Source organism: Typopeltis vanoorti, chromosome 23 (genome assembly GCF_054136105.1).
Source record: "Typopeltis vanoorti isolate ZY-2024b chromosome 23, IOZ_Tvanoo_1.0, whole genome shotgun sequence".
NCBI lineage: Eukaryota > Metazoa > Arthropoda > Arachnida > Uropygi > Thelyphonidae > Typopeltis > Typopeltis vanoorti.
This window is the reverse complement of record NC_143571.1, coordinates 83,545,826-83,834,183: the sequence shown is the minus strand read 5'-3', so window position 1 is coordinate 83,834,183 and position 288,358 is coordinate 83,545,826. Positions and strand designations below refer to the sequence as shown.

Genomic DNA, 288,358 nt, shown 5'->3' with positions numbered 1-288,358 from the left:
CCACAGTCTGTTCTCACTTGCAGCTGACCCCGTCCAAATATTCTCCTCGGTAGTTACAACCTGTCAACATCACTTCGTGGATGTAATGCATGATGCATAGACATTAGTTTTATAGTTTTGAGGGTCTAGTTTGTCCAGGTCTTCTTTTGTCCAATTTATTATGCCAGCTGTGTATCGGATCACTGGTATAGCCCAAGAATTCATTGCCCTAATTGTGTTTAATCCATTTAGTTTTGTTTTCATAATCTTTCAAACTCTTTTGATGTATTCTGATGCTGCCTGTTGTTTAACTTTCGAGTAGAGAATATTATTGGCTTCTAATATTCCTAGGTATTTATAGTGTATATTATCGGTTTATAGTATCGGATCATTGGTATAGCCCAAGAATTCATTGCCCTAATTGTGTTTAATCCATTTAGTTTTGTTTTCATAATCTTTCAAACTCTTTTGATGTATTCTGATGCTGCCTGTTGTTTAACTTTCGATTGGAGTATATTATTGGCTTCTAATATTCCTAGGTATTTATAGTGTTAGTCAGATGAAATTGCTTTTATATATTTCTCTTGATCAAAATTAAAATTGCTAGTGTCATTAATTTTTCCTCGTTTAATAGATAAAATTGCGCATTTATCTAAACCAAATTCCATTTTGATGTCCTGACTGAAAATACGAACTATGTTCAATAAAGAGTCTATTTGCTGGGCCGATTTTCCATATAGCTTCAAGTCATCCGTATACAACAGATGGGAAATTTTAATATTACATTTAGGAATTTCATATCCAAGTTTCGTTTTCTTCAGAATCATAGACAAAGGTATTATTATTATTATTATTATTATTATTATTATTATTATTATTATTATTATTATTATTATTATTATTATTATTCCACGATCAAACGGATGCACGTAAGCTGTATCGCTGCTCCTGGTTTTATAGGTTTAAAGTGTTAATTAACTCATGTTTCTAACTTGAAAGTGCTACTATTTAATTCTACTAGTCCTGCTGAAGACAGAGACGTTCAAATTACCAAAATCGGATAAGTAAGATTCAAATTTTCAGTGTTGGAAGTTCATAGAGTGTACCACCCAACGAAGAACAAAGGACGTCGCCATTTTAAAAGTCGCACTATAGTCGCTAACGGGAAGAAAGGCTAAAGGTCACCGAGACAGCGAAGTTCAAGCAAAATGAGCTGTAACAAATGCAACAAGCCATTAAGCGATGAAGGGGACGGACCGCATTGTTCCGGATGTAACAAAAAAACAACACTTGCACTGTTCATGGATCTCAGAAAGCACGTGGAAAGCAAAAGGAGCCGTGAAACCGACGAATGGCGATGTCAACAGTGCCGTTAGAAAACGAAGAACAAAGACCAGACACCAAAAAAAAGTAACAAAGCACATCAAAGTAAGCCGCTTCCGAATCCTAAAATGACAGATAACTTTGATTCATTTAAACTCATGGTGAAATACTTATTAAATGCACACATGGAACAAATTAACAAAAAATTCGAGGAGTATGAACATTACATACAGTTCAATAACGAAACCACTGAAGAAATGTTTACGAACCGTGTGAGAAATAAAGACGAAATTAACGAAATCAAGAATTGCGGAAAGAAGTAAACACACTCAAGTGTCAAATGGAATACATGCTACAAAAGGAAAGAAAAAAAGAACTTCAAATTGAGGGAATAACGAAAGAAAATACAGAAGACTTAAGCAACATAATGCAACTGATCGGCAGAAAATTAGAATTCAAATCGCAACCACAGATATCACCTACATCAACCGACGCCCACAAAAAATTAAAGAGAGACCGCCACCAATCATCGCTCGTTTTTCCAACAGAAATCTCAGAGACTCCATTCTTACAGCAAGCAAAAAAACAAGACCGACAACAACGATCCTAACTGATAAGAAACTCCCAACACCAATCTATATAATGGAACACTGGACTTTATACTTCAAAAATCTTCTATACCAATCAAGGAAGACAAAAACAGAGAAAAACATCAAGTTCCTGTGGAAAAAGAATTCCCAGATATTTATGAGAAAGAATGAAAACGCTCGAGTATACATAATTACAAGTGAATCAGACTTACACAGCCTACCAATAAAAAACACTAATTTTTCACGTCCTTAAGAATAAGATTAGAACTCATTTAAAAACTACATAATGGAGATCTCAAACATAGGCGAACAAATCCAGTCGGACAACATAAACTTCAAGGTCTTTGACTCTTTGAAGAAATGGTCAGACAACATTTCCACCAACACCAACTTCACTATCATACACACCAACATAAGAAGTATAAAAAAAACTGTGGCTTACATTGATAACACAGCTCAATTATACCATAATAAACATAGATGCGCTAATACTGACCGAAGTTGCAATAAACGACACAGAAATTTACGCATACAACATAAATAATTATCAAACTTACAACATATGTAGACCAAACAAAAGAGGAGGTGGCATTGTGGCATTTATCAAAGTAAAATACAATGTGACAGAAAAACAAACAAACTTCGAACACGCGGAAACACTAATTTTCGAACTCAAAAATAGCCACAATAGTATCAAATACACAATAAACACAATATACAGACCCCCAGATAATAATCCACTCAGTTATCTTCACGAGTTAGAAACATGGCTAAGCGGAATCGAACCACGTACAACACACAGGCTCATCCTAATAGGAGACATTAACATAAATACTCTTGACCACGCTTCTTCAACCACTAACACATATCTTGATATACTAAGTCAGTACAACATAAACACCATGAACTCCCCAACAAGAGAAGAAATACTCAATAACTCACTAACACAATCATGAATTGATCATAACAACATACGGGCTCCCATCCATACATATACATCATCAGTAATTAACGTAAAAATTGCCGATCACTACTTTGTCTCAACTTCGTTTTATTACGTTTCCTACCCCCCACTCCCATCACCACAAAAAAATAATTCCAGTCTGTATTTTTTAACCAAGTAAAAAATACAGACTGGAATTCCCTACTTAAAATAAACGATCCTCTAACATTATACGATAATTTTCAACTAAAGTTCACAGAAATATACAAAAGAGCAATAAAACCTACATAAACCAGGCGACAAACAGACAACAATCCATGGATAAATGACGACATAAATACTATTACTGTAAAAGAAAATCTATGGAAAAAAATTAAAAATTCATCCAGTATCACACGTTTACAAACCTTATACAATAACACAATAACACTAACAACAAAAATTCATAGGGCAAAAAGACGCTACTACTTCCAAAAATTTGTTATTAACTGGCCGAGTCAGTGGATTTCTGAATATCATTAATTTTGTCTTATCCAAGTTTAAGTCTATGGAATTTTTCGTGAGCCAGTCTGTGATCAGATTTATGTCATGTTGCATATTTGTTTGGGCTATGCTTGCGTTATTATGGATGGATATTATAGCTGTATCGTCTGCGTATCTTACCTTTGAGGGATAGCTGATTAATGTCGTGCGTGTAAATGTCGTATAGAGTTGGGGATAGTACAGCTCCCTGTGGCACTCTACAGGTTACTGGTAGCTCTCTACTTCGGTTTGACCCGATACGTGTGATATGCTTTCTATTTTGGAGGTAGTTTGTAAACCACCTGTGCAAAGGCCCGTCTATTCCAACATGCCTCAACTTTTCTAACAAGGTCTGATGTGTGAGTCTATCAAATTCTTTAGTTAGATAAATAAAAACTACCATGGCAATTTTGTTTTTGTCTAAGGCTGTATTAATTACGTCTGTAAAGTCTTCCAAGAAAGATGTTGTTCCCTTATTTTTCTAAAATCCATATTGTGTTTTGGGGATAATATGAAAGGTCTCTGTATATGCTGTGAGTTTCTTCAGTACGATCCGCTCCATAATTTGATTGATAATTGGTAATGTTGCAATGGTCTGTAATTGCTGATTAAATTTCTTTTTCCATGTTTGTATATGGGTGTGATTATGGTGGTCTTTAGCATACTTGGTATCTGTCCTGATTTAAATATTTTATTCATTAATTTTAGTAGGATAGGACCTAAGCTAGTTGCATTTTGCTTGATATCCTTAGGTCTTAAACCATCAATTCCTGGGCCTTTGTTTGGTTTGATTTGATGCATTGTAGAGAGAAGTTCTGCTTCTTTTATGGTTGGGCGCCATAATGTCTGTTTTGATTGTGGTCCAAGTGGAGGATCACGTTTTGTGATTGGAGGAATATTTCTGTGCAGTTCTTGGATGGAGTCTGCAACGTATGGGTTAAAGTCAACTAGTTGTTGGATAGTTTTTGCATCTTTCATAAAGCTGTGTTTATGGTTTCGAAGGCAGTGGTGTTTGGAGCACAATTTAGCATCTCGTTGATCAGATGCCAGGTTTGTTTCATGTTGTTTTGTGCAGAGTTTAATTTGTCTCTGTAGCAGTTTCTTTTTGCATTTCTTATTTGTGTTGTAAGGCGATTCCTTATTATCTTATATTCAGTTTTCAAAGCTGTGTTATTTGGATATCGCTTTAATTCTTTTAACAGAGCGTTCTTTCTGTGTATTTCTAGGATTATGTTTTGTGTTATCCAAGGATTTTGGGTTGTATTTGAACGAATTATTACTTCTTTGGGGTATTCTTATATATTTCCTCCAGCGTGAATTTAATGTTTTTGTATAAGATATCCGCTGAATCTGATGCAATGTGTTCCCAGTCGGTTTTTCTTATTTCGTGGTTCACTATTTCTTCGTATATTATTGTTTTGTTTTGCTTTTCTTCTGTGGGTCATTGCATGGATATTGTCTTAGTGTGCAGGTTTAGAGCCGTGAAGTAATGATCTGCTACTTTGCACTTTATGACTGATGCAGTGTAACTGTTTGGTGGTGCTTGGATGGTTATATGATGTAGACAGGAACCAGTGATAGTATTTCCGAATATTTCTTCAGATGCTGTCTATTGTTGGTATTAGATTATACATGGATAGCGTGTCTAGGTATTGTACAGTGTTGTTCTGGTTTTCGTTTGCAATATTTATGTTTATGTCGCCGATTATCATTAGGTATTCGTTTGAGCATATTTCTTGGCGTGAAAGCCAGCAATTGAGTTCGTGCAAGAATTTTATCATGTTTAAGTTTGGTGGCCTGTAAATAGCATTTAGTATTATGGAATGCTGTCGATTGGTGGTACTAGTGATTTCAAGGCAAAGGGTTTCATAATGCTCAAACTGATAGGCAGTTTCTTCTGTTATTAATTTATGTTCGATAAATATTAATATTCCACCCCCTCTTTTTGTTTGGCGGAATGATCTATGTGGTTCGAAGCATGGAATTTGGATGATAATAATAATAATAATATTTTTTTTTTTTTTAAGTTTGAGAAAGAGTGATTATACAATACAAATTTCTGCATTTGCTTATAAGGATTAGTTGTAGATGAGTGAGGCAAGAGCTTGAGTTAGCTTTTATGAACAGAGTGGGATTTAGCCTTCACTATTTCTGCTGTTGCTACTATTTATGTATGGGATGTAGGCATTGGATGCTTGTGATTTGTGATGTGTATAATAGTGTTAATGGTTTCTTAACTTTCTTTGTATATTTTCCAGTGTTCGTTTTTTAATGTTCTGTAGTTATCTACGTGTTTTAACTTTCTTGGTAGGTTCTTGAGTTGCGTGGGTATCTGATGTGATCTCACAAAAGAACCATATGAGTTGTTGAAGGGTGTGGGGATGTAGGGAGTTGTCGTAGGTCGTGTTATACGGTATATGTCTCTGTTGTTTCGATAGGTGATGTTGAAGTAATTCCTTGTTAATGTCATGTAGTGTTTCAGGTTTTTAATGCTCAGAATTCTGTGTATCGCTATGTGCTTGTCGGATATTGGTTGTTGGATGTAAGGTGTCCAGATCACTGTTGACACGATTTTCCTGTGTAGTGTTTCTAATTTTGTTAGGTGGCTGTTTGATGTATTTGCATAGACTGTTATTCGTATCTGAGCAGGGATTCGCAGATACGATGATATAGGAGTTTTTTTTATGTTGGGTGGAATAATATCTTTAACTTGGAAGAGTTTTGCTGCGATGATCCGGAGTTTGTTGTGTAGATATTCTATACGTTTTATCCATTTAAGGTGGGAATCTATATAGAGACCGAGGTATTTTGCGTGTGTTACAGGTTTGATTTCGGAACATTGGCAGGTATTTTTGTTGTTAATGCAGCGGGATGTCTGAGTGTATCGATAGTGATGCGGGGCGTATGATTCTTGGGTTGTGTATTATCAACATCTGTGTTTTGGTGCCGTTGATTAGAATTGCGTTTTGGTGGAAGTATGTTGTGATTTCATTTAGGTCTTCTTGTGCTTTGCAGAGAGCCGTGTTGATGTCTGTGTGGATTGTTAGTAATGCAGTGTCATCTGCGCACTGAAATAGTTGACTTCTTATGGATATGTTATGAAAAATTTTAATGTATATGTTGAATAGAGTGGGTGATAATATGGCACCTTGAAGTACACCATGTTTTATTTGTATACCCCGGCTGTGACATGTACTTCTCGTATAATGTTAGAGGATCATTTATTTTAAGTAGAGAATTCCAGTCTGTATTTTTTACTTGGTTATCGACAATGCTCTTTAGTATGATCGAGTTTTGTCGACTTTTGTGGTGGTAGGAGGGGGGGGGGTAGGAAACGTAATAAAACGATGTTGAGACAAAGTAGTGATCGGCAATTTTTACGTTAATTACTGATGATGTATATGTATGGATGGGAGCCCGTATTTTGTTATGATCAATTCATGATTGTGTTAGTGAGTTATTCAGTATTTCTTCTCTTGTTGGGGAGTTAATGGTAGGGTTTATGTTGTACTGCCTTAGTATATCAAGATATGTGTTAGTGGTTGAAGAAGCGTGGTCAAGAGTATTTATGTTAATGTCTCCTATTAGGATGAGCCGGTGTGTTGTACGCGGTTCGATGCCGCTTAGCTATGTTTATAACTCGTGAAGAAAACTAAGTGGATTATTATCTGGCTGTCTGTATATTCTGTTTATTGTGTATTTGATACTATTGTGGCTATTTTTGAGTTCGAAAATTAGTGTTTCCGCGTGTTCGAAGTTTGTTTGTTTTTCTGTCACATTGTATTTTACTTTGATAAATGCCACAATGCCACCTCCTCTTTTGTTTGGTCTACATAAATTGTAGGTTTGATAATTATTTATGTTGTATGCGTAAATTTCTGTGTCGTTTATTGCAACTTCGGTCAGTATTAGTGCATCTATGTTTATTATGGTATAATTGAGCTGTGTTATCAATGTAAGCCACTGTTTTTTTTTTATACTTCTTATGTTGGTGTGTATGATAGTTAAGTTGGTGTTGGTGGAAATGTTGTCTGACCATTTCTTCAAAGAGTCAAAGACCTTGAAGTTTATGTTGTCCGACTGGATTTGTTCGCCTATGTTTGAGATCTCCGTTATGTAGTTTTTAAATGAGTTCTAATCTTATTCTTAAGGATGTGAAAAGTTAGTGTTTTATATTGGTAGGCTGTGTAATTCTGATTCACTTGTAATTATGTATACTCGAGGGTTTTCATTCTTTCTCAAAAATATCTGGGAATTCGTTTTCCACAGGAACTTGTTGTTTTTCTCTGTTTTTGTCTTCCTTGCTTGGTATAGAAGATTTTTGAAGTACATAGTCCAGTGTTCCATTATATAGATTGGTGTTGGGAGTTTCTTATCAGTTAGGATCGTTGTTGTCGGTCTTGTTTTTTTGCTTGCTGTAAGAATGGAGTCTCTCAGATTTCTGTTGGTAAAACGAGCGATGATTGGTGGCGGTCTCTCTTTATTTTTTTGTGGGCGTCGGTTGATGTAGGTGATATCGGTGGTTGCGATTTGAATTCTAATTTTGCTGCCGATCAGTTGCATTATGTTGCTTAAGTCTTCAGTATTTTCTTTCGTTATTCCCTTGGTATAGAAGATTTTTGAAGTATGGAGTCCAGTGGTCCATTATATAGATTGGTGTTGGAAGTTTCTTATCAGGTAGGATCGTTGTTGTCTGTCTTGTTTTCTTGCTTGCTGAAAGAATGGAGTCTCTCAGATTTTTGTTGGTAAAACGAGCGATGATTGGTGGCGGTCTCTATTTATTTTTTTGTGGGCGTCGGTTGATATAGGTGATATATGCGGTTGCGATTTGAATTCCAATTTTGCTGCCGATTAGTTGCATTATGTTGCTTAAGTCTTCTGTATTTTCTTTCGTTATTCCCTCAATTTGAAGTTCTTTTTTTCTTTCTTTTTGTAGCATATGTTCCATTTGACACTTGAGTGTGTTTACTTCTTTCCGCAATTCTTGATTTCGTTAATTTCGTCTTTATTTCTCACACGGTTCGTAACATTTCTTCAGTTGTTTCGTTATTGAACTGTATGTAATGTTCATACTCCTCGAATTTTTTGTTAATTTGTTCCATGTGTGCATTTAATAAGTATTTCACCATGAGGTTAAATGAATCAAAGTTATCTGTAATTTTAGGATTCGGAAGCGGCTTACCTTGATGTGCTTCGTTACTTTTCTTTGGTGTCTGGTCGTTGTTCTTCGTTTTCTAACGGCACTGTTGACATCGCCATTCGTCCGTTTCACGGCTCCTTTTGCTTTCCACGTGCTTTCTGAGATCCACGAACAGTGCAAGTGTTGTTTTTTTTGTTACATCCGGAACAATGCGGTCCGTCCCCTTCATCGCTTAATGGCTTGTTGCATTTGTTACAGCTCATTTTGCTTGAACTTCTCTGTCTCGGTGACCTTTAGCCTTTTTTCCCGTTAGCGACTATAGTGCGACTTTTAAAATGGCGACGTCCTTTGTTCTTCGTTGGGTGGTGACTCCGGTACACTCTATGAACTTCCAACACTGAAAATTTGAATCTTACTTATCCGATTTTGGTAATTTGAACGTCCCTGTCTTCAGCAGGACTAGTAGAATTAAATAGTAGCACTTTCAAGTTAGAAACATGAGTTAATTAACACTTTAAACCTATAAAACCAGGAGCAGCGATACAGCTTACGTGCATCCGTTTGATCGTGGAATAATAATAATAATAATAATAATAATAATAATAATAATAATAATAATAATAATAATAATACCTTTGTCTATGATTCTGAAGAAAACAAAACTTGGATATGAAATTCCTAAATGTAATATTAAAATTTCCCATCTGTTGTATACGGATGACTTGAAGCTGTATGGAAAATCAGCCCAGCAAATAGACTCTTTATTGAACATAGTTCGTATTTTCAGTCAGGACATCAAAATGGAATTTGGTTTAGATAAATGCGCAATTTTATCTATTAAACGAGGAAAAATTAATGACACTAGGAATTTTAATTTTGATCAAGAGAAATATATAAAAGCAATTTCAGCTGACTAACACTATAAATTCCTAGGAATATTAGAAGCCAATAATATTCTCCAATCGAAAGTTAAACAACAGGCAGCATCAGAATACATCAAAAGAGTCAGAAATATTATGAAAACAAAACTAAATGGATTAAACACAATTAGGGCAATGAATTCTTGCGCTATACCAATGATCCGATGCTATAAACCGATAATATACACTATAAATACCTAGGAATATTAGAAGCCAATGATATTCTCCACTCGAAAGTTAAACAACAGGCAGCATCAGAGTACATCAAAAGAGTTAGAAATATTATGAAAACAAAACTAAATGGATTAAACACAATTAGGGCAATGAATTCTTGGGCTATAGCACTGATCCGATACACAGCTGGCATAATAAATTGGACAAAAGAAGACCTGGACAAACTAGACCGCAAACTAGAAAACTAATGTCTATGCATCATGCATTACATCCACGAAGTGATGTTGACAGGTTGTACCTACCGAGGAGAATAGGTGGACGGGGTCAGCTGCAAGTGAGAACAGACTGTGGAAGAAGAAGAAGAAGAAATTGATTACAAAAGAGGGCCTTCTAAAAGAAACAGGAAACAAATCCGATTACAAAAAGGAACAACAAAATATCCGATATGTGCGCTGGAAAAATAAACCTTTCCATGGTCAATTTCTTCGAGATACTGAGGACAAAATTGACGTGAACAAGACATGTCAATGGCTACAACACGGATACATTAAAAAAGTAACAGAAGGATTTATTCTAGCAGCTCAAGAACAGGCATTACAAACTAACGCAATCAAAGGAAAAATTTTCGACATCAATAATAACAGCAAATGCAGATTATGCGATCAGACAGATGAGACTGTAAAACATCTAATCAGTGCCTGCAGCAAAATAGCACAAACTGACTATAAATACCGCCATGATAAAGTGGCCAAAATAGTTCATTGGAATGAATGAAAAAATATGGCTTTCCTACTTCTGATAACTGGTGGCAGCATAAAATAGAGACTGTATTGGAAAACGAAACAGCAAAAATTCTCTGGGACTTTAGAATACAAACTGATCGGCATTTGGAACACCATAGACCTGACATCACAATTATCGAACATCGACAGGTTTGGATTATCGATAATGCAGTACCCAGTGATAAAAACAAAGAACTGGAGAAAATTACTAAATATCGAGATCTGGCAATCGAAGTTGGCCGACTGTGTCTCAAACACTCCAAAGTCATTCCAATAGTTATTGGTGCACTTCTGCAACTTCAAAGAAGCTATCTAACTATTTACAGCAATTAAAAATCAATGAAGTGACCCCATATGACCTACAAAAAAACAGCATTACTTGGAACATTACATATTTTACGACGCTACCTGATTCTATTCTTATTCTTAGATTCTTGGTTAGAATCTGAATTCTTCTGAATCACCAGTCAAATTGTTGTTTATATGATATCTTGTTTTGACTGTGTATCAATTATGTGAATAAAATAATAATAATAATAATTTATTATTATTATATATGATACATACATTACATGCATTTGATTACATATGATACATACTTGATTACATATTTTCTTTTAAAAAATGCAATCCTTTTTTATTATTAAAATTATGATTAATATTGTGATTACATATCTAAAACACATAAGATTACCTATTTACAACAGGTTCAATTCTGTTTTTTTTTAACAATGAAATTCGTACAGATTTTTTTCTTTCTTTTCTTTTTTTTCCCTGTATAATGTATTAATAATAATAATATAATACAGCATTTATTCGTTTAAAAAAGAGTTATATATATTTACAATTTTGATTTTTTTTTGTTATATTTAATACACTGAAATGTGATATATGAGTTAGGATTATTATTTATTTTGGATGATATGTAATTGCTCAGCTTTCATCCTTGAAGCATATTTGTAAGCTTGTCTAAGGATGACACCATTTTGTTATTATTTATTGGTTATTTTTTATTTATTTATTTATTTATGTATATATCATCATCATCATCATCATCATCATCATCATTATTATTATTATTATGCGCGGGTAGCCGAGTGGCTATGCGCTTCGCAATGACGGGAATCGAACGCAGTGTCCTGTGTTCGATTCCCGTCACTGATGTGGGGAGTTTATGATCTTTCTCAGACAAAGCCAAGTTAGCCAGTCTTGGGCATGGACTGCAGGGTTTCCTTCCCAGTTTAGCTGGGGTTTTTTCTCCTGCAAGCAGGCAAACCGGCCCCGTGAACACACGCTTCTACAGAATAGGATACCTCCAGGAATAAGGAGCAACCAACCTATTTCGTAGAATTTCGCTTCCGAATGCCTACACGGTAAAAAGTGTAGATCTACGCGTGAGCATAAATCTGGATCAGAGTAAATTATTATTCCGATTTGGGGACACCTGTAATCCCCATCTGAAACGTTCCCAGATGATGGATCGGGGATGTAAGTCATAATTTACTCTACGAAGGTTAGGAGGGAAATAAAATACCTCCCGCGGAACAGCAGGATAGCACTTTTCTCATAGGCCAGTCTGGAGGCCTCGAAGGTGGAAGACCCACCACCAGACTCAGTTGCTGAAAGCTAATCCCTCATACACCTTAAAACTATACATATTAAAAGAAACAACAAAGAGATAGTTCACCTGCCTAAATGGTCAACGAAAAAGCGAGGATAAAGGTTCAAGAGATACGAAACATGTAACGTTAAAACTTTACATGGTAAAGAAAACGAATTAATAGATGAACTTAAAAAATCGAGATTGGATCTCGATTTTTTAATTAACTAGCAGTTACAGAAACAAAAAAGAAAGGCCAAGGTTGCCAGAATTGAAAGATTGATCTATTCTTTTGTAGTCAGGGGTAAATCGAAGAGAATGGGGAAAACAAGGGGTAGCGCATGTGTAATTAAACCAGATCTCCAAGAATATATTACTAAATGGCAATTAATAAATAAAAGATTGTTGGTTTGATGTAAAATCACCATAGATTTTAAATCAAGTTATATTACTAAATGGCAATTAATAAATGAAAGATTGTTGGTTTGATTTAAAATTACCATAGATTTTAAATCAAGTAACCAAGTGTTTTCTCTAATTGCTGCATATGATCCAAATGATAATGCTACTAAGGAAATTAAAGATGAATTCTTCGAACTCTTACGGAAAATAATTGAAGTAGTTCAAGGGCATATTATACTGCTAGGAACCTTAAAGGCCGAGTAGGGAATCAAATCTATGAAGGAACAAAACACGTCTTGGGATTACAAGGAGAAATAACCCGGAATAATAATGAAGAAAGAATTAATCTTTGCCTTATGAATAATTTAGTAATAGCAAATACTATGTTCAAACATAAAGAAATCCATAAGTTTACCAGGGAAGAGCCCAGGAGAGATGAAAAATCTATAGTTGACTACGCCATCATAAGCAGATCCTACTAGAAGTATACAAAGAACGCAAGAGCACAGGTCCTGAAATAGGCAGTGACCTATTATTATAATTTGCAAAGTAAATAAATGATAAGATAAAGAACTACAAGAAATATCCACTGAGTATAAAAATAAATTATAAGAAAAGATGTAAGAAGCAGGAAAAAAAAGAGATTTACGAAGACCAAGACGTAGAATGCCTATGGCACAGGTTCAAACATTACTTCTAGAAACAAGTAAAGGAATTTTTGGTATATCAATAAACAATAAACAAAGGAAACAAAAAACACCACCGTATTAGACTGAAGAATTAAAAGAAGAAATTAAAAAGAAAAAGCAATTGTGGAAGAGATATATAGTATCAAAGTTGCAGCTAGACAGAGAGCTATATAACAATCAAAGAAATAGCATTAAAACCCTAGTGAGAGAAGAGAACATTTTGGACATTTATTGGATATAATTTAGAACAAAAGTTTAAAGAAAACCAAAAATTATTTTATAATGCTTTAAGAAGAATGAGGTCATAGAAAAAATCCCAATAAAGTTACTCACAAATCCCGAAGACATCATGGACAGGTGAAAACAGTACTACCAGGAATTATTGGAAGATGCAGAACGCGGAAAAATTGGAACTCTAAGAGCAAGCCGTGCAAGCAAAACAGAAGATCAAAGGAGGAAATTCATAAAAATGAATTGCTAGCAGCAATAAGTAAAATGAAATTGGGCAAATCAGCAGGCCATGACCAAATAACACCAAAAATGGTAGAGAATTTAGGAAAGAAAGCCATAAAATTTCTAAAACATTTATTGAATGTCGTATGCAAAAAGAAAATTATTCCCAAAGACTGGGTAGCAGCAATAAAAATCGCTATATTTAAGAAAGGATATAATCGTAAATGTGAAAAGAAATGTGTAAATATACAAAAAACGCAATAGTGTATATAGGTCCCTAAATAGGCCGTGACCACTACCTATTATTATTGAAAATGATCCATAAAATAAAAATTGAGGGATTTCGCTTTGAAGCGTTCCAGGAACATTGTACGTCCGTATTTTAGAACAGAGACTTAGGCATCAAATAGAGGATACATTGGACGAAGTGCAATATGGCTTTAGAGAAAACAAGAATTACACAGGATCTTATCTTCAGTTTTAGACAAATATCAGAGAAACCATTGGAATGTGGGAAAGAACTACATGCATGTTTTATAGATTTCGAAAAGCCTTTAATTGAGTTACTAGACATTTAATATGGCAACATTAAAGAAATATAAAGAAATATAAAGTACAAGATAACTTAATAGAGCCCATGCAAAGCCTCTATAGAAGCAATAAAATTATGTAAGATCCACCTGCAATAATAGATCAAAGGAATTTGAAACAAATATAAGTGTGAGCTAATATCTAATAACCTCCTCCTTTTATTATACTAATGGATGAAATTTTAAAGACATGCCAAAAAGCACCTAGGATACAGAAACTGAATAAAACCAGGATTTCACACATGGCTTTTGCGGATAAAAGATGTAATGATTTTAGCAAATACAGCCGAAGATTTGCATTATGATGTTAATATTTGGTATGAAGAAACCAAGAAAAGGAATATGACCATATCTAGAAATCAATCAAAACACATGATAAAAATAGAGAATCATGAACTGGAACAAGTCCACTCCTTTAAATATTTGGGAACATATGTATAAGATGGTAGACTAGACATAGAAATTAATAATAGGATAAGTACGGGAACAAAGCTATTCTATGCGATGAAAGGCCCTTTCCTAAATAAGAAAGAAGTTACCCAGAATACCAAAATGGTAGTGTACCGTTCAGTGTCTGTACCAACATTGACATGCAGTTGTGAGTCTTGGTGTCTAACAACAGGAAACGCAAATAAAATACAAACAATCGAAATAAAATATCTTAGGATATTTCATTTCCTTGTTTTTTCAAAAGACAAGATTAAATCGAATAAGAAACCAAACAATAAAGACACTCTTCAAGTTGCATCTCTGAACCAATTCATAACACATGCCCAAATGAGGTGGTTTGGACATCATATTCGAATGGTAGAAGGAAGAATAGTAAAAACTATACATGAAACCCAGAAAATAGGAACAAGAAATATAGGCCCGCTCAGAAAAGGATGACAAAAGGGAATTAAAGAAAAATTAGAAAAGAAGGGAATTAACTGGAGAGAAGCAAAAGAACAAGCCTTGGACAGGACGACATGGAAATCTCTTTGGGAAAATCTCGACTCTAAAAAGCATAAGAGATTATAGACGAAGAAGATATTATTATTATTATTATTAAATTAATAAATCAAATTAATAATAAAAGTACATTTAAGAATTATACAGACCAGTTATTGCAAAACATGAATATGCAACATGCAACAGTTTAGTGTTAAGTTTTGTAAAATAATTGAAAATAGTTTCCGAGCCTTGTTAGATATCTCATCAGTGCAGTTCCTAAAATTAAATTCTTTGTCAACGAAAGTTCACAAATTCATCCATTAGTCAATTCTTTCTTATTTATTCAACTTATAGACATCTAATCTATATCGTCTTTCTAGATTCTAATTTTTCATGTATATTAAAAATTGATCTCAACATGTGATGTCAAAGATGTATATCTTGGATTTGATTCATAATGAATTTTTTTAATCTATTTACACTAATAAGATTAACTATTCTATAATTATCACTTTATGCGAAGAACCATTTTTATGAATTGAATGATCCTTGAAAAGGTGAACCAAAATGATCTATTGATCCTTATATACATCTATTATCATTTCTGATTCCGAATTTATCCATTACGATGTGATTTAAGATATCATCGGTTTCTTCCGCTGCATGTATTGTATCATTATGTAAATCCATGTGTCTTTCAAGAGATGTTTTTCCTTCTGAGTGGGCAGTGCTCCCATTATACACTCGCAAAATATTTATTAATTCCTCTTCAACTCCAATAGTAATTCACAAATAATTACCGATTATTTGCGAATGCCCATTGTGAAATGACCATTGCATTAGCTGCAATGATCATTTCTTTTATTTTTATTTTATTTTTCTTTCTCATTCTAGAAAAGCTTTTCTGGTTAATATTAATATTCCTATCTAGGTAAATGTCACATTATAATCTCAAATTAACAGCTTAGTTATGCAGTTTGTTGCTTATATCTGTTAAAGCTATTAGCTGATTTAGGAGTATGCGTTCTATTCAAAGCCTTTCTTACAAAGGATTTCTTTCATATCTTTGTCATTCATCGGGTTCTCTCCTTTTTTTTTCGTGAAATTGCTAGCAATAAACGTAGACATTAAATTATGCAAGATGTTCTTCGGTGTTATGCACCAAACAGCCCAGCAGATGGATGATTTATGCTGATCACTTTCCTTTAAATGAATAATGTTCAACAATTTATTACGTATTTAATTTTTTCATGAATACCCTGAAGTTTAACTTTGAGGAATTCCGCTTCTATGATTTTGCCTAATTATGACTTCTCTCGTTTTATGTCTTCATATATGATTTAACCAGTATTTAGACAGATACTATCATTTCCATTTATTAAAAAAGAGATCTCATAAATTAATTAAAGCCACAGTCATTCACTACCCACGCTTAGAAAAAGTATTAGCCATAGTTGATCTGATTTGGATTCCTCGGTACTTCATTTCGTTTCACGTGATCAGCATAAATCATCCCCATCTGCTGGGCTGTTTGGTCAAGGATAGCCTCTTGGTTCTCTAGTTTGTATGGTGTGAGTTCGAAACTTTCTTCGGCATACTTGTTTGTGGAAGTCTTTATGTGAGAGAATGCCCGATGCTTGAAACGAATTCACTTAATAAAAAGCCTGAAATGTCTTGAAAAAAGAAATGCGATATATTTTGCCTAGAGCAGGCTTTTCAGAATATTAACTCTTAGGTCACTCAAGGTGCTAACCATTTCAAGTGTTAGATTATAGTTAAAAATGGAACAGTTTTCTCACACACTTCATTCTTTCCATCTCAAATTCAAAATCTTTGTAACTAACTGCTTTTCTTTCTTTATTTTTGTTGATGTTGTTGTTTCCCATGCCAACAAACATACAATTTTCGGATTACAACTATGATATATAAACACCGTTATAGTGCAGTTCCAAGGCCGACTACAGAAACTTATTCCAGACCTTCCTCAGCAGGTTCCCGAATTGATCTTTAGCACGGCAAAGTGGAGTTTATTATCCAAAAAGTAGGTTTTTAGTCCATAATTGAAAAAAAAAAATCTCCGGTAGAATTTATACTATTTCCGACCTAACGATTATACGAGGAGTGGCTAATAAATAACGAGACTGGTTGCAAAAATGTGGTTTATTATTACAATTGTACAACTTAGTTGTTATCCCCTTCAACATACTCTCCTCATCTATCTATACACCGTTGCATCGGAATTTTCCTTTGCCGGAAGCAGTGCTGCAAGTCATCAGGTGTTACCTGCTTCAGTAGCGATGCCGTTTTATCCTTTTTCTCATCCACTGATTGAAAATTGGTGCCCTTCAATGCAGATTTCAAATTTGTAAAAAGGTAAAAGTCGCATGGAGCTAATCCAGAAATAAAGAGACAATCGATCCACTGGATCGATTGTCTCACTCCCCGAGAATGAAAAAAGCAAGAATGAGCAAGTTAAAACTGAAGGGAATGCTGATCGTTTATATATATATATATATATATATATATATATATATATATATATATATATATATATATATATATATATATATATATATATATATATATATATATCAATGGCGTGGTAATGATTCAATGAGTACCAGAGGGTCAGACAGTTAACCAACATTATTACCTTGAGGTTCTGGCCAAGCTGAGAGAACGAGTGAGGAAGAAGGGATCCGATCTGTGGTAGAACAGTGCTTGGATTCTCCATCAGGACAATGCTTCAGTCCACAGTGCACTGTCTGTAAAGCAGTATCTGGCTGATAAGAAGATTCCAATGTTGAATCATCCATCTTACTCGCCGGACTTAGCTCCATGCGACTTTTACCTTTTTCCAAAGTTGAAACCACATAGCAGGGCACCCATTTTCAGTCAGTGGATGAGGTAATGTAGAAAACGGTAGCGCTACTGAAGCAGATAACACCTGATGACTTGCAGCACTGCTTCCAACAATGGAAAATTCGTATGCGACGGTGAACAGATAGAGGGGGAGAGTATGTGAAGGGAATAACAATTAAGTTGTACAATTGTAATAATAAACCACATTTTTGCAACAGGTCTCGTTATTTAATAGCCACATCTCGTATATACCTGTTAGAATTTAGGGCAACTCTCTCTCTCTCTCTCCACACGGTAAGAAACTTTTAAAGAAGGATTTAACTTTCTTTACTATGATGGGTTTCGAAATGATGGTTTGGACATGTATTTTTTCCTGTTTTATAGACTTCGACTAACAGGCGGGTCAATTAGTAGGGTAATTCACCTTTGCCAGATGTCTGGTTTTGCTATGAACGTCATGCTATTGGACACCACAATTAGATCTATTCATCTAGGTGTTCTCTCTGAACTGGCATGTGTTACCATGCGAGACTAATCAGCTGCTGGAGAGACAGTGTAACAGGAGATCGTATTTGGATCGTATTTTACCGAATAGAGTAAAGAAATTCTAACCGTCTCTGAAAAGTGATAACGGATATGGTAATACACATTAACTCATTACGGCATGGATTACTAGCAATTCGAACAAGCTTCTGCTTGAAAACAACTTTCTAAAGTTTCAGTCCGTTGAACACAGCCTCCTAGGACTGTGTTCAACGAATTTCTCTTCCTCCGAATTTCCCCAGACTTCCGCAAATTCGGAGGAAGACAGAGAGAGAGAGAGAGAGAGAGAGAATCTTTCTATTGCATTCTCAGAAAAGTGTGGTTTAAAGAGAACTAGTAGTAATCTTTGAAATAGATTTTGACTGTGTTTAAATTGTATTAGTTCAAAAATAGTACAGGAATAAAACTATCGCTAAAATACTACAAAGAATAAAATATGCATCGTATAAAGCAAAATAGAAAAATAACACACTTCATTATAGATGTTTATAATTTGGCATTAGTGTAGGGCAGTGGTTTCCAAACGTTTCGGTTCATGTGCCCTTAGTGTATCAGAATTTTTCCGCGGCGCTGAAGGTCAGAAACATAAGCCTACCTAATAGCTGTAGTGCGCAGTTGGTGCAGTTAGGTTGGTTAAGTTAAATAAAAATGAAAATGAAATGGAATGTGTTTCAAATTCACAAACAATTTATGTAAAAAATTATTAAATAAATACATATTTTTAACAATCAAATCATTGAATAAATGAATCGTAATAAGTGGAACGGGTGAACCTGTTGTTCACTGCACATCTCAAATCTCGGAATCAAACTGGACACATCCACCCTCATTTCCTGTTCCATGTTGATTTTCGTACGATACTTGCGTTTTATCATAGCGACCGCCGTAAACCCAGCTTCGCACAAATATGACGTCGCAAATGGAATTACGATTCGCTCAGCTTTACTACTTAGTAGCGGATGCCAGCAAAGGTTGGTCGATTGGTAGTGCCTCTGCTACTAATGGCTCACGCAAAAAATTAAGCAAGTTTGAGAGCGGTTAGTAGTTGGAAGGAGACCAATCGTTCGATGCTGTTGACACACTCTCCCTCGATGAGTCTTTGGATTCCCTGGAGGTGTCACATAATAATAATATTCATCTTTTACTGATATCGAAAATTCAGTTAGTACCATGCTGCCAAATTTTGTCTTCAGTGTATTGTCGCAAGACAGCTCAATGAGATTTCAGTGAAAATATTGAAATATTTTCACTTTATATGTGCGCCGTAAGGGAACCACTTAATTTTTTTTTTTTTTTTTTTTTTTTTTTTTTTATGTTGGGCTCATACACAAGAGGTTGGCTGGTCAATCTATACTACTTTAGTACCGTATATGGGTAGTGGGTTGTGAAAGAAAAAACTTGCTGACATTCGATTTAAAAGCCTGTATATTGTATTTCTTGGGAAATACATCAGGGGAAAGACCGTTCCAGAGTACACCAGTAGAAGGAATGAAGGAGGAGGAAAAGAAACTTGTTCAAAGTGTACTGTGAAAGGATGTTGGGCGGCAGCTGTACGTGTTCCAACAGGCACAGAGTGGGGGAATTATTGATGCTGTTTCAGATAAAAATTGCCATGGAAATATTTAGAGACTGTACAAATTGCAGACTAAACGTCTATGTGAAAGAGGGGAGTGAGTTGGCGAGAGATGGGTCATTTATCAGTCTAATTTCTCTGCTCGGTATTGAGTCAAACATTTTGAGGGAGCTTTTAGGAGCCCCACTCCAATTGTGAGAACAGTATTCGTCAGCTCCGCGGATTTGTGATTTATATAAAGTTAACAGATGTTTAGAGGTGAAGTAACGTCTTGAGCGAAAGATAAATCCTAGATTGTTTTAAAACCGAATAAGAAACTCAAAAATTGGAATCAGAGAGTTTCATGCCGAATATAGTAAACTATAAAAATATTGGCGATTACTAGCTTGAGCTAATGCAAGTAGTCCTAGTACGTAGTACAATACCGGGCAACTCGTTGCAAAGGTGAGTAAAGTTCTGATCGCTATTCTTGGTATTTTCCATAATGTAAAAACACATTTCCTAGGAAATGTATGCTGTTATTACATTATGGTGGGAGGTCACTACCCAGACCGGTTTCAGTCTTTTTTTGAGGCTTCATCAGTGAGTAGCTAGACCACATTAATAGTATAGCGAAAAGAACTTATATACTCTGCTATACGAGTTGTCCAAAAGGTGCACCCATTAAGTTACTTAAATATAAATAGCCAACAGGCTTCTTTTCGCTATACCCTTTGGTATTAATTTTTTTGGAAGATGAGGATGAAATGGTTGTGATGTGTTTATGCCAGGAGAGGCCTGATATAAAGGAAATTCCGAGAAAAGAAATCTCATCTTTTCTGGGAATTTGAAAGTTATCAAAAATAATACTGAGGGAAAATGGTTCTTTTTGTGGGAAATAAGACAGAACTGGGTTTTACTAGCGTTGAAGTTGACAAGGTTATCTGAGCCCCATTGGAGGCTGGATTGGAGGTCAGAATTAAGGGAAGTTGTGGTTGATGATCTGTGGGTTGAAGTGAATTGTGTAGGGTAAGGTTTATCGAATGAAAGGGAGGAGTGCAATGTGCTGTCATCTGCAAAACTGTTTATTGGTTGGGAGGTCAACTGAAGTAGGTCATTGATATACAGAAGAACAGGGTCGGTGAGAGAACTGAAACTTGTGGGATCCTAGCATTAGTTGGATGGTGAGAGGGTAGGGAGCCGTCTACCATCACACATAGTGTACGTCCAGATAAAAAGTTGGCAATCTATCTGGACGTACACTGAGACAGTCCAAATGATGGGAGTTTGCTTAGCAAGTCTTTATGCAAGATCCGGTCAAAGGCTTTAGAGATATCAAATGCAACCACTTGTGATTCGCCAAATTTCTCCATAGCATTTATCCATAGATGGGTGATATATAAGAGCAGGTCACCTGTTAATCGGCATCGATGGAATCCGTATTGGTGGTCGCTTAATAGCTTGGTATCTTCAAGGTAGATTAGGAGTTGAAACTTAATGGTTTTCTCCATCACTTTAAATAGGACTGAGGTGAGTGAGATAGGACGGTAGTTAGATGGCAGCGAATTGTCAGATTTTTTAGGAATGGGTTGAATATAGGTCAGTTTCCAGGCTTTGGGATATACCAGTAGAGTAAGAGAATATGTACAGACGGATAGGACTGGAGTCAGTTCTTCTGCACAGACCTTCATGACAATTGGAGGAATGCCATCAGGTCCAAGAGCCTTTTTAGTGTGTGTCTAATTTAGACATAGACAACACGTTTATGATCTCTTTCTGGCAAAAGGATACAAGGGGCATTGTATGCTGGGCAGTTGGAATGACTCAGGGACGTTTGCCATTGACAGTTATGCGTGCATTGGAGGCAAAGTGCGAAGCCAGGAGATTAGCTTTTTCTGTGGGTGATGCAATTGAGCCATATGGGTATGATAGGGGTGGGAATAATGTAGGGCAAATGCTACAACCAACTGCTTTGGAAAGAGACCAAAAGGCATGGCTGCCGTTTGGAGAGGCTGCAACTTTCCTGTTTTTGTCCGTTCAAATTCTGTTTTGGAAGCATTGATAATTTTCTTGGATCTGTTTCTGGCTTCAATGTGGGCATTGAAGGAGAAGGAAGTTCTTGATTTGAGCCAGTTGTGGTATGCCTGATTTTTCATTTGTACAGTCTTGGCACATCTTTTGGAAAACCAGGAGTTTTCCAAAGATGATCCAATTCCCTAACTAAACTCATAGTTTAGTTAGGGAATTGAAGGTCAGAGTGCTGTGGGGAATGTATGATTCCATGCCAGTGAGGATTTCTTTGCAGGCTCGGAGGCCGTCCCATTTGACACTGTTATAATGCCAAACTACTCTCTGTGTGGGTGTGACTATGTAAGCGTTGTTGGATGAGGGGAGAAGATGAGCACTAGGTTGGTGAGAATTACCCAGGGGGATCACTACATTCACCGCATATTTGGAAAGGTAAATGGTAAGAAAGAGATCTAGGGTATTTGGGGAGTGATTCGGGTTATCTGGTATTCTGGTAGGCTTGTGAACAATTTGTAAGGTCGTTAGTGGTATCAAATATTTCGGCATCTCTGCCTACAGGATCTATACAAATGGAAGAGGAAAGCCAGTTGGTGTTATGGACATTAAAATCACTTAGGAGGACGATTTCACTGTTAGGAATGTGGGATAAGAGAAAATCAACTTTTAAGAATAGGAAATTAAAGCGCTCCGAGTGGTTGGTGGTACTATGAGAGCGATAGAGACAGCAGATGAATTTGACTGAGTGGAGGAGGGATATCTTCAACCAAAGAAGGTCAAAGTTGACCGATTCTAGGTTAGCTCTCTCTGGCAAGATATCTCAGAACGGATATATGTGCAGACGCTACCCTTGGATCTAAAGGAGCAAAATAATGTATAGTTTGGAAGGTTGAGATAGATAGTGCTGGGGAAGGTGAAATTTGAGTTTCTGTTAAAAAGAGTAGATGGGATTTGTTGGACTGCAGATGGTAGTGGACTCTATTAAGGTTGGAGTTAAAACAACGGATGTTGGCGAAGTGGATATGCAAGATTCTGTGAAGCATGACTTTGTCCGCAAGGATCTTGCACGTTTCCTATGCAGTGCCTGCATATTGATCTCCTTGGTGGCTACTAGTGGCGTCACTTGGCTTTTGCACTAGTTTGATTTGTTTGTAGTCTATGGTCCAAATGTTGTCTCCATTTTGACGTTTTTATTCTAGCTGTCTTCGAGTTCGAGTCTTGGTTCCCTTTGGGCATAATTTAAATCGGGTTGAGCACGTACGCGCGATTTAAGTAACTGTCCTTTAGCTTGCTATTTATCGCCGTTATTAATTTGGATGTGTTTGTCGGTGTGTCACAGGTCACTTTCACGAGAAGTGGAAAGTTCGTTCCATCCTTCCTTTTTTTTGGGTCCTGAACGAACGATGTCATTTCACGATATTTCTGGGATCGAAGTTATATTCACCTGCTAATTGCTGACGTCTTCTTTTAATGATTACCGTTATCTGCCTGAAAGTTCAGAATAACAGTGTTGAATCTCCTGTTTTTCGGTGTAATGGTTCCCAAAAATTCTAAAAATTGGTTCCCAAAAGGTTCCTAAAGATTGGTTCCCAAATATTCCTAAAGTGGTTTCCGAAGTTTCCTAAAAATTCTTGGGAGAAAACATTGAAGTAACCTAAAATGAATCCCAGTGTGTGTGTGTGTGTGTGTGTGTGTTTCGAATTGCGTTCTTTTCTGTTTTGAAAGAGAAAGTGAAATCATAGGAAATGTGTTCAGTTGAAAGAAACACTGTAAAGGCATTTGGTGTTTTCTAGATTGGTTCAAAGCCAACGAGTACACTGTTTTCGACCGCATAGGAGAGAGAGAGAGAGAGAGAGAGAGAGAGAGAGAGAGAGAGAGAGAGAGAGAGAGAGTGACATCATCCATTCCTATACCGTTCTTTAAATGCAGGGATCAAGGAATAGAACGAAATTAAATCAAAACATGTATCAGAGATCAGTTGAGGATAATAGACAGATAAATCGAAGGTCCCCCCCTCCACTCATTCCAGAGATAATGGAAAGTCCAGCTAACCACATGAAATGTGTCATTCTCATCTTCAGATTTTGCACTCCGTTAATAAATATTTACTTCTCTCTGTTTAAAGAACAACTTGATTGAAAACTGAATTCATTTAATACTGCACGGTGTCTATTTTAAAAACTGTTACCATCCTGCGTGTTGCTCTCAGTACAACATGCTTTCTGTTTACTGTTAGGAAACAAGGAGAAAACTCTGATAAAATATCTGCTGGAACTAATGGGAACTAAAATTAGGCATATTTCAGAACGAATAATTAATGTTGACAGTTACAAATGACTAAGTCAATGAGACTATTCTTTAACGCTTATAAAATTATTTATTCAAGGAACAAGATTCAGGATTGCAAATGGCATGTATGTTAATAGGCATGCGTATAGCTTTTTGTTTTTCAAATTTTTGATAATTTTCACATCTGGTAATTATCAATTACCAGATGTGGTAATTGATAATTTCCCATTGGAAATGTAAAAGCGTATAATTTTGTGAATGTGTTGCCACGAAAATAAATGGTCTAAAGTAGCTTGAAACAGTTAACTGTTTTTGCAGATTTACATTTTTAAATTTTACAGGTTTTTTTTATTATTTTTTAATAAACGTTAACAGTAAAATAAGAAATGACTCACAAAATAACGAAAATGGAAAAAGAACAGAGAAACATTGGAGTAAAATCTTTACAGGATTTCAGCATGAATCTCAGAATTCCATACTGCGTAATAATTGGAATAAATTAATTAATAAAATAGAGAAAAATATGTAATATATGAAATCAAAATCACTCTAGAAGTAACTGACTGCGAATTGCCGAATCGATTACCAATTTTTTTCTAATGAAAATATTTTCAGATGATTAATCAGACGACGCTGTTGTATTTAATATCTGCAATATCTCCATGCTGGATGTAAATAGAAGTTTCTTGGAGATAAACAGTAAAATGTTAGTGTTACCTTTCTTATTCCGAAGGTCTGGTATCCTGCTAATTGTTTCTCTTTTTAAAACTCAAACTACACTGAAGGAAAGAAGAGTTACGCTATGACATCATCACGACAAAAAACAAAATAAAATAAAATAAAATGTGGCAATATATGCAGTTCCAAGCTTTTCTCAGCGGCTATCAGCAATGACTGGCACTCAGGATTCGTTCTGCAAGATGCATCGAACTAATTCGCAAGGAAAATCTTGGAGTACAACGTAATAGTGGTTATTTCGAAGGGGGGAAAATACAATCCCTCAATTTTCATTTATGCTACATATTGTATAACAGTTGTTATACAATAATAATTGTACTTTTATACAATTATAATCTACTTTTATAATTATAATTATAAATTATAATTTAATTTTATAAATATATAATTTTATAATTATAATCAAATACAATCTACTTTTATACAATAATAATTGTATAAAAGTTTTATTACAGAAAAATAATAGTTGGAACACGAAATCCAAAAGTTGAGTATTAAATTAAAATAAACGAACGTAACTTTATCTTTATAAATTTATATATCTTTGGATATATAAATATGCAATTAGGATAATTCAATGTTTTTCAGAAAAATTAGGGAAAAATACTCTGGTGCTTCTTTTAAGAGGTTTAACTGATCCTTCTAAAAAGCAAAAAAAGAGAAAAAAATCTAAAGTTTGAAAAAATATAGAAAATAAATATCATGAAAATGGGAAATATTAATGACAATCTCTCGTCGGAATTAGTGTGATAAAAGAAATCAAAGCTGCTCTACGGATAGTATGTAATAGTGACACACACACACACCAGAGAGAGGGGGGGGAGGGGAGTAATCCCGAAGAGGATTGTAGATATAAATACTTCTGCGTCCGTAGAAAGTGCCATTAAAATTTTAAAAAGGTGAAAAATGAATCTCTCTAGCAGTAATTACTCCACATAATGGAGAAGACTTGATCAAAGTTGAATGTTTTCTTATCTAGTGCAGCTGTCATGATTTTATTCCAACAATCTACAGAAAGTGAAGTAGACCTGAAGATAATAATTAGAACTGAATTCTCCTGCTGATAGTCACAGAAAGAAATATTTGAATTTACCTGAGAAGAGAGTAATCTCAGTCGACAAAAATCTTTGCGCAACCACATGAAGTAAATTCACTTGGGAGAGAAATAGCTGTCGAATCATGAGATCCTAACAAGTAACTCTAATTATAGTTTTATAGATGTTGAAAATCTACGGGTAAATACCACCAAGAAAGAGGTTTTCAAAACATTTTTTATTATTTATATATAAACATATGAATAAATAACTTAGAATTAAATCACACGCAAATAATTTAAATAACGCTTTCATATCATAGTTGACAACAACTAGATCTTTAACTAAAAGGATCTGAGTTTGAATTCCCTTGAGGATGAGAGGAACATTTGTAAGGCTTTTAGGAAGATAGGTTTGCCATGCCAAGATATCCGGGGGTTTTAATGCAACTCTAGTATTTTATCTCTGAAATGCAGAACCAGCATAAGAATACATAAACAGCACATAACAGACACCACGTAGGAAGGATTAATGCAGGTGTATAAAAAGCAGAGTTACTTGTATGTGACAGGCATCTAACACGTTAACAGATGAGATGGCATAATAAATATGGCAGAAAATAAAGAAGAAAAAAATATAATTTCTGCCTTCGATAGTATTATTCTCTCTTCCGATTATGATTCTGCCATTTACTTTATTGACAACGACTATTGTTTGGGAATTACTGCTGAAGCAGCTAAGGCTATGAAGCCAGTGTATTATATTAGAGTAGATCAGTTATTCTCCACACTTCACATTCCATTTTTCTCCTGACTTTAATGGAAAGTCAAATCGTATTGGCGAAAATTTTGTTTTGAATCAATAAACTACTTAAAGTAAATGCATTGATGCAATTACTGAGCAAACTCAATGTACGTTCGGTTTCCAGCACGAAGTCTTATATTTGCAAGGGAAAAAATCATAGTTCACTCTGCTCTTTTGTTCAGCATCTCCTTTGTTTACGTATCCATTTCCAGAATGCGCTTTTCACGTGCGTCCTTCATACTTTCTCTGAAAAGTATTTGAGTTATTTCAAGAAAACGATGAAGACAATTTTAACAATAAAACAAAATTTTATTCCCAAACTTGGAAGGAAAAAAAAAAAAAAACTGAAATCAGAATAACCTTACAGTCTCACTAGACCAACCGAAAGTGACCTTTCAGTCTGTCCTAAGGTCAACAGTCGGGATTGACTAACGCGCCTGGCATGCTGAAGTGGGTACCGGAAAAGAAAGTTGAGTTCTAAGAAAACAGTCGTTATCAGGGTCGTTCGCGTGCTGGCACCATGGAAAATAAGTTGTAATGCAATCTCCCTATCCCTTTCTTCTTTACTGTCTGGGCCTATAGTCTTTCTCTTTGCGTTTTTTGTTTTGTTTTTCTTGGTCTCTCTCTGATCGTCTTTCATTTTATATAATTCTCTCTACATCATCCACTCTGAATTAAGCATCATTCTCTCTACTAGTACATCTATTTTATCACTCTTAAATTAATAAATTAAATAACAGATGTCATTCATTCTCTCTTTTCTGTTTAAGTGCTTAGTAATTTCCTTTCAGAATAATAGTTCACCTTTTTTGTTTGTTTGTTTTAATATTTCTACTCGTTCATCTTTATATGCTGTGCCCATCTGAAATGCAGATTAGTTTAGAACTCTCAGCAAGTCATTCTCGATTTCTCCACTAACATTTACGAAAACAACTTAATAAGATTCTCCTCAAAGAGGACAAGAATATTAAAAATGTTTTCTTCTTCTTCTTTCAACTGAAGTTAGCTGGTTTCATGAGGAAGTCTAGAGTTCACCTCCCAGAAACTCGGGTTTTTCATTCTGTGAAACAGGCAAACAGGCCATTGAAACACTCAAAGTTCATAAACATGTTACACTGGCATCTGCCACATGCATTTTATGAATAGAATCTCAAAACCAAACATCGCATTTCTTATTTTTCCTCTAATTATTTAGCTTCTTGACTTAAGTTGAAGATACGTCAATTGCTGTATAATAGCGCATGCATTCAATTTAAAAAGTGATTTGTAAATTGAATTTGTAAATCTGTGGCACCCACGAATAGTCGCTGCCAGAATTAATTTTAATTTAAGTGAATATCTCCCTTTTCATCCCTCTTCCGACACTTGTGTACATTTTGGTACTTAATCATTCAGTTATTTACTATTTTTGTTATGGTTCATCTCATCCAGCACCAGCAAAGTTTTTTTTTTTTCTGAAATTCAGCTAAATTATAGTTATTTCATATTATATTATAAAAACGATAATATCATCGTTGGTTCCAAGTCCAATGAGAAAAAGTTGTGATAACCCAACCGGCTTAAAAATTTTGCCAAATTATGGAAAGTTCAAAGTAAATCTAGAGACGTTCGAGCGTTCATCTCCTTCCACGCATCCCCAATGACGGATGCAATATACTGGAATGGCATTTGAGTGAGAAATAAGCAAAGTTTCCAACAGAATTCTGTGAATGTGCGATTAAGTTCGCACTCCAGAACTTAAGGGTCGACTTGAAAAGTGGAACAGTCACAGGAAGAGATATGGGATAACTGAGTCAATGTAATACAGATGGTTCACTTTAAAGCGCAACCCATAAATCTCAGTTGATATAACAGTAGGCTTCTTGGGCAAAACTTTATTGGGAGCTCACTGAACTTAACCAGTGAGTCATCGTTTCTTCCAGAGGTACAGTCAGTAGCGTGGAAATGCGTTGATGGAAAACAAAGCATATAAAAAAAAGATGGTTCTGAGTCTCTAACAAATCATTTTTGTTCCAAAATATTATTTTGCTAGCAAACAGGTTTAGCACCAAGAAACTTGCCAACAATTTTAAAACGATTTGAAGTGATGTTTTCTCGTTAGGTGTGTTGTGATCGCAAAGCTACATGCACGAGCATGATCCTGAACAATGATGCGCTGGAAGACGTACGGTTCGGTTTGTCTATTTCTTGCAGTTTTCTTTCCCCAAATAGTTTTAAAAACTGTCCGGCAGTAGAAGCAGGAGAGGAACTTTGAGCATATTGTACGCAAAATGCACGAATTGCGGTCTAACAATCACGCTGTCAGATATGGAGGTTAATGGATTAGTTTAAAGACTTTGTTCAGAGCAATATTTTAATATTATACAAAACTGTTTTTTTTTTCAATGGTTGAAGCTTCCTCCTACTCAGTTTGTAGAATCAGCATGAAAGTCCACTGCATTCGTAGCTAATTAACGTTTCTTACACAATTCATGGTGGACAATCATTGATCAGATATTCATTAAGGATGCTGTCTGAGACAATATCCTCAAAGTATCTCTGTTCAGAAGAATAATGGAGAATGTCTATCATATTTTTTCTGAATTGTATTTAAGCTTGTATTCTATCTATATGTTCACTGGGTATCCACAGATGCCGTATGTTCACCTCGATACTCGGTGATGTGCCACACCAGGCCTCGCCATGTAGTCCTGTTGTTTGTTTTTCTGAAGGTCTCAACTCTCTGAAGATCAGTCACTCCGCACACACCATCCATCCATCTCATTGATGGTCTACCCCTTGCTCTTTTTTCAGGAACTTTATCTTCTATTACAGTTCTGAGATGTCCCCCTTCCATCCTTTCAATGTGTCCAAAATATTTTAACTTTCTTCTCTCAATATCCTTAAGGAGCCTTAAAGTTCTACTGATATTTTCTAATACCCATTAATTTGTATGCCTTTCAGTATATGATATCCTCAACAGCCTTCTGTAACACCACGTCTCAAAAGCAGATATCCGTTTCTTATCTGACTTCTTTAGGTTCCAAGTCTTACATCCATAAGTCGCTGTTGGAAAGACAACTGCATCCAGAATCCTCAACTTTGTTCCCATGGAGACATTCTTCCAGATTTTAGCCAAGTTTCTGACTGTTGTTTTAGCCATTCCTAAACTTCTTCTGATGTCTTCCGAACAGCAATTCTTCATATTAATAATGTAGTGTTGTCGGCTGGCATGATGCTTTGATGTGCTTTTAGTTTGTATACAGTTGCGAAATAAGTGTTAAGATCTATGTTTTGAGTTTCTAAGTTTTAAATTGTTTAGATGAATTATCAGCTTTGGATGTAAAGTTCATTGAATATGAATTGTGAAATGTTTGATGATGCTAGAGAGTGTGCAAGCAGCTACGCCTAACTTCCGCCAAGGCTAAGCCTAATTCTAATATACTATGGTGCGTGTATTATGTTGATATAGTGATTTGAGCTTAACGGCATATGTATATTTTGTGAAGATTAATTTTTGAGGAAACAGTAACCAAAATTGAACAGTATGGAATCTCAGCAAATTTGTTTGAAGTCGACTGATCATCTGCCGAATATGTTAGCAGCATTGGTGCAATTATTTACCAGTGAAATTCTAGTGTATGTAATATTAATGTGTGAGGGCTTTAGCCTAAAGGCACATAAGATAGTGTTATCTGCGTCAAGTTCGTTCACTCAGCTTATTTCTTGAAATTCCTTATAATCATTCCATTTTACTTTGACGCATATGAAATTCGCTGATCTGAAAGCTATTGTAAGCTTTATTTATAAGGGTGAAGTTATCGTTTCGAAAAACCAGCTTGCTACGCTTTTAAAAGCAGCAGAGTGCCTAATGGTGAATGGTTTAACTGAGGCCATAGTTGGATTGTACAACATCCAGTCTTTCCTTGGAGTGCCTGACTCGTGTAGTAATGAACAATCTTTCATCCCTTGTTCTGTGCCACAGGCATTATGCAATAATGCACAGGATATGTCTGGATTTGGGCTTGGTGTATTGCCATTTGGATCACCTGCCTCACCTGTTCCATGTTCTTCTCGTGATGCCCATCCTAAGATAAGGAACAATATTTATGGATTGCCTTCTTTAGCTTGTTCCAGTGATCATAAGTTTTACATGCAGCAGCAACCTCATCTGTCACTAAAGGGTGAATGGAATAAGTCTGATGTTGGTACAGAGCATGGTGATTTCAACACTTGATAGCAATTCAATTCTTGTGTCTATTCCGCTCTATAAGTTGAAGAGGAGTGGTATTCCAATTAACTGTCCAACAAATGCTGCATCTGCAGATTCTCCAGCTTTCGTTAAAAATGAAGATTCCTGTCAGAAGAGCTCATCATTCTTTTCTGGTTCTGAAATGTCTGAACTTCATCTCCTGCAAGAGGAATTGGAAATGCTCAGAAAGGAGGTTCAGGATATTAAGACTGAGTTAAATGTGATGAGTAGCGAAATTAGAACTATTGAGATTACTTTAGTTCAGGTAACTAAAACAGGTTTAAGTATGAGTGAGAATTTGGTAAATGATGGAGTAATGAATATAATGGAAGTGATTGGGAGAAAACATAATGAATGCACAAGAGTTCGAGAGGAAATGAGATGTGAAAGTGAGGGAATAAGTAAAGGAGTGATGAGAGAAAGTAATGAAGTTGAGAGAGTGATGAGGGAATGTAATGAAATTGGGAGAGTAATGCAGAAGCGTGTAGAAAATGAGGGAGTGAGTGACGCTTGTTTGGGTGTGAATGAAGTTATGAGTGGTATAATCTATGGTGATCCAATGATTAAAAGTATGGAGAGCAGTATGCCTGAGGAGTGCTTGTCTGGCAGAACAATAGAGAGGGTGACTTTAGCAATAAAGAGAGGGCAAGATGCAGAAAAGATGATAGTTATGGTGGGCACAAATGACCTAAGAGGTAGTATTAATCAGGTAGCAAATATTTAAGAACATTGTTAGAAATCGTGAAGAAGAAAAGTGTCAAAGGGAGGATAATATGTGTGCTGCCTCGTTTTGACAATTATGAGCTAAGTAGACGAGCCATGATAATGAATGATATGATTGCAAGAATGTGCAAAATAAGAGGTCTGGAATTTGTTGATGTCTGGAGTGTGTTTGAGGACAAAAGACAGCTGTATGAAAGAGATGGGTTACATCTGAACTCGAGGGTCACATGCGTTTGAGGAAGTTACTGTTTTCTGATCAAGTAGAAGTAATTGGGCAGGGAAACCGAATTTGAAGAGGTTGAGTGTGAGACGGAAACTTATGCAGTGAATATGTGTTTGTTGATCCTTTTTCATGGAACAATTTTAAAAATAGAGTGGATAAAAATCGACATGGGACTATTGTGAATACTAAAATTAGTGGAATGAATATCAGTTCTAAAGCTGGTATAAGAAGTAAAGGGAATCTGCAGTTTTTGTACACTAATTCAAGAAGAATACGAAATAAGAGGGATGAATATTTGGCATTAGCAGGGAAATCACAACCAGCATATGGCTTGGATAGGACTGGCTATAGACCTAAAAATGAACTGTTGCGTTTGTTTGCAAATGCCAGAAATAAAGGGGATGAAATGGTTTCAGTGATTGAGTTTATTCGCCCCCAAATCTTTGGGATAAGTGAAACATGGTTGAATGAAGATAATATCGTAACGGGAATAGAAATGGAAGGGTACAGTATTTTTCATGAGGATAGAAAGGGCAGGAAGGGAGGGGGACTGCTGCTTAGCAGGGGAATTAAGCCCACATAAGGTAGACATGAAAGAGGGAAATAGTGGCAATGGTTATGAGGCAGTGTGGTGTAACGTGGAATTTGACAGGAAGACATATTTAATTGGATGTTGCTATAGGCCAGGGAATGTGGGGGTAGTGATGAAGAAATATATAAACAACTTGGATTAGTGAACAAAGGAAGGGTAATTATTAATGGGTGATTTTAACTATGGCGGTAGAGATTGGAATGAAGAGATAGCATTTAGGAATAAGGAAAGTGAATCTCTCGCGTTCCTGAGAGATAACTATCTCAGGCAGCATGTAAAGAAAGGCACGCGAGGATCAAGAGTTCTAGATCTCATCATTTCATCAGAGGATGTAATTGTTAGAGGGGTTTCACATTTTCCTCCAGTTGGTGAAAGTAATTATGAAGTAATCACCTGTGTTGCGGCTAGTCATATGCAGGCTTTTGCGAGGAAAGGATATATGTGGAATTATAAGGCTGGTGATTATGACAAGCTTAGGAGACAACTTCGAGCTATAACAAGGAACGAGGAGTTGAGCGGTAAGGAAATAAATGCTGCATGGGAACTAAAGAAATACATAATAGCATCAATGTACGAATGTATCCTAAAGGGCAAAAGGCTGAATAAAATTGGTGTAAAATGAATGAATATGGAGCTTAAGCATGAAATCTGGAAAAAGAAAGTCCTTTGGAGGAAGTACAAAATGAATAATGGTAATCAGTCACATGAAGAATATAAAGAACAAGCCAGGAGTGTGACTCAGTTAGTAAGGAAAACAAAAGTAGAGTATGAGCAGAAATTGGCAAATCAGGCTAAGAAAAACCTAGAGAGTTTTAGATATGTCTCAAGTAGAACGAAGAATGATCATGGAAATATGAAGATAAGGGATAAATGTAGAATGGTAACTGCTGCAGAAGGCATTGTTGAGGTATTCAGTGATCAATTTATAAGTGTGTTTCATCCTGATCAGGGTGGAATCATAAGGAACTTAAGTGTAGAGGACATAGGAAAGGAGAGCTTAATTGTGAGTGAGCAGGAGGTATTTGAGGAAATAAATAACCTTGATGTTAATAAGGCGATAGGATTTGATGAAATATCACCACGCATCTTACGAGAATGTTCCAGGATACTGGCAGTAGCATTGGCATGCCTGTTTAACAAGAGTCTTGCAACAGCACAGGTTCCAAGGGAGTGGATGTAGGGTAAAATTGTTCCACTGCATAAAGGTGGTGATAAGGCTGTAGCTTCAAATTATAGACCGGTCTGTATATCTGGAGTTCTGGTGAAGGTCCTGGAGAGATTGGTGAGAAGTAGGATACAGAAATGTGTTGATAACAGCAGTATTCTCTGTGGTTATTAGCATGGGTTTGTTAAGGGAAGATCATGTTTCACTAACTTACTTATGTACTATAACAAAGTGACAAATACCTTGGACAGAGGAGATGCATGTACAGTGGTGTACTTGGTATTTTGCAAAGGCTTTTGATAGACTGTCACATGACAAGCTCTTAATTAAATTGAAAGAGATGGGTTTGGATAACAGATTTCCGTGTTGGATCAGTGACTGGCTGTCAGATAGGTATCAGAAAGTTGTATATGGGGGTGCAGTATCTCGAAAAAGAAAGGTCACCAGTGGTGTGCCACAGGGATCAGTTTTGGGGCCATTGTTGTCCAATTTGTATGTTAATGATATTGGGTTGGGTTTAACTAGTGATATCCAGCTGTTTGCAGATGATGCAAAACTGGGGAGAGCAATGCACAGTCAGGCTGCTGTTAATGTCTTACAAGAGGACTTCAATAGATTGCATGAATGGGGAGGTAAATGGAACTGTCAGTTCAATGTTTCAAATGTAAGATTTTAAGATTTGGTAATCAACGATGGGATGCCAAGTATACACTTGATGGGAATCTTTAACAGAAGTAGAAGAGATGAGAGATCTAGGTGTGATGGGGGACAAGGACCTGAAATTCAGGGGCCACATTGCACAAGTTGTGAAGACATCACATCGAATAATGGCAATGATGAGGAGAACCCTGACATCCAGAAATAGAGAGGTTATGATTCCATTGTATAAGGCCTTGATCAAGCCTCATATGGATTATTGTGCACAGATTTGGTCGCCGGATTTTCATGGTGACGAGGATATGCTGGAAAGGGTACAGAGATGATTCACAAAGGTAGTCAGTGGTCTTTGGAATGTGGATTACGAGGACAGATTGAGGGAATGTAAGTTGCAGAACCTCGTGAATAGGAGGAAGAGGGGGAGGGGATATGATTGAGACATAAACTGGTCAGGGGTTTGTTATCACTGTATAGGGAGAGTGTGAGCAAAGGCGTGAGAAGCAGGTTCTTTGCATGGAGGATGCTGAGTGGAATGCATTGCCTGGGTGTGTTGTTAATGTGGACACATTGAATCAGTTTAAGACGAGGTTGGATAAGCATTGCATGCAATAGTGAATACCTCCCACGATGAGTCTCTGACTCCATGGAGGTCGGGTGTTAATAATAATAATAATAATAATAATAATAATAATAATAATAATAATCCGAGGTACTCAAACTTGCTTGTATTAGCATTGTATTTCACATATTTTGCTTATCATTAAGTTGTTTTCTATCTATATAATTACTTAACGCTTTTACGTATCAGGCAAGCTTTCAAAGCCAAATGGCGTATATTACTTAAAATTTGAAGAGTGGTAGATATAGCAAACGAATTCACAGATAAGCGTTCGCTCACAGAATGCCAGTTTTGGTGGCAGGCACGTGCCTGCACTAATGGAAGAAGTAGGTTGGTCAGTTGGAATAGACGAATTATGGAAGGATAAGGTTGGTCAGCTGAGATTTCGTTATGCAAGAGAAGTCTTATTTGGATGATTGAAAGTGGTGGTGCACATAAAACAAGTTTCTATATCTACTTCACCAACACGAATGTGATTGAAGTTATTTTGATTTTTTTTTTTTTAAATTTTGATGTTGATTTATTTGTTGTTTGATATGATTTTTCTGTGGGAGATTTTTGGTAAACACTAAATTTCAGTATGTTTGCCTTTCATTATTGGTATAGAGGAAGAATTAAATAAAACGTATGGGTATGCAATCGGGAAATAAAACACTTGCAGTCATATCGCAAACACCGAAAGAAAGAACCCAATCTTCTGTCCACGCGTGGCCTTGACATTTGTTTTTGTGTTTTGATTTGCTTTATGCTCATTCTTGCAGAGTAAGTGACAGTGTGATTATTCTCTAGTCGGTCATGAAGCCCTGTGATTCGTTATTATGAGGCTTTCTCTCGTGCAGGTTTTTTTTTTTTTTTTTTTTGGCTGGCCTACGGAACTGTTTTACTATGAGAGAAAATTTGCGTTCCCTACATATACTTGGAATATCTTGAATACTTTCATCCATTGCATGTGAGAGGGGAAAGGACACGAACTACAGCTGTTGCTTTAAAAACCAAAACAGCAGGCCATTTCAGGCCTCTGATTTACGGATTACCGTGTTTCACGCCTACTATAGACATCTATCAGTTAATGGTCCTGTTGAATTTCCTACAACTAGAAAAAAATGCGTTTGCAGTAGTAATACACACACCTTTGTGGAGTGGATACCAGCTATACTACGAGAAGGTGGGATTGCATTGGCTCTAGAAGGCCACCAGCTCTGTAGCTCAATACAAATAGGTGTAAAAGGTTATTTATTAAAGGCAATATAAATAAATAAGCTGCATTTGTTGAAATAAGTGTTCCTTATATTTAGGACCCAAAGAGCATTGATTTCAACTTAGATGTGTAAGCTAGTAGCATAATCTACTAGTTTACATATACTACTCGCCAATAAAAATAGACAACCGATTAGAAACTGGGATCGAGACTTGTGATTATGGTCAAGGCAACTAAGTGAGTTAGAGAGCCACGTCATGCTGTCTATTCTAAAGAGGAGCTTGGCTAATTCATATTTAAAAAATACCTTGTAAATAGTTTTTACTTCCGGAATCGGTAGCCAGGGAACACGGTCACCTCATTTCATTATAATACTCATTTCAGTTAATTCAGTGCAACAGATATAACAAATTTCTTGATTAGTAATATTTGTTGCCAAATATATTTATATAGAGACATACAGTATGTACCCCAGTGGAAATAACCTTTACACCTATAGCGGTAGGCACCGCAAAAAAAATACCTTTGAAAGCAAGATTCTACTCTTCAAGTGGAGGACTTTTTTCTAAGCCTTTCTTCGACCACTTCTCGACTTTGTGAATCTCTGACATTTTCAAGTAGGTTTCTTTCTCCTGAAACTCAGATTTTTCATCCCGTAAATTCAAGAAAATCGACTGTAAAAATCGGCTTTTTCCAAAAAATAATAGTATGATACGTGTTATTATGCGTGTATATAGTATTATACGTGTATATAGTATTATACGTGTTATTATACTCGTATAGTGTTAGGTTGAGGGACCACAAGATGGCAGCATCGGTCTGCCATACTCTCCTTCCCAGATGCAAATTAAAATCACTGATAAACTTCGGAAAGCTTTCTGTGATTGATTGGCAAAGGGTGGAGATGGCTGCCCAGTAGTCCCCAAAACTTTGGGAAAAAATTACCTCCTAATTTTCTTTGGAGAAGGGAATAAAAGGCATTCGTGAATTTTGTATAAATTTATCTAATCCAGAGTTCAAAAAAACAACATCTTTTCTCACTTATGTGCACAGTAAACTAAAGCCATGATCAGTCGAAGTATTTTTCTGCCACTCATACTTTCAGTAATCAAAACTTCATATTTCAAAATTATGACACATGTCCAGGCATAAGACCCTCCACCATATCTTAAAATTATGTTAAAATTATATTGAGGACCTATGATTGCCACTGATTATTATTTGCTATTCTATAGATTTTCTGTTTATAGTAGAGTGTAGTAATTTAACTGCTCTAAATTTAAAATTTAGAGAAATTAAATAACTACACGCTACTATACAGTTCATTAATTTAAATCGAATAAATGTGCTTCGGTAGCCTTTAAAATCACGCCACAGCAATTTTTCGAATAACTTTGGGCACAACAATCTTCCTCCTCCTCAATACGTGAAATGAATAAACGAACTACTGCGCGTGTCCTCTGTTCACGCTCCATTTTTTTATGACTTAATCATAATACGATCTGTAACAAGCAATTATTTGACATCAAACTTTTATTCTTCATCTCCGTTAGAGCCATAAAATTTAATGTGTAATAAACCTCAGATATCAGAAACAGCCCTCCGGGGAATTTTGCAGCGGTTTGGGTTAGAGAAGTCATAAAAGCACAAACCTAGTTAAGAGGATTATTTTCGTGCCCTCCAATATCAAGTTACTCAAATGTTTATAATTAGGAAAACAAGCTTCCGGCACAACAGAAAGTACCTTTCCGATTCACTGATGAGAAAAGTTCGATTCACCTTTCACTTTTCACTTTCTACATTACGAAAAACTTTATAGAAATACTGGAAACGAAATAACTGGATTTTATTGCTAAGACGTTAAATTTCCATTTAATAGCTTTTTGGGGGTGATCTCAATGCGATCTTCTAAAATAGTTTAATCTTTGGATCAATGTCTGGAATGTGCGATAGAATAACTACCCTCTCAATAACCGAGTTTCTTCGAATAACAAAAATCTTTTTTCCATAATACCTTCAACCAACTGTTATTTTATTAAGTCATTAAAAGCGGTCTTTCAAAAGATCTCTAAGCGATGTCCATAAAGAAAGCCTCTGTAGTTTAATCTGTTGGAATGAAGTGCATATTTATAGCTCTATTATCGTGGACAGTGATTAATCGCCCCTATGGTAAAATGGATAAAATATATTTTTGTTTTTTAGTCTTAATGTTGGAAAAATATCATTTGTTTTCTGTACAACATATAAACGAAAACAAACAATTTTATTTTTATCTCTGAATAAAGCGAAACTAAATTCAATTAACAATTTTTTAAAAAAGTTCTATATTTGATGTTTTATATAAGATCTTTTACTCAAATAACTGAGTATTTTACAGTATGTAAGATAATATATCCTTAGCTTGCGTTTATCATAAGGGTAGAAACATCTAAGTGATACATTCTCATATCTTTAAGATAATTCTGTTCATAATAGACATTTCACGTCTCATTTTAAGCAGATGCCTTTAAATATATATAATCTGGTGCATTGAATGGATCTTAATACCACAAGCATTACTTAGAATTTGATGCTAATTCCTAAATTCATCCTTGAAATAAGATTGAGCGGAAAGTGCGTTTTTCTATTCACTGAAAATATAAATTTATCAGAGCTTCATTTTTGTGAACAAAAATTGAAGAATGTGTAATAAAAAACCAATCTCATAGTTATATTTATTTCTGTTTCTTGTGGTTATTACTTTAGGTCAATCGGAATTCCATTATTACACTCCTCATATCATGTTTTGCAAATATCCGTATAGACCGCTGGACGTTTGTAATTTTACTTTATATAAAAAAAAAACCTAAATAATGCAGTACCATATTCAAGGCACTAGAATCTGTACTTTTCTATACGTTTAAATTCCACTATAATGTATAAACAAATAATGTACAAACAAAAGCGAGAAAAAAAACTGTTAAACGTACTTAATTTGGTATCAATAAAAAAATGTGTATCGCTCCTAAGGTAGAAGACTATTCTCAACAGAATTCTTTTAATTTATGATCATATGTAACACCTTAGAAACCATAGTATAATTTATAAAAAAAGGCTGAGCATGATCTCTAGAGGATTGATACTCTTTTAAAGATAATAATCTCCATAATAATAATTTAAAGATAATAAATCTTTAAATTTATTTTGGCACACCTTTTGGCAACTCCTATAGGTAAAGATGACCTCGCTATATCTTCTGCCTGGTATCTCCACTTCTGGGCCTGGCTCCCACTGAAGAGACCTTAATAAAGGTCGAAACTAGTCTGGGTAGTGGCCTTCCCTTAATGCATAACATTATACATATCAGCAAGGAGATGTGTTTTACATGGTCCACCTTTGCTACGAGTTTCCCGGTGTTGTACTACCTTATCCCAGTCCTGAAGATATTTTCAGGCGCAAACTTTGTTTGCACACACTTGGATAGAAAGGATTAAATTAAATTTATTATCATCTAAAGGCAAGTTTGGACAGCTGCATGCTACAAGTAATGAATGTTTTCGAAATGAAACGTGACTGTGAACAAACACGATCTATGTCTAACCTCCAGAAGAATATCCTCACCACTTCCATATGTTGTTCAAGAATGATGTAGTTCGTGAAGACTCTCTGTAATCCCTCTGACACATGAATTTACTCAGATAGGTCACGATTGCTTATTTCAGAAGTTGAATGAGTTGTCTCCTCGAGAGACGACTCTTTTTCTTTTTTTTTTGATCCAGTTGTATAAAACACTGTTATGGCTGTGTAGTGTAAATAAGTATTTTTATTAAAATAATATTACTGGCTTATGCTGAAATTTGTTGTTTCGTTTTATGTATTGCATTCTAATATATGCGGAGTTTGCGTGATGTGTTCCACATTTTGCGCATGCTGGAAATATTCAGTTCAATTTAAAACATGATTGGTTTTGAATGTTGACTGTTTAATAAAACAGTTTTAGCATCGTGTCTATTTAAATTGGCAGTTCCTTCCAATAAGCAAAATTTGAAAAAAGCAATTACATTATCTTAAAAAGAAGAATGTTAAGTTCAGTGTTGCTTTGTAATTAAAGTGTTATAGTGATTTATTTCCCAATGTGTAAGATGTCAAACCTCCATATCCTCCCATAAAGAAACCAAGTGCATATACAATCCATTGTTCTCGTGAAATTTGCTACTTTATATAGGTCAGACGGGACGATCTGGAGTGATTCCTGTGTCTGAACATGTAAGGGCCTTTGAGAACTGAAGGTAGGCCACCAAGTATTTTGCCAAAAAATAGAAATGCCGTAAATTTCGTATACTGTTATATACGAAAACTCAGAGAAACCGTTAGAAATGCTTGTACTCTCACACAGTGTAACAAAAACCAAGGTTTAATCCAGGTCTAACAATAAAAAAAAACGAATTTATAATTTCAAAATTATTTTTATTTTTCAACATAATCTCCCTTAAGAATAATACATTTATTCCAGCGATGCTCCAGCGCCATTATCTCTTCCCTGTAGTTGTTCTCAGAAAAATCTGCAAAATACTCCTCTACATCTTCAATCACCTCTTGATTCGAAGAAAAACGCTGACCAGCGAGGAGGAGAAAGAGAAGTCAGAGGGAGCCAAATCTGGGGAAATAGGGTGTATGTTCCAACAATTCATGGTGCAGATCCCTTAATTTTCCCATTGCCAAAACACCTTTGTGGGGATATGCATTGTCCGGATGAAAGATGGTTCGTTTCTTCTGCAAACCGAGTCTTTGCTCACGATTTTTTTCGTCTAGACTGGTTAAAAGATCGGAATAATATTCCCCGGTTATTGTTTTACCCTTTTCAAGATAATTAATAAAGAAAATTAGCATCCCAAAACACCGATGCCATGATCTTGTCTTCTTTGGCGCTGAACAACGGGATTCTGTCCACTATTTTGACTGCTGTTTGGAATCTGGTGTGTACTGGTGAATCCAAGTCCCATCCGTAGTAATAAATCGGCTCACAAAATCAGTTTTATTCTTGTTGAAACGTTCCAAGCACTGTTCAGAGATTTTCATGCGAGTGCGTTTTTGATCAGCGCGGCACCCATCTTGCGCAAAGCTTTTTCGTATGCAATTCTTTATGTATAATATATCCTACACATTCATTTTAAATGCCTATAATCTCAGCAATTTCACATCCTTCCATTCGCCGGTCATCCAATACCATATCGTGCACTGATCAATGATTTCTGGTGTTGTTACACTTTATGGAAGTACCTCACGTGGATCATCTTCAAGACTGGTACTGCCACGTTTAAATTCGCAGCCCATTCCTTAATTTGTCGAAAACGAAGGAGAGAGTGCCTATAAACTTTTATGGACTTCGAATGAATTTTTTTGGCTTTAAACCTTCTTTTACAAAGAATTTTATAACCGCACGATACTCAATTTTTTCCATTTCGAGGGATACAGACAACACTTTTGCTTCAGACAGCTGTATAAAAAAATACCTAGTTGATAGAATGACTTGCAATTTCAGCTGGATCCTTATGACAGATGTACCAACTTAGAAAAAAAAAAGCTCGCCGATAGTGTTGACATTTATGGTCAAGGTCGAGAACTTTCCAGACCATCCACGTACATACATACAATGTAGAAGCAATTAAGTAGTATACATACATACATACACTGTACAAGCAATTAAATAATATAAAAGCATTCATAGTGCACTAGAATTTACTACCCCTTCAGTGTATTCAAAATAGTTTCTTCCAATCGTCATTAGGTTTCTATTGAAACCATATTCAGTAATATTTCCTAAGCTTAACGACAGAAATATTCTCTTTATGTCGTAAGTTTAGGAAATTATCAGAGATAATATGTTTTTGACATTTTGTTGTCTTTTTTTTTTTTTTTTCATCTTTTGATCATCGAAATTGCAGCAATACTACAGACTCAAGCATAGTGCTATGAACTACCTTAAATTTATCTGGTTTCTTTATAAATTCTGGTTATGATTATTAAACCTGATGCTATATATGCTATAGAATTTGATAAAGCAAATAAATAAATTCGAAGTTCAGGTTTTGATGAGTTTCATTCGAAAAAAAAAAAAACTGAAAATAAAAGTATAATAGTGTTCAGTCTCGTATATTTAATAAATCTCGTATATCGGACACCAGACTTTCCATTTAACTTTATAAACCCCTGCACCGCCAGCATAAAAGATACATCACTATTCCCATTATAGGAAAATAAAGTATGTCACTTAATTTTATATGCAATTAATTATTTAATTGTAACAAATATTTACCATTGATATATTTTAAATCAGCTTTACGTTCAGTATTTGAAGAGAAAACAAAATCCCTAAAAACTTTCAAAGAGATTCCATGTTAAGGATTTCATTACCCAGTAAATTTTTCCCTATCAGAAGCCATTCTCTGTTGCTGTCAGATGATTTATTATTCGTCTTTCTCCTTTAAGCATTCTCTCCTGGGGAAAGTGATAATAGATGAACTTCTCAAAGACCACTCACTGTCTCTTTAGGACAAGAATTAAGGAACCTAACATAAGCCCACGATGTCTTCTAAAGATAACACGTAAATCAGCAATAATGTGCAAATGAAATACTCATTTGCATTTTTATTTTTTATTATTTTATCTATGCCCATTCATATCAAATAATTTAACCAGAGATATCCGGTAATACCACTCGCAAATTATGGAACTGAATATAATACTAAATATATATAGTATTATATTCTCCTCAGATTTGTCTACATTTCAAAGGAAAACCTGAATTTCTGGAAGGGGAAACCTTGCTTCTTGGATCAGAGTTCTGTTTATTCACTTGGGGTTTTCAATGTCACTACATTTATTCTTCACATCCACGTCGAGATTCAAACTTAGATTGTTATCAAATGCAATGGTGATACTAAAAGTAAATATGTTAATATTGTCATTATTACTGAAATACTTCCGAAAATACCTTGTAGACATTGTTAGCAAAATACCCTTGCCCTTACTGAAGGCGTCAAGAATCTCAAGAATGTACAGATTATATATCGCCACTCACGATAGGAGTTTTCTGTATAATGTTACATAATTTATGTAATACAATAAAGAAAAACCATGTTTACATGTCGTTGTATATTAAATCACTCTTCGAAATGTACATATGGTTTTTCTTTCAGAAGATTTGTCGAATGTTTCCTGCGAATAATAATATACAAATAATTAATTGAGAGACAGAATGAGAGAGAGAGAGCGATTCACGAAATATCAGTTATATAAGATCTACAGTGGCCTCGTTTTTAATATTTTTATATATGAATATATACCTTCAGACAGAAGAAATGATATTTCACACATGAAATTATCATGCTATTTATAACGTGTTTAATACTGTATATTTCATTTTTTTTTGTTAAACATAAAATAACGAACCAAAAATATCATGACATCGTTTCTGGAAAACAAAAGAGTTTCCCGAAATAGCATTACCATTAACTTCCCAACCACAAAGTCAGTGAAATAAAAATGAACTTTTATAATGTTGGCGATAATATTTTGCAATAAGCATATTTAATCTAAAATGCGAACGTGTTTTGTCACGATAATTTTGTATGTGTTTAAACTTGATTATGCCGAAGTAATGAACCTGCTGAAAAAACAAGATAAAAGAAAGGAGCTTTTCTTCACTACGAAATCCTGGTTCCATTCTGCATCTTGAAGTCATACATCAAGCTGACAGATACCCATCCTCCGGGAGCCATTAGAGTAGCAGAGGATATTCTGCCTAAGAGACTGGCTTATTGACAGCAACATTGTGTGGTGAAGGATATGAGCTTTTCGCTACCCCAAAACTAACAACATTCCATAAAAACTGCTGTGGAAAAATGTTCCCTTCGTTAGAGGCTTGATTCAATATTTTCCCTTCAGTTCATTTTCAGAAAATGGAAGCGCTGCATTTAAAAACATTCCGCATCGTCAAGATATCTTAGCAGTATTTGATTAAATTTAAGTATGGAACTCTTTGCATGGCTGTCGAAAATTTATTTCCCTACAGTACACATGGCGAATATTTGAAATATTAATTATGCTCGGAAGATGTTTTTTATGCTCTTATGGGACTTGAAGAAAAACTTTTTGAATTAATAAATTATGGATTAAAAATCAAACGTAATAAAATAATAGCGGATGTTTTTCCAAAAAGTTGATAAACGTCGATTAATCTTAATTGAAGAAATTCCTTAATGTGAAAAAAAAAAAAAAAAAAAAAAATTAAAAAAAAACCTCCCTGAGACTCAACTAAAACTATCGCAAAACAAGTTTTGTTTTCTTTAAAAATCAAAGTTTAAGTGTGCCCTCTCGCGGTAGAATTAAATATTCCAATCACAGAAGTATAGTAATTGTAATATGTAAATTACAGGGAGAATCAATTACTACAAACGATCCCCCACACAGCATATATGTAACTGAAAGTCTTTTATACACTAGCCATCCAGTTTACTAAGCACACGAGGTTTTGTTTAATTTTGTTTGTTTGATGTTTACTATTCAACTGGTAGGATTTACATCTTGATTTTTGGAACAGAGAATTGCAAGATGTCAGAAAGTAACTAGAATTTATATACTTACCTCGTATCATGCATTTCGAGGATCATTTAAAATTTTCTGCATGTGACTCATGCGTGGTCAATAGAATAGATACGTTATGAGCAATACTGTGACTAAAAATATCGTGTGCTCGTTTTTTAGATTCTAGCGTTCTTTTCCCCGAAGCAAGACTTCAAAATAGGGTAAGAACTTTACTCAGGTCAGACATCGCACATTTAGCAAAACAATGATAAATATGTGATACCGAGGTGATCCAACTTATCAAAGATATACGCAAAAAGAGGTCTAAAGACAGGAATATAAGAACCTACTCAAACGTTGGCCAGCACTCAACATCACGTGATAGTGATACATCATAAGGTAGACTGGGAATTACATTGAAAGCGATGTAGATGGATTTCCTTAAAAAAAAAAATGTTCAGTCTAAAAATAGAAGTGCAATGTGCAAACTTTTGAAATAACTTTCATATACCAGCACCCATTTACCGTAAGAAAATATCATTCATCCCAGTAAAATAATTAAAGATATTTAGAGTGTTTAGAAATAATATCGAATGAGATATTATTAAATTCTTACCAGAATGAGACTATATTAAAAGAAAATTTGCAAGCCACCATCAAGCAAACTGGAAATGAACTTGAACAGATTCTATGATGCATCACGTGATAGTGATATATCATAGATGTGAATGGTTAATTACAATATACTTAAGAAATTGACTGTTTTTGCATGCGTGCAGATATAAACATTTAAAGACATTTAATCATCTTTTAAAATTTCTGCCCCAATTATTTATTTATTTATTTATTTATTTATTTTATTTTTTGTCATTGTGTCAGCAACTATAGCCTTACCCATCAGGTTGTAGTCGTTGATAAGTGAACTCTTACGTATTAGATATCTTTGTGACGCTGTTGTTATCCAAATCGGTCCTTTGAGAATGCAATTTTTTTTCTTTTTTTGTTTCGGGGTGATAATTAATTAACAGAGTTAACAAGGAGAGATTTCTCCTTTAACCTTTAATCTGATTAATTATTTCAAAGATTAAATAATGACAAAAACGTGTCCAATTATAGCCATCAATTAACTCATTTTGTCATATTTTTCACAGCGCTGTCTAAAAAGAAAATAGGGATTAGATTTTAGTCATTGTGACAGTGGCCATAGGAGAAAGCTCATAAATAATTACGATAAACAACAAATATAGCACGAAATTCAATTTTTAAAGAACATCCAAATATTATTTAAAGCTATTTAATTTTCCCATGGTAGAATCATTTTTGCGTAATTTTGGCGTAAAAAATTCGAGTAATTATTGGCTATATCACTAAAATTTCTTTTTTTTTTTTCATTAGAAGAAAAATTCAGGTTGAGAAAATTAAAAAATTATTATTATTATTATATTTCTATATTCAGCTAACGTAGATCACAGATGGCGCATTTCGGACCATACAATATCGTCATAAAATGTGAGCTGTCTCTTATAGTACCGTTTTATGCAATTGAAATGATGTTATACAGTATATTTGAGGCTAATCTTTTCCAGATGTTTTATAAATTGCCTTGGTACTGCAATGGAACCTGATGTTGCTCTATTGTTCTGCTTTATTGAATTTCAACCACAGGGGTTCTATTATTTGACAATTTTTCACGCATTTTTTCCTGAACTTTATTGTACTGGTGTTGCCATGTCAATGAACGCTATACGTTATTGTTCGATTATTGCTCCAGACGTTTACCTATTTATTTATATGAATTTTAAGATCTTCGCATTTCAATTTTCAATAACTGTTTTCAATGTATGTTCCCAAAGTGCATGGCAATTTCGGAAACCACACTTCCTACAAGAGTTCCAGTGAATGACTTGTGCGGTCTGATCACACACTTGATTGTCTGTTTGAGAAACCCTGTTGCAAGAATGGAGCAAATGGTCTCTTCTCTTTCTTTTTTTATCTCTGAAAAGTGGTAATTTTAATGTGACTCATTCCAACAAAAGATTATAAGCTTGTAGTACATTAAAATCTTCATCTCCCATCTGAAGAAATTCACAAACATTCATGTCCTAAGCCTGAAAATCTCATTTACTATTATTAATAATCTTTTGAATCGTCACCTTCATTATATTAATTTGTAATGTTTGTTCTTAACAGTAAATATCAAACCTCTGCCTTGTTTAACCCATTGCTAACTCAACAGACTCTTAACTTTCGCTTCCGTCCTTCAAATTTTGACACTGTACTTCTTCATATATTTTTTAATTTTTTTAAACTTTTCCTGTTTATTTCTCTACTACACTAACTACGTTTTCTTTGCAAACTTAAATTACAGAATATTGTTTGTGCGTATTTGGATGTAATTATTTGTCATTCAATTTTCTCTTTCTGTTTGCTTGATTTGAAAATGAAATGAAATGAAAGGCATGATTTTTCATTTTTAGTGTTTTAAAATGATGTTTCTAGTCAGTTGTTGCTGATGTATTCTAGATTATAGGAAGACCCAATGTATTCATTATAGTGTTTTCTTACAAAATATTGCTTGCTTCAAGAATTCCTAGGTTTTTGTAGGACTTGTCTTCGGAAAAGGTTATAATTCTAGTTACATTTTCAAATCAGATTCCCTTTTGTCTGTTATTTTGGCTAGAAGTATATTCTCGTATATTTACACCTTTATGAAGCACTAGTTCTGTACAAAAGTCTTCACTAAAAGTTTGGATTCTATTGAGTAGGATGAAATTTCTCTGGATGATTTTTCTATAAAAACAGAGCCATTGAAAATAGGCAGAAACATTGAAAGCATCAGTTGTATCCTGAATGGCGAACCTATAGAACAAGTAAAACATGTTTACTATTCAGGTAATTTTTTAGTAAAGATGGTAAATTAAATATGGAAATAGACAACAGAGTTAGTGAAGCTGGTATGACAGGAAGTCAGCTGAATAAATTTATATGGAATAAAAAATAAATTAGTCAAAACATTAAAATAATTGTATACTAGAGGGTGCTCAAACCGATTTTAACTTATGGATCTATCAGCTGGGTTAGAAATAAAATACTTGACCAAAGACTGGAAACCACAGATATGAGAGTTCTGAGAAAGATTAGTGGATTGAACAGATGGCATCAATGGCAGTGTTACATTAAAAATGAGGATATTAGGAAAGAACACACACACACACACACACACACACACACACACACACACACACACACACACACACACACACACACACACACACACACACACACACACACACACACACACACCTATTCCGAATTCATCCGGTGTTCTCATATTTTATTACGGTTATTTCTTTCTTTCTTATTCTTTAGAATATACAGAAATAGCTGTACTAAAACATGTGCAATAATGTAGAGAACAGAATAAGAAATTGCAAGTAATATAACTATTAATTCATTTAAGAGGCGCATATTAATGTTTAATACTGTCTATTTTTCTTAGTTACATACATTTAAATAAATAAATAAATTTAATACTAGTTATTAAAAAGAAATCACTCCGAAACAAGTAAATTTAACCCAGATTATCCTTCATTCAGACCAGTACTTTTGATCATTACCTAAACAGGAAGAAGACCTTAAAGATTAAAAAATCTCACCAGAAAGCATTTGATCTTCAATTTTCAGGTGTACATAAACAGATGTTGATTCATAAGAAGCATTTTATTTAGTTAAAGCAACGGGAAATAAGATCAGCAAATGCATACCGCATTCAATTTTGTTTTCATTTTCAGATATTTCGTACATTAAAAAACAACAACACAAAACTCCTTAAACCTTCTTTCCAAAAGCCCAACGTGGTGTCACGCAACCCATCGGACTTTCTCTATTGCACGAAGTGAAACTTTACCGAAATGTTTGACAAGCCCTCTTTTCTTTGATCCCGAGGTTCACGAAAGAAACTTTCCAGAAATCCCAGCTGATAGTTTCCCATTCGTAACAATACCACCGAAATAATTAAGAAACGCCAAAAGTTATGAAGTTATAACTTTTTTTTGTTACAAACTTCTGAGAAAAGGAGAAAATTTCGTGATGTTTCGTTCACCGAGCAGGATGAACGAACGTGAAAGGGGAAATCGATCTGAGCAAATGTCTTGATATTAAAGAATTAAAACGAATTCCAGATTGTGTAAACTAATGTTTTTATGGAGAGATAAATTCTCAAATGGATTTCGGGAAAGAAATAAATGCAGAACGTGAATTAACTCAGTTACGAATTAAGCCCCTAGTTTCAGGAAAACTACGAATTTCTCGGTGCAAAGAAGTGTTTTTGTTTCGTAACTAAGCAACCAGAACTGATGATTATAACCTGTACATTTAATAGTAAACAAGCTATTCAAAGCGTACATAAAACCTTCTCTGAGTGGCATTTCATTAATCTGAAGCTTAGTTCGCTGTAGAGAACGGACGGAAATAATTAATATTATAATTATTATTACAAGCATGGCGTACTAGAAACTTATTATTGCCACGGGAGTAATTTACGAAAAATGATCTGAGTTATCACACAAATGGACATATACCATGCGTCAAAAGTGAAGGTATGTGTAATACTTCGAGAATTGTAAACGATGCTATCTGCAAGCAATAATGTACTTAGTTTTGATCCCTGTATTGTGATCAAAAGGGATTACTTAAAAATACTACCACATAATATACCCATTAAATATATATAGTGCCTCAAAATTTTCTTCTTTAAAAGCGGATATATATTCATAAATTTGTAAACTTAAATAAGGTTTGTTTTAAGGTTAAGAAGAGATCATCCTGCGTAAATATGGGAGATGGTTAACGGCACGAGAGTTCGAAACTTGTTGTACAATATAAAATGGTTCAACAACAAGAGTGAATTATTTAATTTAAATTATAAAGAATATATCTTAAAAGAGAAATCTCATTACAGATCATATTATGCTACACTGATAAAAATAAAATAAAATAAATTAGATTGAGCGTTATCTTGATAAAAATTATCTGTTCATTTTTTATGTGCAAGGGAGGGAACAGAGAGGCAGTGTTTATTATCTAGGGAATTAACTAATACTAGTGGGGCTGTCCTCACTATGACTATGGCCTCATTCAAAGATTTCATGACCAATAGATGTTTCTTAAGAATTTAAGAACAAGATCTGATTGATAAACAACATGGAATCCTCCTTCCGGAGAGTGAGTGAGTGACAGAGAGATAGAGAGAGAGAGAGAGAGAGATGTTGTAAGTTGCCTTATTAGTCATTAGTTAGTTTTTGCAATATATCTAAATTAGAGAATTCATCAGTATCAACCGTCACTGATGTCATTAAAAGATAGACGTATAAACTTGGTTATTTTACTGCTAATTCCAAGTAAGCAATTTCTAATTTCTAATATATATATATATATATATATATATATATATATATATAAATATGTAGAAAGTATTTTTACCTTGGGTATAAATATGTTAAAGATACCAAGCAATTTTAAACCTGGTTTTACTCCATTTTCCAAGTGAGCAAACAGACTAAAAGTCAAGTTTGCGCCTGCAATTGATGCAAGTCTAACTGATCCCACAGGTAGTGCAGGACCAGGACAACTCGTGGCAAAGGTGGAACAAGATCCGATCACTAATCTTAATATTTACCCTTAATGCCAAAACACATCTCCAAGATGTGTTTTGGCATTAAGGGTAAATATTATAAATATTTATAAAATATATTATATTTTAAATAATATATATTATTTAAAAATAATATATATATAATATAATATAATAAATATATATAATAATAAAATATATTATAAATATATTATAAAATATATTTATATTATAAAATATATTATAAAAATAACATATAAATATATATATATATATTTATATGTAATAAATTTTTTAACTTGGGGATATTGTATATTAGGATAACCAAGTAATTTTATAAACTTGGTTATTTTAACTCCTAATCCCAAGTATGCAAACAATTAAGTTTGCGCCTGAAAGAAAGTTCAAGTCTAAAGATGGTACAACACCAGGGCAACTCATTGTAAAGGTGGATAAAGCTCTGATAACTATTCTTAGTATTTTCCCATGATGTAAAGCACATCTCACTAGAAGATGTATACTGCAATGCATTATGGGTAGGGTCACTACCCAAACCGGTTTCAACCTTTTTTGAAGGTCTAGCTACTCACTGACGAGACCTCAAAAAAGTTTGAAACCGGTCTGGGTAGTGACCCCACCCATAATGCATTGCAGTATACATCTTCTAGTGAGATGTGCTTTACATCGTGTGAAAATACTAAGAATAGTGATCAGAGCTTTATACACCTTTACAATGAGTTGCCCTGGTGTTGTACCATCTTTAGACTTGAACTTTGTTTCAGGCGCAAACTTAATTGTTTGCATACTTGGGCTTAGGAGTTAAAATAACCAAGTTTATAAAATTACTTGGTTATCCTAATATATATATATATATATTAGAAACAGAGACATAAGGTACATACGAATAAGACTGAACCGTTTAGAATAATATTTGGGTTTAGAATAATATTATGACAATTCTTAACGATTATAGGACTAGGATATTATCCAAAATAATGCAGACGATTTGTTTCCAATATGAGAAACTTATTATTATTATTATTTATTTATTTTTTTTTGCATTTGTTGAATTATTTGCAAAGTACATTAAGCTATATTCTATCAAGAACTATATCTTATTTTCTTAAACCGAAATGTTCATTCAATATAACTACGTTCACGTTCTTTTTTCGAATTCACATACCCGTTCATTCGGATAATTAAATTTGTCTTTCCACTGCAAACTCGAGCTGCAATTGTTTACAGAATGGGGTTTGTATTGTTTACAATGGGGAAAAAATGCTCTGAAAACATTTTTTTTTTGATCAGATGATACGAAGTCCCTGTTCCGTGTTGACATTTGTAACTTCTAGTTATCTCTCACCACATTAGATTTAGCGAAATTGTTTCCCTTGCGCTTTCTTTGTATCCCTCTTAGCATGAAATCAATTACACCAAGTGTATTACCCGAAGCGGAAAGCTATATTGGGTTCCCTGGACAAATCTTTCTGATAGCCAGGGCGTTTTTACTGTCACTCTGCTCGTAAACATATCCCCGTATCAGCAGAAGGCTTAAATCCTTTAGGGCTACTGACCTGTTAAGTGACATATATTACTTGACGCTTTCTACCTAGCTTGCGAGATGGTCCTTAAACCGCATCATACAAGCAGCAATTTCCTTTGGCCGAGGAAAATGAGTTCGTCGGTGATACGCTTATTTCTGCTAATGCTTAATAATTTACGAAAAAGATTTGTTATTATGCTACTGAATGCATGAATCACGAACTTCTGCGCGTGTTCTTCTAAAATAGTGGCAATTAGAAATTGTGTTCCGGTTAACGAACCTATTTGTAGTACTTTGTGAGTGTAAATGTAAATTAATTGCATTCGCTGGCGATAACGAGATCCTAGCTCCGTTATCACTGTGTTAAGAGCATTATTACAGGCTTTATTTATGAGGTTTTCATTTAGTTTCTCGGATGTGAAATTTCGTCTTTAAAGATCTTCATTTTCTGGTACACAAAAATCAGTAATCAACTCACGAGTTCTAAACTATCTCTTGATATTAAATATGGGCAGACCTGACGCCTACATAGATCGCTGTAGGCTTGGCTTGCAGATATCCGTATGGTACATTCAACACCAATTGGGTTCTTTATAGCCAGTCAGTATGGCTAATCTCCCAAACCTTTCTGGCTTTGTTTCGAAAAGCACAGTAGACTGTCTGTCATCTATTCGCATTTAACGTTAAAAGTCTCCCGGTCTTCTTTAACCTTCCAACCGGCTGAAGTTGATGGAATACTCAGACACCTTAGGATTTTTCATGGTCAATACCTCAACGGCATTCTGCCTTTCATCATATAATTACCTACACCGCTGTTAATCCCTTAACGGCAACTGTAGATGCATTAGTGGATTAACTCTAACTAAGCGACCTTTTTATACCTGACTTAGGTATACTGTGGTACTTAGAATTTACTGTCATTGGATATTTGAACTTTTAGTGGCACAATTTATTTATGTCTGTTCCCAAAGATAAAAACGAATTTCGCATGTGTGAAAATTAAAAACCAATCCTGAAATAACCACAGATCAGCCTTTTGACTTGGTTTTGAAAATCATGGAAGACTGTCCTCTATTCGTATATTTCGTTAAAAGTCTTTTTTAAAACTTTGAGCTACTAGAAGATCCACCGCTAGAGGTCTGATCACATATCTACCTGTTTCTAAAGTCTGTAGTTTTTATTTTATTTTATTTTTCAAGTTAAACACTCCATTTTATTCACTTACGAAAAGGTGCAGTAAGAAAAAATATGCCATCTGATATCACGTGGTTTGTCCTTAAATATTACTGACTGTTCAGATAATGGGGGAAAATAGTGCACTAGAATTAATGCAAATTAATATGAATGAAATCCAATTTTCTTCTGATGTAATTAAAACTGGAGTAAAAATGAGAAATATTGATCTAGTTTTAATAATAATTAAACATGAAATATAAAAAAGTCATATAATTAAAATATCATAATTGAAGTCATAATATATAAAAGTAAGAAACTGTTTGGAGGTAAATATCAAGCTGAATTATCGTAAATCATTTTGTTGCAAAATTTTAGTATTAAATTAATTAATATTTAATATATTTATAAAAACATCTCATTAAGTATGGAATATGCAGTAACAATACATTGTACTAGAAATTCAGTAATGAGTACTGCATGCATTTATACACATGACACTGTAATTATGTAATGTGAGTTACATAGCAGTGGCCTATTCCGAGATTGTTAATTTGAATCTATGTGATCTGTACAAGATTGATTTGTAACATATTCCCCAAACCCTTGAGACACCCTTTCAGTAAACAAGCATTCGAGTACTAATTAGAATTATAATTAAAATCATTAAAGTAAATAATAAACAAGTATTAAATATTAATATTAAGAAAATGTATACAAAAATAAGCATTATATATTCTGAATAAATATCATACTCTGAATATTGGTAAGCAAGCGTCGTTCAAGGACAAAACTGTCTGGGTAAATGTGAGCAGTGTTTCAGCGTTATAAATGACCCTTAGGTTAAGTCTTAATCCTATCTTAAAAATTCCTTCCGATTTCTCATTTCTGAGCTTAACCATAACAGGGTTCAAGATTATCTGTGTCAAGAATTTGTAAAGTGACGCTGCAGGACACTGCGTTTAGCCTGGGGTATTTGGAAAAGCAGAACATCTTTCTTGAGAATACGATGTTGGTTATTGTTACTAATCCAATGTTCATTTCGATCTGAAAAGATAAGTATATTTTAATCTACTAGGCTGATGATATGATACAGCTATAGTTTTCTCCCGTTTCTTGTACTAAGAATTTTTCACTCTCTTAATGAGAAACTCGTTTCGGAGTTTCTCATTAAGAGAATTGTATCTTGAGACCATAAAGCATTGCTCACTTCTACCTAGACAGCAATGCACTTGGACATTGTTATTTCTACCGATATTCAGCTTATGATATTAATTTATAATGTATTCGATTTTCGTCGTGACGGGAAGAATCTTTATCTGGACGATTTCAATCGAAGGTGAGTTAGCCGATCTCATACGGAGGTAGCAGGGTTTTTCTCCCGGAAACTCGGGTTTTTCATCCCGCATACAGACAAATCGGCCCTTCAGAACACACGCAATTTACAGACAAAAATACTAGTTGTAGTGATGGTGGGCGGTAGATGGCGTTGATGAAGATTATTCGTAGTAGAGGTTCTGTGTAGCGGTTGAGACATTTGTAGGTGTCCTCCCACGATGAGTCGTCCGACTCCTTGGAGGTATCAGGAATAATAATAATAATAATAATTATTATTATTATTATTTTAATGTATAATACTTATTTTTGTACAATATTCAATTTAACAGACATCTATATATATTTGTTCAGCATTAATACTTAGTATTCGGTTCTTACCTTAATTATTTATTTATAATTATAATTAACACTTGAAATACTTCTTAAGTGGTGTCTCGTGAACTTTGGCCTATATTTCAGAAATGAATCTTCGACGGATAGTAACTGTCTCTGTGATTGAAATTGCAACGCTAGAGCACTCCTGCTTTGCAGATGCAAACTTCTTAACAAGAGTGTTATGTGAATGCATGCAGTACTCACTGCTGAATTTTGTAGTTAACTGTTGTTTTGTGTGCATAAATATATCAATATCCATAAAATAATAACAAATGGTCATTTAGATTATTTGAGAGATAATATTAAAACTAATTAAGACATCTTAATATATTAAGATGATCAGAAAGGAAAATGTCTCTGGAAATACTGGAGAGAAGTTAGAGGGAAGAAGATCCCTTGGTAGATAAAAGAACGTCTCGTGTTAATGATTTAAAGAAATGAATGGGTATCAGAAGTTTACGAGATTAAAAGGATAGTAGAGGAACTGACGCTCAGGCATAACATGATTGTTAATCTTGAAATTTGGGAAGCTGCTTCAGAAGAAGAAGAAGAATATTAAATAATAAATGAAATTTTTTAAAGATTTCTTTCTGAAAATTGTGTAACTCCAAGATATTTTTATATCCCCCACTCACCTGCTTCAACTTCCATAGAGAATTCGGGAATATAGCATTATAATAGGATGGCTCTGAAAATTTATGACATGCAACGCGTTTTACGTAATGTAATCTGTATATTATATACCTTAATTAGTAATTGATTGGATATCTATTGTCCATATCAAATTGTGGTCTACGTATCTACCCGGATACAGGTGAATGTGTATCTATCTCAATTGCAGTGACTTATGGATTTCTGGTATCACAGGAAGCGGAATGCTATTCAACTTACAATTATCCTTCTACACCTCTCAGTTCAAAGAGGATAAATTTAGTTTTCTAAACGTTCATTTTAATTATGTATTTACTGAATCATGTGTGTGGGCCTAATAATTTGCAACCTATTCCACACTTTAAGCTTCTCATGATTCTCGAAAAGAATTACCATTCATATCTATTTAACGTAAGTCGCTTATGTAGATTAGAAGTAAGATTGGTTCCGAAACTTAGCCTTCAGGAACTTCAATTTTTATGAGTTGGCATTCGCTCAAGATGTTATGCATTTGAACTGCTTGCTGTTTGTTTTCCAACTTCAATACAAAGAAGAAATTTAAAACTACGTAAATACAGGATTGCAATCGATACTTGAGCAGTACTACTTCCTAACGTTTAAATGTATGACACCGCAACCTCCAAGAGAAGCGTCATCTACGGTCCAAGGTGCAGTGTGTAAGTGATCTGCTAATTACGTCCACTAATGAGATGTATTTATTAGTCCTCTCTTAGCGAAACATTAAGGAAATACGATGCGAGTCTCGTTAGCTACTAACTAGACGGACGGATAAAAAAAAAGAATGTTTGCTGAAAAACAGTGAATGAAAACGTGGATTATTTGCAATCAATGAGAAACTTGTTCTGATTTCAGCACCGTGATTGCATGTCGATTTTAAGCTGCCGTGTGTGCATTCACACCTCAGAAATTCGCAGTATTTTTCACTCCTTGAAAATCAAGGTCCACAGTTTATTCCCGGATTTAGAATAGTACTTCGGGAGGTTATTATTTTTAGTAATCACGTTTCTGTTTCTTCTTTTCTTTTATTTCTTCAGTAAGATATGACAACCTTTAGAAGAAACCATTAGGCAGAACAGAGTGAAGAATAAAAATTATTAGGCACCAGGGATAAACTTTTTTGAAAGTTTACTTACCTTTAACAGTATGCAATATTTTTTTTTTTTCTCAAAAAAATAATGCATATAGATTGCTTATAAAGATTTTCTTTCTTTCAAAATTCGGGTGTGAAGCTTATTTTCGATCACAGGGATCTTCCAGCAAAAAAAAAAAACAGAGTACTTCAGGATTACCTTTACAAAATCAGATTTCAGTTTTCCTTTTTTCCTGTTTATGTTTTTCTCCTTCTGAAAAATTATTTTTTCTTTTTCAGAAGGAGGTGTACTGCCTCTCGAACAGCGTTCAAATAAAATTAAATGAATAATAAATAGTATTAAGCTTGTTGAGAAAACGTTTTTCCAGAACAGAAACATATTACATTCTGATCAAGAGCATTTTAATTAATGAAAACAACGCGAATTTTATATACAGGATGATTATAATTAAAGTTCACATTTGAAAAGGCTGTAGCTGGGTGACTACTAAGCGGAACAGTTTAATATTTCACATGATGATGTGTGCGGCAATGGAATTTTATTTTGCGCAATAACCAACGTTAGTTCTAAAAGTGGCCACTAGGCGCCGCAGTACCTGGAGCTGCAATACCGTAGTGGGTAATTCAAAACGTCACAAACGACGTTTAGGGTATGCACGACGCGTTGTGTGGTTACACAACAACAACAACAACAACAACATGTTCGATATGCTGTCCTCTGTTGTTAGCAACTTGCTGAAATCGCATCATCACGTGTTCAACCACAGAACGTAGAGTTTCACTCGAAATGGTCTGGATATGACATGTATTGATGGTCTTGAGGTCGACTAAATTGGTTTTGTGTCCACGATAGACAACGTCTTCGAGATATCCCCACAGCCAAAAGTCTCAGGGGTTTTCAGATTCGAAGAGCACGCTGACCACATTATACGAAAATAGCAGCTGATAATTCTGTCCTCGGTGAAATGTCTGAAATAACTGCTTGACAGGGGTTGCGATGTGAGGAGGAGCACCATCCTGCATAAAAACTGTTGAATCCAGGCACTGACGCTGTTGAAGTGTTGAAATCGCCTCATTGGCTACTCGAGATACATATCGCTCGACGAGACCTGCAGGGCTGATGTCCTCGAAAAAAGAAAGGTCCGTTAATGAATTCCGCTGTAAAACCACACCAAAACAGTGACCTTCAGTAAATGAAGAGGAATCTGTCGCACGACGTGTGGGTATGGATTTAGGTGAATACGCACCTAAATTCTGTAGGTGCGTATACACAGCACCGTCCAGATGGAAGTGAGCTTCGTCAGTCCAGAAAATGTTCCATGACCAATCGTTGTCCAGTTCAGTCCGAGCACGAAACTGCAAGGCAAATGTTTCTCGTGCACTCCGGTCAGGATTAAGCAATTGCTGAACGTGGGAATTGTAAGGATAGGAGCTCATAAGTTGCCTTACGACTTTGTTCACCGTGCTTACGGGTTTGCTAAAGACCATGCAACACGCCGTGTACTGCTGCTTCCTACGACATTTGCCATCCTTTCTTTCTCTAACGTTGTGGTTACTTCCTCCATTATCTGTCGTTCGATGGGCTTTCATTCTCTGCCAGTTTTGACATCTAAGGAACCGGTCTCTTGAGATTTTCGGATCATTTTGTGTAAACCATTCGCAGCCATAGGACTCCTTTTTAATCCCTTTAATGTTCTGTACTTTCTCAATGCTGTCAAGGCACAGCTGTTATTTTGACAAAACAACTTCACGAGAATTGCGCATCTTTGGGTAATGGTGACATTGTGCTTTAACATGTTGTCTGCTCACAGGCAATGAACTGACGCATACACCAGCTACAAGCTTCTTTCGAAGCATACGTCACAATTGTCATTTGCATAAATGGGATGGTCGCAGCGTTTCACTGTAAGGCTCTAAAAAGAAAGTACGCTTACTTGCCACCATTTTGGATCTAGGGTCGCACACAGTAGCATTCGTTCGAGCTCTTGATTTTTTCGACTTGATAGCGAAATGGGAGGTTGTTCTGCTCCAAATTGTATATATATATATATATATATGGGAATAAATTTTTAACTTGGGTATATTGTATATTAGGATAACCAAGCAATTTTATATGCTTGGTTATTTTAGCTCCTAATCCCAAGTGTGCAAACAATTAAGTTTGCGCCTGAAACAAAGTTCAAGTCTAAAGATGGTACAACACCAGGGCAGCTCATTGTAAAGGTGGTTAAAGCTTTGATCACTATTCTTAGTATTTTCCCATAATGTAAAGCACATCTCACTAGAAGATGTATACTGCAATGCATTATGGGTGGGGTCACTACCCAGACCGGTTTCTAAAACCTTGGTATTTAGGGTCTAGCTACTCACTGAGGAGACCTCAAAAAAGGTCGAAACCGGTCTGGGTAGTGACCCCACCCATAATGCATTGCAGTATACATCTTCCAGTGAGATGTGCTTTACATTATGGGAAAATACTAAGAATAGTGATCAAAGCTTTAACCACCTTTACAATGAGCTGCCCTGGTGTTGTACCATCTTTAGACTTGAACTTTGTTTCAGGCGCAAACTTAATTGTTTGCACACTTGGGATTAGGAGCTAAAATAACCAAGCATATAAAATTGCTTGGTTATCCTAATATATATATATATATATATATATAAGTTATAAATTATCATTGACCTGCTTGCTTTTTAAAAGTTCATATTGAAATATAAGAAAAATCTTATGAATTTGCATACAGTACATATATATTGGAAATACTGTTATTCTTACACAGATCCCCCCCCCGTACGTATGTATGAATGTATGTAAACATAAATTACTTATAAATTATCATTGTTTCAAAGATAATTACGACTCATATGTCTAGTTTTGTTTTATTTTATTATTAATATTATTACATGACACCTCCATGGAATCCCAGGACTTTCAGTTCAGTATTTTAAAGTACGGATTTAGACAATGTAGAATTTCTAAAATTAATAACAGTATTTTATCAAAATCGCTAATTCATATAAAGCAGTACAACGAATAGTAAAGGACATGGGAAGTCTTTTCGTTACGAATTCACGAAAAATGAATGGTTATGAACGTTATAATACAGCGACTTCTATTTACTGATAAATAATACGAGCTCTAACGGCCAAGATAGCTTCAAAATGGCGGCAAGTACTGGTGGGGATCTGTAATAGAATAACGGTATTTCCAATATATGTACCGTATGCAAGTTCATAAGATTTTTCTTATATTTCAATATGAACTTTTAAAAAGCAAGCAGGTCAATGATAATTTATAACTTATTTATGTTTATATATATAGATACATATATATACATACATACAATTTGGAGCAGAACAACCGCCTATTTCGCTATAAAGTCGAAAAAATCAAGAGCTCGAACGAATGCGAGAGTGGGCGACCCCAGATCCAAAATGGCGGCAAGTAAGCGTACCTTCTATTTAGAACCTTATATCACTGCATGTGTATCATACGCAATTAACATGTATTGTCCTAGTGGCAAGTTTTAGAACTAACGTTGGTTTTTGCGCAAAACACAATTCACTTGGCTAAGCGAGATGCATATCGCATCATGTTAAATATTAAATCGTTCGCTGAAAAGTTACCCAGTTGCAATCTTTCGAAATGTGAACTTGAATTATAATCACATTGTGAATTATGCAAAAAATGAATCCGCTTGAAACTGAAATCAACTTTTGCTTTCAGGTGATCGTGAATAATCGCGTATAACCGTCTTCTTAATCTTGAATTAATTTATCTTTAAAATAAAAGTTTGTAGTTTTTCTTCAGATGGAAGCTTTCATTTTTTTTTTTTTTTTTTGCTCGGTAGTAATCCTTTGCCATATGTTGGACGCTAAATCCGTCATAAGAAGATGGATCGAACAGTTTTGATTAGAATAATAGCTTTAAGCAACTACACCAATCAGTTTATCATGTTTATTAACTATGAACGCTCTTTTGGATGATTTGTCCTTTTCTTTTTTCTTTTTTTTTTTTTTGGAAGAAAAAAAAACTTGCCATGATGATCCGTATTAGACCAGCAAACTGTCATTGTATCAAATAGTACAGAAAGTAGGAAAGTAAGTTAGATGGTCTTCAGGTTTTCAACTCCCTTTCTGTTGAAAAACTTATATAACGTTTCTTCTCACGTCTTAAACGCAATTCGAACCAACGAAATTCGCTGGAACTCGATGGTGGAAAAATCTGGGTTTCAATGGCAAAGGTCTTGTTGTCCTTACGACTGCACTTCCAAGCTAAAGAGCAAACGAAATATCTACGTACATGTTAGTGAGATTTTGTCTCGTGTTTGGTTTTCAAGGGTTCGAAAGCGGGCACAGCGTTTCTGTGCCCAGAAGCCTCCACGGACTCGAAAGCAACACGTTGGGAGAAAAATTTAGTAACATCCGTGTACAAAGTGACGAGTACTGTTTAACAACGTTCTTAAATTGTATCAGAAATCAGGATGAAAAGTTAATGCAAACACCTTGATATATTTAGAATAGAATGTTTAAAAAAAAAGTAATTATTTCTTGTTTTTCATGTATTTACTTCTGCCAGCCTGCTTTAAAATTTTTGTAACATATGATAATACACTAAATATTAAATAATGAACTGAAAAATTATGTTAAATAATTTTGCAAAAAAAGTAAAAATATACCGAAAAAAGTATACAAATTAAAATGTATTAAACAACGTTCTTAAAGATAGGTAAGCACTACACCTAAATACTAAATATTAGCAGAGCGTTAGCATACCCGCTGTCCATCCAACACGCCTCTGGTTCGAATCCCGCTGTGGGCATGGATGTTTACCGATTTTCCTTAGGTGGGAGATAAATTTCATCGCTCGATGTGAGATGAGACCATCTCCTTCCTTTATTTTTGGAGGCTTGAATTGGCTTGAAAAATTCCCATGTTCGGTCTCTAGCGGAGGATTTCGGACTAGGTAAAAAATGGATTTAAAAAAAAAAACATAGAAATAGAAAAAAAAACCATCATATATATATATATATATTACAATACACAAAAATATGCTACATATTGTTATTTATGTTCACTTTTATAAGATAGAGATCCTAAGGTATGATTTTGTCTTGGTAGTACTTTATAAATCAATTCAATATGTAGCCAATGGGACATTTTTATATTTTCTCAGCAGTTAGTATCTGAGGAAATTTCATTTTATTGATGTGACTACCATGCACCAAAGATTCTGTTCGGTTTAAATTTCCCACCAGCATTCCTTACAAAACAGAAATTTAGGAGAAGTGATTCTATTGATATGTGAAATTCCTCAGTCTACCATTACATATTTCTCATTACAACCTGCTTCTAGTTTCATTGCATTGTCGAAAAAACTCTCAGTGAGATAATCAGATGACAGCGTCATTTTTCGTGTTTCTATTAAATAAACATCAACAAAGAAAGTTTCACATGTAGAAATATCATTCCACATTTCATTATATATATCGAGTTATACTCAGAAGAAATTTTGAAACTTTTATTATAGTTGGTTTACTGTTGTCAAAGAGGAATAACAGGATAATCGGACAGCGAATGCAGAAGCTGCTAAAAATGCAGATTTTAGAGGATGGTTATTTAAAATTTAAAAAGGTGTTATTTACAAGTAAAAGCCTTCATTCAATACTGTTCTGTCACTGGAATATAAACAGCCTTCATTCCATCGGACGCCGCTTATTATTGTGAATATAAAGTGATGTATACGTACAATATTACCTCACTGAATCATTCAGAAGTGCAGTTTTCTGACATTTCTTTGTATACCAAAGTAGATGTAAACATGTTGGGTACAATTGTTCTTGTTTTCGATTATTTCGGGAAACGTTTCCTGTCGCATTTCACAAAAAATTCTGCGCTGGAATGGAATAAATTTACTTCTGAACATATCATCCATAAAACATCTTAAGTATACCATTTACCTGGTTCGAGATTCATGAATGAAACGTGGCCTTTTTAGAAGAGTGCACGGGATATTTAAATACTCACAATGCGCACATATGAGTAATACCACGGAAATCGTTACTGCAACAAGGCATTTGGAAAACCTGAGTGGGTGGGGAATGAAGGTACAGAAAAAAGAGACCTGGGGGGGAAAGCAAAAAACACCGTCAAAGAAGTGGATAAGCTATACAGATTTGAATGCGTGGCTGCATCAAAAAGGGGATGGAATAACAGAGACTCGATGAAATTTAATTTGGTTTCGAAACCGGTATATCTGCGGTAACTAACCACTGCATCAACTAATAACTAGATATATGCAAAATTAAATTCATCTGAATATAAATCGAAAAAAATCTTTCGTTTGTGCTGAGGAAAATTTCATTTTCTCCAGTGAACACTTTCTAACCTTTACTTGCTAATACATATGAACAGCGAACTCCAGCTATTGTGTATGAAACATGAAACGTCCCTGAAGATATAAATGCATTGAAGTTATGAAATAAAAATAAAATTATTACATTCATTTCTTATTAAGTTGAAAATGGTAATATAATAATAAATAAATAAAACTCCTTTTGAAGAACATACACATCGCTGATTTAATACGAAACGTTAGAAGCAGATAAATAGTTGGTATAGAAGGCCGATCTGTAGAGGAAGAAATTGTCTTTAGGTTGAATTTAGAGCAGTATGTTTAATTAAGCTCATTTGCATTAACTATATCAGATTAATTTAGGTTAAATGTGAGGCATTATTCTAGTATGATAATGGTTTCAAATTTTATTTAGCTATCATTATAATAATAACTTGAGGTTTTATGTTATATTTTGATTTTTCTTCTTTTTTTTTGCTGATTTAATACGAAACGTTAGAAGCAGATAAATAGTTGGTATATATATATATATATATATATATATATATATATATATATATATATATATATATATATATATATATATATATATATATATATATATATATATATATATATATATTATAAATTAGTTTAAATAACTGATACCGAGAGATAAAGAGGTGACAGGGTTTATTCAAAAAGATACTACTAGTTTACTAGTTTCGTTGAATGGATCAACTTCTTCAGGTATCACAATCAAAGAAATATACAAAAAATAACAGAGACTTAAAAATTGCATTAACAGTACTAGCTAGCACAAACAGGGTAGTACATTTTGAAAGCAGCAATGCGAGCTTGAGTTCCAAATAAAAGCTGACTACGTGCTGTCACGAATGCGCCAGTATTGAACAGAGGCAATGTGTGCGTCAGAAAGGTTGAAACTTAGGGAGTTATTGATATGGGAAGAATCTAAGGCAATTTCTCTGGACTCGAAAATCTTTCTTTCAAGCTCATCATAGCACACATGGATATTAGAAGTTTGTGTCCAGTCCACAATGTGTTGGCGGCCTTCATCTGAGTTAACGGAGAAAAGAGCGTGGCTAGAGAGAGCGCTGGCTCAAGTCCTGTTGTAGGAAGTATCTCTACGGTGTTCTTCCAGACGAAGAACACCGTAGAACACTTTATCTCTCGGTATCAGTCATTTCAAATAATTTATAATATTTTCTACCGAGTAAAAATGAATGTTCAGAATATATATATATATATATATATATATATGAAAAGTTTTTTACCTTGGGGATAATATATATTAAGGATACCAAGTAATTTTATAATTTTTTTTTTTTTTTTACTCCTTCTCCCAAGTAAGCAAAACAATTAAGTTTGCGCCTAAACGTAGTTCAAGTCTGAAGGTAGTGCAACACCAGGGCAACTCGTTGTAAAGGTGCATAAAGTTCTGATCACTATTCTTAGTATTTCCCATAATGTAAAACACATCTCATTAAGAGATGTATACTGTTATATATTATGGATGGGGGGTTCAGAGCTTTACCCACCTTTACACGAGTTTCCCTGGTGTTGCACTACCTTCAGATTTGAACTGCATTCAAGCGCAAACTTAACTGTTTTGCTTACTTTGGAGAAGGAGTAAAAAAAAAATTAAATAAAATAAAAATAAAAATAAAAAAATCCCAAGTTTATAAAATTACTTGGTATCCTTAATATACATTATCCCCAAGGTAAAAAAAAAAAAACTTTCACATCTTTATCTCATCCAGAGTTTCTTATCCAAAGTAAACGCACCTTGTAGCAACTTGTATAGGTAAAGTTGATAAGGCTCTGTATTAAGTCTGAATTTAGAACAACAACAAAAAAAAGTCCTTTTTAGGACTTCCAGGGTAACAATTAGCAATGCTGAACCGAGGAAGTAAACTGAGGTTCGGCTGTTGCTGTTATCCTGGGTGTGAGTTTTTGAGTTCGCTCCCTTAGGGTTTTTGCCTTAAGGGAGCACCTTGAGTCTCCGGGGAAGGTGTTCTCCGGCAGGGCCCGCTGAGGGGTTCTTGTCGGTGAATTATTTTCCTCGGAATTTGAGCGGTTCTGCTCAGGAGTCGGGGAGCCCATCGGGGTGCTAGGATGGGGCGGCCGACACTGAGTGGAACCAACGCTGAGCGGTTCTGCTTAAACGGGGAGCCCGTCGGGGTGCTTGGACGGGGCGGCCGTCAATGAGTGGAACCAACGCTGAGACATGGACGGTCTTTCGCCCACTATGGAGTGGCCTAGAGATCGTCCGATTTTTTGAGATTTTACCCTTTACTTACTAATCAGGGTAACAAATGGCAATGCTATAGCCAATGAAGTTTTAACTGAGGCTCGGCTATTGCCGTTACCCAGCCATGACTAGAGCTTTTTAGCTCAACAACACTCCATCCACACAGATTATCTTCATTTAGATGACGGGATAAAGAGTCAAGGACTCAGTCCATCGCCCAGTTCTTTTAAGAACTTAAGAAAACTTTGGTCTTCGTGAAGTCAAGTTCACATTCAAACCCACTAATAGTACAAGTTGTCAATTACAACGAGACTGATTACTACAAACACAAAAGACCGAAGGCTATTCTTCTCTCAATCGATCATAGCTAACACAACTGCCCTCAGAGGGCGAGCTTAATTGCTTACAAATCTCCCACTCCCAAATCCCAAACAATTCTCATTACAGATAAAGGGGAATATATTTTAAATTAAGGGGATATAAAATCCACATTGTTTTAAAACCGAAGTTTCAAAGTGTTGGAAATGTGTTTTTACATTATGGAAAATATATTATGGAAAATACCTAAGAATAGCGATCTCAACTTTCCCCACCTTTGCAACGAGTTGTCCGGTATTGTACTACGTACTAGGGTCACTTGCATTAGCTCACGCTAGTGATCGTCGATACTTCATAGTTTACTATATTCGGCATGAAACTCTCTGATTCCAATCTTTGAGTTTCTTATTCGGTTTTAAAACAATGTGGATTTTATATCCCCTTAATTTAAAATATTGTTTATATCGCCGAAATGAAGCTTATTAGCTCTTTATATTTAAGTAACTTAATGGTTGCACCTCTTTGGAAACTCATATAGCAGAGTTTTCGGAGGTTTTCAGATAGCGAATCCAATACCCTTGGGGGGTAATGGATGGCAATGCTGTAGCCAGTGAAGTTCTAACTGAGGCTCAGCTATTGCTGTTACCCTCCTGCCATGATCAGAGTTTTAATAGCTCAATAACACCTTATCCACACACTGTCCTCTACAGATAACGGGGAAGATGAAAAGCATTCTTGCTTCGCCCCTTTAAGTCCTTATAAGGATAAGGACTTTGGTATTAATATTTTCTAAATAACAGAAAATTTAAAATAAAACTCAACGGTATCAGATGCAAAGAGAGGAGAATCACGGCCGGAGTCCCTCAAGGCTCTCTGCTATCTCTCCTACTCTTCTCCATATACATGGCAGATCTCCCCAAACTGTCTCCAGCTATCACCGCTCTGTATGCCGACGACACAACCATTATAGCCAGATCCCTCCGTCCACACCTGGCCACAATGAAGCTGCAGAGAGCAGTCAATGAATTGGAGGATTGGTACACCAAGTGGCGTATCGCAATTAATCCAAACAAAAGCTCTGCAGTACTTTTCACCAGACGTAAAGCAGAACCGAATACAAGCATACAAATGTTTGGTAAAATCATCCCTTGGCGCAATTCTACCAAATATCTGAGAATTCATCTTGATAGACGTCTAAACTTCAAGTCACATATGGATAGTGTTGCCACAAGTGTTGCCACTATAGCACAGCTATATCCACTTTTGAATAAGAAGAGCTTCCTAAGCATAAACAACAAAATCCTCCTTTTCAAATCGGTAATCAGACCGCAACTAACTTACGCCTCTCCAACGTGGGGTCACACGACTAAAAGCAACATCAACAGACTTCAGATAATACAGAATAAATGCCTAAGAATGGCATTTAATGCCCCATGGATCATCAGAAACATCCAGTTACATCAAGAAGCCAATCTTCCAGATATTAAGGCCTACATGACAAGCATTGCGGAGAAATTCTTCACAATCACGGATAATCACCCAAATCAGCTAGTTCGACAGGCAGCGGACTACAAGCCCTCAGATTGTTTCAAACATAAAAAACCGAAATCCTCCATCGCAAGAGAAAGCTGATACAGCCTCACAATGAGCGGGTAAATTACCCACAATAATCTCATCACCCACAATCTAAAATCCAGATGAAGGGATAAAGAGTCAAGGACTCAGTCCATCAACCAATTAAGTTCAAAGTTCAAGTTCAAACTTTGGTATTAATATTAATTTGGTCTAGCTACTCACTGATGAAGCCTCAAAAAAGGCTGAAACCGGTCTGGGTAGTGACCTCCCTCCATAATGTAATAACAGCATACATTTCCTAGGAAATGTGTTTTTACATTATGGAAAATACCTAAGAATACCGATCTGAACTTTCCCCACCTTTGCAACGAGTTGTCCGGTATTGTACTACGTACTAGGGTCACTTGCATTAGCTCACGCTAGTGATCGCCGATACTTCATACTTTACTATATTCTACATGAAACTCTCTGATTCCAATCTTTGAGTTTCTTATTCGGTTTTAAAACAATGTGGATTTTATATCCCCTTAATTTAAAATATTGTTTATATCGCCGAAATGAAGCTTATTAGCTCTCTTTATATTTAAGTAAAGGGGAATTTAAGTAAAGCGGAATATGAAAAGCACTAGTGCTTCACCCATCCTGTCAGTAATGTTATTGGTAAAACCTTGGTCTACCTACTCACTGATGAAACCCCAATAAGGGTGGAAACCGGTGCGGGGCGGATCTGGCATTGAGAGGATCTACTTGGAGGTAGGTCTTTGCCTGTCTCTGAGTGGAGCCACCACTGAGATTATGGCTCTGCTTGGTGGTGGTGGTGGGGTGAGCCTGCCACTGTGTAGAACCAATACTGAGAAGTTCTTCTCGGTGACGGGGTGAGCCTGTCATCGAGTGGAACAACGTTGAGTTGGGCAATCTTTTGGGATCGTCTTATTTTTAGAGCCCGCTTCACCTATATATTCATAATGTTGAAACCGGTACTGGGCTGATCTGGCTTTGAGAGGCTCCACTTGGAGGTAGGTTTTTGTCTGTCCTGAGTGGGGCCACCGCTGAGATTATGGCTCTGCTTGGTGGTGGGGTAAGCCTGCCACTGGGTAGAGTCAACGCTGAGAAGTTCTTCTCGGTGACGGGGTGGGCCTGTCATCGAGTGGAACAACGTTCAATTGGGCGATCTTTCGGGATCGTCTTATTTTTAGAGCACGCTTCACCTATACATAAGGTTGAAACCGGTCTGAGTAGTGACTCCTCCCCACACCCATAATGTATAACAGTATACATCTCTTAGTGAGATGTATTTTACATTATGGGAAATACTAAGAATAGTGATCAGATCTTTACCCACCTTTACAACCAGTTGCCCTGGTGTTGCACTACCTTCAGACTTGAACTACGTTCAGGCGCAGCCTTAACTGTTTTGCTTACTTGGGAGAAGGAGTAAAAAAAAAAAAAAAAGTTTATAAAATTACTTATAAATATATTGTGACTAGTATTGACTCGGCTTGTAGACATATTTAAAAATTAATAATTATACTGACTAAGAACACCGAGAAAGGTAAGAAAACTAATATAACACGACTAGTTTCGTCGGAACGCCGACTTCTGTTGCCTGAATGACTGTTGCCATTCCTATTTTGTTAATTTGAGAAGTCCGTGTTTTTTAACTTGCTATTTATCCAGTTTTTTTGTTATTATTAACACACCTGAAGAAGTCGGCGTTCCGACGAAACTAGTCGTGTTATATTAAAGTTTTCTTACCTTTCTCGGTGTTCTTAGTCAATATAATTATTAATTTTTAAATATATATATATATATATATATATATATATATATTTATTTATTTATTTATTTATTTATTTATTTATGGTGTAGGTATATTAGCAAAAAGAGCCTTTACTTTTTTTTTTTTTCATTATTTCTTAGTTGCAGGTTTTGCTAGTTACGTAATCACAGTAGCTCGTTCTTCCTTGGGTCATTATTATCTACCCTGCTTTACGCTTTTGTGAATTATCATGTTGTTAACCAATTCATTTTCAAAAGAATCTTTGTTGGCCTTGATTCAGCAACTTCTTATACATAATTACAATCTCTAGTAATAATAATAATATTTATGTCGTATACGTTTTATTTTATTTACGATAATGGCTTTTTGCTCTCAATGATTTAAATCTTTGTCAATGATTTAAAAAAAAACTATTAAAATATGATATTGCGTTATCAACTATGGCAAAGAAGATGGATGTGAGATGCTATACTTAGTTGTTGTTTTTTTTTTCTTGAAGATTTTATTTATAATTTTTTCATAAATGTATCAGTCACTTGAGGTAACATACTTTTTTACTATTATTTCTAAGAACACAAATATTACACATCTATTCATTTCTATTATCTTATGTATAAAGACTAGTATCGTGTTTGTTATAAGCGTTTATCTCCTATTTGATTATGAGAGGATCAAACGCTAGTAAGGTATCATTTCCTATCCTAGGTGTCCAACTTTGTTATCCTGTCCTAGTTTAATGCTATTGTAGAGTTTGGATCTCAGGAAATTGAATGAGATAATAATATTTTGTTCAATTTGTACTGATCCCAGTAGACGTGTAATATATCGGCTTTTATCCACGAAACTTTTGTTAATCTTATCTCAGTAACACACTGGTTAGTTATTATTTATTGGTTTGTTGTTGTGTGAGAAGTACATTGACACGTAATGGATATGACATTTACCACATCGCTGCAGTAGGATGAAAAACTCCCTCTTTCTCTCATACAGACCCTCTTCCCCCCCGCACATTCCTAGGAATGCCGTGATGCATTACTGAAATGGAAAACCGAAATCGGTAAAGCATACAGAGCCTCCGTAGCTAAGCCCTTTGGTCGGAAAGACCTCAGATCGATTCCCTTCAGTAATGTGAGGAACCTTTTTCTGGTCTCTTTCAACTAAAAGTGAATTAGCCGGTCTCATACGGAGGTAGAGGATTTTTCTCTCCGAAACTCGGGTTTTTCGTCCCTCAGAACAGGCAAACCGGTCCCGTGAGCAAACGCAATTTACAGACATGAACACTTAGAGGCGTAAGGGTAACCGCCTTATCCTCGTATTACGGCTAAGAAATTCAAGGATACTTGGAAGGCCATGGGCACTTAAGCGCCTGTTAAAGCCACTGAATAGATATGATAGAATAGGTAAAGCATACAGTGTGTATTTCTGGTTAATACTATGCCCTATAGGCACTTTATAGATGGTTTCTGGTTTTAAAAGGGTAGTTTGTTTACCATATATGAAAGTAGAAGTTCCGGTCGGCTTATGTATTTGTATTTTGTGATTATTATATCTATATATAATATAGTTAAGTTGTCTGATGTCTTGTTATAGAGTATATAGCTCCAGCATTCCTGGCTGACATGAAAGTAATATTACATGTAGCATAGCTGCACAGTGACAAGCGTTTTGCAAGTAGTATTTCTGTTATTCTGTCATTGTAGTGTGAATAAAACCAGTGTCGTCTCTTTGTTCCCAGATTATCAGCTTTATCATATTTTACACTATAATGATAATCTGTTTAGTTTGTAGTGCACAAAATATATACGTTGTAATAAAGTATCTTAATATGTTTTCGCCTAGTGCTTTGCATATTAGTGGTTTTATGCATGTAGGAATTCAAAATCTTTTAATCTGTAGAGAGTTCGCTTATTATTGTCCGGAATTTGTTTTGTAGATGATTTATGTGGTTATTTCTACATCGAGGTAAATTCAAGGTATCATTGTTTCAACCCGAATGATGGTGGTGGTGGTTTGAGTGTTCTGTGTATGCCGTATGCTGGAGAGTAGATGGTGGATTGTTATATACAATACTTATTATCAACTGGTTAACTCAGTGGATTTCTGAACACCATTAATTTTGTCTTATCAGAATTTAGGTGTGTATTTTGCGAGCCAGTTAATGAGTAGATTTATGCCATATTGCATGTATGTTTGGGCTATGCTTGCATTATTATGGATGGATTCTACAGCTGCATTGTCTGCATATAGGAAGATCTTGCCTTTTAGAGGTAGCCGGAAATGATCATGGACCTAGGTATAGTTCGGTATAGTTTGATTTGCATTTGCTGTGCTTATGTTTATAAATCCGATTATCATTAAGTATTAAGATAAGCATGAGAGCCAACAATTTAGTCCATGCAGGAATTTTAACGTGTTTACGTTAGGTGGCCTATAAATATATTTAGTATCTAATATTACAACTTTAACAAATTAATGAATACAACATTAATTATTTTGATACAAACATTTTCGGCATGCTCAAACACTTTTTTTTACTATTAAGTTTGACTATTAAATGATCATTATTTTGACTATTAAACGTGGCCCATTTCGGTGAACCATACATCACTTTCAGCGTGATAAGTAGAATTACTTTTAACGCATTCAGATAAAAGAAAAACGAGGAGAAACTCTTGAAATTGGAGAGCTGAGTCAATTACGTGAGTACTCTGAAACGATTACACAGTGCTCTCAATAATAATAATAATAATAATAAAAAAATTTTTTAACATTTTTATTATTTCTCAGATAAATTACATACATTATATGACCACAATTATGCATAACAAATACTTTCTTGTATATAAAGTTTTTTAAATAATAATAATAATAATAACAATAACTGTTTACAACGTATATTGTTATAATAATCATCATTATGAATATTATAATAATATTTTTATAAAGTTTTTTAAATAATAAAAACTTGAGTGACATTGCAATAACTGTTTACAACGTGTATTATTATAATATTCATAATGATGATTATTACAGATGTTTCTTTGCAATTTTATACTCTATATATACAATATCAATGGATATAATCACTCTATATTGCATACTTTTGTCACAGTTATTACATACATTACATACATTTGATTACATATGATACATCTGTTACATATGATACATAATAATAATAATAATAATAATAATAATAATAATAATAATTTTATTCAAATTTATTCAAATCAAATTACTGCCGTGTATCCTAAAGGGATGTACAGGTAATAATAATAATAATAATAATTTTTTTTTTTTTTTATTATGTCTCAGTATGAGTTACATACAATAATAATATTTACAGTATTTACAATAAGGATTATACAGAATTTTTTTATTTTGTTTTTTTATTTTTTTATTTTTTATTTTTTATGTCTCAGATGAATTGCATACATAGTTGCTGTAGTAATTATATGTATATAATATTTATAACGCATTACAAGTGTGTATAACAGATACTTGCAAGTTAGTAATTTTCTTCCTCGAAGCTTAGCTGAGCTTATCTGAGGAAGATAATAGATGACAGAGAGTGGTGGTTTCATGGTTGTGTTCCTATAGTGGTCACAAGCCAGGTGTTGATTTTACTGTTTGTTGGTACGTGTTTGAAAGACTTTGACTGCTATTACAGTTTAACTTCTTTTTTTTTTGTGCAAATAGGGTTGGATTTAGACATGGTGGGTTTGTTTCATGAGCGTCCAACTTAATGATAAAAAACACGGACGACCTTTTCAAAAAAAATAAAAAACCTAACCCAATCCCAAGAAGACATCCTCACTTCTTTGGATGCGGCCTCTTTATACACTAACGTGGACGTCCCCAGAACTTTAGACATCGTACACACACTACTCACAGAAGACCACACCCTACACTCTCGTACTAAACTAACGCCCATTGACATTATTAACCTAATAAAACTAGTAATCTCGGCAAACTTCTTCAAGTTCAACAACAACATGTACATACAAATCTTCGGACTCCCCATGGGCCAAAACATCAGTGGACAACTAGCGGAATTATTCCTGGCACATATAGAATCACTTCTACTCCACCCCTCCCTTCCTCCGGGCATCACCATTTATGGCAGATACGTAGACGATATTCTGTGCATTGGTAATCCCACACACATCACCACCTTAAAAACATCCCTAAACAGCTACAGCAACAGATTAAAATTCACCACAGAAACCGAACAGAACAAATCCATCAACTTCTTAAACTTGACATTAACCAGAACACACAACAAAATAGCCACGAAAATATACCACAAACCCTCACACATCGGAAACTACCTCCATTTTCACTCATACCATCCACATTCTGTTAAAAAATCCGTCATCTTATCACAATTCATAAATGCTTACAAATTTTCAACCAATCAAAATAGTCTAAACGCTGAAATAAAAAAACTAACACAGATCTTCTTAAATCGCAACTATCCTACACAACTGATTAACTACGCAAACAAGACGGCAAAAAACCGCCAAAACAACCCTAGTACCAAAACGAACTTCCCTACACAAAAAATTATCAAACTACCATACACCCAAAACACATACAAAGCCTATAAATACATCTTCAAACATACTGACTACAAACTGGTATTCACCACAAGCCAAAAACTGGCAAACCTCCTAAAATCCACCAAACCTCACACACAAAAAGAAATATTTGAACAGCACAATGTAGTCTATAAATTTCCCTGCCAAAAAGACTGTGACATCACCTACACAGGTTCCACCATCAGGTCTTTATGGGCAAGACTACAAGAACACTTCCGTGACTGTAACATCCCTATTCCAGAACATTTAAACACTAAAAAACGCAACACCAAAAAGAAAAATCATATACAAAACACAGGAAAAACGGAAATAGCTGTTCACTCCCTTGAACAAAAACACACCCCGCAGATAGACAAGGCCATCATAATAGACAGACAAGACAATGAATCAGAATATCCGAAACAATAGCTATAAAGTGTGACGCGAACTCTATCAACGTACACAGGCCCTACATAATCTCCGAGGTTTGGAAGCTTCACAACATAAAATTGAGGTCACAACCCCGACCAATTGGAGACAATACAAATACCTCTAAAGCAGAAGCACCCACCCGACCTGACATAGCTTCCACTTTCCCAATGTGTTCAGATGACGACCACGAATAGTCGAAACGGTCCACACCCCGTCAACCACCTTTCCCCTTCCCCCTCCCTATTTTAAAAAATTAACCCTTTCACTTTTTCCCCACCCTATATAAATGTATATGTTTCTATATATTACGAAAAAACCCGGGTTTTTCTAACTTATTCTACCAAACTGCCTATCCCCCCCCCACACACACACTCTGCAGTTTTCGACATCGCAGACAGAGGAAAAGCCACAACACCCAGAAAAAGGTATGTGCAAATTTCTATTCCTTAGGCTACATATACTTTTTAGTACATCTACACTCATAATGCCCTAAGAATCCATGAGTAAATAGCCAATGACATTCAAACAGGGGTACTCCTAAACTGAAGCAGGCAAAATAGCTGTAATTATAATAGTTTTCACATAATGCTTAATAGATTAGTATTTTTATGTGGGTTGGGGCAATGTCTTTTAATCTGTGTAGTTTGCTTGCTATTATCCTAAGCTTGGTATGTAGGTAGTTTGTATGGCTATTCCAACTTTGATCTGCATCGAAGTGAAGTCCAAGGTAGCGTGTTGTTTTCACCTGTGTGGTGGTTGTGATTTTAGGTTCTGCATTTTGTGTATATAGGAGGATGAATGTTTGATAGTGAGATATTTAGTTTCTATGGGCAGGGTTTGGGAGTTTTTGAATACCATTAGCTTTGTTTTTCCAGGGTTTATATATATGCCATTTTCGGTTAACCAGTTAGTGATTTGATTGATGTCGTGTTGCGTATTTTTGTAAGCGATGTTTGCATTGTTGTGAATGGATACTATGGCAGTGTCGTCTGCATACTGGAAGATTTTACTTTTTTAGGGGGAGTTGGCTTATGTCGTGTGTGTATATGTTAAATAGAATGGGAGATAGGACAGCTCCTTGCGGTACTCCACACTTTACATGTACCTCTTTGCTGTGTGCTGATCCTATACGTGTGATGTGCTTTCTGTTTTTCGTGTATGCTTTAAACCATTGGAGTAGACGACCTCCAATTCCGATATGGGTAAGTTTAGTTAACAAGGTTTTATGTGTTAGTGTGTCAAATGCTTTTGTTAAGTCAATGAATACCACTAATGTTATTCTGTTTTTATCCAATGCAGCGTTTATTAGATCTGTGAAGTCTTCCAGGAGTGTTGCTGTTCATTTATGTTTTTGAAAGCCATATTGTGTTTTGGGTATGATTTGAAATTTTTCAACGGAGAGTTTCTGATGTACAATGCGCTCCATGATTTGGTTGATTACAGGCAGCGTGGCGATAGGTCTGTAATTACTTATTATGTTTCTTTTTCCCTGTTTGTGTATGGGTGTGATTAGTGCAGTCTTCAGTGCTTCAGGTATGTGTCCCGTTTCGAAGATTTTATTTAACAGTTTTTGTATAACTGGAAGTAGGTCGGTTGAGTGTTTCTTGATGTCTTTTGGTCTGATTCCGTCTATCCCCGGTCCTTTGTTAGGATTAATTTGTTGAATTGCCAGTGATAGTTCTTCTTTTGTTACTGTGGGGAACCACATCGACTGGGTTGCTCGTGGACCTAGTGGAGAATGTTCGTATGTGTGAGGAAAGGTTGTTTCTTGTAGCTTTTGGACAGAGTTCACGAAGTGCTGATTAAAGTTGTTTGCCAACTGTTTAAGGGATTTGGGGTCGCAGGCAAAGCTGTGTTTTATTGTTTCTGAGGCAGTGGTTCTGTGTATATTGTCCAGCATTTCATTAATCAGGTGCCAGGTTTCCTTTATGTCATTCTGTGCTGTTGTTAATTTGTTGCTGTAATAGTTTCTTTTTGCGGTTCGAATCTGGGTTGTTAGGAGATTCCGTTTTCTTTTGTATTCAGCTTTTAAAGCGATATTGTTCGGTGACTTCTTAAGTTGTTTCCATAGGGCATCTTTTCTTTGTATGTCTGTTAGTATGTTATCTGTTATCCATGGATTTTGTTTCGTTTGGGGGGCGTATTTTTATTTTTGTTAATGCTTTGTTGTATATTTGGTTAAATGCAAGTTTATGATTATTATATACAGCTTCAGCAGAGTCTAAAGATGCTAATAATAATAATAATAATAATAATAATAATAATAATAATAATAATAATAATAATAATAAAATTTTATTATTAATTATTGATTGCTAAAATATTTACACATCAATAGACATCTGGAGTGAAATTGCAACTTATAATTTTACAGAATTCAGCTCTAAGTGATGCATTTTCTACATTGATTTTAACTAAAATTTTTTAATAATATTTTTTTGCCTCTGTATTATGTATTTACAACACATGTTCTTCTACTGTTAACAATGAAGATTATTCAGGATTTTTTGTATAATATTTTTTTTTGTTTATATAATTTTTCAATTATAAGAATAATTTATTACATTATTTTTTCATGTCACATAAGAGTATTAAATTAATGATATTATCACATAATAATCAGTATCTTCAGTATCTTCTTTATTGTTGTATACTTTACTAGCTGTTTTATTACATAATCTGCTTCTTTGTTTATAAGGATTACGCATGGTTGAGTGAGGCGAGTTATATCCAACCTACTTCGAAGCTTGGGTTGGCTTTTATGAAGAGAGTGGGAATTTAGCCTTCACTATTTATGTTGTTGCTACTGTGTATGTATGGGATGTTGGCATTGGATGCTGATGATTTGTGATGTGTATATTAGTGTTAATGGTATACTAACTTTGTTGGTATATTTTCCAGAGTTAGTGTTTTAATGTTCTGTAGTTATCTATGTGTTTTAAATTTCTTGATAGGGTGTTGAGTTGAGAGGGTATCTGATGTCATCTCACAAAAGAACCGTATGAGTTGTTGAAGGGTGTGGGGATGTAGAGAGTTGTCGTACGTCGTGTTATTCGGTATATGTCTGTGTTGTTTCGATAGGTAATGTTAAAGTAATTCCTTGTTAATGTCATGTAGTGTTTCAGGTTTTTAATGCTCAGAATTCTGTGTATCGCCATGTGCTTGTCGGATATTAGTTGTTGCGTATAAGGTGTACAGATCACTGTTGACACGATTTTCCTGTGTAATGTTTCTAATTTTGTTAGGTGGCTGTTTGATGTATTTGTATAGACTGTTATTGCGTATCTGAGTAGGGATTCGCAGATACCGTGATATAGGAGTTTTTTTTTTATGTTGGATGAAATAATGTCTTTAACTTGGAAGAGTTTTGCTGCGATGGTTCCGGAGTTTGGTGTGTAGGTATTCTATATGTTTTGTCCATTTAAGATGGGAATCTATATAGAGACCGAGGTATTTTGCGTGTATTACAGGTTTGATTTCGGAACATTGGCAGGTATTTTTGTTGTTAATGCAGCGGTATGTGTGACAATGTATCGATAGTGATGCAGGGCGTATGATTCTTGGATTGTGTATTATCAACATCTGTGTTTTGGTGCTGTTGATTAGAATTGCGTTTTGGTGGAAGTATGTTGTGATTTCGTTTAGGTCTTGTTTTGCTTTGCAGAGAGCTGTGTTAATGTATGTGTGGATTGCTAGTAGTACAGTGTCATCTGCGTACTGAAATATTTGACTTCTTATGGATATGTTATGAAAAATTTTAATGTATATGTTGAATAGAGTTAGTGATAATATGGCACCTTGAAGTACACCATGTTTTATTTGTATATCCCGGCTGTGACATGTACCTATTTTTGTTACTTGTGTTCTGTTTGAGAGGTAGTTCTTGAACCACATATGCAGTGTTCCTATTATACCTATTGATTATAGTTTGGTGAATAGTATGTCATGTTCAAGTGTATCAAATGCTTTGGTAAGGTCCAGCAGTATAAGGACGGAGCACTTGTTTTTGTCGAGAGCTTTGTTTATTGTGTCGGCGATATCTTCTAATAAAGTGATCGTACTTTTTTGTTTTCTGAAAGCCGTATTGGTTTTGTGAGACGAAGTTGTACTTCCGAAAATAGTTAGGTAGTCTGGTGTGTGTTATTTTTTCTAGAATTTTTGAGATGACTGGTAGTGTAGCTATTGGTCTGTAGTTCTGATTATGGTTTCTTTTGCCGTGTTTGTATATTGGCGTAATTACTGCAATTTTTAGTTTTTTTATAATGCCTGTGTCGAATATTATGTTCACGAGTTTCAAAAGTATTGGGTTTATTTGTTCATAGTGTGTTATAAGGTCTGTGAATCTTATTTTGTCTATTGCTGGAGTGTCTTTGGTTTTATTTGTAGGATTGCTTTTTTTAGTTCCTGTTTTGTTATCGGTGGAAAATACATCGTTTGTTGTTGATTTTGTGCCGCTAGTTTTTTGTTGATCGTTGGTAGTTTGTCTTTTTTGAGTTGTGTGATGTTGTCTGTGAAAGTATGGTTGAATGAGTCTGCTAGTTCCTCTTGGTTTGTGTCCTGACCGAAGCTTTTTGCAATAAAGTCTTGTGCTGAAGTTTTCTTTTTTCGGGTTACTAATTCGTTGAGTGTAGCCCATGTTTGCTTAATGTTGTCGTTATATTCCATGAATTTTTGGAAGTAATAGCGTCTTTTTGCCCTACGAATTTTTGTTGTTAGTTTATTTCTTGTGTTTTTGTATAAGGTTTGTAAATGTGTGTTACTGGGTGAATTTTTAATTTTTTTCCATTGATTTTCTTTTACAGAAATAGTATTTAATATGTCGTCATTTATCGATGGATTGTTGTCTGTTGTCGCCTCGTTTGTGTAGGTTTTGGTGCTCTTTTGTATATTTCTGTGAACTTTAGTTGAAAATTCTCGTATAATGTTAGAGGTTCGTTTATTTTAAGTAGGGAATTCCAGTCTGTATTTGTTACTTGATTATCGACAATGCTCTTTAGTATGATCGAGTTTTGTCGACTTTTGTGGTGGTGGGAGAGGCGGGGGTAGGAAACGTAATAAAACGAAGTTGAGACAAAGTAGTGATCTACAAGTTTTACGTTAATTACTGATGATGTATATGTATGGATGGGAGCCCGTATGTTGATATGATCAATGCATGAATGTGTTAGTGAGTTATTGAGTATTTCTTCTCTTGTTGGGGAGTTAATGATAGCGTTAATGTTGTACTAACTTAGTATATCAAGATATGTGTTAGTGGTTGAAGAAGCGTGGTCAAGAGTATTTATGTTAATTTCTCCTATTAGGATGAGCCTGCGTATTGTACGGGGTTCGATGCCGCTTAGCCATGTTACTAACTCGTGAAGAAAGCTGAGTGGATTATTATCTGGGGTCTGTATATTGTGTTTATTGTGTATTTGATACTATTGTGGCTATTTGTGATTTTCAAAATTAGTGTTTCCCCATATTCGAAATGAGTTTGTTTTTCAGTCACATTGTATTTTTTTTTTTTATAAATGCCACAATGCCACCCCCTCTTTTGTTTGGTCTTCATAAGTTGTAGGTTCGGTAATTATTAATGTTGTATGCGTAAATTTCTGTGTCGTTTTTTGCATCTTCGCTCAGTATTAGCGCATTTATTTTTATCATGGTATAATTGAGTTGTATTATCAATGTAAGCCAATGATTTTTTATACATCTTCGCCTATGTTGGAGATCTCCATTATATAGTTTATAAGTGATTTCTAATCTTGTTATTAATGATGTGAAAAGTTAATGTTTTATATTGGTAGGCTGTGTAAGACGGATTCACTTGTAATTATGAATACTAGAGTGTTTCCATTCTTTCTCATAAACATCTGTGAAGTCTTAGTCCACAGAAACTTGTAGTTTTTCTCTGCTTTTGTCTTTCTTGCTTGATATAAAAGATTTTTGAAGTATGGGTCCAGTGTTCCGTTATATAGGTTGGTGTTGGGAGTTTCTTTTCAGTTAGGATCGCTGTTGTCGGTCTTGTTTTCTTGCTTGCTGCAAGAATGGACTCTCAGACTTCTGTTGGAAAACGAGCGATGATTGGTGGGCGTCTTTCTTTGTTTTTTGTGGGCCTCGGTTAATAGAGGTGATATCTGTGGTTGCAATTTGAATTCTAATTTTGCTGCTGATCAGTTGCATTATGTTGCTGAAGTCTTCTTTATTTTCTTTCGTTATTCCCTCAATTTGAAGTTTTTTTTCTTTCTTTTTGTAGCATTTGGTCAATTTGACACTGAGTGTGTTTACTTCTTTTCACAATTTTCGATTTTAGCGCTGGAGTGTTTCTTGCGTTTCTACCGCTACTGTTAATTTTGTCTTTATTTCTCTCACGGTTCCTAACATTTCTTCAGAGGTCTCATTATTGAACTGTAGTTCAATAACGTTCATACTCCTCAAATTTTTTGTTGATTTGTTCCATGTGTGTATTTAGGAAGTCTTTCACCATGAGTTTAAATGAATCAAAGTTATCTGTAATTTTCAAGAAGCGGCTTACCTTGATGTGCTTCGTTACTTTTCTTTGGTGTCTGGTCTTTCTTCTTCATTTTCTCACCGTACTGTTGACATCGCCATTCGGTCCGTTTCGCGGCTCTTTTTGCTTTCCATGTGCTTTCTGAGATCCCTGAGCAGTGGATCTTGTTTAACAATGCGGCCCGTCCCCTTCATCGCTTAATGGCTTATTGCACTTGTTACAGTTCATTGTGCTTGACCTTCGCTGTCTCGTTGATCTTTAGACTTTCGTCCCGTTAGCGACTATAGTGCGACTTTTAAAATGGCGACGTCCTTTGTTCTTCGTTGGCTGGTGACTGCAGTACACTCTATGAACTGAAACACTGAAAATCTGAATATTACTTATCCGATTTTGGTGATATGAACGTCCCTGTCTTCACCGTGACTAGTAGAATTAAATAGCAGCACTTTCAAATTAAAAACATGAGTTAATTAACACTTTTAACCTATAAAACCAGGAGCAGCGATACAGCGAACGGGCATCCGTCTGCCTACACAGCGCCCTCTCTAATAATAATAATAATAATAATTTCCAAAAAGTTGTGTTGTAACGCAACATTGTTGCTTCACAAGAACGAGGTGTCAAAAACAGTGATCTCCTAATGTGTGGACTCTGGAATCACTGCTTTTCTAAGGTGTCCATCCCAGTTTAATACTATTAATATTAACAATATTAGTTTAATGCTATTCTATGAACAGCATAAAACTAATATAGTTTAGTTTAAACTGCACTAAACTAATATAGTTTAGTGCAATTTGTCCAAGTCCGATAACCCTCTCCAATAAGCTACGTGTGTCGCTGTAACCTAGTCCAGCGTTTCTCAACCTTTCTAAACCCAAGGACCAGTAAAATTCCTAAAACAATTCTACGGACCACTTTATGTAATTTTAAAAAAATTCCTATGTGGGGATTACCAAGATTTGAGAAAAACTGTGCCATTCATAACATAACTAAGGGGGCATCGTCCCCTCTGGAGCCTACGGTGCCCCCCCCCCACCGAGTTCCGGGCTGGTAAGCCGGTAAGCTGGTAAGACAAAAAATGTGACATAAAAACGTTTCAAATTTCGGCTTTATGTAGAGTAGATAAATCTATAAGCATGTTTTGAATACTATGGAAACATAATTAATTAAATTGGAAGTAAACGAGTAAAATGTATCATCATTAAATATAGTTTTAATTTTTATTAAATAAATAAATAAAATTATATAATTATGTTACCACTTACTTTCAATCAGATGGTTGAGCTTCTTGGGTTGCAGAGCTGCTGGTTATCTTGCTCAATATTGGTCAACTTCAGTCGAAGATCAGATCGGCACACACACACACACACACACACACACACACACACACACACACACACACACACACACACACACACACACACACACACACACACACACACACACACACACACACACACACACACACACACACACACACACACACACTAAGACGATTTCTGTATTTTGTTTTTATTTGAAGGAGCGATGAAAATCCTTTCTCGCAAAGATGGATTGTAGAAAACTGCATGACGATTTTCAATGCTTCTTCAGATAATTCAGGAAATTCACTTCTTACTGAAGGCGAGCTCCAGAATAGATCCCAACCACGATCACGGAATTGCATTTTAAGCCCACTGTCACTTGAAAGCTCAATTAACTTCTTTTTTCGATAACAAAAGGTCGTTCCCGTAACTGTAAGCCTGAAATGGATCGCGAGGCCACAGAAATTTCTTATAAAAGTTATTCGGAAAATATGTTTTCAAATTCTGTTTCAGAGTTTTGAGGTAGTCACAAACCCTTTCCAGAAACTCAGAATCAACAAAAATATAATTTTCCACTAAAATGGATTTTCTAATGGAAAAGGTGCAAATTGTCTATCTTTTACATAACTAATCCATAATACTATTTTTTTCTCGAATGTCTTTATTTTGTCGTATTCATCAAGAACAGTTGAAGAATTTCCCTAAAGGAAGAGATTTAGTTCATTTAATTTCGAAAAAATGTTTGAAAGAGAGGATAGTGTTGATAACCACGCTACGTCAAGGAGGGACGCAAAATCAGAATTACGTTCATTTACAAACAATAAAGCTTCATGTCTTAATTGAAGTAACCTTGTTAGTACTTTTCCCCTGGAAAGTCAGCTAATTTCTGATTGAAGCAAATGTTGTATAGCACAGTTTTAAATTCTGGTGGGATTCCTTTGGAGGCTAACGCTTCCTTATGTATGAAACAATGTACCCAATTCATATCCGGAGCTACTTCCTTGACCTTAGAAACAATCCCACTAGGCTTGTCTGTAAGGGTGCGAGCTCCATCTGAACAGAAGTGGATGCATTTTATCCACTGGATCCCTTTGTGTATTATGTAATTATTCAGAGTGTGAAATATTTTTTTCCAGTTGTTCGGGATGACAAAATTCTATGAAACAGAATATCGTCATGACTGTTGTTATCATGCGCATATCTTACTTAGCATATTAACTGCGCATCATTTGTAAGATCAGTAGTCTCGTCTATTTGTATCAAATAATAATGGCTCTTCTTAACTCTTTCGATTAACCGAGATTCTACGTCACCTGCCATATCATTAATTCTGCGACTGACAGTGTCATTTGAAAGAGGAATCAAATCAACATCTTTTAGTAACTTGTTGCCAAACATAGTTTTTACATCTTTTATAGCTGGAAGTAGTAAATTTTCCCCGACGAAATGAGCTATCCCTGTTTTCGCTATGCGCAAACTTAAGAAATAGGATGCTTTCAGTGCCTTGCTATTAATTGAACCAGGCCGGAACTATATCCTTCCCATGATTTAATGTCCCTAAACGTCGCTGAAATAATTTAATTGGTTTATTTTTTACATCACAATGTTTAGTTTCTAAATGTCGTCGGAGTTTCTCGAGTTTCATGCGCTCGTTCGACAACACTTCATAACACAAAACACATTGAAGTTTCTCTTCACTTTCATCTCCACACCAAGTAAAACTGAATTCCAAATATGAACTGTTATATTTCCTACTGTACTTTTTCTTTGAACTGCTTGTTTCTTCTACTTTAATAGTATCAGATTTACTCGCCGTTACAACACGTGTATCACAATTAGGGTTAGTATCACCTGTTTCATTTTCTTTTCTTTTCGAAATCCTAGTCCTAAGTCACTTTTCCATTATTGAAAAACGCTTCCGAAAAATATATAAATGCTGGGGTTAACTCACGACACACTTTGTCCAAGTATCACTTAGCACTTCTGAAGATATACTGAGCCTTGGTTGAAGGAAGAAAACCTTGAATAATAAAAATCAATAAACAACAAGCAATTGGTTGAAATATGTTTAACACATGTTTACTTCAAATCTGACAAAACAGCAAGAGAAGGCGGAAGCATTAAAACCATATTGTTGTTCACTTAACCCCTCTTTTATTACTCGTCATTCTGCCGCTATTTGTTGGTTTTTTAAAGTATCCATTTTATTTCAATAATTTTTACTTACTTATTCAATTTTGATTTGTTTTGTTTGGATATTTGTTTGATAATTTGTTTTATTTTCCTTTTTATATATGGGTACTATGAGAGCTCTACTCCAATCATCGGGAATTCGTCCCTCTGTCCAGGCCTTCTGAACTATGCAGTGCAGCATTGTAAGACTTTTATACCTCCATACTTCTGCATTTCTGGTCGAATATCATCTACTCCTGCTGCCTTTCCGCGTTTCAAGTCTTGTATAACTTTTCTACTTCAACTATGGATATATTCCTGGCTCTATGCCTAATGAGTGTTTTTTCACCACTGTGCTATCACTGCTTGTTTCATGTAGCAATTTTCGAAGTAATTACTCCATACTTCAAGAATATCTTTTTTCTTTTCATGTCACCTTTAGCATGAATGCTAGTATTACCTGTCCAAAGATCTGTGAAGTAATCCAAGAATTCTTTTATATCTATTTCGCAATTTATATTTGCAGTTTCTGTTATATCTGCATTCATGTGTTTTAGTATTTTATACGAATTGGGCTTATTTTGTTTGTCATTTTCCAGATATGATACAAAATTTTCCCAGCTTTCTCTATGTCTCTTTCTGGTTTCTCTTTTGGCTATTGCTCGTCTTCTTTTTTTTAATATTCAATTTCATCTTCTTGTTTTTTGTTACTTAACCATCTTTTAAAAGCCAGCATTTTTTTTTTCAATTATTGTTTTTATTTCATTGTCCCATATTTGTAATTTTTTATTTTTGTAATTTTGTGTGTGTTCTTAGACTTTCATATGCTGCTGATGTGATAATTTCTTTCATATTATTCCATTCTTTCTCAATGTCTTCATTTTCTTGCATATTTTCTAAGTAGTTATTAATCCTCTGTTGGTATAAATTTCTTATACTTGAATAATTTAGTAGTCTTACTTTGTAACTAGATTTTGTTTCTCTAGCTTGTTTATGTGTTTGTATTTTTTGTAGCCGGTGTGGTGGAAATCTTAGTTTTGACTGTACTAAATAGTGATCTGTGTCAATTTCTAGCCCTCTTCTAACTTTAACGGCTAGGAAGAGGTTTGCTGCTTTTTCATTTGCTATAAAGTAGTCTATTATTGATTTTTGTTCTCTTGCACACCACGTATATTTATGTATATTTTATGTTTGTAAAATGTATTTATTACTTTTAAATTATTATATATTGTATAAACAATGAGTCGCTTTCCATTTTTGTTTACTGTTGGTTCTCCAGATTTTAGCATATTATTGTTAATTTTTTTCATTTCTATTCTGGCAATAAGATCTCCGGCTCTAATTATATGGTCTGTTATATTTAATTTTTCATATATTCCTTGTAACTCTTTGTAAAAGTAATCAGTTTCTTCTTCTTTCCCTTCGACATACACTCCAACAACTGTTAAATTTTCTTTATTTAATTTTAATTATATTTCTAATATTCTTTCATTCCAGTATGTATAATGAGTTATTCTTGCTTTAATTGATTTATGGATCCAAATCATCACATCAGCTTTTGCATGTATTTGTTTGTCCACTCCACTATATATGATATTGTAGTTAGCTGGTTCTTTTGTTCCTTTAAGTTTCTTTTTTTGTTTCTGTAAGAACTGCAATTTTTATATTTTCGTCATTTAAAATTTTATCTAATTCTTCTTCTTTATGTACTATGCTTCTAATGTTCCATGTAACATATTTCACCACGTTTTTCTTTTTCCAAAGTTTCTTAACCTTTTCCATTTTGCGGTCGTTTCCCATGTTTTCTGTCCGGTTTGGATTTCGTTGAGAAGACTTGAAAGTAATATGTGTTTCCCTATGTCAAGAGACTAGCATGACGAAAGGTATCCTAGTGGTGGGCCTGCCGCCTTAAGATAACTAGGCTTGCCTTTTTTTAGTAGATAGTAGAAACTAAAGTTTGAAAGGAAAGAGTCACCCCCTCGAATTGCTCTAATAGCACTGGGGGGGGGGGGGAGGAGCAAGAAGTAAGAGAGAGTAGAGGGAAAGAAGAATAGAAGACCAGTTTCCAGATATGATATACCAAGTGTATATTGTACGAAGTAAGATCAGGTCTAGCTTGAGTATCTCGGGTTTGCCATGCTCGTACTCATCAATGTGAGTCCCTGAGAAATAATCTCGTATGTTATGTTATGTAAACAAATATTTCTCCATTTTAAAAATTAGTATCATTTTTAAAAACAAATAAATAATTAATCGTATTTGATATTTAATTAAAAGTTTATTAAATATCAAGCTGAGAAAATACATCATAAATAGGAATTTCATTTTGATGAGTCCAAGTGAAAGAAATGGAAGATAAAAATCAGTCACGAAATTCTCTTTTCTTGTAAGTCCCCTCACTTTCTTCTCATTGGAAGAAGTTACTTAGAGAAGGAAAGTTCGTCTATCAAAGAAAGCTGAATGTGTCGCACAGAAGTAGAAATAAAGGAGACACCATCGCTGCTAAGAGGTGTATATTAAGAAATCCCAAGCTCGCTCTCTCCCTCTCTCTTTTTTCCGAAGGGTCTGATATTTACTGAGTGTTTTCAATAGAATCTTCGTCACGCTTCAGCTGAACACTGTTAGCGATAAGTCAATTTTTGTACGCGATTTGCACTGCCTCTGCCGTATTTGGAAGCATCATTACTTAGGTACTCTTTCCCAAGTTCTTCTGAGATTCTTTCATATAAAGGCGTTTTCCTATTCGCATTTTCGCTTACGCGTGAAGAAATTCTTGTGTGTGTGTTCAGCGTCCTAATGAGGTTATTTGTTTCATACTCACTCTCGCCTGGATGCTTTTTCCGTAAATATTTACCTACTGCGTTTGAAAGGGACACACTTTCTTAATAGCGTTTCGTTGTTAAGTGCTACATTTAAGAGCATTTTGTAATTAATGCGGCTATTTCTGGAGTTCCGTCATATTAAAAAAAAAAGAAAAGGATGGTTCATTATTAGTAGGATTAAGCATTCTCAGTTACGATTTTACTGCTGTATGCTATTTTTATCTTTTCGTTTTTGTTTTCATAGAAACTAGAAGATATCAAACAACCTAGAAAGATCTGTGTCCAAACGGAGCACCTAGAAAAACAAAACGAGAATAAAAGATCTCACAATAAGTCCAATGGTTCAGCAATTTAATGTGCACTCACCAGTTAATATGCATATTACCCAGGAAATATGCATTACCCAGAAGGCAGCTGCATAGATCTAGTTACTCAAATGCACAACTAACAATATGGGATGCGGACGCAATATTATTGAGTTCAGAAAAAGAAAAATCCAGTTCGTTATTAATACTCTTGGTGTATTAATCTTAGTATCTCAGAATGGCATCTGCGCATAAACCAATAAGGAAGCATCACATTTAACATACTATACTATGGAGTGCATTGTAACTGATCCACAGGAAGTTTAATGTCCGTGACATTGAGTTCAATGACGGTCTATCCTTTCCGATAGAATAGGTGTGTGTGAGACGGATGCTGTATTCATACTCCCAACTGTGACGTTTAGTGGCGAGCAATAATGGTCTAGACTAGAGGGGGTTTTGTTCTGATCTCGAACACTGGATTGCAATACTTGGAAGGACAGAAGTCAGTCGACGTACTTGCGCATTTCTGATTAATGCAATGTTGTCTCCATTCTGGCAGTATTGAAGAAAAGATGTCAAAACATTCCCGGCTTATATTCTCGCAGGCAGTGGGGTGGAAATTATACTTAAGAGGATGTAAAATGTAATCAGGACCAAATGAGACCTACACTCTACTGATAGCTGTGTATGTGTGTGTTTGTGTATATGTGTGTGTGTGGGTGGGTGGGGGGTGTAATCTAAGATTCCCCGAAACATGATGCTCTCCAATATTTATTGCAACAAAAAATTTATCAAAATAATTGTTCTTTTACAGTAATTTAAATTAAACTAAGTCCAGAAGTGCCGTATAATTGCATAACTAACTAGACTGTAAATTTATACATTCTGTTTCTTATGGTACGGTGAAAGAAGGTTCCTATCGGTTGAGATGTTCCAAAGCATTTCATCGATGTGAACCAAAAAGAATGCTACGTTTGATAACTGACTCTAGTGCTATAATTAAAAAGAAAACTTCAATAGTCAAATATACTAGTTGACTATTGGATTTTCATCAATAATAATTCATTACATTTCATCAATATTCAATAGTCAATCCAATAAGTCAAAGCACAGAATTTCGTGTTTGCGTAGTATGGTGTTTCCCTAAGATAAGAGGGGACAGACCACTGTCGATGTGATGAATCTGAATGATACTCGCAAAAATAAAGAAAACTTTCCACCAATTTCAGAAAATTATTTTAGATGATATATACCAAAAGCGTGAAGTCTAATTTTAAATAGAATTCAAAGACTTTATAGGCACAATTTTTTTAATTACTGTATTTGATTAATTTAGTTTGGCTTAAGTAATAAGATTCTGGTATTAATTGTCTACGTTTGGAGATGCATCAACCACATATGCTTTGCTATCTACAAATTACCCGTTTATATAATGAAGCTTACTTTACTGCTTTACCAGTCTGAGTCACTAAAATTAACTGAATTTTTATTCCGCAAGAAATGAACACTATACTGTAACAGTTATAAAAACGAAATGCAACATAAAGCTTTTATGGTAAATGAAAGGTTGCACACTTATTGGTGCTGAAGTTAAAAGTATTGAGCGTGCAGGAATGCTAATAAAACTGTCGTGTCTGCAGTTGTAGTTCTAATTATACTAACTGACGCTGTTTAAAAACTTGGAATGACGTCATTCAGGTCAAACTAATAAAAGCTATTCCCTTGTAATGACACCTCAGTCCTAATCATTCTAATTATAGGAAAATGGCTGGAAGGAACGCAAGTGTTAAGTCGCCTACATATTTGCTGAGTGTCAGACATTCTAAACTTGCCTATTGTACGAGAGATAGCCCGATGAGAAAAGTACACGAAGATCAAATAACACACACACACACACACACACACACACACATACACACACACACACACACACACACACACACACACACACACACACACACACACACACACACACACACACACACACACACACACACACACACACACACACACACACACACAGAAAGAGTTCGGATTTCTTGATGCATCTCGACGTATGACCTCATTTATAAAGCGTATTAAGCGCTGTGTTTTTAGAAGGTGCAATAGTAGAAACTTTCAAATAACGCTTTTTTAAAAAACTGACACTCACTTCCCTTCAGATTCCTACTTTTATTTTCACTTTGAATGGGAAGTTGTCCACTATTTAAGGTGTTTTGCAATAAAGAGTAAACATCAATTAGAATCGATTTGGCCCTTTATCCTTCTATACGCAAATAACAGAACCACGTTATACCTGACTGATTTTAATGAAATTATAGTATTTGGGTAATCTTGGAATGTTCTCTAAAATATGCCAAACCATTTAAGATAAATATAATAAATTATAGTAATTAAATAAACCAAATAGTAGGAAATTATATGGTACAGTATATATATAATTTAGTCTTGAAAACAGATTCGTCATTAACCACTTCCGAAATTTAAATGTACTTTCTGCTTAAAACATGCTGTGATTAAAATTACCTTAAAAAGGTATTTCGTACTATTTAGATCACCTGTTCTTATTCTTTCGTGTGCAATATGCTGGGAGACAGTTGAAATATGGAAACTTTTATTTCTTTGGGTGTGTCTCTCTGTCTCTTCATTGATCATTCTGTCATTCTTTTGCTTTATGAACTTTTTGTATCTGGCATTCTTTCAATATGATAATTTTATTCTATTCGTCCTGTATCTATACATTCCTTCATTGATTTCATATTACACTGCTTCCCGAGTATCTTAGTGTTTGCACTGTATTCTTCTTTCACCTATGCCAGAATCGGTTAATTGCATTTACAGAAGTCAATCAAGAAGCACACTCATTGCTGCATACTAAGATATAAATTGAATATTAACGAATGAATTATTTTATGAAACTTATTTAACAGTAAATTTGATGTATGCCTCTTGAAATGCTAACGATAACAGCTCGTTCAAAATCCATTAAGCTTACTCCAAACATCTAACGAAAAATTTTACTTGGTGGAAAAATTTCATCGTCTGTGGGAGATTATTCTCTCTGATCATTCTGTGTGAGGGCTCGAATTAGCTTTAACAAGTATCGTTGTTTCTTAAAACCAGAAATTCTGGATTATGTTTTATCTGCCATACTAATCCAGTAGGAATCCAAGGATAAGTAGGGATGTCAGGGACTAAACAGCATAGGAAAATTAAGAATAAAGTAATATCATTGTTCCTGATAAACATCTTTAAATGAAAAATAAATAAATTTATTGGCACATTTTTTGACAAATTGAATATTTTAGTCTTTGGGAAGACAGTATGAGAGGGACTCTTCCAAAGAAAAGTATATTTTCATCACTTCTTAAACACGAGGTCGGAGATGGGGTGATCTCCATAAGCATGACTAAGAGTTCCAAAAATGTCAAAACATTTGGGACGTTTTTTCTGAAATTTCACTGAAACGTTTTATTTTTATTTTACATATAATGTCGTTCATATTTAGTATGGAAACATACAATATTCGCTCAATAAAAGGAAACAACCGTCCTCAAAGACACTAGCGGTATAGACAAACTGTGAAGCTAAGCAAGCAGGGGAAATTTCCAAGCCTTTGCTACTAATTCCATTTTACACGATAAGATGTGATTCGTATCAAACTGGAGCTCCGTAATACTATGCCTTGTTGTTTGTTGCTGAATATAAAGCATTCCGACTCCTCCATTGTTCCACTATGATCGATATCATAATTCTATAACCAAGGGTCTAGAACACATTCAAACGGAAACTGAAACAAATCCAGGATGCTGAGAAGAAACACAGAAATAAATCATTACTTTCAAGAACTGGACTGGTCTTCACAAATTCAAGAATATAAAGCTTTATGAGTAATGCTAAAAAAGAAATAAACAAGTAGTGCCAGACAATCTAAGCTCTCAGCACGATGAAAATATCGTTGCGGTTCCTTTTAAGTAAAAATATTCCGCAATCCCATCCGGAAAGGGCTATCAGAAGCAAATCAGTACAAAAAACTATAGATCGGAAAAATTTCGTAGGTGTTACATTCTGATTGGAATGCGAATGCATGTTCTTTAAAAAATGGAAAAGGAAGCATCGTTTCTCTGAAGGTTAGAAATGAGGTCACATCTGAGATATGCAACATAAACTCTGGGTTTTGTCTCAGAATGTGTGTTATTTCAACTCCACATTTTTTCTCGTCTTTCTGAATCCTTTTTTAAATAGAGCGATATGATGTAGGATTCTGCTCTAAAAAGTGGAAGTCTTGCTTGATCACATTTCTCTATCATACCACTCTTCTCTCTCTCTCTCTCTCTCTCTCTCTCTCTCTCCGTTGCTTTCTTTAAAGCACAATCAGTTGTACTCAGATATTAGGTAAGTTGGTGATGCTTCTGATTGGAAAGACCTGGTTTCAAGTACTAGAGCGAATGACTTTACGATTTTTTTTTTGGACTAAAGTGTCAGCTAATTTCATAAGAAGGTGAGATCGATAAACAAAATAATTTTTTCCATTTAAAATGCAAAAATTCCAAACGATTTTTAAAATAAGAATTGGTCCAACTCAGATCAATGGTGGGCACTCTGAACAAGACCAAGATCAAGTTAAGATAAGGAATCGTGACGTCAAGGGTTGATAAGGTTATTGACGTCTTTGTGCGTGATGTCATGAGTTTGAAATGTTTAGAATTGCCCCTGGGGGAACATATGTGTCATTGACGTCACGTTGTTTGTTTTGTTCGCGTATGGAATTATGGGTGATGGTTAGAGATAAGGAATCGTGTCGTGATTGGTGGGGCACTTTAAAATAGGGGTAGGGTGAATGGGGGAAGCAACGTCAGTGTCCTCGATGTGTTGTTATCAGATGAAGATAAGTGACGTAATTTGCTAGTTGCAAATAAGTCACGTTAAGTTTTGGATGGAAAAGGAAGATATATTAGTGGATAAGGATTCGTGCCGTGATTGGTGGGACACTTCAAACCAAATTGGGGTAGGGTAAATGGAGGAAGCGACGTCAGTGTCCTGGATATGTGTTGTTGTGATATTTATATAAGTGAATGGTTTGTGCATGGAATTGTGGGTGATGGTTAGAGATACGTTAGAGTATGCAATGTTGGAATTTCGCTGGGGGGGGGCATATGTTAGTGACATCCTGTTGTGTGTTTTGGTTCGTGTATGGAATTGTGGGTGATGGTTAGAGATAAGCATTCGTGACGTTATGAGTTTGGAATTTTTCTGGGGAACATATGTGTCAGTGACATCACGTAGTGTGTTTTTGTTTGCGTATGGGATTGTGCGTGATGGTTAGAGAAAGATAGAGTAGTTAATCTTGAAATTTCCCAGGGTGACACACATCCGTCATTGACGTCATGTTGTGTTTTCGGTTGTCTATAGTTGGCAGTACGAATTTTCCAATATAAGTCTGTGCTATTTCATTCCTGTTATTGAGTATGGGAATTTTTAGTTTAGAGTCAAGAGATGGCGGCAGCATTTAGACATTTTCTGAATAATTAATTATAGGATAATATTGGTGTCAAATCAAACACACACTTTTTTTTATCATATACATAACTCAATCAAATATTTTGATTTGTCTAAAAATTCTAATGATAATTTAGGTTAAGTTTAGAGATAAAAATGAGTTCTTTTTTGATTGAAAAACCAAATGACATTTTAAAAAATAAACAGAGATTTAAGTGGATTACAAGAAATATTAAAAGTAGTCTAGAAAATTCTAATGATAATTTAGATTAACTTACTTTTTCTTCAGAATAGGTCTTCTGAATGCAAATAGATATTCCAAATAGATGATTTTTAACCATATATTTACAGTTCAAACACACACACAAACACAAGATCTGAAAGAACGAAATTGCTTAAATAACTTGAAAATGAAGCTGACTCTTGTTCCTTTAGGTTTCTGTCCGATCGTTAATCTCTTCGCACTCTGCCTCATGGCTATGTTTTTTTCCACAGTTCTGTCCAAAGTGACATGATAGATTTGAATTGGAAACGCGTTTTGTCGTGGGTATATGTGATTCCTGTGTTTGGGTTTGAAAATCTCCGTTCGCAATTTCTTTTTAGAAAATTATTTTACCAGCACAAATAAATACTTATTTCTATTATTTCAAATGAATATTAGCTCTGTAGTATACTTTTTTAATTTCTATGTTACAAAGTTCCAAACATTACGATGTTCCAAACATTTAAAACTTTCTGTCTGATTTCGTAATTTCATTCGCACTGTGGTCATCATTGTTATGTTTTTTCGCACGGATGTGAATTACGTTCATTTACGTGAAATTTTTACGAAATTTTTAAAAATTTACGTAAAAATCATTTACGTGATTTTCTCCAATTTGACACTCACCTGCGAAACTTTATTCATTCTTATCGTAGGATATTGTTACTGTAGTAAAATTAATGCTTACATTTTTATTTTTTTAAACCAACACATATAATTATAATCAGAATAACTGAGCAAAAAAGAAATAAAAAAATTGTGTGTGAATTCAGTCTTCAAAAGAAAAAAAAAATATATATATATATATGTGAGTGTGTGTGTGTGTGTGTGTGTGTGTGTGTGGTCTTACTTAAATTTGCATAACACACCAATGACACAATAAATTGTTCATTTAAGTTTACACATTTTTGTGTAAACTTAAATGAACTTTTGTGTGTTAATTTTACTGTAGTAAAATTAACGTTTACATTTTTTTTTTTTTTTTTATTCTGCTTTTAACTCTTTCAGGTAATTCTTTCCAAATACATAATTAACTACTATAATCTCAGTTTTACTGTTTTTTTTTTTTTTTTTTTTCCCTTTCACGTTTTTCTTGTCAATAGGTTGTAGTTAGACATTTTCTGAATAATTAACTACTGGAATCTCAGTTAGAAATTCTAAGCAGAATAAATATTCTTAAATATGGAGAAAAACATCAGCGATACCTTAAGTTCCTTGATTGTTCATTTAAGTTTACAAATACACATTTATTTGACTGAAATATTATTTACAAATATATTCACAATGAAAATAAGAACCTATAATTACCAAGAAATATTTCACAAGATTTGTCTCTCTCTTGCTATTTTCTTGAAGAAAGAAAAATTCCAAAGGGTTTTGGGTTCGCCGATTTTTTTTTTTTTTTTTTACTTTACGGGATACACAAAACATTACAACGCATTTGAAAATATATTTAACCACGGTGAAATTAACACAATCTCACAAACTAGTTTAATTATGATTTTACATGAGAGCCAGCAGTTTACCATCAAGTATGCACAACAAATGCAGAGAATGAAAGGTGTCAAGTCCCCTGTTTGACTCATTTCCGTTAGGCACAATTGACTGTTGTCTTCTCAGATAAGTATGAATGTATCTTGTTTGGAAGTAGTAGCACAGGATTTAACATGAAAAGTAAAGTATCAGAAGAAATATTCAGTTAAAATACGAAACTGACAGCATTATAAATTTCTTTATAATGAAGACTCAAATTTATTTCCTAAAGAAATTTGTATTTCGGATAGAACAATATTTCTCAATTTTTAGTTTTGCAACCCGAAATTCGCATCATTCGATGAGGGCTTTTGATATGCTTCTATATATATATATATATTTTTTTTTTTTTCCAATCTGATTGGTTGTTTTTCTCTATTTTACTTTAAATCTTGCAATAGTATTTAAATAATACTACTGCAATTATTTCAGTAGTATTATTTAAATACTACTGAAACTCAAACGTCATACTAATACTACTACAAACGTCAGCAAAGAGATTGTGTATTTCAACAACTGATTTTTCGGTACTCGAGATATGGAATTAACAAATTCTGAGGGTGCATCACATCTGGCCACTGAAGCTCAAAATCCCGACTTTAAACTTAACAAGTATCTAAAAGTAAGATTACCATATTTCTTGAAAACAATATTCGACATGAATGTCAACTATCAAAAATAAAAAATATAAAAAATATATAAAGAAAAATAAAATGTTTATCTTCAAATAAATATTTATGATCACAGCAAACAAGAAATTCATCAGCTTTTCAAAGCTTTGAAATTCTTACTTTGTAACATCATTGGGCCAAGACTGTCTGGCTCGAATGATTTTCTATATTATTTATCCTTATTATGTTAAGTCACATTTTTTTAAACTTTTATCATGTACGAATGTATGAAAAGAAAAGAAAAATGTATCTTCTCTTTATTTTTGAAAGCAGCATAAACGTTTTCTGCCTATTTCTTCTTGTTACATTGTACGAACATTAATTTATCCTGTCATCTCCTTCCCCAAAATTTGTATTTGTGTTATCTGCACAGTACGATACCTTTTTATTTTCTATACCAAACGTTTTAAGAGTTTTAGTAAGATGATAGGTAAAGCACCTCCGTAGCGCAATTAGAAAAACGACGGTACACTGGGCCATTTGATTAGAAAAGGCCTAAGTTCGATTCTCGGGAGGAATTTTTATATGGACTTTTTCAATTGAAGGTGAGTTAGCCGATCTCATACGGAAGTAGCAGATTTTTTTCTCCCGGAAACTCGGGTTTTTCATCCTGCATACAGACAAATCGGCCCTTCAGAACACTCGCAATTTACAGACAAAAATTACTAGCTGTGATGGTGGTTGTGGAGCAGTACATGGCGTTGATGTAGGTGTTTGGTAGTAGAAGTTCAGTGGAGACGGAGTGTTGTACAGTAGGTGCCTCCTGCGATGAGTCTTCGGATTCCTTGGATGTGTCACGAATAATAATAATAATAAAATATCTACTGTCTCACTGAAAAATAACCAATTTCTGATAGTCGTATTGTTAGAATTTGGTACGACTGTTTTATTCTAGTCTGGTGGAGGTATCTACAGATATAGTAACAAAATTGTCACTTTTCAGATGAAATATTCTCCACTAAAAATTCTGGCTATTAATTTAACATCTGATTTATTTTGCTTCCAAAGTTGACACAGTTTCTTGAAATATTTGAGGAGTTGCATGAACAAATAAGACTAATAATTCACTGAGTGGATTTTCAAAAACGTCTCTGGTTAGTTTGTTGCAAGAAATTTCACAGGATTTGTCTGCAAACATGCAAATTTCTTTTGGTTTTTCTATTCTAATCTGTTGGATACAACTAATGTAGTATCAAAATTGTCACTATTTACTTCATTTCGTACTTTATTCATTAAAAAACCCAAAAATACTTATTTGCTAGCTCTGTCTTTTTTGTTCTGTTTGTAAAATAGTAGTGTCGTCAAGTTTTGAAATAAGTTTCGATTGTCAGCCACATTCTTTTAAACTTTTATCATGAACAACTGCGTGAAAAGAAAAGAAAATATACCTTCTCTTTATTTTTGAAAACATCATCGCGAGTTACTAATATTACATGCTCAAACAGCGTTTTTGATGTAAGAGCATATGACCAGTTCAGATCACTCATATGTCCGAAATTGTTGGGATGAAAAAAAAAAATTGGCATTAGATGGTGGATGGAGAGGGTAGTCAGGAGAGTGACATTGGTCTTAAAAAAATTACGAGTTCAAAAAGCAGTTTCTGTATGTCAACGAAGGATACATAAAAAGTAGATTTTGAAAAGCATATTTGCAAAGATCTCTATCTCTTATTAAGAAATGTGGGGAAGCAGGCTAAAAGCTACAGAGCAGTTTTCATAAATACAAGGAAGTCGGGATTTTGAGTTTAAGTGGCCAGATGTGATGCACCCTCAGAATTTATTAATTCCATATCTCGAGTTCCGAAAAATCGGTTGTCGAAATACACAATCTCTTTGCTGACGTTTCCGTTATTTAAACATTACTGCAAGATTTAAAGTAAAATAGAGAAAAACAACCAATCAGATTGAAAAAAAAAAAAAAAATATATATATATATATATATATATATATATAGAAGCATATCATATCATATTCGCATCGAGTGATGCGAATTTCGGGTTGCAAAACTAAAAATTGAGAAATATTGTTCTATCCGAAATACAAATTTCTTTAGGAAATAAATTTGAGTCTTCATTATAAAGAAATTTATAATGCTGTAATTTTCGTATTGTAACTGAATATTTCTTCTGATACTTTACTTTTCATGTTAAATCCTGTGCTACTACTTCCAATCAAGATACGTTCATACTTATTTGAGAAGACAACAGTCAATTGTGCCTAACGGAAATGGGTCAAACACGGGACTTGACACCTTTCATTCTCTGCATTTGTTGTGCATACTTGATGGTAAACTGCTGGCTCTCATGTAAAATCATAGTTAAACTTGTTTGTGAGATTGTGTTAATTTCACCGTGCGGTTAAATAGATTTTGAAATGTGTTGTAATGTTTTGGGTATCCCGTATAGTAAAAAATAAAAAAAAAAACTGCGAACCCAAAACCCTTTGGAATTTTTCTTTCTTCAAGAAAATAGCAAGAGAGAGACAAATCTTGTGAAAATTTTCTAGGTAATTGTAGGTTCTTATTTTCATTGTGAATATACTTGGAAATAATATCTCAGGCAAATATATGTGTATTTGTAAACTTAAATGAACAATTAAGGCAGTGATTTTCAACCTTTTCCATAATACCGCACACATATATTAATTATTAAAATTCTGCGATACACTAAAAATATATTCTTTTAATTTTTTTGATGATCTGGCAAAAAATAGGCATAATTTTGATTGATTTACACACGAAAGAAGAAGGAAGACCAGATACTAAAAAATAAATACGCGAATTACGATATTATTTGTTTCAATTAATTTGTTTTCATAAATCTCGCGGTACCCCTGAAGACCTCTCGCGGCGAACTGGTTGAAAATCGTCGCTGAATTAAGGTATCGTAGATGTGTTCTCCATATTTAAGAATATTTATTATGCTTAGAATTTCTAACTCAGATTCCAGTAGTTAATTATTTAGAAAATGTCTAACTACGACCTATTGACAAGAAAAACGTTAAAGGAAAAAAAAAAAAAAAACCCAGTAAAACTGAGATTACAGTAGTTAATTATGTATTTGGAAAGAATTACCTGAAAGAATTAAAAACACAATAAAAGAAATAAAAATATAAGCGTTAATTTTACTACAGTAAAATTAACACACAAAAGTTCATTAAAGTTTACACAAAAATGTGTTAACTTAAATGAACAATTTATTGTGTCATTGATGTGTTATAAAAATTTAAGTAAGACCAAACACACACACACACACACACACACATATGTGTGTGTGTGTGTGTGTGTGTGTGTGTGTGTGTGTGTGTGTGTGTGTGTGTGTGTGTGTGTGTGTGTGTGTGTGTGTGTGTGTGTGTTTATATAAATCTTTTTTATCTTTTTTATGTGTGATATATATAAATCACGAAAAAGCTTTAATAAATCACGACTAGTTTCATCCGTGTTCCGACTTCTTCAGTTGAGTAAGAAATAACATAAGACTTACAAAAATACCAAGGTAAAAAACATGGACTTTCCAGCTTAATAAAAAGAAGCAGAACAGTAACATTGATATTTGAATAGGTGACCGCGTGCTACTGTTGACATGAGTTGAATGTATTAATACGCGGTCACATATTCATATATGAATGTTACTATTCTGCTTCTTTTTATTAAGCTGGAAAGTCCATGTTTTTTATCTTGTTACTTTTATAAGTCCTATGTTATTTCTTACTCACCTGAGAAGTCGGAACAACGATGACTCTAGTCGTGATTTATTAAAATTTTTTGTTATACTTTCTCGGGTTCTAGTTCTAGACTTCAAAAGAAAAGAAGAAAAAAATATATATATATACTGTATATATATATATATATATATTTTTTTTTTTTTGAAGTCACAGTGAATTCACACACAATTTATTTATTTATTTTTTGCTCAGTTATTCTGATTAGAATTATATGTATTGGTTTAAAATAATAATAATGTAAGCATAGATTTTACTACAAGAACAATTTTCCACGATCAGAATGAATAAAGTTTCGCAGGTCTGTGTCACATTGGAGAAAATCACGTGAATGACATATTTGCATCCGTGGGAAAAAAACATAACAATGATGAACCACAGTGCGAATGATATTAAGAAAACAGATAGAAAATTTTCAATGTATGGAACTTTGTAACATAGAAATTAACAACTATTTCATTAGAAATAATAAGAAATAAGTATTTATTTATGCTGGCAAAAGAATTTTCTAAAAAGAAATCGCTAACGGAGATTTCCAAACCCAAACACAGGAAGTCACACATTCCCACGACAAAACGGGTTCCAATTCAAATCTATGATGTCACTTTGGACAGAACTGTAGAAAAAAACATAGCCATGACGCATAGTGCGAGGAGATTAATCAACGGACAGAAACCTAAAGAAACAAGAGTCAGCTTCATTTTCAAGTTATTTACAGCAATTTTTTTCTTTCAGATCTTGTGTTTGTGTATGTGTTGTACTGTGAAATTCCCATACTCAATAACAGGAATGAAATACCACAAACCTATATTGGAAAATTCGTACTGCCAACTATAGACAACCGAAAACACAATGTGACGTCAATGACAGATGTGTGTAACCCTGGGAAATTCCAAGATTCAATACTCTGTCTTATCTCTAACCATCACCCACAATTCCATACGCACACCATTCACTTATCTTCATATAACAACACACATCCATGACACTGACGTCGCTTCCCCATTCACCCTACCCCTATTTCGTTCAAAGTGCCCCACCAATCACGACACGATTCCTTATCTCTAACCATCACCCACAATTCCATATGCGAACAAAACAAAGAAAGTGACGTCATGACGCATGTGTTCTCCAGCGAAATTCCAAACATTCCAAACTCATGATGTCACACACAATGATGTCAATAACGTTATCAGCCAATGACGTAACGATTACTTATCTTATCTTGATCTTGTTCAAAGTGACCACCATACTACTCAGATCTGCTACCTTTGTGCTACAACATACTAGTGGATTGGTGGATGAGGGTATGCTATCTATCATAATTAATTTTCTTAATTTCTATCATATATGTAACACGAAATTCTTACCTTCGCGGTTCCTGAAATTATCATATATTTTGTAGGGAAGGTAACGAAGAGAGAACAGCTTACAGTTTAATAACAAACACTTCACAGATGAGATTACTTGGACTTCGTTTAATTCATTAACTGGTTGTAAACTGTTATTATATGAAATGTCTGTGTAATATTTCATCAAATTATACTAACCGTATTAGAAACTCAGCTGAAAATAAATTCTCCTAAAATGGAGTGGAAATAATGGTTAATTTCTAATTTTCCTTCCTTCTCTTGTCTTTAATAAAAATTAGATTAATTCTGTACAAATTTAAAGAACGAAAAACCGTCTGTTCTGCCCGCATTTCCAATTCTCTTTGCTTTCCTTTCATCTAACGTTTGAACTGAAACAATTCCTCATCTAATCTTCCCAGGCTTTACAACCTTCAGCTGATGAAAATTAAAATCAGATTCTCAGTTTCTAGGAAATTTTTTCCTAATTTTTTCGTCTTGATGCCTCACAATTTAGACGATAATCGTAAAGGCCCAGTGTTCTGTTAGGGCTCCGCGATTGAAACCCACTTGGAGGAGTGGTTTCAATCATTAACGTTTTGGAAATTCTGTGAACTCTCCTTTGTCGGGCTCATATAAAATAGAATAATACAAATGCAGTGTCCAACCAGTCGGTTCCAGTTTCACTGATGCATGGATATTTTGTAAATATGTTGTAAATAGATAATTTCACTTCCGATCATTAGACATCTTTCCCGCTTATTTGTATCTTGAAGTAGCTGGAAAAAGTACAATGAAAAAATCTTCTCTCTCTCTCTCTCTCTCTCTCTCTCTATACGACGAACGTTCTAGATGGATTAACTCTTGGCCTATCCTCGCTAATAAAAGGGGTATTTTATGTGGCTCCCAACCTACAGTACATCTATAGTGGATGAGGATAAGGACTTTTTAAAAAAAGTATTGATTTTATGTATTTTTGCATTTTTACATTTATTTTATATACAGTCCAGAAACCCTGCTCTAGAGATGAACCGGAACTCCAATAAGCAGGGCGATAGTTTCACACCCAGCGATGAAAAATCTTCTCCCACTTAAAGCCTGTTGGTTGGAGTATGGATACGCTAACCACTCGGCCAATCAGGTCTGCATGATGCAGGGTTACAAATATTCTTGGGATAGATTGTTTCAAAATCTTTAATAATCCTCAGAAATCTAAAGTGATTGAACTGATGTGCCGATAACCTTAAACTAGATGTAAGACTTTAGGAAACTCCTTTCAGAATTCATATAGCTTTACGTTTCGGGTGTGCTACTAGACCTAGGTATTGTCCGACCAAATTGGTATTAAACTACCATGCTAAAGTAGTAACATCTAGTAGTAAGAAAGCATGGATGAGTAGAAACACTTTGTGGTTGAGTTGTTTCTGTACTACCTAACCTCAGAGAAATGGCCAAAATATTTGTGGTGTTAGACTGTACTTTAAGTAATGAATGAATTTTGTAGTGTATTGGACTGTGCAAGAAAGTTTTTCAGCACCAGCGCAGACTTCGTCCTGTTTCTTTTTTATGTGTAATGAGTCTCTTAATGGATCGCATCGAGAATCGTGGAAATTTCTGGCATTTCTTCGAATTAGAAGGTGGGGATTTAAACGTCCTAATGGAAACCGGTTACTAGAGAATGTGCGGCATCAAAAATGATAACGTTTAAGTGGTTTCTACGTTGAGTAATTTCCGTTTCCACATTTAATCTCATTCTAGTGCTTCGATAAGTGTGTCTCGAGGGAGCCTTTACCAAATTAATTTTGTCCTTAGGTATTCCAAAAGTGAAAATACATTTGGAACGAACCATAAACACAGGAAAACTGCATGAAACTCTTTCACTCATGAGCATGAAAGGTACTCAAATCGTCTTTTTCTGAATAAAAAGCTGGTTGTTGCTTCTTCTTCTTCTGCTCACTATCATCCTCTTTGCAAGGAATTTTTAACTCGGCTGACTGAAGACTGTAAAATATCCCATAACACATCCAGCACATCACATTTCCTGCAAATTCTTCTTAGAAAGTTCTTCTTTTACATGTGCGTATTGTTATTATTGTTCTGAATGCTTTTGATTCACAATTTACTCATATATTGTGTTCATATTTTTCGTCAACTACTATTTCACTAGCATTTATAATGTAGCGTAGAAGTATGCTATATTTACCTATTTAAAATGGCAAGCAAACCCCTAAAATACTGATGAAATCAATTACTATTGAACCACTGCCTGAAACCATTAAAATACTAAATGACCACTCACTAAATAATACATGTATTCACTTACTGGGGGATCATATCCAATTTTATGTGCATATTCCCTTTTCATAGTAGGCTATCAGTTTATATGTCCACACATGAAACATACAAAATTCAATGGATCTCGAAACTTCACAAGAAAAATAGGTACAAGATGACTCGATTCTTAAAGCATTATCTTCTTCTTCTTCTTCTTCTACAGCTTCTCCCACTTAAGTGGGGTCACTGTTTGTTATGAGTCTCCTCCACACCTTCCTGTCTTGGGCTGTCACCACATCCAAGTTCTTCATCTTCAAGTCCTCTTCTACCAGCTCCCTCCATCTCTTCTTTGGCCGCCCACGCTTTCGCCTTCCTTGCACATCCATCTGCATGACCCTTCTTCCCACATATTCGTCCTCCCTCCTCATCACATGACCAAACCATCTCAACCTTGCCTCCTGTATTTTCGCTCCTAAGTTCGTAACTTTCACTGTTCCCCTGACATAGTCATTTCTCAGATGATCCTTTCTGGTCACACCGCACATCCACCTAAGCATTCTCATCTCTGCTACTTCCATCCTGCTGATGTTATTTTTCCTCAGGGCCACAGTTTCTATAGCATATGTCATAGCTGGCCTCACTACTGTCCTATAAATTTTGCCTTTCAGATTGATCGGCACCCTCTTATCGCATAACACTCCAGCCATCTCCCTCCAGTTCCTCCAACCCGCTTGTATCCTGCATCCCACTTCCTTCTCAGCTCCTCCATCTTCTTCCACTGTTGAACCTAAGTATCTAAAGTCTCTCACCTTCTTAAAGTTAATGTTCAAACGGATAATGCTTCTTAAAGCATTATCCGTTTGCATATTACTACTCTTCTACAAATGACTATACTTTCTATCCGAGTTTTGCTGATACGTCTCACTTTTTGTTTTGCATTTGGAAAACCACAAATGAAAAGAGCCAGCCTGGTTGACCGAGCGTACCCGCTCTCTAACCAACAGGTCGCGGGTTCGAATCTGTCGATGACATAGATGATTGTGATTGCCTTTAGGTGGGAGATAAATTTCATCGCCCGGTGTGAGACCAACTCCCTGCTTATTGGATTCCTAAAGTGATTTGAAAATTTAATTCTTAAAACAATAGAAATTCTTTGCTTCTGTGAATTTATACAGTTTTACGAAGATTGCTGAAGGCCATCCCTCATATAATCAACTCTAATAGCAAAATATGTAATTATTTTATTTATTCTAACTCATTTAACCTATGCTTTATTATGTGCTAGCTTATCACAGTACATTGAAGTACAACAAATTACAAAGAAGTTCATTAAATACAACAAATATCTGCCGTCTGTGCTCTATACGATAATTCTCGAACTAACTCATTAGCTTCGATTAAATCTGCACTCCGTTTTCTGTTAGTTAAGTTCAACATATTATAATTAAATATCGGCCATTACATAATACCTCCACGCACTCAGTGAACATTTTCTGAATAACTTTGATTCTCTTCACATCATTAAAAATCCTAATGTGATGCCGAGAATCTAATATTGGTCTAACCTGAAACTTCTATTACGCTATGATAACCTCCTCTCTATTACAAGAGAAGCGTCAGTTAATTAAACTTACACTTTCTTAGTTTTAGTTGTCTTACTAATGTGTTCATCCTGCACTTCAACCAAAATATCCATACCCTTGTATTCATTAACTCTTTGTAACGCATATGCTTCCAAGTAATGCTTCTGTCTTACATATTCTTGAGCATTTATATATCACCAAATTAATTAATTCTAGCCATAACTTGTTAGGCTCAATATCTGGTCGCCAAGTAACTTCGCTTCATAGAACTTATTTATTGATTTTTGTAAGAAACCTTCACACATGAGAGGTTGCAAAACCAACAGCATATCAGTACAATGCGTGGGCACTGCCATAGCAGCGATATGGTGTAAGTTTTGCAATCGCCCTATCATAGCATTAATCGGGATCTGCAAAATCGGCAATGTTTGCCAACTGGTGTCGTCAATTCTGTTGCCAGTTCATTTGTTTTGCAGGAAAAAAAAAGTTTCGAAAAGAAAAATCCCGTAGAGTTCAGATGTCACCACCTAATTAAGCTTTTGCTGAAAAGCCATTATAATAGTATTTGCATCTTACTTTTTTTTTCAATTGATGAAATACAAATGAAATTTATTGCTCACTATAATAATATGCTGTTCAAACAAGAAAAAAAAATCTTTCGTAATTATACCTCACATTTATAATGGTTAAATACACATTTTGTTCTTATACAAATAAAATGAAAGACAAAGTATTCGTGCATTTACTTTTTGAGCATTAAAATGATACGGTTTGAACATTATCAGCTTCTATATTTGAGATCTGCGATATCCTGCAGGATATATTTTTGTGTGGCCTCCGTGTTGACAAAAAAAAAAATTAATTATCGTGTAGTAATTAAGTTTATTAAGCCTAAAGTTCCTAAAAATAAATGTCACTCTTCTTGTTCTACAACTTGCAGTTTGCTTTTAAATCAGATGGACTGAATTCTCCAAATTGATCGTTAAAACAAAGACATACTGCATTTTTATCCGCCCCTTCTCCTTCAGAAGTATGAGGTCGCCCGTGTTAGTTTTAAATCTATCTAAGGCAGCTCATATTTCTACTTCAACCCCAGAATTTATGCACTACTTGCATTATTCAGCAAGAATTCGATTATCATTTCTTTTATCATGGAATATGACACATTCCCCATAGGTAATACGTAATTTATTTTCTGGTCGTCATATATCGCACAATCACATCCTCTTTCTTTGGTTATTTGAAAATTCACTTACAACAAAAAGGTGTGTACGAAAGAAATTGGAGAAGAAGATCAGATAAGACTTGCGGAAAAAAAAACAAAAAAAAGGATTTTGTCCTTTTTTGAAAATATATGTGCATACCATGAACTTTTTATTTTAAAGCGAACGTATCATATTACTTTCCTGTTTTTTTTTATTATTTTTATTAATTGGGTTTCATTGGGAAGAATATCTTCAGTCAGCCTTCTGAGTTCCCTTTTTCTGTTTTATTGGTATTCTTTGAGGAGTACATTAGTTTAAAAAAAGAAAAGAGGAAAAAAAAACAGGAAAAGAAAAACATAACGCACAAGTTAAATTTATTTTCGCAGAATATTATATCTTCTATGGTTCTGTTTTCTTTCCAGATTCGAAAGACAAAAACAAATCCTTTGAGAATGTTTCAAGAAATACTGTAAACAGGTAACCAAGTAAGGAAGATGCGAGTCTTCTCTAGAGATTTTGCAGTTTCCATTTCAAAAATTTGTTTCCGTTGTTGCTCAAAAACATGATTGTTATTTAAGTAAGTTGAGAAATAAAAACGGCAACTTTTGTTTACAGAAGGGATGCTCGTAATAACATTCTTACGAAACTGTAATTCATTATAAAATTTCACGAAATAATATTGAAAAGCAAAAATCTAAAACACTTAACAAATATGATGTGTAAACACTGAATTTTACTGCAGTTCAAAATGTTAACACACACTCTCTCTCTCTCTCTTTCATTCAGGAGATCAAACAGAATATGCAGTATTTAGAGACATTTGTAATTACATGTTCATCCATTAATTTGACACGTAAACAACTGCGAAGTTTGTGGTGAAATTCCAATCCATTCACGAATAATTTTGTTAGGTTATTCAGAATAGTTTCATATACGATATTCTTCGTGATTACCAGTGCACATTATAGCATCTACCTAGAATTTTACTCGAAGGTATATAAAAAAAGATTCAGAGAAGATATTCGAGTCTTGTGTGTCAGTCTAAAATGAAGGAAGTTTTAACCTTTGCATAACACTGCTGAATCGTTAAAGAGTGGTATTCAATCTACTAGCGATGCAAATTCTCATCAGTGACTGCAGAAAAAATATTAAAAGGTGCAATAAAAATGCGAACCTTTTTTTTAAGTAAATGATTTAGTGTTTTTCGTATGCATTACTCTGTAATATTACACTTTCTTTCTTTTAAACTAGTCAGAACTGCAGATTTAATCCTGAAACAGAACAAGGTGTAAATGCGATTAATTTGAATGATTTGAATGAGAGAATCATTTTGTATCCTAATATTTAAATATTAGAATGCGAAAAAAGCAATAATATTTATCTTAGGTCAGCTAAATACTTAAGTAAAACGGAATCACCAAAGCAGTTGAAAAATTAAAAACTGAGAAGTGTGTTTATACTATCCCAACGTTGAAGGTTAATGATTAGTCGCAGTCTTGGAAGTATAGCGCAAGTACCTTGCAAAATAAAATGTTGAAAATGACAGGAAAAAAATACTTTAATACATTTTGAATAAATTAAACTTTTCCACGATTTCAACCCTGAAAAGTATGTAACCTACCAAACAATCTTCGGCGATTATTTGTCGCCTAGCAAAGGGTAGCCAAGCGGAACTTTTTAATGGCAATAAAACATTTGCGAGCTCTGCCTTGAATGAAAAGGTGACAACGCTTAGATGTTTGCTCTCGAGTTAAACATAATGCTCAAACTGCTACAGCAGATATTCTGGAAGATAGGAAATATTTATTTTATACCTCGGTTATATCACCATTTTCTTCCAACATCTCAGTTACTCATTGAGCGGAACGCTATCTACTAAAAGCAGGTAGAAAGTTTTCAATTTTAATTAAAAAGAATAGTGATGATAAGATACCACGAAACAAATATCATCGTTTTCCTTATCAATATCTGCTCCATTTTTAGAAGATAATTTCGAACAAAGCTGTAGCCAGAGCCTATTAACAGAATTAGTACTCCAAGCAATATATTTCGATAGTGTCATGTGCTGAATATAATTTGCTTGGTGAGCTACAAAAAATACTTGATGAACATTTCCAGCTGTTGAATGTTTCATATGGAAGTTGACAGGCTGTTGCAATTATTGATGAGAAATATTTGTGATGACTAATTTACAGTGATAATCGGATTAAATGTTTTATATATCCCAGAAGAACACTTCCTAGGTAAAGAAAATTAAGTGACATGTCTACATAATCGAAAGAATTGTTTCAGAAATTGTTTACATAAGTTGCTTAAGCTCGATGCGAGAATAAATATATTAGACAGGAACCGTTTTCGATCCATTTCTGCTGATCACAGAGGTATTCAATATTTGGCAAGCAAGTAGTAAGTAGCTTTTTGTTATCGGAAGAAACTCGTGTTTTAATTCAACAACTTAAGTGGATTTCACGTGGTATTCGGAGAACAAAGCTTGCTAGGAGTACGAACACGAGATGGCGCATTCGTTTGCTTAGTATTCTACATGATGACTTCAGATCCTATTAATCTTCCGGGTAAGGTAGAGACTGACTGCTAACCTATTTTCAAAATGTTAGGACTAAGGAGCATTGCTTGTTTACTTGCGGAATAATAAAGATATATAGGATTTTAATTTTTTTTATCAAATACATTATTATGTATTTTACTGCGAATCAATTAATATTTATAAGTCCAGCTGCGTTGTTAAATGAAATTTTCCGAAACGAAACATTTTGGAGGTGCATTCTCTTCATATCCAGAATTCAGTAATCGTTATTCGACTGTTTGGTAGCTGGAAGAATTGCTAACTTCTCAGGTAACACTGGCATACACAGACAAATCGCATCACGGGGGAAAAAACTATTTTTTACTATTAAAGTAATACATTTTCTAGGGGAACTATTTTTTTATTATATTTTTATTTTGAAGGCTCTACGATGAATATTTGTGTATGTAAATCCTCCCTTTTTTCTTTCTTTTTGTCCTGTAGATACCTTCATTTTCTCAATGGTAACAAGTCTCGCGAGATTAGGAAAGTGGATCTGTTTCGAGCCTGTGCATGCAGACAAATATAAATATAGAAAACAAGAAGAGGAAGCATGTTTTGTCTATAGAGGATAAGGAATTATCTAGAACTAGTATAATATTCATAACACTGAATCGCTGAAAAAAAAGAAACTGTAATAAAATGAAAATTATGCAAGATATGTGCTGGTCCGTCATCTAAGAAGGCATAGTTGTATCTGGTAAAAATTCACACTGAAAGCAATCACGCACATATAACAGTTTCTCATAACCGCATACGTTCCGCTTGCTTCCACTTTGAGCATAACCAACAGCGCCTTGGAAATCCAATAAAATATCCAATATCTCTGTTTTAGTTCTATCCCTTGTTCCTTTTACTTTATCAGCTACAGGTAGTAAGTGAACCATGATTGCCAGCTTGTTTTCATGAAATATTAAAGCTTCAAAGATCGAAATAACCAACTGTATTTGACAAAGGGGATCGCCACCCACTTTCCACACTCTCTTCTTACTGGCTGGTTTTCTTGATGTCATCTCTTCTTTTGAGGACTTCTGAGGGCGTTAACTGCTCGTTAAAGATATCTGGACAGAACATCCTACCAGGTAACATCCTCAGCTTTTTAACTGCGATAATTCTGAAGTAAGTAGAGTTGAAATAAAGCAACAGCGTACACTTATCAACTGTGAATCTGACCCTCCAAGACTCGAAGATCCCTCACACAAGTACTTAAGAAGACTGAGCATCACGTCATCCGAATACTATAGGTCGAATGTAGGATGAGAAACGTGTTGACTTCATGTCATCGTTAACCAAGTTTGGTTTCAAAGTGTTACGCAAAAATACGGATCCTGTGAATATCAGAAACACTAGTATTAATTTTTTGCTTCCTTAAAATCCATCCTGACGCTAAAATATGTTTGTTTTGAAGATAATATTTAGACATTTCATATAGTGTAGTTAAACTTCCATTTTCATTCATTTTAAATTGGATTGGCATATTCAGTTATCAAAATATTTCAAGAAGTGAGTTTTTCTAATGTCTCTATCTAAAAATAAGGTCACTCCAGGGTCTCATCTTCATGTACTTCAGATTTTCTTCAGTAAACAGAAGATTTAAATTTTTTTAATCTTAACACAGAGAAACAGCTAAAACGTATCAATCAATATAAGCCCTATAACGAGCATACGAAAGGTAATTTGAGCAAGAGTAGTATACGTACTCTCACCTCCTATGCATATCAGTTTCATATATCCGAAGAAGGACGCTTGTTTTGGTTCGAATAACGGTCGAAGCAACAAAGTCCGTGAGGACAAATAACAAATCTGTAATTTTGCATGGGTTTTCTGCCCGGTTTGTCAGCTTTTGTGGGACGAAACACCCTGCTTTAAATCCCGTTTATGTCCCTTAAATGGGGTCTAAAGATGATTTAAACACAGACGGATTTCCAACCCACATCTCTCCAGCGGAAGTCAAATATTGCATCATCATCGCGAACTGCGCTAACGTAAGCTATATTAGAGGAAAGGTCTTCTTCTTTTTTCCTTTTTGGTACGATATTTAGTTGAAAATCCCGCGTTCAAGCAATCAATAGTCCAGAAATGCAAGATTTTTCTTTTTCATATACACCAAACTATTATTCCTCATTACCTCTCTCTCTCTCTCTCTAAGAAAGCCACAGTACAGATGATTTTTTTTTTTTTTTTTAAAAAAGTTCTAGGTTCTATTCTAGTCACACTATGAGAGGAACCCACACAACAGTTTTTATTAACAAAGTGAATTTTACTCATGAGTTGGTTTCGTGAACACATAGACATAACACTCAGCACCAATTTTTCAGTCCAATAAACTGAAATTTGAGAAATTTATGGAGTTTATGACGTTGTCATCCTGGGTAAGCCTAGATATCCTGGTGAAAGACCGTTAAAAACAAAACGCAAGAAGAATACAGAAAATGTTTGGATTTTGTGAAATAAACTTCACTCTGGTAACTTGATCATGGACAGAGAACAGTATGTCAATTCTGGTTCGTATCCTGCGTTTATACATTATTTAATTACTTTTAGTAGACCAACTGCTTTCTTACCCACCTTCATCCCATATGGCTCATCAAAAACACTGTTTCTCCATCTATACGATATAAAAACATTGTTACCGACTTAGTCTCCAAATTAAGTTGCGATGTATGCAGTTCATTAAGTTACATTATGATTAATAACCCGCATTAAACATACCGTGACCGGTACGTAATAAGATGTAGAGCTTTAGCTATTAAAACTGGTATTAAAAAGTCCAGTCATAGCTCTGTAGTGAAGACTTGTTTCGTTTACATGTTTCTCTACTTATTAACATATTAGTAGCATATGCTGATGAGTGCAATCATTATTATTATTCCCGATATTACATGTTTTGGGATTGAGCCACCATAATTTTCGTCTAGGAGTAGTAATTTCAATCAAATGGTGAGTTTATCTGGTCACATAGGGAGGTGAACGTTTTTACTGCTGAACAGACAAACTGGTCCGAAGACCACAAGCAATATACAGACACAGGACACCACTAAAGAATAAAGATTAACCGTCCTATTCTGTCGGATTTGATTTCGAATGTCTGAACGATAAAGTATAGGTGTGGGTGTAAGAGTAAATCAGAAGGAAAGGAAGGGTTTTAGTATATTTACATACATGTGTAGAAATATTCATTACTAATATTAAAAGAATGGTAAGGACAACTTGAAAAAGGTGCACAATGGCAACAGGAGAATAGTGTGGATCATGTTATTTAAAACCAGAATCCCGAATTTTAGACTACCTCGATTGAATATTATATTTATAATAATCAGGTTTTTGTTTTTATTTTTTTAAAAAATTCCATACTCTTAAATATTGGCTTCGAATCCCACCTAAGACGCGAAGAATCTCTATGAGGACGTTTCAACTGAAGACGAGTTGGCCGATTTTATATGATGGTAGCCATAGGGTTCCAATTCGGTAATTTCGGGTTTTTCGCCCAGCAATCACGCAATACGACTAAAAAAATGCATGCAGTTTTACGCACAAAAATATATAATTCTCCTTCTCCTAAAATTATGATTATGGAAACCAAACATGCTTGGCACGTCTGGTCCTCAAGAGCTTGTAAGTACCAAGGATATTTTCTTGACCAAAAAGCACTGGAATGACTTTTAATGGGATTATATTGATCAAGTGCATATAATAAACAACCATGTTATACCAACTAGTTTCACCAACTAAGGCTGTTTGCATCTTCAGGGTACATAACAGATGTAAGGTACTAAAAAGTAAAAAACTGTTACAAACTATAATCAACCAATTCCAATTATATTAAACAAAGAACAGAGCGCGTACAATACATGCATAGAGCGTGCATGACCTCACTTGTTTAGGAACGTTCTATAGTTGGCACTGTAATTCAGTTCTGGCGAGTGGAGAGATCTAAGAAGGGTCTTGATTTCGATTGGTTCCTGTTAAGGTTTTGTATACGGCAGGCAACTGTTGTGGTCTCTTTAAAAATTCGGGAGGGGAAGTCCTCCTCTATGTAAGGAATTGTGCTTCTATCCCACTCTATGGTATGGTTCGTTCTTGATAAAAAAAGCTAACCCCGATTTTTCTTCTCTGTTATTATTGACGTCACCTATGTGTTCTTTTGGCCTAATTTCAAGGCTCCTTGAAGTTTGGTTGATGTAATTCAAGCCGCACGAGCAGGGTATGTTATAAACTCCAGCATATTTGGAGAAAGGATGGCTATCTTTTGGAGATCTCAAGAATTGCCTAATCGTTTCTGTAGGTTTAAAGGCCACTCTTATTTTATGTGGTCTAAGGAGTCTTGCAATCTTATTGGAAACTGTCCCCATGTAGGGAATCACGATGGTAGAAATATAGCGTATATCATCTCGTTGTCTTTGTCGGTGTTCAGAGAAAAGTATCTTGTGGACGAGTCTTCGAGGAATTCCATTCATGGTAAGGTTGGTAGATATCAGGGATAGTTCTTCCTGGAGGTCTTGTTGATCTGTTGTAAGGAGAGAGAGGCACGGATCTTCAGCATGTGTACAATACTAAGTTTTTGAGAAATGTGGTGGCAGGAAGTGAAATGTAAATAACGTCCTGTATTGGTAGGTTTGCGGTAAACTGAGAAGTTGATACCACCACTCGGAAGCTTCTTAATTAAAGGTCCAGAAATGATAATTGATTATCTTTTTCAAGTTCTAGAGTGAATTTGATTGTGTGGTGTAGAGAGTTGATTTCGTTAAGAAAGTCGAACAGGTCCTTTTTTTGTGTGGTTCCAAACAATAAAGATATCGTCCACGTATCTCCACCATACTGTGGGTTTAGGGTCTGTTTGAGATAAGATTTTACTTTCAAAATCCTTCATAAAGCGATCATCACAAGATGGAGAGAGGGGGCTACCCATTGCAAGGCCAGTCAATTGCTGATGTAAGGTTTTATTCCATAAGAAAAAGTTATCTTGTGGACATAGAGGAGGACTTCCGCTCCCGAATTTTTAAAGAGGCCGCAACAGTTGCCTGCCGTATACAAAACCTTAACAGGAACCAAGGACTAATCTTACCCGTGATCTGGAAGACCCTTATTAGATCTCTCAACTCGCCAGAACTGAATTACAGTGCTGACTATAGAACGTTCCTAAATAACAACACGTGAGATCATGCACGCTCTGTGCATGTATTGTACGCGCTCTGTTCTTTGCTTAATATAATTGGAATTGGTTGATTATAGTTTGTAACATTTTTTTACTTTTAATTCCTTACATCAGTTATGTACCCTGAAGATGCAAACAGCCTTAGTTGGTGAAACTAGTTGGTATAACATAGCTGTTTATTAAATGCACTTGATCAGTACCAAGGATAGTTATTTATTATTATTCTTAGAAAAAACTGTGAATTATTATTATTTTTTCTTATGATTTAGTTACTATGGCTATGCTTCTATGATTTCCTAGAAATAGTCGCATAATACGGAAAGATATAAATTTAATTATTAGATATATGAAGAGCCAAAGGATTCAATACGGCGACATAATGTTGAACAGTAATACAGCTCCTAGGAGCTAATTTCACATTATGGGTAAATATCAAGAATAGTGATCGGAGCTTGTTCCACCTTTGACATGAGTTGCCTCAGCTTGCACTACCTTAAGGGGAAGTTGCTGCATATCTAGGTATTTGCTTACGCTTGGAATCGCCGAACTTTATATAGTTTCTACTATATTCGACATGAAACTCTTTGAGTTTCTTATTCGGCTAAGAAACGATATGGGATGTAATATCCCTTAACTTAAACAAAATATAAATTTAATTTATTTATTTATCACATAAAGCTATCTTGTAATGGCATTCATGAGTATCTTTCATGCAAAATACATATTTAAACCAAAGTTGGAGTCAAGAAAAAAAATGGATACTCATTTCTATCCAAAATTACATTTATTCAACTTTTAGAACACAGGTTATAAAAATAAAATTAAACAGAAGTAAATACTTCATATGTGTATATTATATGTGTGTGTATATATATATAATATGTAAAAGAATTTCGGATTTGATACACAAATCTTAGTGAAGTAATTTTTCATTTAAAGATACCTTCACCGAGTTGAACTTTAGTTTCATTGAACTGAAGATGAAAGACGTAACTTTTATACAAGACCAAGTTTATACGGCTATCGATAGAGCTGATTTGAGTTTGCAAAAATGCGTTGTTCTTGTAACTTGCTGCCGGGCATCTCCAAATCTTACTTCATTCCGATGTGCAGGCGAATTTTCGCTCACACCTGTGGACATTCTACTTTACCTAGGATTTCTGTCTTCTTAAATGATTCAGGACCGAGAATAGTCGCTTATGCATAAATGTAACACCTCAACATTCCAGCGGACGCAAACAAAGAATAAATGGAAGTATACGGCGAATGGAGGAAACAAGAAGAACAAACAAACGAAATATTGTCAACAAGCCAACGGGACACCTCTCTTAAAGAAACTTCCTAAGAATCTATAAGCAAGGGAACTAGCAAAGCAGAGCACAACTTCATTTGAAATTCATGGATTTCAGAATGCAAGACTACCAGATAATAAATTACGTTTCTGAATATGAATCAAGCGCCAACAGGAACACGCGAAGCGAATGAACTACCCAAGGCAGAGGCATTGAAAGGACAGATAAAACTTGAGATATTCTGGAATTTGTCTCGCTGTTTGCGTGTCAGCTTACCTTTCGACATGCACCAGATGGTAATTAGAATTTCCTGAAGAAGTATCTTAATTACTAAGACTTATTTTAAATGCATTTGCAGAGAGTGGATGACGAAGTATACCATAAACCGAAAATGTTGATGTTCTAAGACGTTTCTTACTTCAAATTTCAAGTTTTATTTAAACTTCTAGTTTCATTAAACGTATATAATTCACAAGCGAATATATATATATCTCATATTCTCGTAAAATATGATTATTTTTCACAAATTGAATGTGTTACAAACATCTACTAATTACTTCAAGGGAATTCAGCAATATCAACTACAATGATAGTTGATATTGCTGTAATATCATTTAATAAAGAAATACGTTATTCGTTTTTATGTATATATTTATTCTGGAGATGAATATTTGTCTATTAATAAAAAACATGATTTTAGTATAAAACATACTTCATTATCAAGGCATGGCGTTGAATAATAATAATAATAATAATAATAATAATAATAATAATAATAATAATAATAATAATAATTCCATTGCAAATATCAAAATTTACATGAACAGAACAAAGCTCGAAATTAATATCCAACAGAACCACAAAAAACTATCTTCAGACTTATAATTATAGAGGTTCGAAGTCCTAGGTGCACTCTAACATCAACATTGTTGAGTTGATTGAAATATTCGATAAAATGGTGAGTACTATTTTCATGGATTTTAATACCTTTTCGTATTGATTAAAATAATAATATTCACTACGCAAAATAACAAAATAAAGTCTTGATTTAGGTAATAATGTCAAAGCAACTTAAGAGAGGAAATCCACATTTATTTATTTATTTATAATGCAAATTAGTTATTGTCTTTTCCAGTCTCTTTCAGGTCTTTTCCATTCCAGCAATGTCCCGTTGTTTTTCCAATTGCGTTTGTCTTTAGCCATTCCGTTCATTCTTCATCGCCTTCTTCTGACTCAGTGGTAGTGTTCAACACTAGACACGCACATACACAACCTCTGAAAAATCATCGATGACCATGTCTTTGCACTTTCATAAGAAAAATTCAGCAGCTGTTATGGTTCGTGTATGCTCTTCTAAAGCACTCAGTAAATGACTAAGTTTCTCCCTTGATTTGGTTTCGAAATATAAATGAGATTTTATGCTAATATCATCTTCGGAGTGCTCCTGGTCTACACATGCTGACAGCGCTAAAATTACTGGTATCTTTATTTACAAGAAAAGTTTACATTCATTTAAATCTTAAATGCCAAAAAAGTACTAATACATTTACAAAATATCATCTAATGATCATCTTTTCTAAATATTTGTTAAATAGTTAGCTCACTAGATGATGCGAGGAGGAAAGGAATATGATCTTAATAGTTATTGTAGAAACTGAACTTGAAAAGCTTTCTCGGCGACAATATCAGTCTTAAAGCTAGGTTCTAACTGAAACTATACAACTTTGCAATATTTTTCACCATCAATTACATTCTTTGATCATCATTCAGCATCGATAAACAAGTAAATCAGGCAAAGGAATGGAGTTGATTATTAATTACAGGATGGACTCAACATAATGCAGTATCACTAATTTTGTTTCGTTTGTATAACTTAGGTATTTAAACTTTGTTTATTTTAAACCAAACAATTGGCTTGAAAAAGTTTAGTACACGAATAAATTGAATCAATACCAGTCCAGAGTGACGAAGAGAGGGAATAACATCCTTTTAAAACTATACAAACACATGTTTACCACATAAAAATTTAATTTATTATGTAGCTATTTCGTCTTGCATATCGGAAGACATCATGAATGTAAATAGCGAAAAACCATAAGAAATATGAATAAAGAAGCAAGTAATGGTTCTTTATTTACATGTAATTCTATAGATGTGGATACTTCAAGTTTCGTTATACAAGAAAATCCTTTTTGACGTTTCGTAGTAGGAAAATGGTAACTTTTTTGAATTGCAAACATGACTTATACTCCATTTTATGCATCGACTAATATTGTACACTTACATGCAACACAATTGATTATCTATAACTGTACTTATTTTTGTTACCATTTGTACCAGCACTACAAGGGTATTTGTTATATTAGTATATGTTGCTATGTTATATTTTTTATTTATCGGTTATATATTCTACGTTACTATATTATATTTTCTATTTTTTTCTCAATATTTTCTATACTGGTAATTTCGTTCTTCTATTATATTTTCTTTGTGAATAAATTTTATCTCTTGTTCTATTTTGTTTTGATATATTCCATTTTTATTTCATTTTCTTGTCATTTTATAGTCATGAAAATAGAACCTGAGATTGCAACAACAACAAAACGGAAACAAAAGGGCTGAGCTGATGCGTCCAACTGTTCGCTGAATAATATTGAAATAAATGTCACATACACATCTATAACAGTTAATGTGAACAGCTACTAGTGCTGGTTCCTGAAAGTTATCCATTGTAACCTTTGAACTATATCCGATTTCAACTATGCCTTTTTTCTATGCTTCAACCATCACCAAAATGCTTTTATGAAAAACGATAGACCATTACCCCTCAAATAAAATAACCCTTTTAGAAATAACGTTGAGCGCACTGACCGTTTGTTATATTCCTAGACTAATAGTGACCAATGTGTTTAGGCAGGGAAGATCAAATGCCTTGAAGAACAAATGGAGTCATTCTGTGCGAAAGATTATTCCATTTAGAATAGTTATGATTCGTTTTTCTTATCCAAAATGTTTAGCAATACCAAAAGCACACGATTGTCTAAAATGATGCTATTTTGTTGTCTAAAATATATTAGATATATTGAGAGTTTTGAAAATTTATCACTGGAGTGTGTTAACTCTAATTAATATTTTAATATAATAATCAAATATCACAAAACAATAAGATATATTTAATATGTTTTATATAAAAATATCATTACAATATAATAATTATTCAATAAAAGTGTAATAACATTTAAAATATAGTTATACTGATACGTCAATTTATGTTCATATAGACGATTACTAAAATATAAATTAAAAACCACCTTGCTAGATAAAACGCAGAAGTTGTAACCCTCTAAACAAGATCGACACAACCTGACGTCTAATATACTTTACAAGCATGCGTGGCAGCATAATAGGAAACGTGCTGATTAACTTCAGCTGAACCAGCCCCACGTAAGAAGTCAAAGAAATCATTCTAAAAAGCACGCAGATAATGTTCTCTGCAATTCTTAATGTCTGGCCACTACATAAGACTTATGTACTTAATACATAAGCATTCCAGCCGATAATCACTTCAGATTATCGGCTGGAATGCCAATGGATTGGACAATAAAATTTTAGAACTACAGCAGTTTGCCACACAAAACCAGGAAGGCCATCTTCATCAATGAAACTCATTTTCGCCCAGCGGACAAATCCAGAATCAGGAACTACATCCCTTACCATAAGGACAGATTGGATGCGGGGGACGGGAGCAGGGCCAAATTCATCAGAAATGGCATAACCAAGAACCTCGAAATCATCAGTATAAAAATTCATATGTCAAAATCAAATAGCCTTAAAATCTTCTCGGCATATAACCCTCCAAACAAAATCTTCTTGACACACGTCTGTAGGAAGTGCTAAACATAAGAAAAACAGTAATAAGCGCTGATGATTTGAACGCTAAACATAAAACCTGGAACAGTAGTTTCAACACATTCACCGTCATGAGGAACATAGCAACGATCGGTCCCACAGAACCTACTCCCTACAGCAGCACAGGCTGCCCCGGCGTACAATACTGGAAAATGTAACGCATAATAAACTACAGTATACAAGCTGTCAACGACCTGAGATCATAATACGATTATACTTAGTTAGGCAGCGCACATAATTTCACTATAGACAACACCATCGCCATCAACTGGAACCATCTCCCTTCATCTTTTCAAGAAAACCTCGGACCAGATCCACGCATAACTACAGTTGAAAGAACAGAAATGTAACAAATTCTTTATAAATTCAGATACTACTCCAGCACTAAGTCCATCACCACTGACCAGCACCTCACAACTGAAAGGAATATCAAGAAGCTGCAAATAGTCCAAAATAAATGCCTAAGGATGGCACAGAACGCTCCCTGCTTCCTCAAGAATAACTATCTCCATCGCGATGCCGAAATACCAGACATACGATCCTTTATAAAAACAACAGAAAACCGAAATCCAATCTAGCGCATACCAAGGAGCAGCCCTAGCGTCCCCCCCCCACCTCCTGCTTACAACTACTAATACAATGTAGGGATTCAGATTCAAGGACTCAGTCCATCAAACAAAGAAGTTAACAGTTAACAGTATTGCAAGCAATCTTAAATATTGGTTATCTCAAAAATAATATCACGCTATACGCTTAGCTGTTTCGGCCGTTATTGAAATTAAGAATTTTGCCACCCATCCACGACCCAAGTACCTTTAATATGACTATCAGTGACTGTCCCAGGAATCTGGACCAAATATGCCTGTTTATTATAGCCATAGCACACAATGTGCCTCGGAAGAAGGAAAGGTCATTTCACATAATGTATTATAAAGTTTGGGTTAGAAACACCTATTGGGTAAAGTTGTTTTCTATCCGACTAAAATTACTCATCGAAAGTTCACACTATTTAAATTTTCCAAAATTAAAAGAAGAGAGATAGATTATTGCTGAGTGATTAACGAACCCGCTCTTCAATCATCGTTGTTGGTTCGATTCCCGCCGTGGGCTTGGACGTTTGTGATTGTCTTTAGATGGGATATGAATCTCCTCACAAGGCGTGTAGACCACCGTCCAGATTATCGGATGCCTGAAGTGGCTTGCAAAAGTTCAGTTTGGTCTATAGAGAACGGTTTCCGACCGTAGAAATTTATTAAAATGCAAAAATGAATAAAACAAAATAATATTAAACAAATTCCTAGTCCACTCAATGTACTAGCGATAGATTTCAACCTTTCGCTGGTTGGAAATTACATAAAAGAAATGTATGATTAGTTCCAGTCAGTTGAATTCCAAAACAAAGGGAAAATAAAAGTATTCAAAATTCGTTTTTAATATGCAGTTCCGAAAGCTTCTAGACATACTTTGTTTTGGAGATGAGAATCATGAAACCGAGAGTTGAAAGCAAAATAATACAAATTTTGTGTAAGGTAGTTTATCTTCCGGAATATATTCGTGTTATTTAGATGCACGTCAGTTATACACTGCTAGGGTAATAAGGTTACGGGGCATTATCGTATCTAGCTGTGTTTCCAAGAGAAGAAAGTATAATCATATGCACTTTTGAAATATATTATGCTTCATTAAATGCAATTTATTCAATTTCAAACGTTACGTTAAACTATACCTAACAAATAAAAAATAAATAATACTAAAATTATTTCTCAGAAGAGATACGCTCCTTGTAAATAATGCAGGAGCATTTACAATATTGCATTATTACTAAAAGAAATCTTTGTTCTATCTCAGTGGATTGTTGTGTTGTGTAGATTATGCTAAATTAACTAAGGCTGTGAGGCGAGTATATTATGCGTAAATTGAGCTTATTCGCAGTCTGTTTTTGCATCTAGTACGGTATGAAAAACTGGAATCCTGGTGTATCGAACATCTTTTTTTTTTCCCAACCAAATTGAGCCATCGCTGCCAGTTGAACTAAGGTGACACGCTCAGATTAATATCCGCGATCTGATGCTTAGGAAAATGGTTACACCTCTTTCTGCCATGAAATGACATCTTTACTGATTTAAAATATCAATTTAAGCTTACAAATACTAGAATGTTGTTCATCTCTGACCGGACCTATTTTAGTAAACTTAAATATTCAGGACATTGATTTGAATTTTTGTGCAGAACGATACAAAATCATATTTTTCACGTGCTAGTATGTAAAGTGTGTGTGTGTGTGTGTGTGTGTGTGTGTGTGTGTGTGTGTGTGTGTGTGTGTGTGTGTGTGTGTGTGTGTGTGTGTGTGTGTGTGTGTGTGTGTGTGTGTGTGTGTGTGTGTGTGTGTGTGTTATTAGTAAATTACAATACTTAAAACTCTCTTTATGAAGTAATTTACTTGGAATGTGCGTTGGCCATTGACAAAGACTTCCTGAAAAGTCTAAAAGTAGTTAGCATGCTTTCTCAAGAGGTTTGGAAAATACAAAATAATTCCCTACCACTATGGTAATATTTAAAGTGATATTCGTAACATTAGTAGCTGTGGTAAGTGTCGTTTAGCAATATTCACTTCTGCAAATATCGCTAAATTAAACTTATAACGAATTTTTGAACATTTAACGCTTTGATAACAGCTGCGACTTGCATAAATTAACAAGATGGCATTATGTAGTTATGAGATAATGACCAAAGGACTAATTCCGTAAGCTTTAATGACAATTCATTTTCATTCATACCGCGCTAACTGCGAACGTTCAAAACTTCCTGTAAACTAGTCCAAACGAGAACTAAGTAATGCATTGAAGAATATTCTAAATTCTTATGAGGACTGGTTACTCAAAAATATAGAAAGTTGAAATTTACGTGTGCGCTATAGAAAGTATGAATGAGATGGATTAGAATAATAAAATGCTTGTGTATTTGAAGTTATTTCGATTTTCTATGAGCTGATATTCTGGAAATAACTATATTGACCATATATGTCATAATTAAGTGTATGCAGAAAATAACATGGTATAAACTTCGAGGATGAATGTTTTACGGTGGACAAACAACACTGAAAATTGGGCAGCCGAACTGTGTTAATGTCAGCGGTTAGATTGAAGCTGATCTTCATTCCTGTCGTCCATTGAGTGCTACAATCAAAGAAATGATGGACAACTCCACAATTCGTAATGGTAGACAGACAACTTACTACTATTGTTCATTTTTTTTTTTTAAGTAAAAACTCATCGGAAAGTTCTTTCATCGAGAAAATGTCTTATCTCACAAATTATGATAATGGCTGTCATGTTTTTACTATTCGCCTGATCCTTGTTCAGGCCAACATCTATTTCCAAGCCTAATGAAGTCAGCATTTTCTGGTATATAGCATGTTAGTTTGTTTGCGATGCGATTCAACAAAGATAAAATTTCGACTTCACCGGTCTTATATCGAAAATCAACAACTCTTTATACTTACGAATAAATTCTTCATTCACTCCTCATATAATTACTTAAAACGAGGTCTTGTCTTGAATCCCTGAGTTCAAGGTATCACTAAAATCCCTTGCTTTAAGTTTCTCCACAAACATAGATCGCATCTGCTTGTAATGACGTGTACATGTCGCTTATTATTCACGATAAACAATGACAACGACAACAAAATCATTTGTGTACTAACAGAAAGAAACGCACATGGGTTGGATGATAACGAATTAATGCAATTTCACGAAGATACAACCAAGATGGACCATTACGATATCGGTAAAGAATTACAAAATAGAGTAGACCATTGGGGGGAATCTGTGAATGGTAATGGTCTCTGGAGAATCAGATACAACCACTAGTTATATCAACGTTATAAAGAACCCATAACATCTAGTGTGATAAAGTTCAAAACGTTGCAGTGGACAGGACATGTTTTTCGTAAGTAAAATGACAGTTCTTAAAAAAAGAGAATAAACAATAAAATTATAGGTAAAAGAAGAAAAGAAAAAACCTAGAGAAAGATGGATGGACACCATTACTCAGGATAGCAACATCATATTACAATGTCCAAATTGGAGGAGTATACGATTTTACAAGGATTGAACGTAACAAATACAGTAGCCAAGACTTGATTTGGGGTGTAGAGCCTTTTATGAGCATTCCCTCAATAGTCATCGTCTTCTTCTTATGGCTCTATAGCCAAAAGAAGAAGACGATGATTGCTGCTAACTATAAATACACAGATTAAAAAAATACTAATCTGTAAATAAGTTAACAGTTCGCTTCCGCATCGCAGGTCTTATATTTTATTAAAAAAATATAAACGCAAATGAGTTGATCAATAAAATCTTGGAACAAAATTTGTTTGCAGATAATCAGTAAAATTGCAGTCTGAAAATCTCCACAACTAATGAAGACTCACAAATGCAATATATAATGAGAATCAGAGACGGAAAATTTCTTGAAAAAATTCACTAATGAGTGAAAATCTTAATTAAATAAAATAAAAAATAAATGTTATCTTTACCTATTCTTTAATATTAACTTTCTGTGAAAATTGTTTCATTAGCATATTCCTTTTGTATTTGCATAGTGTTTTACGATTGCCATACTTTTTGTGTGTTATTTGTGAATGCGCAATATTATTGCTCATAAAATTGAAATCGATTTCATACAATCGCAATAGAGATGATTGCAAATGAGTTTCGACTGTTTAGAATTACCGATTAGCAAATAAAATAAGCCAGCGGATCGTGTTTGTTAAACTTTTGTGGGTTTTCAGCTGGTTTGTCTGTTTTCTATGGGGGGGGGAAACGATAATTCGAGTTTTATGCAAATAAAGATTTTTTGCCTTCTAGGAATTAAAAATCGAAATCTTTGTAGATGAATTCAAATTGGAAAATATCTCATCGTCCAAGCTGTTACAGATGCTTGTATGTATATAAAAAAAAAAGCGAATTAGGAATCATTTTTGAGTGAGTGGAGAGCGAGGGAGGAACTACAGCAAAATTTCTGCATGGCCTTCATCCATCATCATCCTCATTTCCTGTAAAGTACCTTCAAGGGATTGTGTAGAATACTGTGATAATTCATCAAAATATGTCATTACTAGTTTCCTGTCGCCCATGATAAAAATTGGTTATTGTCTGAACAAAACAAGAAAACAGAGGGGAGAGGGGGGGGGGAGAGTAACTGAGAACATACATGCTGATATCGCTAGTGATGCATAAACAGTAAAGGATGCCATAGTGCTAAATTTCGAAGCCGATAAACAACTGTCATTGGAATTTTATTTATTTTGCAACACAAATTAATCGATAGCACCTTTGTCTACTAAATAATTTTCCCTCTGCAATCGTACAAAGTTTTTACTACATTAGGTGATCCTGGAACAATGACAATTTTCTGGTCAGAAGAATGACCTCACTCCGCTAACGAGCAGTTATATCTGCATCACAATAAACGGGGCGGGAAGAAAAGTAGTGATTACAAGGTTTCTTTAGTTTTCACTTTTCTTTTGTCATATAATATAGGTTTATATTTCCTCAATATGTCGCCAGTTATATGAATATTTTTAAACAGATGATAATGGAAATTCAACGGTACGGAGGTCTGAATATCCTCAAGAAATTCAAAAAAGATCGGTATATAGTAGATTGGTCCTTCTTGATGTTAAAACCGTTTGCCACGTCCTGAATTGGTATTTCATTTTTTGTGGTGTCACCCACGAAGAGTTTTCAAGTCATTTCAAGTCTTCAGTAAGTGCGATGATGATCTCACATAGAACGATGAAATCTATTTACCACTTAAAGACAGCACAAAACAGCAATGTTCAGGTTGGATGGAGAGCAGTAGTGTTCTTTTCGGCCAACCGTTTCAGGTCGAAGTTCCTCCTGTGGATTTAGAAGAAGAATTTGGACCATCTTACATAATCTTAATGGGCGAACAGTTAATTTTAAATTTTAATTTGAAATGCAATTTAGATAGCATATGGTGCTGAAAGGAATGCATCACTACTGTTCGATAATGTGTCATCATACAATATGGAAAGGCGTCATGAGCGACACTCAGTCATTTATTCATTTATTCTTAAATATCCAATCTCTAATAAAAAAAAAATTAATTCATTGCTCCCGTTTACTTGCTGTGTGCAGACAGATTTTCGATTTATGATTAACGGCGATGTTGCTACTGATTTTTCATCAACCCTGTTAAGCCAAAGAAGAGATTTTCCATCCAGAAGAGATCTTCCAGTATCCCATTCTTACAAACTCTTATGTTCACACAGGTGAACATGGGAGTTTTTTGTTAAATACAGATAAAACTCATTATGTCAACCTATGGGAGCGTCTGGACTATTATTAGCCAACTTATAATATGTATAATTTATAATTATACATATATAATTAATATTTTATAAGACATCTATAAATGTCTTATAAAAAGCATGCATAATACGTTCACTTTTGCTGTTTCAATATATTACTTCTAGTTTTATTTTTACCTTATCAGTTATATGCTAATCTCATCTCGTTTTTATCTTTAATTAAAACGAATTAAAACAAGAATATAAATTCTTGTCTGGTAATTCCATTGCAATTAACAAGTCTGTTCAAGAATTTAATTACAATTGTGAAACAGTTTATCTTTCTTTATACGGTAAACAAAAAGTGCACTGTTAATTTTAACTAAAAGTGTTATTTGAGGACATTTATTATTATTATTATTATTATTATTATTATTAATCATCATCAAACAATCTTCAAATAAGCTTAAACACAAACTTTGAAAATGTCAGTAAAACGCTAGCAGTAAAAAAGGGCGAAACGTGCAACGAACGAGTCGGGGGATAAAGAAATAGCTAAATAGATATACTATGTATATTTATTTAAAATAATATTCAGCAGTTCGGCTGAACCTTAATATTTACTTAAAATTTAATGCCTATTTAAGAATGTACTCTCAGCATTGAACTGAACCTTAATAGCGCATTGAACAGAATGTATTATTATTATTATTATTATTATTATTATTATTATTATTAATCATCATCATCAAACAATCGTCAAACAAGCTTAAACACAAGCTTTGAGAATGTTGTATTAACAACAAAAATAGCTGCCAATGTCCCGAAATCATACAGTGAAACACACGCAAAATACCTTCTCCTTAACACAGACTGCCACCTTAAATGGAGACAAAACATATAGAATACCTACGTACTAAACTCCGCAATAAACAAAATAAATTTTGTTTATTGCTTATGGCAATAAACAAAATCCTGAGAATTAAAAATGAAACACTACACGTTGTTACTGAGGAATTACTTCAACAACACCTAGCGCAACAACAGAGAAACATATCGCATAATATGACCCACAACATCTCTTTACATCCCTAGACCATTCAACAACTCTTACGTTTCTTTTGTGAGATCACATCTTATACCCACGCTACTCAACAATCTAATAAAGTAATTTAAGACACAAAGACAACTACAGAACATTAAAACACGAACTCTGGAAACTATACCAACACAGATAATATGGCATTAATACTTATATACACATCAGAAATCACCAGCATCCAACGTCTGCACTCCATCCATAAACAGTACCAAACAACATAAAGAGTGAAGGCTAATCCCACTCTCTTCATAAAAGCTAACTCTAGCTTCAAAGTAGGTGGGATTGGCTTCCCTCAATCAACTAATTCTGATAATCATAAACTGCAAATTATTGTAATGTATATGTAAATACGATGTATAATAATAATAATAATAATAATAATAATAATAATAATAATAATAATAATAATAATAAATGATGATATTTATAAGAAAAAAATTATTTTTTTTCCTTATCAATATCATCAATATGTATTTGTATTCAACGAAAAATATAAAAAGAAATTAAGGTACTCTAAACTGTGTACAGAATTTTGCACAGAGCAGAAAATGTCATATGTTTAAATTGTATATATGTAAATACTCTTTATGATAATAATAAAAATATATTATTATTCAAAAAAATAATATATAGAGAAATTATATCTATTGTTATTGAATATATACTGTAAAAATGTAAAAAAATCTGTATAATCATTCTTGTTAATAAATAATAATATATATTGTAACCAATTATTATTATTATTTAAAAAAATATTATGTACCTGTAAGTATCTGTTATGCACAATTTTGTTCACGTATTGTATTATAAATATTATGTATAAATAATAAAGTTTAATTGAAAAAAAAGTATTGTTATTATCCTTTCAAATTTAGAATGACGACGGTATTAACCAAGCGAGTTACACGAATTCATATTTATAGCATTTGCTAGCAAGAGTATTTGTGAATTACACACATCCTGGTACATACAACGAAAATCTATCCCGCAGTATAGTTGTGTTTGTGTTCGCATTCTCTTCCAGAGTCAGTCATCGTTTCCTTGAACCTACTTTTTATTTTTTGTAAAAAAAAATATATTTATGTTTACATTGGTTGTGTATATTTATGCAAAACACATAACATTATCGATACTTTCTACTTTGCTAAGTTAGATAGTAAATGTACAAAAATTTTAATTGATCAGTCTTCCAGTTTATAACATTAATTAATTTTATATGTATAGAGAATATGAATTTTATATATAACGATATATGAAATCAGCTGTGCTGCACCAGAGTTAAAATAGAAATTTTTTATTTATTCCATTTTTTTTTCATTTTATGATTTACGGATCACTAATAATTCTTCACACACGTGTGAAGAATTATTAGAGTTGGAGAACTGAACTCTCAAACTTTTCAAATTTCCACTTAATAAATCACATTCCACAGCTCGTGCTGTTGAAAAGTCCGGGTGCAAGAGCGTTGTTTGTCAAAAATCGAGAAACCACTTTTAATGTCTTTTTTGCCTTCATATTTTTTGAAACAAAAAAAATTGAAACACTTGAACTCTATTGGATACAAAATTAATTGTCTTCCACTTGCGAATAGCAGCAATTAGAATGAGAGAACAATTTGAATGTGCTGCGTCAAATACAGCTGAAAGCTTCTATTTCAGACATAACTAACCTAATCGTAGATATGACTAAAAACAGGCATGTTATGTTATTATTGTCAAATTAAAATTTTTTAAATTTTGTTGTTATATGAAATACATTTAAATATACTTGTATTTATTTAGTTATTATTATACATTTTTACTCATTTATTTTATTTAGTATGATTTAACATATAAACCAAAGGGACATCGATCAAGAGGAAGACCCAGGAGGAGATGGGTAGAAGACTTTTAAACTCTTGAAAACGTTAGAGGCAAACAAATGCCTAATACGCGAAGCCAAGAAGAAGTATGATTTAACCAATATTAAATCTATCCACTGTTGAAAGAGCCATAGATATATTTCCCAAAGATGTCAAAATGTAGGAAGCACCGGATTATCCACAGGAGTAGCACATCTGTCCAAGTTCATGAAAGGTCCGAATTCAGGCCACGAAATATAGTCTGAGACTACTAGAAATGCGCAACCATCATTCGCTAATGCGATCGAAAAAAAAAAAGGCGTAGTGTGATCTGTCACTGAATATCACGGACTTCCAAAGCTCTTCTTTACACTATTGATTCTTAAGGTTAAAGTTTGGCTTATGTGTAGCAGCCTTTTAGTAGAAACCAAGACTATGCACGTTGTTCTCGCTACGACATAAATTCCTGTAATCTCCCTAAACACTTCGTAAGCGTTTCGAGATCGGACTGAAGAACATTTCCTTGAACCATTTGGTCGCTTGTTACTAGCTTCCTGGGTATTTGTTGAATAAGTTGGCCTCTTCACATTTTAGTCGACTGATAATATATCTATAGATGATACAATAAGTAAATATAATATTTTACCAATGTAATGCACAGATAAGCTAATAATTTGCATTCTATAATCAGACCCCTTTCGAAGTCGTCTGCAAGTTCTACATGTGACTATTATATAGATAGAGATATAAAATTCGCACATCATAAACGACTTCTCATAAGGGAAATATACGTACCAGTACATTTCATTTTAAAACTGGTGTTTGCAATATTATTTATCAATAGTGTATTAATTATAGTGTATCAATTTATCAATAGGGTATTACTAGAATAACCAAAATTCAGCTTAGTTCAAATTACATAATTTTTACATACTGTATCATTTTATATATGAAAGTGCAAATGCTTATACAAAAAGTAATATAAAAAAGTTAAAGTATTTTATTATTTGGTACAAAAATTATCCTCGAATATCTATGGAAAGATACTTTAATGTCTTATACCATAGTTATATTCATGCATTATAACACAGTATACAAGAAATTTATCGTGTTTTGATATGTATTATATAATAAGATTCAGTAAAGTCTATAATTGAAGTCAAAACATTTCAGAAAATAATGATCTATATAATTTTTAATACAGCATTAAAATAAAACAAATAAAGTAATAAAACATCTGCTGTTTTCATAGTAATATAATGATATCAGTAATTTATATAATATTGAATAACGATCAATGATATAATATATTGTTTTGTTTATTTCTCTGATTTTATATGTACAGTATAAACATATGCACTTGTGTGTTACTATACACCCATAAAGATTGTTTTATTTATTTTTTCTTTATTTTTTTTTCTTTCGTTTTATCTGAATAGTCATGGCAAATCTGTAGTAAGTGGATGAGAAATTAGGTTAATGTGTTTTTCTTTATTGTGAAAAAAAAAGCATGAATTCTGGAATCAAAGAACAGAAATGGTAAATAGTGCATTTCTTGAAATAGTGCATTTTATTTTAATGCATATAACTATAAAAACGTCATTTCAGATTGTACAACACACCGTAAGAGTTACGGCATTGATGTGAATATCACAATTCACAAAGTAAACATGAAATTTAGAAAACAATGCTTGCAATTCCTTCGATACATAAAAAGTATCTTACAAGTCCTTGTTTTACTTTCAAAACAGCTGGGAATATAAACAGATCTCCGAATTAATTATAAATAAATAAAAATTTCTTATTAAGTAATACAATTCAGTACTTGCACTACACAACATGTCCCTGAAATGAAAATAATGCACTCTCTCGGCACCATATGTCTAGTTTCTGCAGTCGCGTTTGGGTCTTTGCTCCACCAGGTGTCTCTCTGTCCGTCTGTGATGGGAACCTCGTATTGTTTTGTAACACACATCAACACAGTAGTTTATAGAGTTACTGTCTGAGGCATTAAATGCTATTTTTTGGTTTATTTTTTGATGATGAAAGAAAGTTCGAGAAGGGTTTATGTACAAATGAAGGAACATTTGTAATATGACAGTGCAGAAATGTAAAAACTCATTCTCGAGACCTGCTTCGCTCCTGGGGTGGGAATAGATCTCACTTTGAGATTGTAATAACACAGATCACAGTTAGGAAAAGTAGTTCCTTCGCTTCGTTTTTTATTACATTCTTTACAATTCCGTATTTAAACATTTTTTTTTATTCTTTCAGTCCTCATACTGCACTTTCCCGTCGGCTGCTCATTAGTGGGGTTTCGCAGGTGTTGTTTCCTAGTTCCTCTTCTTCATCTCTTTCTACCGCTATCGTCTGCAGATGCAGATGACTGTGGAGATCTATCTTCGCGTATTCGGTGGCAGGTTCTTTTCTTCTAACGGACATTGTACTCGAACTATGGTGTTCTCTAGGTAAAGATAATTCCACATACGTTACATCTTCTGGCTGCAAGATAGACAGGACATGAATAAATATTTATTAAAAGGAAATATTACATCATGATAAGAACATGACAGTAATACTACTTATTTTCAAGCATATAATTTATCCTTCATCAACTATAAATCAAAGAGAATGTAATAATATTTCGTACTCAGTTTTGCAAGGGGTTACAAAAAAAATGATAAAAAAAATCAAGGTTATTCTCATTTGTAGAAGAAAAATCTTACACACGCATGTCTAAGATGGGCTAAGTGATCAATTCAAACTAGATAGAAAGGAAAATTCATTTACTCATTTAGAATTCATACAATAAGTTTATAAAAATTTCAATAATTTCATAATTTAATCTACCAATATATGTTTTATTATATTTATTTACTTATTATAAAATTTAACTGATATTTCTATGTCTTTTAATTCCGAGCAAACCGTTTCTGTTAATACGTATATCTATAGGCATAATACAACTGCTTTCAGAGGATGCAGAGAAGAGCTATGACAAGCCGGCCATCTGCAAATTCACAACTAGGGAACTCGATACATCTTAGGAATGACGAAATGCCAACAAACAAAGAAATTTTATTTCCTAAATAAATCATCATCATCATCATGCGTATCAAGGATTTAGGCCTAGCGTGGCCTATTCCGGCCTTGGTCATCGTTTAAGAGGACGTCCTGGTTTTATTTTTCCTAATGGTTTGTACTTTAAGGCTTGTTTTGGTAATCTTTCTATTTTCATTCTTTGAACGTGTTCCATCCATTTATGTTTATATTTTTTAATTTTTTTTATTAATGATTCTTGGTTTAATTCTTTCATAATTTATTTGTTTCTTTTGTGATCAAATAGGGTATACTTTGCAGTTTTTCTCATAAATTACATTTCTGCTGTTATTAATCGTTTTTTGTCTTTTGTTTTATTGTCCAGATTTCGCTTCCATACATTAAGACTGGTAGGGCTAATGTATTATATACTTTCAGTCTGATTTGTTTTTGAACTAGGTTTGGTTTAAATATAGAGTTAATTATACCTGTTATTTTTAAATATCTTGCAATTTTTACACTTATATCTTTTTCATTTTCATATGTGATCGTACATCCTAGGTAGTTAAATGAATTCACCTGTTCTAAGATCTTGTTATCTATTACTATCCTAAATTAATGATCAGATTTTTATTTTCAATCAGTGCCTGATTCAGAGAAACAACTGAACTGTTGCTTTGTGACGATCTAAATACAATAAATAAATAAATAATAAATAATAATAATAATCCAACTTTGTCATTTGAATGTAATCTTAATTTATGTACTTGGTACAATTTATTAATTAATTCTCATCATCTAGTTAAAATCCGTTTTATTTTCTCGTGTTTCATTTAAAAATATGAGAGTGAGAGATTCTGTACGTCGGCAACATGTTATATATATATATATATGTGTGTGTGTGTGTGTGTGTGTGTGTGTGTGTGCATCCGAACCAAGTGTAAGGCTTCTTAATGTGTTTATTGTAATTACATAATCAATGAAAATTCTATATGTAATTAAATTCAGTTGCATTCACTATAATTCTACACCTACATATCTACGGTTATAGTAAATAAAAACGGAAACTTCAGTTAATACATCATTTCATATAGAAAATTAAAAAAGCAGTTCAAAGGCAAAAATAAATTTAGCAGTTCAAAGGCAAAAATAAATATAGAAAAAGTAATAAGAATACATTTTGGATATCAAACTAATATTTTACCTAAACTTTATAAATGTGAAATTCTAATGCGAGTTGTCAAGCCATTTTTCGATAAAGTCTAAGAAGTTTTATATTTTGCATAATAAGAAAGAAAATGCGGAGTAGAAAACTATCCCTAAGATATGGGCTGTCAGAATAAAACAAAGTTTTCGCAAGACCGATGACTGTTTTTTTTTCTTCTTAAATTCCAAGTGCAAAAGGAAATATTCCAATTATCCTATTCTGTCGCCAATTCAAATTTGGACAACTTACACGATCTGAGTAATTGTCTGATGTTAACTGAGTTGGACTCGTTCCAACCGTCTTCGGCGAAAAACGACTAAAATACAATAATTTACATAAAAATGGCCGAAGAAAGAAAAATAAGAAAACTTCGAATGGGGAAAATTAATTAACTGTTCGTTTTTTATAAAAGAGCGTACATACTCTCACGTGATCGTCTCGAATAAAAAGAAAAGAGATATTTTTCTTAGAAAAATACCCACAGATAAATGAATGCATTCCAGGTTCGATAAAACACAGCCAATCAAATTCTTCATAATTTCTGTTCCATTGAATTTATAATGAAATTAAAAACTGCACAAATTTGAAGTGTTGTCAAATGGGTTGATTTAATATCTTGTGATCCCTAAGCTACTCCAAAGAATGACGGATATTCAAGTATTATATATATGTATTAGCCACTCTGTAAAATTATTCACGTCTTTCTAATCATTTTTATAATCTGGATAATTTAATGTTCAAGTTTATTATTTACGTACGCTGTTCAATAAGTAATAAGACTATATTTATACAGAAAAAAGATTACCTTTAATCGTCATCATTTACATGGTCTTTTTCGAAGTAACTACCGTAAGACTCGATGCATTTGTCCCAACGTTGCTTCCACTTCTTAAACACATGTGAGAGTCCGTTTTTTGAGAGTTCTTTCAAAACCGCCTCTGCAGCTTTTACACATGCTTTGTTGCTTTCGAAATGGTGGCCTCTTAGTGGTTTCTTGAGCTGAGGAAACAGCCAGAAATTGCACGGTGCGAGATCAGGACTGTATGGAGGATTTGGTAGGATATCTGTGTTGTTCTTCTGCAAAACGTCCACTACACAACCAGCAATACGTGGCCTTGCATTATCGTGGTGCAATAAGAAGCCATTCTTCACCAATGGACGCTTCCTTTTGACGTGCTTGATGATAATCGCTGCTGTGTTGATCATTGTCTCTGTTATGGACGTTGAAGATCTTCCACATTTTGCCTTCCTTCCTTAAAAGTTTTATGCCAGCGAAAAACACTTGCCCTCGACATTGCTTCATCGTGGAAAGCTTCGCGTATCATGTTAAAAGTGTCCGATGCTGATTTTTGCAAACGCATACAAAATTTAATCGCATAACGCTGTTCCAAGGACGCTTCCATTTCGAAGACTGGTCGCGCCTCGTAGGCGCGCCGATGAGCACTTGCGTTTAGTCAAGTGACACTCTGGCACATCAGCCCGTATACGCCATCTATCAACCTCTTTTGTTAATACAGACAGCAACATTTCTTTATTCCACAGAAATTAATATTGTGATGAGTGGTTTCGCCACAGTAAAATTAGTCTTATTACTTATTGAACAGCCCACGTATATTGAATATCAATTAATGGGCCGCAGTACAGAACTAATAGATAGCTGATAAAAGAATAAACTGAATTTATGTCAGGAAGATTTACAACTAATGCAAGTTTTAAAAGGAAGTCCCTCTTGTAGAAATATAGAAGGAAAATAAATGATTTATACATGATGTTCACAGAACTATGAAATGCAAATGGCTGAGTGCCAGGAGAAATAGTATGGTGGACGCTACAAGAAATTTGTCGTAAAGACATATCACTATATATATATTCGACTACATGTAATGCTGATATATAATTATGACGTCGTTGAGTAGTGAGTGACATAACCAGTAAATAAATAAATAAATAAATAAGTACCCATATTTGCCATTTGTTTTGAAAAGAGAGGGACATTTTTGTTACAGTTTTGGTGATTCGGCATGTATGCTAATTGTTGTTTGGATATTTCTGTTTTGTGGATAAAAATCCTAGTTTTAGGAGGAAAACTGCTCTCACCATACGAGAACACAAATAGACCTACGTTTCAAGAGCCCTTATAAATGTTCCTTCGTTTCTGAACAGGATTTAAACTTAGGTCTTTTCATCTGAAAGACCTAGGGTGAATCTTCACCGATCTTCTCTTTCCATCTTATATCATTCAATATAAAATTTCAAGGGAAAGGATTATTACATTGAACTTTATTCCATTAGTCTTGCGCTTTACTCTAAGACTAGAAAAAAACCTATCTATTCACCATCCAACTTTAGACCCATTAAACAATTTCTTTTTTGCTCTTTCATTCCATTGAACTCTGTATTTGGAAAAACCTTCTTCACATGTGTCCCAAAGAGCACAACTTCCTCTGTTAAAATAATAAAAAAAATCAGTACTCTTGATTATTATAATGGGCTTTTAATTATGCATTATCTAATGTGTGGGATTATATAAGAATATCTAAAATAACAAACTAATATATAGTACATAAAATACATAAAGAAGTCTAACACAAAAACATTATTCTCCGTATAAAAATGTATCAAGTTTATTTTCTGATTATTGGCGCATTGTTTTTTTATTTTTATGTTACCTGAGAAGTTAACCAAATTACCCAAGTCAACAATCCTCCTTATTTTCCATATACCAAAGAACAGAAGTGCAAACGTTCAACTAGATATCCTGATAATAAGGGCTGCATATTTTTTATGCTTCCTTGTTATCTCTGCGAAGTTCTAATTTGCTTTTTTTTCTATTAATAGTCTCTTGATATTTCAAAAACGATGTGTTGCTTTGGTTTTAAAGAATTATGTGTATTATTATTTTTTAAATAATTGAAATTTGTTGGTTAAAAAATCTTTTCACTTGTAATGTAACATGGAGCTACAGAAAACGTAGCTCTATGTTACACTGCATAAATAAATAATCAACTTGGTGCCATCTTCCGTGCGTAAGCGGACGACTCTGTGACATCATGTTTGGACCAGAAAATGTAAAATTAAAATCAAGTGATTTACTTCTCAGTTAGTGAGTTTGGAGATCGGAATGATGACCATCATATTCTAAAAATGTGTAGCATCATATTTTAGAATATAACAGCAATTTGTATATATTTATAAATAATAGAATTAGTAATAGAAGCTGCATTTCTGTTTCTATTATATATGGGTTGAAACAGGTGTTGTGATAGTCTTTTTAAGTCGCAATGCACTTTGTGGAAAACTTAGGACTTTTTATATACGTTTAAGACTATAAGTTATCTACATCCAAAATGGATAAACTTCGTTTCAATTTAAGATCTGCGATTCAGAACAAAAGGAAAGTAAAATGAATAATAATCATAATAATGAAAATAAATAAAATAAAATACATCTAAGAGGGTACTGGACAAAAGTTTGTTTTATTAATTGGGATTAAATCACAGTGTTCATGTTATATATATCTGAAACATTTCTTGAACTGGATTTTCGTGAAAACATCTATGCAAACTAAAAAGTAACTTCCTCATCCACGTACGTTTCTTCGTAACTTCCACACATGATTTTATTAGTGAATAATTATAATGAAATGTGCTTTAAAAATCACCTCTACATACTATTTCGAAGATAACTATTGCGTCTTTCAACCACATAGCTGTATGGTTTCAGAAAAAAATCACGTAATTTTGAATTTAATTACTTATCCAATTTTCTTCTTCACATTTTGTTTATTTGCATAGAAATTACCACTTCCGAACCTCCTGAATGTCTACTATAGTAACGTTGCATTTTATGACGTCAGCATTGCTCACAAAGGAACAAGAAAAAGTAACCATGATATCGTAACTACAAGTCTATTCGCCGTGGATAAGGCTAACAGGAAGATCATCTAGTGCTATTTACGAAAAGGTGATTATAATATTTTCCCCTTTATTTGAATATATTCCGAAAAATAGTTTTTTTTTATAAGGTTTGAGCACAAAACAAAATTCAGAATAATCACCCGGTTAATAACAAATCCCAAGAAAAAAATTTACTTTGAGACTTAACGGTACTCATTGAATGAGAACAAGAAATTATAAAAATTAACAAGAAAAAAAAAAAACGTTTTCGTTCTGCGCTTTTTCAGAAAGGTAAAAATCTTTTGATGGTTTCCGTGGATTCTGAATGTTTCATGCTTGTGTAGACTTTGTTTTCGAATGTAGAAATGTTCTGCGTCAGCTCAGAAAGCATCCTAATAGGAATCCTAAGAATAGCTTTGCATTCTAATGCTTTCCCTTGAGATCACCATGGAGGACTTTCGAGATCTATCTTTGTTTATACTGTTACCATGACTACGTATTAGTCGAGCAGTTAAGTTTAACTGGGTTTTCACGTTTTTTCTACTGGAATACTCTATTTAATTCTACAGATATTTTTTAATGTGACCGTATTTGAAATACGTAAATCTTAAATCCCATTCCTCTTCTGTGTAAGAAGTGCTTTGAAAAAAACTTTGAAAAAGAATAATAAAAGCAGAAGTTTATACAAATCGAAAAAAAAAAGTGAGAACAGCGAAAATTTATCTTTTGATCTTTCCTGCAAAGAAATAAGAACAAAGTAGTTCATTATATTGTTTCTTTTCTTCTGTTCATTTTTGAAAGAAAAAGAAGTAAACATTAAAACGCTTATGTTTGCAATTCAGTTAGGCGCTTTCGAATTGATTTTCGGTTTTGTCTGTTTGTTTGTTTTTCATACTACCGTCTTGTCCTCACGAGACGCTTGTAAAATAGCTGCAAAATGCATGAAGATTATTTTTCGCAGAGGTGTGCCTTCGATATGTCTTTTTATGATACTGCAATTAGAGACGATAACGCATTATTTAGTCATGAATTAGCGAATACACGACTGTGATGAGCGAACTCCATTAATATTTCATTACTAATTTTCTAAAGACAATTTCTAAGCACAATTTCTTACATTTATAAGACGTGATGTTTCTAATTAGATTAATCTTTAGTTAAATTTTCTTCTTGAATAGTACAAACTGATTCTATCCATCTATATTTCTCCATTTTTCTTTGCAGTCTTTCACTGTAATTTTTATCTAGATAAAACCAACTTAGCTAGACTTTCATTTCTACCTAGATTAATATACTAATTGAAATTGGTTCTTTATATATTCCTAAAATTAATAATTAATTCTGAGTTTCTTCCTTTGAAGAACTGCTCTAATTTTCCTTACTTTTCGTGTAGTATATCATATTGAACTTGATTAAGTGGTATGTTTCTGCCACACTCTACGATTCACATGATGAATTTATTATTATTATTATTATTATTATTATTATTATTATTATTGATATACCTCCAAGGTGTCTGTACACTCATCCCTGGAAGTCTACTAATATTTCGAAACCCCAATAACAACGATCACTTGCACAATACCTGTGTTTGGTACTAATTCAGCGACACAGCATTCACAACTAGCAAAAAAGTCCAGTCCTAAACAGCCTAGTTAACTAAACTCTTTCTTCATTTCCACGGATGACCCCTAGTTCTCCCTACACTAGTCACGTAGCGAAAAATTCATCTGTGTCAATCTTATGACGACCTCTAAATAACTTATATGTCTTTATCGTAACCCCCCACCTCTTTTCCATCAATTCAGTTCCATCAATGTCATACACAGCTGGTAATCTTTTCATCTTAAAATATATAACCTTACATTTTTCCACATTAAATTGACGGCGCTACTTTGCTCGTACTGCAAGATCGCCACATCTTCGTTATTAATTATTGCTCCACCCAGTTCTGTATTATCCACAAATAAGTAAATATTCTCCTCAGATCATTCCATGTATCATTAATGTACAAATTAAATATCAGTAGCCGGAGTACAGCCTGTGGCGCACCGCTAGTCACAAGACTTTTCTGGACTTAAATTCTCCATAAACTGCTCTCTGATATCTGTCCCTTAACCACACTTTTATCTAACTTACCAGCTTCGAATCCAAACCAATTCCTTCCAATTTATTTCGTACTGTCAAATACTTGTGCAATATCTACTAGTATCACCGCGTGTCCATTTCCCCTTATCCAAGTCATCTGTTATTATTATAAAAAAGTGAGATGATTACTGAGGCATGGCCTATACATCACAAAATCATGCTTCGCCCAAAAAGTATCCAATCCTTTACCCATTCCAGAATTTTGTCTTTAACCAACTTCTCCAATAAACTGACCACTACTCCCGAGATACTGATCGCTCGATAAATTGCTACTTCTATCTTGGGGCCTCCTTTATGTAACGGAACTATTTTCATCTCTTTCCTCCCCCTTGGGACTCTACCAGAGCTGATATTCAAATTACACAGTCTAGTCAAATGTACTACTGTATAGGTTGGGTGTTGCATTTAATTTCCGTCTTACTCCAAATAGTATCACATGCTAATATAAAATAGAAAGCTACATAACATTTTATGGATATACTTCAATAGAAAACTGTTAAATCATACATTGTTTGTATTATTCAGTAACAAGCGAAAGATTCCTATTACACAAAATGAGACATAATAAGATGGCGGCTCCATTTGTTAAAGAACAGATTAACGAACAAAAAAAAACCGTGAGGTCCGACTGAATTTCAATGGGCATTTTCTGGCATTATTAATCAATGTACATCAATAATTAATTATTTACGCTCTTTTTTGTTCTGTGTTTGATAGAACCAACGAAATTATAGATCAACAACAAAGTTAAGAATAAGGAAGAGCTCAACAGTGATTAATATACAGCAATCGTATTTGCATCACTTAGGAAACAGCAATCATATTTCTTGGAATTACGAAACAAAGAGAAACAATCACGATTAGGAATATTTTATTAATAGATCAATTTTGCGATGCCTCATTTACAACTGGTGATGAAATTAAAACCTCTTACGTGGTGCAATTGATATCATGTATTACCCAAGACATGAACTCATCTTGAACTAATCTCAGTTATGAATTGAAGGAAATCTTGAATGCATCTTTCTTAAAAAAGATCAAGACAGTGAAAATCGAGATCAGAGAGTCTCTACTCCCAAATAACAAGCAAATGACATATTTGTTTCGATTGCATGAACCAAAGTTGACTCATCCAGTTACAATTGTATTTCCTAACTCAACTCATTTTTCCCAGAACACTCTTCTTTAAGCCCATCTATATTTAGTAGTGCCGTATGTGTGACTAGTGGATATGAAGTAGTTATTTAATTTAGAAGCTTAATTTATCGGGCAACGATCCCTGGTGATAAGACTGCACGCGATCTACGCTCTTAATTTTCACATCTCGAGTTGGCGTCCTTAAAGAGAGAGCATCTCTTTGATAAACTTAATTGCAGCCCAACCTCATTAAAGTCCAAGTTCCCGATCTTCTTTCATCTAACGATATCAAATATGTAAGGGAAGAAATGTTTTTGTCGATCCAAGCTTTGTTTATTAAGATGCACATTCCATCGCTTGAAGAGACCACAAAGCGTCTCCGAGACATATGCTTCTATATTTACACCCTTCATACTTAAATTGAAAATCATGTAACTCAGAACGCAACAGCCAGCAGATATATAATTAAGCAGAGATCATTGCCACCAAAGAAATAAAAAGATGTGAACTCCAGAAACCGAGAGGTGTATAGTGAGGTGGGCGGTGTCAAATGAAGCGCTGAAATAAATGGGAGTATACACTTCTCGGAGCGCATTTGAACAACCAGAACATAATCGAGCATTTGTGGAAAGCGTTCGCTTTCGAATAAAGACATTCAGAGAAGACAAATGACAACTGTCGTGAATTAGCAGATTTTCCGTTGCAGGCGGCATTATGCTATTTTTTTTAAATTTCTTGATCTCTAATTTCGTGGAGTTTTGACTTCCTATTTCCTCATCTCACTTCTCCAACGTACTCTAAACACACATCTTCGATCAATTTATTGAATATACTGTGTAGCCTGCAAAAGAATTGGAGGACAACGATTGGCAGTTGAAATTCGTTTTTATGCACATTTTCTGGAGTGTGATTTTTAGCTCATCATCAGAATAGGGTTTTTGAATGAAAGCGAGATCGCTGATAAACGCAGTACCAGTGCATTGTTCTCATGATGAGGTATGCAAAATTATAAGAGCGAGAGTTTAACGGACCTCATAGTATCTAAGATGAAATTCTGAATTGATTTCCTTAGTTTACTGAAAGTACAATTTTTGTGATAGATATTATACGTCATATATGGAAAAAATATATATATGTATATTATTTTAAACTTGGTTTTACTCCATTTCCCAAGTAAGCAAACAGACAAATATTAGTCAAATTTGCGCCTGCACGTATTGCAAGTCTAGCTGACCTTCAAAGTAGTGCAAGTCAAGGCAACTCATGGTAAAGGTAGAATAAGCTCTGATAAATATTCTTAATATTTACCCTTAATGCACAGCCCATCTCCTTGAGGAGATGTATGATGCTATGTATTAAAGGCAATGGTCCACTACCCAGACCGGTTTCGACCTTATGAATAAGTAAAGTTCGGACGATCCCTAGGCCACTCTCAATTGTGGGCGAAAGACCGTCCATCTCAGCGTTGGCTCCACTCAGTGATGACCTTCCACCCACCACCACCACCGAGCAGAACCGTTCATATTCCGGAGAAAAGCATTCACCGACAAAGCCCCTCACCGGGCCGTACCGGAAAACACTTTCCTCGGAGACTCAGAATGCTCCCTCAAGGCAAAAACCTTAAGAGAGGGAACTCATATTGGCCACATCCAAGCCTCAGTTAAACTTCATTGGCTACAGCACTACCCAGACCGGTTTCGACCTTTATTGAGGTGTATTTAAGTAAAGACCTCTCTAAAATTAGGAAAGACCGTCCAACTCAGCGTTTTTCCACTCAATGACAGGCTCACCCTGTCACTGAGTAGAACTTCTCAGCGTTGGCTCTACCCAGTAGCAGGCTCACCCCACCACTAGCCAGAGCCATAATCTCGGCGGTGGCCCTACTCAGAGACAGGCAAAAACCTATCCCCAAACAGTGCCTCTCAAAGTCAGCCCCCACCAATTCCGACCCCTATCGAGGTGTATTTAAGTAAAGACCTCTCTAAAAATTAGGACGATCCCTAGACCACTCCACAGTCGCCGAAAGACTGTCCACCTCAGCGTTGTTCTACTCATTGACAGGCTCACCCTGTCATCGAGAAGAACTTCTCAGCGTTGGCTCTACCCAGTATCAGGCTCACCCCACCACCAGCCAGAGCCATAATCTCAGCGGTGGCCCTACTCAGAGACAGGCAAAAATCTATCCCAAAGCCAGCCCCCACAAGTTCCAACCCCTATCGAGATCTCATCAGTGGAAGCCAGGCTAGAAATCCCAAGAATTTAGTAATACAGAGCTTATAAGTTTTTTACCAGAACAAGTTACCATAAGGTGTTTTAACCTTATTAAATAAAAATCTCAGGATGAGATATGCAGAAAGTATTTTACCTTGGGTATAATAAATGTTAAAGATGTCAAGCTATTTTAAATTTGGTTTTACTGCATTTCCGAAGTAAGCAAACAGACAAATAAGTCAAGTTTGCGCCTGCACGTATTGCAAGTCTAGCTGACCCTCAAAGTAGTGCAAGTCAAGGCAACTCATGGTAAAGGTAGAATAAGCTCTGATCACTATTCTTAATATTTACTCTTAATGCACAGCCCATCTCCTTGAGGAGATGTATGACGCTATGTATTAAAGTCAAGGGGCCACTACCCAGACCGGTTTCGACCTTTATTGAAGTCTCATCAGTGGGAGCCAGGCTAGAAATACCAAGAATTTAGTAATACAGAAAAAAAAAGTGTGTGTGTGTGTGTGTGTTCTGATAACTTCCAATGGCGAAGTATGTAATAGACCTAATTAATGCTTTGACTGGACACTTAATGGTGTCTCTGTAGGCTGTTGTTCTGCACATTTCGTAGAGAGTCTCTTTAGCCTATTCGTAAGGAGAACACGAAATTTGGCTTTTTGTTAGAATGACTGTGAATTTGAGTTCATCTATTATGAAAAACCTTTACAAAAATTGTTTCACTAAGAGATTATTATTTTTATTCCTACAAAAATACTGTATTGGTATTTTAAAGATAATTTTCATGAATTATATTTCTTACAGTTATATATCTTTATTCTTTACTCATGTATTACTAATCATACTAATCATACATTACTAATCACGAATATATCACAATACTGATGTGGATTACGGCATTCTTATTTTATTTCAAAATAATTTTAATTACTATTAATATTGGTAGCAGCTCAGTTAGTTTCGAGATAGCCTCACAGTTGGAAAGACATGGGTTCGAATCCGGTGTACTAGTATGATGCGTAGAACCTTTATCAGGAATTTTCGATCAAAGGTGAGTTAGCTGGTCTCATACGTAGATTAGACCGGCTAACTTCTTTAATCTCTGAAAACAGGCAAATCGGTACCGTGTACACTTATCTACAGACATGAAATACTTATTGTTGGGCAAGGAAAGCAACTGGAAACACCTTGTTCTATAATCATTATTTCCTAGTAAATTAGCACTGATACCTACCCACAAATCTTCGGATTGGCGAATCCAAAATAATAACGAAGTAGCAAAATATTATTTGTAAATAGATAAATAATTATTTATATAAGTAAATAGTTAATTTCATCTGCATATTATTGTACTTCGTTCCCGTTATTTCATGCTTTATGTCTCTTATCATCATCATCATCATCATACTTTCTTCAAGTATGGATAGGGAAATATATATACGGAGATACGCAATAACTCAGAGAAACGAAGGTGTGCCAAGTTGCTCTGTTACATTGCTACTGGTAAATAATGATATTTTAAATACACTACGTTGACAAAAGTATTAAACACAGTTATGGTCAAAGCATACGTTTTAATTACATTTCTAGTACCGATTGGGACCAACTTTGGCCTGAATGACAGTAACTACACCCTTCTAGTCATGCTTTCAACCAATTTCTGATACGTCGCAACAGGAATATTCTTCCACTCCTCGACCAAATATACTTCCACTGCTTATGCTGATATGATGGCTGCCGTGGTTCGAAGCGAATTTGGAGTTCAAATTGGTCTCAAAGATGTTCGATGGGGTTGAGGTCTGGACTCTGAGCTGACCATTCCATCACTTCGTCGTTGTGTTGTGGAAACCAGATTCGCACACGTAGTGCAGTATGGCAAGGAGCATTATAGTGCTGAAATAACGAAGGATCACTGTCGAAGTACTTCCACAGCATCGGAAGCATGAAGTTGTTTAGAATGTCCAGATTCCAGATAGCCATCAGATGTCATGGTTTGGTAACGTCCACCAATGGACCAAGCCCCATCCAACTGTAACAGCTCGCATATTACCGAGTCTCCACCAAACTTGATAATTGGAATGATGTAGTCCTACTGAAACTGTTCTCCATATCCAAACATGACCAGCAGAGTGGAACATTTAGATGTATGATTCGACGCTCCACACAACCCTTTTCCACCCAACAACGGTCCTGGAACGGTGTGAAAGACAACAGTCCAAACTTCGTCTGACGTTGAAGGGGAGGCAATGTGTGGCTTGTTCACAGAGCTCTGCCGTGGTAACCTTAGGCATGGAACTCTCTCTCTCTCTCTCTCTCTCTCTCTCTCTCTCTCTCTCTCTCTCTCTCTCTCTGGATATGTCTAGTGCTGATAGACCTGTATCATTTTCTAGGTTGAATGCGTGGTCCGCCGCTGATGGCGTGCAGGATGCTCGAACATTCCGAGACAAAGCTCGTTGATCTCAGTAAGTGAGTGTCGGTGGTCTCTCAGGGCCACCGACTCTCACTGACTCTCACTGACTGACCTGCATTGAGAGCACCATTAACTTTCCCTCTCCAAATGGCATAAGCAACAGTTGATTTTGGTATACTGAGACTGGTAGCAATGTCACGGATAGAGAGACAACTGATGTGACAACCAACTACCATCCCATGTGGGAGTATATCAGTTCAGCTGAACATGGCATCTTGACATCGAGTACAGTGCAAAACATGCAGAACATCCCTCCTTTTATTAACAAACTTACGGAAATATTCATGAATATTTCCATAAGTTTGTTAATAAAAGGTGGAATGCAAATGTTCAATAAAAGGAGGAATGCAAACGTGCCATGCAAATAGTCATGAATATTTTCATGGCACGTGAAGTGTCCAAATATTTTTGTCAACATAGTATATTTTAATAAAATTAAGAAATTAGATTTCTTAAATTTAAACTTAATTTTAAATGAAATTGAAGAAATGTAATTTATTTCTTAAATTTCAGAAATATGAATGGATTTCAATATCTGTACTTTCAAGCTAAAAATATCCAGATTTCTTAATGTACAATGAGAAGTAGATTTTAATTTAAAAAAGCAAGAGTCCAAACAAATATCATCTTTGCGCTGTCAAATCCGTTTAACTTCACTGCAACGAAAGTGAATGCAGAATATTAACGGAACAAATTTTAGCAGTGTCAAAAGCCGTTTTATCAGAAAAAGGATTCACATCGTAACAAACAATAAGAAACTATTTAAATTCTGCAGCAAGTCGTAAGGAAGAACAAAATATATTACTTAGGTCTGCAGTAAGTAATACCCTAGGGATTCTATTTAGATTCTAATATGTTTTATGAATAATATGTTACCTAAATATGTTAGAAAAGTTAGTGCTTTTAATAATTATGTTAATTATTTCTACAAGATGTTCTCGTTATATTTTAAGAGAAATTCGGTAGCTAGAACACGTTGTTCTTCACCAAAGCAGAAAGTATAGCTCAAGTGTGATAAGAATCCGGCTCTAAAATTGTCTTATTAGCAATTCATGAGAATAATTTACTCCAGTTTTATAGTGCTTATAAATTATTCAAACAACGGATAAGTTCAAATTTAGTTGTGAATCGTTTCTTACTTTAACAACGTTCATTTATGACTTCAATAGTCAACAATCTTGCTTTTCTAGAACAACTAAGTGAGCGCGATTCTAATATATGATGATCAGGAAAATCATATAGTGGTACTCATAAATATAATTATCACTGGAGCAGACTGTCACATGAATAAATAAAACGTCGTGAACGAGAATGAAACTAACTAATGCTAGATTGCAATATCTGTAGATTTTTTTAAAAACATTTTTCCATAAATTATACTACACATAGTATAATTTATGGAAAATTATTGAATACTGCCACTGAATTATAAACTTTTATTTTACATACAGGCCTGCGACTGTCAATAGCGATCCTCTTCAATTCCCTGGGCATTGTTCGGTGAGATGAGAATCGGGAGAGACCCCTCATTAAATTATCACGAAAGAAAATTGTTGTACTGTTGATGGTATGCACAAACGAAAATCTGCGTTCAGAATAGCATTATTTACCAACTAGAGGACAAAGAGTAATCGGAAAGGAAGAGAATCATGGTAAAGAATAAAAGAATAAAACGATTTAAGAGAGAGAGAGAGAGAGATGGGTTATGGACAAGGAAACTTCCTTATTTAAGTGATAACTATAGTCTCTGTCGAAATATTCAAAGGATGTAATAGCTGTTCATTTATATTATGATAGGTTAGATTGAATTTTAAATAATGCACACACACACACATACACACACACACACGAATATTATAAACCATTTAATTAAAATATGAAACTGGAGATTATCATTAAAATATAAGTTGTACACTATCATTTCGGGGGAAATCAAATCAAATAAATTACATTAATAAAGTGTATAAAATAGTCTACATCTTAACATCCTGAAACCAAACAAAACATTTTATATGCATCTTCATATGTACAGAGCCTGGGGACTGGAGAAAATGAACTGACAGAATCTAGGTCTAAAATGCTTTATATTACTTCCGAATTATTTTCTCTCCTAGAAACCGAAGTCCATCTTTTATGCTAAAAGTGAAGAAAATAAACCCATCCTCACCTTTCTGTAAGTTGAGCCTTGTAACGTATGTTCTACAGTTTCATGCCTCGGAGACTCCGTCCACGGTCTGTTTACCACTGTACTGCTTGATGGCGAAGAACTTTCCTTTGTTTCTTCTGAAATGATACGATCAACGGAAGTTACGAAAATCAGTTCAATGAAGCCCTTTACAGTAAATTGGTTAAAAGAATAAAATTGTTCTAAGTAAATGAACATTCTTCAAATTAATAGGGAATGTAATCTGATTTACTGTACTCACAATGAGGCCAACAATTCAGCAAGGATTTTATTGAGTATTATTAAGATTAATGCTTGTATTCATTGCGAACACTAAAGTACAAATTACGCTATGGAATTTTATTGTTAAATTATATAAACCACGTGATTTAGAAATTAGGGAACCTTAAGAAATTTGCTTATTTTATTAAAAATGCCAAATTTATTTTGTAAATTGTATTCACGTGAAAAAAACATTACTACAGCTAAGCAACCAGAATGCTAGTTGTGTCAACTAGCATTCTGGTTGTTTGGCACAGAAACCACAATAGAACTATTGTGGTTTCTGTGCCAAAACCGGACTTGAAGAAATACACAAGAAATAAAAAATTATAATATCTATTTACTATGGTTTCATCATGACTAATACAAAATTTTAGTGCTCTCAATCGATTTTGGTTTAAATTGAAAAAAAAAATTAAAATATTCTGTGTATTTTATCAAATGGTGCTTTGACTGACGCTATTAATAAGTTCATATTTACGAGATAATTTTAAAGTGGACTTCTGCTTCTAGAGTTCATCAAAGCACACACCTTGTGAATTTTATCTCGGTTCAAAATATGTCATGTAAATTTGCATGAGTAGCCAAATTAGCATCCAGTGGAGAGATATACACACAGCTAATGTTTACACGAAAACTCACTGGATCCGATATCTGCAAGTCCAAAGGTGTTCATGTCACTACTTTGGTAAAAGTTAGTAAGATTCCTAACCAGATTACAAATGACTAGAATTAATGCACATGCTATCATTTGAAATATGAGAAAGTCGGTAGCACAGAATTTATCCTCTTTTCTCCATCGATGACATGCACTTAAAAAATATACAATTCTTTACCACAGGAACCGTTTTTTGAAGAAAAATAAACTGACTCCTATATCAAGTCTGATATGGAAAAAGCCATTATTTTTTTATAGAAAAAAGTAGTTGTAAATCTCTTCATTTACAAACTTAATCACATCTTAATCAAATCTTATTAAAGTAAATGTTTTTGGATTAGCAGATACTCCTCCCCACATTACAAAAAGTAGACATCATGACTAGTGTAGAAAGCGTACCCAAAAATGTAAGTCTTTGAATAAAAGGAAGTATTTGAAAGTTTGCATGATAATCAAGACAAGATCATTCTCAGTGGAGATCTTTGAAGTTTACGCAGCGTTGGCTATGATGTCAAAATCTCAACTGTGCTCTCGAATACCTCCACTTACATAAAATCAAAATGTGATTCTACTTGGTCTATACATATTAATACCAATGCTCTTATTCTCGTAGACAAGCGATTCCTCAGAATATCTAAAAGTTCCATTACTCCTACTTTATATATTATGCCAAAATACATAAAGCTGATATTATATTGCAATTTGTCCAATCGTAGATGGCTTAGCTCCTCTATCATAACTTCTCGCTCTACATATTTATCCAATCTTCTTAAGAATAATTTCTCAATTTCCTTAAAAAATCAACCCGTTTTGCACAAAGATTAGCATCCAACTGAACCACACACACAGAGAGATATTTTAGCAAGCAACTGTATTTTATATCAACTAAGGCTAAGAGGCCAGTATATTTTATCTGTCGCCTGTGAGTATTGAGAAGGATTATATTTAAAGCAAACCTAAATTGAACACATTCCAGTGAATTACCTTTCCTTCAGCATCACCATCATGTCAGTAATATTTCAGATGGATTGGTGGTCATGTACAGTGAACTGTTCTTTCAGTTCTTTCCAAAGGTGTCCATTTGGTCGATATAGAGATCCTGTGCAGGACAGTTCAGTTTTCTTCTCAATAAAACTGTGTCAATATAGGGTGCATCGCATCAGCCCAAAAGTGTTGTATATAAAGTCGGAATTCATTCCTCGCGAAGAAATTTCACGGTTGGAATGATATAAGAAAATACGTATAAGAACAGACAGTTCCCTGATATGACACCCTACTATTAACACAGTACTTAAAAATCAATAAATTATTATTCACGTGTCAAAGGAACATATATCTATTTGTCCATATAAAAATGTAAGGATCACGTCTAAGTTCGGCAATATATTACTCTGTTTCATTGTAAAACTCGAGGTATCCTGTATTTATTTCACTATGTTCCATTTTTATATTCTTTAAACCAATGAATATCTTTGTGCCAAATGAGACTTATCCAGTCTCTAACGTGTATATTATAATTTCGATTCCAAATACTGCATTTATTAATTTGAATATAAAAGCAACAATAAATTTTTAAGTTAAAGGAAAGGGTCGAAAATAAACTTAATATAATGGGGAAAAAAATCGATGAATCGAATTTATTCTGATAGGATTTTTTCGCCATAACCGATAGTGTCTACCATAAACTTTTAATGTTATTTGTATAATTTTATATATGCAGTTTATATGCTTTACATGATTTATGGTTTAATATATAATCTTTATGTAATGTATAGTCCTGATGTAATCTTAAATGTAATCTTTCTCTCTTCCATTGTTGTTTCTCTTAAATTATTTTGTGAGTGTGGGAGGTTTCGTTGGATAAGCTATCTTATGCGTTGCAATTCGTGTTGAGTTGATCTCAAATCAAACCGTGTACTATTGAAGACGCACGTACCTCAAATATTTGTCCTAATAAGGTTCGACATTCTCTGATGCTGATATTGGCGCAGTTTCCAAAGTGCAGCTTACCGAAACGTGTGTCAAATAAGGTTATATTAAGACGCCAACCCGCAGCGCAGGTGAGCTAATTGGAATGTGGTGTACTTCGCAGCAATCAACTGAGGATACGTTTCTCAGAGGAAGCGTGCAACCTTTAAGGTCACATATATCAATACAAACGATGTTTATCTTCAGTCGTTTGAGTGTCGTGTGTTGCTGAAATGATCGAAGTCGGTCTTAGTAGCTGAAGGGTATGTTAAAAGTTACTCGTTCGAAATCGCATCAAATATTTCATCATGGGAGAGGGGGGGGCTTCTCTTCCCCTGAAAGGAATGAAAATCTCGGCTGCCTTATGCACCGATAATAAATACAAAAACTGGGCGTGTGTATACACACACACACACACACACACACACAAAAGTTTGCTGCAATTTGTTTTACAAGATTATTCTCTTGCTTATTAGTCATAATTATTATTTTGTCCACTCCATGTTGTCCTCATGGAATAGAGAGTGAGTTCAAATAAGTCTAAAGAATTGTGAAGATACATAAAAATACGCATACCTGTGTAATAAGCTCTGTTTATTATATTTGCTGGTATTATATCTGGTCCTTTTTCTTCTCCATCTGGCATATCGTCCGTATCTTTTTTCAATGGAGTTTGAGATCTACAATGCAACATAAATACAATGTTACTCTTCAAATCGGAAAGCAAACCAGAACATAACATTTCTACACATACGAAATTGGGTAGATTACGATAGAGAAAGTTCAGTGAAAATAGTAAAAATTATATCGTAACCCCAAGCAAAATAAGCAGGAAAGAAATCACATTAACTCCTTTAAGTATTACTCAGATAATTTTACTTAGGATGAGTAAAGTTGGTCTTTCCTTGCCTTTTAGCATGGAATACCTGCAAACAATATAACTGTTATATTGCCCACCTAGTAACGACATTTTTCAGATGATCACCAGGATCTTCTATACTAGGACCAAGGACCACTCATACGATGTTATCGCGTTGAATATTCTCAAGATGATGTTAGGATTCTTTGCATTGCTGATTGTTCTGCTCATTGTTTATATCACCCATTTTATTAGTTATTTTCTGCTGAAATACACGGCGGAGAAAGTCGGCGGAATACTCCACATTTGTCTTATGGACAGGAGTTGTTGTTAAGAATTTCAATTAGAAATGGAAAGGCATTTATGTTGCGGCAGTGTCATGAGTTTGTATTACCTCGAATGAGTGAAGCAAACAGCATACAGTTGTGATAGTTCAAAGCTGTAAAAAAACGCATATTTCTCACCAGGGCTGGTTTCGCTTATTTTTAAATGGAAAGGTGATTCTTATGCACATTTGTTCATTGCATACTTTCCAACGTGATAATTTTCCAGACCACATGCAGAGTGTTGCAACCGATTGAATTCTTGAACACAAAACCAAACTCATATAAGTTTAGCCGTAACAAATCATCGAGAATTAATCCCACAGGCATTTATGATACTGGGATTCATTCAACAGTGATTTCCAATCTCTATCAAACCGAGAAGAACTGTAGGAGTCAATAAATATATATAACAACTAACTTTAATCTGAATATAAAAAACAGAAGTAAATGTTAACTTACTTGTCTGTGGGTCCGCTGCTTCTTTGACATTCTAAACAAAAAAAAAAAAAAAAGGAAGAATAGGAGCAATTAAATTGTAATGAATAAAAAAAATATATTTTCAAAATAAATACTAATTCTATTTATATTTCTATACAATGCAAGATTATAATATTAACTGCTTTATGGAATGTTGCATTCAACGCCCGTTGTTATATTAATATTATCATTTTGATGCAAGATAGATTTTCAACTATCTCCGATACAGAACAGACGGTTGCTTTAACTTACTTGTTAGCACTAATGATTAAGCTTGCCATACTCTCCTGCTCACGGATAGTAATAGGAAATGAAGGCCAAGTGGATACGTTACAGTGATCTAATTTGAAAATGACTTTTATCACCAACGTGGGAATATAGTCAGTATATATATCTATCACGTAATGGAGAAATTTAATATATTACATTGACCAAAATAAATTTCCCTATTTGTGGAGCAAACCACCTAACGAAAGTGCTTCCAGACTGATAATGTTAATTTAAAAAAAAAACTGACTGTGTTTTAATTGAAAACATGAAGCAGATCATTGTTACTGATAATACGCATAACTGTTTCACTAAGTAGACATGCGCATAACACCTTAAATTATAAATGCAAACATATTCTGTTAAGGGAGCTTAGGGCGGATTGACTATATCCTTTTAATAAATGGGAAATAATTTGAACCTAAAAACGATTCGAGACTTTACTGCTAAACTATTAATGTATTTATTAAGCAATATGTGTCTTGGAAATTGCACTACTAGACACAAGAATTGCTTTTAATTCATTGATCAAGTAAATTCTTTTTAGACACGTGCGTAAGTTTAAGTAAATATAGCGGCTTAAGAAAGGAATATCAGTTGTGGTGTATAAAGGCCACAGTATGTGTGAGCAGAACATAATTAAGCTAACAACGCTCTAAGATAAGAAATTCTCCATTTTATGAGTCCTTAGGGAAATTAACTCCGGGTGCTATCTCTAATGAGATGTCATGAGCGCCACGAATTTGCTGAAAATATAATGAGTTTTTGTGAAATTCTCTTCTACTTTTACCGCACTATAGAACTTGTGTGCGTAGATTGCTCCTTGAGGGAAACGAAGAAGATGCAAAATAGTATGTACGATCCACACGTTCTTAATCCAAAATAGAAGAATTTCTTAACGTCGCTAAGTTTGCTACTATATAGGTGTTTATATCTTATTTAGTTACAAATCACATTTCTCTTATTATCTGTGCCTTCACCCAAAGCCAATAGAATTTGTTGATTTTCAGTTACTGTAGTTCGGCTAGGGAATGAAAACATTTTTCAAAAAAATGGATGAAAGCATTTTTAACAGCTCAACTTACACTTCTTCAATATCATTATAGGAATGTGAATAACGTTTTTCCTACGCCAATGTTAAGATGCAAATTTCATTTACAAAGTAGTGTCTGTATAATATACCTACATATATGGGGGTGAACGATCTAGTGCTCCTGCTGAAAATAATATTCTTTGTATTTTTTTCTCTTTTTTATCTAAAGGAACAGATGAAAATCTTGGGACTCATGAGAAACAGAAACCGTTAGTATGAAATGTTAAGTCACACACGGCAATGTTGTCAATCTTAAGACACTCTCACAAGCCACATGAATATTTGGCAGCGTTTCAAGAGCTCTGTTCCAGCTGTGAACAGACATGTTTTATATCACCACGGTGAGGATAGATTCGCTCGCTACACTCACCGAGATGTGGCTCGGTTGTTCAAAACTGTCATTATATATGACTAGTGTAAACACCGCACTGATGCCATCTCCATGCCACACGCACAGTCTCAGGTATCGCTTAATCATTAATAAGATAGTTAAAATGATTTCTTGAGAATGATTAAAATGATTTCATGAACAAACTGAAAACATTAAAATGGAGATTAGTTGGTAGGGTTTTAAAAGAAGTGAACAATTCCGGATGTACAGAATATCCTCACCAGTAAAGAGAACAACTTACTTCGACTTTAATTATTTTAATATTTTAAAGCATTTAATTAATAACATTTTTGTATTTTAACATAGGAGCAAAAGATTTTCAATTATTATTGAGTAGTTTAGAGCGAAGCAAAATGGCAAGCAGAGCAGGACTACGCCCCTTAAAACCAATTATTTCGATTGTGATCTTCATACACCTCAACACTGAAAAATTAGTAAAGCGCGTTGTATAATATTTCACTTTTTCCATCTTAACTGCAGCCGCAAGAAACATCAAACTGCGGTGTTCTATTATTAGTTGCTTTAACGTAACAATAATTATTAACTAAGAAATCAAAAATTCCTCTATTTCTTTATTTTCCCCAATAAAAGTTTTTTGGGGTTGCTTTCTTTCCTTTCAAGATTTTATGAAATATAAAAAAAAGATGCATTTGACACGACTGGTTTTTCAGGAAGTGTCGTCAAGATGGTTATTTCCCCAAACTCATCACAAAGTGACCTAAAAAAAATACCGCTGTCCTAACTTCAAAGAACTGCAAAACTAGCAACTGTCAAAGCAATTTGTTTGCAATGCATGTGCGTCCTTTTCCCTTGTACGTTTTTATAGAATTTAGATTTTTTATCGCTGTTAAAAACGTCTCCTTAATACGGGCATCCTTAAGACTTTGAGCTAGTCCTTACGATGCTCGTCGAGCTGTAACTATACTCAGCATTTATGGTTGTGCTACACACACACACACACGCACGCATATCAGGGAACGTTCCAGTTGTCGGATTATATTCTTTGTTCAGCAACTAGTTGATGTTTTTTTTTTTTTTTGTAAGCGTAAACGTCATAGAAAAAGTTTCAATCTTATATATTCGTTGCTTATTCCCTCAGAATTTTAACGACGACTTTACAGACGACGAAAAAAATTTTATTCTCTTAAGAAAAGCAATTTTTGTTTCTATTTCGCTGGATTCTTTGCTTTACAGAAAACAACTTCGTAACTGGAGCCACACGATGCAGACTTAAAAAAAAAAAAGAAACGCAATCTCTTAAAGGGAATCTCTGCTGGTTATTTCTGTAATATTATAAGTCAAACTTTAAGCGCTCTTCATCCCACATATACGGGGTGAGATGATGAAGTAAGAAGATTGGCTCCATTATGAAGCACATCACGATCAGAGTGCTTCCTAGATGTCTGAATACATTTCGGACCAAGATTAATGTGAAAGCGTATGCAGATCGGATTTGTTGTTCTTTTCAAATTACAGAGAAAAAAAGCAACAGTTATGAGGACAGTATATTTTGTGTGAAATTTCATGTCGTCCTCTAATGGCTGATTTGTCTGTTTTGCTATTATTATTCTTTTTTGTTGAGCGAATGTTTGATGCTTTCTTTATACAAATGAGTGACAAATTAAATAGAGAACAGAAAGCGGTTTCAACACTTCGGTCACATTCAGGAAATCGATGTTCAAATTACAAGAACGAAAGTTAAGATGCATTTTGATTTATGTGAATCTCACCACAACACTGTTCTTTAGTATACTCGGTGACTTAAAGGTTAAATAAATCAGGGTCTCTACTCTAGGCAATTAATCCACTTCAAACTTACAATAAGTAGGGTTCTTATCTTATCGAGAGAATTCACTACCACCTAAAGGAATTCACAAACAGCCCATACTGGGATTCGAATCCATAGCTTATTGGTTTCCGATTGAAGCCATTTAGTTCAAATCTGGAAATGACTCAATGTCCAGATTTGATGTGTATGAAGAGATACAATGCTTCTCTCCGCTGAAAAGTCCAACAGCTACACTGAAATGAACTATATTAAAGGACCCTGCTTTCATTTCATAATGATAGTCAGAAAATAACGCCACGGTTGACCTAGTGGTATATATATGAGCTCATTATTCAACAAGCTGCGGGTTCTCATCCTGTCTCGGGCATGAATATTTATGATTGTCTTTAGATAGTAGATGAATTTCATCTCCCCGTTGTAAGATCCTATCCTAATTGCTGGGGACTGAAGTGGTTTAGATAAGTTCCATGTTTAGTTTCTAGATTAGGGTTTCCCGACTATGTAATAACATAGTAAAAATAAATATAATTCTTAACGCTGTCACTTGGCAGGAGTCACATGAAAACAACTTTCTCTGATACTAAACATGCCTGGCATTTAATTCCTTAAATTAAATTAATTATTAAGTGATTCGATATATTTCAGCAGTTTGCAAATATTTCTATATAAAAAATTGAAGTCGAAGAAATTTGAGTTGAAATTTGAGATAATTTGAGATGAAAAAGAATATGTTTAAAAAATTCTCTTCCAGTCGTTATCTTTCGCAAATCTCAAATTCAGCTTTTTCTTAAATTCGTACCTGTATTTGTAAATACATATAACCTAATACTACATGCGGTCTTTTTTGGAAGAGATACCAGATGTTTTTGACATAATATTTGAACTTTTATAACAAAACTTGTTGTATTCTTCCTTTCCTATGTTTTTTTGATATAATATTTATCTAAAATTTATTATTTTCCATAACTGAAGTCACAAATGTATATGTAGTTTACGTTTTGCGAAATGCCTGTTGCTTTTGGTGCGATATTCGTCAGGTTCATAAAGTATAGGACAGCGTGCATGCCCTCTAAGACAAGAAAGTGCTCCCTATCTATTTCTACAGTCAATACTATTAAAGGTTTTTTAATTTCAAGTTTTTTAATTTGGAATAATCATCTCTTCATCATATGACAGATTTTGTAAAAAAGTTTCTGTTCTTGATATTCTTTATGGTGTAATCTCTCTTTCTTTCTCTCTCTCTCTAATTCTTGCAATCCTCTTGGATATATAAAATAAGATATAATTCTAACAACGCAATAGGTATTTTTGTAATTTAACATAATCTCCATTAGTATGTTATTCAGCAGAGGATCAGTGTCATTCAGAATTCCAAGCAAACATTTTGTTTGACTTCGAACTGAAAGTGATACTTGCCTTCTGAAATATGTATTTTTGTAAATATTTAAATGTTGGTGCATAAAGCTTAAATAAACGATTAAGAAAAAAGCTAAAAATGTCTCATTTTCCTGATTTTAGTACACTGATAACCGTATTGAATTAAGGCTAAGAAGTTTCCCTGCTAAATAACCTTTTCACACCAGAGGACGCCTTTGTATATCAATTACGTAATTCTCTCAAGAAATCAACACGTTATTTCGAGAAGTATCGTTCTGTTGTAGTAGGAATTACAATGGATTTCAATACATTTTATTTCCCATTTAATAGCACATGAAGGATATAGAAGACACGTGATAATAGATTTTCTGTTCATTCACGCTGCAAGAACTTTCTAGTTCTAAGCAAGTACTGAAATCGGGTTTGCCTGTGATATACAGTATAGGTTAGAAGACAATTACGTAGTTTTAACAAAGTAAGTAAAATTGCTGCTGATTAGACTTTCAATTTGAAGAATATTCGTATACAAAACGGGTGTGACAAATCGAGCATTCTATATGTAATATACAACCATAGAATTAACTATAAAAGCAGCATTGTGTTTATTTTATCTTTTTATTAAAAAAAATTAAATTTAAAAAGAAAGAAAGAAAACGCAAAACAAAATTGTCTAGGGCGTATGAAAGCTTCCCTAAACAAAATAATATAATATAATAAACAATATTATATTATGATATTTAAATAAACAGTGCTTACCTTTCTGTTTCCGCTTCTTTTTGATTTTCATTGAAATGACTATTACAATGGCTATTATAACCAATGCTATAACTACGCCGATTAGTAATCCGAGAACAGGCCTGATAATGATTATACCCTGCATACCTAAAAACAAAAATAAAGCTTGGCATGAGCTACCAAAACCACTTGGCATATGTTATCGAAAAATAAATTGCCATTGCTCGAATATTCATTTCACCACTGTTCTTTACAAAGCAAAATTTTTATGGCGAGTAATGTACTATGTGATGATGATCAGCCCAGCAAGTTTTTCTACCCATTAAACAGTGAGTCTCCGGTTAAGGAGGACTATTTCTCTCATTAAGCCCAGTTCATCTTGGAAGAGCGTTTGTTCACTTGATTAAATAAAAGTGGAAGATAATTACAAAATATATATTTATTATATACATTATTAAATACTACATAATTTCCGCCATTGTTCAGGCACTTATCATAACGAGACACCAAGAGTTGTATACCTTCGTCGAAAAAGGTTGCCGCCAGGGACACAAATACGTGGGTGTTGACTGCTGCTTTGATCTCATCGTCGTCTTGAAACCGCTGGCAACCAAGGAAAGATTTCAGATTTTGGAACATGAAATATTCCATCATCCCCCATATAGTCAGGACTATATGGGGGATGATGGAATTGTTCCAAGCTGAAGGTGGCGAGAAGTTGTTGTGTTACGCCGGCCGTGCGTGGGCGGACGTTATCATGAATCAAAATAACGCTCCTGGTAGGCATGCCACGTCGTTTATTCTGGATCGCACGACGCAGTTTCTTAAGGGTTTGGCAGTAGATACTTGCCTTGATTGTTGAGCTTTGACCCAAGAAGTCTACCAGCAAAAAAAAAAGTCTAACCCATCTTCGTACCATTGAATCACTCATTGCGTGTTCTTCATAAACCGCAATAATTTGCGGATGAATATCAGCTGCTTTAACGTTCTTCTCATTCAAGAAACGGATAACTGACCTAATTTCACATGCGGCGGGCGATTCGATTTTCTTAGACATTATAAACACACACACACACACACACACACACACACACACACACACACACACACACACACACACACACACACACACACACACACACACACACACACACACACACACACACACACACACCAAGAAGCATACGCACTGCGAGAATGTCTGACATTGGCACCAACGCCTTGCTAAGGAATCAACAAACTCAGCACGCATGCGCACCATTGCGATCGTAGCGCTGCAGCAAAAATATATATAAACGGAACTTACTTTCTGGATGTCCCTCGTATATATATACATGTATATATGTATATATATATATGTATATATAGGGTGGTGAGATGCGGTGATTAATACCCTTGTAGGGTAATGGATGGCAATGCTGTAGCCAATGAAGTTCTAACTGAGGCACGGCTATTGCTGTTACCCTCCTGCCATGATTAGAGCTTTAATAGCACAATAACACCTTATCCCTACACTGTCCTCTACAGATAGCGGGGAATATGAAAAGCATTCTTGCTTCGCCCCTTTAAGCCAGTCCTTTTAAGGACTTAAAAAAAATATAAATATATATATATATATATATATATATATATATATATATATATATATATATATATATATATATATATATATATATATATATATATATATATATATATATATATAGTGTATGTTTCATTTATTTTTGCAAACTTCGGAAACCCTGATCTAAAGACCAAAAATATGGAACTTTCTAAGCCACTCCAAGTCTCCAATAAGAGTGGCGATAGTGTCACACCGGGCAATGACAATCATCTACCTCCTAATCTCCCAACTTACTCGAAAACATAACTCATCTTTCTGTGTGCTATTTATCAATGACTACTTGAAATATGGAAAGTATACTGTATTTAAATTAAATCAACACCATAAAAATCAAATCTTTCAGGATCTATAAAAACAAAGATTATTTAATCGTTTGAGAAGTAAGTTTTATGTCATGTATATTGCCATTATATTATTGACGAGTAGCATTTATTTTTATTTGTCTTAGAAATAATAACATGATTTATATTTTACTTATAAATCTTTATTTCTAAGTTTTTCGATAATTTTGTATAATATTTTTCTACATTCCGTACAATTATGGACTCTTACAAATAATTTCTACAATTCCACAACTCAGCTTTTTAGCGTTCGATATGTATTAATATTACAATATTGGCTTCGACTACTGGTGGGCAATGCAGTCAAAAAATTCTTTAAGAATAGTTTCTTAGGAACTGCAAATGCAATAACATTCTGGAGAGAGAGGGAGGTGCTACTGGTAGATTACAGAGATGGTTTATATTAATCGGACGAATGTCTGTGGTTTGGTAAGTATGTGTAATGTAAATGATGAGAACCACCGTTAACTTACATTAATTCAAATGAATTCACATAAATTATCGCTTCTGATCAAATTTAACAAGCATAGCTAATCTGTTAATTAGGGTTGCCAAAGTGAAATGAATTCATTCAATGAGTGCAGTGTAGAATATGATTCCTGCAGAAAGGGAATTCTGGAACAACATCCTAATAGGCGTGAATATTATATTAGAACTTGTGTATCCAAATGAAAATTGGCTGGAACGCAAGATTTCTATTTCAGTTAAGCTGATATTCACGCGACTAGTACTAGAAAGCCCTCATTATCTTGCAAGATGCCATCGAACGAAAAGGCGCGGAATACTAAACATGTAAAAAGAGTTTTGCCTACTTTCTTTGTGATGAAAAAGGAATTAGACAATCTATTTCATTTTATTTAGGTCAGTTGCAACTTAAATCTGATCACGATGCCACTGACAAAGACTACCACGAATTACCTTAGGCTTAGCCTTATCCTGAATTTTATTATTCACAATCCATTTAATGTAAATATAAATAGTTCAATATACATAATTTTTATATATTATTATATATTTAATATATTACATGGGATTATAGGTATATATGATGATTCAAAGACAAAGCTTTAGGCAATTTGGTCAAGTGTTTAGTGACGTTAACTCAAGGATCAAAAATCATGAAAAACAGCTTTGTAGCATAAATGATTACTTTAATTTTTCTGTTCTGCCTTTTAATCAATCCCAGAGGTTATTAAAATTAAACTGACATATCTGAAGGAACAAAAATTTAAAAAAAAATCTGAAGAGTTTGAACCTCTACAGTGTAATCGTAAGAAAGTCATTTGGTTATAAAAATCTGGGTTTGAATCCCCTTTAGTAAACAAAAAAAAAACAATCACAAGATCACTCTTCGCATAGCAATGGGATTTTCATTCGTCAAACGAACGAACAAACCAGCAAGAAAAACATGCACACACGCACGCACACAAATTAGCAGTCATAATATACTGGTCTCACAACCATAAAATCTGCGATCATAATTCATTCCAACTAATCTGACCCATCCTATTCAACATTCAACAATTCAATAGAAACATTGAATTGTTTGGCAACTTGCTTTTGAAGTAATATTACAAAACTAGAGTTAGGTATCTTACTGAAAAACTCAATGTACACTCATCATCATCAAATTCCTGACATGTACCCTCAAGGGGTGTAGTACACTGTACATTCAAAACTTAAGGATGAACACTATTTCTGAAGATTACAACCGCAATTTCATCCGAATAAAATTGTATCAATTTGCATAACAGACGATTTCGAGTAGAAAGTGGGTACACATTCAAATTTTCGAATCAGGCGCAAAGGGGTCACGTGGTAGCACTTAACAGAATAAAAGGCAAAAGGCAGCGCTAACGAATTGTGTTTGAAGGAAGTTATTTTCGTGAAGAAGTAAAGTTGTAAACTGGGATGTCTCGTAATATCCCAAAGACATCATCTAGATGATTTCACGCAGGGAAGATTTATTGGAAAGCATGAAGAAGGCAGCAAAATTATCGATATTGCAAAGAAAGTTTGGAATCTCACATAGCATTGTATCCAGGCTCTGGACAGAGTTTCAAACCATCAACGCATCAGCATTCAAACCTGATCCATTTTAGCACAGTGACGCGGATATCTCGACGTCTTGTAGCAAAACATCTGCGACAATTAGGTCCATACGCTCCAAAGCGTGTAGTTTGCGTCTCTTTACCCACAGAGCATCTTAGACCACGTATTCAGCGATGTTTTATGCATAAAAATTGGACAAGACACCAATGAGCTAATGTACTCTTTACAAATAAGAGAGTCGTTTTGGTCTTTCCTCCAATTCTAGACAATCGCACTAATATTAGATATCGAATCTGTTACAACTTTCGAACTACATAACTCATTTAGTTTTTAATTTTTGAATCAGCATCTGTATATCATGAGAAATAAACATACCAGGAAGTTATCGGTGCTTTTGAAACAGCATATGTGACGAAGCCAGGAGCGCATCCATTGACTGTAATCCATTGACGGGTGAATTCTTCATGCGGAAATTGTCAACCATGGGGAAAAGCCTGAGCATGTTCAGTACCGAAGATTAAATCAGAAAGCAGGAATTTGAAAGAAAGAAACACGCGAAGAGTTAAGTCCTGAAAGACGATACCCTCTCACTTGATCATCGACGATTTATTCGAGTACTTCGTACTCGTACTTCTTGGCATAAATGAAGTTTCGATTCATCTCTAGAGTCGATGATTTTTAGCACTTCAAGAGGATAAGCTTACTTTAATTAACCTAGCGGTCACAAATAAAGGTGACCTTAGAAACTTATTTTGGCCCTCAATTTGTGTTTGAAAAGGAAAACATATGCGAGTCGGAGATTGTACTTTTATGCTGAGCACATCACTAACGTGCTCAGCACTCACCGTCACTGTAAGATGAATTATAATTCATCTGACGGTGAAAACAATTACTAATCATACTCATGGAATTCCAGCATATCCATAGAAACTGCATTTGCCTCATTTTTATTTTATTTTACGAGTATATGCTAGCTCTAGTGGCTGCTCAAGGTGCACTTTTTAACATATAGTTGTAGTCTATGTAGAATATTATCAATTGTAGAAACAAAAACTGGAGTGAACGACATTAAACGAACGACACACATATTCAGCATACACATCAGAGATTCGGGGTTCTTCTAAATGGTTTTCTTATCCTATATGCACCTGTTTGAATAAATTTCGCTGTTCGCTATTCTCGACTATGATTCCCCCTGAAAAAGAATCATAGTCGTGAATGTCCTCTGAGATTTCACTGCGTCATGTTTCTCACGTGGTTTATATGAACCAGAATACACATAGCTTTTTTTCTTGTTAAGTCCTTGTCGAAGTGGACATGTAATGCTTACTTCGATATTATCGATGAAAGCCTTTTTTCAGTAACTTCCAGAATACAGCATATATGCAGATGCGAAATGAAACGCGAATCGGCATGGTTGATGAGATGAAAAAAAGGTAATATAAATGCTACGTTACACCAAATATTCCACCGAATATTTGCCGAGGAAAATGGAGTATTCAGTGATGTTATTTACGAGTAGCCGAAATATTCAAATATCGCTCAAATATATCCCAAACATTTCACGAAAGATCAAAAAACACAGTTTATGATGGACTCTCGGCTCCTTAGATATATGGCATAGACTGTAGAGAAAAATAAATTTCTTAACAGAGTCCATAGTAAAAAATAGGATATCACTTTACTTGCGAAACCAAGATATCATTTGATGAAGTGGGAGCATCCAGGATTTCCAGAAGATTTAATATACGAGAGTGGCTAAATCAGTTAATCGATCTTATACTGAAGTGAATGGATTATCGTCCTTGAAATTAGGGATTTCACTTCTTGATAAATAAGCACGCAGGCCAGAAAACCACATGCAGATAGTAAACATAATACGGTTTCATATCTTAGCTGCTCCTCTTATTATTACAAACAACAACAGAATCCCATCTGTCCCAGGCAGGAAGAAAAATGATGGTTTCACTCATTTAGAATAGCCAATGGCATTTGTAGCAAAGTTTATGAAGAATAGAATGCAGTCAGCACTGCATCACATTGAATCCACTGCATGATACAATGGCAACGTTTATGAGGGACAAAAAAGGAAAAGAAAAGACGATATTTCTCTCAGGGGAAATCGCACCTCACAACACAGTGGACTTAAGAGCTGTTGAAAAATTTTGTATTGCGTATTATGAACTGTTCTGTTTTGAGTCCTCCTGTTTGACCTAACGATTATCACCTGTTTAGCTGTCTTAAGATCTTTTCAGTGGCTGCTAATTTCAAACAAATTTTGTACAAAGCGATGTTCGAAAAAGGTTATTAATACCGTATCAGTAATACAGGAATTCTGTATTACTGATACGGTATTAATGGAAAGGAAATCGAACTTGCAGAATAACTGGAAAAGTACCATGTGGACATAATTGGCATTACAAAGACAATGAAGAAAAAAAAGAGGTGAGATATTACTAAATAATAATTATAGGATGTTATTTTCAGGTAACACTGATCAAGAAAAGGAAGTGGTAGCGATAGCATTAAACACCAAACATGAAGATAAACTTCTTGATTGCAAGGCATTTTCAAGTATACTTATGTGCGCATACATAAAAATTGAGAAATGGACAATACGTAAAAGTGTTATAACTGAGTAATATTTAAGCTGTATATTTAAGTATATATTTAAGCTGTCAGTCAGCAATTAGAATTGAAGGAAATACAGGAAGATGGCTTAATGTAAAATCAGAGATAAGAGAAGGATGCACATTGTCTCCACTCTTATTCATCATTTATATGCATCTCATTATGAAAGAAAGTGGCATTAGGCCTGCTATTAGAATTAGGCCTGCTATTAGAATTAGGCCTAATGCCATTCTGAATGGAGATCCTATAGAACAAGCAAAATACTTCAGCTATTTAGGCACAGTTTTTAGTAAAAATGGCAGGTTAAATCTGAAAATAGACACTAAAATAAATAAAGTTGTTACGGTGGGTAGCCAGCTGAATAAATTTATATGGAATAAGAGAGAAATTAGCGAAAACACCAAACTAGCAGTATGTAGGACAGTGTTCAAACCAGTTTCAAGTTATGCATCTGAGAGTTGGGTTAGAAATAAAGCATTGATCAGAGACTAGAGACCACAGATATGAGGGCTCTGAGAAAAATTATGGGAGTGAACCAATGACAGAATCACATTAAAAATGAAGATATTAGAAAGGTACTTGACACTATGTGTATTCAAGAATGTGTGAAAGCAAAACTAATCTAAGATGGTATATTCACTTAAATAGAATGGGTGAAGAAAGGTGAGCAAAACAGGTGTTTGATGCCAAGATGCCACGAAAGAGACCCAGAGAAACACCAAGGTCTAGGTGGATTGATTCATTCAGAACTGCCTCAGAAGCACGAAAAATGTTAGTTATGACAATATTCGAGTGGTTACAAGTAATAGCGTAATTGAGAGGAAAATTGTTGATAGGAGATTAATAATAATGTAAACTTAATCATGTAGTGCTGTCATAGTAACCTGAATACCCCTTGGTGGAAATATCAGGAAATTGATGAAGATGATGATGATACTGTATTATCGTGCTGATGCCATACTGTAGCAAACGGTGCAATTACTTATATATTTTATTCCAGATAAATAACGTATCTTGTGTTCTTTCCCATTGCAGATAGTATATTAAATTTTTAAATGTATTTCAGTTTATTAATACTTTAAGACAAATTGCAACGACGACTTTTTGTAATCTGTTCTAACATGAGTGAAGGAAAAATTATTACATTGTCTTAGGATAGTGAACGATGCGTGCTCTGAAGTTACCTTAAGCTCCAATGGATTTAATTGCTCCTCGGAATATTTTAAATTAATCCTCAGTCAGCGTTATTTTGCTAGTATTCTTTTTTTTTTTTTTTTTATGGTCTCAAATTATAGACGTGTCATATTTCACACCAGAGATGGTTTTTGCATATTTGTATTACGTGAAATAAGGAGGTAATTATTGTTGTTCTATTTATTAATTGTGATTTGTTTTTTTTTAATTGCAGAAATTCTAGCATTACAAAAATGCTGGAGTGAAAATCCTAATCTTCCAGAGACAAACAGACAGAAGGACCGAAAAACACGTACACTTAAAAGACCACAATTAACAGACATAATATGCTGTCCTACTCAGCATTAGTTGGCTTCCTTTGAAATTCCAACTAGTCAGCTGCATGAGATCAACTAACTTGCTTTGGTTGAAAAGCAATGATAAAATTTCCTGTCTAAATGGTCTCCCCCCCCCCCCTCCTACACTACAAAGAGTATCGACTACACTAAAGGCTCGACTTAAAAATTTAAATAATCAATTAAAATTATATATATATATATATATATATATATATATATATATATATATATATATATATATATATATATATATATATATATATATATATATATATATATATATATATATATATATATAATTGTACACTTGTGCGTGATTCCACACACGCACAGGTGTACAACAATAGAACTTTAACTCGGACTGTAGTTCAAGCTCATAACTGTAATTTACAGTCGAATATTATGGCTTTATAATTGTATAGCTTTAGAGTGTGTCAATGTTAATTTAAGTGTCTTTTAATATCTTTCTATGTTCTTATCGCCTGATGAAGTCATTCTTGACGAAACATGTTGCGTTTTTTCAAATAAATGTCATTGTGTTATAATTCTCGGGTTTTAAGTCAGTTAATTTAGAAAAATGAATATATATATATATATATATATATATATATTCTCCGCCCATTGGATCTGATCCACGGAAGGAAAAACCTCAGTTTCTGGATAAAACTCACTTTGAGATCTAATAAACCAATGTTCAGTGAACAGGAGACTATAAAAAGTTTATGAACCTTTATGGGCGTTTCTAGCCTTCACTAGATTCCATTGTGGGTGTTTCTAGCCAAAGTTTACGTCTACGTTTTCAATTATACCATAGCCGATGTGATAAAAAGCCGAAACAAAGAATATACACTCGTAAATACGTAGAATGCTGGAAATTTAGATTTAAATAAAAATACATTTTCCCAGGAAAATATGTCACAATAAGCATTTAATTTTCATACTGTATATTTAATATTTTTAACAGATGAAAACGTGTCTAGCACTTATTAAATACATTCGTGCTATACTGTATGTATATTTCGAACATCTACATTATCTTTTCATTCCTTTCTCAGATCTCATCTCTGATTTGCGTTTTGTGCAGGTATATTTGTTATTGTCCATCTGCATTTCCTTCTTGCCGATCTTTGAATGCTATTAACTGGGAGATAGATATCGACTTGTGATACGCTTTATTGTCGTTGATAAGCCCTAAAGTCAAGTTCTCCATTATTGTAATCTTTTTAATGCATTCCTAAATAGTGAATACAATCAGGATTTTAATTAGAGGAAGATGATACAAATTAAGACTGGGACAGATACAAGCTTCTTAGACATCCAGTCTTTTTAAAAGGAATCACTCTAAACACAAAGTGCCCGAGGAAAGGTAATTAGAAAACTTTAAACAAATAATAAAAATGTTCATGATTGAAATGCTCCCTCTATTTTTCTACAACTAAATTTGTTTACTTGGTATTCCAACTCTTAGCCTCATTAAAGAGAACTTCTTTCGCTCATTATCTGCAACAATTGCTTTTGTTTTTAAAAACATTTTAAGTATTTAAATGAGAACAGCCAACTGTTCTCCCTCAGATCTTTTCAAGCTACTACCTCAAGCAATCCATGAAGAAGTGAGAATTTGATTAACTGTACGCCTAACTAATTATGGGGTTCTTCAGAAATGAAGCATTAAAACAGCAATAAAAAACAGCTTAGTTTTACCAAAGTGGTTTTCTAAATGGTATGCATGATTAAAAACATCCGTTAGCGGTTGAAAGAACTACATCACATCTCGTGATAAAGTTGTTAACCTCACATTAAACTATACAGTGCGAATTCAGTGAAAGATAAAACACTTTAATTGGTATCATTATCTTCGTTTAACCAAAGCTTTAAGACGATTCTTAATTATGGTGGTCTTTTTCTTAATTATTAAGTAAATTAGCAGAACTCTAGAAAAAAAAATATTAGATTTGTTTTACATTGAAATGCATGTTTATGCGCTAAACTGTACAGAGATTAAGATGGAGAATTGTAATTATTATAAAACTAATGTCGAATATTCGGCTTATTAAACACTAAGTAAGATATACCGTTAATCTCATTCTGTTGGCGTCTTATTCAATTATGAATATCATTTGCATACCATCAAAAGAAACAACTATTATTGTGCCATAAACAGTAGAAAGATAGTGAAGAACATTAAACTATAACGCTACCAATTAACAAGTAGCATTAGAATTGCTTACGTTTTTGCTTTCAACTGTTAAAAGTTTAGATTAAAGAATCACAGAGAAACAAAAAACAAAACGGGCATGTTGTGCCTAAAGTTGATCTCATATCTGGTATGTTAAACTTATCTCGGCTGGTATTTCTAGTATTCATGATGGCCAATGTAACACATCAATCCTTGCTTTATGCTAACATACATTGAAAATCTTTGGGTTTAATCCAACATTATTTAATCTTGTTTTCAACAGGCCGAAATGCAATCGAAAATTCACTCATTTTGTGCGAACTACCGATACTTCTGTGGTATGCTACAATCGTGTTGGACTTGGGGGGGGGGGGGGGATGCAGGAATTTCCATCGTGGAAAACGCAACTGAGTCTAAAATACATAATGCACAGTTGACTCAACTATTTATTTGGTGATAATTCAAACAATTCTAATTACAGCTCACAGTCGATGTCATTTATAACTCAATTGCAATGACTGTCCTTTCCTCTGTCAGCCATGATTTGTAGGCAAGGTCCACTTCACAATAACATGGAAAATGGCATATCCGGTAAACATAATTTTCTTTGATAAGATAATAACTAGAAAAAGATGAAATACTAACCTCCGCAACAAGTATACGTTCAATTAGCACGGAGAGCACATAGAATAGGTAATCCGTGTCCATAAGAGATATAAATTCCAGAAAACGTGGAATAGCTTAGAATTGTATATAAAATGGATTAAGTTAATATCATAATCACACTTCGGTGCATTATATACGAGTTTTTCTTTACTTCCACTGGTTACTACAGAGTTTGAATCATGCTTTAGGAGGAACTGTTATTAACAGATGTAGCGGGGAAGCATAGAGAACAACTGGAGCGTTCACAACCTGATTTTTAATATATATATATATAATTCTAGGCATTACGAACTCCTAAGTTAACTTACCCGTCAGCTTTTCCGCCCTTTGTAACGTAATGGCTGAAAGAATAACTGGTGCACTTCGTCCTTTTGAATTCCGAGAGTAAATGCTTAATTTCAGATTTGCTCCACTCGGTAATCCTTGGACTACAAACACAGGAAGTGGCGAACTTAAATTCTTTTTCATATTCGTCTGATCGGCTTCATAAACCTCGATGACGAAAACTTGAGTGAGTCCTCCATTGTAACCATCCATGCATTCCACATGAATGGATTCCTCTGTGTGATTTACAACAGTGCAATTGTGAACGGATTCTGGAGGACCTGAAAAAACAATTAACGTGTTAATTTTGGATCCAATACTAAATAAGACAAATATTTTAGTCATTAAATTTAGCATTGGTTAATTATAAGTCACGAAATTCGTTTTAATTATATTTATTAAACCCTATACATTATTATGAATAAAAACAATTTAATTTAATCAAAGAATCTGAAAATGTTATACATGTTTGGCAGCAGGAAGCAGTTTGGTACCGTGATAAACTGAACTTCAACTACCGGAAAATATACAATGCAAATAAACATATGATGACAACAAATACGAAGACAGGATGAACATAAACATATAAAGATAGTGAACACGGTGAAATTCGGTGTTTGGTCAACTATTAGTTTTTTTTTTTGTTGTTTTTTTTAAATATAGTTTATGAATCAACACTGCAACCTCTTAGGATGGAAGTTCTACGAGTGCTAAGTATGGAAGTTAATGACTGACTGCAATTAGAAGAATTAGAGGACCCATATTTGACAGTTATAGATTTATTATTACCGATCAATCACTTTTATTCGCTTCTTTTCCTCCTTTGCTTCTAATGAAACCGCAGAGATGTTTGCGGGGGAGAAAAATATATTCAGGGCTCAATCAGAATATCGATAAAATTGGAATAAAATGAAAGAAGAATGGCGTCTTCCCAACAAAACACACATTACTCACAAATAATAGCGATACTAATCTTTGTTTTTATTTTAACTATTTAAAAAACCTTGTATTCGAGCCAAAATCAATATTTACCAATCATACCACTGGGCTCGACTATCACAAGTAATTATTTAGCTTCGAATATGGTGTATTGGACTGAAACACATAGCACTTACTGTGATAATTTTAATTAGATATTTCAAAATAAAGGCTTGCATATCTTCGCCGTTTTTTCCCGATATTCGAACCAATAGTTTCCTTTGGAGATGACCCATAAACAGCTTTTCCAATATTCAAACTTACAAAATTTCAAAGTAGACGCGCATTCAATTTTCTGAAGCGGTCTCCTAAATATTTAACATCCGTAGCTTCCTAGGGAATAAAAAGCAGTTTCGTTTATGGAGATTTATATTCTTACTGCTTGCAGTTGTAAGCAGTGAGAATCAGCCGTGCTTAAAAGTAAAATTTGAAGTCAGGAGTTCTCTATCCATATAGATGGAAAACTTATTACTATTCCAGGTACAGAAAATGGAATGCTGAGTGAAAATTTTAAATTTACCCCCATGTAATTCCCCTATGAATATAGAAACCACTTTTATGATTACCATAAATCAACTAGACCACTATGGCAAAACTGCAGATAATCAAAAAGCGTCATTTCCTTCTTTCTTTCTTTTTATTTTTGGTTTAAATACAATGCTTCTTCTCGAAGAGAATCGTTCCGATATTATTTATTCACACCCCAGTAGTGAGAAAATAAATGGAAAAATATGGAGTTCTAACCTATTTCTGAGAGATTTAAAGGTAGTGATCTGAAAATATTGTAGTTTGAGGCTATTTTCTAACCGGAACAGATGTGACAGCAGTTTAAAAGAAATACGCAAGCAGTGGTGCGTTTCGTTATAAATATTTCATATAAATTTCTTCTGATTCTTCTTAATATTATTAAGGAATTGAATAACTTTTCCTTACTCTATATCATAGTTTTCTCTCTGTATTTTCCTTGTGTTCTCTTGTTTAATACAGATTAAAATTATTTTGTTTTTATTCTGCGTTTAACAACACACATAAATTAATTTAGTTAAGTTGGTCATATTAAACTTTTAATCCATCACTACCGCGTTGTTCAGCTTCGGTGTGAGAGTCAGCACTACGTTAAACGACAGGAAATAGCCGCTGGTGATGCCATTAACGATCAAAATTAGTCGTGAATAGAGAACGTGAATGATTTAAAATGGAAGCCTTTCATGCATCTCAAAGGAATTCGTTGGACTTGTTCAATAAGAGAGAGAGAGAGAGAGAGAGAGCGATGATTACGGTGCATTTGTTGATGGTTTCGCATATCGTTTGGAAACCGCAGAATTAAATTGAAAGCCACTTTGACTGTAGTCTGGAACGTGAAGTAAGTGATGAATAAAACACCATCAGAGGAATTAAAAGATTGAACGATTTGGTCTTGTGGTGCAATGAATATTTCGCGAGGAAACCATGGAATCAAACGAATAAACAATCACCTGAATGAAACTAGATCCTAATCTCCTAGCAAACTTGTAAATTATACCATAGTACTTGCCTTTGCAATATTTAAATTTAAAGAAATTCTTGATAATATAAATTCACGTTTATTTAAAACACAATGTATGCTCACAAAAATGATACAAAATAGTGATTTCAGTTGCAACAGCAACAACAAGATTAAATTACAAAAAAAAATTATACCACCAAAAATATTTGTAGACATCCAGTCAGTTTGAATCCAATGCATTGTATTTGCAAAAATAATCCAAAGATATTCTGCTACAATATAACTTCGTAAAGTTCGATCTTTATGACACTGTGAATTCTCACGGATCGCTTTATTCTATTACAGTTCTCTGCGAATTTGGATGGGAAATTCCATTTTTATTTAAAAACGAAATCTATCCTGAAGATTCATGACATACATGTGTTTACGATAGTACAGATATTATTCGCGCGCGCGCCTTGTGTGCGTGTATGTGTGCGGGCGTTAGTTTTTCCTAAATGGCTCCGGTTATTCGGTGAATTTCTGAAGTGCACGTGTTCATATTCAGGCATTTGTTTAGCCCAATCCGAATACTGCGATTACGCTTAGACGGCGAGAAGAATATAATGAGATGAAGCACTTCTGTTTATGTGCGCTTCCCAAAATGTTATTCCAGAAGCTGCGACACAGATATTAGTGAAGTTGCATTTGATTTTCCTACAATATTGACCAATTCATTCGATTTTTGTTGGAATTAAACGATATGCATTTGCAAAAACGTTTCGAAATAATATATATCCCATTAGTTATTCCTAAAAGTTCTCAAATTTATAAATTAAGATATTCCCAAGAAGCTATACACCATGAGTTTCGATTTTCGTTTCAGTGAGACCATTTTGATTGCCTCACTGAATTGCCTCACTCATTGCCCAATATTTCGAACTCATGTTAATAATTCTACCCATTGGATGAGTGGAATTTAAAGAAATTTATTATTTGATCTCTTTGAAAACTAATCATGTGTGTGTATAAAGCACTAGTCAGCGAGAAGAAAGAGAGGTCTAAGTCCCGTTCCATTCGCTGATTAGGGAAACTTTTCTAAGCCTTTCTTCGATCTGTTCTCGGGTTGGGCTGTACCGCTCTCTGGTAGAGAAACAAAGTTTTTTCGTCCCAAAGTCAAGAAAATCTACCGTAGAGCACATTATCAGCCATCTGTATTCACTGGATGCCGTGTATCATTAGTGATAATTTACACTGGGGATTGGATTCCCCTCTCAGTTTTCAAATGCCAGACAGGGAAAAGACTAAATCGTCTACTCCTTATAGGGGAATAAAGGCGTTAATTTAAATGTACAATAGTTTAGAAAAGGTGTTGTAATAACATCATTGGCTAAATAAATTTATATATATTATTAAAAAGTTTTAATGACTTATACCAAGAGATTAAAAGATGACATGGTATATTGGAAAAGATACTACTAGTTTACGTTGAATTGATCAACATCTTCAGATATCACAATCAAAGAAATATATAAAGAATTATAGAGACTTAAAATTGCATAAACAGAACAAGTTCAAAAAGACAGTATATATATATATAGTTTTATGAAGAATTAAATGACTAGAACCGAGATTTAAGTAAAAAGGTTTTAATATAAACACACTACTAGTTTCGGCCTGTAACAGCCTTCTTCAGGTGACATTATAAAAGAAAAAAAAGGGATATTACAGTTGATGAAAATGACATCATGGCTAGCTTGGACATAACTTCTTTGTTCACTAATGTCCCTACAGATGAAGTCCTAACATTACTCAAGGACAAGTTATCCAAAAAAATGCTAGCCTTGCTTACACATTGCATCAGGTCCGGTTACTTCAAATTTCAAGATAATATATACAAACAAAATCATTGACTGGCTATGGGTAATCCTTTATCCCCTGTACTTTATCCCCTGAGGATTTTGAAAGCAAGGCTATCTCTTCCTTTATTTTAACACCTAAAGTTTGGAAACGTTATGTGGATGATGTCTTCATTGTTTGGAGCCATGGACATGAATCCCTTATGGTTTTCCTCGAACATCTGAATAGCCGACATCAAAGTATTAAGTTTACTGCTGAGCTTGAAACGGATAATTCCTTGCCTTTTCTTGATGTCAAACTGACTCGCTCTTCTGGTAAACTAAAAATATCGATATATAGAAAGCCCACACATACCAACAAATATCTGCACAGTCAGTCTCATCATTTCCCTCCTCATAAGCTTGGAATAATTTCCACCTTGGGACATAGAGCCCGTTCTCTTTTTGATGACCCAAATGAACTGCTTACAGAAATAAACCATCTGAAAACTTCTTTCGAAGTTAATGGATATTCCAAGAAAATCATTGAAAATTCCTTCTTAATCCTCCTAGACATCACTCAGAAGAAACAAATAGATTCAAAAGCAATATATCTATTCCTTACATAAGTACTATTTCACACAAATTAGCAAACGTTCTAAGAAAATACCATGTCAGAATCTTGTTCCCTCCACTTCCAAAGATCCGTTCCTTAATTAGCCACCCAAAACCTTGTCATAATCAACTCAAATACCCTGGTGTATATAAAATATTATGTGACTGCGATATTCCTTATTTCGGACAGACAGACAAATCTGTCGAAATGCGTATGGAAGAACACATGAGAGACATTACTTACAAGAGACAGCGAGCGAGTACATTATCAAGTCATATCCTTTTCTCGGCTAATCCTAATGATGATAACGAAAGTCACAAAGTCTGCTGGAAAAATCTACTAACATCTTCCGTTGCAGTGACGAAATAGAGAGAAAAATTGTGGAATCTAGAGAAATCATCTTCAATCCTGTTCATCTAAATAATAACTTCAGCTACAACCTCCCAGATAGTCATTCAGCTGTAATCATATACTGGCGTTCACGTGATGCAGTAAACACGCACTCTCCCAACAATGCAACAAACGAAAGAACAGCTTCAAATACAACTACAACGTTTTCATGCTAATTATGTATAAAGACTGTCTGTGTTGTTCACAGTCTTTTAACCCTCAATGTTTAGTGGTTTTTCTTTTATAATGTCACCTGAAGAAGGCTGTTACAGGCGGAAACTAATAGTGTGTTTATATTAAAACCTTTTTACTTAAATCTCGGTTCTAGTCATTTAATTCTTCATAAAACTATGTATGTTAACTGAGTCAATGATCATTCTGTCATATATATATATATATATACATACATTAAAAATTCAACAAACTTCGTCTCCAAAATTAAAAATATAAAGCTCAAAAATTCAGATATTATGGCAAGCTTTGATGTAGTGGCACTCTTCACAAATATTCCAACTCAAGAGGTTCTCAATATTTTAAATAACAAGTTCTCAAGAAAGAGGTTTGCTCTACTGTCACATTGTATTAATTCAGGTTACTTTAAGTTTGAAGAAAAAATGTATAAACAATATAAAGGATTAGCAATGGGCAGCCCCCTGTCTCCAATACTAGCCAACATTTTTTTCGAGGATTTCGCAGAAAAGGTCATCTGTACTGCTACACTTAATCCTACAATCTGGCTCCGTTACGTGGATGACATATTCCTTATTTGGAAATACGGTATAGACAATATTCACATTTTTTTAATCACTTAAACAACTTCCATCCGGATATCAAGTTTATCATTGAAATTAAAGAAAATAGACTCTGCCGTTTTTAGACATCAAATTTACTAATATGTCTGACTCCTTAAAAATCTCGATCTTCAGAAAATCAACGCCCACGGATAACTTCATGCGTCCTCACACCATTAACCAGCACAGAAGTTAGGTATCTCTTTACCGTACATCAGCTCGCTCTCCAGGAAACTAAGAAGAATTTTTAAAAAAATAACATAAAAACTTACTTTTCCACACGTCCTAAACTCGGGGCAATTCTAAGTCAACCAAAACAGGATCACAACCATCTTCAGTTTCCAGGTGTATATAAAAGCATATGTGACTGTGGGAAGCCATATTATGGCCAAACTGAGAAGCCCATCCTCCTGCGTCTCAAAGAACATCAGAGAAACATTGCTTATAGTAGAACCAGAGCACACGCCCTCTCAAGCCATGTCCTGTTCTCGGTGAACACAAATTATGAAGGCCGCCAACATGAAATAGACTGGAATACAACATCAAACATTCATATATGCAACGATGAAGTAGTATGCCGCATAGTTGAATTCAAAGAAATTATCCTAGACTCTTCTCTCATAAACAGTAACCTTAGTTATAGTTTGGAAGACTCACATAACTCTGCTATCAGATACTGGCGCACTCGTTAAGTCACACACTCACATATGCCGAACAATAGAACTTTACCCCGGAGAATGTAGCTTCAGTTCAAACTTAGTTCCAGTTCATAGTCTGTTATAGTAGTGGTACAATGTTTGTTTAAGGTGTTTTTTATGTTTGCTTTTAATGTTCTCACTCCTGAAGAAGTCGGCATTCCAACGAAACATGTTGTGTGTTAAATTAAATTAATTTGTTTTTTATAATTCTCGGAATTCAGTCAGTAAATAATATGAACATACATACATACATATAATAATAATTATATATATATATATATATATATATATATATACTGTATATAGTCCTGTTGTAGGAAATATCTGTACGGTGTTCTTGCAGACGAAGAAGGATGCATTTAGTAGTTTGGCCGTAGTATGGCTTTCCGCAATCACACAAGATCTTCTAGACTCCTGGAAACTGAGTTGGAAGATGTTCCTCTTTATGTTTACTAAGTATGGATCGACGTTTTGGGAGCGTAGTGAAGCAAGTTCTGAAGTTAAATTTCTTGAGAATTTCAGCTAGTTTTGGTGAAAGAGAGCTGATGTAAGGAAAAGAAATAAATGCTCTGGGGAAGAGGAATCTTCAGAAGCAGTTGAGTGACGGACAGAAAGAAAATTTTCAGTCTTATTAAGAGAGAAATCATTATTGATAAAAGTCTTTTTCTTAAAAAGACTTTTATCAATAAAGGAGTTCATTTTCAATTTCTGTTTCTTCTGTTAGTAAAGATTTGGCCCAGTGTGCTAAAGTGGAAATAATACCACATTTTTGCGGAAGGCACTGATTGGAAAAAGCATGAAGGTATCTGTTAATATAAGTAGGTTTTCTAAAAATTGAGATTTTAATACTTTCAGAACATCTGGAAAGCTTCAGATCTAGATAGGGGAGGCAGTCATCGGATTCCAGTTCGAAGGTAAAGAGATTTTTTCAAGAAACTTGTTTAGGTTGTCCAAAAATAAATTGAGGTTGTTGACACCTCTTCCAAGATGAGGAATATATCGTCTATATAACGATACCAAAAGTTTGGTTTAAGGGGTGAGGAGTTAATAGCTTTTTCTTCAAAATCGTTAAGAAATATATCTGCAAGAATCGGAGAGAGTGGGCTGCCCATGGCTAGACCTGATTTTGCAAGTAGATTTTCTTGTCATATTTCAAGTATCCTGACTATGCAATCCGATTCTGGCAGATATATTTCTTAACGATTTTGAAGGAAAAACTATTAACTCCTTACCCCTTAAACCGAAATTTTGGTATCGTTATACAGACGATATATTCCTCATTTGGGAAGATGGTGTCAACAACCTCAATTTATTTTTGGACCACCTAAACAAGTTTCATGAAAAAATCTCTTTTACCTTCGAACTGGATTCCGATGACTGCCTCCCCTATCTAGATCTGGAGCTTAACAGATGTTCTGAAAGTATTAAAATCTCAATTTGTTTTATCAAACCTACTCATACTGACAGATACGTTCATGCTTCTTCCCATCACTACCCTCCGCAAAAATTTGGTATTATTTCCACCTTAGCACACCGGGCCAAATCTTTACTAACAGAAGAAACAGAAATTGAAAATGTACTCCTTTTTTTTAAAAAGACTTTTATCAATAATGGTTTCTCTCCTAATAAGATTGAAAAATTTCTTTCTCCCCGTCACTCAACTGCTTCTGAAGATCCCTCTTCCCCCAAAGCGTTTATTTCTTTGCCTTACATCAACTCTACCAAAATTAGCTAAAATTCTCAAGAAAATTAACTTCAGAAGTTGCTTTACTACGCTACCAAAACTTCATTCAATACTTGGTAAACCTAAAGAGAAACATCTTCCAACTCAGTTTCCAGGAATCTACAAGATCTTATGTGATTGTGGAAAGCCATACTACGGCCAAACTGCTAAATGCATCCTTTTTCGTCTGCAAGAACACCGTACAGATATTTCCTACAACAGAACTAGAGCCAGCGCTCTCTCTAGCCACGTTCTTTTCTCCTTTTACTCAGATGAAGGCCGCCAACACATTGTGGACTGGACACAAACTTCTAATATCCAGTGTGCTATGATGAGCTTGAAAGAAATATTGTCGAGTCCAGAGAAATTGCCTTAGATTCTTCCCATATCAATAACTCCCTAAGTTTCAATCTTTCTGACGCACACATTGCCTCTGTTCAATACTAGCGCACTTGTGACAGCACGTAGTCAACTTTTATTTGGAACTCAAGCTCGCATTACTGTTTTTTTTGGACTAGTACTGTTAATGCAATTTTCAAGTCTATTATTTTTTGTATATTTCTGATTGTGATACCTGAAGAAGTTGATCCATTCAACGAAACTAATAAACTAGTAGTATCTTTTTAAATAAATCATGTCATCTCTTTATCTCTCGGTATCAGTCATTTAAAATAATTTATAATATTTTCCACCGAATAAATATGATTGTTCAGAATATATATATATGTGTGTAAATACGTTTTTTTTTACCTTGGGAATAATGTATATTAGGGTTACCAAGTAATTTTATACACTTGGTTATTTTACTCCTAATCCCAAGTAAGCAAACAGTTAAATTTGCGCCTGAACGTAGTTCAAGTCTAAAGGTGGTGCAACACCAGGGAAACTCATTGTAAAGGTGGGTAAAGATCTGATCACTATTCTTAGTATTTTCCATAATGTAAAGCATATCTCACTAGAAGATGTATACTGCAATACATTATGGGTGGGGTCACTACCCATATCGGTTTCAACTTTTTTTTTTGAGGTCTCCTCAGTGAGTAGCTAGACCCTAAATACCAAGGTTTTAGAAATACAGAATTGGTAACCCTAATATACATTATTCCCAAGGTAAGAAACTTATTTACATCTATATCTCCTCAGGAGATTCTTTCAAAATAAAAAACACCTTGTAGCAACTTGTATATGTAGAGTTGATAAGGTTCTGTATTACTAAAACCTTGGCATTTAGGGTCTAGCTACTCACTGAGGAGACCTCAGAGTTGCCCTGGTGTAGCACCACCTTTAGACTTGAACTAATTTAAGGCGCAAACTTAACTGGTTGCTTACTTCGGATTAGGAATAAAATAACCAAGTGTATAAAATTACTTGATAACCCTAATATAATATATATATATTCGTATTCAGATTTACTTGGTTTAACAACATGTTTATTAATTTAATTTAAATGAATTAACAGCGAGATAATAAATAATAAGTTTTAATGAGGACACTACTACTTTCGTTCGTAATCCAACTTCTTCAGGTGTCATAGTACAAAGAAAAATACAAATTCATCCGACAGAAACATTACATAATAACAACAACAGATTTACTAAAAAATGCTCAACAATGCTTTCATATTCGCATTGTTGAGTCATGAGAGCCACTTTAGCTCAGTTGGCTTCAAAGAAAAATTTTCGGAAAGACCTGCATTCGAATCTCAGCGGTCTCATACTGCTTTGGCAATGATTTTTCTTCAGGAAACTCTGGCTTTTAATTGCACAACTAGGCAAACACACAATTTACGCACACATGAATAAATAAATATAGATATAAGGCTAACTACTTTATCCGAAAATTATGTTCATGAAAGAAAATCTATGCAGATCGGCTTTAAAAACCTGTACGTATTTTGATTATTATTATTAAAATTTGCCATCATGTTTAAATTAGATCATTTTAACAACAACAAAAAAATTAGGTAAAACAAAGGTTGACGTCCCGGTTTAGTGATCGGGCACTCTTCCTCAGCCAATGAATCACTTTTGTGACATGGATGTTTCGGAAATTATTTTGCATCATCTGCTGTAAGATGTGCCTACTGGGACCCTGAAGTAGCTGGAGAAAGCTTCGTATGTTGTCTCTAAAGTAGTATTTTCGGACCATTTAACTTTTAACTTCCCATCGACAGCACTAAATGTATGTTTGGTTTACATGACTGATGGCCGAGATTGAGATTTAAAAAAACAAATTCGGTATATCAATGCCAAAAAGTAAAATGCTCTAAGTTCAACTGTTTGTGATAATGAATAATGTCGCTCTACAAGAATGGTGTTAAAACCAGCTATTTGCGATTGTTTTAAATAGTTTCCTTTCTTGATTTATCAAACTCCATCCAAGAACACCCAAAAGAATGTACCTTATTCTGGAGTATGAGGAAGTTCTCTGTCTTAAATCCCTACAGGTGCAAGGTCCATTTTGATAACATTTACACCTATTTAGAGATTGTGAAGTAGTTATCAATAACTCTATAGCTTGTGTTTTAGTATGCTCCTTGGGAAAAAGTTTTAGGTATACCTATTCCGGATTTATGATTACGATGACCACAGTTACCATAGACAGGTTTGTTATATTTAACCTGATTGTGATCTTCAGTCTCACATTTAGCACGATCAGAGATTATATCATCCTAAGAGCTTCACAGTGGAGTACTCTGTGGGGTAAGGATTTAATCCCTTACCCTACCGTTGTATATATGAAGTAGCACTCAGAAAAACCATCTCATCTTATAATACTATATTATAGGCTATGAATGATATCTGGCGCATACCACTCCATCACTGACATCTGAAGGGAATACTTTACTGCACAAACTAAAACCCAAATCATCTGTTTCTGTAACTGAAAAGTTTATTTAAAGTCTGTACTAGACTTCTACATTTATGCTGATTTTTATTTTCAGTAAATCCTAAAATACGTTTAGTAACCAAATGTGTTTTAAAACAAGATGGCAGTTGACCTTCCAGAGGTGAGAAACTGAGAAATACTTTACCGATTTTTGCTTCTCTGGAGAGAATACTGTTTATTGATAGAAATTTAAGCCAATTTTTAAACAATCAATTTATTAATTTTATTCGGAAAACTATTTCCTGACATAGTTTTCAAACATGAATAAGGAAGGTATTATTTCTGAGAAGATTCCCACGTTAATCCTCTAAGTAAACATTATTTTGTAGACAATTTTTTACTAAGTAAACATCAGTAATGCCCTAAACTTTGAGTAAAAAGCCAATGGAATTATAAAAATGGGGTACGCCTAAACAAAAATAGGCTAAACAGCCATAAAAATAATGAATAAGAATATTATTAGGATATGAATAAAGACAGTTTTACTTTTGAGCTCAGCTTCATTGTATGTTTGTTAAGACTTCAAAATCGACCTCTCTCTCATATAATATCAAGAATCTGAAATTGGTTGGTGTTTTATCTAGCAAGTGCAAAACTTTGTAATAGTAATGAAAATAATAACATCAACATGATTACATTAATATTACATTTTAATTTCAAACGATTGTCTATAGTAATTAAATTATGTCGAGATCAAAAATCTTTTCAAACATTTCTTTTAGGATTTTGTTTTCAGATATATTTTTATTTTCATGTGATATTTCATTGCATTTCTACTTTGAATTTATAATTTGTTTATTTACAAAAATTAAATTTTAAGTGAATAAACAAATAAAAAAAATTTAACGAAATCTACCGAAAATGCTAAACAAAATGAACTGAGTATTACCGCAAAATGAATCATATTCTTAGAATAAAGCCTAAGTAAATCCCTATAATAAACGTTTATAGTTCCCTATTTCCTTTGTTCTTAATGTATCGGAACCTGAACTGGCGTTCTTGATATATGTGTACAAGAAAAAGAAGAAAATAAAAGTCAATAATAATTTTCATAATATTACTTACCTGCTGCTACAATAGTAAATATGCACGCCTCTCGTTGTTTTCCAACTTCATTGTTTCCCCAGCAAACCAGTGAACCGTAATCTTCTTCCGAATGTGGAATATAAGTAGCAGTACTTTTGGTTTCGTCGTGAGAAAAACTAATCACATCCATACTTTTCTCTGAATTGTTAAACCTCCAGTGGAATGTTACATCACTAGGATCTGCGTCTACTTCGCATACAACACGAATTGTTTCATGTCGTCCTACACCGTATATTGTTCTTGAACCAGGTTTACACACAGGAGCATCTAGATTGAATAAAACATTCTTTAAAGAGAAAATTTATCGTTAATATAACGAAATATATCAATATAAATATTAATCACTAAAATATTCCGTATCTAATTTTAATAACTACTATTACTACAAAGACGCAAAAATATCAAGCTACTTAATAAATTTATAGTAGGTCACAGTTGCCATGTGCACTTGCTGATCCCCTTTCATAAATCGTAATAAGTGCCCTGACATTTATTAAGATTTAAGAAAGGATGTGCAGGTGTCACTGTTATTTCCAACAATGTTACTTCCCTTTTAAGAACGTTATTACTTAGACATATTATAATAAATAAATATAAATATATTTTTCCTATACTTTTATTAGAATACATCATTACTTTTAAGTAATTTCTGAAATAAAAATTACTATCGAAATATATATAAAATAATAAATAAATTAGTAGCTCTAAAATTTAATGAATAATCGAATAGTTATTATAATTAATATTTAAATTCAAAACTTAATAAATAAATGAATAGTTATTATAAAATAAATAAATTAATTAATAGTTATATAATAATTATGATAACTAAAACATAAGTTTCATGGAGCTCTTGTTTTTAGTTACTACCAATAATACTACTGTATAGTACAAATTAGAGTGAATAGAACTGTCAATATATTACCAACCCGTAACCTTGCGGGTTGGTAATATATTACCAACCTGCAAGGTTACTGCTAATAATTATAGCAATTAAATTATTTTTTTCTTGATATACATTGAAAAAAAAGGCGATAGCCATTTGCAAACTTTTAATTATTTAAAGGCTTTTTTTATTACGGAATATGGTGGCACTAAAAAAGAGTATAAATTGAAAATCATGGAAACACGAGAATGAAAACATAATCCAATAAATTATTAATTTATGAAATAAACGGCCTAATTTAATACTTTATTGGATTATATTCTATTTCTTGCTTTTCCATGTTGCAACAGATATAAATTTAATTCTTCACTTTCTTCATCGTTTACAGTATTCAACTGTTTATTGCCATATGATATGGAATGAAGGAGTCCATTCCTGGCTACATGACACTATTATATGCTAAAGAGATTTTTTGACGAATCTTATATGAGACACCCAAACGCCCCGAAAAGGTTATCATCCTTTCATTTCGTGAATATCCACTATATTTTATGTTAAAATATAATATAGAATATTATCTAAATAAATAGCCAAAAGGCTTCGTTTCGGCGATGCAAAATTATATAACGAAAGTGGATATTAGATCCATCATTATTTCAAAGCTGGATCTAATCAATAAGTTGGGCAGAGAGTTTACGGGAATACACTCCCCGGCTTTCTGGTCAACGTACGTACGAAATTTTCATAGTTTCTACATTGAGCTTTGAAATAACGCTGGATCTAATATCCACTTTGCTTATTTAATAAAATATTCGTATTTTTTGTCAATTATCACAAGTGCCCTTTATCTCTAATTTCAAAAAAAAAGCATTTAATTGTCTTGAGAGTTGGTGACTTAGGACTAAGCAAATAGCAATTTTTAATAGCTCTATTTTATTTGTATTTAAGATATAAATTGTACGATTTCATTCTAACTAAACTCCACCATTTCATAGCGAGATGAAAATTAATAAGTAAATTAATACTGCATTAGTTAAATTAAATTAATACTATCATCCGAAAGGGTTAATAGACAATTTGAAAAAAAAAAGAGACCTTTTCATTAACTGTTTACATTAAATAAACTACTGTTCCTGTAGTTACTCTAAATGTAAAAATACTTTTCTATTCAACAATGACTTAATTGCCATACCGTCCCACGTTTTTTAACAATAAAGCCATGCACACGCAAAAGCTTCAAAATTATAGTTAAATCCATTACATTTACTATAATGGGGAGTATGAGTTTAAAAGTAATTTATGATGTTGAAATTAATCAGGCGGAACAGTATCACAATTATGTTATTGTCTATCAAGCTACCATTTCGGAATATCTTAACAACTACCATTAGCAGATTACATTATTGAATTCAATTCCCAGAAACGGACTTGGTTGCAAGCTTCATGTAATACATTTTATTCCGTAAAGCAAGTGTAGACTAAACGCGAATTATACGTGGAGATTAATGGACATATACAAGGGAACTGCGTGATTAGTAGATCAAATTTCGAATTACCACCTAATACAAAGAAGCTGAGAATAAATCACTTAGCTAACAGCGACACACAGCGATTGATGATTTAATTTTCAGACTTCTGCGAACATATTGTGCAACATAATAATTACGAACCTATTCAAGATCTCAAGACGATGAAGACAATAATACACTGAAGGGAATTCTCGCCAAATGCAACATTTTGCATACAATCAAATACTCATAAATCATGCCTGGAATAGCTGAATGCCTTTCGCTTTGACACTAATGGGTTTAATTTCAAGTGCGGATATAAGGTCTACTGTGACTACGCTCTGAGAGCTCATTTTCGACCACTTCTCTTGAAAATAGACTTCTGTTTCTATCGGTATTCATCATTAGAGGGTTGCCTCGTCACCAATTGACACATTATTTGTGTTTCAGATCCCTAATATAAATTATTCGGTCGAATTATCTTATGAAATGGCATTCTGTTTTCTCCTATTTGCATATTTGAACTTCTTTAGGACTTATTGTTTCAATTTTCTTTTATGCTATCATTCCACTTCGTTTCACTTGTATTTTATGAACCAAGAATTCCAGTAAATACAACCTTTCTCAATTTCTGGAAGACAGAAATCCCTGTTGGAAAAGAATGTATAAGCTACACCATATAAAGAAAGACCTTAAACAGATTCATGAAAGGAAGGGACCTAATTAGGCTGTAATACTCAATCCTCAAGTGATCCTGTTGTACATCTGGACTAAGTAGTTATTACTGACGCCACCATTGGCATGAACCGATCCACCAACTCAGTAAAAAATCGACTAACTCACCTTTCACATACCCCGTAAATAAGGCGGGACTCGAACCTATATTTCCCAACAAATAGATACCGTCGTTTCTAACTACACTACGAAGGTGGTTGTGCTCATTGACAATGAAGTTCAGACTTCAATATACAAAAATAGCTAAAGGAAAGAAAGGGCATGTTGGGAGCGGTAGGTATTGCACTGCCACTCGCCTATAAACACTCGATATTGAACCACTTCAGTTATGCCATCTGTTATCGCTTGTCTGCAAACAATAAACCACGCATTTCTTTCTATTCGATTTGTTACATCTTCTTCTCCTGTCTGCTTTTTTTTTTCGAATTTATCTCACAGTGAATTCATTAGAAACCTTCGTTCTATTCACTTAGTTTATTAATTATCGAGAAAAAGGCTGCAAAAGATTATTTTTCTTGTTGGATCAATGCATTTCCATTCAGCTCGCTTCCATACCTCTGCTGGAATTACTTCGGTACATTTATCATTCATGTTCAATAGTCTGTCATCTCGGTATCCTCATTAATGGCAATCATACATCTCCTCATTAGATGTTCTTTTTAATTTTAATATCACTTAGCGAACTAAAAGTTTTTATCATTGAAATATTCGCCAAGCTTTACTTGCATGCTTCCTTTTCACGATATTCAGAGAATTTTCGAATGACTCAAACGAGTTGTGCTGGAGAATTATTACAATTAAAGAACTGCAATGTACAATGGACCAACCATTCGGTTTTACAAACTATCGAAATTAAATAAGATATTACGATAATTTGATTTGATTTTGATTTAAGTGCTTGTGTTTTTGTTTCTAAACTAAGCTTGTGAAGTTAAAAGAAAGACACGAATATTTACTGAATTAAACGTAAATAAATAATAGCACATTCGAAAATATTTACTCTCTCTCTCTCTCTCTAAAAAAATAGTACGGAAATTCTCAGGGATATCACAACCTACTTGGAAAGTTTACCACTGCAAATGTCATGAGTGAGGTTTCTTTGATACTTATTAAAAATAAATAAATAAAAATAGAGTAAATAATTCGGTCATTTCTTGAACTCCTAGTGACAGCACATTAAATCAATATTACGTTTCATTTTCTTTTTAAAGCCTGGGATCCCATTACAGAATATTAGTACTGTATTTTAATTTCGAAATCACTGTCCAGCTTTCATCAATAAACTGTGACACTCCTAAGAAATTGCAGCCTTAGGTAGCAGCTTTAATTTTGCTCCTGTTGATTGTTATCATGAGAGAACAGGAATTCTGCTTAAAGATCATTATTCCTTCTCGAACTGATGTTTCCGTTTACTTCTCCCTTCGTATTCATCTGAATTTTCCGTGTGCACTTTTGCATTCTATTCTATATTTCTTTCCAGAAATGAAGTAACACTTAAGCAGCGCGTCTTTTACATTAAAGGATGAAGACAAGAAAGCAGAAAAGAGTGTCATTAGAGAAGATGAAAGAAGTGTCATATGATCCAAAAAGTGTTTGATCTCTTCTACCTGCGTAGAAACTCATTAAATAAATAACCGCATTTTGAAGGTACTCATGCGGCTTACATGAGGACTTATTTTTTCTGCAATCTATTTTTGTTTAATTATTCCACTGAATATAAATTTTGTATGATTTGTTCATCTTATGATAGTATACCGCATTTCTCTGTTGTTTACCAACGCTGTTTTAAAAATGAAACATGTATTTTCCTACCGAATCTTTCAAATAACCAACGAACTCCTGCCTTTTACGAAACTAATCTCAAGGTGAAAAAAATACATTCCTTTGCTTTCACTCGCATAAGTAAAATTCCTTTTTAAAATGCGAATTTTTTTTTTCTTTTGAATGAGAATTTTCTTAAAAATGAGGATTTTTTCTCTTTGGAATAGCTCCTAAATCAGCCGTTACAATCCTCAAGTATAATTAGATCCTGATGAACGAGTGGTTATCCGCTATAAAAGAGGAAAATATATCTAAATGACTGAACAGAATCTTAATGAAACAGCTGGAAACAGAGAAATGACTAATGGACAACTTGCAACTAAAATGATCGATACTTCTGTACAGACGTAAGGTGAAATGATAGGTCTACTATTACCCAATTCATACTGAATAGTCTAGCTAGAGACGAAACACGTTAATGACCTAGAAACGTAATGTACTCCTAATTGCCTTTTAGAGGATATCGAGGGTATATGTACATCTTATTCTAAGGTAGATTTCGGAACTTCTTCCTTGTCCTTCACTATTTGTGGCGGCGCATTTATAATTTCCTCTGCTTGTCCTGCGAACCTTTTGTAGCACCAGAGATTGATTGCTGATGACAATCCCGGAAGACGTGTTCGTTCGAAGCTCCTGGTCGTTGAAGTACCACGTGATCTCAGACACCCATGGGTTGGCCACGATGTTGCATTCAAAATAAACATCGTTTCCTTCTTGGATTTCTCCTTTCTTGAAGGTGCTGCCAAGTTGGAGAGTTACCTGAGGCGGGTCTAATTAAAAAAAAAATAAAGGAAAAATCATTTGTTATTTTTCTTCTAAATTAACACAGAATGTGCAAAACAATAGTAATGTAATGTAATGTAACGTAAATGTGGTAAATCAAACTTAGAAAATAAGATAAATGCCAAACATAGCAAAATATGAATACAAAGATATAAACTGCATAAGAGTACAATGCGAGTTCAATTCTTCCCAATTTAATATTTTTGAGTTAAAATACTTAACACAGGATTAACTTAATATCAGTGAAGGCTAAAATTTTGGAGACTGGCGGCCTAACTGTCTTCAAAACAGTTAATAAAATTAACAAAACAGTTAATTTTTAATTTAAAAAAGTTAATTCAATAACTTTTCTACTGATTTTTTTTTTAATTTAAAGAAGTTACCAGATAAATTTCAACTCGATTTGAATCTCTCACGAATATACAAAGAACGAAAACTAGAATTCATTTGGTATTGTAATATGGTTATAATTAACTAAAAGTTTTTTTTTTTATAATTCCCTATAAAATATTGAAATTTAAGGAATATATTAGACAGACCAGTTTCAACTTTTTTCTGGTCCTCGTCATACAAATAAGAGAGAGGAAACAAATTTCTCTGTAATTAAAATATTTTCTGTAATTCCATATTTTATTGCTGGAACATCGAATAATATATTGTTTTCGAATGTAGCGATACATTGTTCATTTTCTCTTCAAATTTTCCTGATCATGATGTTCATGATACGTGAACACCTTGCCTGAAATCTCAACTGAACGGAGCTACAGTTTCGTATACTATCAACCAGCTGCAAAACATATGGGAATAGGAAATTTTCAATATCTTTAAACCAACCTGATGTGATGACACTGCCATAGTTAGTGCTTGCCGACTAACAATACATAGCATACAAACCATATGTTTCGCGTGAAAGTTTTTTTTTTTTTTTTAAATTCCTGAACTCTTTCCTGGACTTTGCAGATCGGTGACGTTTGTCAACTGGAATGAAAAGAATCATTGAATCCAAAAACAGTACCGGAGAAGTCGAATGAATTTTGAAGACTTTCAGTTTAATAATAATACTTATATTTTTACCATCGGCTGTTCGAAGCAGTACGTTATAGCATGGTTATCAAAACTTTTCTTCTCATTTCAAATCCATCTTTTTTAAATCTTTCTTCATTTAGGAGACATGATAAATACCATTTTTCTCGTCTAATCAGTTAAATTATAGAAATTTTTGGAAGAAAACGGCAACTTTGATTTTTTTCCTACTAGAAACACCTCAAACATGCTTTTTTTTTTTTTTACTTCAAACATGAATTTAATTCGGGTCTTTCAGACATAAAATATCTGGCCTCATAGCCTGAGTTTTTCTTCAGCCATAATTTTTAACCAAATTAAATGTTAAATAACTTTACTTCGAACTGAAAGAATCTGAAAAAATCCCTCCATTCAACTACTAAGCATCTAAAAATTTTACTCATCGTTTTTGTCTGAGTGCTTTTCCGTTTCAAATTACAATAAATTGAGACTGTGTTGCTAAACGGAATAAATAATCAATATATTTCTAAATCTGACAGAACATTACCACTATCGCACCAAACGCTATTTGTCTATGAAAGAATGATCGTAGGCTTGAAAACAATTTGGTTTACATCCTGGTAGTAATAGAAATCTGTTTTCTTGTTTTATTAAAGAAAAACATCTCGGAAACAATGCACTTTTCAAACATGTTTTATCACCAAAACTTTATTACCAGATAGCACATTTGAGGACCCATTCAATCACAATCTACGTTCTTTTAGAGCCTGATGAGCACAGATTCCTTTCGTCTTCAAGTGTGCGAGAATTTTTCTTTAGTAGTCCTACAGACAAACAACCTGTTGATGTTTTTGTCTGATGCTTTTTCTGAAAAAAAAAAAGGAGAAAAACAACGCTGGTGCCATCTGTGTCTACAGGAATGCTCTCTTACAAGTACTGATCGACACTATTCGACTCAAAGTGATAATGGACACGGCAGATGCACAAGCGTGTCTTTTCATGAAGATGCTCAAGGCACTTGTTCGTGTTTGGCTATTTTATTGTTGCTGTTTTTAGTATGTGAACCAGTGCATTTGATGGACTACTTGGAGACGCATTCATAGTTTCTTGAATCGTCAAAAAGAGTTATCAAAGGAAGTAGCTGTGAAAATATCATTGTTTCTTTTCTTCACTGATGACTTTCAGTTAAACTGTATTTTTAGAAAGGAAAAGGAGGAGGAACGATCACAAGAAAATGTTTCTTCCATACGGCGATCATCATCGATGCTGTGACAAAAGCAAAAGAATTCTGTAAATGGAGCGAAGGTTGTTTACTGCAACAGCAACACGGGCAAATGGATGACTGATATTATTAGTACTTCCCATTTAATAGAGTCCAGTTAAATCATTTTAATTTACATGTTCTTAATGTACTTGGCACACTCAAAACGAATTAATTGATTTTAATATACTATCTGATCCTTTTATTAAATTCAACAGTTGCCTAGTAAAGGAGTTGATGTATTCAGTGGCCACTTTATTAGGAACACTAGCTAATCTTCTTTGCATTTTTAGCAACCCTGATCCTTTGGATCATTTCTAAATGATTACAAAAGCATTTTAAATCAACAAAGCTAAAAAAGCATACTCATTTGTGATTTTGGCTTTTCCATATCCTCCTGGCCTAGTTTGAGCAGGATGAGGAGGGAGTAATGCTCTGAAGATTACACATAGATCGTCTCTGTTGATATCTGAAGTTTCTGATTATTACAATGTCTAGTACATTCGAACTGCCTAGAGGGCTGTGATCTGTAGCCCAACTTCACGATATTTGTCCTTCAAATAAGAAGCCAAATTGGAAGGACCTGAGTTTGAACCCGTCTTAGACGCAAATAACCATCATAAGAGCTTTTCAAATGAAGATAAATTAGCCGGTCTCATGATATGGATGCAAGTGCTCCTCAATTTAATCTGAATTTCTCTTCCAGAAAGACAAATCAGCTGGATAACACACACTCAATTCTTTTATTTTCTGTAAAACAAATTAAAGTTTCTGTATATTGTCTTTATAACATTAGGCCGTACTATGGCTGTAATTCTTAACTAACATAACCAACGAATTCTGTATCATGCAGACTCATTGATAATGGGTTCGATTCCTGTCAAGATTGAGAGGAAACGTTTTCGGGCTTGTCACTAAAGATACTCATCATATGGTGGGTGACAAGTTTCTTATTTTTCTCCCATAAAGTAGGCAGGGACAATAGAGAACACATACAGCTAACAGATATAATAAATAGCCTTGTAGTTTTAGTTGCTTCTACTGTTATCCAATAGAGTTGGTGAAATCTGTGTTTAATTTGAAAACGCATCATAAATTATTGCCCGATATTTGTGTACAACGTTTTATAGGCAGTAATAACAATTTGCCAGTGCAAGCTTTGCCATGCGGTTACTTCAGTGCGAACAATTTGCCAAAAAGAGTTTCACGATGCAATCAATAATATCTAATCTGGGAATGTTCCTAATGATGTGTCTGCAGAGTGTACCTTATCGAAAAGATAATAAAATCTCATATCAAGTATGGAAATATTGAACACATAATAAAGAATATATTTTCAGTTGTTCACACCTGATATTGGGGTAATGAATGATACCAACGCTTGTGACGTGATTATGCATTCAAACTGTTGCCGATATAAGATAATAAATGAAAATCGACTTTTTATCCGATGTTTTCCACGTATTTAAAAATAAAATATAATGAAGAAGTGGAAATAAAAAAAAAAACTTAACCGAATTTCTACCTAGGTTTTATTATTATATTAGCAAAATTCTATAACCTTTATCAAGTAACTATATGTAAAGGAGTTAAGTTAGCTTTCAAAAACTGTCACTTGCAGATGCCCAAGAGTAAGTGCACGGTATCAAATTCAGTCTTCAAGACAAGAGTCATTTGTGTTAATAAAGTTAGTCCCTTGGTGAGCCAGCCACTAGAGGTAGGCTGGAAATGAACTTGAGCCTTTTTTTAACAATCGATTTCACCGCTACGAATAAACTTCCTAATTACAGGGCTGTCAATAAAATACGGAAGACCATTAAAAGCTTTACGAAGAAATCCGATAACATTTCTAGGGTCACCTTCGTACGCCTTATTTCTTATAGATTAAATTTCAACCTTTCCTCCAGTTATGAATTTTTCATTTCAACTTGCACTTATCAGCTCCGTCTGAATGCCATCATACTAAGGAAACGCATTGAAAACGAGCAGTAAACAAATTCTATACCTTCTAAAAAATAAATGATGATAACAAAGAACTCGTTGTTTCACAAAGGCTATTCCATATTAGTTCCAGGCAAAATTTGTTTTGAACGATATGCATATTCAAGTTTTGACAGTATGAAAAACAACTGCATTTCAGTTCTTCATATTCGTCTATGCGCTACTGTTGTTCTGTACATTTACTTCAGAGGATTTTCACTTGTTGGAGCTCTTTACGTATAAAAAGCATAATTTGAGACTAGAAATCCTTGACGTCACAATAAAATTAAAATTAATCTCACTCATTCACACCTATCTATTTTTCTTACATATAACCATGTTACATATAAACTATCGCCATGTTTCTTACATATAACCCATGGACAAATTATTATACAGTATATAGACTTACAAGCAATAGGTTTGCACTTGGATGATACTAGACGATGGCATTAAAGGAAACCTTAGTCGTAAGATCAAGCATTCCGCAAACACTGGTACTGGTACAAATGCAGAGTTAGAAGGATTGCCAGTTTATCAATAATTATGCCCATTAAGAGCTGTGTGTTTTCCCAAAACCTAGTAGTTGGTGGAGTAGCAATGTTAATTTTATTAGGTAATTATTATAGAACAAGATGGTTTCCTGTTGTCTTTCTTGTCCAATTGCGTGTAGTGGCGCGTTGCGGTCTGAATTTAAATTAAATTAAATTGAATTAATTAAATTAAATTAAAATTAAATTACAATTAAGTTATTTTTACACAATTTTGTATGACAATTTCCCATACTTTAGTGATGGAAAGAACATCATTGCGGTTTAGATTTGGTCTGTGAAGTAGGGCTTCAGCACTTTCTTTATATAAGCGTTCATATTTATATGCAGATCTGTGTAGGAGTTTTGTCTTTTCCCAGTGGGAAAACTCCTACGCAATTTGGATTCCATTGTATGTACGCGCCCTCTCCTTTGTGTTATTCCTAGTATTGCCGTTACTGTACTGATTATGTCCTAAGATACCTAGGACGAAATATTTACGTAATGAAAAACCTACTACTGTGGTTCACGTGTGTCAAATTTAGTCATGAATTCTCCACAGGTTTCTCTATATAATCAACTACTCTTGAGTGAGTTCCCTAAAAATAATAATATAATAAAATGGGCTCGATCAGTATAGACGAAACCCTTTGGTCGGAAAGACCTGGGTTCAATTACCGTCCATGACATGAGGAACTTTTATCTGGTCTCTTTCGACCAAAGGTGAGTTAGCCGGTCTCATAAGGAGGTAGGAGGTTTCCTCACACGGATATTTCGTCCCCCAGAACAGACAAACAGACCCGTAGAAGCATCTACAGACGTAGGATGCACCGAGAAGCAGAGGGCTAACCACTTCATCCTCGATACGGTAGCGGTTAAATGTAGAAAAATCCTCGGCACCCCCAAGGTAAAAGAGGTGGGAAGGTAGAAGAAGAAGAAGAAAACGCATGGTGTTGGAGACATGCTCTCAAATATTTACAATTTCTTGGAGTACCAAACCATGATGATGCCAGATAGTAGCGGCAACTCAAGAATCTGCGACATTATTGATTCCAAACAAAAGTACTTGCTTGCGATCTGCTGCCTGTAGAACCATTAACCGCGTGTGAAGTGTGATCAAGAATCAGGTTAAATTGGATGTTGTTTAGAATCACCATAAGGAAATTAAAACATCGGAAAAATTATGAATGCTCCGACTATTTTAAGACTTATGCACAAACGTTAAGTACATAGAACCTTCATAATAAAAATAAATTGAGTATAATCCTATGTATTTACTTAATTCAGTTGGAACTTACAGTGAACTTCCAACTTCCAGCCGTCCTCTAAAGCACTGTTGGGAATTAAACTATTCTGAGCACGACACGTAAAATGCATTCCGTTGTCCTCAACGGTAGGAGTCAAACGAAGAACACTTCTGGTTACATCGGAGTTCCTCGTGTCCTCGCGGGTTGATTTGAGTTCTTTGCTGCCCTTCCACCACGTGACGGTGGCAGCCGGACGGGAACCACTCGCTGTACACGTAATTTCGATTTCCTGATTGGCTGATAACGGCTTTTTGTATGGTTCTAATTTAACATTAAGTGGCTTTACTGAAATAGACAATACATTATAAAATTCACATTTGACATTGGAAAGAATTTCAATTAACTTAAACTAGATATTTTTCTTGTATTTTATACAATCAGTATTAAATATGGACTTAATAAGAAGCAATTTACTACTTTATTAACACGCATTTTTTTTACAATTTAAATTGAAACTGCTTTATGTGTATATAAATAAATAAAATACATTTAATCAACTGAAATGCATAAAAAATAAGAAAATATAAACCAAAATATTTGAAAGTGTTTTCAAGATTGTTTGCTATTAGTATTTGTATTAGTATTTTTAACTAAGTAATTTAAGGAAATTACAACGTCACTAGGATATACATTAAAATAAATTTTAATATACATTGTATTAGTATTATTTTGGGACCATGGACTCAGGAAGAATCTGTCTCCTTTTCCCTTCCTTCCTGATGACTTTTACAGAGTTTTCGGGGATGATTTTTCGTTCTTCCATCAACTATCTTCTTACGCAATAATTCCCTGATATCTATCGGATAGGTTCTTCTCACCAACTTGTACGTCTTAATCATACCAACTCTTCTCCTCCTATCTATTTGGCTTTGTAGACCACATTCCTTTAATCAATCCTCATACTCAACTTTCCAGAGTTCTGTGATGGGCTTACTTACTTGCTCTGCACTCCCGCTAATGATTCCTTATCGTCGTTATGCCAATATATCCATCTGACCAGATCTGTTAGTAGAAATCAAAATATGGCTGATTAGTGTCCTTAAACAGTGGAATTATCATCTTCTTATCCACTCTTCGCGATTCTTCTCATTATTATAGCAGCAATTATCAAGGTAACCTTTACAACTTTTGCTATATGTCCCCTGAACTTCATTTCTCGATCCACACCAAGGACCTAAATTCCAAGTCTACTCCACTTCCTAGAGGAAAGTTGTTCTAGTACAGTGAACCTCATTCCATCTTCTCCACCAAAAATGCATTACTTTATTACACTTAGCAACGTTGAAGAGACTTCTGTATTCGTCAATCCGAAATACCAGTATCTTGTAATAACATTAATATCGTATCGAGCTTCCTATATATATATATATATATATATATATATATATATATATATACAGGGTGTTCGGGATAAATTTGACATATTTATAATTAATTATATTTTTCCGTAAGTTACATGTATTAACACACACTTCTCTTCATTTAAAAGTTTGGACCCTTCTTCATTCATATACAAGATGTCAGAAAGGATGGATAGCTGGAACCCACCTGAATCATGGAAAAGAATAACTTGTATCATGATGATTCGTGCCCGCCATCAAAATAAGGATATTACGACTGCTGCCCAATGCTCCCTGAATACAGTAAAAACAATCAGGCATGAACTAGAGACTTGCAATGGTGACTACGAGGATGTAGCAAGAAGAAAGATCCCTAGCAGACGATCTGATTGCGTTCGTACAGCAGAATTCCTCGCAAATCTGCAGAAACAGGTGTTGAAGAACCCTGGCATTGGAATTCGGGCTTTGTTCGTGGAGTTGCTAACTGTAGTCAAGCCCTGGATAACAAGGGTAGCCAATGGTAGGCCGTATGTATGGCAGCAGGATTCGGCCCCTTGCCCCACCTCTGGGAAAAGTCAAAAATGGTTGTCTGAAAATTTCTACGACTTCACCAGTCCAAATGTTTGGCCTCCAAACTCCCCAGACCTTAACCCCATGGATTATTTTGTATGGGGCGCAGTTGAAAAAGACACCAATCGCACTTCCAGTAATACAAAAGCCCAGTTAATGGATAAAATTAAAACAGTTTTTGCGGCCCTTCCCAGGGAGACTGTAGCATCAGCTTGTTCGAGGTTCCGAAGCAGAATTGAAGCTGTGATCGATGCTAATGGTGGATATTTTGAGTAAATCTTGTTCATAGTATTGAAATTAACTCTGCCTGTAATGTTTTTTTGTCAATTCATTAAATTTAATAGATACAAAGAAGATTTTCTTTTTCCTTACGAAACTGTCAAATTTATCCCGAACACCATGTATATATATATATATCTTTAGAATGTCATTGATTTCATAAATTGAAATCAATGACATTCTTATGAAAGCAACGATGTTTTCCTTGCTAAACATCGTTGCTTTCATAGAAAGGTCATTGATTTCAATTTATGAAATCAATGACATTCTAAAGATAAGTATATAGCAAAAATGTATAATATGGATTTGACAAACGACGAAAATCTAAAAGAATGGCCTAAAGAAATTTATGATAAGAAATTCTCTCCGAAGTTTTTTGCCAAACATACTCGAACAGATCTCTAAGTGGACTGATGTCCAAATTAAGAAGAAAAGTTACATGATAGAAAAATGAAGTTTTCGAAGATCTTCAAAACTGTACACAGTCTGAAGAAATTCAGGAGAATAAAATCATTTCGACGAGTGATATGGTGCTTGAGGACCTTTTCCTAAAGGATTTCAACGTAAACTGTATAGGATTCAGATAGCGAACTTGACAGCACACAAAACCATTAGAGATGCGGGTCATATTGCATCCCAAAGTCAGGGTTTTCTCTCTGTCTGTCTTTCTCTTAGTAAGAAGCACAGAGAGAGAGAGAGAGAGAGAGAGAGAGAAGCTGAGGAAATGCTGATTGGAAGGAACGATGCAGATTGCAGATTTAGATCATGTAATCGAAAAAATAGTCCGTCTTAAGAAAACGAGAAGCACATGCTAATAAAGCAACTGCAAGTTACATATGCCAGAGAAAAATTAAACAGAATGAAAGAATTAAAATCTAAATATTGGTTTTTATTTTGAAGAAACATTATTTGATTTACATCAGGTCATCTTGCACCTGCATTAATGAATCGTATATTATATTTTGTCGTTATTGATTAATAACTTTTATTAGATAGTTTTATCAAAACTTTAATATCAAATTATTTTCATCAGAAAAAAACTAATCACATAAAATCAAAAGGTGTAAATTTTACTGGTGTTTTGAAAGTAATCGTGAGATTGGCATGAGATAACTCATTCATTCATTGATCATTTCCAGGGTAGATGCATTTTTTCAATTCAACTAAAGAATTTTATTCAGTTTTAGTTTACTGGGAATAATCTTACTATCCATGCGGTTTCGGAATAAAAAATTTCCACCACTGCTACCAATTTAGTACAAGCGTACACTTAGTATAAGAGGACAATAATAAGTTTCAGATGAACACTAAGAGAGTAATCATTCTTTTCTATGACAGGCTTATTTTGCGTAAACCGTCTAGTTAAAGAACCTACACATCGCAATATCACGGTGTTGTTGTGCGATTGAATCCAAAAAGAAGTAGTCATTCCCGAAGATAGCATCACGAGCCTCTATTGAGTTAATAGAGTTAATAATTTTTATCCTTTTTTTTTTTTTTGACTCAACACCCCGATACTTGGGAATCAAAACCGTACCATTTCCATTTGTGCTCATGCCTCCTCACTTGAAAAACCCGTAAAAAAAAAGGTTTCTGATATCCTGGACTTGCTGAGAATCCGGATCTTAGGAATAATGATAAGAAGTTATTTCTGTTCTGTTCATTAAACTAATTACCATCCATTTATAAAATTTCTTAAAATTAAATCTGTAATGCTAGATAAATGCGAATGCAAAAAAATTAGTAATCCGGTTACTCAGAAGTGATATATTAAACAGATGCTTCTACAGGATTTTGAAATTCAGAAAGCCCTTCAGAAATTACAAGATGGGTGTTATAATTTTTTTATTAATTTTGATTACAAGTATCTGATGTTTAATGAACTGGTAAAATTCGCGTGGCTAAAGTGATTTTTGTCAGCGCAACGTTGTTAATCTGCTAATGCAAGTTTTTATAATAACCTCGCAGGTAACATGGCAGCGAAAAGGGTGAAGGCTTTAATACGTTTGTGTTCTTGCTAAGAAGATAAACATCTTTGGGCACTTAAGTCGCAATAATGGAACTCTGTGGAGAAGGTCATTAGCTTAAATTGACTTCTTTTCTCCTAGAAAAACCAATCGCAGATGGTGCCTTTGCTTGAACAAGAGACAAAAAAAAAAGGTAAAAACACAGACACTGGTGTGTACATTCTCGAGCAAACTAACTTAACAAGAATGAAGAGATAGATGGAGACAAATATAACCTTCTTATCTGAGAGAGGATTACACCTTAGGAAACTAAAAGAAACCCTATAATGGTTATTGCTGATAGCGCGCAAACTACATGTCGAGCGGGGGAAGTAATCAGTTCAGAAAACTCGTTTTTTTATTTTTTTATATTACTTTGGATATTAACAAAACTTTCTAAATATAAGATAATAATGACTTAGAAACCATATCATAATAAGACAATCATATGCAAACAAAATACTGTTTTCTTCTTAACTGAAAATCGTGATCATTTGGGACATTTCCATATACTTTAGTTGTAAACATCACGCCACTCACCGGATATTAAATACATAAAATTAATTTTTTGCGCATAAAGCAAATGCGCATATACACAAATGAAGCGAGTCATGTAAGAAGACTTTGGGACATTGATCTTGAGAAATGAGAAGGAAATTTATTTGTGGCGATCTTGCTTTAGGAGCATCTCAGCAGACATCTTATTTTCAAATATAATAGCAAAGACAATAACCGGGATTTATTTAACATCTAGAAACGAATAATAACAATAGATATCACAACTTGTGTAGAGCAGTCGTAATGTTTTTTTGTTATTAATGTTACTACTCTTCTTATTATTCATTATTTACGCGAAGCAGAAGGTGTAAAAGCAGAACTCTTAAGCCCTGAAAACAAGAAGGAGAAGAAGAAGACGAGAGAGAGAGAGAGAGAGAGAGAGAGAGCTGATACATTGTCAATAGTGATCATCAGATAATTTTAAACCCAAGCACCAAGAAATTCAGGAAAGTTCAGTAAACAGCCAATCACTAAGGAAATTATCTTTCAAATAGGAATATATGTGTGGCGTTTCAACAGCTATAAAACCTTAAATGCTTCATTTTATTTTTAAGTTAATTCTCTATCTGTGCTGCGTGTGATATTTTAAACTAATAAGAAACTCATCTTTTTTATTATTTCATATTAATAAAAATAGAATTTTGAAATAGATAATTTTTTATACTTTCCAAAATCCCAGCATCTCTTACTACTATTCTATATTTTCTCTAATTAAGGGTTGGGAAAGGTTTATGATTGTCGAGCCTTGGTATCTCTGTCTATGAAATGTATTGTGAAATTTACATTGCTCTGGTTCGAGGCTATCTTGAGTGTAAGCGTGCTGTTACGAAGCTCCTGCAAATAGTCAATTTTTTATTTATTTATTTCTTTATGAGATGAATTGGAGTATCGTTTTTATATTGCTGTAGGTTTAGTGGATTTATTGTATTAGTGCATTTAGTAGTATAATTGTAGAAATAGTGTTAGTTTTTAATACTTAAAAATGATGCCAACCTTTGCTCCAATAAGCAGAAACGTTGCAGTGATGATGTTGATAATATAACCGAGGATAATTTGAGAACTGAAATAACCAGTCTGAAAGAAATTATTAGAAATAAAACCACAGAATTGGAAAAACTGGAGACACATTTAATGAAACTTAGAATAACAGAAACAATCATAGCAAGAAGAGACAGGAAAGTATACTGAAGTTGATAAGAGTAATAGTAATAACATCAACGTGAGCCAATTAAAATATAAGAAAAAAGTTACAATATGCCACGGCAATTCGATCATGAAAATTGCATTTGCTGACGGAGTCACTACTTCGAGCTTTCCAGGGTAGACAATTAAAGATGTAAGATGTGATGTAATATAAAAAGAGAAAAATAGTAAAGTAAAAGAGATAGTAGTTCTTGTTGGAAATAATGATTGAAGTGGCGACAAATTGTTGGATTGCTACCGAGATACGACAGTAACGAATTGAAGAGGGCTATGATAGCAAGTGATTCAATACATAGGTTGTACAGAAGCAATGGACGTGAGTTTTTAGATGTGTGTGGAGTGCCATTGATGGTAGGAAAACTACCATCAAAGTTAGTTCTTCATCAAAGTTTGTTTGCTAGTATACAGCGTATCTACACATATACTATTAAAACATTATTGCTGCATTCTTATCAAGTCAAAAATTCAGTATATTAATGATTTCATGCTTGATAAACTTGTTTGATTTTTTGGGTGGCGTTTTTACTGTCGAACCATCAGAGGAAGACAATAGATGGCAGTGCTTTCCTGGTTTTGTTTCAGTACCTATCGCGAGCAGGGTGTAGATTTAACCTTTTATATATATATATGTGCTTGGAAACCTATATATAAAGATATGCCTACATATATATAAACTCACGTTCATAGAAACTACATCATCTGCTGTAACCATGCGTTTTGGTATTTAAATTTGAATGTCTATATGAAAATGGATAATAAACAATAATTGCCACAAATAGTGAAGAAAGTAATAGTAATATAACATTTTTATTTTTGATTAATATTTGGCTCTTTTTAGTACAAGATGTGACATAATTAGAAAATGACAACAAATTTCAGAAATTTGCAAATATTTCAAAATGGAGTGGAGAGTGATGTTCTCACTGAAAAAACAAATATCAAAATTTAGTTCAACTACACAGTTTTACTGACATTCAAAGCTAAAAATTCACTTTTTTGCTGTTTAGTACTTCGTGGGTCCTCTTCTTGCCTTTATTACAGCTTGGCATGGGTGAGCATTGACAAAATCAATGTCCTGATGGATGCAATCAATTCATGGTCTCATAATGCTTGGAGATCCAGAAGGATGTCCTGCTTTTCTTGTGTATTTTAGTCTCCATTTGGTACCACAAATTCTCAATGGGGTTGAGACCTGAGCTGTTTCCTGGCCACAGTAGTAGTCCCTGAATCGAGTGTTTATTCAGCAACTTTTTAACCCAACAAAAGCTAAAACATTTTTAAGTACTAAACTCAAATCGTATGGTACATTTTAGTACTATAATAGTAATACTTACACTTTTTTGCCCTATGACAAGGGGGAATAGTGACCCTGAAAGATGCAGTTTGTCGTTACAGTAAGGCAGTCTCTGATAGAAGACAGCCATTCTAAATTTTCTGCTATACTTCTGCATCCACTGAACCTCTTTGAAATGCAAGCGACCAACACCATGATACGACATGCAGCCCCGAATCATCTAACTGGCTGAGAATTTGACTGTTGACACCAAACCATCAGGGTTGAATTTTTTTTCTCTGATCATCTTCGAACTGTCTGTCTGCAGTCGGCGCCTTACAGTTTAATTTTTACTCATCAGGAATGCTCTTTTCACCAATTTAACCCAGCCGATCTCATTTTTTTTTGTTACCAAGGGATTCCTTTTAGACACCTTATCAGTCCCTGTCGAATGAGTCTTCTCGTCACAGATCTTGCCACAACTCCTGTTTGTTCTTCCCATTTCATTCATTTCTCCGGACAACGCACGGCAATTTTTGAGGTAGAGCCATTTTAGAAGTCGAACTTGGCATGATGTAGACAGTGGCTTTCTTCCTGTACCCTTTTTTCTTTCAGCAGATCCGATTTCCTCACTTTCGACAAAGCCGTACCAAAGTAGATTGATTACAGGACACCGATTTAGTTATATCACGAGAGGAATAATCTTCTCTGTTCTAAACTTGAATCACACTTTTCTGCGAGATGTTAACTGCACGTAACTAGTCATACTGATCTCAGCAGGAAAATACGAAACCTGGCTCTTGCTATCGATTTATAGCATAAAAAATTCTGACGGAATAGCAGCAACTATTATTACATTATACAGAAACATGTGGGAAAGATAGATAATGCAATAAAACAAAATATCTAATGAGAAACCAATGAAAATGACCATTTAACTAACTATATATACACACACACACATATACACACACACATATATATATGTGTGTGTGTGTGTGTGTGTATATATGTATGTATGTATATATACAGTATAGTGTGCAGAATGGAATACACCCGCCCATAGACTACCACTGAATGCGAGCGATTTAACGTATTTGAAAGGATATGATATGTTTGTGAGCATGTATTAATGGTTGAGAGGAATTCGGTATTTTTTTTTTATTTTGTGTGTGTGTGTGTTTAAATTCCCTCTAATTTTCAGTCTCGCTATAATATCTATGTTATATATTATCTATGATCATGTCAGATATGAGAAGCTTCGGGTGGCTTATTACGAAATTTTAAATTTTCGTTCAAATAATGACTACAAAATTATTGTTGACGAAGGGAATTTAGCATTATGGATCGTTTTTGTTCTTTTTTGTCAGTACACTTCAGTTCAAACATCCAATGGAATGTTCAGTTAAAAGTAAAACTTACAGCATCTTTGTTGTAGCGTAGTCGGTAGCGACTACTCATCTTGATTAGAATGGTGTACGATGGAATCCTCTCTAGTGCATGAGAGTTCGTTTTTTATAAGGAATGATAGCGAGGCTTTTCAACGAAGGTGAGGGAATCTGTACTTAAGTGATGGTGACAGGGGTTCCCTTGCCAAACTGACTTGTCGTTAATGGACAGCTATAGCAGACTAATGAGAAGACAAAGTTGATCGTCGTATGCTATTGGCCCCAATGAAACTAACGAAACCACCTCCCGCTTATTGGAGGTCTGAAGTGGCTTGAAAAGGTTCCATGATGTTTGGTCTCTAGAGCAGGATTTCTGGACACTAAATAAAATATATAAAACTGATAAAAATGGAAAAGAAATCATTAGCCTACCCATGGTAGAAATGCGCTGTATGTATACTAATGACCTTTCGTAGGTGGGAACCACATGAAAAATATATTGATACGAAAAATTAGTTAATCTCTCCGGTTTACTGTTTGCCGGATAAAAATTCTAGATTTCTGGAGAATAAAGATTTTCTGCTTACGTATGAGACTGGTTATCTCACTTTAAATTGAAAATTCCTCATCAGGCTTCATTGTTACCATGGGTAGGATAACAGCCAAATAAACAATCCTCCTCTAGAGACCAAACAATCTCATGAAGCGTCTCCCAGCATTCGAAGCCGCTCCCAATTAGCAGGCTGATGTCTCTCATCTACCACCTATGGTCATTCTTTTGGTTGGTCTAATTGGCCGAGTGGTCATCGTATCCGCTTTCCAAACTGAATGGACTGCAAGTTCAAATCCCGCCGTGAACGTAAATGTTTGTGATTGCCTTTAGTTGGAAGATGCATTTCTTCTTCTGGTTTGAGACTATTGTCCCACATTGGAAGCAATCACAAACATTTGTGCAATTTTTATTATATTTTATATTATTTATATAAATAATATAAAATATGATATCATAATAAAATAAAATAATAATATAATAATAAAAAAGAGAATAAAATTTATTCTCTTATTTAGTCCGCTCGCTAATGTTTTTCATTTCCCCAGTATTTTATAACATTCTTTACCAAATGCTCCCCTACCCCACGCGCACATATACAGGTACCTGACCTAAAATATGCAAAAATTCATGAGGTAATGGACTTTGAATAAGCATATTCTTGCAAAACATTAATAAATAAAGCTCTAATTCTTATTATTTTTAAAACAATTTTCGTAAGTTTATAAATAGATTTACCGTTCTCATAACTTAAATATGAATTCTTTTTCAAAATTTCAAAGCGATCTTTTGTCTTAATCGAACGATGTTTTAACCGTATTTTAACAGCAGATTTTCGACTTCTATATGGACCGCCTTAATATGTAGGAATGACTTTATGCGAACAATTTCTAAGACCATATGAATGTGTGATATGATTCATTATCTTTTCATCATTATTAGTATACTGTTGTTATTTAGAAAAAGTACCTCCGTAGCTCATTCTGTTTCAATACTTCCCTTTAGTTGGAAAGACCTAGGTTCGAATCCCGTCTAGCACACGAAGAATCTTTATAATGTCTTTTTTAACTTAATGTTAGTTAGCTGGTTTCATAAACCATGGACGATAAAAAACCCTCTCTCCTGCAGAGAAGACAAAGTTTTCAACCCGAGAAACGTTTTTCATTAGGTAAAACAGACAAACTGGCTATAAGAACACACGCAATTAACATACATAATACGCTGGCTCATAGCCTGGGTTGTTTCAGACATAACCATTTAGCATACAGAAAACTTTTCTTCTGCTATTTTTGCTAAAAGGAAACAACGTAGTGTTGATGGAAAGTAATCAATTGACAAAAAAAGTCATAAAATTCTGCAACTAACTAAACAAAAATCATTCAGCAATTGATAAGAGCCAATTTGGAATAGCTCACTCATAATCCTTGGATTCTAATTTCGGTGATACTAAGGGTATATTGCAAATCAGTTTTACGACCGACTTTTCTCAGATTGATTTTGGGTAGCTTGAATAATCCAATAGGAGTGCCAGGAAAAACACGAAGAAATTCCGTTACTGTCTGCAAAGAGTTGCTCATCATTCTAGTAATCTTTCCGTCCAGACTAAGTAACACAACTTCCTAAGAACATGAAAAATCTCGTCAAGGGCTTAACTTTCATCCACTAAAAGCATTCCTATTTCTTTCTTCTTCCTTACGCGTGATGCACACAATGTCTACCTCCGTCCTTTCAAGATCTCATTATTATTTTCTCCCCACTACGTTAGATGCGGTAATCTTATGATATTAGCGGACACCACGGTGACAGTTATTTCGAGCTTGAGATCATTCCAAGGATCAATTGTGCTGTGCTAACCTCTGCACTGACTGATCGTGTATTAAAATGTAGATGGAGTTTATATTATCTTTGATATCTTAGTCAGTTCTTAATAGATTGGAACAGACCGTATATAAGGAAGACTGACGAAGTTTAACAAATAATATCTTCATTATTATTGAACACTGGAATTATAGAAAGATTGCATATTGAAATATGCAATTAAAAGCATGAGAATACCACAATTTTTAAACAAATTAAAATCACTTCTAATGTTGAAATTAATACATTGGTTAATTGGGTGATTCCTGTACCTCATACCACTTAAAATCACACAGCTTTAACTAATGACAACAGTAAAAAAATGGGAAAAAATACACTTTCTCTGTGCCATCAAATAGACTTACAATTTAGGTCAAGTGTTATCGATGTGGACGCTGGTACTGTAATGTTGTTGTTGGACGCTTGACATGTTAACACCGCCAAAAGATCCTGCCGTCGTAATTCAGCCATTTCAAGCTCGTTCCTAACAGAATTATCACCAGTTACAAAAGTATACGAGTCGTCAAGTAAGGAATACTCTCTCCACCACGTCACAGCTGGACGGGGTTTACCTACACAAAGAAAACAGAACACTAAATTATATCATTTTTGTCAAATAGAATGATATATGTTAGTAGAGTGTCTGAAAATACAGTATCTGGAAAACAAATAGTAACTCAGACGCTAAAAATAACTTTTTATTTATTTCCTTCCTGCAAGTATATTAGGTATTTTTCGCAATACTACAAGTCTCGATTGCGGCTGTTTTTGCGTTTGGCATTTAGCAGATAGATCAATATATTATATTTCTGGCTATTAGGCTGCGCAAGCCTCTAAGATCAGGGCTCGATTTATACATCCAACAATACATGCAGAACAAGTAAGTTGAATATCATCTGAGCATTGAACTTCAACAATACCTTGCTATGACTGCTCATTTCCAAGGTCATCATCAAGGTTATGTTAGCCTGTAAAGGTAAGGTTTAAATTAACAATGAACTAAAGCATTGTTTTCTATAGTGCGGGAATATTATCATCTTGTGTTAAAGGAATAAGCATTTTAGAAAGATGCTGAAAATAACAAAGTAAATTGGAAACGTCCAAACTGCGATGACAGTAATCCTTCTCATAAACGATATTCATCTGCAGATATTCTTCCAAAGTTTTAAACACGGACTTGGTAAGACTTTCCTCACCAAATATAAAAGACGAGGAAAATACGTTCACAGCTGATAAATTAAAAATAAATTATTAAACAGCAAATCAATGAATGGAAGTAGTAAGTACAGTACTCTACATCAAACAGATTTTAAAGGAAGAATTTACGAGTTCCTAAAGAGAATCATTTCTTGACAATCACTCTTAAGGCAATACAGAATCCCATGATTTTAATATTACTATTCATATAAACAGTGTTTACAGTAAATACTTTTGAAAAAGAGAGATATTCTCTCCTGCATAGAATTTTAGATAACTAAAAATCATTGAAATATATGAAATTCACTAAAGAAAAAAAATGCCGTTGTCAAATTTGGATAACTTTTATGTTATTTTCATTTTATTTATTTTTTTATTTTTGCAGATAATGAACAGAATGCGTATTGTCTGCAAAATATTTATCAGAGAAATTAAAGGTGATGGATTCTCTTTATTCAACTGCGAAATGTTTTGTGATTATCGAGAGTGATCCATCAAGTAGAATAATAACATATATTAAGAAAAACAGATTTTCCTTTAAATCATTTATATAAACATGCATGCCGCTAAGTCTGTGATACTTTATGATACAATTTGAGGAATATTAATTCTCCCTGCGTATCACTCATAATGACCAATTGATATATTCTTGATGGAGCTGGATGATATCCTATGCAAATCTAAGTACGAGGGACGTTAAGAAGATAATGTTCCTATTGTTTTTCTTTTTTTTTTTCATAGAAAATATAATATATTTAACAATGGCTTTAATATGGATTGATCCTCCTTCTTCACGAGCATTTTCTTATTTTTCAATAGTCTCAACCATTCTTAATACAGTTTGTCTTCACAGTGAGATGCTGTATACCTACCGACCCAGTAAAAGTCTTTACTCCGACGTCGGAGCGCTTCACGAACAGCTTCTTTCATCTTTTTGTCATCTGCAATGGAATGTACGCAGAGCGCATCCTTCAGAGGACCAAATGGTGTACTCAATTATTGTCAGATCCAGGCTTTGGGCTGTTGGGAAAGATCAGTTCGGTCAAATTTCGCAAATGCATTCATTTGAGCAAATCCGTGTGGGGTTGGGCTTTGCTATGGAAGGCAATATTCATCTTTCTGGTAGGCCGAACTCTAGGTATATGTTGTTTTAATTTTCGCAATGTCTGTATGTTACATTTCGAATTATTCGTGGCGCAACTTTCCAAAAAGTCAAAAATCAAGATCCAAAATCAAGATCGCATCTTTGTCCCAGAAAACAGTTGCCAATATTTTACCTTCTGGAAGGCTGATTTGGTCACTGTGATGGAATTAGAGATGACCACTACACACTAGGAGAAGCGTGAAGCTTTCTCTCGTAGTTTAATAGAAAGTGGGCGGAAAAAACAAGAGGTATTATATATACGTGTGAGAGTACAAGGAAAGTGAGCAATACAATTAGCTGTATCGATCACATGCTTATAACAAATAGATTAGCATACGATCCCCGTTAATTTATTTAAGTAATGTATCAGACCATTATATTATGTAATTTCGCATTATCCAACAATACTTGACAAAGTTGTGTTGCATGTCAGGCGAAGACGCAAAATAGTGCTAGATATGCAGAACGAATTTGTAATTAATAAACTTTCTAGCATATTCCACGGTGGTTAGTCTAATGTATATCACTGACATGCTGAATTTATTAAAATGACCAGTGCTGTTAATAAATCAAATATTATAACATCAGAAATAAAAATAAGGTTCTAAATAGAGAGTGGGATAACTGCTTAATTAAAAATATGAAAAGAATGAAAGCACACTCGATTAGATACAACTTAGGCTACGACAGTTTTCCGAAACACTTCAAGCACGTAATAAAGTTTCAATAACGACAAAGTAAATAATGAAAGCTGGTTGATCCAATAACTCATGACAGTACGCAAACATGAATTCTCTAGTGTTGGTGCCAAGAATATACACGTGCGACATCGCTTTACCGGTTATGGTAAAGTCGTTACCATGATCTCAGTAATCGTGCACGGTATATGAGCCATTCGCCATTGATAAATATTACCACCTACTTATTACGCAGTGAACGTGAAGTTTTTTTTTTTTTTTTTCATCATCATCATCAACTTCCTGATATGTACCCTTAGGGGTGTACAAGATAATTATGACAGTACCATAGGAAAGCGTTACACCATTACTGACTTCCGATCCTCCAAATTAATCTATTATCTGTCAAGATTCCTACATTATCAGATCTTATATTTCTGTCTTCTAAGGCACTTTCTACTGTATTAATCCATCTAAATCTTGGTCTTCCTGTGAGCCTTTCCTCTGCCAACCTGGCAAAGAACACTTGTTTAGTTACTATTTTCTCTTCCATTTTGTTTAAGCGACCATACCACCTGAGATTATCTCTACTAACATATTCGTGAATGCTAATAATGGCAGGTTCTTTCCCAATATCCTCATTTTTAATGTAATACTGCAATTGATGCCATTTGTTCAGTCCCCTAACCTTTCTTCGAACTGTCATATCAGAGGTTGAGGGACCTATAGGCAATCAGTGTCATGTGTGAAATTCAGATAAAGTCTGAAAGACTGAACGTCCAGGAAAGACTGGACGTAAACGTTAATCCAAGGAAGGAGATCTCATCCTGTCTGATGATTTCTGTTTTACTGAGGTTAAGAGCAAGTGTGGTGTGATCTCTTTTGAGAGAAAAAAGGCAAGACTGTGTTTTGGTGAAATTTAACTAACAAGGTTGTCCTCGTCTCATTGGAGGATAGCATGTAAATCAATGTTTAAGGCACTAATTGTAGATGATCCTGTATCCTGCAATGTCAAAGTACTGCATGGTTTGAGTAGGATGAGTGGAAAGTACTATCGTCGGCAAAGCTATGGATGGGATTAATTTTTATTAAGAGTAGGTCATTTATGTATAGGAGAAAGATAGTAGGTGATAAGAGAGAGCCTTGAAGCACTCTAGCTGGAAGGGAGGGAGCCATTATACCATGTGTTGCGCAGAGAACGACCAGGGAGAAAGCTTGGTCTCCCTGTTACCTTGGAGATCGAAGAATGAGAATTTGTTTAGTAGGCCTCGATGCAACACATTGTCGAAAGTTTTGGAAATTTCAAGGGCGGCAGCAAAAGTTCTCCAACCTTTCCATGATACATGTCCAGTGATGGGTGATGTAAGCTACAAGGTCAGCTGTGGATCTTGATTGGCGCAATCCATACTGGTAGTCGCTGGTTAATTCGTGGGTCTCTAAGTAGTGGACGAGTTGGCTATTAATGACGTTCTCCATTATTTTGGAGAGGTAGAGGTCATAGCAATTGGTCGGTAGTTTAACGGTAGACTTCTATCGCTTTTTTGTTGGAATAGGAAGGTTATGTTCAGGATGGATAGGATGAATAATTTCAGAAATGAAAAATTATGGTATATTTAAAGGTTACTTGAATCTTGCTATTATTCAGAGTTGGAAACTAAGCATAAATTAAATTACAAATTATAGAAAAATATCAATTGTTGCTGGTTTCGAAAGTCATTGAGACTTTAATAAAAAAATAAAATATTCTGTAATGTCTTAAGATTGTTTTGTTTGTTTGTTTAATATGTCCTTCTTCAATTGGAAACTTTTATGTTCTCATAATGACGAAATAACATTCTCTCTGCTTTGGGGCATTGCACTAAACACACCCATGCATATATAAGCGATGAAAAGACAGTTGAGAAGCATTACTGTCAGCTCATCGAGCCAAAACATAGCGTTATATCTACGAGTCTGAAAGTAAATTTCTTTTCACATTTTGCCGAAGAAGGTTTTGACGTTGGTGGATCTAAATTATAATTGATATCGGTAGGTTCTCTTCACATTTCCAATACAGTTCTTTGCTTATCGAAAAGAAACATTATTGCATAGAGCTCATTCAGTTTCTTAGCGTTAGCTGGACATCCAAGTCTAGTGAAGTAGAAGGCAATAACTGTCAGAAGCGGGATACGGATAATGCACTTATCTTCATGCAGCTAGCCGGATGACAAAAGGGATTAATATCATATTAATCTTTCTTAAGCTTTCTATTTATAGCGGTCTGGAATCAGGCAAGACAGAAAGGGAAGTTAGCGAATAAGAGCTGTTAAAGTACATAAAATTGTTTTCGTTTTATCTACGGAAGCTGTTACTAGTATATTAGGGTGGCTGAGACTGATATTTTCCGTAAAAAATTTTAAAGCAATGATACGATTTTTTCTTGCTTCCGGGCGAAAAATGACTTCATAGCTTTAATTAGAAATACGCAGTAACTCGCAGTTTTTTAACATGCAAAATAAATTTAAACGATTATTTTAAGCATGAACTGTAGTATAATTTAATTACAGTAATTTATTGTTATATTATTTTAATAATTTACTTTAATTTAATAATGTATATAGTTTTCTATAATTAATTTTATAATTATTTATAAACTTCATTAAATTCACCAATATAATAATAAACCTTATTAGTAATTTCAAACCTTATTAGTAATTTCAAACCTTATTAATAATGAACTCAATTTAAGGATTATAATAGGTTTTTTTTATGGAAAATAAAAAGGTATATACTTCACATTTCTAGATCAAACTAGTACTTGAGATGAAACCCCATTTTGACAATAGTTTCTCTTTAGATTGTTCGCAAAAGGTTAGCACCTACTAGTGTACTGACTCTATTGGTTCATTATGATATTGATATACCGACAGTGTCGCATATTTCTCGCAATCATGAGGCGCTGTGTGAAATAATATGCAGATTTTACAATAGAATTTAAGATGTATTATCATTATAAAAGGCTACTTTAACAAGTAGAACAAAATATTAAACAAACCTACTAATTGGTAGTTGACTTTCATCACCTGATGAAACACCACTAATCCGGTTTATTGGAGACTTAATGTCATTTTTGGTCACCAGAGCAAGGATTCCGGTTTAAATCTCCTCCCCTCTCTTCTTTGTCTAAAAGTAGTGTGATGAATGTCCTTCAAAGGCACGTGAAACATAGTTAGAGACTGAAAATTCTCCCATTTTGGGGACAGTAGTCGCATTTGGAGGGCCTTGTAGTGGATAGTCGAAAAGCGTTCCAATCACTCCATGCCAAGTTAATAAATATATATAAAAAAAAACAGGTCGCTCTTTATGTGGGAAATGAGATTATCCGACGCAATCAAGAGTGAACTCCACTTACTTGGTAAGCCTACACGTTATTCAACTCTTGATGAAAACCAACACAAATATGTAACAAACAAAAACAGTGTCACTGCGATTTTAAAACAAAATCCCTCAATGAAAATTATAAATCCTGCAGTATATTTTGTTTGATTCCTTTCCTACAAGGGGCTGCTTCTGTCTTTTGTAGGATCAGATCTAATATTGTTTTCCTACCTTGTCACATATCGAATCCGCTGCTTCTAGCCTCGTCTATCTGAATATTTCCTTGCCGATTCACCAATATTGGTGTGCTGTATTTTTGCTCTCCAAATTCTGAAAAGATTCTCGCCTCTTCCATTTCTTGTCTCTGTAGTTAAATTTCTGCACTCTGCTTACCCAAACAGAGAAGTTATCTTACTTGATGACCTTAATGTCCGCAACTGAAACGACACCTTCCACTTTACCAACATCATTGATTTTTTTAAAGCTGTTTTCCTTCCAACTATATAGTAGACAAAATTATGGCTGGGATCTCCTCTTAACACTGACAATAATCTTTTGCAAGTTTTCTCTCTTACTGAACATTTTCTCAACCTCCTTCTTATCCTAATGTCATTGGCACTACAATTGTGCCGAGAGGAGCAACTTTCGGGACTTCTGCACTTTTTCCCCCATAGTTACGCTACTCCTTCCACTCTAGTGATCCAAACATCTACTCTGATCAAGTTACAGAAATAATTCTCACTGGCACGAAGCCCTTTAATTCTCCATATCATTCTGCCCTCTTTCCAAACGAAGATTTAACAATAATGTGTTCATGAAAGTTTTAAAAATATCAACATATCCCAGACGATTTGTGAAAGAAATAAATTTTGCATTAAATCGCTCAAAAATTACATTATTGCCGATCTTTTATCCAAGTGTAAGTGTAAACAAAATTCGCGCGTGAAATACATTTAAGCGCAAACATAACGCACAGCACTCATTTTTTGTATTTGTATAATACTATGCATTATGGGAAGGGCCACTACCCAGAGTGATTCCAACCTTTATTGAGTTGATTATTTGCGAAATTCAAATGAAAGAGTTTGCTCCAAACAGAACAGGTATGGGGAAAAAAAGGAATTAATGTGTGAAATAAAGGATAGGTCCAGGGATACCTCTCCAAATACTCTGAGTTATTCTAAAGGATCAATGCTAAATTCATCACTCCTGACCTGAATGACTCCATGATAGGAAGTTCAGCAGTGGCTCCACTCAATGACGGGCATATACCCTCTACAGAACAGTCTGTCTACTCTCCAGAAAGCAGGTAAGCCCAAAAATGAACGTCATCAAATGTTATCAATGGGAGCCAGGTCCAGAAGACACACCAAAGTTGAATTAACAGAGTTTATATATAAATTAAGTGGATTAATTATGTGCATATAATTTTGCATCGCCGAAGTGAATCTTTTTGGCTCTTTACTTTAGTAGAGTTCGTATATTTCCCATATACAAGTAGTAAAAAAAGGTCTATAAACTTATTATTAAAACTCACTGGATTAGAGATGAATGTGGGATTTTTTTTTTTTTTTGGATATAACCTGCCAAATATATGACTTCTGAATCCATTCGACCTCGGTATCTCTTCTGGGTGTGTTCCCACTGAATAAAATCTTAATAAAGGTCGAAACCGGTCTGGGAAGTGGCCTTTCCCATAATGCATTGCATCATAATACTTCCGAAAGGTTGTGTGTTTTGCATTATGGGATACTAAGGCAATCAATGTGAAGTCATTTATTATCTATATAAAAGTAGCTTAGTCCTTTATTTCACATATTAATTCCTTTTTTTTTTTCTACATACCTGTTCTCTTTGGAGCAAACTCTTTCATTGGAATTTCGCAAATCATCATTATCATCATCATCATCATCATCATGCATATCAAGGATTTAGGCCTAGCATGGCCTGTTCCGGCCTTAGAAGTCATCGTTGAATCGTTTAAGAGGACGTCCTGGTTTTCTTTTTCCTAATGCTTGTACTTTAAGGCTTGTTTTGGTAATCTTTCTGTTTTCATTCTTTGAACGTGTTCCATCCATTTATGTTTATATTTTTTAATTTTTTCTATTACTGGTTGTTGGTTTAATTCTTTCATAATTTCTTCGTTTCTTTTGTGATTTCGCAAATAATGAACTCAAATGTCAATAAATTCATTCGAACAAAATCAAAAAACAAGTCAGATCAATACATAAGCCCTCTATTAAAACTATAACAAATCATGGCTAAATCCAGTAATTCGTAATAGATGAAATATCCCAAGATATTTTTTTAATTTCTGAAGTGTGCTTTCCACAAATTCTTTAGTCAAGCTATCCTAACTTGCTCCTGTTGTTGGCGACTTTTCTCCCCACCCCAAAGTTTATAACGCAGCTGCAAATCACAGATGAGATCTTAAGAAACTATTATAGAATACCTTCCTATTCATGTAACCGCCAGGTTACATAAATCTTTTTCGTAGTCGTAAAGAGCTTGTAATGATGTTGTGGTTCGTGCTTTGTGGTGTGTCTAAACTGAATTGGATTTAGGAGCTGTTTGGGTATATTAAAGCCATATCGCGTATCATGCGTTGGCTTGCGATGCAAGAGGATTGCTTCTATTAAATAAGTGTGAGCTCAAAATGAGGTTGTAAAACTATTTAATTTCATGCATAAAGTTTAGAAAAATACTTCGCAGCATAATGGTCTAAACAAATTTACCGTTTCTAAAGGTAAGAAAATAGAGGGTGTTTATTGTTTATTTATCTTTTCTAAGGCATGCATAATGTTAGAAAATTTTATTTTAAGTTCATGGTCGGTAGATTTTATTTCCTGTGACACAATGCATAGGAAGAACTTGGAAAATATTAAATTTTAATGGAAATATTAACATATATACATGGATCTGTGCTATTCTTTCCCCCTTGCCTAGAATCACAGTATTTTCCGAACGTCCTAGTTGCTCGGTGTTTAATTTCACTAAGATATTAATCAAAAATACGAAGAATTATAAATATTCTATTTTCCTTTTGTCCTGTTATTTATTTTTAGAATCGCTGAATAAAAATGGAAGCCAACTTTTATAGCTGTTTCTTAGTGATTTGAAGCACTCAACAATGATTATAGTTGATCGTGTTTCTGTCAACAATGAACACACACACACACACACACACACACACACACACACTCATATTTTGTCCTGTTACCTAGCTTTCTCGGCGAGGAAGACTACCCTATCATATCGTCTTCGGTGCCATCCTAACTTTCTTTAAATATTCAAAGTAATTAAGTATAGTTCGATTTCCATATACCTTTTTCTTTATGTCTTAGATTCCCAACAGATAAACACTTTAAGTTAACGAATAAATCTTGACGTGATCATAGAGCCCTGAATCTTACGACGATATGCGAAATTGCTGAGTGTAATGCGACTTATAAATAGAGATATCCCCTGAAAAAAAAATGCAGTGATAATGATAAACGCCATTACAAATTATGTTTTAAAGCCTATGATGACATTTGAACTTCCATAACCGCCTTATATATTAAAATGAAATCATAAACCCCCTCCGAACAAAAAACAAAAACACTAATGCCATCTATAGATCAGATATCCAGATATTCTGCTAGCTTTCACTGTTTGTTTTCGTACTTCATTTGGTGTGATGCCATAAATCCACCCCCCCTAAATATTTATCTCACAAGCTTGCTCAATTATTTTTCCTTTAATTTAAAATTTGCAATTTCTAATTTATTATTTGTTTTAGTTTTTTTCTTCTCTTGATATGTTCATAATTTTCACTTCTGCTGCATGAGCGAATGTATTTAGTAATTTTTGTAGATCATTTTCATTTACAGCTAGTAAGATAATATTATCGGCATATCCAATTATTTTTAATTATTCATTTTTAATTTGCATTCTGCATTTTTCCATTTTATTTACTTCTTTTAATATTTCATCCATCACTAAATTCAAAAAGTGGGACTTCGTGAATCACCTTCTCTAATTTCTTTGATTATTTTAATTTCTTCAGTTTGTCATTGTTCTCTCTTCATTACAGAACTATTATCTTTGTTTATATTCTTAATTAATTTTAAATTAGCTTGATATTTTTCTCATTGTTAACGTGGTTATATTTTTTAACGGTATTTTTATCAAATTCATTTAAAATCAACAAAGCACGTGTAAAGATGACTATTGTATTCCGTTGATTTCTCTATTATTGCACTTATTGTTGGTTTATTATTTCTAAATCCTTGTTGCACAGGATAATTCAGCTAATTTATTTGTTATATTCCATTGTTTTTACAAATAATTTTTATTTAGTGATTTCAACTACTACATTAAAATCTCCTTTCGTAAAGATTAGTATTGTTAAGTGCTTAAGTTTTTTTTTTTAATAAATTGATTTTAATAAAAATAGATAATATATAAGGATTTTATATATATTTTTTTCATTTAATTAAATCTGAAGAAAACTCCATTTGCTTTGAAACAAGTAATCAAGCAATGTAAAATAAAGGAAATATTCTTTCTTCCTCAGACCTCAACTAAATAAAATTTACCTAAAAATACTTTTCTAAAAATGAAAATTAAATTTAAAAAAAGATTATGATGTCATGAAAGGGCGTTTCGATATTAGAAATGCGAGGAATTTCGCCAATTAAGTAGTTCTCTAAATCCGCTGCTGAATTACGTGACCGAATAACTTGAGTTTCTTTGAACTCCGCTTGCCTAACAAACACACACACACACGCACGCACACACACACACACACACACACACACAGGCCTAAAAGGGAAACGTCCTTAGAGATTCCCAAGACAACCAAATAGGTAAGGAATGTCCTGCTGCTAATGAAAGCTTCAAACTGACATTCCCACTGCACAATAATCATCTATCTTCGCTATCCTGTTCACACAGGCAACCACAAAATGGGCTAAAAGGATGTCATTTTAATTAACGAAGCCCATGTCTCCATAAGAGCTACTGATTATCTGGTATTCATCTCTCTCTCTCTCTCTCTCTCTCTCTCTCTCTTCTCCATTTTGTTTGCGAAATTTGTATACTAGCAGTAGTCTAAATATGTAGTCTAATGCGTCATTTAATAAAATACTAGAGCCAAACTTCACAAACCTAGTGAGTGCATTGCGCTCAGTATAAATATTAATTTTTAAAAATATTTTCGTTTTTTTTTTTTTTTTTTTTTTTTTTTTTTTTTTTTTTTTTAGGATCGTGCAAGCTATAATTCATTGATAAAGTTCATGTAGAATAATTACTAAAATCAATATAACTTACTGCTGTTATTTGGAACTGTTATTTCTTATTTGATTATTTGTTAGTCATCGTTTCGGTAACCTTATTTATTATGATGTCTGCATTTACTCTTTGTTTATTTTATTGTTAATTTTCATTCTTTTCACACGAAATCGTTGCGTGCGAGTGGCCTTGATAAAAGTCTGTGTCTCCTTAGCATGTCGTTTTGTGATCTAATTTATCTTTAATTAAACAACTGGACAGTTTTTGACAAATGTTCAAGCTAAGTAATGCAGAGAGTCATCCTATTAAAAGATGCGTTAGGGTTGATATTCGATCTGTTGTAATTCCGGCTTTTTTCTCAGTAACATTACTGTTGATACTGTTATTACTCTGTTACTACGAAAATTTACTGGCTCCACAATTAAAACAATAATGTCAGCCAAGTAGACGCTTTTTTTTTTTTTTTTTTTTTGCTTGTTTAATTTGAAGATGCTCACTTGGGCAAAAATTGCAGGTTAAATAAATTCTTACGTAAATTATTCCATAGTTAATTAGTTAGTACTTATTTATATCTGTTGTGCTCTTTCTCTCTCCCGCAAGACTTGTTTCATTGATAGCGTGAGCAAATGATTTATAAAAAAAAATGAAATTCTAGTTTTATTTAAAAATACAAGTATTCGATGAATATTTCTCTATTTTCCATAACAATAAATTGAGAAAAAAAGAAATAAAAATATTCCGGAAAATCGATTTTTTTACGACATGCCAGTCTTACTCACGATTCACGATTGGTTGAATACTTGTAGAGCGCAGAAGTACTTGAGTGCGCCAGGGATTGCATAAATAAACTAAAATTCGACTTCAGACAGTCGATAAGTAGGATGTTCAAGTTTAAATAATGTTTTAAATTATTTATAAATTATTTAAGACCTAAAGTCGGATATTTATTAATTGATTCCTATTTTTTAATTGATAATGGATCACTTTATTTATAAAAATATTGCATTCATAAAAAATATAAATCTTTTTATTAGTAAAATTATGCATTTATAGTTAAGGATATATTGTGTTCGCATTTATAGTTAAGGATATATTGTGTTCGCATTTATAGTTAAGGATATATTGTGAAACGGAATATTTTTTTCAAGATGAATACAAGGAAAGATAATATCAGGTTATGTTGATGTTATAATCAGTTGATTACATACTACTTCAACTTAAAAAAAAAAGTGTCCTATTTCTCATGTGGAATTTAATTTTTATCTTAAAGTAATTTTTACTTTTATTCAGAATAGCCGTCATCTACAAGAGCGCTTGATATATATGTAAACAATGATTTAAAGTGTCAAAAAATTGCAGAGCGTGTGTTAAACCTAGTCCAACTACGAACATTTATCACTGCTGTTAACTGGATTCCGTAGACCTATTTCGCACTCATTGTTCGATAGTTTTAGAATTGCCTTCTGTCGTAGGCGAGTGACTGTGGTCGTTGCTCTGTCGCAATTTAGAGTGATAAATGCGAAGCTATGACATTCCTTAAAAATAATTTACGTCCGAAGATAGAAAATGATGCTGTGTTATTGGACAAAAGCCAGAAAGTAATATAAAGGACTGTTACCAGGGGGATACGAAACTGACAATTAGTCACCGCAATGAGTGATCTGCCGATTTCAATGAACCACAAATAAACCAATGAGTTTAATCTCGTCTTCATTCACTCGTGCGAAACTAATCCTATGTTCCAAAATGGTGCATTTTCGTAGAAGTTGCTGACAAGAATTTCTTTTATGTTCTAAGAATTCTTCGTTTTTGATTTTAACTCGAGAATTTGTTTTAAAGGTTGTCACAGAACTCTAATATCTTCAGCTTATTAGAATGCTCTGTAGATTGCACGGCATGTCATCTAATTCCAACATGGAGGTATTACTAATTAAAAGATGGTGAATAGCTAATTTGTAATATATGGTTGAGTGATTTTTTGCTAATTGATTTTTCTAAGCAAAACTTTGATTTCATTTAAGTCGCTTATTAGCATTCTACAAGATAGATGTATTCTTCGTAGACATCTTGAAGGATCTATTGATAACTAGAACGGATGCTCTGAAAGTAGATAAAAGGAGAGCAGTGATGAATTTAGACGAAGTTCATTGAAACGACCATGATATGGAAGTCATTTTGCATCTTTACATGGCTTTGATACAATCCCACCTGGACTTCTTTGCACCTATTTGATCTCCTGGGTTCCAACCGGATAAAGAACGGGATGTTCAAAGGCTGCAAAGAAGAGTTACAAAGATGATATCGGGAGTGTGGAACGCAGATTAAGGAAAGATTGAGAGTATGTGAAATGCAGACACTGATAGGCAGAAGAAAGACGTGGAGGGGTGACAGATTTCTATAAACGTTTGAGAGGGTGTTATAGGATATCGGTTGATAACATTTTTCGATATATATAGAAGGTGAAAAGAAGACAAGGAAGCATCACTGGAAGTTAAGTTTGCGCGCAGTTAAGAAAGGGGTAAGAGCTAGATTTTTCTCTTATAGAACTGTGAAGGTGAGTGCATCTAGCATGAATGATTTAAAGAGAAAGTACGATAGCTAGTGAGTGATGCATGGCCTCCCTCGATGAGTTGGCTCCCTGAAGTCAATAATAATAATAACAACAATAATGCCGTTCATTCAGTTACTCAGTATTTTACATTTTATCCTATTTCTTATGGGTATATTCGAAATTCGTATCTGTTTATCTATCCATCCATCTGTCTATCTTGTATTCTATTTCCTTAAAATTGAGCAGCCTCTCTTTAACAGCTATTCTCTGCTATTCGTCTTGTGCTTATATCCATCTCAAATTTAGATTTTTAAAATCTGATATCCTATGCGTAATATAACAACAATAATAGTAAGTGGTTTACAGCATTTAAGGCTTACTATTTGCTAGAATGAGCCTCCGTAGCTCATTCAGTATAGATGAAGCCCTTTGGCCGGAATGAACTGGGTTTGATTCCCGTCAGTGACTTGAGGAACCTTTATCTGGTCTCTTTCGACGAAAGGTGAGTTAGCCGGTCTTATACAGAGGTAGGGTTTTTTTTATTCCGGAAACTTGGGTTTTTTGTCCCCCCAGAACATGTAAATCTTCCCCGCAAACAGTGATGAATACATCCCAGCCATACACCAGTCCTCGAACCCGGATAAAATGGGGGGGGGGAGCAATGGTGAACTACCCTGAAAAAATCTCACCAATAACACTTTGTGGGCAATGCCTACAAACTTATCTAGGGTCGGAAACGTCTGAAAAGGTAAAAACCACCACCATGTGTTAAAATGGCTTTCGTGACCATAATTTTAGTATAAAGTGGATAGTTAGTGGTAGTATACATTTTTAAAACGTTTGTACGTTTTTCTGGCTTGTTTGTCTCGTTGCAAAATGAAAACCCCGAGTCTGGTATATATTATTATTATAAAAATATTATAAAATAAATTATATTATAACTTTGTGTTTATTTAAAGAGGTGACACATTGAAGAATTTTAAGATCGTATAGTAAAAATGTTTTTAAATATGGATGATAATAACCTTCGAGCTGTCAGTAGTAGAATTCACTTACATTTGATTTCAAGGAATAATTATTAGATTGAGTTCCAGAAGGTTCGTGCAAACATTTTTGTGGCTCATCAAGAAATTTAATTCCCTACCATTTTCCCAATGCTCTCTTTTTGTATAAGGGTATAAGTAAAAATACCACAGACGGGAAAGAATGAGAGTACATCATTTTCAAAAGAAAACTGCTCAGAAGCAGTGTTCCTTGAAATTCTATAAACATGAATTTCAGAAAATAAACATAATATCTTCTAAGGAAAAAAGCGTTTTTGGGTTTGCGAATTACAGAGGGAGAATTCTACTGGACAGTTCTCGTATGGATAAGTTCTCTAACTAGAGTCATTACCAAATGAAGAATCTGATGAGTAATAAACTGGTAAAAACCCACAATCGATAAAAATTAATGGTAAATTTTAATGAAAGGAAGAGCATTTACAGGAGTGGGAATAAATAATAAACCAATTTACGTCAAACGTCAAATAGAAACACTAAATTATAAATATTTATATTTGTTCATTCATGCTTTCTAATTTATTTATAATAAATAAGTGTATAGGAAAGCGAAATTAGCAGTCGCGTCAATTAAATTACTAAAGATTAAGAAAAAAATAGGACAGTAAGATTTGATAGTGATTAATTCTAATAACGGTATTGCTAATATGTATTTATTATTTACAACGCCGAAAGATGCAATGACAGGCAAGCAAACGATTCTATTAAAAAGAACAAGTTTGTAACTACAGTTCTCTGGTGAATTCTTAACGAAACATATAGTGACATGTAATACGCACAAAGCTATGTATTACAAATTTATAAAGTTCGTTATTTTAATTAAACATCCACTTAACCACAAACTGTATTTTACCAAGCTCTTTATTTATTAATGATACAAATTCCACTTGGACGTTTGAGAGAGTTTCCTCAAGACATTATTGTGAATTTATATTGTTCTTCATACCATGTTACGGAGGAAACTCACTCTAGAAATTCCAATAACTTACGTTTATGTGTCAGAACCCGGATGCGATTCGGATAAAGGTATTTCAAATTACCTTTGGGCTCTGCTCTATAAAACATATTTTACAGAGACAACTATGTTTAATGTCTGCTTCGATGCCATACAATCTTCTACGCAACTGAAACGACGTTCGTATTCACATCTTCAATGAATTTTAAGCTATCTTGGCTACCCAGTATTGTTTTTCGGTAAACATACATACACTGTTTTCACAAAGTAAAAGAGCAGATGAAAATCTGAATAGATTACGAGAATACAATGGAATTTTTTCTTTGTTTGTTTGTATGTATGCATGCTGGGTATAGACTTTTCGCGTAAAGATGAATGGTCAGCAATAATAGGGAAAAAAATAACATTTTATTATTATTCGAATACTCAATAGTTAAGAAATTAAAAAAATTTTCTAGTCAATTTTTCAGGATGGATTTCCCCAAAGAAAACCAAGTATTAATTTTAGTACCTTTGTAAGAAAACTGGTCAATACATTAATGAATTGCTTGCAAAATAACTTTAAAAACAATAAGATTTATCAAAAATGCGATTAAAAAACAACTCCCGAAATTTATGGGATCATGTGACGATCGCACACTTCCTAAAATTCTAAATTCGGGTTTATGGGCAAATCCTAATAACACATTTGATGCAATTATCAAAGAACTCCACTTAAACTGATATTCCAGGAAACTTTGAATTAATAATGTCAACACACTTATTTTTACTTAAAATAAATTTAATTGCATTAGAAAGGGCATCGACTGAATTATAAACCTCAGTTCAGTTACTGAATGCAAAACTTCCTACATTTACTAATAGCAATGATAGTTACATAAATAGTATTCATCTAATCAAACTATGAATGTATACAGTTCTACAAATTATATTGCTATAATAAAAAAAAACTTTAAAAATTAGATTTATATTCAGTTAAAAAAACAGATGTATGCTGAGGAATTTCCAAAAAAATATGCTCAAGTAGTATATAAACCTGAAGAAATTAATTCTATAGAAATAGCGAACAGAAATATACACTGCTTGGAAATAAATTAACGGATACCCACATGGTAAGGTGCATTTTATTTATTTCGTATGATGATTCAACGGGCGTGAGCCCCTATTACGGGGAGGTGCAGCACCAACTCAGCCCCCCCCCCTTTTTTTTATCAGGGATCGGCATTGCTGACAAATTAGACCTATGGCTGGAGGGCCGTCTTAAGTATTCCTGACTGTAATCCCTGAATGTTCGCGGGGCCGGTTTGCCTGTTCTGGGGAACGAAAAAAAAACTCAGTTTCCGGGTGGAAAAAACTCATCCCCAGTATGAGACCGGTTAACTCACCTTTCGTCGAAAAAGACCAGATAAAGGTTCTTCACATAATGGACGGGAATCGAACCTAGGTCTTTCGGACCAAAGGGATTCGTCTATATCGATTGAGCTGCGGAGGCCCTATAAGCTGCCATGTCCAATGTAACGAGTGACATGTTTGTAGCTGCTGTAAATTTTAGAAATATGATGCTCCCTTATTAGTTGAACTGTGTCCGGGTGAAATGGCTGAGAGAAGGAAACTGAAGGAGTTTGATAGAAGCGTTGTGATAGGATGCCATGTTGTAGGCCTACTGTTCGGCAAATTGGGCCATCTCAGGTAAACAATGAGTCAAAACTTAGTCAGATGGAAACGCAAGAAGCAACTGCAGTGCTATCCGCAGTGGACGACCCATGATACTCACCCAAAGTGATCGTAGGGTGCCACGAAGAATAATATGCAATAACTGCCATTCGTCAGCTAACACGTTGAATGCGGAGTTTTGAGCATCGACTGGAACTCGAATCTGCCCCAAAAAATTCAGAACCAAGTCTGACAGCATGGATGCAAATCTTTGGTGCAAACAGCATGTACAGCAGGATGCAGAAGCTCGGAAAACTCTGTTATAGAGCGATGAATCATGTTACAATCTACGCCTCATTCCAAAGTGCGTAACCCCAACTATGAAATTCTAAAGTGGCGGTGTGATGGTATGGTCCTGTTTCTCATGGTTTGGCCTCGGACCTGTATTTATGGTACCACAAACATTGAAATTCGATAAATATCTGAATATTCAATACAATGCTTCCCACGTTTTGGTGTTTCTACGAAAATGACCATAGTTTCTTTCAGCAAGACAATGCACCATGTCATAAGGCTGCTGTCGTAACTGCGGGGTTTGTGGACATGAAGGACACAACATTTGACTGGTCTCCACAGAGCTCTGATTCAATTCTACTGAACATCTGTGGGTGAACTGGAGCGTCGGGTTAGGTCAAGGAACGTCCGCCCCACAACAGCCCAGGATCTCATTACATACCTACAGGAAGAATGATCCAAAATTTCCATTGATCGATATGATATACGCTTGTGGAAAATATGCCCGGTAGGATTTCTGCAGTCATTGCAGAGAAAGGAGATAGTATAGAAAAAGTCAATAGAAATATAGAAATTGCCAATTCTATAGAAGTATTGGGACACCTGACACTTGCACTGGAGCACTTAGACTGGATTCGAAACCAGTCTAAGAAGCGAGGATTCGGTCTTTTCAATTGAAGGTGAGTTAGACGATTTTATAGGGTTGGAGGGTTTTCCTACCGGTAACTCGCATTTTTTTTTCTTCTCATTCGCAAAACAAATAACCTGATTGGAGAATACAAGGAATTGCCGGACACCCTACACTAAAATGATTGCTTCTGCCATAATACCAACCAAACCAACTCAGCCCAAGCTATCATTATTGGAAATTGGAAATTTTCAAAAATAATAATTTTTACTACGTATAAAGCTCCTTAGGCATTTTATTGAATACTAGTAAGATAAAGCAGACTTAAAGGGATACTTAAGGCGGTGTCTTTCATTTTTAGAGGAGAGGATTCTGTTTTTCGCTTTTCCGAACCGGAACAGATGGATACTTTATTAGTTTTAAGAACAAAGAGATCCCAATTCCAACTTCGCTTTCAACTCCTTTCTGCTTCACATTTTTCAGTCAACGTACATCTTCTCTTAAAAATCTCTTTCTTTCATGTTTGACGGTTTTCTCTGAAGTTTCACAAAGTTGAAAAAATAAGTTATTGTAGTCTATCCTGCATATCAAAACATAATTTTACGTGACGTCTGATACAAACGTTGATGCCGCCTGTATTCAGAAAATAGAATTTCCTTGGTTGTAAAATTTTAATACTGAAAGCTTAAAGAAAATCCCATATTATACACAAAATAGCATTATTTTAATTATGTTACTTATTTTACTGCTGATTTCGTAGAAGACTGAAAATAATAGGCTATGTTAAACTGATTTTGGTATTTAAATATTTGAAGCATTTTCTCGTTATCATATCGGTTCTGAAAATGCATGTTTAGGTAAACTCATGACAGTTAGAACAAATGAACATAACGCAATTTCTAATCCTCCTGTTAGAAAAATATCCTAATAATTAAAAACGTTAAATAAAAAAATTCATATTGAATTTTTTTTGACTGACATACAGATTATTTCGAATGTATGTTGTGTGTGTGTGTGTGTGTGTGTGTGTGTGTGTGTGTGTGAGAGAGAGAGAGAGAGAGAGAGAGAGAGAGCATAAAATAAGAAAAATATGAATAAAACTGGAAACAAGTAAATAGACTGCATGAAGAAAATTCACGTATACCCAAAATACAAAGAAGATTGTAGATAGCCACTTGAAATATGGATTGGTCGAGTGTGGAGGATTCCACAGTTTAGGATTCCATCATTTTTTCCATAGTTCAAATTTCTCACCATCAGTGAAGATAAGTTAAAAATATTTTCCCAAAGGCCAACTCTGCATAGTATTTGGCAAATCTCGTGCTCACACTTAAAGCAAAAACACTTAAGATGTCTCCTAATATAAGTAGAGTTATTCTACCAAGAGCATCAGCAGGGATTCGATGGAAGAGCTATAGTCATAAACCAATGATCACAAACTGTAATGAGATCTGATAATTATCATGATATTGGTATTATGGCTGCACTTTATGTATTTTGAAAGTCGAAGGGCGTTGTTTGTAGTAATAAGTATATCTTCATTTCAATTTTTCCTCAATCTAACAAGGACAAATTGTTGTTGTAGTTATGAAACGACAACAGTATTCCTGAGGGTAAATTTAAATTTATCATCCAAAGGCTTTTTGTCCTGTGGTATTATATCTCTGTATTTTTTGGATGATGTTCCGGGTGTATTCTTTCTTACGTTCACTGTCTTCATTTATGGAATTGTACAGCGAAAGATCTGCTTTTAATACAAGTGAATAATTTGTGACTTGAATCGAGACATTATGTTCGCCAATTAAAATATGTTCCACTTAAGGAATGACGGAATATTTCCAGCGGAAATATGTAGAAATTAATGGAATGAATGTTAGGGGACCTGCATTGTACTGCGAGAAAAAAAAAGGCCACTCCGTCATATTAAATTTCGCTATATAGTAATCTGTTTGGGTCTTTCTTTTTACAGTATTTTTGAATATGTGGTGCATTTGAACAACAGTTTCTAACTTTCATTATTCCTGGTTCCTCAGCATTTTGTAAACATTGCTTCTCGAACTCCTCAAATCTGAAATGCGATCTTCTGTCGCTACAGAAGATCGCGTTTGAGATTTGATCACAGAAATTGAATTTTTCGCCCGAATTGAGAATATAAATGTTTGAAAGAAATCCTTTAAAAAACTGATTGCTTTTCAACGAGTTAAAGAGAGAAAGAGAGAGAGACCTTTGCATTTTCTTTTACTCAGTCAGAGGATTTTTTTAATATTTCAATATCTCGTGGAATATACGTATTCAGAACTGCATTTTCCAGGTTTATTGTGAAATAACTTACTAGATTTTCTTAGAGGAAAATACGTATTTCATATTTCTATGAGAGAAAATTGCATTCCTGTGTGACGTTTTCCTTGTTGATTTTCAAATAGATTTACAATGGCAAACATGTCGCCAGTTTAATATTTAAATTGGTCTAAGAAATCCTTTGTAAGCAGGATTAAAGAAATAGTAAACAAAATTTCTTATACACGGAATTTTTTTTATATTATAAAAATATGTTTTCAAGAAATTCCTAAATTTTATAATATGTATTAGGAAAGGGGATAGTAAGTCGTTTCAGTGTATTCAATTTAACTATTATTACCATATTGTTACCCTAAGGGCCTAGCAAACAGGTATAGCTAGTGGAAAACGCAGTAACAGATTTTAATAATAAAAAATTCGACCAAAGATTTTTTTTAATCTCAAACCGGATATTATCATTCAATTCGCGGAGTGATAACAAACACTTTCCAATACAAGTTTCAGAGACTTCATTTCACTCTTGAGATTATGCACTAAATGCTTTAGCATTTCTAAACTTAATTGCATTACATTTTTCTTGTCGCTTGTTTTGCTATAATAAATCTAAATATACATCTTCTATATATATTTAATTCCGCTTTCATAATCTATGATTTCATTTACCATAGATTATGAAAGCGGATTATTCTGATCTAAGAATAATATCATTATATTATTCTTAGAATAATAATTATTAAATCAAGCATTGTTCAAATATTAAAACTAAAAATTTAATTCAAAAAAATTGAATTTAAAAATTGTAAAAATTTACAATAATAATATTGCTAATTAAACTGTATTGGATATTTCTTATATAATTTATGTAATTGTTAATGAAAAAAAATCTCTCTCTCTCTCGATGAGCCTTTGACTACAGGAGAGTTGAGGAAAATTTATCTAAAATAATTAATCGAAAGACCGTTTACCGAATGGCAAATCATCGAACGACAATTCATCGAATGAGCAATTCGACAAATAAACAATTCATCGAATAAGAATTTATCGAAAGGCAATTCATAGAAAAGGTAATTTATCGAATAAACAATTCGTCGAATCGCAGTTCATCGGACGACAATTCGTCGCAAATGCAATTGATCGAAAAAACAATTCACCTATAATTTTTCGCTGAATTCTTTCATAAACCATGGAAGTAATTTTCTTGCGAACTATTGTTTAAAAGTTTTCGGTGCCTAACATTACTCAAAAGACAGACGAGACATGTAAGTAATTGAGACGTAATAATTATTTTGTTGTATATCAGAACAAATTTTATGTTAAGTATACAAACTGCTTTATTGTGCTCATAGTGATTTATCTCAAGACAGCTAATTTCGTTCTACCTAACTTTTTTCACAATGATATTATATTTTTGCATTTATTCCTGTTACCCCCCCCCCCCCCGAATTGTTTCCTGGCTTCGCGTGATTCATAAATTAAACACAATACATTTATGCTTCCTGAAGAGGATATTTCGACGCATAAACATTGCATGACATTCGCATTAATAGCCCGGGTGTGCGGTCATAAATACAAACACCTTTGAGCCCTTTGAACAGACGTACAGATAGCGCAGCGCGGAAAATTCTTAGCATTCCAGTGCCAAGAATTTTCCTCGCGTTCTGGGTGCTTTAAAAGCACACCCAGAAGGCGAGGCAGGATGTGCGCTGAGATAATAGTACCCAAAAATTGGTGGCTGTGATTGGTTATTGTGTCCAGCAATCCAATTGAACGTTGTCATCCGTTATGAGTTGCTGTTTTTGGTTTTTGAGTTTCATTTGTGTTTTTTGTGCGTGAAGTGTGAACTGACGTGTTTAGGACACCGATATAGACAACTTTTAATATATAATTTTCTATAAATAATTTAAAACATTTTTTCCCATATTTACAATGGGAAACAGTGTTGACGATCTACTGAATGTCATTTTTTCTGCCATAGCTTTTGCGGACTTTATGATTGTAGTCGAAGGAGGGAAGCCTCGTTCTCCTCTTCCAAAATGACTATTTTACTATTTTATTCACACGTTTGAGTAATTCAAATATCCCAACCGAATATAGCATTCTCCTTCATTGTTGGTTTCTAATATATCTTAAAAGAAACATGTTGTTCCCCACTCTAGGCGGATTTGGTTACAATTACTTGATAAATGAAAGTATTCAACGTTATCCTACAAGTAATTGCATTGGACCAATTAAGATGAGCACTGATGCACTATGCATCCTTAAAACTTTCATACATCGATAAAAATGTAATCATACAGTCAAAGTGATGTGAATTTTGTAGCGCGGGTTCCAACCCCGCACACCCAATCGAAATGAACACGCGACGCCACATTCACAAATTTTGATTAATATCTGAATTTAATATATTAGATGAAAGAAAAACTTTCTATATATATATATATATTTTTTTTAATATATATATATATATTTTTTTTTGTTTTGCTAATTTGAGTAATACATTATAGTTTACACGAAACTGCGTTCTAGTTTTTTTGTCTATTTTTAAGCGTGGTATATATAAGGCTGCAGAAACTCAATGTATCGTTTTTCAAACAAGAATTTAAATAATTTCAAATAACAGCGAGATGTTTTATACCCTGATTAGGGCAGCTGCATAAACGTAATAAAGAAATTATTATAATTACGGCTATTTTGCCTGCTTCAGTTTAGGAGCGCTCCTGTTTAAATGCCATTGGCTATTTACTCACGGATTCTTAGGGCATTGTAGATGTAAAATATCTAGTAAATTTACATCTACAATGCCCTAAGATTCCGTGAGTAAATAGCCAATGACATTTAAACAGGGGCACTCCTAAACTGAAGCAGGCAAAATAGCCGTAATTATAATAGTTTATAAAGAGGAGTAACATGGGAGTTTTCCCAGAAATAATATACGTAATAAAGAAAGATTTAAAAGTCAAATATTAGGAGGAATGTTTTTTTTTTAAATAAAAAAAAAAGAAACACAAAAGTACATATATTTTATGTAATTTTGCTGTTTAATTTCTTACATATATTTGTATATAAAATGCTATAAAATAAATTTTGTAATTAATAAACATACGAACCTCCATCTGTTTCGCACGTTAATCGCAAAGACTCCCCCTCGTTATACGGTCCTACCAGGCCTTTTACTTGCGTCCCCTCTTCATCATAAATAATTGGTTCAGTTGGTGGAACTGGAAAATATTCGTGCAACAACTATAGATATATATTTATTGGGAAAACAAATAATGAAGTAATATATAAATTATAAATTCATTAATGAAATTTAATATTGTTTTATAGTCGGTTACTGATGTGAGGGCATAACTGAGATGACGGATTGCCAATGAGTATGACCTGGCAACTTCTATATGAATCATTCAACCTAATAATTCCATTGGTGCTCTGTTTTCTATAAATATGTATCTGCAGTAAAGTTCTCCGTCTTTTGCTACTGCCAATCATCAGATCTAAAGATGTATTGAACTGAAGTATCCAGCTAGTATAAGAGTTTCTCTCGTTCTATACAGAGAGAAAGAAAGTGCGAGCCTGGAGTAGAAGAAAATAGATGAAGAAAGGAAAGAAAAACAATACCGACTCTTTCAGGAATACAAAGAAATATAAAGCAAAACATATTTCTTTATGGCAACAGTAAACAACTCAATATTAGTCCAAAGTTCTCACCAAACCTTGGAAATTATTATGCAAAAAATCACGCGTGCTTTATGTGGAAGATGGTTGATCATATTCAGCATCTATTGATGTCTATTTTTTTTTTAAATTCTTTCCACTCTATATTTGGTAAGAATTGAAAAATATATTCTTATTTTATGACAGTCTTCATCTATCCAAACCAAAGATATAAACAATGTGCGAGACGAGTATAATTCCATTTCTTAACAAATGCTTCAGACGAGATCTAAAGTCTTATTCTTTGATAACAAATTCCACTACTATCGCTCTTTTAAGTGATTTCAGTCGTAATAAAAGGGGGATTATACCTTCTCTTCCGCAGCATTCCCAAATTTTAATGTCTTGAGGCATTGCAATAAAATTCCACTTGAACAATAAATTCATATAAGACCAAAGCGCGCTCCAAAGACAGTTAGCAGTTTCCTGGATCATGAAATAGTGTTCACTACTTCAATATAAACAACGCGCAAGCGAGAATGCTGTCATGTGTGTGTAATAGTGAAATGCGCAAATCTCTCTTATTTTAATTTGTTGTGTCTTTTCCTTGCTACTAACTCAAGATTGCTTCGTTTATTAAACAGAACTGCATGCTTCTTAACATTTATAGAAACTCTGTAAGAAGTGAGACAGAATTCATATATTTAAGACTTTCCGACATTTATTGGCACAGTTCGCCAATAACCAACTTCAAAATTAACAATCTTTCTCTTTCGACCATATTGATTACATTACAACGACTTGCCAGCGGGTATTTCTGCTATTTATTTGATCTCTCATATTCGGGGGTTGGACTTAAGTGTTTAATAAATGCCAAAAGCTTAAAAAAACGAGGTGCTCTTTTATTGAAATGGTTGAGCAGTTTTTGAAATACTAATTTGTGGCAGAATATAAGCACACTCTGCTCAAACCTCTAAATGAAGTTATTATTCACACTAACAACGAGGAACTCACACATTCTCAAAAAATGCCCCTAAAAAGGATATTGCAGAGTTAAATCATTTAAAAGCAATATTTTATTTTAGTTTCTGTAAGAGATTCGAAACTTCTTAGCAGTATATGAATTGTTTAATTTTTAAGGTTCTTTAAAATAATATATTGAAAGAACTTTCAAAATCTGATTGGGAGTGACCGGAAACTTAGATGTAGAATTATGCCACAACGTGATTTTCTAATACTCATTCACGAAAAAGGAAGCAAGAAAAGGAAGCTAGACCGAAAAAAAAAGTAGAAAACAACAGCTCTAACGAATCTTGTGCGAAAAGTACTTATGATGATATTAAGAGAAAGAATAAGGGAAGTAATGGAAGAAACCTTTGAAGATGATCAAGCGGGATTTAGAAGATGTAATGGTGTACATTACAGAAGTAATGTACAGCAAAAACTAATCTAAAGATTAATTGTGGAGAAAGCTCTACGTAAAAATAAATATATAGAGATATTGGTTGATGATGAACATGGATAAAACAAAAACAGTGATATTTGGAGTAAAGAGGATGAAAAAGCAAATAAAGATCAACGGACAAGACCTGGAAGAGGTAATTTACATACCTATGGAGCAACGTGACGCGTGATTTAGATTGTAAAAAAAAAATAAGAGATCGGATAACAAAAGCGAAAATAAACTTGCAGGCATTGGACAAGATATGGATAAGTAAATAAGTTAGCCTTCTCATAAAGCTGAGACTGCTGGAAACATGCATTTTCACAACATAATTCATATATTTAAGACTTTACGATATTTATTGGCACAGTTTGCCAATAACCAACTTCAAAATTAATAATCTTTCTCTTTCGACCACATTGATTATGGCACAACGCCTTGCCAGCGGTTGTGAGACATGGGATGGTCAAAGATCGTAAGATGAATATCGGCTTTCTTATAGAAAGATTGTACGAGTTAAAAGATTGTACGAGTTATATAGGTGAAAAAGGTAAGAAATGGAGAATTGTAGAGTGAAGTAAAGTGCAAAAGAATCTAATGCAAAACTAATTCAAAGGAAACTAATTTTTGTAGATATATCTGCAAAATTGATAGTAGAAAGATCAAAACCTAGATGCTTGGTGCTAAGGATAGTATAAATAGAAGAGGATGGCCAGTACTCCCGTCTTGGTCGTGGATAAGATGAAAGAATGGTGTGAAAAGAGTTTGCAGGATTTGAGTCACCTAGCAATGGACAGAGAGAAATGGCAAAAAAAAAGGAGAAACGAGCATCATACACCAGCACACATTGGACCAATTGGCAATGGTGATCTTAATGATGACGGTGATAAAGGTTTCTAGTTTGTTTAGATTTTTTTTTCAGATTATATACATTCTAAATGATGTTATCGCGATCTGCTTTATGATGGTTTAAAAATTAATGATTTCATTATTTATTTATTTACTAGCAAATAAAAAGGAAGGGGTTAAATTTGGTGATACCTTTGATGAGAAAATAGTAGTGATTTTAGAAGTCTCAAAAATGGGACTTTTTTTTGAAATCTTCAGCAATAAGATGCAAAGCTTGTAGTTATTGTTAAAGAATGGTCAGTATTTATGATCTAAAACAGTGATATTCATATTAGGCTGTGTAATTTAGAGCTGTGCAAACCAAAACTGAAAATTTGTATCAAGTTCTTTTAATTCTAAATACACAGCAGAGTCTTGCACGTGGATTTATTTCTGTTGTTGTTCGAATTTTGAGTTGCAGTAGTATTTATTCGATAGATTAAACTCAGTAAACGTATTATTAAGGGCTATAGTTCGTATTTGTTCAGCATTAATCGAAGCGTCTTTATTGTAGCCCAAGATGCTTTCGTTACCGAAGATTACTCGTATTAAGAGAATTTCCTCATCCAAACCATCTAATGAATTTTATCTTTAGCGAACACTCCGTTACCAAAATGGTCTTTATTTGCTATCAGTATGTAACCATCCGGAGGACATCATATTAATAAGCCTATAGGTAAAGGGCTATTTAAGATTTAATATTTAAGTAAGTATTGTTAAAAGAAAGATGGGTAAATTCTCATTAGTGCAATGTATGCAATTAATACATGGAGGAAAAGCTCTTACTGCTAATGGATAGAACACGTTTTTAGCCTAATGTTCTCACTAATCATGTTAAATTATACGCATTATCGTGCTAATTAAATATTTCTGACAAATTTAACCATGTCTCGTGTACTGGCTGATTGGCCAGCGATAACTTATAACACCTTAATGAAAATGCATTTGACAATATGCAGTGGTGGTCTACATCAAAGTATTTATCAAGCACGCATTAACTGACTGGTCATTTTTATTAAGATCTATCGCTCTATAAATTATACTAAGTTTTAGCCAAACATATTTTGACCTTTTCATCAAATGCCAAAGGATTTGTTTTGTTCAACAGTCCATCCGTTGGTTATTACCAGACTCACGCAGTCTAAAGCAGATGAACGGAATAAAGTTGAAAACTAAGCTCTCTCTCTCTCTCTCTCTCTCTCTCTCTCTCTCTATATATATATATATATATATATATATATATATATATATATATACACTATATTACTTTATATATATATCTTACTTTCAAATTTTTCGGCATTTTCGACAGTATACATTATAAAATACATGTAATTTCGAAGATGGTTCTGGATACACTTCATATAGCAAATCTAACCAACTATTTTAATCCAGAATGAGAAATATCCACAATCCGTGAAAGAAAAGTTAACAGAACTTTATATTGAAAATGTTTATGATGATGATGGCAATTCGCAAAGAAAATACAGGGCTTTTCCTATATTTTCCATAATTTTCTTTGCTTAACAATAAAGAAAGGCAGGGACTTTTTTTGGAGACCTTATTAAGGCAAAAGCATACAGATGTAAACTTTCGTCTGCTTTTGTTGTCCAAAGAGGGATAAAAATCCAAAATATGGATTTTTATCCCTCTTGACTAAACTACTTAGTTATATTTTCAAAGTTGAAGACTTTTCGTGGCTCTTCTTCAAAATGATGTCGCTACGATACTATTTTGCTTTACATAAAGACTGCAGTATGATATTCGAGATTTCTATCTGAATGCTAAGATATCATTTGATAACGAGAGATCCTAAAAGAGGTCTTTTTTGTGCTTGCCATTATGTAAACTTTCAGATTCAAATTCTCTCCTTATGGTAATAATCAAAACATGTAAATACCTCAGTGGTTTTACACCAGAAGGACACAAACGAAGGTTATCAAAATCAGTTTTTAATTGTCTTATTAGTATCGGATTATTTTTGTTTTCACGTTCATTATTATAGAATTTCCATTAAGCTTACAAAATTATTTTTAAATGCGAAAACCTGTTTTAAAATTAATTGAGAAACTCAATGTAAATAGCGATGCAATTTAAACTGAGCAGTAACTGTTCAGTTAACCAACATGTGCTATGGTTGAAAGTACTCGGATTTCCAATCCCGTTTTTAACTAAGAATATTTACATTTTTCAGGAGAATATAAGCTATAAGGTTTTCGTTCTAAAAAACGACTTGAGAACACACTCAATTAAGAGACAAAAATAGATTTTTGAGGTAGGTTAAGCAATATGAAATAGTGTTGGCGCACAAAATATATTGACTACCAGCAATTATTAATGGGAGAACGTCACATAAGCTCTGCGTAATAATAATAATAATAATAATCATAATAATAATAATAACTGTCGAAAAAAACTATTTCAATAATAAAGTACAATCCTAGTTTAGTTCAGGTAGTTCTTGTTTACACATGTTGAATAAACTAATAGAAAATAAACTCATACAATTTATATATCATACGCATATTCAAGGGTTTTTATTTCATTTCGAATTGAGGTAACCGCCATCTAATTAGATTTCCTGGCGGTCTTTATCATGATGTGCTGTTTTTTTTTTCTTTCGAAATAGATGGATAAATGTCTTATTCAGGTCTGTACTTAAGTCTTCAATCACGGAAAGAGGTTATTACGACTATTTGAAACAAAATTATCAAACACACATCCAGGTTAGTTAAAGATTAATCGCATATTGTCTGGAAATTGCATTTAGGTAGAATTTCTCGTAAACGGAACAAGCGAGATTGTGATGGGAACCATCTGACAGAGAAACTTCTAACGATGCTTGCCAACGAAAACGTCTAATCGTATCTATTAAATGACAGAAATCAGGAGCAGACGAAGGGAAACGATTACAAGGAAGGACTTAATGAATCGCTGTAATCCGTATAGCAATTAGGTATACAAAGCCAACTCCAAATTGCAGTGCGAAGACACATCTTCGTTGCATTATGTCGCCATACAAAGGAAAGCGGCGTTAGTTGAAATTTTACGGCAATTGCTAATAAGATATTTAGGATGATTTGTGTACGATTTTCTTAGCGATAGAGGTCGCTTCGCAATCCCATTCTCGAATTCGGCATTTGCTTGCCATAAATCTCTGTCCATCTTAGGTTCGTTTGTATGATTTTTCAAAATACATGCGTTTTATATTCTGACACCTTAATATAAATGCATATACCAAATTTACCTGCAGGCTCGGATTACATCCTCTGTCCAAAAAGAAACCGAACTTTTCGAAAATGGAAGAAACTAGTGCGGCCACCAGTTGTATCTTTTTGTTGTCAAAAGCGGCAACCTTCATTAGTGTTGTGTCAACTATTTATGTCATTTGTTTCATTATACGCCGAGTTATAGTGCCAAAAGTGAGTGTGTTTTAACGAACGGTCGGTCGCCAAGCTATTCATGCTGTAAACGACGAATTCTCGCTATCAATTGCTTCAAACTTCCAGATAAAACTCAACATTAACCGTTTGGCCAGGCGAAAGGAATTCTTTGTAGATAATGCCCTTGGAATTGTAGAAACAAATCAGCATTCTCTTCACTTTTGATTTCTCCAAGCGACTTTTTTTCGGATGCCCCTCTTTTGGTGGTCTCCACTCACCACTCTGGCGCTTTGTTTCGAGCTCATACTAAAAACACCACGTTTCGTCACCAGTAACGATCATTTCAAGGAAGTTTGAGTCCTTACAAGCGGTTTTAACGAGGTCCTTGCAGTGTTCAATTCGATAAATTTTTTGGTAGTCGGTCAACTTATGGGGAACAAATCGCGAATTCAATTTACGAAGGCCCAAACTCTCGGTCATAATATTGCGCACAGTTGATTTTGGATCCCTAAATTCATCTTCAATCAATCTTATGGACGATTTCGGGTTTTGTTTGATGAAATCACGGACGTTTTGGATGTTAACTTCGCTCAGTACAGTTTTTGGACGGCCCGGCTCTTCGTCGTCCTCAAGCGTCTCACGACCACTCTGAAATTGCTTAAACTACTTGTAAACTTGAGTGCGGGATAAGAATTCATCACCGTATGCATTTTGAAGCAGTTGATGTTTCGGTTAAAACTTTTACCAAGTTTAAATCAAAAGTCAATCGTAGCTTTCTGTTTGAAACTCGTTTTTCGACCGTTCGTCAAAACGCTCTGTCACTCTTGGCACTATAACTCGGCTTATAATAAAGCAAATGTCATAAAGAGTTGATATAACACTAATGAAGGTTGCCGCTTTCGACAACAAAAAGATACAACAGGTAGCTCCACTTGTTTCTTCTATTTTCAAAAGTTCGGTTTCTTTTTGGACAGAGGGTGTAGAATATGCAGTATTCCTAATATTTCGATAACTTTGTATATGGTGTTAGTGATTTAGTTTTTCTCGAAAAATGATACGTATCTGCTCTAACAATCAATGATTTCTATTCTAATAGCGAACTTTGGATATTATCATGAAGATAATACCAAATACAATGCAGATGAGCAGTGCAAAAATTCCACATTCTCTATTTTTGAGTTACTCTTTCAATCAAGAAGTATACATACAATTTTCTGTCAATTTAAATCCAAGAATGTCATGCCTCGAAAACCACCGTCGTTTTATTTTGCAGTGAATATACACAAGAATAAATAGACGGTTTTACCTATATTTTATTCTTTGTAATGTAATGTTATGAACATGAATTTCTTCTTGCGCCAATTGGCGATTACATTTATTGTTAAGGCTCTATACACTGTGTTGTTTCTGGCCATGTCACGTTAGATAAATACCGAAGTGTTGTGACTTTTTTGTTTGTTTCTGGTTTCGTAATATCATGTGAGGAATATAATTTTTGACATATGACATCTACGAGGGAAACTTTGAACATTCCAGTCGATAAACTAGTAGTACTTCGATCAGTTGAAGCATGAATGGACTGATGAGGAAATGCTTGATCAGCCAAGAAGACTGTAACCATTCTAATCAAGTGTATACTCTGGTTCAAAGAAAAACAAGTTCAAAAATCAAGGACCCTGATTTTATTTTATATCTTCAAGAACTGCTTTTTTCATATATAAGACAATCTGTCCGAGAAAGACTACAGTACACATTGATACTGAAGATACAACTAAGAGTCGTATAGTACACATTGATAATTAATATAGAACTAAGATTTGAATAAACAGGAAGCAGTGCTCCTAAAAGAAGCTGGGCGCTAATTTTAAAACCAGAGAAACGCGGTGGGTGCCGAATATTATTACGAAGAACTAATTTACACTGAACTGGATCTCTGTGATTCCTGAATTCATTTGGAATACATACAAAAGGTATAGGTTTGATGGGAAGGAATATTTAGATTGCATCGTCACGAAAATAAATAACCAGTCCACCACAAGTCCACTCGATGGGATAAGTTTTACAGGGCTCATAAGCTCAAAAAGTGATCATAAGGTCCAATATTTATGTTAAAAATCAGGTCCTCAACGTCACATGCCATTAGTAATCTATATCTTCTGTATAGCTGGAAATGTCCTGTAGTTATACTAGCTAGAAGTAAAATGTTCCAAGTACTCAAATTTAATTTTTAAAAAATAGGACTTTATACAATGCAACACACCGCTTCTACTCTAATCTCCAATTTCAGGTTAGCATTTATAAATAAAGGATATAAGAGGAAGACCGCATGGTTAGACTTTCAATCATGTATAATAAGAAACGGTGCACGCTATATCCGTTGTTCTGTATTGGAGCCATATAATTATAGGGTTCATATTGTTAATGAAAATACTATTAAATCTGATATATTTGATCAAAATCAACATTAAAATCAATTTCATATAAATTTGGTACAGCAACTGGAAATCGGCGGACAGAAAAAAAAACATTCATAATGTATCTAAACACAACTTTCAGTGAATATGTAAAGTAAAAGGAATACACTTTTTCGATAAAATAATTTCATTGAAGAGGTGTACACCAGGAAGTGATCACGGCGACAGCGATCCTCATAAATATGAGTGTATATAATTTGGCGAGAGGCAGCGTGTTTGCTCTCCAATCATCACGTTCTGAATTCGATGCTTCGGAAGATTAATATTAAAAAGGAAAATAATTATCCAGAAATTATTGAAATTATGTCTGGTTTTTCGTGTCGTTTTTCTTCTCATCGAGCAACAATACACTAAATTAATATTAATATCATATATTAAATTAATTTAATATATGATAAAAATATATGAATGAATTTTATGCAATATTCTTTTTTTTGTAGAATTTTACATAAAATTCAAAAGACTACACAAAAACAAAAACTTAAAATCGCAAACTAGAAACTATTTGCATTCCTAGATAGTTAAGAGCATGCTGAACGCCTTAACATGCTCTTAATAAATAACTCTTTATGGAATAATTTTCTACCACCACAAACAGTATTCTTAAACGTACAGTCATTGAATAGAGCACCGAAATATCGATTGCTATTCGAAGAGGCCCAAAACTTCTCATATTGCTTTCAGATAGACAAAAACTAATAAACGTTTAATTCATTTTCATATCATTTAATTAATGTATTATATTTAATAAATGTTTATTTCAATTTTAATTGCAATTAATTAGCTGATCTTAGCAATAGGAAGCTATGATTTCTCCACCGAATGAACTTTGCTTCATAACATCGCAACTCAGCAATAACAACTACAGAATAAACACCCACCCATACACACGCCCACGAGTGTTAGGATTAAATGCGTAGCCCCTTTCATCCAGGACCCAGTAGGAATGCACTCAACCTCGGCGATGGTGAAAGTTGGTGAATTTACCTAGGGAATAAAAAAATTATGAAAGGGTTTACTTATAAATCAGGAATATCTGTTTAATTCCGACTTTAATTTTTAGTTACTTTAATTCCTCCCACCCCCCTTAATAGAATTTCGAATAAGCCAATCAGAGTTAGGTATGATAGTCATTACAATGTCTAATGCACTTTGTATGAAATTTAAGGTGTGAGTTATGAAATTTTACAAGAAGTTCTGTGTTAAGTATGGTTCACTGTGGTAACGTAATCACTTTTGATTAGTTTTAACCAAAATAACTAAAACTAATCTTTATAGAGAGAGAAGACAGTTTCCTATATCAGTTTCCGTAACCATGGTGCCTTTCTGCTGATATGGCGACATTGTAAAGGCGTTTTGGATCTGCACATTCTTTTGATCGAGCTAGAAAAGATATCAAGGAAAGCAATTTAACGTGACGATGCATTGGTACGTTGACTTTCCCTCTGACAGGCAGCTCAATTCTTCGCGACTTCTGAAGCGGAGATCTGTTGTTAAGAAAGTAGATGTTTGGCGAGGGTTTAAGACGAAGGATTCATGACATTTAATTACGTGAATGCAAATATCATACGAGGTCCAATGTTACTAAGGAATCAGAAGCTGTCATTGTATAATCTCAACGGTGAAAGTAAATGTTGTAATTCCGCAATTAAATGATGTGTTGTTCAGACAAGAGCATCTGGAAGGATCCTAATAAGATGAAAGTGATTAGCTTAGTCAGTAATACTTCTCGTATTACTGACACAATGGTCTTCAATCCGGATGAATTCCATCTATGAAAACATCTGCGTAAAAGGTGTGCAACACTCAGAATAATAAATCCACTGTATTCTGACTGTTGCACTGGAATTCATCCGGATTAAAGTACCATTGTGTGTGCGAATGGCGAATGGCTAATACGAGGTACATTGTTCCTTTTTAATTTTAAACTTCTTTTAACTATATTCTTTTAACTTCTTTAACTTTAAAGAAGTTGAAAGAAAGTAGTACAAATTCTTGAAGTACCTTCCTACAAAAAACAAGATATATAAATGAAGACCAGTCATTAAAATTTGAAACAGTAAATTTAAAACAATAATGTCAATAAAATGTAATGCTTTTTTATACATTTTCTAATGCTAAATACAAATTGAATAGATTTAATGTTTTTTTTTTTATTTTGATGGAAAAAAACATTATTCTATCCATTCCATAATAAACAAAATAACTATAAATGAGTATTCTTTCTAATATAGTTCAAAGGATTTTTCTACTTAAAAAACTACTGAAAAAAAAACAGAATTGTCATATTACATTACATGTTTAGCTACAGAAAACTGATAAGTGCTTGCTGATAACTTAGCTCAAAAGAAAAAGGGGGGGGGATTAAAGAAAGACAAAAAAAAAATCCTTTTTACAACAAAGTCGTCGTTCACGGAATATAATTTAAACTCTAACAATAACTTTCTTCATAACCTTCACTTCCAGTTTTTAGATGATCTATCCTAATCCTGGTACAGCAGAAGAGATCTATATATGTGGATGTTCGTTCAAAAGGATTTAAATTAGAATACCGTGTTGAGCAAAGAAGTGCACTTTCATGTTTCTGTAATAAAGCTCGGCGATGTTCTGCTAGTATTTTGCTTTTTATTTATTTAATTGGGAAAAATACGTTCTGGCTTGTTAATTACCATTTAATATTAGCCTATTTTAAATTATATCTCTTGCAGTATTATTTTATTGATAAAATCTACATATGAAGTCTAAAGAAATAAGTGCATAAATAATAAAATTGAATAATCCGTGATTTTAGTTTTTGCAGGTTTTTGCAGGTTTCAATAATTATCAGTCGATAATAATTAAATATAAATTATTATTTAGCACCGTTTAATTATGAAATAATTACATTAAGAAAATTGTGATTTGATGACTATAACAACGTTTTCTTAAAATTAACCATAACTGAAAAATAGAGCACTCCTTTGGATGCATCAGATGGACGAAAAATCGTAAAGTGTACTATTTCACTTATTCAGGAAAAAAAAAAAAACATTTTCTAAGGGAGGGGGGGGAGAAAAGTACAAGAGAGTTGGTTACTATTAAAAGTGACGAACATGCAGGTCAGAACTTCGTGGGATTATTTCGGATTATTTTGTTTTATATTTGTTGTTGATCAATATACGTTGATCAACATAACAGTATTAATTCTAACAGTTACCTTTTATTTTAGCTATATCTGAGATGTATAGGTAGATATTTAGGAGAAAATCACGGAAAAACACGGAATAAATATTTACATCGGTCACGTAGAAATGCAGTGGTGCGTGACTGTATCATACTGGTGACCATTGCTCTAATGCAAACATCAACTGAAGGATGTTTGTTGTCAGAGGGAACATATCGAGTTGTAGCAGCTTAGGAAATCAATTCTGCCACCCAAGGAAAATCTAGGACCCGAAGCTGGGATGTTGACACTTCTGAATTTTAGTTGGCATTTCATGCCATCTATTCACGATTGTATCTAGTGATGCCAGACTTAGCGATGGAGGATCATGAGTTTGATCGGAGAGGACAGTTTGGCATTTACATACAGTCCAATGTGTACATTTGTCGACTTGAAATTTTAATGTTGGGTATATTTATTGCACAAGGCAATCAGGCAGAAAATTCAGAGTTTCTGAAGTCATACATTGATAAAAGTTTGGCTAAACACACAACGTTTGTGACATTTGTTAATGATAACAGAATCAAATCTGAAGGAGCCCAGCCAAACCAGCTTATACAATCAAGTTAAGCATAAAATGTATTACTTCTCCTTCCTGATGTCTTTTTTATATATTGGGTAAAAGTTGCAAAAATAAAATTATGAGATTGACTTTATAAGATTGATCGAAATTTTATTAAATGTAAAGGAATTCTATATTTAATGTGGAAAATAATAAGGCATTTTTTTCAAGTAATTTCATTAAATTACATCTAATAAAAGCGTTGTCATATCTCCAGGTCAAAAGGATTATAACCAAGCATCCTGAACAGAAGCGTAAGTTTCTTGTAACGAATTAGCCAAGATTTGTTTCTGTATGCTGTCCTCTACAAACTGCATTCTCATTTTGGGACTAATGAGCATAATGAACAAATTAAGTAATATAACGTAAACCGTTAATCTTAGTTCAACCGTTAAAGACTTAATCTGATTAAAATAGTTATACATTGAAACAGGAAACTAGGTTCAGCATAGGTCTAATGCAAATTGAAATTTTTTCCTCTTTTTTTGTTTTTGACTTCAATTTTAAAATAAAATGCTTATTTTTTAAACGGCTACTGATTACTCTGTACATTGAAAATGATCAGAAACAGAGATAAATAACGTTTTGCCATTATTGAAGATGTGAATGGGAACTGAGACCAATTTGTATGGTAAACAGCTGTTTAAATTATAATTTTATTTTATTTCTTCCTTTTTGTATGAGTTTCATTTAATTAGCAAATGTAATTTTTACAATATTATTAAGTTAATTAATATTTATTCTGTAAGTTATTTAAATATTATTAATATATCTAAACAGTATTTTATTTTCGTAACTCTGTTAGTCCGTTACGTTGTTCATTGTATATATATAAATATTCGAAATGGTGCGCTCATAAATTAATCTGTTATTGAGAAGTTAAATTCCTTGTACAGTCTCGACCTCACGTATTAAAAGGGTAGTGCATTCAGTTTTACTTTTTATGTTGGAGGGAGGGCATGATAGGGAAAAATAACTTCGTTTTCTAGATGAAGTAAGAAGTTTATAAAGTAAAATATAATCCTAGTTGTCCGCCTCTATTTGAAGTAAGCTTTTAAGTTAATGGGATCTTATGAAGCCATCTTCTGTTTGCGCATTAGCACAAACAGCAGAAAGGCGAAATGTTTTTCTTTGCCTTCCGAACGCTCTTAATGGAAGATTTGTACTCCCGTAAATGTGTTTTCATATGTACTAGAAAATGCATTACTTTCAGTTTGGTACTGACACAATGCGATTCTGAAGACAACCAAAAAACGTGACGTCTTGAAAATGTAAGTAAACCCACCTGTATTTTTGTACCTATTATATCTCTGGCTGATGAGGAAAAGGAAACAAAGATCAAGCAAGTGATTAAAATTACATTAACTACAGCATCATTTTGCACAGTCATTTGCATTAAGTTTAGGGTGAATATAATAAAAGCCAGTGATTTTCAATGTGGTGCCGATTTTGAAAGTGAAGCATAAACAGCCATCAGACAGTAATTTAATGAATGACATCGCATAACATAAAATTCGGGTGCAGGTCCTGACTGAAAATTGACATTTAGAATTCTGGGCTAGCGCATCATTGCATTTTTAAAATTAATTAACAGAGTACACTTCATCCCTCATTTATAACTTTTATGGTCAACATATAAGAAATACATTTATACTTCTTACTCTAATTCTTGATTCGCAGAAAAAGCATCCTATTTTTTTCTTTATTAAATGCTTTCTAGGCATACATCTATTCAAAGTCCTGTTCTATAGCATTTAAAAGAAGTAAAGGGCAGCACAGACACTACATATCTCTTAAGTGTTTGGATCACATCCATTTAACTTCAGTATGATGCATTCAACATAGATTTTAATGATCCCTAGCCCACTCCTCAATCTATCATTTTCTAGTATTTTTCTATTATGATCTAATTTCATTTTCAAATTTTCTTTGTTCTCTTTCAAACGTTTAAACCTAATGAATAGAGTTAACCGGGATAAGTGATGTCTCAGGATATCCTTTCATCAATTTGAAGAATTTTGTTGCCGATTTCACTGTATAAACAGACCTTTACGTGGTCGGTCGTAGTCTTCTATTGCGACTACAATACAAGTTATCGCAGAGACTCAGAAAAACACAATTAATTCGAAAATATTTTCTGATAATCAAGTATTAGCTAGTGGGACCAAGGCGCATCTCATTTAAAGGGCTAACATTTCATGATGTAATGAAATGAATATGGAAAGAGTGTGGCCAAGCAAATGTACATAATGTTCTTGAAAGACATGCGCATAAAGGAGATGTCATTAAGTGCCACGTTAGATTGAACAAAAATGTCAACTGGCGTAGCTCTCATTAACCACGAGCATAATAACTAACACAATACTAATAATAAATAAGTATTGCGCAAAGCAATGGTTGCAATGCTTTCTAAACGGGAAAAAACTGACTGTGGACAAATGAAAAAGGAAAGGATTATCTGGAAGGATAACTCTCTCTACATTATGATTCCATCGGATTCCCTGTAAGCGATAGCGAAAAAGCTAGTGTTTTTCACGCAAACTCTCAAGTACTGTGGTGAAAATGCGATGGTTTTGAGCGTGTTTCATGGTATGGGATTAGTTCGCTTGTTTTTCTTATTTCGAACTGATAGATCTGTTTTCATGTTCTGGGTGACATTGAAACAGATCTCTCAGATTACCTGGCTACACACCTTTATTTAAGGAATTCTACTGTGCGGAGCCTCTCTGTTTCAGGAAATGCTTCCCTGTCACAAATTTTGCTAGCACTCTGAGAATAACAGCGGGCCTCAACCGGAAAGGCGAGTCCATAGATCAGATCTGAAACCAATTGAACGTTTCTAGGATGAAGTGGAACAGCTCACGAGGAATCGTCCTAGGAGGCCAACATCACTGATAGTTCTGAATGAAGAATGGAAGTTAATTTCCAATGAAACTTGTCCGCAATATACGAGAATATTACTGTCTAGGTTAAATGATGTGCTAGAAGGAAAAGGTGGAACAATATCTTTTTTATAACGTTTTTTAGGCATTTTTCGCACTCTAATTCCAATCTTTTTTACCAGCATCAAGTATAAGAACTTGGAGAGTGGGAAAGATGATAGAGGATATTAATATTATAGATTTTTTTTATTTATCTTAATATTTCATGGCAAAGTTTACTTATTAAAACTAGACAAACTTTCGGAGGAAATAATAATATAACTCCACCCCACCTACAAAAGCGAAACGGGATATATTCTATGTATTATGGTGGGAAATCATTTTACAATTTATCTACATATGAAAACAGGTAATTCCACCCCTCACTCAGTAAACACACTGTGAAAATTTTTAAAACTCAAATGAATTGGTTTCAGCTTTATATATCTATGACATGGATCTAATATAGATAATGTGCGTTGTTTCTGGTGACAGTTAACATTTTTTCTTATCCTCACCTATATGGTAATCGGATCAAAAGTTACATAAGATCGCACTTTAGATTTACATCGCACTTTAGGTCCTCTAGTAGCAAGACGTTGTTGTTGTTGTTGTTGTCTTGTCCTTTGAAGAGTCTTAGATGTTTCCGTGCGCTCCTCGTACTGCTTTGGCTATGTCTGTGATTTTGTTTGTATAGAGCTGTTGTTCAGGATTAGGATCTATTTCTTGCAAGGCTGCTGTAATTGCTGGACAGGTAAAGATGTGAGTGGGTGTCAGTTCCGTATTGGGGCAGTTGTTGCAGTTTCTATATGTTCTCGTATCATCTGTATTGATCTTCATTCCTCTATAATGTCCTGTTCGTAGTCTTGCTATCGTAGTGGAGGTCCTTCTGTCAGCATTGATCTCGGGAATTTGATGTTGTATCACTGATTTCAATGGAATTAGTTTAGCTTTTGCTAGTGCATTGGCATCAGCAAGACGTTGGTTTTTACATAACAATTTCACATAAAGAGAATAAAATTACAACAGAGTTTAGCCAGCTTTGCGAGTAAGAGGCGAAGATTTACTTAGTTATTTCTAAGAGAGCGATAAGATAAATTAGGTAAAATCGAATTATCGTTTTATTGTCACAGAATTTTGTTATGTGCACGGCAATCGATTTGAAGGGCATTCCCTCATTGAGGAAATCACTGATGCATCTAATATGATCTGCACTTATTAGAAATGACCAAAGAGTGTGTTATCATAAAATTAGCGATTTTACTTTCACATCATATCCTCTTATTGCTCTGATGTAGTTTCGTTCCTGAAGAATTTTGTAGCTTCCAACAAATTAGGACTCTATATATAATGCACAAATACACCATACGTCGCACACCACACATCGCATTATTGCACACTACATTAAGTAATCAGTATTATCATGATGTCCCTATAGCTCACAAGCATTAGTCGTGAGAGAGTAAACTCATATTGAGAAGCGCTCCAAACCACGGTACTGAATATTGGATGAGAATAAATACCTTAGCAGCTGTCATACAAACTGCGCTTCTCGTAAACCATAAAATAGGAACCAAACAATGGAACCTGATAGTCCAGGTAATATCAGAGAATAAGTTAGTCATTGGTATATGGATGCTCATGAATCATGCTACAGATTAAGAGAACAGGGTTTCCATAGTTATTCCAAACAGTTAATGACTTAGATTACTATGCAATACAAATACTTGGAAAGGCAGTTTGTAAGTGCAAATAGAAATCTCAGAAATGTATTTCTTCTTTCATTTTCACACATTCTCTGCTATTATAGAATTAATAATGCATGGCAAATGAACATTATTTTCCACTAAAGAGGTTGAACATTCTTCATTATCTTAGAAACACCAACGGTTATTCTTGTGAATCAATGAAGTCCGTTAGGAATAAGTGAAGGGTGGGATTAGTTCTGGCCTGGAGAGAAAGGAGTTAATTTTCTAAAAACGCGAAGATAATAATCGGGGCGTTTATTGGAAACTTGAGCACGACAATTTTAAAAGCATTAACAAATTACTGCGGTGAATCTGATCTACTTGTTGTTCGTGCTATTCGTTGTTAGTCGATCAATAATAAAATAAATAAATAAACAGTAATTTCCTGGCGTGCTTACTGGAATGTAGTTTTGAAAAAGAATGCAAACTTACCAGATTGAGACGAGAAACAATGAGGCACATTTAGCATAATTATTATTATGACTTTTGCCAGCCTGTTTCGCCGCGTGGTTAACTTTCTCCCTCTGAAATCAATAAGCTACAGATTAGAATCCCATGGACATAGATATATATAGTAATCGTATTACCCTGCCTTGAGCAAGTCTGTGAATATGGCTTTTTGTCATGTCATAATCTTCAGTGATGAAAACTCTTATAGCATATTTCTAATATTGTTTCTTAATTTTTTAAAAACTTTCTTTTGCAGTTCGTTCATACAATACTAAATCTTTAAAATCAGCCTTTGATGCTCTGCTAATAACATATATTTGCGTGTATGCATGTGTGTGGGCGCGTGGGGTCGAGCCGTATGCTTCAGGAATATCTCTTATAGATACAGTAGAACACTTAAAAATTAATTTCTGGAGATATTTTAGAATTTATTTTCCATAAAGGAAAATATTTTGATTTGCAGTTTCACCTTTCACTTTGTCTAATTGTATTACATGTTCATATAATCTGATATTTTCACATACATTTTAAATGATTTTTAAGGGAAAGTTTTTTTGTTGTTGTTATTTTGTTTTCTTCTCTTTGTCAATATTTTGTCGTGCGATAATTTTACGGATTTTTTATGCCACGTTATGTTATGCTATGTATGAGTGAACCAGCATACCAGAAATCATTCCGATGCTAAGTATTTCCTCCTAGCTGATAAAGGCATTTATTTTTAATTGATTTATCACTATATTCGTTTGTAATTAACTTTCAAACCATAGCGTCTAACTATAGAAACTAAGCCAGTATAATTTTTGGATCAGTTAATCATGTGCAAAGCCTTGATTCTTCTTTTTGTCTTAAAGATGTTAATAAGATTCATTTCCAAAACCTGTGGCGTCCCAGATTTTCAATCAAAGCTAGTCCAAATATTTGAAAAGATTACATTACATATAATAAATCATAGGTAAGTGCACATTACAGATAAGGTCTCTTAGAACTCACAGAAACATATGCAACTGGAGATGACTAGTAAATGTTCTTTTTTTATGCTCGGTATAGATAACTTCGAGATTACACATTCAACATTCAATTAGTAGTTTATACACAGTTATCTGACCAATTTATGTAATTGCATCATTTAGATGGTTCACTTTTAAATTTTGTTCCATTTCTACATTTGATTGAAATGACTGTAAAAGGGTTATTCAAGTCGGATTAAGAATGCCTTTTGTCTCTTTCAAAAACCGACACGCATCATAAAAGGAGAAATAGCTGATTATTTCACTGAAAAATGTGATGTAGACTGAAGAAAAGCCCAAGTTTAACGCAAATTGTGAAAGACTACAGCATTGTTGACTTCAGTACAATAACTTTTAGGGATGACTGTTTTAAAGAGATTAAGTACCATTTCAATGCATCTATAAAACTGTTTCATTTGCAGTATGGTTTATAATTCACTTATATCACCATTTCTAATATCACACCACTGTAGAAGAATGGAGATATTTATGATAAAACATTTTCAATTAGTAGATGCGTGTGGATCGACAAATTTTCTATAATTGTGATAGTTTTCAAGCTGTTCACAACACATGTAATTTTAACTCTCTGCATGAATTGTTCCTGTAGAAAGCGAATAACGTGCATTGTGATGTGTGCACAATAATTCAAACTGATGAGTGTAGGAATAATATAATTTTAAAGAATTCAGAATATGAATGAATATGATTTGAAATGGCGAAAACATGCAGTAGTACAGGTAAAAGCTATATATTTGTAAAATCTGTCAATGAAATCTAAAATCTATTTATATTCATCTTTTTTTCTAATTACTAAATAATAATGATTTTCACAATTTGCATTAGCCATAGAACCTTCGTAGTTTAGTCGGTTTCGAAGAAACCGTAGGTTACGGTTTTTTTTTTTTTTTTCGAAACTGGGTTTTTCGTTCCAACAGGCAAACCGACCAGGAGAACACACGTAATTTATATACAAAAAAAATATATATAGACATAGGATTAACCACTTTCTCTTAAACGTATCGTTACGAAAGTCAAGGTTACGTAGCAGGTCGTGAATTTAAATACCTGTTAAGTACCTATACTACAGAAATATCCGAATTCATTCTCAGTCTCCATGAAGAACTAGTGAATTCAAAATGTTTTCTCAAATCAAGAAGTTGTAATAATAGAAGAATACACAGCCCACCATCTCTCTTCCGCATACATCATGTCTCTGTACGTACTGTAATATCAAGGTAACTGGCCACAGATTTGGCGTAATAAGAGTAACATCATAAAATGAAAAAAAAAAAGGTATCAATAAAAAAGTAAAATTTCCTCAACTGATTTTTTCATTCCTTACATGTTTTCATTCCTTAATATTTACACGTGTATTATTTGAGTGTGTGAAATCGTATTATATGCCCATTATATCAGGTTATTATTGGAGTAATAATGTATATCGAAGATGAATGTTTTTCAATTAAAGGCAGAATTTCTTTCCAGAGGCGTTAATTATCTTCATGCACACTGTGTTAGGCTCGCAAATCAATGAAACCGCTGAGGGCTGGAGGTGGGAGATGGGCTCTAAGAAAGAGAGGAAACAGTTAATTATACCTTCCACACACCAAGATAAGAATCCTGTTTATTGGAGCATCTAAGCATACTAATTACAAAAAAGCATGAACAAATTACAATTACGCTGGTTTCTTTTCTACTCTTGCGAGGAGGTTGCGCTAGTAATTAGAGGATTTTCTCTTCTATATCTGTTTTTAATGAAACAGTCGAAAGAATTATCCGAATGATCATTTTATATATTAGGCTTTATTTCAGAAACAAAGTTAGCCCACTGTGAGTCTGTTACTGATTTACGTTGAAAGCTGCAATGCGGTATAATAAGGAATAGAGTTAAATAGGATGTATTTTTAACTTTGTCTGCCAAGTGTCCATCAGAGTAATTTCTTTCATATTTTCCTACATTGTATTCTACTTAGACACTAGTCTGAAAGTGCACAGTGATGTGAACTGCACAAAGAGAAAGAAAGAAAGAGCGCCACAGAGAGAAACAGAGAGAGAGAGAGAGGGAGAGATCAAACAGAAGATAATTAGTATTAATTCTCTTCTTCAGTAAATGTCCCATGGTTTGAATTCATTCCTTTGTTTCGTGAAAATCTCCAGAAAACATTATAAATTGATAGCAGATTAATAACTTGAGTAGGCTTAAGAGATAATCCCGAGAAAATATTCTTTTCAAAAACATGGTATACTGTTTTTCGGGCAATTCCTTAGAACTTCAATAAGAAAGGTAGTTTGTCACTTTCTATCACATGCCATGCCAAGCCAAGAAAAGTGTCTACCACCTAAAGGTATTCTCGTATCTATGACGCATTGAGATTCGCACCCAAAGCCTGTATATCGTAAAAAAAGTAAAAAAAAAAAAAAAAGAGGAGGATATACTCCCCATATCAACTTGGCCAACCGAGGCAGCAGAAACGATTCAGCAGCTCAATGAAATTGACGAATAGGAATCGTAGTACCTAAAAGAGATGTGACTAACATCTCCGATGATGTGCTTAAAAATGACCATGAGCAGATGTAACTCTAAATTCCAATATAATAGATTATAAGACTACCGTCTCTCATCAAAGAGTTATACCCCCTCACTTTTCACATTATCTGCAGCCCACAGTTCAACAAAATCCACTTTAATATTTCCTATCGTCAGTGACCTCTGGAAGAATAGAAACAAATGCTCTGGGTAGACAAATCGTGCTACACAGGCAGCCATATCTATCATTCGCGTTTAGTTAAAAATAGGATCTAAATTTGGACTTTAATTTCGGTTTTTACGGGAAACTCTTGCCAAAAGTATGATGGCTCCCGAACCTTGTATTGATAGTTTGCTATGTGATGTTTCCATTCTTACAGATCTGTTGATGATCTAGGTTCAATAATGAGAACTTACGTTTCGAAAACATTCCATCCACTCATCAGTGGCTTTAACAGGGACTTAAGCGCCCATAGCCTTCCAAGTATCATTGGATTTCGGAACCGTAATGCGAGGATAAGGCGGTTATCCCTATGCCTCCAAATATTCTTGTCTGTAAATTGCGTGTGTTCTACTGGCCGGTTTGTCTGTTTTGAGGGACGAAACACCCGAGATTCCGGGAAAAAAGCCCTCTACCTCCGTATGAGACCGACTAACTCACCTTTAGTCAAAAAAGATCACAAAGATTCCTCACGTCAGAGACGGGAATCGAACCCAGACCTTTCTGACAAAAGGGCTTCGTCTGTACCGACTGAGATACGGAGGCTCCCTCCGAAAACATTATTTCCTAAAATCTTTTTGGAGAAATTAAAAAAAAAATTCAAATCCAATTATTATTTTGTATTCTCTTCAGTTTCTATAGCGATTACTATGAATAAGGAATGCGACTAAAGTTTACTTGTCAGGTATCCAATAACAACACCTGGAACTCAAGAATCATCGCTGTTCTTGAGACAATTATTAAAAAAACAACAGTATCAAAAAGAATGACTCTTGAATTATGAATTATAATTGAAAGACTGAAATATCGCTTGAATTAGGAATGGCTCTTGACTCAGGAATTATGAAATGATATTTCTGGTGGTAAAAAAGAGGATTTTTTTTTTTTTTTTTGTCGTCAGTGCTACCACTACAAAAAGCAAAATTGCTTTATCATCATTGAGGATTTTTTCTTCTTGTTTATTCTTATCTCTAGTTCCAGCACTAAAAGGACTTAATAAGAAAGTGTTTATGCGATAATAAATGTTTACATCTCAGTAAAGAAAACTAACCATTGAAGGGGCCACCCATCATTTATTTCTGTAATAACTGTCCATTTCCTTTAAAATTACTATCCATATACGTTAGAGGATACTATGAAGATATCTATTTAAAGTTATTTATTCAATAAGGACCTATTATTGGAGTATTTGCGTATCTATGCTCAGATAAGACAAATATATAATGGTTATAAAATAGTTATTATATATTGTTATCATAAAATGTATAGTTATATTTAGTTATACTTATTATGAAATATATAGTTGTGTTTATTTATAGTTATAATAATATATATATATATACTAGGGCGGATCCTCCCCCACCCTGGCGCCTACGGCGCCCATCCCCCGAGTTCCGGACTGGTAAGCCGGTAAGACAAAAAACAGTGACATAAAAACGTTTCAAATTTCGGCTTATCTTTTTATATATATATATATATATATGTGTGTGTGTGTGTGTAGAAAGTTTTTTACCTTTGGTATAATATATGTTAAAGATACCAAGCTATTTTAAACCTAGTTTAAATCCATTTCCCAAGTAAGCAAACAGACAAATAAGTCAAGTTTGCGCCTGCAAGCAGTGCAAGTCTGGGCGACCCGCAAAGTAGTGCAAGTCTTAGACAACTCGTGGTAAAGGTGGAATAATCTCTGATCACTATTCTTAATATTTACCCTAAATGCAAAGCACATCTCCTTGAGGAGATGTATGATGCTATGCATGAACGCCAAGGGGCCACTACCCAGGCCGGTTTCGACCTTTATTGAGGTCTCATCAGTGGGAGCCAGGCTTAGAAATACCAAGGTTAAGTAATACAAAGCTTTTATCAAATCAAGTTACCATAAGGTGCTTTGACCTTATTAAATAAAAATCTCAGGATGAGAGATAGATGTAGAAAAATTTTTACCTTGGGTATAATATATATTAAAGATACCAAACTATTTTAAATCTCTGGTTTTAATCCATTTCCCAAGTAAGCATATATATATATATATATATATATATATATAGTTATTATATGTTGACTCGCAGTTAGTTACTGAAATGCTCATGGTTATGGCAAAATCTATTACGATGACGTTCACATTACAGATAAAGAAACAAAATGACAGAATAATCACCTATATCTGAATGATAATGATTGATTCTTCCCTACGTTCTAAGAAAAATATTAACTGTGTTTAAAAACCCGAAAAGTGGACAGAAATCTTTCCTCTTGTTATCTTCTTCACTGAAATTTCCAAAAGCTTCAACGTCTATTCTTAGTAATGAGTCAAGTGCATCATATGTACACATGAAGCAGTCTGAAGACTTAATGTTTTCGACTAAAGGCGTAATGTCCATTTTATTTTTTATTTAATTTTTAAGGAGAATGCACGTGCATCAATTTTATGATTTATATACGGTCATTAATCTGGTCGTATATATTCGAATTTGACAGGATTATTTGTACCAAAATATGAAAAATGACTACGTTCAAATTATGACTAGCTTTACTAGAAATTTACGAATTAAAAATGGTCACAGCAATACTAAAATAAACAATAGTGCTACTAAATTATTCTCCTGTGACACATGTAACACTCCATAAGGGTGTAAATCAGGTTGTTTAATTAGAAGAACTCAATTATTTAAAAAAATAGGAGATAGTAATAATGATAATGGAGTTCCCGATGGACATCAATAATTTCTAGGTAAGATATGATCAAATGGGAGGGAAAAAAGAATAAATGATTTCGCTCTAGGAAAAGGGTAATAAATTTTATAGTCATTGCTTTCAGAATCTTCTAGATGGAAAATCGGCAAAGATTAAAATATAATTAAGTATCTATGATGATGATGAATATAGATCAGCCTTTAGAAATGCATTCTGTTCGTTATTTGCCAATTAGATCAACACACACACACACACATACACACACACACACACACACATTCACTCACACACACACACACAGAGTCGATTTATACATTTGTGCATAACGAGGGTATTATATTCTGTTCAAACATTAAAAGAACACACACTGAATAATTAGAAAAGTATTCTAATTGAAATAATTTATTATTGAAGGTAATTTTTCTGTATGGAAGTCATTTTTCACGTATTTAATTTCTCAATATACGTGGAACATAATTATTAATAGTTTACTTCCACACAATGGGCTATTTTTGCAATTAATCTTCGATGTGTGCAATGAACTCCTTTTAATCAGGACAAAAACCACCCACTATTGTTTGAGTTCAATCTTCCTCTTCATTATCTAATTCAATCAACACAAATTAGTTACTATCACTGCTTCCAGACCCACAGGCAATGTAATTTTTGATAATACACAAAAAAATTGAATAAGAAATCGAAGTTTGATTACGTCTTTTAAAATTAACTCAAGTAACCAAGTTTTAATTTTTCGCTCCACTTCATCTTAATATAATTAAGTTTTTTTTTTGTTTTCTTTCATTTACGCCTCGAATTAATAACCACCTGAGGCAACAAATACAATACGAGACTTCACTCATGAATCTTAGAGACAAAAGGACCGTGAAGGGGGGTAACAGTGTTGATAGGATGTGGAATACCCGTTCGGCTTCACGAAAAATGAGACGGATATAAGATGCGCGGGGAAAAAACCTTCAAATACTTTCTGTAGATACGCATGGGAACAGATGAATTATCTCCTGTTTATCAGGCTTACGTCCCTTTGGAGTTTACGCGATATCCTATCAAGTATTTCTGAAGATGAACAGTCGCGGTAAAGAGGAAGAATGCAAGAAAGAATAAAATAATCCTTATTTTGTAATATTTACATGATAATTAAACTGACTTATTTACTTTCGCTTCAAAACGCATTACAAACTACGATATAATCAGATTTCTTGCATTGCTAATAAGAAGATGATTAGAGTCTTTTCATTTCGAGTGGATGCATTCTTTGTTGTCGATGGTAGCTGTCATGGAAGCTAACTCTCATAAAAATTAATGAAGACCAAAACTTAATTTTTCCAATTTGTCCCCGAAATTACTTTAGCATTCGTATAAACAGTTTAATGTTAACCACAAAACAAAAAAGAAAACAATTCGTGATACTCTTAATTATGAAAGTTACAAATAAATAATGAATTTGCAAGAGAAAAAACAGAAACTGTTGAAATTCGGAAGTCTGCTCCATGATGCTATGAAGTAACGTCAGACGTAATGATGGTCGTGATCTCTGACTGCAGAATTGTCTATCAGCTCTATCACAAGTAGCAATCCAGCATTAATTAAATGAAATAATACAAACAGAGTTACTTTCCATTGTTTCCTGTTGCGAATAACAGACGACGTACTCAACTATGATTAATATGATTTTAATGAAATACATTTAAAATTGAATCACCATTCAAAGCAATTCTCTGTCTTCGGCAACACCGACACACTTCATTTTTTCTTTATTTAACAAGTGATCTATATATTGAAAAACGTTAAAAGTGACTAATACGATATAGTCGTCATATAATTGCTATTTCTGACTTCCTGAAGTATTACAAATGAATCTGCTCCATTCATTCTACGAACATGTAAGTCTTCAACTGACAAGAGACAATATTCCAAATAGCCAAAAAAATGAGTCAAAGACCCTACAATATGTGACAAATAGTCCAGTCCTAGAAGTCATCATTAGGCAAGTGAATTTCATTCACTTAACTGTAAACTCAATAGTCTTCAAAAACCTTTTCTTCTTAGAGATACCGTATGTACTTTCAAGCTTTGCCTATAAGGAGCAGGTAGTTGTGCTTAGGGCAATTGATTCAGGATAATAATTTTAAAACATCCAAGAACAAAATGGTAGACCTGTTAGTCAAATTTTCGTTCTACGAAGAAAGAGACTCCTGTAATTTAGGAACACATCTGTAGGAACAATGCAAAAATCGATCATTCTATTTAAACATGTCATGTCGCAAAGTTCTTTTGAATCTTTTCATCATTAGGGGAATGACCCTTTAACTTGTCCAATGTAGTTGTTTCCCAAAGGCAAAAGTACTCACGTAATACGATACCGTTAATAGAAACTAAATTAATAGGTGTGTGCTCTTCCTCCCTTTTTGTCTGCCATCTGCACGAGGTTTTAAGACGGTAAGTAAAGCACCAGGGTGAATAACAAGACAATGCCTGATTGAGAGAAAATATATGCTTGAAATAACATTTGAATAAATAAATATCGGGAATGGATAACAGACTAGTCCCACACACGAGAGGTAGAAGAACATATAGCGCATGAGTACTATGCGGTGCGGGGTACAGGTGACGACGGGAAAGGAGAATAAATCTGTGTATATTATTTTCTTCGAGAATTGTAAGTTTGTAGCCTTCGGAACACTTCGTGAGGAAGGCTGTTCCAGAGAATGGAGGTAGAGGGAATAAAATAAGACGATGATAAGCAAGTTGGTTAAACAGTTCAGTGATATCTAATATTTCATCCTTCAACCTTCAAAATGAAACCATCACTACATTCCGAAAATTCTTCTTCTTCTTAAGCTATTTGAACCTCTTAAGTTCTTAGTTGCATGCACCATCTTCTTGCATTCCTTTTTGTATTGGGTTTTTCGTTCCAGTTCGGAATTCCCATCTCATCAAAGTGTTTTTTGATATTATTCTCCCAACGTATGCACGGTCTACCTCTGGGTTGCTTTCCATCAGGCTTCATCTTGAATGCGTATTTAGCCATTCTCTTCTCATGTATTCTTTCCACACATGGCGCAAACTGGTTTTACAATTTAAAAGAATGAAACTTTAATTGAATTTGAAAACGTACTACAAAATTTTTGCGAAGAGCTGAATATATTTTTGACAAATAAAAATGCCATTTCCATCGGACATTAATACCATATCTTTAAGAGAACTTTAAGACTGCTATAGCACTTTAATACTGTGGGTAAGCTAAGGGCTACAAAAATCGGTAACTCTATTCTACAAATAACATACTAATTTTTAAAGATACATGAGGTCTGCAATATGTATGGTAGAGTTTATATGTTAATGAGAATCATTTAACATTTAAAAACACTCCAAACATCCTTGTATGATGGGATTTGAACCATCACCCTCTAGCTGGAGAGCCGTGGGGTGCTATTTCCAAGTCTATTTGTACATGAAATTTGATATACTATGAAGTTGCATGGACAATGAACACTTGAGGATTTATTTATACATATAATTAGCAATAACAAAATAAGTTAAATATATTAAAATATATACTCTTCATGAGTTTCTCGTAGTCGAACTCAAATATATTACATGTAACAAAATAATGTATTCTCTGGAGTAACAAAAACAAACACAATATGCACTTTAATGAGAAAGACGTAATTGCATTTTCTAGCAGAAAGAGTCCCTGTTGCTGGAAGTTTGACATTTTGAAGATTTACCTCTTTCTTTCATGCTGAAAAATGTAATTAAATAGACTTGCTTTTTTAAGTAGTAAGAAAGATGGGAATGCAATGTTATTTAATGAACTTGATGCAAAGTTATTTTAACGGATAAAACAGCTGTCGTGATTGAAAGAAACTTGTCGCCTTAGTCAAAAAAAAGGTTTTAATTCAATCACCGAATCGGATAGAAATTCAAGTTGTTGTTCTTAAACTATACTAGTTCGTGCTAGTTGAAACACACTTCAACTATTTTTGTTTTATAATGCATTTTTCTACTCACTACAATTAAAATCTTAATGTATTCTCTGGAAGACTTCGACTTACAGTTTGCTTATCACCTTTACGAGAATTTCTTTCTTTCATTCAGGGTACATCCAAACTCATACAAGTATAATTTGACCTTGGAATAGCATCCGAGAGAATGCTTAATAAATTTTTCTAAGCAATTAACAACGTGAAAAAAATTAATTGATTTTATTCCATTCTTCTTTGTTTCGTGTACCGTTCTTAACAACTGAAACAGAAGGAAAGAGTATTTATTACTGTGAAGTGAACTGTGTCTGCGATGAAGCAAACATTCCTTTGTAAGATGGTTCGACACAAAGAAAAGTTTTCTTAAGAGCGTTCGGTTTATCTTCACTGCGAGTCCTCTTTGATGTATTTATGGCAGTAAAGAAAGGAAAAGTGAACAATCTTAAGTGCTCTCTATCCTACTCAACTTGTCACTGTTCCGTTACTTCTTCTTCATTTTCTTACACCCGCGAGACAATGCATCCACTCTCTTTTTTTTTCCCTTACTACCATATCTCGCCGTCCATTTGACGAGTGAATGTCCTGTACCACCCGCGCTGGACGTAATGATCTATTTTCACAGTAAATAAATTTCCCAATTGTATTTCGCTCTCATTATGAGCAACAGTGTGCAAAAAAGATGTCAGAAAGTTATGAAGATAAAAATAAGAAATTTTTATCTTCATAAAATATTTTTTATCCAGTTTACTTACCTATAACTTTCAGAGTGATCACTGTATTTACTGTCCTTGCTTTATGAAAATCTACCCGACACCTGTACTCCCCAGCATCCTCTTCTTGTACTGGATCTAACTGTAAGAAAGCTGGGCGGTTGATCATATTGAAATAGGCTCGGTTGTCTAAAGTTGACACCGCTGATTGTCTCGCTTGCTCCACTGTTCCTCTTCGTGCATCTAACGTGTAAATAGGTGACGGAGCCTCGTCTTTGTACCACAAAATTAAAGCCACACCGTCGTCTGCAGAAGGAGGTGATATGTCACAGGGCAAGGCTACTTTCCCGCGAACCACAGCTGTGTAAAGTATCGATGCTAAAGGGAAAAAAGAAATACGGTGGATTAATCTTTTGAACAGTATAGACACACATAAACATACATACAAAAGAAGTTGTAAACATTCTGAAACTATTTCATGTAACTACTCAAGTTAGAGAAAAGTGATTATCTAGGCTTATAAATTGGAATAGAGCTGCAGTTAAATTGTCAACAGTTGGCTACTTATTAATTAACATTTTATTGGCTAACAGAATTATTATTAATTGAAATCTATACTTTAAAAATATTTTTTCGGTGTTAGGACACTTTTTGAACACATGTTCATAAATGATCTAGGGTTAAAATATCAAGAAAAGACTCTCTGTCTTTGCTAATGTGAAGCTGGCTACAGTTATAAATTGTTCGGATGACTTAAGTTCTATACGTGATAATCTTACAATATAGTTAAGCAGGTGGGGTAGTTGGAGTTTAAAATTTGATGAGAAAAAACTCAAATATATCCATTTTATGGAAGAAGATAACATCAGTAAGATATAATTTGAATGGACAGGAGTTAGAAAATGTTGACGAATGAAAGGATTTGGGAAGGTCAGGAGAAGTTTCACACTTGTAAGAGAAAGGATGTAATGATATTGACTTCCAGAGAAGGCATTCTAATTATAATATAAGTATAATGGTTATCTAATTTGGTGTTAATAAACTTGTCGATATATATATATATATATATATATGAAAAAAATAAATACAAAATATATTTTGGACGCGTCGAGTGCGTATATACACAAGTCGACTTATTTGATGGAATTCATTTCTGTTACCATGGACATAAATCTTCTGGTGGAAGGTTACTACTACTACTACTACTACTAATAATAATAATAATAATAATAATAATAGCTCGTCTTCATTTATGAAGCCAAAAGAGGAGGGTCCTGAGATCTCAAGTGGTATTTGAACCTTGGTTTTATTGAGAGAAGGGCCTATCTTGTGATCCTTGCGACTGTGCTAGAGATGTATACTCTAATATGGAAAAACATAAGCATACCGTTTCATGTATATTTTGATATTTTACGTCAGAGGATTAAAAAAATCCCTATATTCTTCTAAAGTCTAAAATGCAAAGAAAGGGTGTTTGCACACATTATAATTGTTTTTATAAATAAAATTTTAAAATAAAATTCAGTGAATTAAATTTCTAATAGGGTATTGTAACATTTTACCTCAACTTCATGTTGGAACAATAAAGAAACAGTAAAACTTTTATACTAGAAAAGGGCAATCATCAGCTTTTACGCAAATGAGGTCGGCGCCATTTTACCAAGTTCTTTACGTTATACTATTTGTGGTTTCACGAGTAAGGGAGTTATTATGCATAATATGTAAGTTTCGGCTAGTTTTATTGCAATCCTTTCGTCTCGTCAGGAAATTAAGCTACCATGAAACTGCTTCCGACCGGATGAAATCTAAAACTATAAAAACATGGCGTGTTTAAAACACAGAACACAGACGTTAAGTTGTGAAACGAAAGTTAGTTGCCATGACAATAAATAATGGGCAAAAAGCCAACTAAGTGTTAAACACGCAACTATTTTCTCGTTGTTGTTCATGTCTGTCGTACTTATTATTTGGACAGTTAATGTGACATTAAACACATTAACAGGGAATGCTTATAACAAAAACAATTCATACAGTTTTTTGATTATGGTTTAACAGCTTCGACTTTGTTATTAACACGCAAGCACGCATGTGGTAAAAAATTAAATGTTTAAAACAAGCTTTTGGAGAATAGATGACGAACTCCGAAGAAAAATAACACATATTCTGAATAAGGACAAAATTTCATTGAAGCTCAAAACTGATTAACCAATTCAGCTTAAAAATAATAATAATAACCTACTCCCTTTACGTGACCATAATCAAACTATACTGATTCCTAAACGAATCGCAAATGAAAGTGCTGATATGTATAACTTGCATTTTTGGTTGTTAAATGAAGTTATTCTAATTCACTTGCGGGTATTTATTTTCTTGAGTAATATTTGAAACAGCAGCGTTAGAAAGAAGGACAAATTTAACATCCAAGTCCAACATTCTTGTCTCTTACGTTTGGGAAAAGAAAATGTGGCGTTGATAGTACCCTGAAGGTCCAGGAATTATACAATTAACCATGCCTCTTACACCGGTTTTGCCCTTTCATGCTAGGCTAATGCACACGCACTCACGCAAATTTCCTGCCATTTCAGATATGGTTGCACCAAGCAGATCAATATTGGCCTCCTTTAGCTTATTGTTGAGGCATATTTTTAAACCGATCGAAATTCTACCGCGTCTCAGAGCCCAAACGATGAACACTTCACCTTACATCTAAGAAGCAGCTTAACATCAATCATTGAACTTACAAAGTGCGGGAACCTCGCAAGAGTTTTTTTTTTATTGTTATTTTTTTAACCAATCAGAGGAGCTTGACTTATTCATAACCACACGAAAGAATTATTTTTCTACCTTTCAAAAAATACTATCTATTTGTAATTGAAATATACGTGAGGCATTTCAGATCACAAAATTTCTACTAATTTATCATTATATAAATCACAAGCCTTTCCTAATTTTTCCTGAAATTACCATCTATACTGGTCTACTGGTCCAGATTCCACTGCGAGCATGGAACGTCTTTAAGTGGTAGAAGTATCTCTTGGATTACCTTCACGTTGCTTATTGGAAGCCTAAAATCGTTTGGAAAAAAATGTCAATGTATTCTCTCTCTCTCTCTCTCTCTCTTTTTTTTTTCTCTCTCTCTCTCTCTAGAGAAGAATTTCCACATTATATCGCGCTTGTTCCGCCATACTGTACTAATATTTGTACTAAAATACTTCCGTAATCCTTAAGGAATAATTTCTGTTCCAAGAAACGTATTCTGTTTTAAAGTTTTACAATCATTATACACTTCAAACCCGGTGAGTGAGGATGCAAAACTTAACGCAAGCGTTAAGGACTATTAATAGCACAAGAAAATCCATTAGCGCGTAGTACTCTAACGCATGCATGTGATACGAGAGTTGAACAGAACAAAATATTGACCAAGGCTTTTCGATTTATCCGGGTATTAGCGATCTTGGCTAAATGGAATCGGATTAGTATGATAGTAATTAATACATTTTGTCAAGCCATTTTATTTTTCCGTCCAAATCGGATAAGTTAGAATAATTTATATGTTATAAATTATTCTAACTGACAAAAAAAAATGATATTTTAGTATACACTACACTCACACAACAAAACTAAAAGTCATTTAACATGTGACAGAAATCACTGAATTGCTCTTGAACAAAAGAGAAAATATAGTTCCTTGGCTACTGGGGAAAAACAATACATGGGATGAGTTCATAGCATAAAAGGACTGAAAGTTAACGTTATCCAAGGGATCAAAATCTCATCATGTCTGTAAAGACGGGAATTATCGAAAGCCAGCGTAGCTGTAAATAGTTCTGAAAGACATAAGAAAAGACTTACTTGTACTAACACAGAAGTTCCAAGGTTATCTGTTCCTCATTCAAGATGGTTGGAGATCAAAATAGAATTAAAGGAAATAGTAAGAGGTATTGTTGAAGTTTTCCAGGCTTGTAGTACAAAAAATGGAAAATTTAGTACACGAGAAAGATGGGAAGGGATAGAGCAATTTTGTCATCCGAGTGATTTTGGATGGGGTAGATTTTCAACTAAAATTTACAGATCTTATAAACAAAGAAATAATATAATTTATAATGTTTACCGTATAAATTATACCGTTAACTGTTTAAAGCATATTTATGCTATTTGAATCCTTAAAAGGACTGGCTTAAAAGGGCTAAGCAAGAATGCTTTTCATCTTCCCCGTTATCTGTAGAGGACAGTGGAAGGATAAAGTGTTATTGAGCTACATAACGCTCTGATCATGGCAAGAGAGTAACAGCAATAGCTGAGCCTCAGTTAGAACTTCATTGGCTACAGCATTGCCATCCACTACTCTCCCAGGGTACCCATTTTAGTCGCCTCGTACGACATGCATGAGCTACTTGGGGCTATTCTTATCCTGGCCATCACACGGGAGAATCTAATTGAATCCATTATATGATTTAATTAATATATAATTATTATGTAAATAAACATTTTCTTTAAATATAACATTCTAAATTTTATTATGGATTATAAATTTATTCAAAATTTAATCGATCACTATTAGAAATAATTAATGTTTCAAATTTATTTTAGGAAAATTTGTTAAATATACCTCTTTATATAGAATGTATTAAATTTATTTAAGATTCTGCAATTTTTTTTAATTCTTTCCGATTTCCTACATTAGAAATGCTCAGTAGAAGAATCATGGATATTCGGAGCACGCGACTTCGAGTCCTTTAATGAACTCCTGTTTTCGGAAATGCACGCATAATCACATAGAGAGGTGAGGTTCGTATATCAGCTGGCGAACGCTCTAATACGAACTCATCAATATTCATTGAGAGGTAGATGGAAGGATTTTAACTCTTCCTCCTGGGAAAGATTTATTTTAAGCGAGGAGTTTAGTTGAACATCCCGCAGGAACAACCTGACTGATCTCCCGAACAGCCTACGTGTTAAATGGCTTAGTTGACCATTTAGAATTCTGCGCTTAATAAATAACAAATATAGCAAGCTGCTAGTTAAGAATTCATTGCTTTTTTGTTAAATTTAAATTCATGTAATAATGATGAAGCCAGGCTGATCTACTAGTTAAACTCATCCACTTAGTTCTTTCCATTGAGGCTGCAATTCTAATCCTACGTACAAAAATTTTTTCCCAGTTCTTTTTGCTGGGATAAAGTAGGATATTTCCTCAGAGATGAACAATTAGTTTTACATTTAGAAAAAAATTGAGCAAAGCCCTGATAAGGCATATAATTAATTAATATAAACTAGAATTAGGAAACGAGATGGCTGTAGTTACTTGCAGAACTTTTGTCTAGCTTGCAGCCATAAATGCATCCAATTGTCATCGTCATGGACGTTGGATAGCATATGTACTTCCAGAAATTAAGAGAATCATAAATTTCCGTATGGTCCCTTTGAGGAAATGAAAACGGCGCTTAGTATGTATATGATGAGGTTGATATTTAGCCTGTAGAATCACCATTGTTCGTTGAAGGCCTTTCCCATATATATAGAGGTCCGGTCAATATCTCTCAGGGCGGTCCAGTCCATCTTGGGAGAGTGTATCAGATATATCCCTGTCCATGGCAAGATTTGAACTCGCAGCCTATGGGCTGGAGGGCAGATTACGCTAGCCACTCAACCAATCAGGCGGAGAGCATATATATATTCTGTAAATCATTGACCCTTCTAATATTTTCACGTGATTCACTGTTCATACCCAACTCTCTATATACTGTATAATAAAAATAAAGGATAACAGAAAAAAAATAGGAAAGTTTAATAATACTGGATGTAATCAGACAATGTACATGAAGAATCGTAAGATTAATTATTTTAAAAAAGACTCCATGAAGGAGAATCACTTGATTCCTAACTACTGTAGCTACTAAAAGCACTCAACGAGTATAGTATAGCATAAGCCCTATAATATCTCTACCCTTTTTTGGATTTTGTTTATTTCTTTACAATCGTATGAATGTTTCGGAACGTATACTGTCTGTAATTCAGATAATACGAGTACTCTGCAGAATGCATCAAATATAGTACCTTACGCAAATTCAGTTCACGATCAACTGAATCCTTATCTTTCAGTGTCAGAGATTGGAAAAAGAATGACATCACCAACAGAAAGATATTTTGCAAGTACAGAAAGCCTCAAATGGTGTCCGTTTTTGTGTACTGTATTTAAAAATGCGACACTGCTTTGACTCAGTATGGCGCAACATTGATATGTTTATGCTTCAGTTCATTTTTTGTGGCAATTTAGGGAGTTGCATCAGGAAGTTACCTCGCTCTGGAATTTCCTGAACTAGTATTGACTAATTGTTCCTCCTTGGAATAGGTACTTTTAAATATACAACAGCTTTGCGATTTCAGGAAATATTAAATACAAATTTGTGTTTTCTGCGTTTTCTTTTTTAAGTGGGAGACATTCAAATCTTGCTAGTTCACCACTACACCATCAAATGCTATTCGATTAATATGAGCTTCGGTTGCCGAGTTATTGATTTTTAAAGAGACTTACTCCACCCTCTGACACCTAGTTCCTGATTCTCAGGTATAACATAAAACGCAGCGCATGATCAATGCTTTGCTAAAGAATTGAACTTCAATGCTAACTACGAACAACTGCTGGAACATCGAACATGGTATGCAACGCATCTTCACACATCTTTGTGTAATTTATTAAAGAGATTATTTTATGATGTCAAACCGTAAATAGGAGCAATGTGAATGCTTTCTTCATCAGTAAAAGGGATCAAAGTTAAGCTGAAACTTTTATTGAGGTTTCATGAAGATACTTCCCGTGCAAGCTTTGTTTTCTTCCACTTGGATAAATGATTAAAAATATATAAACATTTTTGGAAAGTATAATTTGATTTCTATTGAAGGGCAAAATCTTTCTATATCTTTGAGTAAGCGAGAATTTAATAATAATGTCGCATTTTTTATTTGTATGTAAGAAATAAATGAAGTTGTCATTAGTGCAACCTTGGTATCATTCTCGGGTCTGGCTCTCATTGATATAATTTATATAAATGTACACTAATGTGTAATTTATATATTAATATATAAAATAAATTCTTTTACGACTTTTATTCTTTGAAAGGAGTAGACGACCAGTCTGAAAATAAATCTTAAATTCTATACAAAAAAAATTCTCAGCTATTAATTATAAACTGTGTGTATATATATATATAAAATCCTAAAAGGTGTTTTTCAGATAAATCATATTTTCAAAGAAATACAAAAAAAAAAAAAATTTCATTTTGTTTCTTTAAAGTTTTTTTTGTCTAAAGCATCGCTAATTTGTGCCAATCAGGAGGAACTTTCCAATTATTGCTCATTTATTTCACTTTCGATTTAGTCACCTAACTTCACTAGCCTAAGCCTAAGTTCAATTGAATAATTGAATAGTAGAAAAGTTTTACAGATGGCGCTCTTGATCTTAATATTTGTTTGAGGATAATATCAGTAATTACGAATAAATGACCATGACCTAACCAGACAACCACAGTGTTCCAGTGCTCACTAATTCTATGTAAATAGAAGAAAATAAATACAATTAGCGCATTTTCAACACAGTTTTAATGCATGTTCAAATAATTGCCTTGGAGATTAAAAACAGAAAAAAATAGGAAAGAATAATCATAAATAACTTAAGGGATTACTTTATAATACCTTAAATTATTTATGATATACATTAAGTTTATAATATCTTATTTCCTACAACTGAAGGACATTGTCTTGAAGGACTGTACGACATGATCACACCAATAACAAGTCATTACAATGAAAGAGGAATCGAGGCTTCTGAATTATCTCCAAATATTTGAAAAGAAATGGCCCCTTATACATTCAAAATATCTGGATATCATAATAACTGTATTCTGTGGACACTTGAACACTTCTCTGGGAATACAGTGAGTTTTCATATTGTCTTTCATGCCTATTTTTATTAAGAGTAATACCGAAACGATTCTCAAAAATACGAAAATGAGAAAGAAACTTTGAATTAGTTTAAATGGATTTTGCTTTGTTCCATTTGGAGCTTGGCGCAAAAGGGGGTTTGATGAGTCAAACAAGTACGAAAATTTCCCCATCAGGTTTCTACAAAGGAAAATGTTTCAGGGAAGTTCGTTTTTATTTTACTCGGTAATGGTACTTTGAACCTTGAAAACAGAATAGCCGTAGGAAAAATTGCCTCTCTCTCTCTCTCTCTCTCTCTCTCTCTCTCTAATGTATGTATGTATGTATGTATGTTTTTCGAAGAAAAGATCTTTGCACTGAAGGAAGCCTAAAAATATCGCATTGGATTTTTTAGGTAATATTTTACAAAGATGACCAACAGCTATGCCTACAATAATAATGCTTTTCTTATCACCATAGCAAACAAATACACAGCAGCTAAAAGCAACATTAAAATTAACAAAACAATGAAGAACATCACAAATAAAGTTTTGGAGAAACTTTATTTAGGCATTCTCGATTTCAAGCTCTGGAAAACAAAATAGCAGTTTTCGAACCACTTCAGGCTTCCAATGAATTGTGCGGAGATCACCGTTGGAGGAAAATCATCTCTCATGCATTCGATGATTCCTCTCGATTAATAGCTTATTTCTTAAATTTTAACCTTTCGTGGGTGAGTTGTTTTTGTTGTTCATTCTCCTTTTATTGGGAATAGTACATTAATAGAAAGAGTGAGAAAGAATTAAATAGTTTAAATAGACGAGGATAGGAGGTCAGTGTTATTCACTTAAATGATGTGTTCTTCTCGGACGTTTGCTTATTTTGCAGGATGCGACACACAAGTGAAGAAAAAACTCTCCACGCACACATGAGACTAGGTAACTCACCTTCAATTAAAATGTCCTTAAAATTTTACTTTTTAAGGACATTTAAACAGAATTCGAACTCGTGTCTTTCCAACCAAAAAGCACTGTTGAAAACAACTGAGCTGCCAAACATGACATTTTTTTTTCTTTCAATCTGATTCTGGCTTTTGATAAGCAGGATAGGGGTCTTCACCGGACAATAAAAATCATCTGTCATCTAATAACTAGCTATATGTATGCAAAAGGAATAATTTGAAATGGTCATAAATTAGTTATCTTTTTTTGCATAACAAATTTTGTCTCCTAATAAATAAGTATTATCTTTTCTAAAATCCTATAAAAATTGTCAAATTCAGGTATTTTCTTAGAGGATTTCGGTTTCATCTCTCACAAATATATCTTTAGTTCTCACTTTGGGAGATGTTTGCCGTTTCTATTGTAAAATCAGAAGTGTTAGGCGGTGTTTGGGTTTTAGCATATACATAACAATCATCTGAAATAAACACCTTAGTTTGTTATGTCCTTGTAGGATAAACAATTATATTTAATATTCGGCATCACTTGAAAAGATTTCGTTTAGATTCTGCTGAAAACGAAAAAATATCTAGACCATGTCAAGCATGTCAAGTTGAGTCAACTACTCTCCCAGAAATGTGGATTCTCTCTCTCTCTCTCTCTCTCCACCAAGCAAACGCAACCCGTATATGAACCCAAACAATTAGATATGGATTATAAAATGCTGGCCAGCGAGTAGATAAAAGCAGCAAACTGACTTTTGTATTTCAAAACAAGAACTGGATAAGAATAAGAAATGGAACAGTAATTTACTGTAACTGATGTTCGAACTGCGGTTTCCTAAAGCAAGCATCAGCTGGTGGATAAATGAAGATAAAATGAGTGCAAAATTAGTGCAGTTCTAATAAGTGACATCCACTTGAATTAAGTATACTGGTTATAAGAGTAATGATACGAATGGGAATAATAAAAGCTTCCTGTGGGAATAATAACACTTAATTATTTTCTAAGTAACATTCTTATCTCTAATCCTAGGGATACGAGTTGATTGCAAATGTCCTTGCAAATATATAATATGCATACGAATTGAAATAATCTATGAATCAAACTATAACATTATCTTGAAAAGCATCTTAAGCTAGAAATGTAAATGTTTGCAAAACGTTGTTTGTTTCTGCTAAAAAAGGAAATCTTGCTTATGGGTCCTAGTTAATTGCTTTGACTTTACAGAGCATTTAGTGTTTATATTCCCTCAGTCATTGGAATGATTATTGAATCTGTGCAATTTTGCCTCCTTCTCCTATGTTTGTGTGCATTTGATGGAATATAAACAGCGGAAATTATAGAGAACAACTTGAAGCGAAATGTTATTTTCGTTACAGTGCTTTTTGTCATATAAACAACAGTTCATGACATTCTTCTCGTAACCTAGTCAAAACACTTAGTCCAATATTGGATTACAGTTCGCAACGTCAGTCATCCAGATTTTAAATGAATGTTGAGAGAATCGAAAGTATTCAGAGAGAAAGATTCGCTAAGTACCTTTTAGGGATTTTAAAGCGACAGCTACAAGAATCCGTTGCTCAGCTGTGATTTGTTGCACTGAACTGACAGAAGAATGAGATGAAACTTAATTGAAGTTTGCAAGTTAATTCAAGGAAATATATAACACAGATAGCAGGATTTTGTTCGCATGACTGAGCCCCCTACTCCTGAAGACTATAATAAAAAGTCTACGAAGAAAAGAAGGAGACAGACTATGAAGAGTTTATTTTTAAGGGAAGGAGTTTAAATTATGAGGAACAGCCTTCGATATACTAGCAATGAACCAGGTTTCATTAAAGAAGGATTAGATAACTGTTTATCTAAAGACTAGGCTATTAAAAAGTAAATGATGCATAATCATTATATGTAATCAGTATCCATCGTTTGTAAATATGTGCATACATTAAAATTGTACAGATAAGAAACCTACAGAACAAGTAAAACATTCAGCTATTTTGACAATTTTAATGAAAGTGTCAAACTAAAGATGGTAACATAGAACATAAGTAACAAAACTAAACAAGAAAGAAAGATTAAGGTACAATTTTCAATATTCATGCATCAACCTGCAGAGGAGAGAATATGTCTAATTAATTCGGATGTCCTAATTTCCTTGTTACGAATATAAAATTGTATTTAGATCCATTGATCCATCAAATATATGTGAAATAGTAATACTATTTCACGTAAGTTTAGTCGGATATCATGTTGGATATCAAGGATAACTGGAGATTGGAATCCATGTACGTCATGCCCCGTTGAATGTAGAGGAACAAATTTAGAGCTTCATTCGTGAATAGGAAAAGCTCAGAATTATATACTCAGAATTTTAAATGTGACATAGATTGTTTTTCACTCTGCAGAGCAATTTATTTCTTTTATAAATATAAAAATATCCGTTCATATTAATATCGCAGAAATGTTTCATATTCCTCTTCGTTTAGCTTGCAAATATTGTTCGAACTCTCACCATGTAAAACATTTTACTCTCTTCTTTAATAGTCGGTGTTTTGGACGATGGTCATCACTTTGTCCAATTATTAGACAAATTGATGACTAGATTAGACAACGTGATTATTAGACAAAGTGAATATCATTAGACAAAAAAATCACTAATGAGCCACTGCTAAAATTTGGCAAATTCCTCCTAGACAGTCTGCATACACGAAACTCCTCCTGAGGGCGCCTCTGTAGTGAAGTCCTGAATATTAACGTTGGGTTTGAACTAGGTTCGAATCCACCAACAGAAGAACCCTTTATAACAGTTTTTTTCATCTACAGTTGAGTTATGTAATCTTAGATTAAATTGGCAGGATTCTACCTGACAAAAATATTATTATTATTATTTCAAAATCCGCACCAACCTGTTGGAGAACACACCCACTTAGCAGACATAAATATGCTGCTTCATAGCTTTAAGTCACTTCGGCCGTAATTCCAACATTGATGGTCAGTTTCTGATATGTTCAGGACGCTACGGTAGCACTACATAAAATATTTATATTATAGTATACTGACTCCTTATAGACGACAATTTTCCTCCGCATTAAACTGTTTATTCTGTCAAAACACACTAATATTGTCAGAGCTTACATTTCGGCCTTATAAATCATTTCTAACTGCATCATTATTTAATATCTGTACATTAAATGTCTATATACCATTCCCTTGTGGATGTTTTACCTGTCATCCTAGCACGAAACACCGGTGTTTTGCTAACCATTTTCCTCACATTCTCTTAGTTATTGTACAACCGTAGATTAGCTCTACTTATACATTTCTGAATGCTGAAAATGTCAAGTTCCTTTCTGATACCTTCATTTAATATCATTTTTACACTGATTGTAAAATATTAATTTATGTTAATTACCCTATATTTTTTCTCATATGTTTGATACTTCAAATGTTCTAGTCTTTGATAAATGTTTCATTTCTGCTACTATGGTCAGATCCATTAGTTAAAATTAGTCCGAGCACTGTCCATACAGTGTTGTTGTGGGTCCTAACCATACCAACTTTGCATCTATTTACATATTTAATATTCCACCGTCACTTAAAATTGTGTGAAATAGTTCAAAAGCTTTATTTGTTCTAAAGGTTTTCCATTCAGGATGCAGTTCATATTTTCAATGCCCATATATATATTTTTCACTGTCGGACTTTTTTTCTGCTGATTTTTGTGCCAACGTGTCAATCTTCATTCAGTTTAATTAGGGAATCCTACAGATTTGTACTAGATTTATTTAAGAATATAATACAATCCAAATAAAGTAAAGATTAAAGAGCTAAGATTAACATCTCCAATTTTGATATGGGTAATGTGATAATGTAATGATAAATTTGATAATGTGATCTATACAGAATATAAATAACATCAGAAACAAAACTCCGATACTCAGCTTTAGAGATCAAACATTTGAATTTTTATGAACCTCTTCAGGTATACAAATAAGTAAAGTAACGGTAGTAACACATGTTCTGTTTAGATCAATAACGTGATATTCTCTTACTTCGCATTCATCTTTTAATGCAAAAATAAACTATATACAGAGAGAGAGAGAGAGAGAGAGAGAGAGAATTTTTACAAAGCTAAAGTTGACCGTTTAAAAGAAAAAAATCAATACTCGTCTTCTGAACTTTTGAAAAGGAACCACCTCCAATAAATATCGATAAAGAAATCAATTTTAATATTTCAGAATTAGGTAATTAAAATAACTTTAACATCTTAATTTAAAGATATAGTTTACCGGCAAGGTTTCTGGTTCCAAAATGTTAGATCACTGGAAGAAAGACCCTTATAATGTCGATATTCTAATTGTCGATTTAGAGAAACAATTTCTTGGAATTTTCTCAGCCAATTTCTGAGTGGGTCGAACTTTTACGCAAGCAATAGGCTTGTTTATTTCTACCGAAACTCAAGTTTTAACCGGAAAACTCAGAAAAGTCGACTGCTGAACTCGCACTGTGTGTGACGACGATAATACTTAGGTTTTTGAATCAAGTTATTGTCCACCATTCTCTCTCAGATATCTTCATACTCACCCCATGAACTGAAGGTGGATATCAGGTGTCAACTAAATAAAAAAAAATAAAAAAAAGGCTAAAGGTCCTCTGGAAAATAAGAAGCGTTAGATGATTTTTTTAATTTAAAGATGGTCGAAAACTTAGCTGGAGGGTATGAATGAATGGTGTTAGTTTAAAACATGTATTGGTTTAATTGCTTATTAAACCAATTTCATTTAGAAAACTTCATCAAAATGAAGTCTCGTCATAGAATCGCTTTTCGCCTGTAATATTCATATGATCATTTTCTCTTTCAGCCTAAGGGAGTTTCTGACTTGACTCATATTTCAGCTCCTTTGATAACATTATAGAGACCCAAAAGCATCATGTTAAAGGATCGACGCTCTCTTAGTTTTCTACTCTCTCAAACTGTGGATATTTTCAATAGTTGTTTGTTTGCACCGACAGGAAGTATTTTAGAACATACTTTTTATCTTAGGTAAAGAATATAAACAGACGTTTATGAAATATACAAAACGTTCATTTTTATGATGTCTGACGTATGAGGACTATATATGATCCAGTTGAATATTTAATAGAAAAATCAGTCATACACACACTAGCAATTCTCATAGATCGACAGTTATATTGTTTTTACAATCGTACCAACAAACATTTGCATGTCTAAATCATATTGGTACCATGTCTAAATCATATAGCTAAAAACGGTTAAACATATGAAACGTTAGTGTTAGGGACCGTGCACGAAAGTTTCTAGACATATATATCATATTATGTAGGCGATACAATGAAAGTTAGCCGCCAAAATATTATGAAAATCCTGAAAATAGTAGAAGATAATGATTTTGCGTTTGTTATTTTAAGTACTGTATTATCGAGTCTAGGTCCTTGAGAATATAAAAGATGGTATTATTCTGTTATTTCGTCTGTTCTATTGATGCTGTCTTCTGCAAATTGAACAAACGAAAAGACTAAAATGAATTGATTTGGATTTCTAATAGAGAATCTGTGATGTTTTAGATAATATCAAAAGTGTGATGGAAACGAGAACTACTAGAGTGGAAAGAAAGTTGAACCTTGAGTACTATGGCTATGTAGAGAGGGCGGAAAATGAGAGATAGACACGAAGAGGTTTAACATGTATCATAAGCATAAAAAAGGGGAGGAAGACCAAAAGGAAACACAGACTGATGACATCCAAGCAGGTGTCATCACACTTATTCAACTTCCACGAAAGAGGAAGTTGAATAAGGAACATAGACTTCAGCAAGATAAATGGGAAAGTGTTTATCCTAGTACATATTTAGAAACTATGGTCTGGATATCCTACAACTTTTCAGCAATTACCAAAACTGAATTATCTCTCTGCGAGCAGCGTAAAGATCCATGTTTATTATATTCTAAAGTCGATTTAATTTGTTTAAGTGTCAGTACCGATTTAAATAAAGTCATGAGATAAGACATCGTTGTGTTATTCTTGTTATTTGTGTTATCAGGCTAGCAGGAAGAGAATCCCTTATTTTCTAAAAGTGAATAATTCTATTATTTCGTTCTGAACCCAGATAACCCTGTCAAGGGAGTGTTAGTAATCTCCTGCCTCACTCCTAGGACTTGAACTAAGAAAACAAAATCAAGATAATTTTATCTCGTCCTGTGGTCACAGAATATTTAATATGCAGTTTCCCACACAGAAATGGCTAACACTCGTTAAAATGATTGAACCATTTCAACTTTGCTTATTTGTGTTTTTATTTTTACATCATGTCAGAATCACGAAAAACTGTTTAAATTTTCATGAATTGCATGCAAGATGTGGAATTTAGAAGGGAGACAGACTCCTCACCACACTTCTTTCCAACAATATTATCTCGCAAGCGAGAGATCGAGATAAAATAATTGTCTATTATTTTATCATCTTCGCAAGGATGATCCACATATATTCAAAACGATTCGGGTCAGAGCAATATGTATGCATGCCAAGATTCGTATAGCTTAGCGCTCTATCTCTCTCTCTCGCTCTCTCTCTCAGTCACTCACTCTATTCTAACAGCACTTGAGCATTTTCAACAAAGATATCTTTAAAAGATATATTTCGGTGATTACATTTTTTTATTATTCAGTTATATAAAACACTGAAATAATAGTTCCCGACAAGTTTCGTAAATCGTAGGATTTACATCTTCAGGGGGTAAATAGTATAACTTAAAGTTTAAACAAGAGAATTAATAAATACAAATCATAACCGTCTGTCTATTCATAAAACTCAAATAACAGAATGCAGATATATAACGTCATTGACGTTGAAATACTAGACGATGTCACGTGTTCTTGTTCTCGTTCATACAGTCCGAGCTCAGATTGAGGCAGATTTTTTATTAGAGCTGACCACACTTGATGGAGAATTAAACCTTGATTTTTATTACATTGGTTGGGTTTTTTAGCATATTAGCAGCTTCTTTAAATTTTCTTATATAACTGTTATTTTCTATGTATGACATCGTTTTATGCTAGAGTACATCGTGTCCAGTGGAAGTGGTATGGAAAGCAAGACCCGTTTTTTGTTCTCTTTTGTATTGTACGTCTTTTTGGTGTTCAGCCATGCGTATTTCTCCAGATCTTCCTGTCTGTCCTACGTAGCAAATCCCGCAAGAGCAATGGATTTTGTAGACTCCTGGTTTTTTAAGAGGATGATGAGGTGGTTTTGGTGGATGTAGGAATCTTGAGATTTTTTCCATAGGAAGGAAGGCTACTTTTATGTTGTGTTTGTTCATTAATTTGGCTAGCTTATCTGTAACATTTTTGATATCTTTAACTTTATTATCTAGGAGTCACTAAATACGAGGGCAGTCTGAAACGTTCTCGGTCTAACCATGAAAAAAACGAATTTATAATTTCAAAATTATTTTTATTTTTCAACATAATCTACCTTAAGGCTAATACATTTACTCCAGCGCCATTATCCCGTCCCTATAGCGGTTCTCAGTAAGATCTGCAAAATACAGCTCCACAGTAGCATTCCCCTGTACAGCTGCTCTTGATTCGAAGAAAAACGCTGATCAGCGAGGAAGAGTTTTAGTTTTGTGAAAAGATAGACGTCCGAGGGAGCCAAATCTGCAGAATAGGGTGGATGTTCCAATAATTCATAGTGCAGATCGCTTAATTTTCCCATTGTCAAAACAATTTTGTGGGAGGTGCATTGTCCTAATGAAAGATGATTTTTTTCTTCTGCAAATCGGATCTTTTCTCATGAATGTTCTTGCCTAGTCTGGTTAAAATATCGGAATAATATTCTCCCGTTATTGTTCTACTCTTTTCAAGATAATTAATAAACAAAATGCCTTTAGCATCCCAAAACACCCATGCCATGACCTTTCCTGCTGACGGAACCGACTTTGTCTTCTTTGGCGCTGAACAACCGGCCTCTCTCCATTGTTTTGACTGCGGTGTGGATTATGGTGTGTAATGATGAATCCAAGTCTCATCCATAGTAATAAATCGACGCACAAAATCAGTTTTATTCTTGTTAAAATGCTCCAGGCACTGTTCAGAGATTTTCATGCGAGTGCGTTTTTGATCAGCGCGGCACCCATCTTGCCAAAAGGTTTTTCATATGGAATTCTTCATCCAAAATATATCTTACACGTTCTTTTGAAATGCGTATAATCTCAGAAATTTCAAGCACTTCGACTCGCTGGTCATCCAATAACATATCATGCACTTGATCAATGATTTCTGGTGTTGTTACACTTTTTGGACGTCTTTCACGTGGATCATCTTCAAGGCTGGTACGGCTACGTTTAAACTCGGCGTCTCATTTCGTAATTGTCGAAAACGAAGGAGAAGAGTGCCCATAGACCTTTATGAACTTCGGAATGAATTTCTTTTGTCGTTAAACCTTCTTTTACAAAAAAGTTTATAACCCACGATACTCAATTTTATCCATTTCAAGGGATACAGACAACACTTTTGTTTCAGACAGTTGTATAGAACAAACTACTTGATAGAATAACTTGGAAACTCACACGGATGCTTATGACAGATGTACCAACTTTTAAAAAAAATTCGCTTGCCGATATTGTTGCCAGCTATGGTCGCCGAGAACTTTTCAGATCACTCTCGTATTGTTTAATCTTAACTGGGTGAAGGCACGCAATTTATATATAGCATGATTTCTTCAAGATTGCCTAGTTCAATTTAATTTATTTTTTAGGCACTGTGGTCGAGATTAAAATATTATGTTGTGGTGATTAGTCGCCAATACTCTCTATTTGGCTTATATTATTGTTAAAGGTAGTGGATACAAGAGTCTAGTTTGGAGATTTTCTAGATGAAGCAAAGCTGTGCATATTGTAGCTATATTGACATCTTAAATGATTCTGCATTGGGTGCAAGTATTTTTAATACTGTTACTATTCTTTCTTATTTCGTAAAAATACGCAATTAAGCATTCAAGTTTTATTTCCTTTTTTGTTCCGTATTCAACTTGCAAATTAATTTCCATTCGTTCCGCTTTGTAAAGTCGGTGTTTTCGAAGCACCATAATGTACGGTGTGATATTCTACAATCCATCCAACACGAAAGTTATTAAGATTTATCTGTACAACTTTTCTCACACTAAATTAAGTGCAAATAAATGGTCTTTTTTATCGAAAGAAAGATAAAATAACTGTCGTACTTTTTAACACATGAATAAATTAGTAAATGGCTATATCAATGCATTTGAGATATAAAATTTCTGAAGCCTGTGTCACGAAATTTAAAGAAAAAGAGATGTATTCTAGTCATTCAACTTTTATTTTTCAGAAACCGAACGGAAGGCGCAGTTTATCAAATCTTATTCATATTCACACATAAGCAATATCTCACGCCCAATTTTTTCAATTGAACTAAATAGCAGCACGCGCGCGCACATACACCCTCACATTGAGAGAGAGAGAGAGAAAAAGGAGAGAGAGAGAGAGAGAGAGAGAGAGTAATAGCAAAGCTGTCATGTGGCTAATATTTCATATTTGTATGCGTAATGGTGTCGTGTACTCATGGTAGATCATCACTCTTGGAAAAGATGACATGGATAATAATTGCAACTCTAAATGGAAGGTGAAAATTTAGTCTGCGTTGCATTTTTAACTCTCAGATTGCGTGTAAACACCGCCTGCAGATAAATAGCCTAATATATTTAGCAACATTATGTACAGAGAGCAAACCAGGTAATTATTTTCTGAGATATCAGTGGACTATTGCGAGCACGTTCGTGTCGATGCTTTTATAAAAAGAGTACCAGTTCAGCAGCAAAATATTAATGTTTCTTATTTCACTACAGAATATGGAAACCTCCACTTAGAAGTGAAATGGCGAAACTAATTTTCTTTGTCAGGAAACAACGATTAATTCTATCAAAGCGTATTATTATTTGGATGAATTATGAAGCAAAATGAGCATACCAAGCAGTACTGAATAGTTCAAAAATAAGAAATATACATTTCATTTTATAGATAACTTTGTTGATTAAAACTTCTCATTATAAAAGGAATCCTAATTCACAATACGAAGCAAATGTCTCGGATTCTTAGTATCATAAAATAAAATTATCATAATATAAAAATAAGCAAAAAGGATACTTCACGTGTGGAACACACAGACATTTTTTTAAAGTTTTCTTCTTTTTCGAATTTTGTTTATCCTCTAGATTTTATTACTTTATAAAATACCTCCCTCTCATTTGCTTTCAAATTCTTTCATTTCAAACCGTTTATTACTATTAAAAATAATTGAAAAATAAAGTGCTGTTAGTTATACACCCTCTATCCGAAAAGAAACCGAACTTTTCGATAATGAGAAGTTTTAATCAACAAAGTTATCTATAACTTTGTTGATTAAAAATGCTAGTGATATGTCATACCGGGCACAACACTAATAACGGTTGCTGCTCTCGACAACAAAAAGATAAAATAGGTGGCGCCACTAGTTTCTTCTATTTTCGAAAAGTTCGGTTTCTTTTTGGACAGGGGGTGTATGAACCATATATTAGAAATAGCGATATTCACGATATTCACTCTCTAATTTTAAAATATATATATATTTCAATCCTAGTACTGCTTGTAATTTAAACTACAGTTAAATGACCAATTACGGTCAACAGTGGATAATTTAAACATCAGCTTTGATGTTTGATGTTATGCCCGGTATGACATATCACTAGCACTAGGGAATACATTCAACAAAACAAAGCCGATTGTAGACAGGCAGTAATAAACGTCTTACTTCGTTCATGCATTTTCCACTTTGGACCATTCATCGATACAATGCTGTATGCGGTTAACAGGTATAATTAATCTCCATAAGCAATTCTTTTCCTCTCCTACCTATATCTCTGGGACGTTTATTTATGGGAAAAATGTCCTTATATCAAAAGATTGCCAGCCTGATGAAGTTTTTGCCAGACGTTTTAGTATGGCTCAGTGTGAGCCCCGTCTGTCACGCAAATTGCATCCTTTTTTTATTGTATTAAAAATATCGTATGAAATATTTCAACAAATTTTAGTCTTCCTCCTATCTTCAAAGTATATCTCACGCATTTACAAATATATATTTTCATAAATTTAAAAATTTCCAGAAAATATTATTTCATAAAATTTACATTCAGTTTACTGATTTTTTGTGAAGTAACGTTTATCAATTGATATATTATTTATTTCGGAACAGATATTTAATCCGAGTATACATGTTTGACACTTCCGCTATTTTATTTTCGGCATTTTGCAATAAAGAAATTCAATATTTTAGAACCCCACCGAGAAAAGTACTACATCTTAACAGTGATTAATTAGTGTTTTGTAAAAGCATTCATGAACTTACAAGCTTAATACTCTAGTTCAATACGCTTATCAAGTCTTTTCAATCAAACGGTGAGTTAGATGTTTCTCATATGCAGATGGAGCGTTTTTACTCCCAGAAACTTCGGTTTTTCGTCCCTCAGACATGCGTACCTGCATGTAAACACACAGATGTACAGGCATAAATACTTGCCCTTGTAGGTTGCAGCAGAAGAATAGTGTGGCGACTGCATTAATTCACCCATAATCAAGGGATTCTACCCGGCCTAAGGGGAAGATGAGTTAAAGAAGTAGAAGAGCATCATAGTACAAGTGACTTTAAACGCATGAGGATTTTCAATTAAATGATATAATTCGAGAGATGTTTTTTTATTATATGTGTGAAACAGTTATTCTCAGATCATATCAAAGAAAGTATTCTATAAACGTTCTTTCCATAATTTTTAAAATATAGATAAATTAAGTCATCTTTGAATATTCTTCTTTTTCTTCTTCTTCTTATTATAATTAATAGTAGTATTGTTATCGATAAACTTAAATCGACACATGGCTTGTTGCTGATAATTCAAAACCACTACCATACAATATCTGTCTCAGATAAACTTAACACAAGCTTCGAGGAAAAACGACACCAGAACAACAACAAAAAACTGCAGTGTAGCAGTCAAAAATGACTACGATGGTTATTTATGAAAAATGAATGTTTTTGGTATTTTGTACTGAACTGTAAATGTAACAATAAGGCTTTAATTGCACACATGTGAATATCCAGTAGGATCATTATATTATAAACCTGTTACTATCATTGTTATCATGTCATTGATTACCCATGTTCATCTATGTAATTATCTCAAGATACCTTAATAAGGTCTTGTTAATCACTAATCAATTAAATAATTAAAAACAAATTAAATTACTCATTAAATGAATATCATAGTCATTGTATAAAAGACACTGAAATGCAGATTTTTAAGGCTCGAAATGCAATTTAAGATGATGTTCATTGTACATATGTAAATATTTGTGATATAAATAAATCAAAAGCATTAGTTTGCATACAAAAAATGAATACATTTCTCTAAATAATGCTGTGAGTATTCTGTGAGAATGTGTTTACATAAAAAAAGATAGTTGGAGATTGTTGTGCATCTATTCAGTATCTGCGTCACAATAATAATGCTACAGCAGTGATAATCACAAAAGCGAGGGAATGTTTGAATTACTTCAATTATAAGTGAATTTGTTAAAATAATTCTACGTTTAATTAATTAACAGAAATATGTCCACCAAGAGCCAAGGCAAAGTTAGAGAATTATCCTATAATTTCGTTACCTGCAGAAGTTTCGTTAACCCAATAACAAGGCCTGTCTTTGCAGCCTGACAACCGGTTAAGGTAGCACTCGCGTAGAGTCTTTAATAATCCTAGTTGGGTAGGGGGTAATTGGTTCATAAGGATTTGGAAGTGCGCATTTCATAAGCGTGATAAAGAAGATTAATTAAGGATTGAAGAGTCTTGGGACGTCACTGCAATTTCTAAGATATTCGGAAATGGCAAAGTTGAATAATGATGGTCTCGTCTCATTCACGGCTGAGGGAAGTACACCCTCCGAACATTTGTAAGACGTATACGAGGAAAATAATCAAATGTTCTTTTATATAAACTGGTACATAAAGCAAAATATATTACATATGTATACCATTGTTACTGCATCAGGTTGAGTCAGAGTTGAAAGAAAGAAGAAATTCATTATTGCATTATAATTTGTGAAGATTTATGAAAAAAGTCATTTTAAGAAAATTAAAAAAAAAAAGGATTTTAGAGCTTAAACTTTCCAAAGAACGAACGTAGAAGTGATTAATGAAAATGAGGTGTGCTGCTGCGATTACACTTAGTTCAGGAGAAGTGTGCTGCATGCCAGAAGTTGTATTTGATATTCTTGAAGAAAATTAAAGAAAATTATGATGTCGTTCAGAATAACTGTAATAACAATATTCCCATGAATTCCTAGTGAAAAGCATGTAGTTGAAGCACACACAAAAACACTTTTGAGATAATGCACATTTTTCTTTTTATGAGACTATAAAATTATAGAAATGTTTTAGTCGTATATTTCCAGATTAAAGTAGGTAGTGAGATTTGTAAATTTTATGGACGTAATTATTTTCCTAAAAATAAAATGAATTTCGCAAATAAAAGAAAATAAGTTTCGAATGCTGAAGAGATACATGATTATTCTGCTTATTAAAAATACTGATAATGAAACAACATTTAGTATCAGAGCTTATGCAATGCTACAGCGAGACTATATGAGTTTGAAGAAGATAAAATTACGGCTTCGATTAGCTACTCTTTTTTTTTTTAAACAAGAACATAGAATAATTATTTTACTCGTGAAATAGAACATATAATGCAATAATGCCTCCATTTCTTCACCCATAACGATTAACGATTAACACTTGGAACTTGGAACTTATTTGAGAGATGGACCGAGTCCTTGACTCTTTATCCCTTCATCTGATTTTAGTTTGTGTATGAGAAGATTATTGTGGGTAAATTACCCGCTCATTGTGAGCTAAGCTGTATTAGCTTTATATTGCGATGGAGGTTTTGGTTTTTTATGTTTGAAATGATCTGATGGTTTGTAGTCTACTGCCTGTTGAATTAGCTGATTTGGGTGATTATCTGTGTCTGCGAAGAATTTTTCTGCAATGCCTGTCATGTAGGTCTTGATATCTGGAAGGTTGTTCTTCCTGGTGTAACTGTAGGTTTTTCATGAACCAAGGGCATTAAATGCCATTCTTAGGCATTTGTTCTGGATGGTCTGTAATCTGTTGATGTTGCTTTTAGCTGTGTGTCGCCAGGTTGGTGATGTGTAAGTGAGTTGTGGGCTTATTACTGATTTATAGAGGAGGATTTTGTTATTTATGTTTAAGAAGCTCTTCCTATTCAAAAGTGGATATAGTTGTGCTATTGTCTGACATGCTTTGGTGGAGATACTATTTATGTGTGTCTTGAAATTCAGGCGTTTATCAAGATGAACTCCTAGATATTTGGTAGAGATTTGCTAAGGGATGATTTTTCCAAACATTTGTATGTGTGTGTTCGGTTCTGGTTTACGTCTGGTGAAAAGTACTGCAGAACTATTTGCTGGATTGATGGCAATGCACCATTCAGTGCACCAGTCCTCTAATTCGTTGAACTGCTCTCTGTAGCTTGTTTGTGGCCAGATGTGAACGGAGGGTCTGGCTATGATAATTGTGTCGTCGGCATAGAGAGCGGTGATGGATGAGGACAACTTGGGGAGATCCGCCATGTATATAGAGAAGAGTTTTATTCAGTTATTCCATTCAGTTTTATTTAAAATTTTCTGTTACTGAGATATGATTTGATAAGTAGAACTAGTGGTATTGAAATTCCTACTTGGTGTAGCTTGAAAATTAGTAGACCATGATGCCAAATTCTATCAAATGCTTGTGTTATGTCCAAGAAGACTGCGCAAGAATCTTGGTGCCATTCACACCCTTGGGCGATGTATTCAATGATTCTGTAAATTTGGCGGGTCGTAGAATGCTACTTTCTGAAACCGAATTGCTCGTCTTGTATGACTTGGTTGTTATCTGTTGCTTCTTGAATCCGTGTTAGTATAGCGCGTTCGGCTATCTTGCCCACACATGATAGAAGGCTGATAGGCCGATATTTCTGTGGGAATTGTGTATTTTCCCCAGGTTTTGGAATTAGGAAGACATCTGCACGCTTCCATCGCTCTGGGAAATAATTTAGTCGAAGGATAGCATTGGTGATGGCTACCAGATGTATAACCCCTTTACGTGGGGGTAGCTCGAGCACCTTGTTCCTTATACCATCTGAACCCGGAGCTTTTTTGTTGTTTAGTTTTCTTATGATGTCATATATTTCTGTTGGTGTAAGGTAATCCTGAGACACGAATTCTATTGAACAACTGATATTCTGATGAAAACAGTACACTATTTTCATCAGAATATCAGTAAATCACTAACTCAATCCATCAAAAATCTCAAAACTGCATTTATCAACACGATACTTGATGAAACGTCTAACGATTAACAGAAGTGGAGACAGCCTATTTATTTATTCTTAACTATAATTCAAATCTGGTGTTTTATTTAAGTGTTCTATTGAGTATCAGTATTTCGGAATAATATAACGCATATGTATAGAATTTTCAAAATTATTTTACATATATTATGTTCCTATATCTAATTTCAATAGATATCTAATTCTGCATTATTATTTCATATTTTATTAACAGCGCAATTAATTTTGAAGCACATTATCATGTGCGCCTATTGTTATTGCAGAACATTTTAATGTATAAATGCCACGTTGAAAAACACAGCAATGTGAACTGTCATTTGATGATATTTATATTAATCCAGACTTAGGCATAATTTTTTTCCAATTCAGAATAGTGATTTCTATGCTGATAATTTTTAAATTATTACTCGTTATTTTAAATTGTTGATCGTAACCTATTAATCTTTAATTAATTAAGACATTTATTAATTTAATAATAAATAATTAAAACAGTGAATATTTTAATCCCATATTTCGCCTAACAGTAAAGGAGACATTTTCAAGCAGGCATTTTCATTTATTTTTTTTTAGAATTGTAGCGATTGTTGTAATAATTATTAAAATGTACATTCTAATTCGTTTTGGGTATATTGTTTTTTGAGGAAATAGCTCTAGTTTGGCACACTAATATTTTTATAATGTCATATATTTGCGCAGGATTACGATATGAATTAATGCCAGATATTTGGAAAAAGTCAACTACATAGTACAGATCTTCAATGAAAACGGAGAGAAGAACACCAGAATTATGCAATTATCAATCGACATGCTTCTCATAAGAGTCCAGGAAGAAACCTTAGAGTGCATCAGAGCGAATTAAGATCAATAAGACAAAATATAGCGTTGGTTGTTGCTTAGACCAGGGAATTCCACAGATGGTCTGGAAGACATGCATCGCCAAATTAGTACAACGAGTACAGGTCGGGTGATTATTATGGAGGACTTCAACTATGGAGATATAGAAAGGAAACAACGGCTACTTTAAACCATCGTTTTACTATTATTCTAAATTAGTTGGTTATTATAATTATAAATAAATTGACAGTTAAGAACACTTGAGTATCTGTACGACAAACTCCTCAATTTGTATTTCATTAGAAGTCTGATTTATGCCTTGTAATTAAAGGTTTGATCATTTTACTCTACCACTACTTTATCCTATTGTTATTAAGCAGTTACCCTTTTTATCCCCATAACTAATTCTTTTCATATCCCTCACTTTATTTTCATTGGAACTAATTTGTTATTTCATTTAAAATTACGATAGTGATAAAGCCCAACAATGTTTGCTATCACTCCAAAGAATTGAGAGACAATCTTTGAGGAAAAAAACCAGCGGAAATGATTACTATAACTATTTTTTTGTTTTTAAATCTGATATATGAATGATTTGTCCAGCCTTTGACTTAATAATATAATTCATAGCTTACTTAGCGAATCCTTAATTATCTTGCGAGATAATGTAGTAGAAATATTTTTTTCCATTTCAAGTCGACATTCTGAGCATGTCCGGCCATCAACATAATTTAGTTTTGATAAAACGAAGTCCATACCTTACTCATCCCAAAAAGCGGTCGGTTAAAACTCATCTTTTGCTCGTCAGTTGTGTGTGTGTGTGTTCTGGCCCGTTATAAAAATTCCAATTTTCCGGGAGAGGATGCTCTGCCATCTCTATATGAGAATGCTAACTTACCTTCAGATGAAAAGCCTTTATAAATGTTCTTCGAGTCGTAGACAGGATTCGAACCCAGTTCTTTCCAATCAAAGGGTATCGTTAAAACCGACTGAGGTACGAAGCTCCTCTCTTGCATGTACTCTTGTCCTGTTGAAGAGCATAGCGCTATTACAATTATTCTCATATTGTGATTTCGATGTTATCGTATGTAGCATCGAATACCGTATAATCAATACACGTCTACAATAATGTATATTGGGAGAATGGAGTCCTGCTTAAGGTGACTAGCAAACTGCTAGTCTGATTAAATTTAAACATTCAGATTCTTCTCCTTTAAGAACAAATGAGAGCAAATGCAGGTAGGAGCAGATTCATGTCTCCCTCTCCCTCCCCGATCTCTCTCCCACTCTCTTCCCTCCACACAGATATTTTTTTCGAGTCGATTTCTCAGTTCATTTCCCCCCTTCTACCTCTTACACTTAGTATATATACATATTACGAGTTTCCTAGGTTAAGCAATATGTAATCCACGAGGATTGGACTCTCCGAATAAGATGCTTATATTGTTCAATGGGGGTGCGTTTTTGCATGACAAAATAACTGCTCTCAGTAAATTTCGCTGCAAAGATGATATTAAATTTGTATGTGAAGTTGATAGCATTCCACTTTTTTCTTCGATAACAGTACTTCAGAAGTACCGTTTTCAAAAGGGGTGAGCGTACTTTGGATATCAAACTCACATACAGCGACTTCAGGTCTCCTATTAGTGGGATGCTGAACTTCACTAATACGTCGAATTCTTTAGACCTGCAATGATGTGATATTCTATTACCCGAGTTCCAATTCCTTCGCATGAATCTCTTTTAAGCAGAAAATGATCACTTGTTTCACTGCGTAAAGAAATTGATCTAATGAAATCTCACTGTGGTCTGTGAATCTGGAGATGTGGGCAAGTATTGCCAACATATAAACATCTAACAGCTGAAGGAAATGGCAACTGAATCCAAGAGAGAGTAACGACTTCTATAACCTAATAAAACGGTCGCCATCCTACTAATAAGAAACCCTTAAGTCGCTATATCTGGGTTTGATATCTAGATTAGGCTCTCCCTTTTCTTCTCGCATGCACTATGAGTGACATCCCTAAATGGTCATGTTTAACACACTGCGATTAGCCTAGGAAACAACACTGTTTCTGGATTATCAAATATGTCTAGACCCCAAACATCGAACTTTTTCAAGCCAATTCAAGCCTGTTAATAAAAATGGACGATAGTTTTACACCGGATGATGAACCATCTTAGCATACTTGACGATGTCCTATGGTTGGGCAGACCCGGATTAGAATGCCGTCTATGGCGTGAAGAATGTTTATTATGAGTTTTTTTTTTTTTCATGGAATATTAGTCAAACAGGTCTCATGCAGAGGTGGCAGGGTTTAGACTCCTGGAAGTAATCTGGCAAGAATACATGCAATTGACAGACATCCAGATGAAACCTTTTCACCAAACAAAGCTATTCACAAACATCCACTGGTACCCACAGCTTAGTGAGGAACGGATATGCTAATCCTCCAAACTAGCCGACATTCGAGGATCCAACGGTCAACCAATACCGCAAGCTGGTCGCCAGTAGGACTAAGGATTAAATATGATCGAAAGCTTTGGAAGTGCTTCCCGATTAGTTAGCGAATAATCGTGCTGACACTTACTCTTCTAGATCATATCATGAATCTGAGTGTAGCAGTATGCAACGAGTACGGTTGAAATCATAAGTCTTTCATCCTCACGGTATGCTGTTCTGTAAGTTTTCGACATCACAACCATAAAAGAAACGTGCAATAATAAAATTTTTACTGTTGAGATTTTCAAAAACGAATATTCCAGAAAAAAAGTACAAAAAATACAACAAAAAAAAAATCAGAAATACCAACAGAAATACTCCACCCAAATTCACAAAGAACAGAATCTCGTGAAAAAAAAATTAACAACTTCTCATCCACTTGACAATCCTTGGCCACACCATAAACATTAGTAAGATGCGTCAGAAATTACATGCATCAGACCATGATCTGTTTGCTTCCCATCCATTTATGCTGTCAATTTTATCTCACAGTATCATAAATGGTTCTGTGAGATAAGACAGTCATTTGGATAATCTCTTCTAGCTCAAACGTTTCTTCACATACTTTGCTGGAGGTTGCTTTAATTTGCTGCCGTTGCAGTAGTCCCGTTCCGCTATCTACACTATACTTTCCACAGCAGAACTGCATGCCAGGAGATATGACAAAATCTTGTTCATTTTAGAGGTAGCGGATTCGCCAAGAATCAGGTTTAGAAGGCAATCGAATGGACTCCCGATAATTATTGTTATTTCTTCTTCGACTTCTTCAAGTTTCACCAAAAGGTTTCTTATTCTTTATCTTTGTTATTTCTTTTACAATATTTTCTCCAGAGATTCGAAGAGGCTTTCAGTCCCTCGAGTGTGTGATTAAATTCCAACAACTAAGAGACAAAAGCCCGATAAAAACGATAATTCGATACCTTAACTGCAGTCCGTCAGTCTGTTGGCTTTTTAGACTGGTGAAGAGGGCAACAAACAGGATGGTAATAAACTGTATTTTTCCCCCTTTTTCCCCAAGTAATTGAAATTGTCAGACAACAACAGACCAGTTACTGATAAACAAGTTTACTTTGGTTTTTTTTTCCTTTGGAGACCTCACAATAACTTATTGGTTTCGCGCATGTCCACTATAAGGATGAAAAGGATGACGGAAAGAGAAGGTAGCGGCTTAAGAAGTCCGTTCTCAATCAATCACTATCAGCGTCTGAGCATGTACTCTATGCTAATATGCCCAAATTTTATAATGAAATGAGTTTAAGCGATGCTTCACCTTTACAAAGAAAACAAACACGGTTTAACGAAGCGCACTCAATCTTGGACTTACTAATAAGTGATATATTTGATTTTTGATTTTTGTGCTCCATGATCAGATATAGCATAAAGACTCATAATCACATATCGTGAAATGGTGCGGTGTAATTTGTTATTGAGATAACTCCAGTTAAACTTTTTTTTTACATTTACCTTCAAGTATTAAGAAAAGGGGTACTCTAACTCGCGTACTCTGCTAAAAATACGAGATTCGCACAGGAAACTTACATACAACATCCCGTGATCATTATTTGCCAATATAGAGAATAATCAAGAAAATTTAATTCATACTGAAAACTCTAAGCAACACACATGCCATATTCTTCAAAAACGCAACTCTCCTATAACAGATAAAGAATCACAAATAAAATTTCCCTTAATTAGCTACTTAAATCCATAAGTATACTATAAAGGCAACATTACGAATAACTATATTATATGGATAGATACTTGTACATTTTAGTATTAGTATTGCTTCCAAGCCTCTATGGAGTCGGAAGACTCACCAATGAGGAGGAAAACATTCACAGACCACAAAACTATTCTATCTTGCCTTGAAGACATTCAGAATTGGAGCATTCACCACTCACACTGGCATTGCTTCCACTCAATAATCACTCACCATGAAAAGAATCTCCTCTTCACTTTCTTTCACGCATGCCCTCTCGTTCTCTCATCATCTATTACCCTATGCAACAATTCCCTTATATTTTTATAGGTCCCTCTCATCAACAACCATATGTCCAATTAACATACAGATCACATTGCATTCATCAGTCTCATACTCAATGTTTCAGAGTCCTGAGACAGTCTTAGTTATTCGCTTTTGCACACTTTCCAATGTTTCCTTTTCGCCATAGAAATCCAAATGTATCCTATTAGGGTCTGATATAGTGGAAATATGACCCATCTATCCGTAAATCCGTCAGTGTTATCTGCATTGAAATGTGTCCTCTGAATTTTCGTTCCCTATATACTAAGATTCCCTGATTCTTCGCCTCTTCTGCCTCCTCCAATATGATAAACCTCATTCCGTTTTCTACGGGCAAAGTATATAACTTGCTAACATGAGTTTCATATCCCAATCTTAGCCCAAAGTAACAACCTATTCAAATTCTCTTGCAACAACATTACATCAGAACTTCCTGACATTGATCCTCGTAATTTAGCATCATCAGCAAACAACGAATTTATTATATTAATTTCAAGCGAAAATTCAAAAATCTAGTTACTTTCAAAGTCAGCCATTTTTAAATATTCATTATGAGTTAAATTTGGCTGTCTTCTCATTGCTCGATGAGATTCAGATTTTATTTAGGACTCCCAGAGTCATGTTACGTTTTCTGGTGTATTAAAGCCATGCTAGTCTTATCACGAAGTACGAATACTGTTGCGTATTTACTATGGATCCCTATTCGAAACGTAATATGGCCTATAGGTAGACTAATGCAAATATCACTTTATATTAAAATTAAGATAATTCACCATTTGAAGCAAGCTTATTGAAAAACAACAACAAAAGCATTTGATGCAGCAGTGGAAAAATATTACTCATGAAGAGGCGATTGAAACTTAAAATATCCATGTAAGTATTTAAAAAGCAGTATCTTCCGGCGATATTGAAAATCGAATCTTATTGTTACTCTCGCCACCCACAGTCGCCTTCATAATTACAAAAATTGCTAGAAAAGTGTCTATGACGAAGTGTTAATATTTAACTAGAATTCGAAGTCAAGTCAAGTTAAATTGAAGTAAATGAAATTATATTCGAAAAAATTGGCTCACAAATAAATCTTCAATCCAATATTTAACTGGTGGCATTTTCTCTCTCTGCATATTTGCTCTAATAGCGTACATTGTTGTACAAAGTGCACCATAAAAGATTTTCTAAAGTTAAATTAATGCCTGATTATAGTGATAATGATACAAGTTACCAGATGCTGTTCCCATTGTCCATCATGGAAGTTGAATAAAATTTATACTTTTAAGATTATTTTCTAACTCAAAGTAATTTCAAAGTGAGTCTTAAATTTTATTAAGATGAAAAATTCTTGATGTTGGTTTTTAGTTGTTTGATGATATAGGTAAAAATTAGAAGCAGGAGGCATAATAGTAATGAAGGGAAAGTTGCTGATGTAATTACGAAAATGTACAGCGTTCATTATCTACAGCTGCAGTCTTTTCTTTAGATGGAAGAAAAGAACAGAAAATTATACTCGACAGAAATGAGAGTCTTGTTTGCATTCTTATGCACTGTAAGTAAACAAGACTTTGCAAGTGAAATATCTTCAAGACCAGATTACTTGTATATAAAGATCAGTTGACTTCACACCAAGATTCTCTATTAACCCACCACAAAGCACACTCCTTTCTCTACTTCGTAGCGAAAGGAGTGTGCTTTGTTCATATACGAAGGCTGATATGAAGTTAATTCCACATCTGTATTTTATTTTAAATAATCTAATCAGAAAGATTTTCCCAAATGTTTTATATTCTGATTTTCACCATGAAAACTATAATATAATTCCTTGCAAAATATATCATTTATTCATCTACAGTAGCACGTTCGGTCACAATCTTAACTATATGCGCATTTAAATGGAGTGCGGAAAAGGCAGTTCTAATATCAATGAGTTCGTGACTGCTCTCTTGGCAGTTTTTCTGTGTAATCCCCAAAACTGATATTATCGTACACCGCATTATACGATTGCTTGAACAACTGTAATTTCTCAATGCTATTTCTGATATTCTTTTGGGAATATTTTTGAAAGGGTCATTTTTGTTCGGTTTAATACTCTTTTTTTTTTGACAATATAATTAGATAACTAGTACCCGGTCTTCAGCCAGTAGGCTGAGCTTCTACATAACATGGACATGTGTATTATTTGAATGCCTTTAAGAGGGAGATGAATTTCGAGATTCCAAGCTCACTTCTGGAGGTTTTGAAGGATCTAGATATTTCTTTCGTCCATTAATAAACAAAACATTAGAGGTAATTCGCTTTCCAATAACTATATCAAACAAAATAATGTCTTACTGTAAAATACAAGTCCTGCTGACCAAGACGAATCCAAGTATTAAAATTTTTATGTATTATATATAGCGTCCTGACGTATACAAATTTATTCCATTTCATTCTCCTCTTTGACTAAGAATCACGAGCTGAGAGCTATCGCGAGAGCTAGTTTAAATCATTGAAAACGAAGAAAGATTATTCTGCAGATTTAAACCAGTTTATTTCGGTTTGTTTAATTTTTTAAATATTATTTTATTTACCAGTTGTCTTATTCTGTTTCAGGTTTTCTCCAAATCAGACACAATAAATTAGAATTCCATAAATAGCTGTAAGCTCAGCTGTAAGAATAAGAAGTTATACAACAGCGTTATATATATCAAATAACAAAGACGAAATGTGAAACAGAATCATACTAGAAGAGGGAATTAAATCTCTTAAAACAAATTTCATAACGCAAAATGTACTTCCTTATTTGAGCAAAATAAGGTAGTAAAAGGTTCAATATAGTTAGAATTGCTAATATTATTTGTTACCGAAGTTGTTATTTAATGTAATGACGTTTCCCGAACTTCAAATAGATAGGACAAGGTTGTTTAACCAAGAAGATCTCATTTAAGATGAGAAAAAACATGATATTCAAAGCAATATATTAGTTTGAAAAGAAGGTGCTCTACCTAACCGTATAGACTCCACATCCGCTATATCATCATAGGCTAACTAAATATTAATAATAATTACATATTGCATATTCATTTTCAGTTGTTGTACTATGAAATAATAATTTCTCGTAGAAAAATACCTCGATCATGCTCAGTAATATATACTA

The 288,358-nt window shown here is 34.1% G+C and overlaps 1 protein-coding gene across 1 annotated transcript; it reads right to left on the bottom strand.

The window, feature by feature from the left end:
- Positions 1-129,643: 129,643 nt before the first annotated feature.
- On the bottom strand, positions 129,644-267,659 carry LOC150094041 (protein turtle-like). Its single transcript, XM_090412941.1, has 13 exons — positions 267,620-267,659; positions 255,573-255,908; positions 226,747-226,857; positions 202,916-203,122; positions 191,518-191,811; positions 185,122-185,412; positions 179,672-179,959; positions 167,203-167,499; positions 155,894-156,019; positions 150,203-150,233; positions 149,135-149,238; positions 145,654-145,853; positions 129,644-129,868 (listed from the first exon to the last, which is right to left on the bottom strand). The coding sequence occupies exons 1-13, from the start codon at positions 267,657-267,659 to the stop codon at positions 129,644-129,646; spliced, it is 2,550 nt and encodes an 849-aa protein (XP_090269067.1).
- Positions 267,660-288,358: the final 20,699 nt, after the last annotated feature.

Excerpts from the sequence above, each read along its gene's own strand:
- LOC150094041 (XM_090412941.1), bottom strand. The coding sequence starts at position 267,659 with ATGGTTAGCAAAACACCGGTGTTTCGTGCTAGGATGACAG. Across the intron at positions 226,858-255,572 it reads GATCACTCTGAAAGTTATAG|TTCCACCAACTGAACCAATT; the intron begins GTAAGTAAACTG and ends AATATTTTCCAG. Across the intron at positions 185,413-191,517 it reads CTGGAAGTTGGAAGTTCACT|ACCCGCCTCAGGTAACTCTC; the intron begins GTAAGTTCCAAC and ends TTTTTTAATTAG.